The 279641-nt window shown below is 40.3% G+C and overlaps 26 protein-coding genes across 43 annotated transcripts in view; 9 read left to right on the plus strand and 17 right to left on the minus strand.

The window, feature by feature from the left end:
* Window positions 1-687: 687 nt before the first annotated feature.
* tsc2 (TSC complex subunit 2) lies at window positions 688-34208 on the minus strand. Of its 7 annotated transcripts, XM_030729255.1 has the most exons (42): window positions 32030-32192; window positions 29721-29906; window positions 29537-29623; window positions 29331-29441; window positions 29097-29244; window positions 28429-28546; window positions 28290-28338; window positions 27845-27970; window positions 27637-27710; window positions 27409-27535; window positions 26479-26622; window positions 25716-25853; window positions 25501-25604; window positions 25270-25351; window positions 22736-22891; window positions 22530-22649; window positions 20684-20806; window positions 20505-20611; window positions 20245-20410; window positions 19853-19975; window positions 19618-19752; window positions 18798-18987; window positions 18597-18690; window positions 18412-18514; window positions 17219-17313; window positions 14313-14453; window positions 10844-11005; window positions 10596-10757; window positions 9921-10033; window positions 9401-9643; window positions 8949-9197; window positions 8224-8313; window positions 5546-5706; window positions 4191-4786; window positions 2248-2326; window positions 2088-2174; window positions 1809-1995; window positions 1556-1695; window positions 1386-1464; window positions 1204-1295; window positions 1023-1121; window positions 688-926 (listed from the first exon to the last, which is right to left on the minus strand). In XM_030729255.1, exons 2-42 carry the CDS (start codon window positions 29853-29855, stop codon window positions 768-770), a joined length of 5694 nt encoding a protein of 1897 aa, XP_030585115.1. In that variant the 5' UTR covers window positions 29856-29906; window positions 32030-32192; the 3' UTR covers window positions 688-767. The 7 variants fall into 7 exon arrangements, with proteins under 7 accessions (XP_030585115.1, XP_030584857.1, XP_030584773.1 ...); XM_030728997.1 differs by lacking the exon at window positions 8224-8313 and having other exon boundaries at window positions 29823-29906; window positions 32030-32191; XM_030728913.1 differs by lacking the exon at window positions 8224-8313 and having other exon boundaries at window positions 8949-9200; window positions 9428-9643; window positions 32030-32191.
* Window positions 33765-38688, plus strand: nthl1 (nth-like DNA glycosylase 1). The gene is made up of 6 exons (XM_030729376.1): window positions 33765-34145; window positions 35000-35256; window positions 35327-35497; window positions 35611-35770; window positions 36620-36725; window positions 38228-38688. The coding sequence occupies exons 1-6, from the start codon at window positions 33884-33886 to the stop codon at window positions 38529-38531; spliced, it is 1260 nt and encodes a 419-aa protein (XP_030585236.1). The 5' UTR covers window positions 33765-33883; the 3' UTR covers window positions 38532-38688.
* Window positions 38689-41823: 3135 nt separating this feature from the next.
* nherf2 (NHERF family PDZ scaffold protein 2) lies at window positions 41824-54065 on the plus strand. Its single transcript, XM_030734240.1, has 6 exons — window positions 41824-42363; window positions 42679-42984; window positions 52301-52492; window positions 52978-53131; window positions 53212-53432; window positions 53519-54065. The coding sequence occupies exons 1-6, from the start codon at window positions 42157-42159 to the stop codon at window positions 53684-53686; spliced, it is 1248 nt and encodes a 415-aa protein (XP_030590100.1). The 5' UTR covers window positions 41824-42156; the 3' UTR covers window positions 53687-54065.
* A 6230-nt stretch (window positions 54066-60295) lies between these two features.
* On the minus strand, window positions 60296-70371 carry tnpo2b (transportin 2b). Its single transcript, XM_030740425.1, has 24 exons — window positions 70183-70371; window positions 69471-69570; window positions 69167-69242; window positions 68892-69041; window positions 68543-68649; window positions 68301-68434; window positions 68093-68174; window positions 67421-67543; window positions 67201-67319; window positions 67023-67083; window positions 66742-66913; window positions 64709-64861; window positions 64191-64416; window positions 63921-64092; window positions 63620-63814; window positions 63376-63534; window positions 62760-62847; window positions 62567-62665; window positions 62357-62452; window positions 62146-62221; window positions 61748-61847; window positions 61556-61630; window positions 60543-60672; window positions 60296-60436 (listed from the first exon to the last, which is right to left on the minus strand). The coding sequence occupies exons 2-23, from the start codon at window positions 69567-69569 to the stop codon at window positions 60565-60567; spliced, it is 2670 nt and encodes an 889-aa protein (XP_030596285.1). The 5' UTR covers window position 69570; window positions 70183-70371; the 3' UTR covers window positions 60296-60436; window positions 60543-60564.
* Window positions 70372-72814: 2443 nt separating this feature from the next.
* rln3b (relaxin 3b) lies at window positions 72815-73365 on the minus strand. The gene is made up of 2 exons (XM_030740872.1): window positions 73191-73365; window positions 72815-73095 (listed from the first exon to the last, which is right to left on the minus strand). Exons 1-2 carry the CDS (start codon window positions 73363-73365, stop codon window positions 72815-72817), a joined length of 456 nt encoding a protein of 151 aa, XP_030596732.1.
* A 4133-nt stretch (window positions 73366-77498) lies between these two features.
* On the plus strand, window positions 77499-94809 carry rfx1b (regulatory factor X, 1b (influences HLA class II expression)). Of its 5 annotated transcripts, none has more exons than XM_030740752.1 (18): window positions 77499-77655; window positions 78753-79122; window positions 85353-85450; window positions 85560-85649; window positions 87187-87260; window positions 87367-87658; window positions 87757-87938; window positions 88018-88137; window positions 88475-88596; window positions 88744-88862; window positions 89232-89335; window positions 89437-89588; window positions 89791-89888; window positions 90937-91086; window positions 91194-91405; window positions 91496-91649; window positions 91729-91774; window positions 93021-93199. In XM_030740752.1, the coding sequence occupies exons 2-18, from the start codon at window positions 78774-78776 to the stop codon at window positions 93197-93199; spliced, it is 2541 nt and encodes an 846-aa protein (XP_030596612.1). In that variant the 5' UTR covers window positions 77499-77655; window positions 78753-78773. The 5 variants fall into 5 exon arrangements, with proteins under 5 accessions (XP_030596612.1, XP_030596460.1, XP_030596544.1 ...); XM_030740600.1 differs by having other exon boundaries at window positions 77499-77648; XM_030740684.1 differs by lacking the exon at window positions 77499-77655 and adding an exon at window positions 77746-77841.
* Window positions 94810-95745: 936 nt separating this feature from the next.
* On the minus strand, window positions 95746-103719 carry dcaf15 (DDB1 and CUL4 associated factor 15). Its single transcript, XM_030732241.1, has 13 exons — window positions 103474-103719; window positions 102824-102921; window positions 101455-101593; window positions 101263-101369; window positions 101016-101161; window positions 100767-100928; window positions 99879-100490; window positions 99698-99789; window positions 98842-98964; window positions 97312-97394; window positions 97103-97207; window positions 96895-97010; window positions 95746-96442 (listed from the first exon to the last, which is right to left on the minus strand). The coding sequence occupies exons 1-13, from the start codon at window positions 103567-103569 to the stop codon at window positions 96387-96389; spliced, it is 1935 nt and encodes a 644-aa protein (XP_030588101.1). The 5' UTR covers window positions 103570-103719; the 3' UTR covers window positions 95746-96386.
* Window positions 103720-104160: 441 nt separating this feature from the next.
* Window positions 104161-113456, minus strand: khsrp (KH-type splicing regulatory protein). Of its 2 annotated transcripts, none has more exons than XM_030732229.1 (18): window positions 113297-113456; window positions 111612-111714; window positions 111475-111528; window positions 111353-111389; window positions 111190-111248; window positions 111027-111098; window positions 110883-110940; window positions 110244-110391; window positions 109619-109717; window positions 109438-109542; window positions 109191-109293; window positions 108739-108863; window positions 108103-108399; window positions 107902-108011; window positions 107711-107799; window positions 107423-107629; window positions 106039-106238; window positions 104161-105011 (listed from the first exon to the last, which is right to left on the minus strand). In XM_030732229.1, the coding sequence occupies exons 3-18, from the start codon at window positions 111476-111478 to the stop codon at window positions 105003-105005; spliced, it is 1722 nt and encodes a 573-aa protein (XP_030588089.1). In that variant the 5' UTR covers window positions 111479-111528; window positions 111612-111714; window positions 113297-113456; the 3' UTR covers window positions 104161-105002. The 2 variants fall into 2 exon arrangements, with proteins under 2 accessions (XP_030588089.1, XP_030588080.1); XM_030732220.1 differs by having other exon boundaries at window positions 113161-113456.
* A 1294-nt stretch (window positions 113457-114750) lies between these two features.
* Window positions 114751-132499, minus strand: slc25a23a (solute carrier family 25 member 23a). Of its 3 annotated transcripts, XM_030732269.1 has the most exons (12): window positions 132209-132496; window positions 129484-129701; window positions 123304-123427; window positions 123131-123218; window positions 121724-121835; window positions 121294-121452; window positions 120990-121142; window positions 119615-119728; window positions 119313-119480; window positions 119085-119232; window positions 117658-117840; window positions 114751-117221 (listed from the first exon to the last, which is right to left on the minus strand). In XM_030732269.1, exons 2-12 carry the CDS (start codon window positions 129676-129678, stop codon window positions 117211-117213), a joined length of 1455 nt encoding a protein of 484 aa, XP_030588129.1. In that variant the 5' UTR covers window positions 129679-129701; window positions 132209-132496; the 3' UTR covers window positions 114751-117210. The 3 variants fall into 3 exon arrangements, with proteins under 3 accessions (XP_030588129.1, XP_030588121.1, XP_030588113.1); XM_030732261.1 differs by having other exon boundaries at window positions 114751-117840; window positions 132360-132499; XM_030732253.1 differs by having other exon boundaries at window positions 114751-117840; window positions 132209-132495.
* Window positions 129076-136449, plus strand: LOC115782208 (regulator of G-protein signaling 5). Its single transcript, XM_030732281.1, has 6 exons — window positions 129076-129087; window positions 134522-134588; window positions 134684-134740; window positions 134824-134876; window positions 135722-135885; window positions 135969-136449. Exons 1-6 carry the CDS (start codon window positions 129084-129086, stop codon window positions 136134-136136), a joined length of 513 nt encoding a protein of 170 aa, XP_030588141.1. The 5' UTR covers window positions 129076-129083; the 3' UTR covers window positions 136137-136449.
* A 1179-nt stretch (window positions 136450-137628) lies between these two features.
* c1h19orf53 (chromosome 1 C19orf53 homolog) lies at window positions 137629-139427 on the minus strand. The gene is made up of 3 exons (XM_030732293.1): window positions 139301-139427; window positions 138262-138317; window positions 137629-138147 (listed from the first exon to the last, which is right to left on the minus strand). Exons 1-3 carry the CDS (start codon window positions 139389-139391, stop codon window positions 138001-138003), a joined length of 294 nt encoding a protein of 97 aa, XP_030588153.1. The 5' UTR covers window positions 139392-139427; the 3' UTR covers window positions 137629-138000.
* A 7057-nt stretch (window positions 139428-146484) lies between these two features.
* On the minus strand, window positions 146485-156238 carry mri1 (methylthioribose-1-phosphate isomerase 1). 2 transcript variants are annotated; one of them, XM_030730423.1, is made up of 7 exons: window positions 155699-156238; window positions 154588-154811; window positions 150567-150601; window positions 150432-150524; window positions 150165-150341; window positions 149850-150074; window positions 146485-146969 (listed from the first exon to the last, which is right to left on the minus strand). In XM_030730423.1, exons 1-7 carry the CDS (start codon window positions 155828-155830, stop codon window positions 146836-146838), a joined length of 1020 nt encoding a protein of 339 aa, XP_030586283.1. In that variant the 5' UTR covers window positions 155831-156238; the 3' UTR covers window positions 146485-146835. The 2 variants fall into 2 exon arrangements, with proteins under 2 accessions (XP_030586283.1, XP_030586275.1); XM_030730415.1 differs by having other exon boundaries at window positions 150432-150601.
* A 3614-nt stretch (window positions 156239-159852) lies between these two features.
* cc2d1a (coiled-coil and C2 domain containing 1A) lies at window positions 159853-181799 on the minus strand. Its single transcript, XM_030737371.1, has 28 exons — window positions 181617-181799; window positions 181250-181319; window positions 180999-181137; window positions 180779-180879; window positions 180445-180690; window positions 179997-180312; window positions 179134-179243; window positions 178948-179020; window positions 177619-177732; window positions 177360-177487; window positions 176725-176797; window positions 176492-176625; window positions 176100-176196; window positions 174869-174945; window positions 174637-174732; window positions 173434-173556; window positions 173157-173215; window positions 170342-170458; window positions 168840-168913; window positions 168690-168748; window positions 168448-168599; window positions 168243-168333; window positions 168012-168161; window positions 165838-166029; window positions 165600-165726; window positions 162451-162527; window positions 162264-162311; window positions 159853-162174 (listed from the first exon to the last, which is right to left on the minus strand). The coding sequence occupies exons 2-28, from the start codon at window positions 181304-181306 to the stop codon at window positions 162142-162144; spliced, it is 3063 nt and encodes a 1020-aa protein (XP_030593231.1). The 5' UTR covers window positions 181307-181319; window positions 181617-181799; the 3' UTR covers window positions 159853-162141.
* A 1869-nt stretch (window positions 181800-183668) lies between these two features.
* LOC115785617 (uncharacterized) lies at window positions 183669-191730 on the plus strand. Of its 3 annotated transcripts, none has more exons than XM_030737383.1 (8): window positions 183669-183738; window positions 184037-184079; window positions 187254-187357; window positions 187452-188194; window positions 188600-189131; window positions 189279-189415; window positions 189734-189838; window positions 191563-191730. In XM_030737383.1, exons 2-8 carry the CDS (start codon window positions 184046-184048, stop codon window positions 191639-191641), a joined length of 1734 nt encoding a protein of 577 aa, XP_030593243.1. In that variant the 5' UTR covers window positions 183669-183738; window positions 184037-184045; the 3' UTR covers window positions 191642-191730. The 3 variants fall into 3 exon arrangements, with proteins under 3 accessions (XP_030593243.1, XP_030593259.1, XP_030593251.1); XM_030737399.1 differs by having other exon boundaries at window positions 183694-183816; XM_030737391.1 differs by having other exon boundaries at window positions 183712-183853.
* A 583-nt stretch (window positions 191731-192313) lies between these two features.
* Window positions 192314-193243, minus strand: LOC115788060 (nanos homolog 3-like). Its single transcript, XM_030740946.1, has one exon. The coding sequence runs from the start codon at window positions 193202-193204 to the stop codon at window positions 192611-192613; it is 594 nt and encodes a 197-aa protein (XP_030596806.1). The 5' UTR covers window positions 193205-193243; the 3' UTR covers window positions 192314-192610.
* A 4376-nt stretch (window positions 193244-197619) lies between these two features.
* On the plus strand, window positions 197620-199760 carry LOC115778301 (uncharacterized). The gene is made up of 4 exons (XM_030726369.1): window positions 197620-197697; window positions 197795-198534; window positions 198940-199471; window positions 199620-199760. Exons 2-4 carry the CDS (start codon window positions 198044-198046, stop codon window positions 199758-199760), a joined length of 1164 nt encoding a protein of 387 aa, XP_030582229.1. The 5' UTR covers window positions 197620-197697; window positions 197795-198043.
* A 2688-nt stretch (window positions 199761-202448) lies between these two features.
* Window positions 202449-203598, minus strand: LOC115788164 (nanos homolog 3-like). The gene has a single exon (XM_030741111.1). It carries the CDS (start codon window positions 203568-203570, stop codon window positions 202980-202982), a length of 591 nt encoding a protein of 196 aa, XP_030596971.1. The 5' UTR covers window positions 203571-203598; the 3' UTR covers window positions 202449-202979.
* A 4389-nt stretch (window positions 203599-207987) lies between these two features.
* LOC115788989 (uncharacterized) lies at window positions 207988-212472 on the plus strand. Its single transcript, XM_030742135.1, has 6 exons — window positions 207988-208065; window positions 208163-208902; window positions 209308-209839; window positions 209988-210124; window positions 210443-210547; window positions 212289-212472. Exons 2-6 carry the CDS (start codon window positions 208412-208414, stop codon window positions 212365-212367), a joined length of 1344 nt encoding a protein of 447 aa, XP_030597995.1. The 5' UTR covers window positions 207988-208065; window positions 208163-208411; the 3' UTR covers window positions 212368-212472.
* A 704-nt stretch (window positions 212473-213176) lies between these two features.
* LOC115788245 (nanos homolog 3-like) lies at window positions 213177-213960 on the minus strand. The gene has a single exon (XM_030741206.1). It carries the CDS (start codon window positions 213958-213960, stop codon window positions 213337-213339), a length of 624 nt encoding a protein of 207 aa, XP_030597066.1. The 3' UTR covers window positions 213177-213336.
* Window positions 213961-214669: 709 nt separating this feature from the next.
* LOC115788954 (afadin- and alpha-actinin-binding protein) lies at window positions 214670-217734 on the minus strand. The gene is made up of 13 exons (XM_030742084.1): window positions 217613-217734; window positions 217423-217498; window positions 217184-217284; window positions 217039-217107; window positions 216824-216947; window positions 216660-216738; window positions 216456-216576; window positions 216066-216210; window positions 215855-215958; window positions 215617-215778; window positions 215238-215349; window positions 214991-215159; window positions 214670-214797 (listed from the first exon to the last, which is right to left on the minus strand). Exons 2-13 carry the CDS (start codon window positions 217472-217474, stop codon window positions 214704-214706), a joined length of 1332 nt encoding a protein of 443 aa, XP_030597944.1. The 5' UTR covers window positions 217475-217498; window positions 217613-217734; the 3' UTR covers window positions 214670-214703.
* A 154-nt stretch (window positions 217735-217888) lies between these two features.
* LOC115789259 (guanine nucleotide-binding protein G(I)/G(S)/G(O) subunit gamma-10) lies at window positions 217889-227266 on the minus strand. The gene is made up of 3 exons (XM_030742590.1): window positions 227046-227266; window positions 226368-226494; window positions 217889-219607 (listed from the first exon to the last, which is right to left on the minus strand). Exons 1-2 carry the CDS (start codon window positions 227133-227135, stop codon window positions 226369-226371), a joined length of 216 nt encoding a protein of 71 aa, XP_030598450.1. The 5' UTR covers window positions 227136-227266; the 3' UTR covers window positions 217889-219607; window position 226368.
* A 4220-nt stretch (window positions 227267-231486) lies between these two features.
* Window positions 231487-242744, minus strand: LOC115778307 (uromodulin-like). Its single transcript, XM_030726379.1, has 10 exons — window positions 242725-242744; window positions 242387-242568; window positions 240621-240804; window positions 237459-237634; window positions 236871-237173; window positions 236501-236709; window positions 235490-235641; window positions 231950-232192; window positions 231701-231860; window positions 231487-231609 (listed from the first exon to the last, which is right to left on the minus strand). Exons 1-10 carry the CDS (start codon window positions 242742-242744, stop codon window positions 231487-231489), a joined length of 1752 nt encoding a protein of 583 aa, XP_030582239.1.
* Window positions 242745-248767: 6023 nt separating this feature from the next.
* Window positions 248768-250536, plus strand: LOC115799115 (uncharacterized). The gene is made up of 2 exons (XM_030756141.1): window positions 248768-250087; window positions 250348-250536. The coding sequence occupies exon 1, from the start codon at window positions 248801-248803 to the stop codon at window positions 249797-249799; it is 999 nt and encodes a 332-aa protein (XP_030612001.1). The 5' UTR covers window positions 248768-248800; the 3' UTR covers window positions 249800-250087; window positions 250348-250536.
* Window positions 250537-252778: 2242 nt separating this feature from the next.
* LOC115778316 (pancreatic secretory granule membrane major glycoprotein GP2-like) lies at window positions 252779-258735 on the minus strand. Its single transcript, XM_030726392.1, has 9 exons — window positions 258339-258735; window positions 257774-258208; window positions 255673-255987; window positions 255311-255519; window positions 254502-254653; window positions 253426-253668; window positions 253177-253336; window positions 253011-253086; window positions 252779-252903 (listed from the first exon to the last, which is right to left on the minus strand). The coding sequence occupies exons 1-9, from the start codon at window positions 258733-258735 to the stop codon at window positions 252884-252886; spliced, it is 2007 nt and encodes a 668-aa protein (XP_030582252.1). The 3' UTR covers window positions 252779-252883.
* Window positions 258736-266145: 7410 nt separating this feature from the next.
* Window positions 266146-276253, minus strand: slc26a11 (solute carrier family 26 member 11). 2 transcript variants are annotated; one of them, XM_030736254.1, is made up of 15 exons: window positions 276114-276253; window positions 275354-275540; window positions 275043-275250; window positions 274368-274560; window positions 273468-273553; window positions 272216-272432; window positions 271938-272116; window positions 271714-271786; window positions 271000-271111; window positions 270860-270915; window positions 270376-270516; window positions 269884-270011; window positions 267861-267960; window positions 267653-267786; window positions 266146-267303 (listed from the first exon to the last, which is right to left on the minus strand). In XM_030736254.1, the coding sequence occupies exons 3-15, from the start codon at window positions 275244-275246 to the stop codon at window positions 267196-267198; spliced, it is 1731 nt and encodes a 576-aa protein (XP_030592114.1). In that variant the 5' UTR covers window positions 275247-275250; window positions 275354-275540; window positions 276114-276253; the 3' UTR covers window positions 266146-267195. The 2 variants fall into 2 exon arrangements, with proteins under 2 accessions (XP_030592114.1, XP_030592122.1); XM_030736262.1 differs by lacking the exons at window positions 266146-267303; window positions 267653-267786; window positions 267861-267960 and adding an exon at window positions 269360-269501.
* A 40-nt stretch (window positions 276254-276293) lies between these two features.
* Window positions 276294-279641, plus strand: part of sgsh (N-sulfoglucosamine sulfohydrolase (sulfamidase)) — a 6552-nt gene continuing 3204 nt past the window's right edge. Inside the window, exons 1-6 of the mRNA XM_030736108.1 lie at window positions 276294-276505; window positions 277411-277571; window positions 277647-277752; window positions 277858-278234; window positions 278821-278902; window positions 278982-279185. Coding sequence (XP_030591968.1) covers window positions 276421-276505; window positions 277411-277571; window positions 277647-277752; window positions 277858-278234; window positions 278821-278902; window positions 278982-279185 — 1015 coding nt within the window. The 5' untranslated portion in view covers window positions 276294-276420. The remainder of the gene's footprint in view (window positions 276506-277410; window positions 277572-277646; window positions 277753-277857; window positions 278235-278820; window positions 278903-278981; window positions 279186-279641) is intronic.

A 279641-nucleotide genomic window follows, 5' to 3' on the forward strand; every position in this document is an offset into this window, starting at 1 on the left:
GCTTATACATGTTTGCATTCACCCATTCATACAAGCACTTCCATGTATATCTAAGCGCTTATTGTCTAACATGCACACATTCGCACGAGCAACTTGGGCTTCAGTATCTTGCCCAAGGATACTTTTGCATACAGCCTGGAGCAGCCAGGAATCGAACCACTAACCTTCCGATTAGTAAGTCACCTGCTCTACCTCCTGAGCTACAGCCAGTTTAAAGGGTGAACTTTGTTTTAAGGAGAAAAAAAAAAAAAAAGCAGCTGCTTGTTTACAGATCCCAAAGTTATATAAACAGCAGCAACATTGTCATATTTCCAGCCACCTATAGTGTCTAAAATTCACTCTGTGGTCTTCAACTCCTGGGAAAATCATCAGGAAAAGCTTCTCCCTTTGTCTTTTGTGTACAAAAGATTTTTATGTTCTCACTAAAAACAGCTCCCTGCTGTTGCTGAAAACAACTCAGTGAGACTGACCCAAAGCTGGACATTCATCTAAACAATCATCAGAAACTCACTACACAGTACTCCAAAGCTGAGGGGAACACAGCTGATTCATCAGTACAACCCCTTTCACATTATCATTAGGTACATTGTTAGAAAAATAATTAAAGCTGCTTCAACTCAGACTCAATGCTAAAAGGTGCACTTGGGCTTTAATTCCTTTGATGAACAAAAAGAGCACAGTGCCACATTTCAAACTTTTATCAGTGAGTTTTTATTCAGTTCACAAATTTGTGCATATGTGAGTGTGTCTGCCGGGGCAAGACGTGATTAGACAAAGTCTGTGAAATCGTCCACAGTTGACACAAGTCTTTTTCTTTGCCCAGCGGTTTCTGTGTTTGGTGCTGAGGAGCTCTGTGGCTTGCTCTGCTGAGCGTGCTGAGTGAGCGCGATGCCGGGAGTCGAGCGAGACTGGATGGCTTCTTGAGCCTGAGCAACAGCAAGAAAGGAAAATTGAATTTAGAGAAAATAAAATATCAGTAAGCGCAAGTACTGGTAATGAGAGACTTGGTGTGTTGGTCTTACCCTGGTCCTGATCCTCTTGATGTGTCGTAACCTTGCTAGCCACTTAGAGGCATAAGCGTCAGAGGGGTTAGCTCTGTACTGATGCACCAAAGAGGCCATCTGAGGAGAGACAAGAACAGTCAAGAATGTTTGTTATCGCCGCAAGTGCGTTTGACTATATGTGAGAAGATAAAAGACTCACATTTGCATGCAGAGCCATTTGTCTGACTAGCAGGGGAAGGTTACGGTCTGAAACTATTTTTGCCACCGTTGTGTCTACTAATCCCTCAAGGTCTGAAAGAGAGGATGACGAGGAACTCATTAAATTTAAACAAAACACAAAAATGAGGAACATGATCAGAAAAGGGAAAATGATTAGCTCACCTTTGCGGCACTGGAGGGTAACAAGGTTACATTCATAATCCAGGGGTTTTATAATGACTTCTACAAAGTTGAACTGCCCCTAAAGGAGGGGAAAAAATAGACATTAAAAGATCAACTGTAGATTTCAGACTCTTATGTGTGTGTGTGTGTGTGTCTCTCTCTCTCTCTACCTTGATTGTACCCAGTTTGTACTCCTCTCCAGAGTCATTGTATACCACCATCACAAAATCATTGCCAATGTGGCGCTTTTTGTTGCAGCAGCCCTTGTCGCTCTCTCGGTTTGGCATCAGTGTGGCTATGTGGAAGATAGCTGCAGGGACACGGATTCATATATAATGTGCAAATAAGACTAGTTTTTTTTTTTTTTTTTTTTTAAACAGCCAATGTGACTCTTTTTCCTGACCCACCCACCCACACACTAACCCTGCATGATGTCATCATGCCAGCAGTAGGTGAACTCTCCATCATCTCCATACTGGTCAAGCCCCCCAAGGAAGATCTGATCTGGATCACAATCTTTCAGATGGATTAATTTGCCAAGCCCTGTGAGGAAAGACGCGTAGCGGTTCGAACCGTACTCATTCGACAGGATGGCGACCTCATTGTTAACCTGAAGAAAGTGAAGAGGATCATTACATTAAGCCAGAGCATATAGAAATTAGGTTACAGTGATAAGCAAAATTGCAATCAGTGTGTTTTCACCTGACCAGCTCCTACAAACACCACCCCGATTTTATGGGTGTCATAAGGGGGCATCTGGTCCAGAACCTTCACAGCACGGTCTATCACCTACCACAGAAAATACACAATGTAAACAACACTGTTTGACCATGAAGAAGGTGTAGGGGAGAAGTCAGCTTACCTGAGTTTTGGGCAGCAGAAGTGGCTTGTTGGCTTCATTCCCAAAGAAAGGAGAGTGGTAGAGCTGCAGAAACACAAAGCTAGAAGAAATAAAGAGAAAGAGTCAAGTCAGTTTGGACACACGGACATGTAAATTGTAAAACGGACTGGTTCTTCCATTATCGACTCTACATAAGCATTCAAAGCACTTTATATAGTAGGTCTTATTTGCCCATTCACACAAGCACTTTCTATGTCTAAGTACTTTCTATTTAACAATCAACTCGGGGTTCGGTATCTTGCCCAAGGATACTTTGGCAAGCAGAGTGAAGCAGCCAGGGATAGAACTAACAACCTTCCGATTAGTAGAGGACCTGCTCTACCTCCTGAGCCAGCCCAAATCAATGTGTACAAGCAATGTACCTTCAGGCAGCTGTATACTTGATTGAGCAATAGAACCTGGAGTACAATCAAAATGGAGCTTCTGGTATCAAATATCTTGTCCCTTGCCAAGACATATCTAAACACTTATATGCAAATATCTGTTTTGAGAAATTAAGAATTGCATTACAATTATAAGTAAAAAACCCAAATACAAAAAATTTGAGACGCTGTGTAAAATGTAAATAAAACAGAATGCAATGATTTGCAAATCTCATGAACCCATATTTTAGTCACAATAGACCATAGAAAATATATCAAGTGTTTAAACTGAGAAAATCTAACATTTCAATAAAAATCTTAGCTCGTTCTGAATTCTAGAACAGGTCTCAAAAAAAAAGTTTAGACAGGGGCAACAAAGTGGTATTTAAAAGAAGAGAGGCAGAGTTTCTCAGAAGATGGGCAGAGGGTCACCAATCTGCAAAAAACTCTGCCCACAAGTTGTGGAACAATTTCACAATAATGTTACTAAACATAAAATTGTGAAGACTTTGAATCTTTTGATATTATGTACTGTAGATGAGATATTAAAAGAGTCTGGAGAAACCTGTGTGCACTTGGGACAAGAAAAAAAAAAAAAAAAAAAAAAAAAAAATCAATATTGTGGACGCCTGTGATCTTTGGGCTCAGGCAGCACTGAATCAGAACAGGCATGACTCTGTAATGGAAGTCACTGAAGCCTGTGAACACCGTGTCGTCCCCAAAAACATGAAGGCCGCATCATCCAGACTAAAGATCAGAAGGTCCATCCAGCTTGTTATCAGTGCTCACTTCAAAAGTCTTAATATCTGACGGTATGGGGGTAGATTAGTACATAAGGAATTGGCAGCTTGAGCCTCTGGAGAAACACCATCAGTGCCGAAAGGTTTAACCACAGGTTTAAGAGCAACATATGCACCCATCCAGACGACATGTTTTTCAGGGAAGGCCATGCATATTTTAGCAGGACAATGCTAAACTGCATCTATTAAAACAGCACGGATTGATTTTTTTATTTTTTTTTTTTAAAGAGGGGGTGCTACTGTACACAGTGGTAAACAGCTTTTAAAACATCAGTTTTGAGACATACTGCCATCAAATTCAAAATGCCCCCCCCCCCCCCCTAATTTTTTCAGTTTAAACATTTGATATGTTTTCTACGTTCCTACTGTAAATAAAATATGGGTTTATGAGATTTGTAAATCATTTAATTTTGCTTTGATTTGGATTTTACGCAGCATCTCAACTTTTTTGGAATTCTTTGGAATTTTTTGTTCTTGGAAGGTGTTTATAACCTTCATTTCCAAGTGGTGCACAGCACAATTTCTGTGGACTTTCTGATGTTTTGTCACCTTCCTTTTTTTTTTTTAATTTAACAGGGTTGCAGGGCATAATTAAAATTTGCTTCACTGACAGGGTGACACTTTTGATCTTGGAGACAGAGTCAAGATGAGCTTACTGACTTTACTTGATACGTTGCATCATTAATTTGGCAGAAACACATGGTAGAAGTTGCAGCAGTTTCTTGTATAAATTGTGGAATACCTGGGGCTCAGTCCAGAGATTTTCTCAGTATTGCTGGGTCCAGATCGACTATGGTAAGAGTCCCTCTCTGTCCTCCTCCTGGAGGAGGGGGCTGATACTGAGATTGTGTGACCCCGGGGTCGATGACCTCCACTGGGGGAGACAGGTCCAGATTGTGCTGGTGGAAAAGACAACCTCAACCCTGTTCCTCCACTCTGAGATGACACTACAGCTTGGCCTTCAGCTGCTGGACTTGGACCTCCTGCTCCATTAGTTTCCACTGCTGCATTTCCCTCCACCTTGTCTTTCTCAAACTGCGGCTGCTGGAGTTGAGGCTTGCCATCTGAGGGTGCTCTGGGCCGTGACGTGTCAACCTGCATGTTTTCTGACTCCATAGCAGCCTTGGTGAAGGCTTCAGGTAATGTCTGGAGCTCAGGAGAGGAGCTGGACTTGTTGAGTCCATGACCCTGGGACTGAGTGTGTGTCTGGAAGGGAAGGTCAGGGCCCTGGCTGCTTGGGGTGGAAGGTCCAACAGTGGGCTGATCAATTGGAATTGCTCCCTCGCTTACTTCTTCCAGAGTTGACTTTTCATCATCCTGACTTGAGGTAGAGGAGGACTGAAAATGGGGAAAGAAAAAAAGCTATTTATTTTTAGCACAATAATGACAATATCAAGATATCTGCATGTTTTAACACACACCACTGTGACATTACTCACTGGTTTATTAAATCCTGTTTCAAAGCACTGAAATCAGCATTTTGGCTGCTGCTGACATCTTGTTTTTGCTTTTTCTAACCCTTACAGAGAGGGAGGGTGTGAGGTCACTAAACAGGTATACAGGGGTGACGTGTCAGTTCCCAGTTAGCCATTCCATAACTCATCCTTTTTTTGTCATCTTTTTTAAGCAAAATGAGACATTTGAGGCTTGAAAGGCTTGAAACAAGCATGAACTAATCATTGAAGTGTTTGATGGGGTCTCAGATCAATTCAAACTTATTTTTGTGATAGGAATCACCATCCCCTCTTGACCATTAGAAAGAATCCAGGCTTAAGGCATTTCTGCAAAGGCATCATTTTATCAAACCTGCAAGTTAAGTGCATATAGTCTATGGGTTTTAGTATGCTGCAAAACTACACAGCACGGTTTGTTAAGGGCAGAATATCAACACTGCTAAGTGTGTAATTGGTAGCTACACTCCAACACAGACTATCAGCTGATACAGGTGGTACAGATGGGATAAACAACTTGTAGGTACAGACACAAACAATAAAGCCATAACAAGTGTTTAATTAATATTAATAAAGCACACGGTACTTTATTGTTGCACAAGCCATCATTAAGTCTGCATGTGCGCCTTTGTTAACATGGTCCTACCCTGCTGAGTGTTCCAGGAGGGGGAGTCTTTGTAAACTTATCATCAGGAGCCATGAAGATTGGATCAGAGGACACTGGCTCAAACTCTTCACTCTCCAACCAGTCAGGTGGGGTGTTTGCTGTAGCAGCTCCTGACCCCTCCTCCAGCACCACCACAGAGTCTACAGCAGGATACAGCCACAACCACGTGGGTTATAAGTCAATGTAGGAACAAGAAAGCACATGTAAACACACAGCCACACACACCACAATCTTAACCACTGTTAATCACACAAACATTTATGCAGGTGTTAGACTAAAGATTTTAAATCAGCTGTCAGTAGTAATTTTTGACACCAACACCTCACAAACAGACTGCCAAAAATCTAAATTCAAACAAAGCACATAAGTCAAACAAATCATGGTAACAGAATCATATACATCCACGCTGATGACCAAACTCAAGCAATTAAAGACTTGTGCAAGATCATGACCTACAGTGACATCAGCCTACAATCACTGAGATCACAGATTGATATATCAGTGCGGCAGGCAGCATCTATGCATCACCGGTTCATCTACTCATTTTCCATCAAGACGCATGCATCGGTTTGGTTATCTCAACCCAAACACATTGCAGCTACAGCAACAGTAGCCCAGACCAGCCTCGTATCTCCCAAACAACACATTCAAAGAAGAAGAGAAACAGTCACAATCAGGCACATTTATTGTTTAACCCCCAAAACTGCAGCTCAGAAAATGTCTTCATCACCCTACTGGTCAACCAGTAAAGCAAGGAAGTGCATGTTGCTTAGATGAGGTCTGGGCTTTCCTGTTGACAACATCAGAGGGTCAGAGGTTAAAGGTCAACCTGGGAGTATATTTCAGAAACACAAGGGTTAGAAAAAATGATTAGAAAGGAGGGAAAAAAATGGAAGGTGTCCAAAAAAAAAAAAAAAAAAACTCAATTCATCTTTAGGTGTCACTGATTCCAGTGCGGACACATTTTCATTACCAGGTACAGAACCCCCCCGTGTTAATAAAAGACTGAAAAGTAAAGCAAAAATACTGAGTTTCTAAACTTGCACAATCTTTAAGGATACAACAGCAGGTCTTTTGCACAACAGAATGTGATCAGTGTGCTTGAGAGGATGTATGGAAAAAGATGGATCTTCCTATCATTTCTTACTTAAATTAAAAGGAGCAGTTTTGGGAAACATGGGTATTTGCTTTCTTGTCTAAAGTTAGATGAGAAAACTGATTCCACTCTCGTGTCTGTTAAATATGAAACCACTGCCAAAAGCCTCATCGCTCAGCATAAAGAAGAAAAACAAACTAAAAAAACCTCCAAAACAATAACAGGAGACTTTATCACAGTGATGACAACACTTCAGAACATCACTGTACAACTATCAGTAGTTAAACATGAATCTGCAGAGGAACATTTTCAAGCAGCATGGTTGCACTCAAAGTCTACCCACAGATGCAAACTGAGGCAAACTTCGTGGAAAACTTCACTAAAACCACTTTGCTTTGAGCTGTGTCACAAAAGCCTATCTGCTAAGACTGGATTTTCCTGATGCCAACAAAAATAAACACAGAGGATAAGCTTGTCACCATTTGAGGGCAGCTTTTAATTTCACTTTTGAATAGAACAGACCAAAAAAAAAAAAAAAAAAGGCTAGGAGAAAAGTAAGCCAAGTTCTGAAAATTTGTTATGGTGTATTTATTTCAGCTATTGGTTGTATTTTTTTGGGAGATGCTTCTGGGTTGTAAAACGGTCCAAAAATACTTCAGTCACTATATTGCCAAAAGTAATGCAAATCAAAACTTCACTTTGCATTTGGTCTGATCACACAGTGGACAGTAAACACGAGGCTGTATGTCTAATGGGCCTGTTACAGTTTCCACGAGTACGCCATCGTCCGCAGGTAAATTTCAACACTGGACAGTGAATGCAAGGCCCTGCATGGACATTGTTAGTCTGCCAGTTTTTTATGACTGTTTGGACTCCTCTGGACTCAAACTGATTGAAATACGACAACGAATCAACTACACACACACGCGCTTACGAGGGACTTCAAGCTGATGAACATAATAGGAATGATTACTTGTCCGTGGTGTTTGCAGCAGAGTATAATTGCTGCTTAAATGTTTCTGACACTACACTACAAAAGGGCAACAACTGCACATCCATCCTGAAAGCGGACTAGACTATAGTATAACATAATATAGTATAATAAAAACAGCTACTCCTCCGTGGGGTCTGCAGTTGAGTATGCCTGCAAGGGCATATAATCACAGCCCTAACTCAACAAAAAAAATGTACCCTAGAATTCTGACTAAACTCTGACAATTCCCACAAAGCCACAATACATTACATGAGCTTCAGTTTTTGTACCAATCTAATATCTTGGCATTGCTTCAGAGCTTCTGGTCTTAATAGCTTTTCAGAGAGCAAGATGCTTCCCCCCTTGTTTCACGTCTTTTTGCTAACTATCCCCTCAGTATAAATGACAGATATGAGACTGGCATAAATCTTCTCATCTAACTCAAATGGATCAGGGGATACAATTAGCAAAACATTTCTAACTTGTGCTTGCAGACAGCTGCATTGTGCAAGTGAGAAGAAATATACTGCGCCAGGAGTTTTCTGGAGGGGGTAGAGGATGTGAGGTCGCACACGTGGTGGACAGTACCTGCCCAGGAAATGCTCCTGTGCAGCCTGCCAGGGGCTGGTGGGCCTGGGGGGGTAGTACCCATACCCAGAGACCAGAGAGAGCCACCCACTTCAGGTGAAGTGCCAGAGGACAGGTCAGTGGCACATGAAGCCACATAACACACCGCAGCCAATCACAAACCAGCATGGGTGGTGAGGATGAACAAACATGAAAAGAAACTAATCAGAACAAGGGAGGAAATGCAGTTAAAGAAAGAAAAGAAAAAAAAAAAAAGGAAGAATGTGGGAAAAGTTGATGTAAAGAAAATGGATCCTCAGAACAAATAAAATGACCAAAAATCACAGGACACTGAAACAGGCATCTGCAAAAAATATAAAAAGAACATGTGAATCAAGGCAGTGATATCTGACAATCAATAACCTAAGCGAACCCAAGCTGGGTTACTGATCATCTTCAGGTTCAAATCCAGCATTTACAGGCAATTTGGCATTTCGCTCAGTCCATTAAAAGGGACTGAGAACAGGCAGTCACGCAGACAGAAGGGATGCATTCATGCATAACATTACATCTCACTGTAGCTCGCTATTCTGGATGTGCTGTTTTTAATTTTATGGGGAACAGCAGGAACCAAAACGTTTGGGACCAATAACTCATCAGTAGTTATACAACCTCCTATTAGAAAAGAGAAAAGAAAAAAAAGCTGACATTTCTAGTTTTCTATGCGCAGAAAAACAGTTTCTCACCTGTGTTGGAGCGCTGAATCAGGTTTGCCTTTCCTCCAACGCTGCTGTGTGTTTGGGTTAGGGGCTCAGAGACAGGAGTTGGTGCGGGGGCAGCTGTGCTAGCAGGCGCGCTGGCTGTCTGAGTGGGAGGTTCCTTCACTTGTTCCATTGCCATCAGGACACTGGAGAGCTCCTGCAGTGGCATGTTGCCAAGCTCCGAGGAGAAAGGGCTGGGTGGGTTCTCTAAACACATTAGCCAACTCGTGTTACCTGTGAAGACAGAATTAGAGACCAAGAGTGTCAAGGAAACAGTATCTTTAAATTCATGCCAATCATTTAACAAAATGCATTAAGAGGTCTGTGAATGATATTTTTTTTTCCCCCAAAAGGCACCTTTGGATATCCAATACCAAAACACAGAAAATCTGCACAATCACTGTAGAGGTGACAGTGTTTGCCCACTGGTGACATACCTGATGGCCTCCGTATGAAGATCTCTGCCCAGCCTTGCGTGAGCATTGGGGCAAACTCAGCCAAGCTAGGGTTGTCTTTAAGAGAAGGAGGAGCAGATGGAGTGGCAGAGGTGGAGGAGGAAGGACCCAGACTATCCAGAGCAGGACCACAGGAGGGCGAGAGTGGAGTAGTCAACTCACCCTCAGAGGGGGACACCAGAGGACTGAGACTCTGAGCTGGACCAGCACGTAGAGCATGGCCACCTGGAATTTAAAGCGTAGAAAAAAGGAAGCAAACAGTCATTTAGGTAGACTGACAAAGACAAAAATTGCTGCTTTGCTGCTGCTCTCCTTGCCTTCAATTTTCTGTTTGCAGAAAAAAGTACAGGGAGGAAATGTGCTCTCCCAGAACAGAGTCCTACCCCAAATATACTATAACTTCTATAACTGAAATACAGGCAGAAATGTATTCTACATAAACAATAACAATTACAGTAGCAGTGTTACAAACTTTAACATCTTTTTTTTTTTTTTTTTTTACCTGACATGGAGCGAACTCGTATGCGTGTAGCTCTGTTGTGCTGCTGGCTTGACTGTGACTCCAGTTTGGCTGGAGCCTCTTTGGTCATTCGGGTGTGCAGTGACGGGTCTGACCTGCAGGATCAGGAGAGCAAAAATGATTTCTAACAAGACAAAGAGGCTACAGCCATGCTTGCTGCTCTGTGAGTTTGTACTTATTAATGTATAGTTAAGATCACCAACTTAGTTTATTATTTTAGCATTTTAAGGTTTGTTAATTTTATAAGTATTAAACATTTAAGATGAAGCTTAATGTCACCAGTTTTTCAAGTATTTTCAGATTATAAAATGAAAAAAAAAGACATTTTGACTTTTAAATTAAGCTTAAAAAAGTGAAAGGATCATTAAAATGATTGTAATTTATCCAGTTTGGGTTTTTTTTTATATCAATATTTCATGGCAATCCATCCACTAAATGTAAAAATATTTTACTCAGAAACATGTCACCCTTCCTTTAAATAGTTTCCTTCTGATTGGCTTCCCTTGCAAACAAAAAGTAAACAGGTGGGTGGGGCCTCTGTGCTCACAGTGAGTGTTTGGAGCAGCCTAAAGTGTGAAAAACTCCCCCACAAAACCAAAGAGGTTTGTGTATAGAGAAAAGTTGCAGCAATTTAGTGTATGTGAAAGCATGCATCACCTGGTCATTTCCCCTCCTCCTCCTCCCAGACGATCAGCCGTGTCCAGGCCCAGCAGCGCTTGGGTCCTGACCCCTCCACTGGTTGTTATAGTCACCAACTTGTTGCCCACCAACCAGGTCATACTGCGGCCTCCTGCCAAAAGGAACTCTGCGATGGGAGATCTAAGTGAACAGAGGCCAAAATCATCACTCTCACTGCCTCTCCCAACTCTTTTTACAAAATATTAGGAAAAAAAAAAAATTCCAACCTCTTGGGCAGCGCAGAGAAGTTGGAAAACACATATCTCGCCATCATGTCGAGACAGGTCTCTGTGAGCTCTAGGTGGACAGTCTTCAGTCCCTCATCAGCCTGAGTTACAGCATTTTCATCAGCAGAGCCCAGACTGCACGTGGTGGTTGAGGTGTGCATCCTATAAGGAGGAAACAGAGAGACAGCTAAACAACAGCAAAAGGTGGAGAAGAACAAGATGTGGGCACAGGGTCCTTGTATATTTTAATGTGTAATGTGCACAAAGAGACATGCAATTTCTAATATATTGGTGCAGAAAAAAACTGCGAGAAGAATCATACAATCACCCGTGCTCATGTTTCTACCTATAATCACATGCAACACAAGTAAACATGGACACATGCATTCATTTTGTGTATACAGCTGGGTTCAGAAGTATTTGGAAAGGATTACAAATTTTGCACTTTTGCCTCTGTATAGCATCACACTGGCACTTAAAGAAAGCAATCAAGATGTTACTTATGTACCCAAAAATCATTGGCTCAGAGTTAAACGTTTGTAGCCATTATTGGAAACTCTGTTTGGAAAGTTTATTAATATTAATGCATTCCCAAGCCTCGGATCCCTAAGGTTAACCATCATCATTAAGCCCTTTTCATAACCCTAACCTAATACTAACTTAAACCCTAAAATCAAGTTTAACCAAGTTCTCCTTATAATTTTCTAGGGCACAGAGTTATAGTTTCTGCTCAAATTCAACCAAATGCTGCAAAGCTGATAGAATGATGCTTGGCAGTACAGGGAGCAACGGCCCAAGGCATACTCTTAAAACAGAGCACGGTAATGTTTTTAAATGACCTGATCTCAAACCAGCTGCAACCCCCCCCCCCATTTACTGAAGACAAAAAGCCTAAACGCACACAAATAGCTTAAAGTGGCTGCAGTAATGAGCTTCGTAATAGTGAAATCTCCGCATCCATGTTTTCAAGACTTCAGGCAGTCACTGGCTGCAAAGGATTTGATTCTAAAAATAATTCTACTTATAATAGTAGCAGTTTGTTTAATGACTTTTGCCCCTTGGAAAACTTAACCTGAAAGTATACATGGCAAAAAAGCATAAATTGACAGTTTAAATACTTATGGACCCAACTTTTTATGCTAAACCACCATAAGATGATTACATTTTTCTAAGTGCACATGCAGAGACACATGCTGGGACATGTAATGTGTGGCCTCACAGGCTGTGATACCACACTGATTCTCTCTCTAAATGTAAATAAGCTCTCTCTGGGAGGGTGAAAGGATCTGTAACATATTTTGATGTAGAAAAACCAGCAGGTAGAAGCTACGTGCGAATCAATGTGTTTAACTGTATGCTAATGTCTCTGCTTAATTGGCATTCACTGTGCAGCAGCTTTTTGTATTCAGAAGTAGCATTTCTCCATGCTCTACACAAGAATCAGTTTGAAAGCAAATTTACAGATGTCAACATCAGCCCAAGGGAGATAATGGATGTGTTTTGAAAGCTTGCTGCTTAGAAGTAAACACGCTCAAAATGAGCAATTTACAACACTCCAGCCCATCTGAGATGTTTCTGCTCATCAGAGGGGAGTAGTCAAGGCAGACACTGTTTTTCAGAGTCAAATCATAAAGAAGCACAAAAATTAAAGAAAAGATCACATATTAAAAATCAGAAAGTAGTGATGGGAAGGATAAAGAAAGAGCAATCATAATGAGGTGCCCCCACCCAACCCCATCCCACCTAACTATTCTTCTTAGCTTCAGATTCAATATAAATAACACTCTATAAAAGTGTTAGGGAACAGCTGCACTGGCAGGAATACATCTCAACTAAAGATGAATTTTTCCAAAAGTTATGTGTAAACAATATTAAAGAATATTCCTAAATGTGAATTAAATGTTTTGAGCATGAAAATATATGCACAGTAACAGACTTGTAGATCTTTTGTATGAGGCTAGAAGAAATCATCCAAGTCCCAGAATGTGAATCAGCAACTATTCATCACATTTTATACTTACTATTCTTCTGACAATGACTCATTTTTCACTTCAATGTTTAGCGGACACGTACTCCAAAAACATGACCATGAAATACTCACGACTGAAACAGTACGGGTTTGCGGCTTCCTGCTGCCGTGCCATCACATGCTGTCGTACTTCAGTTAACTGAGTGTAACCAATTCAGAGTAAAGAATTAAAAATTTAACCTTATCCAATCCCGCACAGGTTTTTCTTATAAAAATCTCATCTGAAAGACTAAAAGTTTTGAATGTGGTCATGTTCTCCGACATGGAATAAGTGTCCACACAAGGAGACGAGTTTTAAACCTAATTCACACAAAAATCAGCTCTCTGAGAGCAAAAGCAGATCATCAGCCACTCAGCAGTTGAAGCAGGTTAAAGAGATCAACACTGCAGTTGTTTAATCGCATATATTTTGTTTGATTGTCAAACATTGAACAGTACTTTACATTACATCAAGTACTGAGGGTTGGCTGCCATCTGGTGGCCAATACTAGTATGACATGAAAATAAAGTGGCATGGCAGCCACACCTGACAACTGCAATGTTGTATTATAGTTCTTCCAGATACTCAAAAAAAGTCAGCCAAGCAGAGATAGGTTTATGAAGATAAGTGAGGAAGAGTGTTGGTGTTGTGTATGTGCTGTTGTGAATAATGTGTTGACCAAACTGTTAAAACTTCACCTCAGCCCAGGTAGTTCTAAAACCCCACGCTAGGAGATTGCCATGGTCATAGCAGTACAGTGGATATTTGAGTGGAGCAAAATAAAACCAAAATTATGTGAAGCAAGCAAACAAAGCTTTTGTGTTGCTGTTGCCACCGTCACTGGTCGAAGAAGCAGAAGTGCCCCCACACCAAACAGAGGGAGCCAAAGTAGGAGGTTGCAGATGTTTACACTGAAGTTCATAAGATCCCACCATTGTGAATGCACATGCACCAGTCCCTTCTGCCATTCATTTTTTGTTAGGCCAATCAAACCAGTCAGCAATACATCCAGCAAACAAACAAACAAACAAAAAAAGGACATACAAATAAAAATCAAGCCAAAGACAAAATAAATTAAAAAGGCAAAATCTGTGTTAGAGCAAAGTGAAAAACATCAATGAGGAAAAGATGTTTTCCAACATCTTCTACAAACACTGCATGCAAAAGCAAAATCAGAAAAAGCAAAAATCTGAATCTGCACAAAAATGAACACAGCACAAAACAAACCAAACCAAAAAAAATAAAATTAAATCAAAAAAAAAAAAAAAAAAAAAAAAAAAAAAAAAAAAAAGGTCGCCACACAAACCTTCCTCTAGCATGCACCACCCACTCCAGGTGCCCCTGGCATGACCCTCCCCCCCAGACAGTGACCCTAGACCCCATCAATCCCATGAAGGAAGCAGTAAGTGTTTGGGTTGTTATTGGTTTTTGTTTTGTTACCCAGAAGGCTCTTCTCTAACCTGCGGACCGCATGTTCGGAGACGCTGATGCTGCGGGAGCGGAAAGCGTCCATGGCTGAAAGGTCCCTCAGCTCTTTAACCGGAGAGCTGCTGCTATTGGCTACCGCTGCTGCTGCCTTTGCCACTTTTGCTGCCCGCAGGCTGAGTGGTGAGGAGTGTCCATGGCAAAGGTTGTGGGGGATTGGGCCCAGGATGGAGTAACGGTGGTGTTGGGTAGTTAGGGGATGGGGGGCATCAAGAGGTTGGCGGTTTGGGAGTGTCGGGGAAGTGCGGTGTGAAAATATACCAGGAGACAGCAGGAATCATCACCCGAGAACCAGAGCAACATGAGGTGACCAGGAGCGCACGCCACACATGGGGAGGAGCAGGGTACAGAGGAGAGGGCCACAAAGGTCAAAGAGCAGGCGTCACATGAGGAAGGAGGGGTCAGGAGCAATGTAGGAAGGATCCAGGACGACACAACCACCCCCCAAAACCACAACCACAACGCAGCACCCACGGGAGGCAGCGGAGGGGTGGGTGGGGGGGAAGGGTCAAATAAAGGAAAAACAAAACAAGGTGAAAATTAACAGCAGTGAACATTATGAATCAGATTACAGGAGAGTGGAGAAAGAAAAAAGGATTAAAAAAATAAAGGATATATGCCAACTAAACAGAAAACAGAGAAGCTACTGCAGAGGGAAAAACAGCTTCTGCTATCCAAAAAAGAAAAATACACACAGAAGTATTCAGGAGAGCAACAAAATAAACATTACTTCACACAGCAGGTTTGTATAGAAGCCAAGGACTAGTACAGAAGTATAACTGTAGGGATGGACTCAGCACAGGCTTTATGAACAAAGTTAAATGAAACAAATTAAACAAAAAGCTGGATTAAACCTGAGGGTTGGAGCACAACAGACTCAGACTGGACCAAATACTAGATAAGATCAGAATCATTACCAAAAAATTTGTGTTGTGGAACATTTGCCAAGAATGTTTTAAAACTTAAATTAATAAATTGGAGTCAAATAGTGTGCAGACTTTTTTCCCCACTCTTAAGAAACACATACTGTCCTTTTTTTTCCCACCTTGCAAAAATGTTCTTGGAAATGCACAAAAACACTTTTTTTCTGAAGTTTTAATAAATTGAATCTTGACATCCTGACCAGCATCGTTGTGGAGACTGAGCTGAGGAACTCCAACCCCACTATGGGCAATAAGCAGCACAAGGACTCTGATACCAAAATATGGAAAACTGAAAGTTGATATGGAAAAGTCATAGAAATGGATGTTAGCAGAAGCATTTTGCATTATTGAGAGCTGCAACTGGACTTTGTTTTGTTTTTGTTTTGTTTAATTAGCAAGTTAAAAATATCGGAAGGGTTTCATAAAAATTAATGAGTTAACTCAATGGAGGAAAAGATTGTAAACTAATAAAATGCTACAATAAACTTGTGAGCATAAAATACATTAAAAATTGTATTATAGTGTTTGTGAAATAAACACTAAGGTTCACTGGGTAAATACTGGTTTAACTGGGACTTCTGACTTCTACACTAAGCACTTTATTTTTAAAAAAACAGTTTTTTGTGTAGGAAAATGACAAACATCTAAATTTTTTACTCACTGTTGCCACTTTAGCAACTTTTCATAGCTCTCTAACAAAATTTTATTTGTTTTTAAATAAGCATTTAATAATAAATTTAGCAAAACATCTATGGACAGATTTGTTTTGCCAGAGAATGTCTTGCTCTCCTGCTGCTGAATCTGCTCTCTCTCCTTCTGCTTGGCTTAGTGAGTGAGATAACAGCAAGCTGCAGCACCCAAACCAAGCAAATAATTGACCTGTCACTTCTAACTTTCTCACTATAGGTGCAGACAATGTGCAGTTTAGTTTGATCTATAGATTCTGCAATGAAGCGTCTGGACTTGGACCTAATAAGTACTGAACTGTTACTTTTACTGAAACTCAGGAAAGAGGGAATATTTCAGAAGGAACTGCGTTGGGGAAAAAAATTATGCTGGCTATTACATTACCATAACGAGCAAGCTAAATAAAGCCTAACACATTTTATTGAACAGATACCATACCATGTTCACATGGTATATTACTCACAAGCGGACTGATAGCAGTTGATGCGATCTGTGTCACTGAAGTTACATTTCTTGGAGAGCATAGGGTATGCGGTGGCACAGATTTGAAACATTATTAATGTAGGCAGACCTATGTTAAGTCACCTTCTCCCTGTGACTGCCTAGAGTGTGTTTTAAAGAGTTACCTTGAACATGTTTTTAAATGTACACTGCTGGACTAATTGAGATGTGAACAACCAACAAACATTTACACCTTGTACAAATGAGAATGGCACCTTGCTGAGAAAAGCTTCTTTATCCCTCTGTGTGGAACATTGTGTGTATTTCTCTTTGTGTACATGTATTGTGGTCACAAACAGCAGTCAGATGGCAGGATGTGACAAGAGGAAGGACACCCTGTACTTCTTTCCTCACGCTATCACAAGGGATGTACTTTTATGAGATACAGGTGGTGTACGCAGTACAAAAACACCCGCACAATTAAATATAATCATCCAAAACAAACCTAAAGTAAATGCATACCACTATACAGGTGTTCATGTTTTGTCCACCCTCTGTATGTCAGATGAGGTGAGTCTTGAATAACAAATTGTGGCAGAAGAAGAAATTTTAAAACATAAAAACATAAACAACAAATAAAATGAAGTAATGATCACCATGGCAACCTGTGAGGTGTTGCTGCAACCATCACGCCACAGTACTAATCATGCTGAGTCCCCAGTTACCTTGGCAACCCCCAATACTCTACCACAGCAGCCGCCACATGGGCAGTGTGCAGTGCTGTTGGTTTAACATCAGCGCTGGCAACTGAGCGTGAAAATACGGTTTACCTCTTGGGCCTCTCGTTGAGGCTGGTGCTCCGGGCACGAAACGGACTCTGCTCATGACTGTCATCAAATGGCAGGAGGGCGTTGGAGCGCAAACCCTGAAGGAAGACACAAAGATGTGACTGTAAAAACACATATGTAAAACCAAACAGGAGATAAGGCTGCTTGTGAGGTGGCTTTGCAGCATTAGATTCTGGACAAACATGCTTCTGAGCAATTATAGATGATTAGCAGTTGTGCTCCCTTTACCACAGATTTCTAAAACTGAGCAAAACACAGAGATGCACCTAATTGGGCACTGCATCTCATGGATGAAAAATAGTTCACTGAAACATCTCTCTGAACACATTTGAGGCGAAAACTAAGTTGTGCAGTTGCTTAAGCCATCATTGCCAGAGGTAGGAAGTCTTACTGAATGCCCCAAATTGCATAAACTTTATGCAACACTATTAGAATGCAATGAATAAGCAACAATAAACAATGAATGGAAATGAATGATGGATGCAGTGTACATGTCAAAGGAGAATTTTAAAGAATATTTCAGACACTTGGGGAAATATGCTAATTTGTCTTCTTGCCAAGAGCTTAATTATGTCTGTCCAATCTAAAGCCAGAAGATTTTAGCTCAGCATAAACACAGAGGAAAGAGCTAGCCTGTTCAAACCTAGAGGTTATATCTCAGTTGTTTTCAGCTGTTGTTTCTCTTCTCTTTTCTGATGAAAACAATACACCAGGGTCAAGTATAACATTTTCTCCTCTGAGTCTTTGCTAAGCATAACTAACTAATAGAAATGAGAGTGGTGGACATTCTAAGCCAACTCATGACAAGAAAGCAAATAAGCACATTTTCTAAACACATCACGTAACCTAAGGTGTCATCTGATAATTACTGGACAACAAATTATTCTCACAGAGCCTTGTTTACCTGATTGCATAAGAGTGTAAAAGTTGCTGCCTTTAATTATACTATCATTAAAAGTCTCCTAATGGAATACACTTTCTTACTTTCTTTTACAGATGTGTAAGTGAAAAGACAAGGTCCTTTTCAGTGACATTGATTTCCATGTAGGAGTTATGCCTCTGTACTTTCTCTTAGCATTGTGTTCTTTCTCCTTCGCTTCACATTGTGTGTTTGGGTAGGCCAGGAACAATAAACTGAGCTTCAAGGCTTCTTTTCATAATTCACAGTGGTGTACCTTTGTGATATACTGAACAAAGTCCTTGCGGAAGGGAAGTCTGCAGCGTATGAACCACATGGCAATCACATGGTGGGCCAGGGACACAATGTACTGGTTGAACCTGATGGGATTTGAACAAATGCTCAGATTAGAGTGTCTCTCTCCATCAGAGAATACAAAATGCCACATGTGTGAGGACTTACTTAGAGGGGTTAGTGTAAGGTAGTGAGATGGCAAACACACTAACATACTGCTCAGCTACGAAGTTGGCATACAGATGAGGAAGGCGCACCAGAGCTGTGAAACAGAATCAAAGAATCAGTGAAGGAAATTAACATTTTGACTTTCTGACTTTCAACAATGTGAAAGAATACAGGAAAAGAGGCTTTGAGAAAAGTACTCACTGGAGAGGAACTCAAGCATAGGAGATGCCATGGCAACAGTAGCAGAGATGTGGGTGAGCTTGACTATAAGAGCAGGAAGGAGCTTGATCATGATATCAGGCATCTCCACCGTGCACATTGTAAGGGCCACCACACACTGCTTGGCACAGCGGTAAATGAGGCCAGTCTCGAGGCATTGAACCAGTTCTCTCTGCACAGGCAAAGTAAATTGATTCAATTAAATCCACTTATATGTGCCTTTCAATATACTCACCAGTCACTTTATTAGGTACACATTGCTAGTACTGGGTTGGACCCCATTGAAACAGAAATTGAGATCAGGCACTGAACTCGTGCAAATTGTGACCTCAGTTTTCTGTTATTAGCTGACATGAGTGGCACTGAGTGTGGCAGTCTGGTGCTATAGCCCATCTGCTTTGCATATTTTGGTTATAACAAGTGGTTATTGAAGTTACTGTTGCCCTCCTATCAGTTCAAAGCAGTCTGGCCATTTTCCTCTAACCTCACCTAGAGAATTGCTGCTCACTGGATTTTTTTCCTTTTCCCCCCTCTCTTTTTCCAGACCATTCCTTGTAAACCCTAGAGATGGTTGTGTTGGAAAAGTCCAGTAGATCAGCAGTTTCTGAAATACTCAGACCAGCCCATCAGGCACCAACAACCATGCCATGTTCAAAGTCACTTAAATCACCTTTCATCCCCATTCTGGATGAAAGCCACCTAGTTTTCCCCAACATAGCATTTACAAATAAACTTTAGACTAACATAAGTTATCCTTGAACCCTGCTGGGAATGACAGGGAGAGTACTTAATTTCTACAGACCTGTCTTGACTGCTCTAAGTAGTTGTGGTAGGAGGTAATCGCTGTAAGAACTGGAATCACTGCCAGTTGAACATCTGTGCGAGAAAATCCCTCTGGGGTCTTTTTCAATCGCTCTGAGATGAGACGATCTGTCACCTAGACAGACATAAGAGATCAACGACTGAATTAACTCATAACATATTTCACTGAATACACATTATATGGATTTGTATTTGTGCGCGCAAAGTTAGGCTACCATGCAGCAGAGTGTAGAACAGAGCTGATCTAAGTTGCATGGTGATGTGAGCAGCAGCACTTTGTACTGTAGCGTCCACGGCAGCTTGTCAAGAACCAGCTTCAGCACTTTCCAATCTGTCTCCTATAAAAGAAAAAGAAAAATCACATCATGATCTGTCACTGTTTCTGCATTCTAACAGCTGCAATGCCCATGATTCAATTCCTATCTAATACTATACTGTTTGTAAAGGGAATTATCATGCTTTTCCTTATTTTCTGACATAAGCATACTCTGGTAATTCTGTGTGTACAGGAGGATGCAGGTTCAGGTCTATTCTGAACTTATAATGTATAGCAACTTTAGTGTATATTTTATTTTTATTTTTTATATATAATCATTTCTGTGTGTACCATCTTGAGGCACTGCAGAAGGACACTGAAGGCAGGCGCATAGGGAAGGTACGCTGAGCGTATTGAGGCTGCTGAAGTGGGGGGAGCAGCAGGGGGAGCAGGGCTGCCAGCAGGAGGAGAGGTTGAACCTGCTGGCTTCTTTTCACTGACACGTTTGTCTGGTTCCCTTTGGAAGAAGAAAAAAAAAAAAAAAAGTGACAACATTAAAGAGCTGTGAGTAAACAACATACTTTTGGCAAAGGTAATGTTTGTGTCCTTACACTGAATCACAGTAGCAGTAAGGGCTGAATCTCATGACTCCGTCTTTGTTGGGAACCCCAAGACGGTGAAGAGAGTCTGCACGCATCATGAGGAAGAAGTCAAAGACCTGAATAAGACAGAAAAAGGAGTCAAAGGAATGATGATGTAAGAAGTATTAGAGTAAAAAAAGCTCACCTACCTGTAGTCTAATAGTGGAAGCGATAGCTGAGCAGTACTTGTTCTTGTAATGAAGCTGCAGGTGGCTGATAAGTAACTCAAAAACACGACTGGCATGGCTGGCTGGTAGACTGTAAAGTTTGCTCTGCCAGAAGAGAAATCATTATCATTAGGTACAATATAGGAAAATGTTTTACTGCAAGTTTCTCCCATAACTTGTCTTGCTAACTTAGTGAAGGTATAAGGAAGCAACCAAAATTCCATATTAATGTAACATTTAGTACACTAAAATAGTATTTTACATTTTTTAGTATCTGCAAAACTTTAGTATATAGCCAGCAGTAGGCTAAGTATCATGGAATGCAAGCACATTAACACTACACTGGCATAAATATCTCACAATTCAATACAGTAATTATACACTTAACAGACTTAGTTACACTTGACCAAAAAGGCTGGACTCCATTACCAATAACGCTCCAATTTTAGAGTTTAACTATAAGGATGAATAACTGCACTGTGGCATTAACATGACGGCTACATGATCATACTACACACGCACAGTTTCACACTCTCAGTTTCTGGAATAGTTTCAAAATTCTGGTGTACCCAAGCGTCAACATGACTTCTTTTCTACTGAGATTGTTTCATGTGTCAGAAATAAAGTATTTAAGTAAAATGCTGGCTCTTTGGGAGCAAGGCCAAGACAAATGCCATCTCTGGCATTGCAGAATACTCCACTAGATTTTTAAAAAATAATTATAATTCTTTTGCCATGTCTCCTCCTGACATGTCTTGCAGTCCAAAAATGACATACTACTAATTTTTCAGCCAGGGCAGTAACCTGCAGAACAAATGGAAAGTCTGAAGAGCTCTCATTAGGTTGCGTATATTATTTCCCCACGAAAAAAAAAAAAAAAAAAAAAAAAAAAACCGGGTCTGCGAAGTTTGGAACAATTAGCAGGACTTCAGTCATTCCATCAATAAAAGTTGAACTAAAAGTGGGGAAAAAAAGTGGAATTAAAAAAGGAAAAAAGAAAAACCAACTTATTATTCTATTTTTTTTTTCAACAACAACTAGGGAGAAATCAGTAAGTTAATTGGCAGCAGCTAGTCTTAACTAGAACTAAAGCTATCTCACAAGCAAGTGTTCCCTTAATACACTAGCTATGGAGTTATCAATACACTTACTTCCCTCTCTATCCTAAAATAACTGATAGGTACGCATGTCACAACCTCTATTTATGCCAGTGCAGTAACTGCAGAAACATCACAGATATTACTTTTGGGCTTGGTTCCTTGATATTTTTTCTAGTTGTGGCAAATAACACTTTTTTTGTTTGTGTATTCATTTTGTTTGCTTGTTATTTGTTCCACATTTTGTGCCAAGAAAACAGACATATCTTCAATAAAAAAAAATTTTTTTTTAATTGTTTTGAGATCTTTGAGCTCTTCATCATAATATACTTGAACATTTAGCCAGTGCAAATATTTTTGTGACAAAACAGATGATCAGACAGTATGATCTGTAAATGTCATCTTACAGTCTGACGGCAGTCATCAAAGCCAATCTTACTCAACACAAAAAAGCCTCATACGTATAAACACCACAAAACAATTCAATACACATTAAAGTTTACTGAGGTCATCTGATGCCCTGCACAGTGATAAATCACTCTGGAAGCAACTCTAAGTCGGAGTGTTCAATTTCAAATATTGGGTGGGGACAGATGGCAAAGGTTATGCTCAAGTATAAGAACATAAACTTAAGACTCCTCTCTTCTGAAATAAGTTTAATATAAAAATCTTAAAATATTTTATAAACTTTGGTGAATCCAACTCTAAACATCTACTATGTTAATGTATACCTGCAGGATTTCAAGCAGGCCCAGAATAGCAGTCCTGACATCCTCCATAGGAGACTCTGCTGTGGGGTCTCTCTCAGAAACCTCCAGGGGCCCTGAACACACCAGAGACCGACTGGCCACCTACAAATTAAATATGAAATTGAGAAGTAAATTATATTGTGAGAGTAATAGTGCAATTTTGTGTGCATGCATGTACTCATGCGTACCCGTTCAATGATGTCCAGCAGGCTGGTGAAGTGGTGTGTGTTGCAGCCCTCAGCGAGGTCTACCAATAGCTGAGTAGCCTGTTTTCTAACAGCCAAATCCCGGTCTTCAGCAATCCCATTGAGCTGGGGGATCACCGCCATTTCAATCAACTCATCCTGGAAAAAATAAAATAGGCAAACAAAATAAACGAAAAGTATGACTGTGACAAATCTGGACAAGCTCCACTTCAAAAAAATAAAATAAATAAATAAAACTGCATGTAAAAAAGGTTTGGCCGAATCACAAGTTTTACATTTTCATTTATGTATATCATTATGTATAAAATGCATTACAAAATTGCGCTGGTGAGGTCAGCAGCTGTTGTACCTGCTCTAAACACTTTCTTTGTATATAATGGGTTTTGTCTTAATTTTTGACTTTCTAAATTCGTTTGCTCTGTGTCAGCACTCAGCTCAGACAAAGGAGGGTGCGGGGCCCCCAAGTCACACACAAGGCCCAGAGGGAAAAGAGCCAGAGTAAGATAAAGGCTGAGGCATTTAGCACACCAAATGCCACTGCCGACTATCCTGCTAACTAATGTCCAGCCCCTGGAGAACAAGCTGGATGAACTCAGGGCCAGGATACAGTTCCAGAGGGACATACGGGACTGTAACATTATCTGTCTCACGAAGACCCCCCGTACCAGACCATGCTGAAGAACTCCATCGGCTGTACAGAGTTCATCGAATGGACAGGACGAGCAAATCTGGGAACTCAGGAGGAGGAGGTGGGGGTATTCAACACCATAGTCCCCTCCAGACTGTTCTCTAAGCTGTTGGACCTGGGCTTAGACCACTTCCTGTGCAGGTGGTTTACAGCTTCCTGACCAGCAGACCACAGGTGGTACGAGTGAGTTACCACCCCCACCACCTACCCACCCACAACTGCAAGGCCACGTCAGAGCCCAATAGTATCATAAAGTTTGCTAATGACACCGCTGTTGGGGGAATGATCTCCCACAATGAGGAGAAAGGACTCCCGCCTGGAGAACCACCTTCTGCTTAACGCCAGCAAAACGAAGGAACTGATTGTAGACTTCAGCAGAAAGCAGCAGAGGGACTACCATCCACTTCATCAGAGGTGCTGAGGTGGAAAGAGTGGACACTTTCAAATACCTGGGAATGACCATCTCACGGGACCTGTCACATTAACACTGTGAAGAAGGCCAGACAGCAATATTTACCTCCTCAGGCGGCTGAGAGACTGCAAGCTTGGGGTGCGCGATATATATTGTCTATGATAATATCGCAATTGCAGTGTTAACAATGTGCGAGCTGACATTATTGAGTATGCTATTGAGGACGAAAACAACAATCAATGGTTTGCAGTTTGCAGACTTTGTAAGAAAGCGGATAGCTCGACAACTAACCTGTTCCATCATCAACGAGTATGAGGATATGAAAAGTTTCATGAACTGCTGTCCAAGACAAACTTAAAACAGGTAAGGTGTCTGGCAAAACACACACTCAGCAAACTTTAGCACCCCCCCACCCGGTTAAATAAAGGTTAAATAAATAAAAATAAGTTAATGTGTCAGAAACACTGATTTAAGTCTTATATTTTACCAGCTTGCACTGCTTATACAAACACATTTTTACATAATGCAAAATATTGTTTATTATCGTTATTGAAAAAATTACAGAAAATATTGACATATCATTTTCTGCCAATATTGCACACCCCTACTTCAAGCTCCCACTCAAGGTGTTCAGGAACTTTGACACCTGCACCATTGAGAGCATCTTGTGCATTAGCATCACCACCTGGATGGGAAACTGCACTAAACAGGACTTCACTGCCCTTAAAAGGGTAGTTCATTCAGCTAAACAGACCACGACATTGACACCAAGTAGTGCAGGTTAAGGGCCAAGAAGATCCTTAAACAGCCCAGCCATCCCGGACACTCTATTCTTCCTGCTTCCATCAGGTCGGCTGCCTGAGGACTAAGACTGAAAGGTTGAAGAAGAGCTTTTATCCAAAAGCCATCTGTCTGCTCAACTCTAAGCCCTAAACTGGACTGCTCTGCACTATGTCAAATATTCTGTTCTGTTTGCCTTGCACTATACCATGGCATGCACTTACTGACACAGCTACAACAACATGCCCTTGGGTAAATACCAACAACTTGAATTTTATATTTACCCTTGATATTTATATATTTTTATCTTGTGTGCTGTGGCATGTGAATTACATATTTTATTCTTATTTACATATTTCTACAATGTGTGAATTACTTATTTTGAATTCTTATTTATATATTTTTACCACTTACTAGCAGCTGCAGGTACAAAATACATTTCACTGTGCGTTGTACTGTGTGCAACTGTGCATGTGACCTTATCTTATCAGCACCTGAGTGGTGTATGCAACTATCAAAAATATCTTCCTCAGAAAAAATTGCAACCACTAAAAGTTTTTCAAAGACCTATCTCAGTCTGGATAGTGGACTTGAACTACACAGGGTTTTGATGTAAGAGAGTGTGTGTGTACAGACCTCATAGAGCTGTCGGTTGGTACTGAGAACGAAAGACAGGATATGAAGCACTTTGATTCTTATCACACTGCGAGTCTCATTCCTTTCACAGAGAGAGAGTGAGATAACAGACAGGGACAGGTAAGATTAAGACACAGCAAAAATGGGACAAGACAGATCAAGCATCACAAGGATAATACTATAACCTGCCCCCCAATGTAGAGTGTGTGTGTCTGTGTGCTCGCACGCTACCTGAAGAATTTCTCCATGAGGCGGTGAAGGCTCTGAATCCAGCCATCTTTAGCAGGCTGGATAGACTGAGCCCTGTACGATACAAGTGTCAGTACTGATGCATCCTGCAACAGATAAGATTGAGATTAGAAAAGAAGCATCCCAGTGTAAGAGGAATAAATGACAACAAAAGATGGCAAAGACAGATAGACTAGATAGATAGACAAAGTACTAACTGGTCTTTTGTCAGCACATTTCTCCACCAGACTGAAGAACTTCTCAGTGGAGCCGTGGTAACCGTTCTGTTCATATAGCTCCTCCACGGTGGTCAACAGCTCATAGACAATGGCCTTCAGCTCTGCACTGCCTATTGTCTGTGAAAACAAGAAGCACACCACTTGGTCAAACTATAACTGTTTCTTTTTACTCTGTGTGCTCAGCCATAAAAGCAGCTACTTTTAGCTGTGCCTTTGTCACAAGGGTTCGCCACATTGGGTAGCTCCACATTTTATTTGGCAGAGTTTTACACCAGATGCTCTTCCTGACAACCCCAAAGGGATTGGGTCTCTGGCTGGAATTAAACAAATAACCTTTTGCTTGCCAAGCAAAGTGTGGGCTGCGGCCCAGGGGGGTTACAGTAATAACAGAAATTCAATTAGAATTTACTCACATGCACAAATGTATTTATATAAAAAAAAAAGAATGAAAAATGGTGAAAGGTGTTTAGTTTGTGATATTACTCATTATTCTCACCTAAATTTACTCCTCTTGTATTGAAGTTTGTGTCCCAGTGGCAAGTGGGTAACATACTGGCATTAGCACTTTACATATGACTTGGTAGTATTAGCAATTTATAGCAGAAACCCTGTGCTGTTTAGGCCTTTTTTTTTTCTTTTTTTTTTAAATCAAATTTTCAAGGAAATACATCAATTTCTCTTGTATGAGTGAAAACAGGCTCTGAACACCGGCACTATTTAAGTGCTCTATATATTCAAGTACCTGGATCTGTTGCAGCAGTCGCTCTATGATGCCCAGCAGGATGTCCCAAGTGACCACCTGCAGCTCTTTGCCATACTTCTTGATCAGTCTTGTAATGGAGAGAACGATTTCATAGGAGACCACCTCGTTGGCACATGACATAGCCTGAGGGACAGACACAACAGTCACTGATTCATCATATCAAATGCAATCTTTTTTTCCCCACATATAATTTTCAATCTCAGCTTTAAAAACATGGCAACAACTGATACTTTCACTGCATCCTATTTAAATAATGGGCCTTTTTCGCAGCTCCTCACTTCATCCACTGTCAAAACTAGCAATTTTTGGCCCCTTGCCCTCAAACCTTGCTTTCACTTGCAATTAACAAGCAGCAAAAATTTCAGTCTCATGATTTTTTTAATCAGTTGTTAACAAAAAAAGTAATAAAGTGGAATATTAGTGAACTAGAGGTCACCACAATGGCATCACCAAACTCTTCTTTATTTTCCAGACATCTATCATCTTCATTTGTCCCCTGGTTTCCACACTCTGCCTGCATTGGCCCTTTAAGTCAATTTTCTTCTGATTGGCTACCCCTTGCAAACAGAAAGATTTGAACAGGTAAGTGGTGTTGCTGTATTCACAGCCAGAGCTATGTGCTTAAGATGACCATATTAGCGACATGTGCTCTGACTGATATCGCACACATTAAAGAGTAGGAAAAAAAAAACGCCTAAAGCTGAGCACTTTGAGCAATCCCTTGGTCATGTTTAATATGAGCAGAAAATATGGAAAAACATAAGTCCCCCTGAAACTTCAAAACACCAGCATGTAACAGTGGATTACCACAGTTAAACCTGTGATGCCCAGCAGGATATCCCAGGTGACCACCTTTCAGTATTATCATAAGCCTCATAGCAAGACTGTATGTATGTGTATGAGAGTTACCTTGTAGAAAGATGGCAGAACAAGTGTTGGTGTATTTTTGAGTGCAGGCAGTCTGTGTGCACCCCATAGTGCCATTCCAACAAAGAATACTGCTCCTCTCAACAATGGTGCATCCTCCATGTACACCCTGGTGAAGAGACACACGTGAAAGCAGAATGGCACCATAGTGCCAACATTATGTATGTTCATTAATAATATCAGAGATATTGTATATTTTATCAATAATACCTCTCCTCCATGATGCGGCACATGGTGTAAATAGCACTATGACCAAGGTGAGTTCCCAAAACCTTCCTCATCAACTGAAGAACCAGAGTAGGAACAACAAGCAGCACATGGGAAAAGACCAGAGGAGGCGGTTATCAATTATGTTCCATCAAATCAAAGACTTCAAACAAAAGATAGACGTGTGTATACGCAGGTGTGTTTTCTTCACCTTCCAACAGGACTCACAAAACTCCTTGACGTTGACAGTACGACAGAGCGTGATGATGAAGACAGTCAACGAGTCGGAGGGCAAGCAATTGTAACATACCACTGCGTCGAGCACTTGTAGCGATACCTGGAAAAATACAAAGGTTAAAAACAGTCTGAGGTTCATAAATCAAAAAAAAATATGTCAGGTTTTGTTTAACTGGTAGGTTTAATCAAAGCTAACACTTATTCCATCAAAAAATTTATTCTAATACAGCAGATTAAAACCAGCCCTAGCTTTGGACTACAGAGTTTTCATATGATAAAAATATGGATAGTTCTTGGAATATTTCTTGAACCTCCAAGTTCTTGGAGGCCCTGTTATGTATTTGCTAACAATAAACAACAGTAACACATTTAAAAGAGGGATGATAAGTATGTAGTGCTAAGTAAAAATGAATACCAACCTCAATATCTGTTGACGATGTTGTTCTATTGCACAGCAGGCAGATTTTCCTGCAGAGAGCAAAAGAGAATGAGCAGGAAAAAGGACACCAACAACAACTGCTGAGTAAGAGAAAATCATTATTTGTGTCTCTGACTCACTGGACCATGACGGAGACATTTTGGTCCAAGTAGCAGCTGTTGAATTTCACCAGATTCACAAGAACATGGAGAAAGTCCGAGGTAAGACCTATATCCATCCACAGGAGGACAAAGCGTGCTGAGAGAAAAAAAAAGCAAATGAAATGATTAAACATATGTAAAACTTTCACACAGGTTGATATATTATGGAAAGTAAAAGTAAGAAACATGGAGTTTCTTTGAACACTTATATTTTGAAACACTACTACAAAAGGTAAATCAAATAAGTCTCAGATGTGACAGGTGTCTTATGGTAGATTTTCACTGAAAGAAATTCCTGAAAGAAGCTGTTCAGAGTACTCTGTATGGAAAAACAGCTATTTATTAGAGCTCAAAAGACCATTGTCATCATTATGCCCAAAATAGAAAACAAATGATAAAAAACAAACTGCTGCATTATGTAATATCAACACAAAGTTCACACACCAAAAAGGGAACAGTGAACACAAGTTAAACCTAATCAGCTGAGGTTTGACAGAGTCAGAAATTTATCAGTGATTAATAGCGGTTACTTCAAAGCTGAAATCATGTTTTATTAAGTGTTTCTGACATTCACTTTCCTGATTTTTTAAAATTGCACAACCCAAAACACATATTGGAATTAAGAAAAAGGGTTATACTGGTTTTACCTATGTCCTCCTCCAGGTATGTGATATCCTTTCCATTCTCAGTTAAAGCCTTGAACACTTCCAGTCTGTCAGAGAGGTCTTCGTTACTTGGCTGGTAGTCTCTGATCACCTTGAAAAAGTAGGCTCTGAGAGGGCCGAGCCTCTCACCCTTCACAAAAACAGCAAGCAAGACTTTGAAAAAAATATTCCAGAAACATTTTGCACTTTTTTATGTGTATGTTGTGTTTTTAATACCTGTCCCTGTATAATGGCCCTGAGCAGCTGCAGGACGGCATGTCTGGCCTCTGGTGGCTGATCTGGAGTCAGCAAATCCTCCACAGCTTTCCATACAGCCTCCACTGCATGCTGAATAATACATGCACTCAGATTTGAATAAATAAAGGCTGCACAACTGTTCATCAAACAACAACAACAACAAAATGCACAGCCAGCAGACTCACCTCCTCAAACTTCTTCATTTTGGCAAGCTCACAGATGTGGTTCATCATGCGCACGCGGTTGCTCAGACCGCAATCCGGGTGGAGCTCCTGAAACATACCAGACAAAACACATTGGAAGATGTGACATGAAACCAATAAAAGACCTTCAGTGAACATGCACAGATACAGAGTTGTTTCTGCAGACCTTGATGATGTCAGCTGTAATGATAAGCTCGGAGGGTTTAGTGTCGCTCTGTTTGTTCGGTGGACGCTGTGGACCCAGCCCAAAGATCCCCTTCACCTTGTCCTTGAGACTCTCTTTGCTTGGTTGTTTACTCATGGCCCGGCCTGGAAGGGTGATGCTCAACGCAGGCAGGGTACTGACAGCTGCCTGTAACAGAAAGACATTTAGTCACACACCTTTAATCTTTTTTCCTGAAGCTTATTATTCAATTATTTGTTATTTTTTATATTAGTATAAATAGTTTAAGCTATAAGACTAAAGACAGAATTCATTAATCTATTTTTGTCCACATATTGCCAGGTATTTGAGTACATGAGAAATTACAGCTGGAGTAGACAATATTTGCTACTCTTCATGGAACCAAAAAACATTATATATATATATATATATATATATATATATATATATATATATATATATATATATATATATATATATATATATATATATATATATATATATATATATATATATATATATATATATATATATATATATATATATATATATAAACACACACACACACACACACACACAGTCATTAGTTTTCAGAGAAAACTTAAGTACACCCTTACCTTTCCCATAACAACTAAGAGGGCAAGTAGCAGCCAGGTGCTGCTAATCAAATGCAATTGATCAAGCACGTGTGACCACCTCTATAAATGCACAAGTTTTGTCAGTCTGCTGGTCTGTAGCATTCAGGTGTGTGTTAACACAATGTAACAATCTTCACAGGAGTAGACACCCCAGCAAATTCACAGCAAGGTCAGAGTGTGCAATGCTCAGAGAACCTGCAAAAAACCCCCAAGAGCTACAACTCTATAGGCTTCAGTTAGCATGTTAAAGTTCATGACAGTACAATTAGAAAAAGACAGAACAGGGTTGCCTCTTTTCTTGGTAGCCCAAAGTCCAGATCTCAACCCAACTGAAATGCTGTGGCAGGACCTTAAGACTGGTTTTACAAGCTATTGAAAATGGAATGTGATTAGCTTTTCACAGGACAGCATAAAGGTCGTGTGAAAACTTTTTTCAAATGACTATATCTGTTGACATCTAGGACTGATTTACTGATGGCAGTGCCCACTGTTTATCTGTTGTGTCCCATCATCTTTGTGCTGGCTAACTGTTCTCCGATCACTTGATGAAGCGCTAAACAAGGCAGTGTGATGCTTTGGGAAATGTTCTGCTGGGAAACATTGGGTCCTGCCATCCATGTGGATGTTACTTTGATACGTACCACCTACCTAAGCATTGCTGCAGACCACATACACCCTTTCAGTATACAGTATTCCCTGATGGCTGTGGTCTCTTTCAGCAGGATAATGCACCTTGCAACAAAGCAAAAATGGTTCAGGAATGGTTTGAGGAGCACAACGAGTTTGAAGTCTTGACTTGGCACATCTCAATCCAATGCATCTGTGGGATGTGCTGGGCGAACAAGTCTGATCCATGGTGGCCCCAACTCGAAACTTACAGGACTTAGATAAGAATCTGTTGCTAACATCTTGGTGCCAGATACCCCAGCACACCTTCAGGGGTCTTGTGGAATCCATGCTTCAAAGGGTCAGGGCTGTTTTGGCAGCAAAATAGGGACCAAAATAATATTAGGCAGGTGGTCATCATGTTAGTTGGTGTAAAATGCAGGTTAGCAGGGGGTTAAGCAGAGGACTTTCACCTGCGAGGGCAAGGTTCAAATTCAAAGTAAAAAGACCAAATTAACTTATTTTTAGCTTATATGAAGTCCATGCTCAGCAGGTGGAGAAGTTGAAAATCAGGGATTAGAGGCTACGAACCTAAACTGAACTTCTTTCTCCAGTTTTGTCCGTTCATCTGTCCACGAAAAAAAAAAAACCTGTGCACGAACCACTGTTTATCCAGGAGTGAAGTTTGGCGCTGCAGCCTGTAAATATGTAAACCCAGGGGCACGTTTAAAGAATTTGCTGTCATGTGGACTTGACAGAGATAGAGGGGAGGGGAGGTGAGCAGACACACAACGGCTGGTCTGTTTCAGTCCTCCAGCAACAACAACATCGGTGCAAGGTAGGCTCGAACCAGAGCTTATCCATCTGTGGACACAAGTGAGCCTAAACAGTTCTTATCAGCAGAAACGCACAATGGCGTTGGTGAACCCACTCAGCTTCGTTTCACAGTGCTTGTCATAAGCTAGCATTTCTCTGTTGTGGCACTGAAGGTCTGGTAGCTTAAAACAACAGCGCCAGCGCCTGCCCCTCCTCCCTCCTTCCCTCCACCGTCTCCCCCTCTCTTCTCACCTTAGTTAAGTTAAGTCGCTTTCGGTTTCATTCAGTCGCTGCTTCGTCAGTTTGCAGCCAGCAGAACAGTCTGCGTCTGTGCATTGATATAACGCCGTCTACGCAGCCCAAGGCTCGCTCGCAGCACCCAACTCGTCGACCGGATGACACACTAATGCTCTGACAGTGGGACTTCCTACAAAAACACGTTTGCCGCGCTGCCTCACGGGAAAAGTAGTTTTTTTTTTAAAGGCCAGCCTAAACACGAAGTATGCTAAAGTCCGTTTGTTAGTGGTGTGAGTTTTTGTGTAAAGTAAAATATGTAAAGAGGTAGAGCACAGATACAGTTTTCTAATGACTACATAAAGGTGTTAGCTAAATTACTAAAAACTGAGACGGCTTTAGCAGTTAAGCTAGCAGCTAACTCACTATACTACTGTTGGTGAAGTTAGTTCCTTTTTGGGCTCATAAGCTGTAATGTGGCCAGGCTACCTGTGAGTGGAGCTTACGGATAATAAATAAATGCAAATTATTTAATTTTATGCTTTTGGGAAACACTGCTTTGGACAAATAATAATCTGGCTATAAATTTGAGAGTTTAAGTGGCATGTCACTAAAACATGAAAGAACCTAAAAGCGGAGCTATTCTGCTTTTCCTTATTTTGTGTCAGGTTTATATAATAATAAAAAACATGAAGTAATGAAAAAAACATAATGAACATAATAATATGTAATTCAAATAATAAGGCTAATCACCCTATGTCCAAGTGATCTAATTTGGCAAATACAACCAATAGTCTTTGTCCATTCTGACTTTCTTCACACAGAAATTGTCCTGACTTCTGCTAGTAACCCTACATAATAATCAGTTCTCAAACCTATCAAAATGTATTGACCATGGTAAAACTGGCTCCAAATTAATGGAAAAGTGCTACTTTTAACTCAAAGATAATGCTCTAAACACTCTGTTTCAATCCTGCTGTTCAAACCTTCTGTTTGTAAGAGGCAGCCAATCATAGGAAAGTTGGCTTAAAGGAAAAGAAGTTAAGTTGCTTGTTTCAGACAGAGGATGAACATCTAGGCTCAGTATAAGATAAACAACGATTACTCTCATCTATGACTCATGCAAAGCTACTTACAAAGCTCAGTAGAGAATAAGAATAAAAAATATGAATTTGGAAATGAGCAAACTAGGTCTCCTTTAAAGAGCTGAAGGATGTGCATGGAAAGGTAGTATAAAAGATAGTCCTGTATCCCAGACTAGGCACCAACAGTAGAAAAAAAAATTAAAAAGGGAATGTCTATTATATATCATTATTATTTTGCAGTTCAGGAGACTTTACTTTTATTCATTATAGATTTTTAATCCAAAGCCATGTGAAAAGAATGCGAAAATCTGTTTACAACAGCAAATTCTAACAACTTCATATAAAGCAGAGAAGTAGCAGCCAGAAAACCTTGTAATGGTTTAAATTATTTAGTGAATCTTTTAGGATGCTGTTGTTGATTTCTATTTATCGATACAGTTACATGTTTTTTTTTTTCAGGATACCTAAAATTAAAATTTACAAAATCATGATGGCACGTTTTCAGACAAAGTTTAGTACCTTTATAGGGTTTTTTGTTTTGTTTTGGTTGTTCTTGTTTGTTTGTTTGTTTTGGGGTTTAGATTTTAAAAGTAATTTGGCGCTTCCACCAGCATAATCTCAACTCTCACAACATTTTTTTCTTAACGGAGCAGCAAATTAATTTATATAAGCAAAATATAAATTCAGTCTTTGTTTATTTCCTTTTCCTTCGTGTAGGCGGATTGAATTCGTCAGCTCCACCGTGAGCCAAAACTACGAATGAGAAACCAACTTCATCAACAGCTTAATGCTTCCCGTCCGCTGCTGCACGAGGGTCTGTTATGTAGTCCAGGGATTTATAATGACTTCTCCATACTTCGTTCAGAACAGGTCTGTTATCACTCGGAGTGCAAGTCAAACTGCTGGCTGCACACCTGCAGCCTCCGTCAGGGCCAAACTTACCAACAGACGGAGGAACGAGAACCCGGTCTCCCCTGTGCCGGTGAAGGTGGAGGTGGAGGAAAAGAGAGTGTCAGAGCTAACGTCTTCTTCGCTTCCTTTATCAGCCGGTAACGTTATAAGCAAAGCCTACAAACTGACCATATACGTTGGTTACCTGTGCATAGAAATCTAACTTTCGCTGACTAGGTTCTACAAGTCTATTGCGCCTGCGCAGATTCTGGAGCAGGTTGATTTGTTTTTCTTACCAGCTCTCCATCTTAGTGAATGGCACCACATTCAGATCTGAGCAAATCAAGTTGCCTGGAAAGCTGCTGCAGACCAGACTTTGTCATCACCTTTCAGGCTCAATCTGCTGGAATTATCAATAAACACTACAAAGCGTAATGTGTGCAGTTTATTTGATTCTGAGACTGTTTGCAGTTGTTTGTGCCAACCTCTTCAGTTTCAGTTTATCGTTCACAAAACCCTACTAACATTTATAAATCCTTTAACGCTTGTCTCAATAATATTTGCCCTACACTGTCAACATTTTACCTCTTTAAAGTGTGCAAAAAACGAGTGCAACAAATAACTGTACATGTGAGCGGATTTGTGTCAACAAGCTGAGACTCAAAAATGTGAATGATAAATTCTCAAAAATGAAACAGAAGTGAAGATTTAATCTCAGAATACTTGATTCATATTTCAAAGTGAAACGTGCTTTTACATCCATATATCCCCAGGAGGTCCCTGATGTTATGTGATCAGGGCCTGCTGGCTGTCCATCATACAAGTTTGAGAACTAAAGGAGATGGAGCTTTTGTAACAGGGGGCCACTTTTACAAATCAGTCTTGGGCACTGGACACACTGTACAGACAGTAGGGTTTCTATTACACGTCTCTTTAAAGGGGTTGTAGACAAACAAAGGAGTTTGTAGACAAATCATGACTCTAACCTCTAAGTCTGCTTCTTCTTGTTCAGGTCATGAACTCCTCCACCAGGCAACAGTGCAGCCAAAAACAGAATCTTTACCGCAGTATCCACACAGCCGCAGGAGGAGACAGCTAAAGGTGGAATACGAGAAGGATGAAGGCGTTTCTCCGATGAAGACCGAGCACTGGGAACCTCCAGACTGGAGGAAACAATTAGGATTCATCCGTGAGATGAGGAGCGGTCGTGATGCGCCCGTAGATAACATGGGAGCAGAGAAATGCTATGACCCAGAGGCCCCTGCACATGTAGGTGTGGATAAGATATTTTAAAAGTCTGCCTGAATAGAACCTGTTGATTTCACTGTTCTGTCCACAGGTGAGACGTTTCCAGGTGCTGGTGTCACTCATGCTGTCCAGTCAGACGAAGGACCAGGTTACTGCAGCAGCTATGCAGAAGCTCAGAGCACACGGCTGCACTTTAGAAAATATACTCGCTACCGATGATGAAAAACTGGGAAAGCTCATCTATCCTGTCGGCTTCTGGAGGGTAAAACAGATCATCACAGTTTAGTAAATAAATGTTAAATATTAGATGAACCTCGTTTCTCAGCTGTAGTCTTTGTTTTGTCCTCTTGGTTTCTCCCACCTGTTCTTCTTTAGAATAAGGTGAAGTATCTGAAGCTGACATCAGCCATGTTGCAGAAGGAGTTTGGAGGTGATATCCCAAACAGCGTGGAGGGTCTGGTCCGCCTGCCGGGAGTTGGGCCCAAAATGGCTCACCTGGCTATGGACATTGCCTGGGACCAGGTGTCTGGCATTGGTAGGGACTTGCATCTGAAACATGCGAACACAATTGGCTGGTTCTCCAGACACTGATTAAATTCCAAACTATAATCTTTTTTTTTTTTTTCAGTGGATTTCTTCATTTAATCTTTCCTTTTAGTCTGGGAGTGTCTGGGAAACTTGATGAATACCAATCAACATACGAGGATATTGAACTGCAGGCTGCGAGTCCGCTTTAGGCAATAGTTATCACATTTTAAAATGGCTCCTGTTAGGTGTTTGGGTAGACATGGCAAGATATGGTTCATGTCAGAATCTCACTCCCTGCTTGCTTTCATACAAGCTGCTGTAACCGTTGCATATTTATATGAAATAATGGCCACCCATCCTACTGATGTCCTTGAAGATTTTTTTTTAATTTCTCTTTCTCACTCACTTCATCGGTCACTATAAAAACTAAAAGAAAATATGGCATAAATGTTTACAACATAAATCTGTCCTTTCAAAGTCACATGCCAGCACAGCAGAAATTTGCTAAAATCACATGAAGTCATTGGCTCTCCTCCATGTAAAGACACATAAACAAAATTACACACAATATAAACAGATGAAGACTGTTACCATGTGCATCTCTTGGACCACATGTAGAATAAGCTTATTTTCTGCCTGTATGTCTTTCATGTATGCATGCTAGTTCTGACTAACAGTGCCATAGTCATGCCCTCTACGAAACTTTGGTTATATGACCATTACAGAATAATCTGTAATTGTAGTCATTGTGTAGTTACGATGTGTTGCTTTGTTGTATTTGACTGCTCCTAATCTGGGAACTTATGAGTATTGTGATGAGATTAGGCATTCATTTGTGTTGATGATTTTTGGCTAGGTGTGGACACACATGTGCATCGTATATCTAATAGGCTGGGCTGGCTCACGAAGCCGACCAAGAACCCGGAGGAAACACGCAAGGCTCTCGAGGAGTGGTTACCCAGGTAACAGCATGACGGGTCTCTGTTGACACGCAAACCTACAAAGATCTCCAGGATTGATTCAGATACGTACCAAACATCGCTGCTGCCAATGGTTGATGCTGACTCGTCACTATTTGACTGACAGGAAGCTATCAAAATCAAAATGAGGAAATCTGGTCATTTACTGTTAGAAGGTTAAAAAAAAAAAAAAAGACAAATCCATCATCTGCAAAATAATAATCAGTGCTCAAGCACTCAGCCCATAATAATGATAATAATAATAATAATACACATATAGTATAAATAATAATGTAACTGTTGTTTTGGTACACATTTGTGCAGTTGGAGTTATAGGCTATTTCTTACACTTATTTTTTGAGTGTAATTAATTAGGAAAAAAAGGTGGCAGAGAACAAAATAAATAGAGATAATTTTGAATAATTATCCATTTTTTATTTATTTTCCATAGATATTGCAATAATGATGTCGTGACTTCTTTGGCCATGTAGTGTACATCTGATGTTGTGAGAGACCTTCTCCCAACAAATGATAAAAGGAAAAAGATCTTAGAATTAGAATTACCAGCATTTGTTGATTAAAAGCTACTTTGCCTTCTGTAATATAAAATACTGATTAAAGATGTGAGAGCAGTCACTTATAAACTCAGTAAATCAGCTTTAAACTTGAGGTCAGGTACTATCCAGCACTGCAGTGGAAACTGATTATGGCTATTAATGAGTGCTAATGTTACTGAGCGACCATTCTAACAACTTAATTAATTAATACAGGTTTTAAGTGCAAATCCTCCCCCAGCTCTGAGCACCAAATGCTGCATAATTTTGAAAAATGCCAGGAGGGTGTGTGGTTGTGTGAGACAGAAGTTGAACAGGGATCCTTAGAAAAACTCCACAAAGCCACAGATCAACTCCACCACCCGGGGGTATCTTGATGTGGAGGACTTTCACCCTCCAAAGTGCCCTGAAGCAGACATTAATGATCTGCAGTCATTGCTGAGTCTTTTGAAGGTCTGGAGGGAAAGGTGATGCTTCTACACTTGTGAAAAATCACAAACCAAAATTAAAAAAGAAGCATTTGCTAAATAAATAATAGCATAATCTCCTGCAAATTAGGATTCCTGATTAGAATATATTTAAAAATAAAGTTCACAGATTCCCAGTCAGGGCAGGAGGCGAGGGATGTGGTTGTTCACCTACTTCACAATATTAACTGAAGCATACATAATGATAATGATATTTTTTTTATATGAATGTAATTATGTTGGAAAGTGTTTTGACTCTATGTCAGTGCTGGTTTTGCAAAGTTCAGGATGATTTTAAACAGTAGATTTTGAGCCATTTTCAATCCATGAAATTTAAAATTTTTATAAAATGCATTGATATGTCAATATTAACACCAGAACTGATGTGTTTTCCTCAGAGTGCAGTCGCAGAATTTAGTTTACTACAAAAGACATGTTTCAATGTACCTCTTAAAAGTCACCAGGAGATGTTCCTCTGTTACAGGGACCTGTGGAGTGAGATCAACTGGCTGCTTGTGGGTTTTGGACAGCAGGTTTGTCTGCCCATCAACCCTCTCTGCTCTGTGTGTCTGAACCAGCACAGCTGTCCATCTGCCCACAAGAGCTCTCCAGAAAAGAGGCCTAAAGCGGGATCACCACACTCTCCAAGTCCAACCTCTTCCTTTAAAATAAAATCTGAACCTGAACAGGAAGCCGCTCTTAAATATGAGATGATAAACAAGGAGTTACAACCCACACCTGTTTCCCCCACCAGAAAGAGGAGGCTAAAATCCAAAGTTAACTCTTGAATCTTACAGATGTTTGTGGTATCAGCAGTCGTGAACACAAGGCCACACTGTATATGTTTACTTGTACAGATACATTTTTTTTTTTAAATGTACATAAGCTAATAACTCAGGATGTTGTTTCATATGTTGACTTTATTGACACTATAATACCATGTTTACATGAAATGTTTTTATACCAAATAAAAAAATATATACACTAAAATTTGATATAAAGTTTGCCTTTTGCATGTTGAGGAAAATCTATAAAAAACATAAACTGAAAAAAATCAATGTAGATTTTATTGTGCATTATGGCTAAACATCTCCATACAATTTTATTGTGTGGGCAGTAACCCAAATTTTCTTAGTCTTGCAGTTAATAGCATTTTAATATTCAAGTCACTAAAAATACAGTACCTGGGACATACATTTTTTGTTTTGTTTGTTTGTTTGTTTTAAAGTAAAACCAACCACTTAGCTCTAAGAATTTTGAAAAGTCTGATATAAGCAGGATATAAAGGATGAGGAAGAAACCTAAACAACTGCCTAAAAATTCCCATTCAGTTTGTCCTGCACAGAAAATGAAATGAACTGGCATTTACACTTGTGAAAAAGAAAGTTTTCACACGACTGTAAATGTGAAAACTAAGTATACAATTATTGCTTCCAATGGGAGGGTAAGCAGCAGCAAGTGTGGCACATTCAGGTGTTTTTTAACACAGTGTCACAATCTTCCCAGAAAGCCTTGTTTCTATAAAAAGAAAAGGGGAGCATGATTTAGGCTAAGTTCCAGCTGAATGAACCACAGGACTTCTGGAAGAATGTTCTTTGGACAGATGAGACCAAAGTGGAGATGTTTGGCGATAATGAACAGCACCGTGTTTGGTGAAAGCCAAACACTGCACGATGCTGGCGGGGTGATGATTTGGGCTTGTTTTGTTGCCACAGGACTTTGGCACCTGTCAGTCATTGAGTCCACCATGAACTCCTTTGTATACCAAAGTATTCTGGAGTTAAATGTGCGGCCACTTGTCTGACAGCTAAAGCTTGGCCAAAATTGGGTCATGCAACAGGACAATGATCCTAAGCACAGTCGAAGTCCAGACTTCAGCCTGATTGAAATGCTGTGGCTGGACCTTAAGAGAGCTGTGCATAAACGAATGCCTGTAAAACTCAATGAATTGAAGTAATGTTGTAAAGAAGAATGAGCCAGAATTCATCCACAATGACTTGTGCGACTAATAAAGCCATGCAGAAAATAATTACTTCAAGTTATTGCTGCTGAAGGTGGTTCTACAAATGGAATCATAGGGTGCACATTTTCCACAGGACTGCAGTTCTATAAAACCCTTTTTCTCACCACTTGATATAGACGAGCGACCTCCAATCATTCGTTTTGTGCACTTTTAAGCAGTTTCTTTCTATTTACATTTAGAACCATTTTTAAAATCTAAACTTTATTTAACCAACAAATGAGACTCTTTATAAGCAACATTAATTTCAAGTTCAGTTATCCACTTCAGTGAACAAAAAAATCACCAGAATCTTAAACACTAAATCTCAAAGCATTTCCAATGTAACTGACTGGGAACAAAATCCTTAACTTTGTGTTGTGCGAAAATATGATTATTGTTTTAAGATGGCTTTTAAAGTCAAGAATTTGCGTCTTTTTTATGTCATTGCATTTTCTTATACATTAATCAGATCATTTTTTCGTACTTTCTTTACTATTCAGAGCTAGTTCTTGTGAGCTTTACCTACTCTGTGGTCTTATAGGTGCGTCACAGCAAGAAATGTACAGGTGTAACTAGTAACAGTAAAATCTGCATCCTGTTTGGCAGGGCTCATGGTGTTGTGCATGTTGGCTGCATGCCATAACTTACCACTTAAATGGAACCGAGCAGTTGCTAATGTTATTAGTTACACCTGCAGAACAGTATTTCTTCTGCAAAAAAAGGTCTTAAAAATATAACAACCGAACAGGATGTAAATCTTCAGCTATCTGAGCAGTGAGTGGCCACTTAGCAGCTGACTGAGCATCTTGCTTAAGAGTCAGTTACATCACCGAGTCAGGTGTGTTTACAGAAGCCTTCCAGCGCCCTCAAAAATATTTATTCACTTATTTTGGACGTTTGATCATCACTGAAATATTGAATTAACACCGCTTTTAGTTCTGCTGAAAGGGAAACTCACCTCTGAATTTCAGGTGTGCACTTGTTATGAGAATCTGCTTGTAGTTCATAAATCGAGAATGTAGACGTAGCTTGTATCCATCTACAGTTAAACTTAAAATATGCGCATATTCATAGATTGTGGGATTTATTTGTGGGTGAGGAAGCACAAAAATCACTAAAATGTAAAAACAAACACACCAGACAGAAATTACTATTAAACGTAGTTTATTTTTATGCAGCCTATCTTAAAACTTGTCGTGTGAGGGAATTTATAATATTCCATTCTTTGATTGCTCAAGGAAATAGTGAGCTATGTCTGTCATGGGTGACTTGATGTGCAAAACTATAGTGGTAGTATAAACGAACGGCTGCCTCCACAAATATTTACCTTGTGAATGTGTCATATTTACGGATCTGAATATCAGGTTCTCAGCCCTTTTACCCCAGCTGTCCTGAATTACTTTGGAGACTCATTTTGAAAGCGATAAATGCGCGTGCACCAGCTACCACATCACACAAGAAAAGCGTATACTTCATGAAACATTCAATCCCTTTTTACGCAATCTTCCTTTTTTTTTTCCTGGGTGGTGAAGCCGGCGACCACATACCGCACTGCCGTGCGGGCGGCGCGGGTTCGCGTCCCGGCCCGCCGCCAATTTGCCTGCGTGTATCCCTCTGTATCTTTCCCCATTTCCTGTCACTCTCCACTGTCAATAAAAGCCGCTGTGGCCAAAAATGCAAAAAAAAAAAAGAAAAAAAGAAAAAAAATTAAGCCTAAAGGACGGGAAAAGGAAGATTTCCTTTCTCAGGTCACAGTTAGTAGTGTTTCAACTTCAACCCTCGGGTAAGATTCTGTCTCTCTGGGGAGGCTGTAAAAGGCAAAAATGTCTCTTTAAATGCTTGTTGAACACATTTCAGACGCCTGATCGCACTGATTAAAGAAATTGCCTTTCTGAGGTTTTTTTTCATTTTCTGCTCAGAGAGCGCGGTTGTTCTGCGTCGTCAGGTGTGCGCTAAGGGGTATAGTTCACGTGTTGTTAACGCCTCTTCACTCCCATCGGGTTGAACAGGAGGACACACGCCCAGCTGACAAAGAGAATTAAGTGTTGCGTGGAAGGAGCAGCTTTCTAATCTCTGATCTCCTGGATTATACCTGTGATGGACGGGGCTTAGACCATGTCCGTGGTTTTTGATCACAATTTTACGCGCACTGTGCAATTTTTGTACGCTCATATTTGCAGCCCCGGATATTTCACGATGGAGTTAACACTCATTAGTTTTAACGTACATTTTAATTTGTTTCATCGGAATAATCGTGGATTAGTTAAAGAGGATGCCAAATGATAGTGATCTTTTGGTCACTAAAGCGCGTAACCACTTTGGATTAAAAGCCAGTGCGTTTCCACAGCTCTTGGACGAAGCACCTGCTTATTCTCTCCTCTAACCTGTTTCCCCGCTATTGACGCACTGGGATGGAAATCGAGTTGAGACCTAGGCTCTGTTTCCTGGTCATAGGAGAGCGCGGCTACGGATTTCATCTTCACGGAGAGCGGAATAGAGGAGGACAATTTGTCCGCAAAGTGGAGCCCGGCTCCTCGGCTGACCTGGCCGGGCTGCGACCAGGAGACCGAGTGGTGGAGGTGAACGGAGAGAATGTTGAGAATGAAACTCATCATCAAGTAAGTGATGGTTCAGTAATTCATATTTCTTTTCTAATGATTGCTTGGTAGAGATGACGCAGGGGAGCGCATAAACCCTTAGAGTTACAATGAGTTACCGGTTAGACCACTTTCTCTAGCCTGAGGAGGGGAGGAGAGGAGCGGAGGGGGGTTAAAGTGGGTTAGTGTCATGGGAATCACTGTGTGTCTTTGTCATAACACAAAAGTATGTCATGAACTGGTCAGTACATTGTAAACAGCCTACACTAAATGACACTTCTAAACATTTTAATATGTCTGAAACTCCTTGCTGTCACTCCTTTCTCCTCTCTGTAGGTAGTGAACAGAATCCGAGAGGTGCCCCACCGCACCAGACTGCTGGTGGTGGACAGAGAAACAGATGACTACCTACGCAGCCATGGCCTGGACTGCACAGAAGGCCTTGCCATTGAGATGGGAACCCTCTCCCCACGCCCTTCTCCTAGGCAAACACCCTGCGTCTCTCCCAGAGCAAATTCACCCATGACACCCAGCTACACTCCCACACTTCCTTATCCTGCTGCAGAGTCACCCACTCGCATGATCACACAAGGGAATGTCAAGAGATCCTCAGTGACGTCAAGTATAGTGACAGACCCAGAGGTAAGGGTGGGCAAGACATGCTTTTTTTATTAGCACCAGAAGAACAGTCAGGTCTTAAAAAAAAAAAAAAAAAAAAAATCACACTTTCTCATGAACTGCAAATTTGTCATTAGAAGAGTCCAAAGAGAAGGGAGGGCATGGTCCAAGTTCTGTGGTTTGTTGGTCATTCTGTGTGATTGTAGTGAACCAGTGTGTTAATGTGCTAAGAGAGTGTGAGACACTGTTTTACCTGAGTCGTGCACTAATCTATACTTGGCTGGTGTGCTGCCTGGATTCAGTCTCAGACCTGTACTTTTAGAAAGCCTGTTGGCTTATCTTAATAGGTGAGACTGAAAAAAGCAACACCAACAAATCACAAAGCTGCCCTCCAGAAACTAGCTTCTGGTATTATAAAACTTAAGGTTCACTAAGGACAAGAGACAAAGTGTAAAAAAAAAAAAAAAATCACATAATAATTACATAATCATTTAAAAACACTAAAAGGGATTACAAAACATTAAAATCAAGGCACAGGAAATTCTTCATTAATCAGTTTTGGGGGGTTAAATAATTATTTTTCTGTTTAACTAAGCTAGGTGTCTTGGACAGAGGTGATGCCCACTAGAGATGTGAAAATGCTCCAAACCATGGTTTTGGTTCATTACTTGTTTTTTTTGTACAGGGGGTGAATATCAGACAATAGAGAATCCACAGCCCTGATCACTTTATCACAACTGGATCATAAAATACATCAGATCATCATTCTGATGTATTTTATGCATGCTTTGACTAGGCATTAATAACTCCACTCCACAAATTCTTACACTCCTAAAGCCCTCACAGGTTTGCAGAAGCACACTTGTTACTTTCCTCCCCAGTCAAAATGAGGTTGTCCACTAGTGCATAAAATTTGCAAAAGGACTGAAATTTGAGTGATTACAGCAAATAGGATTTTCCCCTTCCTCTGTCCCACAATTCACCATTGAGTTTTATGGTCCTATTTTTAGCTTTTCCTGTGAGTCAGGCATCTGCTTAAATATGACAACAACCCATTATTACATCAATTTATAAGCCACTGTTGTCTCATAGAGGTGTGAACATTTAGAATACATGTTGTAATCAGAGAGCGCTGTCTCTTTGAGAATGCTGAGAGTCATCACCTCTCATTAGTGTGTCGGGTTGTTCCCACCTAACTGAAGACAAAGCCCTGCTCAGATGACAGTTTCCTGGGCAATACAAAAGTTATTGTTTAGTCAGACTTTGAAGATCATTTTGAGAGGGTAATGTGATGGCATGTGCACCCGGTGAAAGCATTTAGCTAATTGTTTGGGACACAAACAAAGAGCACCAGGATCTTCAAGACTAGTGGCTCACGTCAGACCGCCATCTGTTTAGCTTAAGGCAGAGTAAATAGAAGCTGTCCCTTGACTGGCCATTACAACAGTTTGTCTCATTTTCAGTAATGTGTAATAGTACTTTCATGTGTATTAGGGTCACATAAAGTATAAGATGCAGTATAAGCAGCACTCTCTACAATAACTTTAGATCAGAGCCAATAGCTGTTCCAACTATAAGTTAACTAAACTGCAGAGGGGATGGACACAAGTGTTTTTTTAGGCACATAATTATGAGTATATAATACAAGACAAAAAAATCTATCATGGAGTGCAGGACGTGGATTCAAATGCAGGACTCACAGGCAAACCAGTTAAAAGTAAAATGAACTTTTTATTAAGAAGCCAAAGTCCACAAGATGCACAAATCTACAAAAGAAATGAACTGGAATCCAAGAAATTCACAAACATGAACTGAGAGACACGAGGGAGGCTAAACGGATGCACTGACAAAAGAAAAAGGTATACAGCAACTTAGCTGTATCCCTTGTTTCTCCCATAGATTTTGCTTCTTGTTTCTCCAGGATCTCTTGTGTGTGTGAAACAGGACAAAACACAACAGGACAAAATGGAAAAAAACAATTGCTACTGTCCGCAGGAGTTGACTTCCAGTGGAGACCTCATCAGGAGAATCAAAGTACAATCCTAAGAGAAGTGAACAACCCCCTCAGCAAAGCAGCTGCAAAAATCTATACAGCTTCTTACAGTCTTTGGTCACATGTCCAGTTTAACAAAAACTCTAAAAAGTATGTTGTAAGAACATCATAAAAATTAAAAACAAAATACATCAAAACTTCATCCCAACCGTGACATAAAGGTTGCTTTGCTTCTTCCAGGTCTAAATGCCTTTCATGCAATGAGGCAACAATGAAATTAAATTTTATCAATAAATTTTACAGGAGAATGTCAGGGAGCAGTCTGTAACCTGAAGCTTAGGAGAATTTGGTTAATAAAAAGGTACTTTGGGCTGCTCCGTTATTTCCCAAGTGGTACAGATTTTACCCCCTTCCTGACACAACTCTCCCATTTATCCGGGCTTGAAACCAGCAGCACGAGTATACTAGCTTGTGACCATGTGAAACTGGCTTTGTGTCTCCTCCCATTCTCAAACCAGAGATCTTTCACATGTAAATCGAGATGATGCCACAAAAAAAACAAAACTGGAATGACCAAGTCATAGTCCTGACATTATGTGGCAAGACCTGAAGCTGGGTATTCAATCCAGACACCCCAGAAATATTGATGAACTGAAACAGTTTTGTTGGGAAGAATGGTCCAAAATTCTTACTTGTCATTGTGAAAGTTACATTTACTGGTTTCCAGCCTGGACAGTGAGTGATCACTGTTCAAATATGTTTTTGCAGCTGTACATGACACTGACTCAGCACTCCTTTTTTTGCAGATGTGCATGAGAGACTAAATTTTCATGCACTTGATAATCACATCGCAGACACTCACAGCCTATCTAATCTCTCCACCTCTGTGTCACTTGTCTTTCACCTCATGGTCTATGTAAATACAGGCACAATTTCATTGCTCCATGATGGTATTATGGAAGCGGATGTCCATATACAGCAGTCTAGCATAACTACAGTGCTGGCTGCTATTACACACTGATTTTGTTGCACACTGGTCCAGCTCAGTCACACAAATGTTACTTACACACAGACACAATTCACTTCCACTTGCCATGCACTATGACTATGACTTCCTAAAATAAAAAATAAATAAATAAATAAGATGTTGACTTAGATAATATAAAATGGCACATAGAAAAAAGATGCAGATTTCTGCCCTTTACCATCCAGTTAATTGTTTATATGCTGTTAGATAATTAGAAAAATGTAGATTTTAAGAGCCCAATAAGGACTTTTTCTTTTGCGTTTTGAAAAAGTGTTTCCATTCATTCTCTGTGTTAACTAACCTATTAATTTACTCATGGCTTTACCTATAGCTGATTTGATTATCATGAATATAATATGCAAATGTTAAGGCTGCAGGTACAAAACACATTTCACTGTGAATTGTACTGTGTGTAACTGTATGTGACAAATAAACCTTATCTTAAATATTTTATCTATGGGGAAAACACTTCAGATCCTCAAACAGATCAGCTGAGATATTTCCAGATGAGTACGTTGTGCAGCTTTTGACATGTCAGTTAATTTGGGCCAACATGAAAAATACAGCAAACAGGTCCGTAACATCTTAGAGATCTTTAAAAGCAGTCACTATGTTGTTCTTTAACTACAGCTCACAGTCCAGCGGACAGACAGGAATGAACTTCTCTGCACTGTAGTTGTTCATACATGTTCACTACTCCTTGAGTAGTGAGCGTTTTACATTCAGTCTGTTGTTGATGGAGCAGAAAGAACAGAGAGATCCATCAGAAGGCCCTCAGGTCAGCTTACCTATGAAGGTGCAGTCACAGCTGTGTCACTCAACAGTCAATATCAAGTGTTACCCTAAGGACAGGGACTAATATGAGACCCTGCTGCAAAACGCATACACACAAAGCCAGCATGTACCTAGTAGTATAAGTATAAGCCAAATCCAAAGTCTGGGCAGGCAGACATTGTGCCAGTTCTTGACACTGAAGATTAGGCCTTTGATTGGTCTTAATAATGCATCTCAGACAGATCGACTTAGACCACCAGCTCAATCTGTCAGCCACAACCTACACTACAATATGTAATCGTTGTGGCTATATATATATATATATATATATATATATATATATATATATATATATATATATATATATATATATATATATATATATATATACCGTATTTTCCGGACTATAGAGCACACCATACTATAAGCCGCACCTACAAATTTTTTGGAAAAAACTGGAAACGTACATATATAAGCCGCACCGGGCTATAAGCCGCTGGTATCTCCGCCGCTCTCGGTTTTCCACAATTACTCGGCACTCAGCAGAGGGGGACAGACAACCCCAAATTTGAGTTATAACAAGTCAATTCACCATTGATTCGTTCACGCCGAGCTTACGTGCAGCGGCTCTATTTCCCTCCTGTAGTGCCAGGTCGATAGCCCTCAACTTAAAAGCGGCATCATAGGAAGTTCTTTTTGTGGTTTCCATGATGAGGGAGTTTGAAAAAAATCTCTTTTGTGCCTGCTGCTAGCACTTGTTGGCGCTTTCTTCTTTGATTTCCAACTTTGACGTCCCATGATTCATATCCTGCTAAAGAGCCCCCTGGTGGTTAAAGAAAAATCCACAGAAACGCCGCACCGGGCTATAAGCCGCATGGTTCAAAACGTGGGAAAAAAGTAGCGGCTTATAGTCCGAAAAATACGGTGTGTATATATATATATATATATATATATATATATATATATATATAGAGAGAGAGAGAGAGAGAGAGAGAGGGGGGGGGGGGGGGGGGGAGAGAGAGAGAGAGAGAGAGGAGAGAGAGAGAGAGAGAGAGAGAGAGGGGGAGAGAGAGGGAGAGGGGGGGGGGAGAGGGAGAGGTGAAGCCAGCTGTACCCAGGGGTCATAGCCTGTTATGGATAAATTACAAGTTAACCACTGAAAAACACAGCAAATGCAAATTTGCATACAAAATTGAACATGTCTAATGCAATAAATTGTTCTTCACTGTTACATGTTTGCATGTACCAAAATACTTCATGTGTGTGAAACATGTTCAACTCATTATGCTCATTTTAACTCACAGTTTACTTGAAGCTTATCATTGGAGCAACAGAATTATGACAAAAGATCATCTGATATGATCATATTGTCGTGAAACCATTGTACTGAAAAGTGATATACCTTATTGAATTAATGCCTGGCTGTAACCTGCACAAGCTGTTGCAATCCAATACAAGAGCCTTGTCATATATCTTATTCTTAGGTTTTTGCTTGTGTGGTGCTAATTTTTGAGACCAAATTAGTTTAGGACTGGATGTAACCAACTACATCTTTGAATTCAGGTTCTCCAATCACTTCCATGGCCACATGTGTATAAAACCAAGCACCTAGGCATGCAGACTGCTTCTGCAAACATTTGTGAAAGAATGGGTTGCTCTCAGAAGCTCAGTGAATTCCAGCATGGTACCATGATAGGATGTCACCTTTGCAACGAGTTCTCACTACTAAATATTCCACAGGCAACCTTTAGTGGTATTATAACAAAGTAGAACCAATTGGAAACAACAGCAAATCAGCCACAAAGTAGTAGCCCATATAATGACAGAGCAGGGTCACAAACTTTGTACAGATTCAGACCTCCAATCTTCATGTGGCCTTCAGATTAGCTCAAGAACAGTGAGTATAGAGCTTTGTGAAATGGGTTTCCACGGCCAAGCAGCTGCATCCGAGCCTGACATCACCAAGCGCAATGCAAAGCTTTCCAGTATTTTCTTTTGAATTAAATAGCACCTCCCACTGTATTAGACAACTGGTTTCAATGTTGTGTCTAATTGGTGTAAACTGAGAGTCACCAGTTTATAAGGTGCAGTAAGTTCAGATCAAAGACCGTGTGATTACATCTTTGTCAACCTCATAATGTATAAGGTGTTTATCATATAATAAACCATCTGAACTATTTTGGCATAGTTCAGATTTTGTTTTCCAGGGATCCATTGAATATGATATTAAACTCCTTAAGTTTATCACATAAAATCTGCATTCATGTTTTTAATCAAAGGTACCTCATCAGTGTTTGTTCATAAATTTTAAATGGGACCTATTATGCATATGGAATGCATAATATGTCCTGATTCTATATACATATGCATATAGAATCAGTGGTGGTCCGTTCTAGCAGAGAGGACCCAGTTATGCGTGGTTACGCGCTCTAAGGGCTTCTATGAAGTCCTGAAGGCAGTTTTTGGTCCTTCTGTTCATGTCCACTGCACTGCGTAGATGGCAAGACACTGCTAACAGACAAGGCCTCCATCATGAGCTGTTGGTTCGAGCACTTAAATACCCTTTTCTCCGTCAACTGCACAATGCAGCTCGCGGCCCTTGAGTGCATCCCATGGCAACCTATTAAGACAGTGCTGGATGAAACACCAGCACTTGAAGAGACCACTAAAGCTATATCATAGCTAAAGTCTGGCAAGGCTGCAGGAATTGATGGCATACCTCCAGAGATCTGGAAGCATGGTGGCTCGAGCCCTCATTCCAAACTCCAGAAGTTTCTCACTTGTTGCTGGGACAGAGGCAAACTTCCCCGTGACTTTCACGATGTAGTCATTGTAATGTTGTATAAGAACAAAGAAGAAAAATCAGACATTGACCAAAGCCTTCAACACCATGAGCAGGCAGGGACTCTGGCAAATCATGGAGCGTCTAGGCTGCCCCCCAAATTCCTGAGGCTGTTCATGCAGCTCCATGAGGGACAGATGGGACAAGTGAGGAACAATAGCGACCTCTTCAAGCCCTTTCCCATCCTGAACGGCGTCAAACAGGGCTGTGTTCTTGTGCCAACGCTGTTCTTCATCTTCTTCAGCATGATGTTGGGTCAGGCCATGGACCCATTGGGTGAGGAGGATGGCATATACATTTGCTATCGCACTGATGGCAGCTTGTTCAACCTAAGGTGCCTGCAAGCATGCACCAAGACGATGGAGCACCTCATTCGAGAACTTTTGTTTACTGACGATGCTGCCCCTGTTGCCCACACAGAGCCAGCCATGCAGCACATCGTGACCTGCTTTGCTGAGGCTGCCCAACTCTTTGGCCTCAAAATCAGTCTAAAGAAGAGCAAGGTCCTTCATCAGCCTGCACCAAACCAGCCTTTCGACCCACCCCACCCCACATCACATCAACCAATATGTACTTCAATCTGTGCAGCAGTTTACTTATCTTGGCTGCACCATCTCCAGTGACGCTAAAATCAAAGATTGACAGCAGACTAGCAAAAGCCAACAGCGCCTTGGGCAAACTTCACAAAAAGGTGTGGAGCAGCAAAATCTTGACTTATCACACCAAAATCCAAGTGTATAGAGCTGTTGTGCTGTCCGTGCTGCTGTATGAATCTGAATCATGGGTCACCTACAAGCGCCACCTGCAACTGCTTGAGCGTTTCCACCAGCACTGCCTGCGTTCCATCCTCAAGATCTACTGGAGTGACTTTGTGACCAACACTGAGGTCCTCCAGCAGGCAGAGCTCCCTAGCATCGAAGCCATGTTGCTTAAATCATGACTTTGCTGGGCTGGACATGTCTCTAGAACGGAAGACTACCCAAGATAGTGCTGTATGGTAAGCTGATCTCCAGTAAACGCAGCAGAGGGACCCCAAAAAAGTGGTACAAGGACCTACTAAAGTCCTCCTTAAATGCCTGTAACATCAGTCCCTCCCATTGGACACCCCTGGCCTCCAACAGGTACAGCTGGTGTAGGTCTATCAGCACAGCAGTCGAGTCTTTTGAACTCACCCATAGGGCTGACCTGGAAGAAAAAAGGAGCAGACGAAAAAATCTGCCGTCCACTGTTCCTGACCCTGCCCAGATCTTCTACTGCAGCCACTGCGGCAGAGTCTCAGATAGACTTCGTGGACGCCCCCTTCATAAAGCTTCGTTTCTCAAAGCCATGCCAAGAAAATTTTGCATATGGATGCTCATATTAAACATGGATAAAGTTTAAAATAATGAGGTCAGCATATATACAAGTAATCCATATAAGCCAAAATCTCAGGTTTTTTTACTGCTCTCAAAGCTCTGTTTCTTACATTTTTTTCTACTCTTGGTTCTATATGATGTCACAGAGAGAGAGGATATCCCAAATATGGTCATCCCAGGCAAAGAAGTCCCACCCAGCTGCTGTTTAAACCTTCTGTTTACCAGGGGCAGCCTGTCAAAATACAGTTGGAGGTAAAACGGCTTGTCTCAGACAGTGGATGCTGCCACAAGTATAAGATAAATAAGGATTATTTTGATATTCAATATTCATACATGTGTTATAAATTTGGCTGCAAAAATCAAACTGGCCCCTGGATTAGTATCTCCAATCTGTCTGTAGTCTTTATTATTTGAACTGTGTGGCAACACATGCATTTACCTTTGTACTCCTTATTCTGCACAAGTCATCTTAGTTTACCAAGCATCTCCTAAAGCAAACTTGGTCTCACAGTATTTCCATAAGACTGGAGAATTGATATTGTGTTGCCAAAACATCGCTGACTTATTATGGTATAAATCCAAGACCTGTGCAGGTGTCCTGTGGTGGCTGGGAGATCCCTCGGTTTCTGTAGGCTGTGGATTGGGGCCTCTATGGATCTGGCTTACTCCAGCTCTGCCTGCGGATGTTCCATTAGCTTGGTCAACATTTTGGGCTCTTTGTCATGTTTCTTGAGCAGCTCCTGAGTCGATTTCGCATTGTGGTGCAGCTCATTTTCCTCCTGCACAACGAACTCCACCATCCTGTAATGATGTTATTCACTTGACGTGCCACAAATTTGTTTTTCTTTAAGAAATAAGAAGGAAAAACAAGCAGAGAACAATAGCCACAACAAACTATGTACATTCACAAAAAGTTCTTCAAGCAAAATATCCATTTTTGCATTTTTCTTTTTTTTTTTAAATGTGTCAACTAAATACTGCAAGGTTTACATTAACAGCTATTCTGTCAAATCTAAATCCTGTCCCCAGGCTTTTTCAAATATTTTGTTCGTCCTTCAGTGTATATATTATTCTCTCTAGTGGAAAGTTTTACATCATTTGTCTTATCCAGTGTGTAAGATGTTTTTATTCACTAGAGTGTTTGATAAACATTCATTATTTTTTGCTTTTATACATAATATAAAAAGTTACATTTTTCTGATTTACAAACTACGAGGAAGTAGCTTTCAACTGACATCACCTGTCATTAGTTTTAAGGTACCAGTGTTGATGTCAGTGTATTTATTCCACCGTTACAGAAAACACTGAAGTCTCATCTCATCTTTGCTATTGTCTTCATTCTTTTATAGCTGCAGGTTGAACCTTCGCCCGAGCCTGCAGTTGAGCTCCTTCCCCGTGTGTGTCACATGGTGAAGGGGGAGCAAGGCTATGGCTTTAATCTGCACAGCGATAAGAAAAAACGTGGACAGTTTGTACGTGCCGTGGACCCTGATTCACCTGCTGAGCGTTCAGGCATTCGTCCTGGAGACAGAATATTGGAGGTAAACTAAAATGCTCTCATACTTTAATACATGGAGATTATGGGAAATCTTCATTATAGCCTACTTTGGAATAAAAGTGGCAGTCCCTATCAGTCTAGGTGGGAAAGAGGTGGGGTTTTTTTCTACAAAAAGGAAGGAAAGATGTCATGGAATAATAATAAAAAAAGATTTATGAGAAGAGGGTCTGTGTATTTGTGCCAGCTTTGTGCTTGCAAAAGTGAGACTTTGCCTTTGTTTCCATCTTCATGAGGTGCAGTCTGTGTTGGGTAAGGGAAGTGTGAAGAGGCAGGAAGGGAATTCATGCAAATCATTCTGGTTTTAATCTTTTCATACCTCTTGCTTGTCACGTAAGTTTATGGCCACTCCCTAATCTTTGTCCTGCCTTGTGCCTCTAGGCTTTTTCATTGTTTTCTTTCCTTAATCTTCACTTACCTGCGTTTGTCTCCAATGATGTTCCACTTTTTGTTTTTTCCTTTCTGTCTCAGGTGAATGGAGTGACCACAGAGGGCCTGAGGCACTCAGAAGTTGTAGGGCTCATAAGAGCAGCAGGGGATAAAGTACACTTCCTAGTGGTCGACCAGGAGACAGATGAGCTTTTTAACAGATTGGGAATCATACCCACTATCAGCCACCTTAAAGGTTAAATAGTACCTGTTCTAATAAACACAGTTATTTCTGTACTTGAAAGTAAATGTTTACTGTTGTTTTTGTTGTCACAGAGGTCTGCGTGGATGACCCAGCCCCTGACAGTGAGCCACCTACACCTTCTCCAACCACTGAACTCCCTGCCACAGACCCACCGATAATAAATGGCACCATGACAAACTCCCAGATTACAAAACTGTCTCCCAAATCCTGGACCAATGGCAGCTCAGCATCCCAGTCCTCCAGAAGTTCCACCACCCAGTCAGAGATCAGCAGCTCAGACATGAGCTTTCAGGTGAGAGAAAAATGATGTACAAGACAAACAAAAATTATCAGAAAATGATTGTGTACTTAGAAAGAGTGTCTTTGTGTATATTGTAGGTCCCTGATGAAGATGACAGGCATATTTCAGACCCTTTTATAGACAGTGGCCTGCGTCTTAGCCCAACAGCTGCTGAGGCTAAGCAAAAGGTCCTCGCCAGCCGCAACAGGAAGAGAGCACCCCCTATGGACTGGAGCAAGAAACAAGAGATCTTCAGCAACTTCTGACCGCAGTACAGGAAGAAACAAGAGACTGGAATAAAGTGGGGATTGGTATCATGATTCCTTTAGGGGCAAAGCTTTACTCTGCAGAGGCATGGACAAGGAAAGAGTTACAAGGAGATAAAATATATAAAAGGGAACATTTGTGGTAATGTTCATAAATTCTATTCTGTATACAAAACGCATTTTAAGATATCACATAGTATTGTCTAGGTGTCTACTTTAGAGTGTCTGTGAGGACAAACACATGCCCTGTGGATGAGTCATAACCAGAGGTGGGAAGTAACGACGTACAAATACTTTGTTACTGTACTTAAGTAGATTTCAGGTATCTGTACTTTACTTGAATATTTATTTTCCTGACTACTTTTTACTACTTCTTCTTCTTCTTCTACTTTTACTCCCTACATTTTTACACAAGTATCTGTAATTTCTACTTCTTATATTTTCAAAACAGACTCGTTACTTTAGGTTTAACATGTGTGAGAAAAGTTTGCATTTGCAGTCACTGTGCCGTCAAACATCAAACGATCTGAGCCTAAATAGTGCAACAATAACACATAAGAGACAATCCTACTGGCGTATCCTCTATCCCCGGTGCTTATTGTATGCAAACAGATTAAAGATGCAAAACCATAAAATTTATGTATCATTTATAGCGCTATAATCAGGGGTTACAAGTGGGCCGGACCGAGTCTGCAAGTTGTGCTCGAGGTACTTCAGCATCTTAGGTAGCGCTACTGAAGAGGAGCAAAAATAAAGGGGTTAATGTGTGGCAGGTAATTTTAAATGCAACGTTTCTAAATGCTCATCAAATACCAGCAAACACACAAAAGTGTCTGCAGTTTGTCACACAGTGTGTCTGCTAGCTAAAAGAACAGCTGCTGTATTTCCAGGGAGAGAAAAGAATGAGAGAGAAGTTCATTCAGAGATGTAAGAAAGAGGACAGGAGAGGAAGAAGAGAGGTTAGATTTAAAGGTAAGGACTGCAAAACAAACTGCTAACTTTGTGTAATTCAAAGATCGCATGAAAATACTGTATGCTGTACTGTATTTACAGTAAAGCTCTGTGCTGGACTGGTGCAGAGAGGCTGTGTTGATGGTGAGAGTTACAGGTTACATGAAGTGTAGCAGAGATGAGTTTGAATCAAAGCTGTTGATGCTGAGATTCATTCAACATTTATGCAACCTGTTACTTTTACTTTCTTACTTTGAGTACATTTCAGAGCCTGTACTTTTTTACTTTTACTTAAGTAAAGAAGTTGAACCAGTACTTCAACTTTTACCAAAGTATTTTTTAACACAAGTACTTGTACTTCTACTTAAGTACAGAATGTCTGTACTTTTGCCACCTCTGGTCATAACTCTGGCTGCATTAAATAATGACATTTAATGACTGGCAGACCATTTACTGAGATATTCTTTTATGCAAATGATGATCCAAACAGTGTATTAAATCATAGTCATTTCAGAGCCATGAGTATGGTGCTGTCATATTTCTATGATATTATTATTGCTGTAGATAAACACTGCTTTTGTCTCTATCTATCTATCTATCTATCTATCTATCTATCTATCTATCTATCTATCTATCTATCATAAAGACTGGAGTCCTGGAGTAGTCACAGTATTTGTGCAGTATGTCAGATTAGGAACCATGTGACTTTTAAATGTGAATTCAGGGTAATGTTATATAATATTTTACGTTTAATCACTTCAGCACTTTTCTTAGATGATCCACAGTGATTTCTGCAAAGGAAAATATTTAAACGATAGACTGAGTAGCACTGTAGACCCTCTGATTATTCGATTTTGCTTTCTGAATTATTGTCTCATCCGTGTGCCCATTTATTTCTCACAATATGAAATAAACATTCATAATATTAGCAAAATGCATCAGTAATGCTGGTTACTAATACACAGCAAAAGTTCCAGGTTTGACAAGCATTCACATGGAAGGCCAATCTTAATCTTCTTCTTGCTCCTCCTGTTTGGGGCCACCACAGCAGATCATCCATGTCCAAGACTTCTGTTGCCATTCCTCTGTCATGCTAACAAACTGCACATTCTCTCTCATCACCTTCACAAACCTCCTCTTTGCCCTTTTCTTTTCTTCTTGTCTGGGAGCTTTGTTTGGGACAGTTATTCAAAAAAGAAATCTGGGAGGGGGCAGATACTTTTTCACAGCAGATTAAAAGTGTCTTTAAATGCAAGGTATGAAATCATACTCTTAGGTTTATTCTTCAAGCATATTAGCAAAAAACAGACCAAAGTGAACTAACAGTAAGTCTTCATGAGGGTATGACAGAAGTACCTGCCCCTGTGGGATCAGCCACCAGAGTCATGCAGTGCTTCCCTTATTCTTTGTAAATTTTATCCTTTTTATGACACCAACTTTACATCCTCTGGGACATGAACAAAAGGCAGAATAAGAACACCTACAGAAGATGAAAAACTGTTCATATCAATTTACAGCTGAAACAAACGCATAACTGAGCCTAGATTGTTATCTGTCAAAGCCAGCCAACTTTCTCACAGTTTTTTCACTAGATGCAGATTTTGTGTGCTGATGTGTAAAGTGTTTTATTTAGTTTAGAGACAGAAAAGCAATAAATAAACAGGGAAACGCTGAGAGAGAGATAAATGTATGGATTTTTTTTTTTTTTTGAGAACTCACTTCTTTGAAATTGTGTTAAGGCTTAAAGTTGAGGTTGTGTCTGCTTTGATTGACAGCTGCATCGTCACATACAGCTGTTGATCCATCTGTAAGGCCTCATCTCCAGGGGCAGTGCTAAAGGGTAGGACCTGGGGAGGAACTGCCCCCCACTTAAACTGTGTTGTCGTGTCAACAGGGGGGGGGATAAGGAGACCCCTTTTTTGTGAAGGAAAAAAAGTTTTATTTTCCTCATCACATCACTTTAAATGTATAATTACACATTGTTAAATAATATTACATGTAATACTTCCTAAACTGCATCTGCGTAATTTCAGGAATCACTTCTGGCTATTAAAAACATAACATGGCTGATGTTAATGTATATCTATATATGTTATGCTCACCTTTTTAAAGTAGTTGGGAAGATAATGTTATGTGTGTACCTAAAATTAGATTAGTTGCTCTCATGTGTTCACTGCTGACCAAATATATTTGTTCATTCAAGGGGCCTGCACTCGTGGACTAACCATATTATCACAGCATTCTATGAATGCATTGCCACAGATGTACAAAATGCACACTCAACAAAACACTGTATAGTTTTCACATAATGTATATTTTCACATAATGTAAAATGTATATTTAACTGAATATTCTACAAACAATAGTGAAAATGTGAAATATATGTGCAAAGTCCATATTTGAAATTACATAGAGCAGCTGCACATAAAATGCAATATTTGAACAACAGTCAAAAGAAAAGAAAATGCCAAGTTTTTCCTTTTTGCACCACTACATGGTGAAGTAATTTGCTCTTAGATCTGGAAGTGATCTCGCATGAAAATGCATTTAGTGGTTAAAGGTAGCAGTTTAGCAGGACTGTTGGACATTTGCATCATTACTTTTCCATACAGGAACAAACACTGCTGTGAAACCTGAACCAAAGCAAGCAATAGTACTTTTATTTCCTGAGACTTCTGCAGATTGATTCTGTGAAAACATGTCTTTGTCCCACAAAGCTAGAACTCCTAACGACTGAGGAAATTCTGGATTCGTTAATATTTCCAGAGTTATCCCATGGCTAGGTTTTTGGAGGAAAAGAAAATGCAGCATGAAAAAAAAAAAAAATTGTAGTTGTGGGGCTTTATCATTTTTAAACGTAGCGTAGACTCCATACCTTCACTATTGGATAAAAGACACCGGCCTGGCAACTGAACCATCCTTCAGTATCCATGACACATTTTATTTAAAGAATCCAAAAATCCACCTGGATTTCCAAGAAATTACACGCAAACTATAAATCATATAATAGACTGAAAGCATTTTTATTTCCATTCCCACCTTCCAAAAAAAGGGAACACGACTGGCGAAAGTAACTCACAGGAAAGCAAAAAGTACCAATGTCTTTCTGCCAAACTGCAACATGCTCTTTATTATATAAACAGAACTGACAAATAAAATGACTTCTCTTTAAGAAGCTGCGGTGGCCCCCTTTTCACTTCAAATTCATCATATTCATGACTGGCACTAAAGCATACTACATCCAAAGAAAATATACACTGATCTTGCCAATACAAAAACTGCTCATGAAGATTAAAAATAAAAAATAAAAAAAATCTGCAGTAAAGCAAATGAAAAAATGCTAAACATGAACAAGCAATCAACCTTTTTTTGTGTACAAGATTTGAACTAAGAGACAACAGAGACAGAATTAAACTGGGGTTAAGATTGTCTCATATTTGAAATAACTAATGATCTGTTTGATTATCTCAATGGTCACAGTCTAGGTCAAATCAAGTGCCACTGCCTGTTTCCAAATGTCTAAATGCTGCAAAACACTGGCAGATTATCAAATGAAAAAAATATTGATCCCTGTAGTCAATTTTGCTGGCTAAACCTTAATGATTAGTCATAAAAGCCCTGCTGTGCACCTAACTCTAAACCAGCATGACAAACATAGTGAATATTGAAATAGCAGCTCATCAGTACTGACTGCCTGCTTTTGAAATTTCAGTGGCTATTGCTCTTTGGCAGTGTCCTAGCTCTTATTATTTGAAGTGTACTGTGCTCTCTACTTGTTGTGAATTGAGGTGGTGTGTTGGTGTGTAAAGGGCAGTCATTTTATTCTAAAATATTCATCAAACTGCACACACACACACACACACATACACACAAGGTGAAAACACCAACACTGAGCATGCACACAAAGTAGGCTGGGGCAGGCTACAACCCTTCCAAAGAAAACAAAATCATTTATACCTCTACTATACACACATCGTATCTAACTATCAAAAACATGCTCATAGGTAAAAAAGGTACTCACGCGCACCTACTCATGCAGGATCGCACACACGCACACATACACACCTCAGCAATATGGCAAGGTTAGTCATTGTAAAAGTGCGGATTAGTCGCAGTTTCACAAAGTTGCTTTTATTTGCCATTTAGTATTGGGATATTTTTGCCAGTCACAGACACTTATTTTCACAGTGCAACACATTATGACAAACACTGACATTAGGGTCAAGACATTTCATATGGGTGAGGTTAAAAAAAAAAATCCATACAAAAAAGAAAAATAGGTAAAATAAAATTTAAAAAAAAAGTGCAAAAACAACTTAACAGTCACTGAAAATAGCATTAATTAAATTTTGTGTTAAGTGTGCGAATTTAAGTCGTCTATATATAAAAAAAACAAAACAAAAAAACCCCAAAACAATAATCATCAGTAGCAGCAAAAAAAAGAACCAGTTTTAAAACATTATAAAGATAACAATGACACTGCCAATCACTGTTTTACCTAAGATATTGATATGGCATCAAATGGATATCAGTACGAATGTAGACAAACGCATATACTCGCACGCGCACGCACGCACACACACACACACACACACACACACACACACACACACACACACCTACACACACACACACACACACTTGGTCACAGTTAACAGGTGCCAAGGACATTGTGGTGGGAGTCAAGTTTTAGCTCGGTACCATATCAAAAACAATACACATTTTCACACACTGTTAACACAGAATGCTGAAGTAAGGATCTACAAACTGCACATGCACACGCGCGCGTACATTCACACGCACAAAACTGCAAAGAGACAACTAAAAATGTGATTTTCTTGGTAAGATTTGCTCCCCCTCTGGTGAGAAAACAAATGTGTTAGCCCTAATCCTCCCTTCGTAGAGGAATGATTGCTGTGAAGCCACAAGGAAAGATGCTTTCTTTTTTATTTTTTCCTCTCTCTCTTACCCTGGTTTGATCAGGTAGAAAATGTGACAGGAATATGTCTAGTAGATAGATAGCTCTGTGAAGCAGCACTCTGGTCAAAAATGAAGGTAGGAAACATAGATGAAGATAGCGAGATTATCTTACAGTTAAGTATCTTTTCAGTGACTATGGATGAAGTAATCTATACTGAATCCTATTCCCCGGAAAAGAAACGTATCACCCAGAAAATGAACAGAGTTTAGACACCTGTCGGCCCCTAACTACATGTAGTAGGTCTTAAAAAGTCTGAATTATAGTGCCACCCGCAGTCTGTTAAATGTACTGCATGTACAGAATGTGCAAGTTTAAATGTGAGAGTCTGTGTTCATTGGTCTGTCTCTGTCAGTCAAGAAATCTATTACTCTTAAGTTTAAGAATCCCATTAAAATCTCAGCTGTCCCTGTCCTCAAAGACAAGTAACAGACCTTTCTGTGGCGCTTTTCCCCTTACTTGTTATTGAATTCCCTCCCTCTCTTTCCCTGAACTTTCTCTACGCTGGTATCTTTCCCTGCCTCCCTCTTTCCCATCTTAGATCTCCCTCCATCTCTCCTCCGTGTCCTTCTCTCTGTTGCTCTCTATCTGTCCCTACCAGTTAGTTTTTCTGTGTCGGGTCCCTGCCTAGTTAATCTAGAGGTGTCCCCCCTGTCCCTCCCTCCCACCCGCCCACCCTCCCTCTATGGACAAACACATAGGGCGTGGGGGCCGTCCATCAGGGGGAGCGGCCAATAGCATCCCTCTCCCTCCCCCCAGATCAGGGCAGTGCAATACACAGATGGATGAGTTTCCCATTCACCCTCCTCCTGCTGGCTCACCTGGAAGGATCAAAAGAGAGAGAGATGGACACAAAGAGGTTCATTTTAGTAAAAATGCAGCTTGTACCTCTGGTGTGAGTTTAAATACAGCTGGATATGGGATTACCTCTTAGGTGGGTGTAGAGAATCTAAACTCCATAGCAGGCTGCCAGTCTCTCCTTCAGCAGTGGTGGGAACTGCTCTGAAAACTGCTGCCAGTTCTCCTCGCCAACCTGCTCCTTAAAACCATGCAGAATCTTTGGGAACAGATAGAAAATGGCATATCTTTAATACGTCAAACAGGTAGGAGAGGTGGATTCATCGACAAACAGAGGTGAGTCAATGATTTGACCCTGCCTGACTGAGAAAGCAGCCCTGATCCTTCTTTCATCAACTGCTCTAACTAACATTTCCACTAAGAGTTAATAAGAAATAATTCACAGCTGTTTGGGAATGGTGTAACTTTTGAGTATCCTGCAACCACTGCTTACTGTATTACAGACCCACTGAATGTGTCTCTTGTGGTCATGTTCTAACCAACACAACTGCAACCAAGCCAACAATCCAGCTGTTGGAACAAGGGCTGGGGCTAGCTGGTTAGCAGCAACTCAGCTTTCAAACTAAGACCACAAAGATTGCAGAAGTCAGCAGGACTCCCACCCAAGTAAAGTCTTTGTGTGTAAAACACTGTCCACCAACTGGTGACTCAGTCAGGGACATGGAGTGAATCTGATGTGCATCATGCAAAATTTTGTGGGAATCGTACATTTTCCTCTGTTGAGGAGATCAAAATAACAAACTGGGCCAAAGCCAGTTTAGAGCAAAAATAGTATAAAGCTAAACACATAGGTCAGGCAGGTTCATCAATTTCACTTTGTGTACCATGGATGATCAGGGTATAATGAGACAGGGACATAATAAAATGCATCAAAATCCTATAGAAGTTGTGTGGCAATGCAAATACATATAATCAGTTTGATCCAAGTTCATGTTAAAGATTCCTTCCTAAGTATACTTCATTTTATAATGCAGCAGAGGGAGAGGGGAATTATTTTGTGGTGAATTAAAATTACTTTTTGGATGGTACTAGCTGTGGAAACACAACTTGAACTTGCCCCTTAATATGAGCTGGACCCTCACCTTGTAGAACATATCTCTAAGATCATCTTTAGGATTCACCCAGGAGGCCACTGCGTCACAGAAGAAGATGAAGTCCTAAACACAGAGGAAAACATGAGATCTCAAGATCAATCTCCAAACTATCTTTCAATTTAGTTTACAGCCAAATACACACACTGTGAACGCTAATGACGGCATTGTACAGTGTCTCACCTGCACCACACCTCCAGGGTTCACACCAATCATAATACAAATCCCACGGAAGGCGGAGTCTTTCTCCTCATTGTCTCTGATGTTTCGGAGAGATGTACACCTGAAGCGTACAATTATTAAACCGGTTAGTGGCCATTAAACATGATGCTGCCATAACTATTGAGTTCATGAGTCCCATCTTACTAGCAAGAGAAACCAACTTCCAAAACTAATGGGAAACGTGCAAAGTGCTGTGTTACTGGGCAAGAGAACTCAATTTTTCATTCCTATTGCTCTGTGAATTGAATAATATCCTGAAATTAAGAATGTCAGTTCTCTAAATAACGCTGGCCATTAGAAGTTTAAGGCACATTCCCTTTGGCCTCACTTTTCAGACCCAGAATCACACAATCTCTCACCAGGGTCGGATGAACTGCGGCAGCATGGGAGCAACCTCCTGAGGACACACGTAGCCCAGTCGGCCAATGGTGATTGCTGGAAGAGGACAGAGATAAGTCAGCCCTGCTCTTAGAAAAGTGCACATCTATATGGCTGGCACAACTGACAAAGTCTACAACCTCTCCAATTCTCCTTGAGAACATGCATAAAATTATCTGTTTAATTATATACCAGTGTTCTCCAACAGGGTCTTGGGAGTATTGGGTCGATTAATAATCTCAACCAGCTGGGTTAGAACCATAGCAATATATGGCTGCATCTCCACTCCTGGCAGAGCAGAAAACAAAATGACACACGGCATCTCACACTGAACTGCACATGCCACGATCAAAGAGAATTAGCATAAATCCATGGCACAAAAAAAGGGCTTCTTCCACTTACCCATCTGCATACAGATCTCTCCTATGGCCCAGGTAGCATTGTTGCAGACGGAGATGAACTCTGGATTCAGATTTGTTCCGAGGATTGGCATGAATTCAGCTGAGAGACGCACACAAAATGTTAAAAGACAGAATAATGGGACACGTATATGTATGTACAGGTACGTAAGGGTAACACACAACTAAATAATTACCGATGCAGGGTTTGACGTGAGGAAAGCAAGCCTTGGTCAAATCGCCCAGCAGAGCAAATGAACTCTGTCTTACTTCAGGCATCGTATCCTGGGACAAAAGAGAGAGAGAGACGAAGACTAATGTGAATATACACCAACCCAACAAATGACAAAGAATTTACCAGTAGCACATCTAACAGCTCATGGAAGTTGTCTTTCTTCCGTCTTCCAAAGCGATCTTGAAAATTATTTTGAAAAGATGAGCTGTCTAAAAAGAAAAGTGTGTTTTATTCCTGACAAATCTTCTATCAAATGGCTGTAAGCGCTGAAATATGGCACATTTCCTCTAGTTACTTCAAATTAAAATTGAATACTGAGTAAAAGGCAGGAGTAGTGGGAAATATTCAGTTTGCATTATCATTTCTAATTAGAGCTCTGATGCAAATGAACAGGGAGTTTTTATTTTTAAATCAATCACAATGACAACGATGTACACACATGCACATTCCCTGCAAATTCCTCACGTGTGTAGTTAAGTTGATTTTCATGACTAATAATAATAATGAAAACTTAAACATAGACTACATTAAATGACTAACTTTAAGGTCTTTTCAGGACAGACATAGCCTCTCCTCACCTGCATGCATTGGAATAGCAGGGTCATGATATTACTGCGAGCCACAAGCGTGTCCACATGCCCCCCAAGTCCTTCTGCCAAGCCACTTAAAAGATCCAAGGCCACAATCATGAAGTCCTTGTCAGGTGCTTCATACTGATCTGGCTGTTGACTGTACATCTGAGATACGCACAAAACAAGTGTCATTTATGTAAAGCAGCAAAAGCATAAACTGTGAGTCATTAAATATGCCTGTTTGGATCACCATGGCTTGAGCAAGGGTCTTCTGAACCAGGGTGACACATCGCTGGTAGACGGGCTCGCAATAGGGCAGGAAGCCGCTCTGCAGCGCTGTGGCAACAGAAGACAGACACTCGAGCAGAGGGAAGAGATCTTTGTCCTCGTCCTTCAACTCATTCCACTTTGCTATCAGTGGAGGCATCAGCTTCTGTATGTACTCCTAAATTAAATAAAAAAAAAAAGGGGGTGAGAGTTTTGTCTTTGTTTTTGCCATTTTCTATGTAAACATGTGCAGTTGTGTCTAAGTGTGTAACATTTGGGCTCACAGGCTGGTTCAGATGGTGTCCCACAGAGTCTGCCAGTGTTCCTATGGCATCATAGAGAATAAGGAGGTTCTTGTGCTGGTACTTCCCAAAAGCAAAAACCAGCGTGTCCAGGATGAAGCTCAAGTACGGCACCAGCTCTGTACATGCCTCCTCCTCAAGAGTGGCAAATGCACTGTGGGGAAAGACAAGATTTGTTTAGGAATTTATTAGTGATAAATTAGAAAACACAGCACACAGAAAACAGAAAAACAAAAAGGGGAAGAGCTATACCTGCACGCCGCCTCCTGCACTCTCTTATTGCCATCCAGGATGCGTTTGAGCAGCTCAGTCATGAGGGGTTTGAGGTGAGCATCAGGGGGCTGGCTGACCACCCAGTGGGCATAGCGACTGAGGGTCCAGCAGGCAATGGAGCGGACCAAGGCCTTCTTGTCGCATAAACACTGGATGAGGTGGGGGATAAGCTCAGGCAAGTAAGGTACCATACCCTGCATACAGCCTGGAAGGATGAACATTATTTTTATTCATCACAATTATGAAAATAAAAAAATAAATTATGTTGTTCTTTGAAAATTAAAATCAGATTCAATGTTTTAGAAAGGTTTACACATTATGTGAAGGGCCTCCCGCAGTTAGTCTTAAATTTATAATCCACAAAAGAAAAAAATTTCTCTAAGTGTTTTTTCAACCATGTTCTAGTAAAAGTTACAGAATAAATATTATAGAATTGGAGATAAACATAATCAGATCCTCTTTAAGTGTGACCTATAACATAAGTCCCTCTATCTTACCCTCAGCGATAGCCCCAAGCACTAGGATGCCAGACTCCTTGATGACCCAGTCAGGATGGAAAAGCAAGCCTTTGAGCAAGGGGAGGAGATGGGGCAGCAACTCCTCACGAAACACATTAGCAAGAACGTCGAGAGCGGCAGCGGAGCACTTCCCTGAAAAGGGGAAAATCCAAAGTCAGCGCTGGATAACTGTGAAACTGTCCCAGGAAAAACTAACACAACAGGGTTATATAGAACTCCAAACAAACTGTAACAAATGGAGAAGGTTTGTAAACGCTCCCCCTGAGAAGATTTTGTAAATCAATCACTTTTTATACATATTTAATATACTGGTAAGTACCAAAATGATTTTTGTGTTTCTGTCATGGTTAACCCACCAGTATCTGCCAGCTCTTTAAACTGAACTGATATTTTTAATGCTAAAATAGAATTACTGTTGTTATTCGTGAGCTTTTAAATTTACTGTTTTACAAAAAAGCTGAAAAAATAGTAACACGTTTTTTTATTTTTTGATTAAGATGCCAAATTACAATTATATACTTGCATTTCTGAACAAAAAAATTATTTTTAGTGGTTTTAGAAAGTTATGCTTGAGTTTTGCATTTGGCTACAGTCAGTGTCACTACTGGTAGTGTGCCACCATGTGCCATTGCCAGGTTTGCTGTGTCTTCCAGCACAGTCTCAAAGCATGGAGCAGATTCCAAGAGAGAGGCAGTTACTCCAGGAGAGCTGGACAGGGCTGTAAAAGGCCCTTAACACATCAGCAGGACCAGTATCTGCTCCTTTGTGCAAGGAGAAACATGATGAGCACTGTCAGAGCCCTACAAAATGACCTCCAGCAGGCCACTGGTGTGAATGTCTCTAACCAAACGATCAGAAGCAGACTTCATGAGGGTGGCCTGAGGGCCCGACATCCTCTAGTGGGCCCTGTGGTCACTGTGGAGCCCATTAGCATTTGCAATAGAATACCAGAACTGGCAGGTCCACCACTGGTGCCCTGTGCTTTTTCACAGAAGAGACCAGGTTGCTGTCTGTAACATCGTTCAGCATGACTGGTTTGGTTGTGGGTCAGTAATGGCCTGGGGAGGTATATCCATGGAGGGAAGAACAGACAAGGCAACAGCACCCTGACTGTCATTAGGTATCAGGATGAAATCCTTGGACTCACTGTCAGACCCTAGCCTGGTGTAGTTGTGTCCTGGGTTCCTCCTGGTGCACAATAACGCCCGACCTCATGTGGCGAGAGTATGCAGGCAGTTCCTTAAGGATGAAGGAATTAATACCACTGGCTGGTAAGTGTGTCCAAACTTTTGACTGGTACCGTGTGTGTGTGTATATATTTATTTGAAATTTCATGCTCCTAAGTGGAGGAATTTAAGTATCTTGGGGTCACCTATGGTCACAAGCTTTTGTCTGAGATCGCGGATACAAGCGGCGGAAAAGAGCGTCCTCCGAAGGGTGGCTGCCCTCTCCCCTTGAAATAACCTGAAGAGTGCAGTCATTCGAGAGGGGCTCAGAGTAGGGATCTGCATCGTAAGGAGCTGTTGAGGTGGTTTAGGCATCTGACTAGAATGCCTCCCAGTCACCTCTTGGGTGAGGTGTTCCAGGCATGTCCTACCGGGAGGAGGCCCTGAGGCAGACCCAGGACACACTGGAGAAAAATTCTCTCTCTCAGCTGGCCTGGGAACACCTCAGTGTTCCCCTGGATAGGCTGAGGAGAGGGAGGTCTGGGTTTCTCTGCTAAGGCTGCTACCTCCATGACCCAGCCCCAGATAAGTGGAAGAAAATGGATGGATGTATGTTCACAAGATCAGCTAATTTTGCTTTTTTCCTTCTAATGCTTAGATTACTTTAAGTCATAAAAGTATTCAGGCACTAAATTATACTGATGGCCAAACATCAAGAAAATGCATAATTTTATTATAAACGTTATTAATTTAGATGTATATTGCATTTTTATGCTTTTCTGCTCCTTTTGTTGTGTTTTATTGAGGAACTCTAATCTCTATTCTAACTTTGCACGTGAAACATACGTAGGTTCCAGTCAGAGAGTGTATCATCATCGTCGTCCTCATCTTCATCAATGTCCTCCCCCTCCTCGCCCTCCCCTCCTTCGTGCTGCAGAGTGACAGTGCGAGATTTGTGGAATCGAGGCTTGATGTCCTGCTCGCTGTCTGGAATGGTCTCATCCTCTTCGACATCACCCTGGAGGACATCAGAGCTCAAGGTGAATACACAATGGACACAGGTAAACAGCAAAACACCAGAACAGAAGGCAGAGTGTTCGTGCTGGATTTGTCCAGAGGCTGCTAACCTTGAGTAGAATAATGTCTATCTCAGAATATTTCATTCCATTCACCAAAATAGGTATCAGTCTGGGGAAAAAAAAAAAAAAAAAAAAAAAAAAAAGATATAGAAAGCCACATTACTACTCAGATGAAATTATCTCATCATTATCCCAGTCTGTGCCATGTGGGAATGCGAGCACTCACTGAACCAAGTGGCCAGAAAGGGCCTCTTTACAGATGGGCTGTTCAGCCAATGTCAGCCAGAACTCACAGGCCTCCAGGGCCACGTTCTCATCTGGGTCCTGCGTCCGCTGCAGCATGTACTGGAGGGGGGGGGCAAAACAGCTGATTAAGAGGAAGTGGAGGACAACAGGAAAGCCAAACATAGTCTGGAGGAGTTGGTGGAGTTGAGTCAGGCCTTCACCTGGATGATGCTGTGCATGTGTGGGATGAGGCGGTCAATTCGGACTTCCAGGAGCATGACCAGAGCCCTGCACACGTTCTTCCGCACTTCACTGTCTTCGTCACCAGCCAGAGCAAACAGACTCTTGATAGAAAAGAAATAAATAGAGAAAGAATACAGATGACAAACAGAAGGGAAAGATGAATATGGTTGACAAAAGTGAAGGAAGAAAATCACCATGTTTTTAGAAAAAGTAATTTAATATTTAAAAAGGTTATAAGAGGCCTGGACAATTTAACTAGAGCTCAGCAACATTTTGGCCCATCAACGAAACCAGGATAACAGCAGATATGTTGTCCAACAGGCATAAATATGAAATCTTTTTTTTTGTTTGTTTTGCTGAACATAAGGCAGAAAAAGATGCTTGGAATAGTTTAGAAATTATGTCATCACATAGTTTGTCTAGCAGAGCAGCTCTGACGTCATTATTTACAGAACTGTCAGCACCATCTCCAACACGTGACAGAGTGTCTTCACAGTAAGCTGAAAAAAATGCCATGCTCATGTAGATTTTGTTTGAAGCCGACTTTCATGAACTGCATTACTTTTGCTTCAAAAAAACCAAAGCAACTCATTGTCCAAAACTGCACAAATTTCATTAAAAAGTAGGTAAAAAAATGTTGAATTTCTCACCTCAATAAAAGTGTCGATGTTATCCATCAGAGCCTGAGCTCGGCCAATGATAAACTGGTTCACACAAGCTATAGCATGGGACCTTGGCCAAAAAAAAAAAAAAAAAAAAGGTTAATAATTTTAACAAGGAGATTTTAGATGACTGCTGAGAATCAAAGAAAACTGCTGTATTGACAGATTCAGACACCAAGACATGCATTTCACTGACCTAATCTTAGGGCTGCAGTGTTTGAAAAACTGAAGGAATTTTGGAATCATGATGTTGAGAGGTCTGTTTAAAGCATCGCTATCCAACAGCTCTGATGAATCCTCACAGATCTTTTGCAATGCTCCAAAAGAACCCTGGCAGAGAAACAAAATCAGAAAGAGAGAGAGAAAAAAACTCCATAAATTTTATTATCAAATTATCATTACACGGCTGTGCATGTGCTTAAGGTATATAAGCCTAACCTCGCAGGTATTATAGTCCTCTGAGTTGAGCAAGTTACAGAGCTGAGGCAACAGCTCTGGCCAGGTCTGCAGCTCTCCTTTAGAGGCTATGGTTGTGATCAGAATGCCTGTATGATTAAAAAAAAAGTTAAAAAGTTGCACACAAGTAAATTAGGCTTTAAAACTCGGCCTAAAAACTCACTCTCTGTGATTTAAAACATCTTGAAAATACCGCACTAGCTCCCACACAACCATATTACCTGCAAAAATTCACCCACCTCCATGATAATCTGACTCACACACTGGGTAGAAAATCCAGCTAACTCAACCCTTTATTTCTCAAACTTCCCTCTCTCACTAAAACACCCACCGATTGTAGCTCTGATAAGCGGTGAAGGGTCTCCGATGTTGTTGAGGCATTCTCGTTTGATGAAGTCAGCCACATTGGGAGGGAAATTCTGGTAGTGAGCTTTTACATTGTTCTTCAGAATCAGACCGCTCAGAGAGCGAGTGGGCTCATCTTGAAAAGGAAGACAGCAGAGAGGCAGCACGAAAACGCAAAAGGTGTTGGTTAGATATAGAGAGGTAAGCAAAGTTGAAACAGAATTCAGTAAACATTTTTTTTCTTGATGCGCACATACTTACCTTCAGATTTTAGGCTTGTGAGGACAAAGATGAGATAGTTGTTGAAATCTGGAAACTGATTAAGTTGTTCCAGTTTCTGCAGTGTCTGCTAAGGAAGTCAATCATCCATAAATACAAAGCAAGAATTCACACATTCTCACAGACACTCGATACAAGATGAACGAACAGTATCTTCTCATTGTCCTCCACACTGACACACCAGCTCTCATGGGGGAGGCAACATTTCACAGCTCTCCTCTCACCCGAACTGTCAAAAAAAAAACAAAAAAAAAACGCACGCACACACAGCCAGATGTAAAGATACTTCTTGCACAGCTCTCTGTGTTGCTGTGTCTGGGGACTGGGAATCCTTGAGTAGCTGAAGCACTTGCTGCAGACCCTGTTCATCTGGTTGCCACTCCATCCTACAAGACACACACACATTATCTGTTTAGGGGCTCACTGCAGCATCTGTAATAACTACAAAACAAACATAATGCTGTCTTACTAAGAGCAGTAAATTGTAAAATAGCCTCACAACTGGCTCTTTCATTCGAAATTTGAGACAAAATATTGGATTCACAGTAAATATTTGTGCACAGTGTAGCAAGACAGTGCCGCGGAAGCAGGGGCGTTTGTTAACATTTTACATTTCTGTGAGCACCACCGACGCGCAGTGGTCATTTGCTGCTTCACGAATAAGTGGCCAAACATCAACAACTCTCAACTAAGACCCAAAGAGCCTTTCTTACGCGAGGCCCAGACGGCAAAGGCGCAAATGTCTCGCTCAGCTAGCAAGCTAGCTTGGCGTCGCAGTAACAGGTAAACGATTCACTGATTATAGAAACGGTATCTCACGTCAACTACCCGGCTGCCACAGTCGTGTTTGTAATCCAAGCCACAAAAGACCCCACGAAATGGGATTAATTAATATGCATAACAATGCAGCCGCACATCAGCCCCCCCCCCTTCCCCTCGGCAGCTACCAGTAGCATGGGTAGCTAGCATCATTATGAAAGTAGCGCGAAAGGTGTTACCTGGTTTCTCCGATGTGGTAGATCTATATTCCTACAGACAACCGCGTAGATACGCTGTAGCCACTAACATTAAATTAAATATATATCCGCGATCTGTGTAGCTAAATACAAACTTCTAATCGCAGTAGATCTACGTGGTTGCTATGCTAGCTGGTAAGTCACAGAGATTGCATGCCTTGCAATCAAGCCGGGTGATCTGTTTGATCACGTTCGGCTTCCGTATTGGAGCGAGGCGAAAGAGACGTAAACAACTTTTAGTATTTTTATTATTTTACTGTCTGTACGGCATTTATCAGCATGTACTACTTACTTAATAACATGTGTCTCATTAGAAATATGTCATATAATTTTATTCCGTAAACTGAACACATTGTATATTAAACGTGAGTCGTTTCTCACCACAAGATGGAGCCATATTCAATACCTATAGCCTGTTGGTGTGTATAAAGTGAGACAGGGCGTTGACAGAGCAACATGGTCACCAGCGAAGACTAATAGCCAAACATGGGCGTTTCCAGGATTTTTGTCACCGGTGTGGCACAGAGCATGAATAAGGCAAATACGGTGTAGAAATTGTCATAGAAAATATTGGGTTCGTATTCGGGCTAATATGTGCATATTCAGGTAGTCCTGTCTCTTCAGACAAATGTATTAGTGACAGTGCAAAAGTTAACTATTTTGTAAAGTGGTGAGACAAGTATTTAGAACATTTTACTTAAGAGTAAAAGTCATAATACTATAAGTAATAGTACAAAGGTTTTCAAAATATGTATAAAATATATAAAGTACCACTAGCATTTTTTAAATATTTTTGGATGATAAATATTTATTCATCAATATGTACATTGCTTTAATGCGGCAGCTTTACATGTTTTGAATTACAAATTTTAACTTTGTAATAATACAGCATAATATACAAAAAGGTTTAAAGTTTAAAATCTACAAAATAATAAGTAACTAAAGCTTTGACATGAATGATGTGAAGTACCATATTTGTACCCAGAATATAAGGACAAAACCACATAATATTGTTAAAAAAAAATCTTCTAATTCAATTCAATACCAATCCATCCATCCATTCAATTGTATTTATATAGCACCAAATCACAACAACAGCTGGGGACTTTATATTGTGAGGTAAAGAGTCTACAATAATTCAGAGAAAACCCAACAATCAGAAGACCCCCTGTGAGCAAGCACTTGGCGACAGTGGGAAGGAAGAACTCCTTTTTAACAGGAAGAAACCTCAGGCAGAACCACGCTAAGGTTGGAGTTGGGGCTGAGGGGAAAGAGAAGAGAGCAGATGAAGACAGGACCAGTGACACACTGTGGAAAAGAGCCAGAGATTAATAATAACTAATGATTAAATGCAGAGTGTTGTATAAACACATAGAAAGTGAAAAGACGTGTGTGAAGAAGAAACACTCTTCACAATCTGCTCTCTCTTTCTTGTCCCTGTCAGTACTCTCGCCGCAGCATTTTGGATCAGCTGAAGACTTTTAAGGGAGCTTTTAGGACACCCTGATAGTAATCAGTTACAATAGTCTAACCTAGACGTAATGAATGCATGCAAGTTTTTCAGCATCACCCTGAGAAGGGATGTTTCTAATTTTAGAGATATTACACAAATGCAAGAAAGCAGTCCTTCATATTTGTTTAATATGTGCATTGAAGGACATATCCTGATCAAAATGACTCCAAGATTCCTTACAGTGTTACTGGAGGCAAAAGTAATGCCATCCAGAGTAAGTATCTGGTTAGACACCATGTTTCTAAGATTTGTGGGGCCGAGTAAAATAACATAAGTTTTATCTGAATTAAATATATATGGCGGTGTTGGGATGTACTAATACACTGGTACTATCAATTCAATTCAATTCAATTCAATTTTATTTATATAGCGCCAAATCACAACAAACAGTCGCCTCAAGGAGCTTTGTATTGTGGGTAAAGACCCTATCCATACTCTAATGCAACCCTGGTCCAAAAATACAATGGCATTTGTAGGGAGTCACAATTTCTAGATATGCCCCAGGAAACAAATACTTATACTGCAAAGTTTATTTATTTATTTATTTTTTATTCTGTTGTTGAGAAAAATTTCTTAACGTGAATATAATCTTACGCTGGATGGAACTGGACCAAAATGCTGTGCTGACCTTCAAAAAGCAACAAAACTCAAGCATTATAAGACTCACAAATAATATGTTGCAGGGCTGTCAGATTATATCTCCCTGCAGAATCACAGAAAGCAACTATCATCAGCTACATTTTAAGGAAGGAAAAGGACTTTGCTATAATTCGGTTAATCGCATGTAGTCATAGTCATCACCACTTCCTTCATTTCGAAATGCTAAGCAAAACTATGTTTCTGAAACAAACCTTTGGAAAAGTGGAAGTGTTCTAACAGCATGAAATATCTTTAGTATACCATATTTAAAGAAGCAGAAGGTTTCATAACCAACTAAGCAAAGCTTTATTAAACAAACACATCAACCAGAGCAAACACACATCAAGGACACATTCACATTATGGACAGTGAGTTTAACGAATGTGGACATTTAGGAAATTGTGTGGGAGTAGAGTTCTTCATTTTGGACACAATAAGATGTATATTTAGAAAAATCTAGGTTCAACACAGAGAGCTGATTTCACTCTTGCTGCAGCCCCACTTGCAACAAGCGTTGGACAGTCCAACCACTACATCCCGTCCTTTTCTATCTGCGCTTCGTAGAGCCTCCAGCACCTCCTCTGTGATTGGTGAACGAGCTGAGCGGCTGAATCCTGCAGCCACAGATGCTGCATCTAAAGCTGGATTTTTCCACGTTTGGGACTCTGCAGGATCTTGCTCGCTCATAAGTTGAGGGATGGGATTTGTCTTCCATGGATCATAGGTCTCTTCTCCAATAAGTGCTGATAAAAAGAAAAAGTAAATCTCTCAGTATTACAGGTTAACTCTAGGAAAATATAGCATGTCATACAAAATCAACACACTTGCACAGTCTTACCTGAGTCTTCTGCGTTTCTCCTCCAGCGAGAACCACCACAGGTAAAGATGACAGCTCGTATGAACTCTCTTCCACACAGTTTCACCCCATAAAAAGAGGGATGACCATCACTGGGGTGCACCCTGTCTACCAGGGCCACCAATAAGCACAGTGTCAAGAGTGCTGCCTTCCACATGATGCTGCGCAAATGTTGAAGGTATCTCAAAGGTAGTGTTGTAGTACTCGAGATCGGTCTTGGTCTCGAGACCGGTCTCGAGACCGCTTTTTGATGGTCTCGGTCTTGTCATGGACTCGACCGCATTTGGTCTCGGTCTTGTCATGGCCTCGGACCTTGCGGACTCGGGATTTTATTTCAAGACCAGTCAAGACCACAGCTGTGGAAATATCACTAAATTGCCAGAATACTGTCCAATTTATTTGTTAACATCTTTGCTTTTATTGGATGCAAAACGTACTGATTCAAATCCCACAAATATTGCGCTCCTCTGCCTCTCAAAGGAGCGCACCTCACAGACTCCGCCCCGGCTAGGTCGCTGCTATTATCGCTGCTTACGCCTGTATCATTTCACCGCAGTTTGCAATCTACCACAGAGCACGGACAGTTTCATTCACAATGTGTATGTTTGATCTCACTATGGTCACGCGTGTGCTGCATAAATCGAAATAACTGCATGAACACGAAGAGAAGTAAGAGGGAAAATGAAGATCAAAGGAAAATTTCAGGCTTCCGATTCAACAAAAAAATCCCAGCATGAAAGGTAAATACCAACCTTCATGTATTTTGATACACAAACTAAAAATTTAATGCAAGTTTTAGGGCTGCAACGATTCTTGGAATAACGCAATTCGATTATTAAAAATCCTCGACACAAATTTGTTGCTTTGATGTTTGGTTTCAGCTCTGCAGCTCAGGTGTCTCCGTGTAAGCGGAGCATTTCCAAAAAAAACAAAAACGACCCTTTAACACGAGTGGATCGCTGAGATGTTTTTTCACGCCCCTACTTCTCTGTGCTGTGAGTGCGCATGTTTGAATGTGCGCACGTGTTGTGCAGAGGATGTCAGCTGTTATTTTTTCTTTACGTCAGCTGTAGCCACCAGAACAGATCTATAACCACAGTGTACTGGGGAAAGGGGGGGCTGCCATTAGCACTAGCAATCGTTCGGTGCCCCCTCCACCACCATCAGTACAGAGGGGCTCCTTCAAAATGTTTTTATCAACCACCTGATCAGCAACATGAAGAACAGAGAACTTTGTAGCTGCTCCATCCACCCTGTTTGTTTCACACAGAGAAACATCTGCAGTACGGAAGTTAAAATATGCTGATGAGTTGTTAAAATGAAAAATTATTTCTTATCCAATTACTTGATTAATTGACGGAGTAATCAATTAAATACTTGATTACTAAAATAATTGATAGTTGCAGCCCTACTTGTATTTAGAAAGCCATAGTCAAACATTAGTTTTCAGCACCAGTAGAGCTATGAGAGGCCTTCAAGAATAAAATACTACAGTTCCCAGCAAGATGATGTCACTTCCTATTGTTGCATTAAAAACATGATAGTTTATGCTCACAATATGGTGGCTGATATTCAAATGTAGGAAATGCTATTAGCAGCCGAGGAATCTGGATTATGTTTTTGTTGTGTATTTTTTTATGTGATTTCTGCAAACACAGTGGAAGGAAACGGCACTCTGGGACACATTAAATGCGTGATGTATAAATGTAACTTTTCTGGATTATATGTAAAAATGATCATTCTATCAATCTAATAAGGCCTGATTTAGAGTTCTGCATTGATCCTTTGTGTATAACTGAAAATCCTCTCTGAAGCAAACCTGACATACACCTCGAGAAATGTAACTACACGTCCAAAAAAACTGATTACTGCTTTCTGGTTATGTCTTAGGCCCCATCACTCAATTAACAAGTGGGAGCGGCATTTGGTGGTTAGTATTAGCTTACTAATTAGCATTAGCATTAGTGCTGGGGTGAGAAATATTTCTTGCTAGAACCCGGAAGTTACCATGGCCACCACCAATGGTAACAGCAGAGAAGTAAGTAAGTTGTTTCTCCGCCATCAGTACATTGAGCTAGTGGTGGGCAGATTGATCCTAATATCGATAATATGGATGCCAACGTTGTATTGGTATTGATCAATATCAGTGTGATGAGATCGATACTTTGGCTTCAGTTTCTCTCCTGTATGCAGTGCTGCGGTTTCATCAAAGATGCGAGCTGACTGTCTAAGTGTGGCTCCTGTCACAGCACAGAGCACTTTGCTCCTCCCCTCCCCACAGTGTTTTGTTATACTGTCATGTGATGCATAACATATTTTATTTGGGAAAAAAAAAGGATTTTGCTATGAAACATTTAAATCAAATTTAAATGTAAATTTGTAGAAAATTAGTGAATGAAGGAACATTTTTTATAAAATTTTTTTATTATACTTTCTGAAAAATCTACCTGGAAAAAAGTTTGCATTTGTTCTTGAGTGATGATTTTGTACACTTAATTTATGAAAAAAAATTCCAGACATCAATGTATGGGGAAAATTGTTTTATTCTATTGTTTCAGAACAATAACTTTTATTTTGATAAAGTATTTTCTACTTACATATAAACTTTGCCCAATTCTATCCTGGGTTTTAACTAATTAATGATCCAAAGGAAAAAAATCTCAAACCAGTTAAACTTCATGGAAATTCTTCATAATTATTAAAAAGTATTGGTATCAGTATCGGTGATAATGGCCCTGTGGCATAGGATCGATACCAAATTATGAAGTGTTGCACACAACTACATTGAGCAGCATACACCAGGAGTGATTGACAGTGCTAAGACCCTCCTCCTGGCTCTGACTGGTTGTTTTTGACTGGGAGCGGTTCAGGGAGGAGGTGGAGGAGCTCCATTTTTTTCGCAGATTATCGGTCTCATACTGTCTGACATGGTGACAGTTTTAACAAATATGTAAAAACCAGATTTTTTATAAAAGTTACATCCTGCAGCTTTAATCTGTATAAGATTAAAGGCTTTAGTTCTTACTGTCGATGAGTGTTTGCCATTTTTTCAGTTTTACACATTTAGCTATGTGGTTTTGAAAAAGCACCCATTTTTACAAAGGTTGTTGGTTTAAAAACAACACAACTTTATGCATAGTTTATGAAAGGCAGAGAATAGTTAAGACTATTGTGATGAACTATGAATAATTGTTTTACATTCTGTGATAAATGATCTTTATTTAATGCCCAGGAGTATTAAATAAAGATGGTTATATTTATTTGAGCTGTGAGTTTTTAATATCAGGGTAATTTTATGGGAATGCGGATCTTTCAGATGAATTTGAGAAGTGATTTTGATCATTTTTCACATTTTATTGTGTCATGTAGTGTCAGGCACTGGTCTTGGTCTTGTCTCGGTCTCGTCCCCCCTCGGTCTTGGTCTCGACTGGTCTCGGACCCTAAAAGTCTTGGTCTTGTCTCGGTCTTGATACCCTCTGGTCTTGGTCTTGTCTCGGTCTCGGGTTAGGTGGTCTTGACTACAACACTACTCAAAGGTCTGTTGAAATGTCTCTGTGGTTTGTGTTTCTTTTTGGACAGATCTCCACCTTTTATAGACCCTAGCATCTATGAGGAGGACCTGAACTCACCTCCAGCGTTCGTCATACCTTGAGATAAGGCTGGAGACCTTTAGGGGCAACAATGCACTCAGAGAAAAAGAAAAGCTGTGATTAAAATGCTGAATGATGCCAGAGGTGATGTCAACAGTGCCACTGGCAATCTAATCACCTGTGACCTTTTAGTGGCCTTTCTGTCCCTCACATCATTTTGATTGTGCTGTGTGACACCATCACAGTATCACCATCCACCCTGCCTATCCATTTACCCCAAGGATGGGCGGTGCAGGCTGTGGGGACACACGCACACGCGCGCGCGCGCACACACACACACACACACACACACACACACACACACCATAGAGAGATTTCAGTGGACCCCACAGTGACTAATCAGTTGAGAACTTCCTATTATCACCATCCAGTATTAATTATTTATAAGAGATACACGTGGGACGGAGATAACCTACACTTTATGTGAATGTGAATGAATTTGCATCCCATCATTTCCAATCTGTTTGACATTTTATGCAATCAAAAAAAGTAACATTACAAGCGCTCATTTGACGTTAGAGTCTGGCGAATGTGATAGACAGGTATAACCGGCCAATCAACGCTCGATTTTTCCAACTGACGCTGCGACCACCTCCTTAGTCAACCAATCAAGATTTAGTAAAGGGAGGGGCAACGACAAGAGGGTAGCAACAGTTGCCCCGGTGAAGGCTCGGCGCCATAGTCACGGTAGTCCTGGCGACAAGAACTAAGCAACGGGAGTCAACAACAACAACCTAAATATATAAGGAAAAAACTTTAACGCATAAAAAGGACAATACCGGACAAACAGGTGAAAAGTAAATTATTTCTCAATTCACATTCAATTTTAGGGGAATTATGTACGCGCGTGCGTTTGTGCAGTCGCGAGCTTTCACGCAAAATCGCTCGAGCGTTTCGGTGGTGAAAGTGGTTGCTAGCTTCTTTCCAAACGAAGACCGTTGTTATGGCGATGTCAGATCTTTGATAAGAGCACAAGATGGCGGGTGTGTTGTGGTGCCGATTGTACTTTTTTAAGCCAATTTTTCATAATGTTCAGGTTGTTTCTCACAGTTTCGAGTATTGCGAAACTAACGAGGCGTGATTGGTAACGTGGCGGAAGATTTATTCACTATCGACGTGACTAGCTAGCAGTTGGCTAGGTTGCTTTAACGTCATAACTCAACGTGAGCGAGCTGCTAGCACGCGGGGGAGGGGGGGGGTATCACTTTCTCAACTCACTTTTCAAGTAAAAGCGGTCTAAAAAGATTAAATACTGAAATGCACACCAAACTACCCTCGCACCTGAAGTGTCTGAGTTTTAAGCGCAGACATATGAGTGTAGTATGTTTCATAATCATTTTGTGACTTTGAAAAAGTTTCTTGCACTGACATTGAATCCTGTGCAAGTTACTCCCGTGACGACGGTGTGTCACATGATTATGTTTGCCGTGTTGGGTCACGCAGGATTGGCTTATCGCACAGCAGAATGGCCTGACAGTGGGTTCAATAATTACTGTTTGTCTGCAGGTTATACAGTCAGGGACTGTCCACAAATTGCATTTTGCTCAGCGACTTTAGTTGTTTTATTTAATTTGAAATCTCATGACCATGGTCAGTCAATGTTATTTTGAAAATTTGATTAATTGCTTTATCTGTTATGCTTCAAGATCACACTGGTTCTTTCCGTTTTGACTAAACAGGAAAGGCTTTAGACTACTGCTTAGTGTCAGACAAAAGCCCTACTTCCTCATAAGGTTTATGTTACACACACGCACACAAAGGGACACACAGACATACGCTCAGTCTGTGTAGTTAAAGCATGGTGAGAGAATCTGGCAACAAAGTGTATTTCTGTGTATGTACATAGCACTTTCATTAATGAATGGCATTTTTTTTTCTGCATCCATACAACTAGTGCCTCAAAGCATTGGTTGCCATGGCAACTTCTGGATACTCCGAAGACCTTCAGCCTCAGCAGGCCAACACAGTAACCATAGCAACACCTGCTGCCACCACACCCTCATCCGCAAAGACTGCACACTTCCTGTCCGAGATCACACCACCCTCTGGAACCATTTCGACAGCTAACCAGTCAAACGCCGCTTCTAAAACTGGACAGGATGCACTTTGTTCTCAGGCGCCACCCACCCAAACCCAAAGCCAGAAGGCAGTGGTTCTGACTACTCCCACACAGCACTACGTGAACACTAATATTCAGCCTTCTGCAGTCCAGAAGAGTAATGGTCAGAGCAACTCACCTCAGTACATCATAGTAACAATCCCAGGTGAGAGACGACCTTAGTTGTAACCTCTGTTATGAATAACACTAACACACACACACATTCAACATTACCAATGGCTTGATGGCCTGGGCCCAGTAAAAAGGTATGTGGTGCATGTTTGTTGGCCAGCGTTCACCTGTGATGCAAACTGGCTGGACTGAACCCTCACTAATGAGTAATTTTTTTCTTACATTTAGTAGCTTCATATTGAAATGCCAAGAAAAGCCTTCTTTAAAATGAGAGTTAAAATAGTTTCAATGTGAAAGAAAGTGATCTGTTGACCTGCTCTCATCCACCAGTGGTTTGTTTTACACGGTGACAGCACTGCTGAATTAAGAAGTGAAGAAATTAATTGAAAATGAAAGATGTCTGAGTGCAGAGCGTTTAGTTTATAGTTGTGAAATATATTGTAAACTTTGCTGAAAGCTGACAGCAGTCATCCATCTCTCGCTTTCTAGCAATGATTACCTCAGCATGCTGGAGTGAATGTTATTCAGATTAAACTAGGCAAATTTTTTGCCATGTGTCTCTTTTATATACAGCCAAGTGTTAGCTGGTGGTATGTGGGGGGAAGAAACATCACTTTGTAACATCTCACTTTATGAATTGTGTTGTTGTACTTCAAAGAAAGAATGAATAGCTGTTTGAGGCATGTGAAACACAGGCCCCTGTTCAATGTTGTTTTGCCTTTCAAATCAATATTTTAAGCTCATCACATTCACAAACCTCGTGCTCGTGGTCTGGTACTTATACAGTGCTTTTCTAGACTACTGACTCCTGAAAGTACCCTTACGCTTTAGCCAGATTCACCCATTTACACTCATGCAACATTATATTCTATGCACTTTAAGCTCTTTATTGAACACACACACTAATGGATGCATCAGAGGCACTTCAGGGTTTAGTATCTCTGCCAAGGACAATTTTACATGCAGACTTGAGGAGTCAGGAATCAAACCACTGACACCCCCCCCCCCCCCCCCCCCCCCCCCCCCCCCCAGCCAGAGTTGCCCAGATAGGTGGCAAACTTTTTGCTCATGAACGTTTAACTAACAGGACTTTTAAGAAAGGATGTCTGTACCAACAACAAAAACATAATGCAGGGACATCCAAAGACATTTTAGGGATTATTCAACTGCATTTATGTTGTACAGTTATTGTATATTTTTTGTACACAAGCCTCTTTTTAAAAATGAGATCCCAATCTCAATGAGATGATCTGTTTAAATAAAGGATGACAATAATAATATTAGTAGCAATAATTATATCAATAATAATAAATTTACATTGATGTTTAGCAGTTTCTTTGTCATCCATCCACCCACTTTATTATAGAGGATTTCTGCCTGCAAGCTCAGTTGCCATCTCTTTAAGAAAGAGGGAAGACCAACAGATATCTAATACCTCTTCCAACAAAGCAGCTCTGGTGCCTAATGTAGAACCGGTTTCATGCATTTCCACTGGGGGAAAAAGGTGCTATTGCCAAAAAGCTAGTACTGGCAGGGCACCATATAATTGCTATCCCCAACTGTTTAATCCACTGTCTTTGGTTATTGGAAGGACTACCATAAGAAATTTACTTATGATTCACAGATGCAGCCTACGGAGTCTGTCCGCCATCCTTCCGATGGAAACTTCCACCGCTAACACTATGTAACATTCAGTCCTCAAGCCTGTCCAGATGTGGGCTAATTCTCAAAGGGTGCCAAGGCAATCCTGTCTCAGCACGTGCACTGTGTTGGTATAAAGTCCCACCAGAATGAGACTTATGTATAGTGAACCTGCCTGGTGGGATGATGATATATTATAAGGACAATATATGGACTTGTTTGCCTGCGTAGTTGTAGACTGGGGACCATCGGTAGCCAGTAAATGAAACCTCGCTGCACCTTTTTTCTGCCCCTTGTACTGTTATACAAAGATGTTCATATGGGGATTTTTTAAAAAATCATATTACATCAACACGCCCTTAAATTCCTGCAGAGCATTTATTCTCAGACTATTAAATGGTTGGGACATGTACAAGCAGGTGAAAAGTATGAAGTGAAATTTATTTGAATGACTGACTCCTTTTGAGGATTTGCTGATGCTTTTACACCGACCACTTTTTTTTAATTAAAATTCACTTTGTATCCTGATGAAGTGGGGAATACCACAAAAGGTTTGAGAACAATTTTATGGCAATTTTTTAATCATTGTATGGTCTTTACCATACAGTATAATGCACCTTGAGGTGTCTGTTTGTTGTGATTTGGTGCAATATAAATAAAATTGAACTGAATCGTTGCAGAGGTCCAAAATTAGATATTTGAAATGAAGGTAGCTAAAGTAAGATGTGTTTATAACACTTTATGAACTTTGAACTTTTCCCCGATAAGAATTATAAAGTGATTCCAGCCACTGCTTCTTTTGAAATGTATTCTGAATTAAGAAAAATAAATACAAAATGTTCAGTCAAAAACCAATCAGTAGTTTAAAATATGATGCTAACAAGAGGAAATGAGAACAGAACCCAGTATCAGTGCCTATCTGTATGTTTATTTTAGGGCAGTCTATTTGTAGATCTTTTTTGCTGCTAGTATCAAGTGACACTGTGCCCTCTCACCCAGAGTGAGAGCCTCACAGGCCTGCTGCCTGGGGCTTGTCTCTGCCTCATGAAGTAGGACTACAAAGTGCACTGAGTAACAGTATCTTGTATATGGACTACAATAAGCCTTTGTGCAGGTCTGTTTTCTGTATTTTCATTTTTTGATAGCTTACTAGAAGGTAGTTTAAGATTTCTTTACAATTAATAATAATGTGTGTTTATGGCCATAAGTATTTAGTCATTAACACTTTTTTTTTTTTTTTTTTTTTTTGCTTTCATATGCCACCACTGACATTTTAAATCAAACAGTCAAGATTGAAGTGCATACTTTCAGCTTTAATTCTAAGGGTTTAACAATAGTTTTGTATTAACTGTATTACAGACTTTTTTTTTTTTTTTTTAGCTTGGCTGAAAACGTTGAGGTATTATAGCCACGGTTGCGGTGTCTGTTCCACAAAAATGACCTAATGTGACCTAGGATGTTCAAATTCACACCATAAATGCATGCACTAAGAATCTTGCACGAGTTTGAATCCTGGTGACCTTGACCTCAAGCTAAGGGTCAAAGGTCAAGTTTTCTGAAAATCTTTTGGATGCAGTAACTCAATAATGATTCACACCATAGATGGCATCTACTAAAAATCTGATGAGTTTGAATCTTGGCGACCTTGAACTAAAGGCAAAGGTCAGAGGTCAAGTTTTCTGAAAATCTTGTGAACACAATAACTGACGACCCCCCCCCCCCCCCCCCCAAGCCTCCCCCTGCCCTCACTACGAATCCGAAACAGCAGAGCATTGGGACCCACTTAGTAGTGTTCTTGTTATACACAGCGCCTCCCTTTACCATAGGCTCAAAAGTAATTGGACAAACTAAGATGATTTTAAATATAAGGATTATTTTTAATACATTGATGAGATTCTAGATTTCAAGAAGTCAGTGACTTCTTGAAATCTAGAACTGCAACCGTCTTCAGAGTTTGTGGCTCTTTCTGCATTCAGTTTTGTCTACAGCAGGGCTCTTCAACTCCAGGCCTCGAGAGCCCCTGTCCTGCAGGTTTTAGATGTGTCCCTGATCCAATACACCTGAATCAAATGGCTGAATTACCTCCTCAATATGCAGTCAAGTTCTCCAGAGTCCTGCTAATGACTTCTATATTTGACTCAGGTGTGTTGAAGCAGAGACACATCTAAAACCTGCAGGGCACTGGCTCTTGAGGCCTGGAGTTGAAGAGCCCTGGTCTACAGTAACTGAAAAGCTGCTCTGTTGGGTTGAGATGAGGTCATGGACTTGGGTTTCATTTGCACTGTGAAGCCCCATTCAATCAGTTTTGCAGCATTTGACCGAATCTTACCAGAGAGCATGGCCCTGTATACTTCAGTATTCTTCCTGATGCTTCCATTAGAATGAATATCCTTACCCAGTTCCATTGGTAGTCATACATGCCCATACCAGAACATTGCCTTCACAATGTTAAACAGATAGCCCCAGTTTCCTGAACAGGGATTATGTCTAATCCTGGACTAAATACTTCTTCCTATTGTGGTCTTCATTGACTTTTTCCTTTTAGTCTAGGACCATGCTTAATCCATGACTGGGAAACCGGCTGATAATGTGATATGCTTCAGATTATGATCTGTTTCTCTCCTTCTCCTAACCTTTCTGTTCCCGTCATTCTGACACATGGTAAGCTTGGTTTCATCTGTCCAAAAAAATATTTTCTAGAACTGTGCAGACTCTTGTTTTCTGTCAAAGTCTAATCTGGCCACCTTGTTCTTGAGTGTAACTTGTGGTTTACACCTTGTTGCAAACTCCCTCTTTGTTGTAGACTTTCACTCTTTGGGACTTGGTTAAACGTTCTGAAGCTGAAGAATTCTGCGATCATCCACTTTAGTTGTCTTTTGTGGTCTTTCGGACCAAAGCATTCTTTCTTGTTAAGAATGCACCAGATTGTGGCTTTGTCTACTCCTAAAGTTTTTGCTGGCTCTCTGATAGGTTTATTCTGGTGTTTCAGCTTAATGATGGCCTGCCTCACTGGCATCACCATCTATTTGGACCTTTTTTCAGTGAACAGCTGCTAATGCAAGTTCAGCAAAATTGATGAATTTGTCATGGAATAACAAGGGAACCAACTTCATGTGGCCATGAAATTGCTTATCAGTTGTCCAATTATTTTTGAGCCTTGGAAAGTGATTGGCTGTATATACAAATGGCAGTAATTCCTGAACAGTTAATGCAGTACTTTCTTTAACCCACTGAAATAAATCTGAAAGTCTGCACTTCAGTTATATCTTAATTGTTTGACTTCAAATATCTGTGGTTACAAGACCTATGTCATTGTCCAAATACTTATGACCCTGTAAAAACTGTATTTGTGTTGTACTGTATGCAAGGTTTAGATGTTGTTTCTTAGATTATATTAGAACATAAGGTTTACCTTTTTTATTCATTAGTTAACAATATAGCTGTAAAATTATAAAAAATAAGTAATCCTTTATGTTCCCTGTAACCTTTAGGTTACATAGGCTTGAATTATTGGTAGGTTATTGAAAAAAATTAAGGCAAAAGTTTCTTGCAAATAACTAATTTCTAGTTTCAGCACTACCTATAATACCACTTGATTAAAAACTATCAAGTTCTAAAGTGGTCTGTTTGGGCCAGTCCTTATTGTTGTCAAAAATAAGGAGAACAGAACAATACATGTTCCAAGACCAGAATGACCTGCACACATTAATATCCTTTAAATGTTTATTCTGTTACCCTTTTTTAAAAAATCTGATTCACAAATTTTATTTGGGTATAAAAATAGCCACCAAGCCACAAACACTCTAACACTGCATTTATACTGTTTATGCATCAAACAGAGGTGACTGAGTTAGCTGTCAGACTGATGTTGGCACTAGTAATATAAGTAGTGATTAAATTTTCGCTGCCTCCAATGGCGTTCTTGGTGTTACAGGAATTAAAAGTTGTTGCAAAAATGGCAGGTGAAAGTGCGATCAGAGCCCAAATTTACAAGCATCTGACGCAAGACTGTTCAGCTGTCATAATGCAAAATTAAACTGAGCGGTATGTCATGCATCAGTGTGTTGACTCAGCTATGACTTGGACTTGGCCAAAGTGTAATTACAGGTAGTGTATTTCCACAGCGTTCAGCCTTGGTTGGAGTAAGAGCACAACAGGAGTAGCAGTACAGGTGGTTAAAGTAAAATGTTTTCTCACATGAAGAGTAAAAACAAGTGAATATTGCCCTCTCCTCCACCCACCCTCCGTCCTTTATTTTCCCCTCCTATTATCAGCCGACACATATCTCTCTTTTCCCCCCTCTCATCTGATCTGCATGTTTACAAGATGGAGGGATTTCTCTCTCCATCTGGGGAGATTAGCTGTCCAAGGCTGTCCCTTCTGCATACAAGATATAAGGATGAAAGGAGAGTTGGGCAGACACACTTCTCCTCCTCCGTCTCTCCTCAGTAGAGCAAAAAAAGAAACCTGGTTGTGAGATGTTCTGTGGTGGCTGCTATTATGATTTGGAACCAGTCTGTCGTGAGTGATTAATTTGAAGCAATGGTGGATGGATTTTCAGTGAAATTTGCTTTATGATCTGATGAAACCTTTCTCCCTTTACCTTTTGTGTCTCATTCACAGATGACTCTGTTCCCTCCAGTGACAGTTTGTCAGACTCCAGCCCACCTGCCCCTGGTGTACCTACTCAGGTGGTCCAACCAGTGCAGAACACCCCACAGGTAAGATGCACACTTATGAACAAACCCCATGAATTTGCCATGACTGCGTCAGAGCAGGCGTAACATTTTATCGGGTTCTATCTGACGTTGTGGCTTTACCCACCAACAGAGGTCAGTGTTGCAAGCTGTGTCGCAGGCAGCCAAGAGGATTCAGACAGGCCACGTCAACAACCTACAGGCTGTACATATTAACCCAGAGGTAGGAAAAATAATTCCTCTCATCACTTCATCATCATGCAAGTCATGCTACACCATTTACATTCATCTCCAATGCCACATTGTAGTCAGTTTTGTTTCATTAGTTGTATTCCTTAAAAGCCTGCTATCATACAGTTAACAAATTGGCTTTCATTTATGTGTAATAATCAAGATGCTGAGTGCTGAGTGCACAGTCATGTTACTGTAGATCTAGAGGACCTCGTCGCAGTCAAAGAACAGAAAAACAAAGGCGAAAGCAAATCAAATATTAGACTTGGCTCCAGCAGGAAATGAAAAAGAATGCTGGCTCAGCTTGTTTTCGACATAATCTTTGATGAAGTTCCTATGGCTTGAAACGTTGCTTTTGTATAAACATTTTAAGGAATAAATTATTACTTGGAACCAAATAGTGTGCTGACCTTTACATTTTTTTTGCAACCATTTTGAAATGGCCAGAACGATGACTTCATGCATAAACAGATAATGGTTTGTCATAACTTTTTACGTTGGTGTCATGCCAGCATTGCATATTAAGCTTACATCTTATTGGACTGCCCCCAAGTGGCCAAATAAATCAATGAATCAATTAAATTGAGTAAAGAGTCTCTACAGAGTACAAATTAACATTCCTTAGCTCTAAGACTAAATTGGCACCAACCAAACATATCCAATGGTTGAGGAACTCACTCCTGCAGAGTCGTTGGCTGTGAGCAGATACTCAAACATAGTGACCACTTTGGTATTTTCTGATCATTTTTCCTCGACCTTGACGGAAATCGTCTGGAGAAAGACAACTATGTGAAATATTCTTCAGGAAAAAGAAAGCGCAGTGCTCAGATAATGCAACTGCACTTACACAATTTTCACTCCAGATGTTGCTGACAGGGTGTGTTGAAACTGCAGTGTCCTGAAGACAGATTACAAAAAGCACACCTTATATACTTTTCCCCATGTGTTCTTCTTGTGTTGTGTAGGCTGTATATACATGAACAAGCAGGATAAAAATATGACTTCACTAGCATGGTTAAAATTCTAAGAAATAACGTAGTTTACCAGTAACAACAGTGTAAATGAAAAGGTTTAGCACATTGCTCAACCTTGCTGCCCACTCATATTTTCTCTTCCAGTTGATGAGATGATCCATCTTTCCTTCATTAAGCATCTCTGAAGTAAAATTCTGCTAATTATTGAGGGCATAACTGATGCACTGCACCTTTCACTTGACTTTGATCATTTTGATAATTAAGCTAATTATCTTTATAGAGTCCTTTTCACAGTGCATCATACAAGTCAACACCTTTCAATGGAGCAGATTTTAATGAAGTGGGGCAGCGTTCATAGTTCTTCTGTGGGTTTGACAATTTGTTGAAAATTCAAAACATACCCACAGTTATTTTGTGTGTCACTTTAAACATCTTCTAAAGGAAAGGAGATGCTGCCATCTCCTTTCCTTTAGGAGGATGATCCAGTGTGTCCTATGTTAAAGGAGGACTTCACTTAGGAACTCAGTGCAAATCTCCTTTTGGCTCATTATTCAGGTGGAGCATGTATTCTCTGGCCAGGTGCAGTATGTGGACGGAACAGGAGATCCAACTTTCACTACGTCCACCATGTAAGTAGTAAAGCACCTGCTCTGTCTGTTTGTTGTATACTCATAGATTCAGTTAAACACACTTTGCAAACTTCCTGGTCCTGTATTTGTGTCTTTTTTTGGCCAGTCGATCGACCAACTACCCTTTCTCCGAGTCGCCCCTCTACTCCCAGACCCCTCCTACAACCTCCTCCACCTTCTACGAGGCCACACCCAGCTCTGAGTCAGACATCACTGGATCTGTGACCTCACAGCCAGTTTCTGCAACAGCAGCAGGAGCCAGTAGCACAGCAGCTGCTGCAGGTGGAGGGGGTTATGTCATTCAAGGAGGTTATGTCTTAGGAGGAGGAGGAGCAGCAGCAGGTTCAGGAGGAGGACAGAGTTACTCAAGCCCTAACTCTCGTGCCCCACCTGCTACTGTGAGTGCAAAAGTTCAAAGTGAAACACATCTGTGATCTGTGACAACACAACTCCCAAATGTTTGAATACTGAGCCCTGTGACGTCCTTCTTCCCCAGGTGCAGTGGCTGTGTGATAATTATGAGGGGGCAGAGGGGGTGAGTTTACCTCGCTGCACCCTCTACTACCACTACCTACTGCACTGCCAGGAACAGAAACTAGAACCTGTTAATGCTGCATCCTTTGGAAAACTCATCAGGTCTGTCTTCATGGGGCTGCGCACACGGAGATTAGGAACCAGGTACACAGAAACACACACACAAACATGTACTGTGAATCTCGGGGCTTTATCATAACTTTTTCCTCTCTATGTGTTTCAGAGGGAACTCTAAGTACCATTACTATGGTCTGAGGATCAAATCCGGGTCACCTCTGCTCAGACTGATGGATGAACAACAGCACATGGCAATGAGGCAGCAGCCTTTCTCACAGAAAAACAGGTAGCAACCCATGCACTCTAAAATTTGTCCTTGCACCATTACATGTACAGAGCTTCTAAATATAGTATGAAATGTTATTAAAGTACATCACTGCTGAAAAATATTTTTCCTGTGGTTTATGTATTTCCATCTGTGTGTGGATGGCATTGTGTCCTTACCCACAACTGGTCTATCGGTCAGGTTACAGGCTGTGCTGCCAAAAACGAATATCAAAGATCCACTCAAACAAAAATATGTAACAGTTGGTTTATTTACAGTTTTACTGCAGCCTGTTTATACAACATAAGCTGTCTTGATGATTCCTGCTCTCTTTCTACCTGAATGGTGTGTCCAATAGGATAAAGCCAGTTCAAAAGTCACAGGGGATCACCAACGGGACATCAGGTGGGACAGGTCAACAGCAGGCGTCGGCACTTTGTGATATTTCGGCCCAGGTGCAACAATATCAGCAGTTCCTAGGTGAGCAACACCTGCATATTATACATCATTATTTCTTTTTTAGTCTATTCGAGAAGCAGTCAATAAAATGGATGGTTATGATTTTATTTCAAATAATACTGAATCAACACTATGTGGTTACTGTTTCCTGTGCATTATTTTGTGTAGAGGCATCAAAGCCATTGCCAGACTTTGTGGAAATTGATCTGCAAGATCAAACCCTGCCTGATGGGATCCTTTTAGAGCACCTCAAGGCCTTTCAGACTCTGTACAGAGAACACTGTGAGGTACACAGCAAGTTTTCCATGTATCCATGCTTATTGCCTTTTCATTTTGCCATTAAAAAAAAAGCAAGGTTCTTGTACTTTTTCTAAAGCACAAAAACATTATCTTTCATAAAACGTTAAGCAGTCATGTCTGTACATTCAAGTTGACACTCATTTGGTGCAGCCCCTTAATTTAGTCACTGTCTGAAATAAGCCATTTTAGGACCCTTTCTCCTCAATTTAAGTGCAGTTTCTTCTCATTTCTGTCCTGTTTAAATAAACATCAGTTTTGACTCATTATTTTAAATTTTTGCCATGTTTAATACAAGCATCCTCCAGAACATAAGAAAAACAGCATAGGGCCCATTCACACTTGTGTGATCCTCACAGGCTATTCTGGATGTGATGGTCAACCTTCAGTTCACTCTCGTGGAGACCTTGTGGAAGTCATTCTGGAGGTTCAGCCAGAGCAGTGATGCAGAATCACTAAACCTGTAAGTATCACAGGCACACTTAAACACGTGCAAGCAATTGTCCCCTGCTGGAACTGAAGATGAACAACTGTCTCACATGCCACCCCCCACCCCCACCCCAGACACAACGAGTCTGAGAAGCGACTTCCCAAATCATGCCTGGTGGTGCTGTGCAAGTTTGAGCCAGTACTACGCTGGACAAGAGAGTGTGACAACCTGCTTTACCAGACTTTGGTGGAAATCCTCATCCCTGATGTACTGAGACCCATCCCTAGTAAGTTATTAAGACCTGAACCGGACATGTATAAAATTGTCATTATTCTGTGGTATGAAACACTGCTGGATAAGTTCAGTTCTATTGATGGATACTGTATGTAAGAATTATACATTGTGGCTAATTTAAAATGGAGAGAAATGTTCCTATGCTTTATTATATCGCTTTAAATTGTCTTTCCTCTTTACATCACTTCTATCAGGTGCCTTAACTCAGGCCATCCGTAACTTTGCCAAGAGTCTGGAAAATTGGTTAACTGGTGCCATGATGAACATCCCAGAAGAGATGGTTCGCATAAAGGTATTTGTATATTCTTATATGTGCTGTATCTGTGCTTTAATTCAGATCTTTTTATTATCCTCCTGTGCAATATAAAGCAGGAGGATATTGTTATCATACGGTACATTCATATTCCTGGATGTTTAGTACCCTTTGTACACTTTAACTCATGACTCATCATTAAGAAATATTAAAGCCATACCTACTGCTCAGTAATATTGTTCAAATGTAAACAACATGGTTGCATTATATTTTGAATATGGTTGCCTTGTGATTATAGTGATGTTATTTGTGATGCACTGATATCCGCATGTTATGTATGGGTGCATTATGTAGTAATATTTCTGTACACACATGAGTATAATATGATGTGAATACCTTGTAATTATGCATTATGTATGGCTTGTTTTTATAGATTATATAAATAGAAAGACATCATGTAGTATACACCCTTGTACAAGAGTGCAGTACATGCTTTCTCAAATTTGTTTACCATGGACATCTTTTGCACCTGTTCTAGGATGTGGTTATCAAAAAGGTTTTGTAGAAATGTTAAAGATAATCACAGAATATCTTTCTCTTACAGCATGCTTAAACTTGATTTGATTTAATGAGTATTGTTAATACTAAAAACAATTTACACAAACAATTTTTTGCTGGAATATTTATTAACCCAGGGGGTGACTAAAAGTATTTGAATAAAAGTTTAGGACAAGGCCTCTAAATGAGGGCAAAATAGTTTTGTAGAAGGTAATAAGATAAGTCTGCTGAATGTTTTTTTTTTTTCTTATAATGAAATGGGGCTGTAATGTTATCCTGATTTTTACATTTATTTTATGTTTTCATTAATCGCTGGAGGGTATCCCCATTGGTGATAGGTCTGTTATTTAATACACAGGTACATCACTTACCCCTTTCAAATGTGAGCTGATTGGTGGGATTTGTGATGTATTTTTTGTTTTGCTGTCCATTGGCTAGTTTTTAGTACTGGGTGTGGTTCATCTTTGTTGTGGCTCCTTCTGACAAATAGGAACTTGCTGTCTTTCCTCCTCGTCGTTTTTTCTTTCAGGTGGTGTGCGTTGGCTCTTTTTCCCAGACACTGCGTCGCTACACCAGCCTGAACCACCTGGCCCAGGCTGCCCGTGCCGTCCTTCAGAACTCAGCTCAGATCAACCAGATGCTCTCTGACCTCAATCGGGTTGATTTCAATAACGTGCAGGTCTGCAGTACCGCTGTCTGTCTCCTGCTCTTATCTGATGCTGCACATCAGTGTTTTAAATGAACCAGGGCAGAACCCTGACTCTGCTTGCCTGTGTCCTCCCTCAGGAACAGGCATCCTGGGTTTGTCAGTGTGAAGACCGTGTGATCCAGAGGCTGGAGCAGGACTTTAAAGCAACTCTGCAGCAGCAGAACTCACTGGAACAGTGGGCTACCTGGCTGGACAGTGTTGTTTCCCAGGTCCTAAAGCCCTATGAGCACAACCCTTTGGCCTTTCCTAAGGCTGCAAAGGTTTTCCTGCTCAATTGGTCCTTCTACAGGTGAGTGGAAACAGGAAAAAAATGTCCTCTGTAAAGATGCAATTTTATTTTAAAGAAACATTTTCCACATCTTTTCTTCTTTCTCAATAGTTCTATGGTAATCCGGGACCTGACTCTGCGCAGTGCTGCCAGTTTTGGTTCCTTTCACCTGATCCGATTGCTGTATGACGAGTATATGTACTACCTGATAGAGCACCGGGTGGCTCAGGCTAAAGGAGAGACTCCCATCGCAGTCATGGGAGAAGTATGTACTACACACAGTCGCTCTCATATTGCAGTTTTGAATTAAGTTTATAAATGCTCTGTCTTTGCTTTGTTTGCAGTTTGCTAGTACTGTCAAGAGCCGGACCTCTCATGACATGGAAAAAGGTGAATGAGTATGGTTTTCCTCAAATCCTCTTTTATTAGGATCCCCATAAGCACCAGCCTTAACCATAAAAGTAGCAGTTGAGCTAGAAAAATTATCCTGGAGGTATTGAGGTCACAGAGTAAGTGAGCTGAGGGCTGTTGGCCATTACAAAGAATGCTGGATTAATTCACTTCTTCACAGGCTTCACTTTTCAGACCTTTGTCCATCTTTTAAAAACAATTTGTGTTACAGTTCACATATATTTTTTTAACTGCATACAATATGCAATTAAATTCAGACTGGTTTTATTTATATAGCACCAACTCACAACAGTTGCCTAAAGGTGCTTTAAACTGTAAGATCAAGTAAAGACCCTTCAGCATTACAGAGACCCCACCCCCAACACCCCGCCCAATTAGATGATCCGAGCAGCACTTAAGAGATAGTGGAAGGGAAAAACTCCATTTCTGGATAAAGCGAGCTCAGATAGGGACAGCCATCTACTGCAACCAGCTGGGGGTTAGGGTAAGAAAAGAGAAAAAAGGATCATAGAGAGAGAAGGCCAAAACACAAACTATGTGGTATATGAATGCATCAGGAGTGAAAAGAGGGGAGTGGAGAAGAAATGCTCAGTGCATCATGGGAAGTCCACCAGCAGCCTGAGCCTACTGCATCATAACTAAGGGATGGTTTGGGGTCACCTGATCTGTCACCTGAACCAAACTGGGAGCTGGTTCCACAGGAGAGGGGGGCCTGTTAGCTGAAGGCTCTGCATCCAATTCTACTTTTTGGTACGCCTGCTCTCTGAGAGAGAAGTGCTCTGTTGGCATAGTATCACACTGTGAGGTCTATGTCTAAGATATGATGGTGCCTGGTTGTACAGGACTTACTATCAAATGAGAAGGATTTTAAATTCAATTCTGGATTTAACAGGGAGCCAGTGAAGGGAAGCCAGTGTTTCCACCTTATCATAGCTCAGTACTGTACCTGTAAATTACTTATTCTGACCTTTGGCCACGTGAATGTCTTCTTTCTGTTGGCTAAACAGAGATAGGAAAAGCCTTCCACAGAATATCAGATTAAGTCAAGATAAAATATACTATGTACTTTATTGATTCCAAACTTGTGAAAATCCTTAGTTATTAAGATTGAGTAAGCAATGGGAAAAAATGGTGAAATTCAAAGATGCAAAATGGAAAACTAAACGGGAGGCCAACACTCGGCACAGCGCCATGGTACTTACTGTGACTGTCTTTCCTGTCTCAGAAGAAGAGGAAGAGGATGACGATGACGAGAGTGAGGAGGACAGCGGAGATCTGGTGCTGCAGTCCAGATCTCTGAACATGGTTGATGAGGAGAAGGAGGTGATGGAGCCGCCAGCCAAACAGCCCAGGACAAACCTAAATCTGCACGCGCTCAATGAGACCCACAGCACACCACCTTAGCTAATCACCCGCACAGTTGGCGCAGTGCTTAACACGCACCTTTGCTTTACGTTTCACATCATCTCACCCCGTTCTGTCGCCCTGCGTGAGCTTCTGATTTGGGTGTTTGGTCATCTGTGGTGAGAAAGTGGGAGAGCCTTTTGCCAAATTTTTATGCCGTACTTTTTGTGCTGCAGACCTTTCTGTTTGTTTTCACTTGATCATTTTCATGATCCTCACCTCATTCCTTGTGCCTTCCCTGTCTTTTCAGTGACTGCTCCTGTTCAGCCTGAATTATATATACGCATATTCTTGATTCCCTCTTATCCCGCCTTAACCACTGACCTGATTGCTGTGGAGAGATTCATTGTCCTCTAAACTCAAATATAATTTTAATTACCTTTAACACAATGACTATGCAGGGGAGCTGGACTTGCGAATGAATGGCATTGTCTGAAATATATATATTTGTTTAAGAGTTTAAGAGGAACGATACTGCACCATGAATTTTTGTTGGCACATGGATGTTGAGCGACAGGTACTGGACTTTTATAAATGTGACTTCTTACAAATTTGGCCAACTAACTGATACGCTGTGCCTTTGAGAGATTTCTAGGCTTAAAAAAAAAAGGTTGTGCCCTATATATTCTGTATCAGTGGTTTAATAAATGAAGGTCCTGTAAAGTAGTGGTGGTGTTGTCATGAACTTTTACTAGCTGTTAAAAGAAAAAAAAGGTGATCGTCTAATCTTGTTGTGATGATTCTGCCTGGTTTGTTGTTCCTCCATTCATCATCCATCCTTTCTTTCAACAACATGATCTCTTTGACACACAAGTACAAATGACTTAAGTGCAACACACGCCACACAAACACACTTTCATAGATGCTGTTCAACGCATGTGTGAGCAGCACAAGGCCAAAGCTTTATCCCACCTGATCAGCTCCACGCATTTTGCAACCTTTGTACCAGCTAGATGTACCAGCTATCTCAAAGTTTTTGTAGTGTAAGAGTAGACGTTTATTTTCAGGAAGTGTTTATGTTGGACATTTGTAGATAACTTATATTATGTACCTTTTTGTGAACACCGTAATATATCCAAACTGTTTGTATGTTGTTTAACCATTGTTGCCTTAAGAAGTATGTTGTGGTATGTCCACCATCCAGAGTCTTGAGCTATATTTTTATTGTGATGATGATGATTGGACCAAGCATGTGAGTATGGTGACTTAAGATTAACCCCCTCTGAAAAGCACATGCTCAACCAGCAGCAATGTTTTAAGTGTAGGAATGAGGGGAAGAGAAATAAAAATATTATAGTAGTGGGATGTCCCTCAGGACCGTCTGATTGCAAAGATGTCACCAAAGAACATTACAAAGGAAAAAAAAAGTATGTTTACATTTATATATAAATATATATGTGAGAGTGGGCTACAAAATCTGACTCAAAATAAAATCAACCGCTATCTAATGCCATACAAACTGTGCTGTGGATTCTCTCCCTTGTTTGTGCTGCAGAACCTTTTCTGAATGAGGTTCTTGATGTTCATCTTAAGACCTTTGTACTTAAACCTGTGATCAACGTTTGTAGCTTTATTCTCACTGTTAACTAAAGAGATGTGATTGCTATCAATACTTGTGCCAGACTGTTTTTCCCCTTTATTCCTTGTGTTCTTCTTGGGTTTTCTTTAACCACCTTTACCGGTCCACTGCAAAACGTCAGTTTGGTTTGTGAGCCTCAAGATGAAACAAAGGCAGTAGTCAACCATCCCATCCATCCATCCATCCATTCGCTTCCGCTTATCCTGGTCAGGGTCGCGGGGGGGCTGGAGCCTATCCCAGCTGTCATAGGGCGAGAGGCAGGGTACACCCTGAACAGGTCGCCAGCCTGTCACAGGGCCAACACAGAGAGACGAACAACCTTTCACACTCACATTCACACCTATGGGCAATTTAGAATAGCCAATTAACCTAACCCCAGTACTGGGGTTCAGTAGTCAACCAGTCGAAAAAAAATTACCTCCTCTGAGTTGTCATCACATGTCCTTGACTTTGATGGAAGATGTTACTAAGTCAAGGAAAAATGTGGAGAATTCATAGGGACTTAAGAGAAGAGAAGCTTGGGGTTCAGAGAACATTAACAGTTGGCCACTTTACTACGAGAGCTCTTTGGTTCTTGTACAACCCCAGTGAGAACTTGGTTCAAATGTCTGCAATAAGTTAGACCAGATGGATGGGTCCACATTAGGGCTTCTCAACTTACTTTACCCATGGGTCTACTTCAGCAAAATCACAGGAGCATAACTCATGTTTCTCTCATATGTATTTATTTTCAAATTAATTACATGAATTTGGTAGCTGCAACTGTAATTTAGCCAAAGTCCTTTGGTTATATTTGAGAGTTGGAACCTCTTCGGTTTTATTTACTGAATTAGAAAATGTTCTGACACCAGTCGTGTTTTGTTGAAATGCATGAAAATGGTTCTAGTTAGGGCACCGGGACAGCTTCATTTTCCCTCCAGGCAAGATATTCCCTGCAAACTGTTTTATTCTCTTCATCTGTCCAGTTTTCAACACAACACACTCTAAAGGCTTTTCAACATTTTATTTAAACAAAATATCCCAACAGAATACACTCTGACTTCGTTGCTGTGACAGCAGCCAGCTGAACAGGTGCCTCCTCCGCTTCCACTGACAAGTTTCAAAAAACAAAACAAAAACGGAAACAATCAAGTGAAGCGGTACACTTATTCAAATTTTAAATACTGCACCCTTATGAGTCCACACAGCTGGACTGAACTGGTCCAGACTGGATGAGAAACGTGTTTAGAAGCAGCAGAATCTGTCAGATTTTACACACACACACACACCTATAATCATGTGGACATCATACAGATACAGATATTGCATACATTCAGTTACACAAACACACACTAAAACTGCCTTAATGTATAAAAGCAAAAGTAAAGTCTTTGTTCAGTCCAGCTCTCAGTTTTGGTTGTTGCAACAATACAGTACACAACTACAAAAACACCCCCCCAAAACAAAACAAAACAAAACAAAACTTTACAGTATTTCGTCTGGTTCTTTGTTCGGCTTTAAAGACGTGCTACAAACGCAGCCTCTAATTAAGGTCGATACTGCAGGTGTCGGGTCGATGTGTACGTCTGTGCTTTTCTTTCTCTTATTTCAACACATACAGATCTTTCTTCATAATACAATCCAGGTACATCGGTCGCTATCTGCCAACACTTGCAGAGATGAGCCTGCAGGTGAGAGCAAAAGCAAGGCTTAATATCCATTTTGTATTTATTTATACAAAACACACAAACTGATAGCAAAGTTTCTAAGGTAGATTTCGGAAATGTATATTATCTATGGATCTAAAACGGCTCCTGTGCTGGAAAACTTCATGTCCTGTGTTGATTAGTATTTGTTCTTTCCTTTTACACAAAGGTGTTTCCCAGCCCTAGAAAGTCAAAAGCTTTTCTTTGTTTATTTTGACCTTCTCTCTTAGCCAAAGCTCGCTAAAACTTTGCTTCTTCAAAAGGCCTCCTAACAATTTCCGAAGCGGATTTCCCGAGTCCTGTACGGCCTCCTGACTCTAATATCAGTATGTGTTTCTCTGACCTTTTTGACTTTGGATATTTGACAGTTTTTAGCATTTACATTTTTAGAAGATTTATGTTTATCTGTGCTTCTGAGTCTACATACTCACCCTTGTGCAGAGCTTCATTGGTCATGCGATTGATGTAGCGGGAGCTGCTCTCAGGGATGAGCCATTTCATCACCGTGTTCACACAGGACTTCCTGTATGAACTCCAGACAGTTCCACTGATTGAGACACAAAGATCAGCACTTTCAACACAACTGAATTAATGAGTAACAGGAGGCAGACAAACATGTGTATGTGTTGCAGGGTTCACCTGGTCTGACCCTTGACTTCTGTGAGGTCACCAACACCCACAGTGCGACACACACCCGTGTTAAGGTCCCAGCTAACCTGGAGGTTGGAATGGTACGTGTTTGGCCTGAAAACAGAAAGACCCACTGAGTCAGTAAGCTAAGACAAGTCAAACAGATGAGGAGGAAGGTGGCTTTCAGGTGAAAGAGCAGGTGGAAAGACCTGACGTACCTGCAGTGCTCCTCGTCTGAGTTGGAGAACGCCAGTAACAGCAGACCAATGTTGATCATCACAATGTTGGTCTCTGGACACACCTGATACATATCAAACACACATTACATACATGCAAAACGTTCTTCTATGGTTTCATGTTGTATCAAAAATATGAAACTTAAATTAGGGACGCTTCTGGGTATTAATTTCTTAGTCGGATAACCAGGAGAAAAAACCGAGTCTGACTAGTCAACTGGCTGAAAGTCAGAAAACATTCAAAAACAGCAAAAATGTAATACAATCTAATGGATGGGGTTAAATATTAACTATAAAAAGACTGTGTATGTATTTAAGACACTAAAAAAAATTAACTCAAGTTTCTTAAGGTTGAAATCTCTTCTTTCAAACGAAACCTGGCCAAGAAAGCACACATTACAAGGCTGCAAAAAATGATGACTGTGTTTTCCACAAACAGACAAAAATACATAATATAAACATAATATAAACAAGTCCACCTTAGGAACAGCAGTTGAACTTTTCAGTTCAGCTTTAGTTTGTTCTGAAGGTTATTCTTTGGCCAAGGTGCAAAATAAGAGAACACTACACATCCAAGTTATGAAAAAATGCAGGGTATCCTAAAGAGGAGCTGTCTAAAGGTGGGGGGGGGGGGGGGGGGGGGGGGGGGATAACACAAGTAAGAAGGACTTTACCCGGTGTGGCTTTGTAGTTAAAAAAAAAAATACCACTACTAGTTAAACTGATATGTACTGGACAATAAATGTAATCTAAAAGTGAGTCTAGACAACAAACTGTAGAGTAGGCAGCATGCAACTGAGCATATTTAAGAATGGAGCCTGTACAAATGTCTTCCTAACTGTAAAATTAAGACAGGCCCTATTTTGATGATAAAAATCAAATTTAACCTTCAATTCCTTTACTAAGGTTCCAATATGTTCTCTATAAGAGAGTGTGCCATCCACAAAGATACTAAAGTATTTGTAGGATGATGCTTTTTTCCCCTCCTAAGGTATAAATATGAACATCATCTGAGATTTGGCAGTAATTTCTAGAAAATAATGAATTATAAGAACCAACTTTAAACAATGCAATGATGCCAGCAGTTGTCGAAAGGCAGCCTGACTCAGAGGAGAGCAAACTGAGGAGGCTACTTAAAACTATGAATCACATTCTTTGTCAATCCAATCATATTTTAAATGTCACTGAAATGTGCATTTTGAGCTGTGTATAAGATTGCGCACTCTCAGTGTCAGATTAGTTGGCTTTGCAGACCACCATTTACATGTTGCAGCTGTGCCCTGTTACCAGTATTTTTAAAATTAAAAAAAAAAAAAGTGAAACAAGTGATCTGTGGACTACTGTTGCTTGTGTTTGCAGCGGCAGGCGATGATGTAACATCTTGGAATCAACAGTCACTTTACCTTAATGAAACTAGTGACTACTAGCTAGCAAGGACAAGATCAGCAGACTGACTAGTCTCAGTTTTTAAGACAGAGCTGTGTGTGTGTGTGTGTGTGTGTGTGTACTGACCTCTAATATCACAACATCATAGTCACTAAAAGAGCAGAACTGTGTGGCCCAGGCAGCATCGTTCCTGATCACCTCATTGATAAGATACTCAAAGTCCAGAGTCAGCTGCTCAACACACACACTCTGCAAGAGAAAAGCAAAAATTCACAATCAACCACACACACACACACACAAAAAAACACCTAGTGTTATTTTACAGATATACTAAAATGTAACACATACTAATCAAGCAACCAGAGCAGGATACTGACAGGCTGAAAGCAGGGTAAAGCTTCAGTTTTAGTATATAAGCTTCTTCTTTCAGCCACTCCCTTTAGGAGTTGCTACATGAGCTTCATCTCACCTTCAACATTCTTTGGCCAATATAACCCCTATCCCTCATTCGCACATGTCCAAACTATCTCAAACTCACAACCCTTTATTTCAACCTGAGCTATCCCTCTGATATACTCATTTCTAATCTTGTGCCTCTTGTTCAGTCTCAACAGGATGTCACTTCTTCTTTTAGCCACTTACTTTAGATGACACAACAGCGGATCATCTGCCTCCATCTCACCCTATCCATAGCATCCTCTTTTGTCACACCAACCCCCTGCATGTTCTTCTTCACTACATACATGAGTGTTCTCCGTGGTCTTCCTCTTTTCCTGCTGCCAGGCAGCTCCATTTTTGCCATCCTTTGTCCAGTATATCCACTATTCTTCCTCTGTACATGTCTAAACTATCTCAGTCTTGCTTCTCTAACTTTGTCTCCAAACCGCTCAACCTGGGCTGTCCCTCTGATATACTCATTTCTAATCATGTCCATCCCGGTCACTGAATTTACAGTCACAGATAATTAGGCACGGACACATACCTGTCCATTGTGTGGCTCAGTAACCAGCTGCAGGTTACGTCCTTTCAGATCTGTGACTGTGAAAGGCAGCTGAACTTTATCATCTTCATAACCTAGAGAAACAAAAGAGGAAGAAATGCCAGTCAGCAGACTTGCACCTGACCTGATGAACTCTTTTACCCTCTCCTTTATCATCTCTCACCTCCTGTAGTTCCTGCATTTTGCTCTGCTGCCCCTGGTTGCTGTAGGCAGTAGTGTAGGCGTGAGTAGTTTACATATCCAGGCTCACTGACGCTGGCTTCCTGGGATGAGGACAGAGTCGGAGTGGCTGATGGGGATGAGGAAGAAGAGGCGGGAGACATCACTTGTTCAGAACCCTGTGGCAGACTATGGCTAACACCTGAGGTTAACGCTTGTAGTAAACTAGTCCTTCTCTCCTCTACCCTCAACTCTTTACAGTCCCCCTCCTCTCTCATAGTCTCTCCATTAGTCCCTTTGTCTCCTGGTGTCTGTACTGCCTCTTTTTCACTACCATCAGATGCTCTCCTCTCCCCCTGGCCCTCGCCATTTTTCCCTCCTCCCTGGGCTCGCCTAAAAAGGTCAGCAGCAAACTCCCGGGCTCGCATTGCTGCTTGTGAATGGCTAGGAGATAAGGGAACTGGAGCAGGCCTGATAGGTGGAAGTCGATTTTCGGGAGATTCCTGAGGTAGTGAGGAAGAAGAGACCAAAGAAGAGGAGGAAAGAGATGCCGAAGCTTGACTTGACAGGGCTTCTCTCTTTGTGTAAAGGATTTGTGATGACTGACCCGGTTTACCTGAAGGAAACAGAAATAAAGACAAAGGACTGAAATGTAACAGTGATATAATCAGTCAGAAAAACATAAGTGTGACAGTCTAAATGACAATGCCACATTGGCTTCCCATTTTAGGCCCAGAAACTGCATCTATTATATAATCAGTCTGTGGCTGAGCACAGAGTCTGACATTTTCAGCTACATAAACTCTTGTAGGCTCACTGATAAGGAAATATAACCTTATCCAAGGTATTATTAGAAAGAGAAATGAAATTGTAACATTTGTGTATGTCTTACCTGGGCAGAATGAGATGCCACAGGCTACCAAAGAGTAGCTAGTGTTTAACAGAATGACCTGGTCCTTCTTCAGCTGAAAAGCTGGCTGAAAAGTGGGGAATGGATACACAACCTGGTACCTGCTGTTGAGCACATATCCATGTTCAAGACACTCACCACTTCCTGTGGAATAAAAGCGATAAAGTCTGGTAAGAGAGAGGCAGAGGTAGTGAGAGCAGCTAAGTGGTCTCTCTGTGTGTGTTTGTTTACCTGTACGTATGGTAGTGACTGAGGGAACAGGACAGCAGTGAGAGCAAGGTTTTGGAGGTGGCATGGAGGCGATGGTGATGTAGATGTCTCTATTGTTCTCATCACTCATCATTAGGTTCATCAGGACAGAGCTTGAGCTGCGTGTACTTAGCAGAAATGCACACCAACAAAATCATTTACTCATCATTACCTGCAGCTTGCAATAATATTATTCTGGCTGTTAATAAATAGATTTATCGTGCCTTACTTGAAGCCAAAGATGACAATTTTGGACTGATCATTTGGCCACTCACACACTGTAAGGTACAGGTCACTGTAGATTTCCTCCCCTGCAAAAAGTCGCACATGATGGACCTAAAGAGAAGACAAAATGAGTCCCAGGAAAAATAAGCTCTTCAATTATAAATATATATATTTCAATTATATTATTTTTTTTTACCTGTTTGAGTCTGCTGTGCATGTTAAACTCCCACCAATAAAGATGATAGGTATAGAAAGAGAAATCATCATCTTCTCCACAGTCACTGGTGTAAGACAGAACGTAGCGGCCACATTTGGTGAAGCCAAGAAAGATGTGTCTGAAAACAAAAAAGTATTTCTGTAATACATGCTCCAGCTCAAACAATACTACACAACAACATTAAAAAAAAAAAAAAAAGAACCCACTGGACATTCTCAGAATCAGCTGATTTTATACAATAATGTTAGTTTATTTAAAGAAGAACTGTGGTAAAAATATTTCTTCTATGTTTTTGTAATTCACCTCATCTAAAGAAAGACTAAAATCTAAACTGAAATGGCAGTCCAAAAGTCCAAGTACAAACGGAAATCTTGGTTTTGGACACTTGTTACACTCCTACCATAAATGTAGTGAGCACATCTGACACACTGGAACAGTGCTGGTGGAGATACTGTGCTTATAAAGTGGACTGAGTATCAGTTATGATGTGTAGTGGGCAGCTGTTGGGCCCAGCAATTTACTGGGCACAGTAAAATATATATATTTTTTCCTGCATACATAAGATTTTGGGTTTAAAATCACCAGGACTTTAATAAGGATATTTTAAAGAGTTTTTAAGTGGGGCTTAATTTGCTCAAACACAATAATAATTTTATGTAGCCTGGTTCAGCTTCAAATAGAAATTTTATGTCATATTTGAGCTTGACATTATACTACACAATGTCACTGTAGTCTGAAGAATTCTGCCTCTGTGTAAAGTTTATGTTTAATTGGACCATTTTATATCAAATTTTATTTTTCCCTCAAAATGAAATCATAAAGATAATTTAAAATATTTTTTAATATTTTCGATGTGGGTTTTAATTTGCTTGAATCTAACATTATTTATTTGTTTATCAAATGGCAAGATGTAACAGGAAAATGGAGTGTAAGCATGTTTTTCTTCCATATAGGAGGCCAAAGATGTTTTGGCCTTCCACCAAAGGTAAATCACCAGCACTGTAACAGAGATACTTGTAAACAGATGTCTTTCTTTTTACATGGGGTTTCATTTATACACTTTTAAAATAAATTTCTAAATGGCCAGAAATAACAGTAAAATGCACAGGCAGTTAAGTAAGACAGGGTAAAAAGCAACTGGTAATTGCAGATACCCTGAGTTGAGCTGACTAGGGCAACCCCATACCAGTTTCATGTTTAGATCAATTACCAACAGACCTAATTCAGCCACCAATAATCCGAGTCTATTTGAGATGCAGTCAGTGTGAGTTACATGATGTAATGTAGTAGTGTGCCAGCAAAGGTACTTTAATCACAGTAAATCCAGTTAGTATACACATATACATACCCTGCTCTCAGGAACTCCTCGCTGACAATATTCTTTAAAGGTACACACACTCGAGGTGGTAGCTTCCTGAACAGGCGCTGAGAAAACTGTCCTGACAGCTGCAGGACAGACACCACAGTGGAGGTAGTTGTAGCTTAATAGCATACACTGTACAAAGTGCAACATAATGTTTGAAACACTTTCAGTATTTATGGAGGATTTCTCCAGTGCTGATGTTCATCTTCATGTAATGCCCAGCACAGTAAGCCTTCATAAACAGTGCATCAGTTATGCTTGATGCACAACGACTGACAGAGTTGTGCTGCTGCGATGCTAAGACTGACTAGTAACGTTAAAACTCGGTTCAAATTTACACATTTGGCTTAAGTGGCTAGAAATTTAACACCGCTCAATTACATTAGAACATCCTCCTACAAACCAAGCTGAGAAATAACATCTATATAAATATGACTCCAAAAAAAAAACTGCTTTACACTCTGGAGCATTAGCCAATTAGCCATCTGCCACCCGTTGGCTGTTATTAAGTTAGCCCCGGTGCTAGTTAGCAGCTAGCTCCTAGCTGGCCTCAGAAGCTTCTGAAACCGCGGAGGCCTTCTCTTTGACGGCTCCTTCTGAATCGCTCTCTTCAGGTTTTGCAGATGCGTGCCTACCTTTCCGCGCATAAGAAGCTTCACGACATGGTCCTTGTGCTTTCTCTGGCTTTTCTGTTTGCTTTCGTCCTTTTCAGATTTCGAGCTGGGCGCCATCTCCCCTGAACTGTTGTTCCCCGTTGCCCGTCACAGGCCCGTCCCGATTGGTTCACGGGCGGCGTGGGGCGGTCCCCACTCGCCGGTACTCACATCCATCAAAATACCAAACAAAGGTAAGGCCGGCCGCATCCACGAAGGTGTGCCTGTATTTTACGTGCCCGGCTTGAGAACGGTAATGTGAAGTTAGTTAAACTAGAAAGCAGGTTTTAAAATACATGTCAGTGACCTGACAAAAATAAACTAAAATACATATAGAGAAAAATTATTTAGTTTTCGTCAAGCCATTAAGAATGCGGAGCTATTGATGTAGATGTTTCGTGAAACTTATGTCCACTTGGCTGAGTCAAAATTTTAACTGTAATATGAAAAAACTAAACCGAAAAGAGCAAATTTGATGTGGAATCAAATATGTGAAGTAATATCAGATAGGGCATTTCACCTGTTGTGGCATTACACTGACTTTACAAAATGCTGTTGATTACCACACAAGACGCTGGTAATTTGAATGTTTTTATTTATTTAAGTATTTAAAAACAAACTGTAAAAAAAAAACAACAAAAAACAAAACAAAAAAACAAACAAAATCAGCATACAATAAGAACTAATTGGAAGAGACTTTTTTTTTCCAATGTAATGATGTAGAAATGAAACCAAGGGCAGTCAAGCACTCAAGCACACAAACACACACATGCACAAACCAACCTACATAACTGTAGGGCAGTTGGTGCCTTTTTACAGCCAACTTACACACACACACACACAATCTTCTGTTCAGTAGCATACACTGTATACAGACACACACCAGACACACACAAGAGTCACCCCTCGAGGAAAAAAATTACAAACAACATAATTAAAAATAAGAAATTATGACAGCAGGGAGAAATGTACCTGCAACTTAGACACTAATCTTTTTTTTTTTGTAAAAAATTAAGCTTAAAAAAGTACCAAGAACAAGAAGAAAAAGAGACAAACAACTTCTGCATCTTCTGTCATACAAACATATTTTTTGAATATATTCAAAATACTGCTAGACAGTTTTTACCTTCAGCAAACAGAAGGGGAAAACTACTGAAATGTGAATCAGTGTTGAGATGCTGTTGTGCTAGCTTGCAAGCAAAGATGCTTATTATTTCACATTTAAGAAAAAACTCCAAACCATCTGATGTATTACAAGGTGAGGGTGAGGTGAAGGGGTAAGTTAGTGCTTTGTTCAATACATGGGCAAAATGCATTCCCTTTTGAATTTAATTAAAAAAACAAAACAAAACAAAAAACAAAAACAAAAAAAAAAAACACGAAGGTTTGAGTACAAAATGTCTGAGAGGATGAGTGAACCACAGGCTTGTCTTATTAAAGCCAAAAAAAAAAGGAAAAAACAAACAAGTCCAGAGAGTCAACACATCCATCCAACAGAACAATCCACACCTTTACTGAGCCTGAAAAGAAGAGAAGAGACATCATAGACATTGTGACTGAAAAGACATGAAAATTTTCTTACAGTCAACAATTAACATTTTCTAAGTGATCAGTGTCCAACAGGACCCTGTCCCTGGTCCAGTAGATCAGCCTTTTACTTATTTACCAACCTCTTGTCTGCTGCAGGACCAGAGAGCACCTGGAAGCACTGAAATCTTTAAATGTAAATTTCAGGCATATATATATATATATATATATATATATATATATATATATATATATATGAATCTTCTCTGAGGTATTCTCCTCCTTTCTGGCAGCTCCATATTAAATATCCTTTATATCAATATCCTTTGTCCAATATATCCACTATCCCTCCCTTTGCACATGTCCAAACCATTGTCTCCATCGTCAGAAATATCATTATCGCACATTTTCTATACCTTACAGTTTGCACACATCTAACTGCAAATGAGACTGTCAGTTCCTGCACCACCAGCATCATCTTCCTGCTGTGTATGGAACCCCTGTTTTTTGTTTGTTTATTTGTTTGTTTGGGGGCCTCAGCTTCATACACTTCCATTACTGTAAAAATACTGACTGCAAGGAATAAAAAGTCAACTGCGTCACTAAGGGTTTACATCACAGGTGGACTCCGAACTGTGATAGTTGGAAACATCACTGTCCTGTTGGCCAGTCCGCTTACTTTGACATACTTTTGCATGTTATTATTTCAACTAAACTAAAAATCACATATAGCCAAATCATGTGTAAGTTTTTACTCTGCCTTTACACAAGCTGGTAGCCATTTGTTTCCCTGCTGCCAGAATGGTTTTCTAACCAACCATAATGTTATGTCATGTTACATCCCTGAGGTATCACTCAAGAAAACATAAAATGATTAAAACAAACATTTTATCTACTTTCAAAATATTCTATACACAGAAGTTGGGGAAATTTTGTAATTAATAAAATATACAGGTAAGTAATTTATTTAGTTTACTTTCCTCTGGCAGCTATGAGGTCAATTTTAAACACCAGTCATACCTGTTGTCCCTGCTGTGGAGCAGCTGCCTGTCCAGGGGCCTGGCCTGTCTGCCCATAGTAGGCAGCCTGCTGTCTGTAGTACTCAGCCCAGGCTGCACTGTAGTCCTGCTGGCCACCTGGTGCAGCTCCTCCTGCTGCAGCTGGTGTGGGGGCTGCCGCTGTGCCTGGAGCGGCTGCTGCTCCTCCTCCTGCGGGCTGATCTGAAAAAAAAAAGGCAAACATACATTGTCTATGTGCAGTCATGTAACTGTTACATGCTACATCAGGGTTCTAAGCCAGCGGTTGATCACCTGGTGCTGTGCCATGATGAGGTCGTCTTGTGCCGGGCTGAGAATTTGACCGGTTCCTATCACGATTCTTCTATCACTGGAATTAGCAAGTGGGCGCGCACCCCGCGCGCTCCACCCCGTCACAAATACCAGACTCAGATTTTTGTTCTCTTGCTAAATCGCTGCACTATAGTATTATTTTACAGCAATTATTATTGCTAACAACATGATACGCAGGGATTGCTTTTGGCAGACGATCGGATCAATAAAACATCTGGATCATAATGTTTTTGTTGTGTGCGCTTTTTACGTGATTTCTGCAAACCCATTAGTGGAAGGCAACAGCACTCTGGGTCTCGTTGAATGCACGATATATAAGTGTAACTCTTCTGGTTTATATGCAAAAAGAATTATTGCTCTAACTGGAACCGGAAATCCCCTCTGAACCCTACGCTGTAACATACGATGTAACCTGACGTGCACCTTCCAAGAAATGTAACTACACATCCACAAGGACTGTGATTACCGCGTAGGCTTCAGAGGTGATTTGCAGTTACCAGCAAAGACTCGAGGCAGAAGTCTAATTCAGAAAAACGACTGGAAGGACATGCACAATCCAAAAGATGTAAAGGCTGGGTGTTGGGCCAAAAGGGCACAATAAAGAAGAAAAAAAAAAGGGTTCCACATACCAGCAAGGTTCCTTCATTGTTTGTTTAGTCTGAGGAAGGGCAGTCTATAGCCCGAAACATCACTCTCTTTAAAGGTTTGTATTAAGTATTATTATTCAGGAGCTTTGCTAGTGTTCGGACCCCTTTTTTCTTCTTTAGAAGTCTAATTCAGGCCTAACTGTTCACCATCACTCAATTAGCAAGCGCCCGCCCCTGTACATACAACAATCACGTATGGATGAATGAATAATATATTAGCATTAAAATAGTACTGATCATTGGTCATCAGTCAATACGTCAATTGCCAGATGACCAGATATTTGATAGTTGTAAATTCTTAATTGTTTATTAAATGTTTTAAGTTGATATGTACAAATATTTAACAGGCAAAACCTTGTCAGTTAAAGAAAGTCAAATATATTTTTGTCAAAATTAGATCCAACTTACTCATGCCCATCTTCTTGTAATACTCTTCCCAAGCTTTAGTGTAGTCTGGCTGACCCCCAGCGGTCTGGGCTGCCTGGCTCTGGTCCCCAGGGGGTGCTGCTGCAGGAGCTCCTGGAGTCTGGGCTGCCACAGTGCCCCCTGGCTGCTGGCCATAGTATTGTGCATAGTAGGCTGCCCATGCTGAATTCGGGTCTGCTGATGCCTTATCTAATTGGGAGAGATGAAATGCAGGTAAGAAAATAAATGCAGTAATGAAAGCAACAGAGAAGCATAAATTAAAGTACTTACTGGGGTCATATGGATTTGGGGCTTGCCACTGCTGATAAGTACTTCCCCAGCCCTGAGGGCAATACTGGGGCCCACCTGGTGCAGCTCCACTGCACAGACAGAACAGTTTAAAGCATAAACCACCTATTTATATCAGTTTCTTCTGAAAGAAAACACACTGGTGCATTCAACTATTTGTGGGCTGTACTTACTGAGGAGCTCCACCAGGAGGCCCTGCATTATAAGGGTTGGGATTATAGGGACCCATTGGACCAGGCGGGCCCCCTGGACCAGGGCCACCACCCACAGGACACAATGGAGCCTGGGAAAACAGGAAGAAACCATTAACACTCATAATCATTTCAGAGTGCATGTCATCTTTTGACAGTCATTCTTGAGTCACTTGAACCTACCTCGATCTTCTCTTCTATAAGCTGCTTTGCATGATCAATCTGTTGCGGAGACCCTCTGATGGTGAACAGTTTGAAATTTGGGTCGCCATTTGGAGGTGGCTGACGAGATATCTCCACAAACGCACCAGTTTGCTGGTTGATGGACTTGACATTTTCTCCTCCTCTGCCAATGACAAGCCCACATTTATGAGCAGGGATGGAGAAGGTCATCTCTCCTCCTGGTGGACCCCAGTTTCCCTGGCCTCTACCCTGCCCTCGGCCACCAGGTGGCATACCTGCACCAGGACCTGGTGGACCCTGTGGAAGAAATGCACCAAATAGCAGGTGGCCAAATGGTCAAATAGAAACTTAAAGAGGGCGTTTTACCAATTTCCCATACATAGTGTTACAGTAGTGAATCCAAATGTTAAACATGGCCAAAGTTTCAAATAATGAGGTCAGCATATGCACTTCCTTCATATACATCAGTTATCCATGTAACAAAAGCTCAGGCTTGAGACTGATTTAAATGCTCTATTTCAATCTCTTGGCTCTACATGCTGTCAGTGAGAGGGGATATCCCCAAGGAGCTGGAATTGAGCACAACATGCTTCCTTTAAAAGAAATATACTGCCTGTCTATTCAAACTGTACTTACCCCTTGCCCGCCCTCCTCTCTTGCACGGATGCTCTGTAGCAAGTCAGTGATGATTGAGGCAGCATGCTGACACTGGTCTGGTGGACCCATAATATGTGCAATCTTATCAGGACCTGTACCATCATCTGTAAAGAATAAGAAAATGGCAGTCTATCTGTGAGATGTCTTCTATGAGGAATTATTTTCTAAGATAAATTATTACACTTCTTTATATCTAATCACAATCAGATCGGCTGGAAGCCAAGTATGAAATGATGAAAATTGTTTTATTTTGGACATAAAACATCCTTTTTAGGCTTTAGACCATCTTCAAGCACTTAGTCTTGGAATGCCTTTGTTTTACCACAAAGCCAATCCACTATATTGACACTTAGATTTTTTAAACTGTAAATTTATTGTATTTATTACATGTAGTGAAAATATGTTGCTTCAAAAATGTTTAGAGAGTGTACCTGGTTTAAACTGTATTTTCACCCCAGCATCGCTCTGGATTTTTTTGATCATCTCTCCACTGCGACCAATCACAACTCCCACAGAGTGCCGTGGGACAGCTATCTGTAACATTAAATTAATAAATTAAATTGTTAACCAGTCAGAGCTGATGAGTCTCACCCACAGGACCATAAAACACATCCATTAGACTGCACATTCAGCTGTAAGTGTGCTGCTCAAATTTAAATATACTCTGACTTTACTCACTTCAATGCCACCACCTCCTCCCATCCTTGATCCATATTCGTTCCTCTCTCCAAAACCCTGATGATCCCGCTCTCGTAGGATCTCATTGACCATCTCCTTTGCTTGCTAGAAAGCAACACAAAGAAAGATTTAACCAACAGGAGCACAACATATATCCCAGATAACTGAATCCAAAAGGTACCTGGACTTTGTAGGGGTCTCCAATGATGCGAAGGGGTTTATCTATGTTGGGTGGCTGTGACGCATCTTGGATAAGAATCATTTTGACTCCAGCTCGCTCCTAGGAATTTGCAAAAGAAACATATTACAGATATGTGCCAGATTAACTACATTTAAGCACATCAGACTGTTTATTTTTTAGACTGGGATTTCCTAATACTTGATACTGAAAAGCCAGACCTTTCTTTGTAATAATAATTACTTTAATATTTTAATTTTTGTAGCTCCTTTATCTTGGGATCCGCTGCAAAACGCAACCAAATCTTCAGGAGCTGGTGTTACTAAATGCATCTAAGGTTATTTTACGTGACCTCTAGTTACCTCATTTTCCAAATGTTACTCCGGGTTATTAATGCCTCTCGTTTGGCACAAATCAGTTACCTGTTCTGGTGACTAAGATTTCCCTAGCATTAAGTTCATAATTTTGGTTTTTAATATAATTATATACTTATTTTGTGTTTTTTAATGTGTGTGTTACTAGTCTGTGTAACCACTGCTCTCTGTACTCTTGCAAAAGAAATGTTTATAGCTGTATTTTCCTGGTTAAATGAATAATCATCTGTATCATGGTATGCTGCAAGTCTTACCTGTAGTTGTTTAATAGTCTCTCCTCCTTTGCCAATAATAAGGCCAGCCTTTCCTGCAGGAATGATCATTTCTTGCATGGAACTTGACTGACCATTGGTTGACTCGTGACCTCTGGACACAATGTCATCTATAAGCGCCCTGGCTCTCCTGCAAGCAAATTCATAAAGGAAGGGTGATGAAATGATTGAAGAACACAATGCTAATGTGGCAACCCAGTTAACAGTTCACACAATTATTACAGAAAGTCTGAGCAACTTGAAATGAACTCATAAGGTTGCTCACATCTTAAGAGTATCTAGGCACTAGCTAAACACTGATGGTGTACAAATAATGACAAAACAAATAATTAGCTTAAGGACCATATTCAGGGTTTAACTCTTCTTTTGCAACCTTAATAAAGGACATAGACTGAGTGTTGCCTTAGAGGCAAACTACAGAAACATCACAAGTAAACGGGAAATAAAGATTTTATATAATATAAACTCGATCAACAAGTTTGATCATCATTCGACTAGGCTAGCCATCAATCTCTAGTTGCAACTTCTTCGCAAAGGTATTAATGAAATGAAGTACACCAGGAGCCAAACTTCTTAACAGCTGTTCCCAGTATTTAAACATGATTTAAAAGACCAACTTACTCTATGGCATCTGGTGACCCTGTGAGGGAAATGCTTCTTTCTGGCAAACCAACACTGTCTGTGGATCAACATGACAATAATTATGAATCCAAGAGAAGCTGGAATATCGATGATGCACTGCTTACTAAACAAATCACAGCTCACCATGTGCAATTTGGACCTTGCAGCCAGAATCTTGCTGAATTTTATTAATCTGTTCACCTCCTCGGCCAATGACTTTAAGAAAAACACAACAATGTTGAATTTAGCCTGTAACACAGCAGTGCAGGATACATTTGTACGGTTTAGGAAGCGTATGTGTACTCACTGAGGCCAACCATGCTATCAGGCACCCTGCACTCTTCTGTCATTGTGGAGGGCCTTACACTGCAGACACATGATTATGAATAATTAATGACATACAGTGTGTTTAAATCTTTCATAACCGTAAACAGTAGAAGTGTTTACATAAAGAAAAATAAAAGTCAAACCTTTGCTGGGACAGAGCAGCTAGCTGAGCACCAATAGCTGTAAGAGATGGAAAACTGGTGAGTAGGTGGAAACCAAGCAAAAGGAGGTCTTGTAACTGGATAAGTGCGAGTATTTAACGTACACATTGCAGAATCTCTTTCACTCTGTGATGCTACCTTCTTGGCATCGGGTTCATCTGGAATCAGAAATCAAAGTGAGTCTTCAAAGTGGACTAAAATAAACTGCAGACAGAGTTCAAAGTGTGTTCAGATTTTCAACCTCCTTCTTCCAGGGATCGTTTCTGTGATGTGAACGGATAGCTCTCAGCTCCTCCGTTGTTTGTCGTCGGGGGCACACCGTCACCACCGATTTTAGCTGCAATCTGGAACGAAGCAAACATTGGATTAAACCAGACAGGTCTGCAAAGAAGAAATCTTAGCAAAGTCTGTCAGTTTTGGTTAAAAAAAAAACCCCCAAAGTCAACACTGCTTGTAGCAGCATGTGAGCTGTCAACGATGTTCAGCTGATCTCATATAAACTAAACGGTCCTCGCATTTAAAACTGCAATTAACAGACACATGAAGATCGGTTTAATCATGAGAAGAGATAATTTAGTGCTAATAAATGATGCTGTCACAGTAATTGGTGCTTTGGGGCAATTGTTACAAAGCAAGAGTGGAGAGTTAGAGAGATATGGGCATGTGCCAGGCTGGGAGGAATAAACTAAAGGTAATATTGCACTGTATTAAATGCCTCCAAAACTGATCTTCATCCTTTTAATATGATATATAACTGACTCTGCAGATTTATATTTGGTTGCTCTTTACACATCACTGTACAGTATTTGATGTGGGCTCATTCTCGATTTAAGACATTAGTGTCACTGGTACGTTTTAATTTTTAAGTTTTTTTTAACTCTGCCTATTCTAATTGTCAAAAACAATTGTTTGTTCCTTCTGCTTCACATTAAACATTGAAAAGATCTGATCAAATCTTTTTAATGTCCCTTTTGTATCAAGAAAAGTTGTTTTTTTTAAAAAAAAAAGGTTTTTACTCCCTGGGCTCATAAATCTTAAATACTAAATACTTAGTATAATAGTGGGAGTCACTTTGTGCCCCAAATTAATGGAAGCCCATTAACAGTCAGCGAGGGTCCTGCACTAATGTCTAGCCAATAAATCAAAGAACCTATAATCTGAAAGTACTATAAGCAGTGCCTTCAATCATCACAAATAACTTACAGCGACCTTAATTTAACAAATATTATCTATATTCATCATCTCAAATTATAACCATCATCGTCAGACAAAACGGACATTAGTGTTGTTTTTAATTATTTAAAGAGGAAGAAAAACGCTATACTTGTTAATGCAAATAATCGTTAGCTGAAATCACAATCTTTTACAGTAACAGAAATAGCCGATGGCTGAACTGTTTTCAATCATTGAGCTACACTGAATCAAAACGGGCGCAATACTCCAACACTGTTACATGACAAACGCCTCATCAGTGATGGGAGATGATCCCTCAGCTAACCGTTAACTAATGGGTAATAAGTAAACGCAGCTTACTTAGCTTAAGTCCACTTAAGGATCCCCGTATGGGCAGACATTTAATTTATGTAACAGAGCCATGCTAACACAAACCGCTTCAATGAATTCTTCAATTGGAGCAGAAAGTGGGGCAAATGAATGGTTTTGCTATTAGCTAGTGTGCTACCTTGCTTGCTAACTAAAGCTAACGTTACGGGTCGTTAAGCTAGCTACGGTTTCCCAGCAGCTAACTAGCTCGCCGGCTGCTTCTTCTCAGTGCCGAGCTCTCAGATTACCTGTCTGGCTCTCTGAACGGCATCTGCAAACGCGTCTTTTTTCATCCCAGCTCCGACTCCGTTAGATGGCAGAGCGCCGTAATCGGACATGCTGCTCCCAAGGGACTAACGCGCACACATATACACACACACGTACAGGGGGGCAAGCAGGCTGGACAGCTTTAGCCGGGTCGAGCTGCGCAGAAGCAGGAAGGTGAACAGGAGCGTACGGGGGGACACCGATGTGTGGAGATCGGCTACCACGCCGGCAAACTTCCCTGCTTGAAATAACCAATCACTGTATCTCCGACCCCGGGTTTTCTTCTTCCTCTTCCTTTTACATTCGAAGGTTGTTTGTCAAAGGTTTGAAAGAAGAAAAAAAAAATGTCGCCACCTTCTGGGCTGGAGTGGGGCTAGTCAGACGAGCCGGAAATTATGTAGAGTATTGCATACATTTGGATGTTAGAGTCTAAATAACTTCCCCATGGGAAAAGTACCCCCCAGTCAGCCAACACCATGGCTTAAAGGGAGAGCCATGTTGAGACCATTATTTAAACTGGGGTGGCACAGAAACTGATGTCTCATCATCTAAGTGTTTTTTTCCCCCCTGTGTTTTCAAGTTATTGTGGGCTGAATAGTCTTTTTATATAAAAATATTTTTATATTTATATCAGTTACATCATTTGCTTATGAAGAGATCCATTGTAAAGACTCTGAAATGGGTGCTTAAATTGTTGTTTTTGTAATTGTTAAAGGTAATGAGATCATTTTCAGTTATATGGCTAATTACACTGTTAAAATTTCTCCATGTGGTAATAAATCTGTAGAGAAATTGTAGTTATTGAATGTAACTCCAACTTAGTGAATAGATTATCTTTCCCTTCCCCGGCCACTCATGACTCCCCTTTGGCTCTGATCTGGACCACCACACCACAAAATGACAAAGAGTACAAGGTCAGCTTATCAATAGGTCATACAGTTTTGGTCAGACGTTTACACACACTCATAATGGGCATGAATGTCATGTTAATTTTGGCTTTTAATGATTACTTTGAGCTGTTCTTTTTCCAGGGTAGAAACCTCTTGTCATTGTGGCCAAATAGCTCAATCTTTGTCTCATCTGATCATAAAACATTTCTCCAAAAGGCAGCGCAAATCTCAGTCAACCATGAAGGAGTCGATTTTGGAGCAGGAGCTTCTTTCTTGGTCACCACCTTCTCAGTTCATAGTGATAAAAAAAAACTTGCTTCACTGTGGGCAGTGTTGCTGGTGTTCCTGCAGCTTCCAATTCATGGCAGGTTTGAGCCTTGGTGGTTCCTGTTTGTTCCCGAACATCCTAACCAACTTCCTCTCATCTGAGGATGACAGCTTGGGTTTTCTTCCAGACCTTGGAGAAGTGGTGACACATCTGAATATCTGTACTTACTTAATCTTGGAATCTGCAGTTGTTTAGAAATGGCTCCATGAGACCTTCCCCACTTGTGCAGAAAAAACTAACAAACTGGGGTTTAGTAGGAGTTTAACATTAACTATGAATTTCATCTGTTTATGCACAGTCACCAAATACAAGAAGCAGTCTATAAAAAAAAAAAGTTTATTTAGTTCAGTGCTTTCATTTTATTTTTCATTTTCATTCATACATATTGAATCATGAATACTGAGACATTAAAAATGTTCACTGGCATTAAATTACTATTATTGTTTCATGATACAGACAAAGATAAGTCTCAGCATAGTGTTTATGAAAATACTGCATATGGCACAGGGCCATGTAGTAAGAAAGCAGTCAAACACCAGTGTGACCCGTGAGCATTTGTCCGAACAATCACAACAATCTGTGCGTCTTGATATTGCTTTGGCAGTTCAAAGTCTTTGGGTGTGCTTCACTCAGTAGTAACTCCTCAGGAAAGGCATGACAGAGCACATCCCCTCCTGTTTTCACCATCCTCCACTTCACTTTTGTTCACAAGATAATTTAAGGTTTAAAGTTCAGAAAAAAAATATATTGATGTTGCTTTACTTTATAGTTTATGGCCCTTTCATAAGACAAGTCAGGACTGTATATCTACCCTACATATTCGAATGTACAAGGACTGATCCCCTCCACAGCCCAGCTAATGTGCATGCTGTTTAAGACACATCACCTGCAGTGGCCACACACTGTTTGGCAACTCCGCTGTATAAGTGCAATGTGTAAGTCGCTTCTTGATTTCCATGGAGTCCAGAAAACATGTGTTCAGTGTTTTTGTGTATCGTGTGTGTATGATTAACATAAGTTTCCACTTAACTGGTAAGAAGACAGGCCTGTCTGTTCAAGGCTTTGGTATCATCTGCTATGTTCAAGCCAGGGGGAAGCTTGATGCTACAGCAGGCTCAGGAGGCCTGCTCAGGAGGAAATGTCAAGAATGGTCCACCAAGGCTGTGAAGAATGTGTCCTAAAGACACTACAGGATACACCAGGCCAGCCAGCTTCAGAGGACCCAGGTGATCTGAGGGTCTTAAGCTTTGTGTTGCTGGGTTATGTAATCAGACACCTAACTGCTCAGTGGCACATTTGTGGCCTTGGAGGCGTTTGTATGGCCCTTCTCCCTTTACCCTCCACTACAACCTTCTGCAAAGAGTTCAGGTGGAGTGAGCCTCATCCTAGTAGCCCTTGGGTCTGTATCTCTTGTTTGCCCCCAGGTTGTTGCTACAACTTGTCATCAACCAGGACAGTGTATTCCTAACATTATAGAGTATTTCAAGTTCAGTGTGAGACAGGTGGGTGCTCTCATCTGCACAGCCCCTTACATGCTCCAGTTTCTACTGGATATGTTGGTGAAGGAAAAGTTCCCCTTAGCTTTGAGGGGAATGATTGCACATAGAAAAACAGCCCTCACTGGTCCTCATAAACTAGCGCATGGTTATTGCACCTGTACTGCCCAGCTGGCCAAAAATGCTTGTAGTGTTACGCTCTGACAAAAATTACTGGCTGTCCCTCCTTGGGATTTGGAGCTACTGTAATGGTTCTGCAGCATGAGTCATTTGAGCCCTTGAAAACAATGGAGCTGAAATGACTTACTCTAAGTTTTGCACTCATGCTGGCGGTGGTGTCAGTGTAAAGAGTGGGAGGACTTCACGCCTTTCAGTACACAAGGAGTGCTGCTTCTGGATGCCAGGTTATGCAGGTATGGTACGACATCCAAATTCTGCATTTCACCCTAATGTCTCATTTTTCAGACTCATGCTCAGAGATCAAAAGGTGAACTATTTGTCTGTAACAGACCAAACTGCCTGAGGAAACCGGTCACTAAAACAAGTCTGTCTCACTGGATTGTTGAAGTGATTTAGCATGCATTTGAACAGGCAGGCCAACACCTGCAGGGTGCATGCCTTTTAATATGAGGTTCTCGCACTTCACAGGCTTGATAGCAGGGTGTGTTCCTCACAGAGGTTTGTGCAGCAGCTGTTTTGGACAAAATTGTCCACTTTTACCACATTCCACTCCATGAATGAACTGATTAACACATACTGGACTCTGTAGCAGGACATGGCTTTATGAAAACCATGCTTTCAGGACCATGAGTCATGTGATTTTTTTTTTCACGGTAGCTGAGTGGCTTTCCTCACATTTGCAACTGGCCTTAGTGCTTGGCAAGGGCAGCTAAGCCTCAGCAGCATCATGTACTTATTTGGAGACCATGGGCATGTACTTTACATGATGAGTACATACTCATCATGTGAGCACTTTGTCATCTCACTAGTACTCAACTGCGATTTCGTGCTACGTTTGCTTGGTTTCCTAACAGTGTTTCTTACAGCATCCCAGCACATATGGAAAATGAAGGGTGGAGCAATAGCCTTGACACATAAGAGTACAGTTGGATACTTCTTAACCTAGGTTCCCTGACTCTCCAGCCAATCAGTGATGTGTCTTAAAAGGTATCCACATGGGGATCAGACCCCTTACATATAAAATATGTAGGGCTGAGAGACCTTCTAAGTCTCTCCACTCAGAGAAAATTGGTTAGAGTGTAACCAATCATTCCTCTCACTTACAAATCAGGAAATTGGATCAACCCTCCATCATCTCTAAGTACCACCTGGAAGAAAAAAAAATAATGTTTTAGAAATATAACATGGTTTCCAAGATTGGCTACACCTTTTACCTGTTCTCAGTCAAGTTCATGCAAATCTTCGTCTGTCCAGGTCACCGCAGCAGGAAGATGTCAGTTTGTTAGCTGTCACACACATGCTGGCATGCATTGCAAAGCAATATATCACACCTGAAAAGCTTCCAGTAGCTGCCAGTTCAGATAAGGTCATCTAAATGTGAGGATTTCAAAATAGATTACTGTATATATGACATACAGTATACTTGTTGTTTTTCTCTAATCCTCATGTTCAGAATCCAAGACTTGCATTTTCTTGTACCATCCACAGTCATAGCCTGTCTTCCCATGCACTTCCAACAGCTTGCAGGTAAAAAGCACCACAGTTTCTCCTTTTGCTAGCCCTTCCCCTTTCCTCCCCTCCTACCCTCTATCTCCACTCCAAGGAATATTCTTGTGTATTCATAGACGACATAGGACACGCTCACAGCGGGGATGACTTTCAGCAGGTTGGGAGAAATTCCTCGATAAAGTCCAGTAACACCCTCCTGGGTCAAAATGTTGCGAAGCAAGGCCAGCATGGAGAGTTTAGGGGCTCCTTTCACCGAAGCTGTAAGTTGGGAGAGCAAAGGAATGAGCTACACCAAGATATTTTTAATCCAAGAGCCACATGTGATCTTCTTTATCTGATGGAGCTGGATACATGTCATTCCTGGAATTATGTATTTTTTATCATGTTATAAAAACTAAGCAAACTCTGTTGAATGAAGATCAAGCTGAATATTCTGAAAATTAAAAAAAACAAAAAAAAAAACCTTAAACTAAGATTTTTTGTCAAGCTACTGTTTAAAATGTCAGTAATACTGAACTTTTATACTCTTCACAACATACATGTTGAAAAACTCCAAACTTTGTGTTTGAGTTATGGAAACATTGATTAAAATAACCTGGCAACAAGCAAGCAGACTTCCTGCCCCCGTTAAATAATTTAATCCAATGATATATGTATGAAATCAGTCTAGCTTATAAAATTTCTTGAGCAAAAAAAAAAAAAAAAAAAAAATCAGCAATTAATATCACTGTCGCTGCAAACCCTACACTGAAACCAACCTGATGTGCACCTCCCTGGAAATATAACTACATATTACATCGATGCAGCTACAACTATTGTGATTGGCCAGTTCAGTACTGTTGATTGCTGATGTGCATTTCCAGCTACTTTTTTACTGCAGTTTTTGAATTTGAATGTAACTGAAAGAATAAGAATCATTGCCCCAATACAATGAATAATAATCATAGTCTCAATATAAGGTGCCTGCCAAAACTATTGAAATGGACATGAGTGAATGCACAAAGAAGGGGGAAAACTTGCCTATGAAAAAAATAAAACCTGACCACAACAAAGAGAGGGGACATAGGTTGGACGTGACTGCACATAAAACACTATGCAAGATGTTTTATGTGCGGGTTACATCATAGGCTACAAAGATTCACCACAGAAGTCTAAATCAGCCATAAGACAGTTACTCAAAGTAAGTGCTGAACCCCTTAGAACTGTAATTGAAAATAACCATAGCATAATGACAATATTCACGGTTGCATCAGATTATATCATATTATTACCTGTTACTTTCAGCTGTATTACCCTCATTAATTTATGTGATTATGCACAGTTGATGCCTTGAAAAAAAAGTGCTGTTGTTACTACATTATGAAGAATGTTCACCATATATATTGCCTGCAGAGTCACAACAAAGACTTAGAAATGTGAAATTTATATATGAAGGACTTTGTTTGAACACCAGCATATGTTGGAATTCCTTTAATTTGTCATTTGTAACTGTGAGTGCTCACCTTGCGCCTGCATTCGGGTGCGGATCAGTGCCAAAGGGTAACTTGCCAGCTGTCCACAAGTGCTGGAAACGGCCCCACATCCTACCAGCACTGTGACCCCTGGGTCCACAAAACCTCTGTTCCTGTTCAGCCAAGCAAACTTCAGGGTCTGTTGAATAAAAAGCACAAAAATAAGGTCAACACTGAGAAAAACTCAGTGAGAGCTGTGTGTTTCAATGACTTTCTGACCTCGTAGACAGCCAGATCGATGCCAGCGTAAGGGATAATACCCAGCAAGTTAGGTACATAGCCCTTGTAGAAGGCTGCGATGCCTTCTCTCTGTAGGATCTGTTTGGCACAGTCTGCTATTCCTGAGTATTGACCTGTTTTTCTCAGTGTGAGACGGGTCTTTAACACCTGAGGGGAAGAAAGAGAGATGGAAAGAAACAGCGTGAAACAGAAGCAGAAAAGGGAAAGAAACTGTTCAATTTCACGAAGTCCGGAAAGTGTGTTTTCTGAATGCTATATAAATATTTTTATGTATCGATTACCTCCATCGGATAGATGGCCGTCTGAGCTGTTGCTCCAGCCAAAGAGCCGGCAACGAATCTCTCATGCACCTTTAAAGTTGTTGTTTCATTTCCACCACGCATCACTTTCTTGATCTATGCAGAAGTGTAGAACAACAAAAATTTAAAGTTAATAATGTCGGATAGGTGTACAATCAGAGAAGAAAGACAAATTATTTTGGCAACAATTTTTGTTAACTTATCATTATAAAGTAAATGTGATCACACAATAAGAACAACAACACTGTCAGCTTTTACACCTGTTCGATGCAAGCCCCGCTTTTAAGATGCCACTACTTGCCGCCGGGTACGACATGTGCCAGGAAATTCAAGGCTTGAGTCGTGAAACCAAAACAGTTATCAGACTGGTAGCTATCAGCAGCTTTCCCCAGGTAGCTGAAATAGTAGATGCTGGAACAACTAATTTAACAGTAGAAAATCTAGGTAACAAAAGTTGAACACCTACTAATCTAATACTGGAATATCCACAGTGTTTTAGCTCATGGATACTATTTTACAGATCAGTAAAGCTATTGCATAATACCTTATAAAAATAGCACTTCCAAGTGGTTTCCTTTCTAGTTTGGCCAAGAAAAACACATACATTATCAACTGTCTGTTTACAAAACAGATGATGCATCTACTGTCACCACAGCAAAACACTACAGTCTTAAATCAAAGAAACCCATCAGTCTGCCCATCAATCTTCACTGAAATCCTCACAGTTTTCCTCCTGGTTTAAAACAGCTGGGTGCCTTATAATATAAAGCGATCTGGTCTTTGCAAAACAGGCGCATGAGCGAAGGGTGTGGGGGAAATCATTCTTTGTGTGTAATCAATAGAAGTTAACAGTTTGGGTGACATGCTTGTTTACTGGAAAAAAAAAAAAACACTTGTGTCTATAGGGTAAATATCAAATATCAATTTAAAGCCAGAATAAAAGCAGCAGTGGGGGAAATAAATGTGCCTAGTAGCACCACTAAAGTTCATTAGTTAACAGTTAAATCTTGATTGTTTAATCTGTACCACAAAAGGTTAAAAACACCAGGACTTCCCACAGTCTTGTTGCCATGCAACCAGCAGACAGTGAGAGAAATAATAGCTGGAAAAAAGTCCAACATCTGTTTCTTACTCCCCAAATATGCTGACCTAACTGGGTGCTGCTGGGTAGGATTCATATTCCATTCAGAGATAAGAGACCTTATTCCTCAAAATGCTGAGATCTAAGTATTTGGACAAATGACTGGAAAATAATAATCTCATAAATACTGACAAGAGAATGATGAATCATAGAAAATGCTTGAAAGATAGAGTAAGGAGGAAAAGTTGATGAATGGATGTTCATGGTTTTCTCTACCTGTTCATAAGCTGCAAACTTGATAGCAGTCTCTGGGGCAATTTTTAGGACATTGATTCCATTTCCCCTCCACAGAGACCAAATTCCTCCCTCTTTCACCATCGTCTGAAAATTGCTTAACACATTCCCTTTAAAATCTGTGGAGCCATGTACCTGGCAGAGTAAAGCAAGAAAGTTACCACTAAAACATCAGAGCTGAAAAAAAAAAAAAAAAAAAAAAAAAGACTTTCATACAAAAACAGGATGAGCAATCTCTGAGTTCAGCCTGATCAGAGAGATAAAGTTGCAACTGCACCAGTCTGACCTGTCGGAAGACTTTGAGGCGGTCTAAAGGGGCTGTTCCAGTCCGGGATACAGACCCAGCCATGGCTCCAGCCATCAGCTGCCTCCACACAAACCCAGACTTCTTCTCCTCTTCTGAAAATTCATCTGGGACTGTCAGCTGTTCACCAATGTCCACCATCTACTGAAGCCATGAAGGTTAGGAAATATGTAAAAAAAAAAAAAAAAACAACAACAACAACAAAAGTAACAAGGAGTAGGGAAAAAACCCATTAATAAATACTTTTTTAGTGAACAGCACATTTAAATATTCTTATTATTTGTCATTTATTCTTCTATTTTATGTACAATGGAAAAGTAGTGGTACTCCGTAAGAGACACATTGAGCAGCACTTAGAGGTTAACAATGCTGTCAAAATCATTATATGAGTAATATTTGTGTGCAACTTTACCAGTGAGCGTTTCCAGTAGCGTGCCACTTCCTCCATGTTAGTGATAGGGTTAAACAGGAAGTGGTCTCGCCACTCATCCCAGTCAATGGTCATTGTACCATCCCTGTCTATACTGTGGAAACACATATATAAAAAGGCCATAAAAGTAACAGAAAGTAGAATCATTATGGTACAAGCCAGAGACTGTACATGAAAGATGGACAAAGCCACTGTGACATCACCCACTGATTAGTGAAGTGCTGTCCTGAAACTCTGAGCTGAGCATCTCCCTCTTGGTGTTTTGAAAATGGACACGATGGATGAGGGGTGGAACTGACTGAGAAACCAAGGGACACGGCACACACATACAGTAGGGATTTCACGTGGTTTTAAAAATCCATCTATGGACCTTCTTGTTATGAGGTGACAACGCTAACCACTGCACCACCATGCCACCCAATGAACATAATGTTGTATTATATAAAACTTGAAAGTAAAAATGAGACCATAAACTCATCAGGAAAATGTTTTCTGAGATCATAGAGCAAGACAAGAAGTGTTGTTTTCTCATAGATTTCTAGAGTCAGACATCTTTGAGCAACAAGAGTATTCACCCCCTGCTGGCCATTAGAATGACTGCAGGTTTAATACATTTCTGTTATTCCTTCTTTTTAAATATATACAGTCGATGCTTTACACTTAATTAGAAGAGGCACGACCATTAATTTTCTCCTCACATATTGCTTTATAAACTCACCAAATAGCAAAATGTTGTTTAACTTCTACTAAATAATGTGTGTCTCATCATAAACAGAGACCGATTTGATACATTAAGTCAGCAGTTCAGCAGTTCATAAAACTCTGCCTTAAACCATGGGGCACCCCCTGGTGGAGCACGTAAACCTTTTTCAGACAACACGCCAGAAAAAGTCTGAGAATAACTGCACCAAGGTAACAAAGATTTTCATCAGGGTGGAGAGCTGTTAATATCCCAGCCATGTTTTCATATTCTGTCGATCTTCTTTGCCTCCTGTAGCCAAAGTCATTTTTTTAATTACCCCCAATTCAATCAGAAGCAGTTATTCAAATATCAGGCCAAAATGATTAAATTGAGGCTTTATGGATAAGACACAACTGGCTGAATTTTGTAGATACTACAGAACCCTCTTACCCATCATCAGCCCAGAGTGAGATTTGAGTCCAACAAGAAGTGACATTATTACTTCCACAAAACCAAACCTCTACCTTGGAGAGTAATTAACAAATCTATGACAAATTGTCAGTGACAGTGAGGCTACTGAACATCTTCTAAAAATTCTCTATTCTATCAAATTAGATGCAACACAAATTAAGCTATGCCCAGTTTGGTTATAGGAAGTAGTCAGTGGAAAATGTTAATATGATGTGCATTACTGATTGATAACAGACCTTAACAAAATCCTGTTGGCATCCTCCAGGCTAATATTCACACCAATGTTGCGAAGACAGACCTGAATCTCTGATGCATCTATCTGGCCTGCAAATATCCACAAGTCACATGGGTTAAATGAGAGACGAGTGAGAAAATGACAAAAACTATTGTCTTGCGATCTGATACAGACCGTCATTGTTATTGTCCAGGCTGCGAAACATGACTTTAAGCTGTTTTTCATGGCTGCGAAGATACTGGGTGAACTCTTCAAAGTCCAGCACTCCATCGTGGTTGGTGTCCCCGGCCTCCACGATCTGACAGCAAGCAAAGGCAATGCAAGAACAAAAAACAAGTCAGAAGTTAGGTTTAAACAAGTGTAACAAATGCTTTATATTATATAGCACTGCTTGGTCCTTAGTTCTTAAAATATGAGAAAAAATCTGCACATTACTACAAAGACAGTGTGTTTGTAGTTTTGTACAGGTTGCTTCAGCTTATCAGCACATAGAACTGAGGTGACCTTGAAAGACTCCAACAGACCAGGGATTAGAGACGTTAAATAAACTTTGCCATCTGTTGGACAAATATGGCTGATAGGTGTCTGTGTAGGTTCTCAGTTATCCAGGTCATAGTAGTCTCTGGAGCTTGAAAAAAAAAAAAGCGACTGGACTTCTTTTTGTTTCATGAAGACATTTCGCCTCTCATCCGAAAGGCTTCTTCAGTTCTCAAACCAAATGGTGGAGAGACCCAAGTATTTAAACCCCTGTGGGCGTAGTACCCTGGAGGTGGTTATGATCCTCTGTTGTTCATGTGCATAATCACATGTGCCAAGGTGTGAAAGGAGGCGTGGGTCATTACAATCAGTGGTTTCAGATTAAACCAGTTTAGGATCCTCCATTGTTTCATGTGACCTATTGAGGTCACTGGAACAAAGGTGTGAATGGCTGATAGGTATTGTGCAGTCAAGGAAATATGTATTAATGAAATGCATTTCTCTCAAGAAGGGTCTGGTCATGCTTTTTAAAACGTAAGAAAGAATGTTTTATAAACTAAAACTATTAATCTAACACTGGACATCCAGCTAATAAGTCTGCCTTTGTGGTGGTTGTTTCCATTAATTTATTGTGAAGATTTAGTTCATTTAAGGTATAATTTTTAAGACATTCACTACAAGGTGCATTATTATGTTTATTTTTGACTGCATATTTTATTCTTTTTTAAAATCTTTTGGCCACTGAGCTACCCAGGTGCCCTGCATATTTTATTCTTTGACTCTACTGGAGTAGCTTTGCATGATTCACAGTTCAAAATCATCTTTATTTGTGATGCAGCACAGGAAAAGCTGGCCATAGATGCAGACTGAGAATCCCGGCTGCACACAAAAACAGTCGAGCGATGACATAATCAACAATCAGACTCGTTTTTGTTAGCTGAACTTCACTGTCAGGAAATATCGCTCAAAACTATGTCCAAAAAATGTAAGTTATTGAACATAAACTGCAAATAAACAATGCACTATTTTGCACCAAATCCTCATCCAGCTATTTTTCTTGGCTAAGAGGGGGAAATCCCTGCTCAATACAGCCACATACACACCTAATGGAGTTTTTAATCAGATGTTTAATCATTTACAAACATGCTACAAGTATTTATCTCTTTGCTTTGTTACCAAACCACAATAATTGAAAAAAAAGATAGATAAATAAATCAGTTCTTTTGCAAATTAATCTAGAAGTTTTGAAATTTCAGGAAAGACAAAAAAAAATTTCAAATGAAAATATGGGACATTAGCTGGGTTTTCACATGCTGCATACCTCAATGCAGCCCCTTAGCTTATCCTGTCTCAAACAAGCCGTTTTTATCCCCTCTCCAATTAAATCATCTTTCGGATTGGCTGTCCCTCATAAACAGAAAAGGTGGGCGGAGCATTTAAAGTAGCAGTTGTTTTACATTTACATATGCTGACTTGATTACTTTAAATTCTGAAAATGTGTAACATGAGGATCCACCATTGTAAAGGTATATTTTAAAGAAAGAAGGACGAGCACAATAGTTTTCCTTTAATCAAAAGGCTTGGATGACTGTGACGCCGCTCTGCAACCCTTACTCTCCTTGCAGATGGAGTATACAAGTCTATGGGTACTGTCTCAGCTTAACTGCTGATTGTCTATACCTGATGATGAAAACGCAGTTTTAAAAAAAAACGACGGTTAAAAGGGGAGACATGTATGTTGCCCGGTGGGAATTACACAGAAATACTAAGAAATACTACAGAAAAATAAACTTTGAACAATTATCTTTACATAAAGAGAGCTCAAGTGTATCACAGAGCAAAAGGTTACTTTTCTCAGCTTACAAAGTCCTGCTCCTTCGACCAAAATAGCATCACACTGCCCTTTACACGTGTGCAAAGACAGACAGACAGACAGGCGCACACACACACACGCACACGCACACGCACACGCACACGCACACACACACCATAAACTCTGAAATAATTCACATTATGCCTGCAGACTTTTAAATTCACAAAGAGCAGCAAGTCTCAGCTTACAATTTTCACACAACAAGGAAGAGAGAAGAAGAAGCAGAACGAGAAGAATTGACGAGTACTCTTGGAGACCCAGACACTTTTTACCAAAGCAAATGGTCAAAGGCAGACTCAGAGGAGAGAGACAGCCTGTGTGCTTTCACAATACAAATACATGCTGCATAAACAGTGAGGGTGCAGATAAGATGACTCAAGGAGGTAAAAGGAGAGGAGGGAGAGATTTTGCCTTCACTGATGTGGAAAAAACATTTTATGTAACTGTAAAAAAAAAAAAAAAAAAATCAAAAAATATATATATATAATATATATAAAATATATATATATATATATATATATATATATATATATATATATATATATATATATATATATATATATATATATATATATATATGTGTGTATCTCAAAAGCATCAGTGTACACCTGCAAAATTACCTTAAATAAAAGAAATATACAGCAATTGTTGCAATTTGGTCACGATTTTCACCGTAACCACCCTGAATAAATATCGGTGCAAATGTATAATGACACTGGGGGGTCCACATGACTGCTAGTGAAGTGTTCCCAGTGAAATACGTGTTCAGAGTTTCTCAAGTTGTGTTACAAAAATTGAAAAGTGAAAGCCAAATTGAAACAAGGAAAATCACTCTGGAAACTAACTGAAACTAAACTAAATTAAAAACAAAATTAAAAAAAAAACAAAAAAACTAAAGCTAATGTAACTGTTCCAGAGACAGTTAAATAAAGGTGTTTGTTGTCTGTGTTTCTGTAATAAATCCATGTGTATTTAGGTTAATATATTCTTTGAGAATGGTTAAAAATGTATTAAATAAGATGTTAAAACAAGGTAGCAAAATGTGTCTGAAATGTGTGATTGGAAAATAAAGTTTGGTTAAAAGTGCTATAAACCTTTTATGTAAAGTTGATGCAGAATGTAATGGTCACATGACCAGAGTTTAGCTGAGGGCACTACCATGAGCTAGGATGGGTGCAGAGGAAAGACATACAGATACACAACCTTATTCTGCATGTGGTTCAAGAGGTGCACACAGTAAGGATTTTTGTGTATATTCTATGTAATGTTAGTCCTGCAACAGGCTGGCAACCTGTACAGGGTGTACCCTGACAGCTGCTATAGTCTCCAGCATGAGTGAAGTGTGGCAAGAAGAGTTTCATGGCAGAAAACATAAGACTTCATATGCTGCTTGACAGAGAAAGCATATAGTCAAAGTCAGTCAATATTTTGGACTACAATCTCCAAACTTGTTGTTCGTAGCTGCCACTCAAGCTGTTTGTTGGAGCAGCAAAGCATCAGTGCAAAAAGAACAGTGTGCTGCACAGCTAGCTGCAATGTAGGCTGAAATAAAGATGGAGAGGCTACTCACTCTGACCCACTCAGGTTCTTAGAGTGGAGCACAAGTTTCAAAGCACTGATGGAACCGCAGTGCAACAATCCAGCTGACAGGTTATCCTACCTACACAAATCAGCGGTGAAGCACAATCTGTATTGTGGGAAGCGTCTATAGAAAGGATGATGAAGCCTACGACCAAGCATGAGATACTTTGAATATTCGGTATGGTCACCCCGTTATAATCCAGCGTGCATTTAAAGAAAAACTGAACCAGTGGCCAAAAATTGGTTCAAGGGAGTCGCTTAAACTGCAATGATTCAGTGATTTTTCTGACAGCCTGCAGCAATGCTATGCCACACATCAAAGATCTTCAGGTGTTAAATGACTGTCAAGAGAATCAAAGATTGCTCCAGTAACTTCCTGATTTGGTGACTTCTCCTTGGAATCGTCATGTCACAGTGCAGTTGCGACAAACAGAAGAATATCGAGGCTTCAAAGAGTTTGCAGACTTTGTTGCACAAGAAGCAGAAGTTGCGTGCAATCCTTTCACGCCTTAAAGCATACTGAAGAAAAGCCACCTAGAGACATAAACGTCCAAAGGCTAATGTGAAAGCATCAGATGAAACAATCATAGTGATGAAAGACTGCAGTGCTCCAAAGAACAACTCAAATGACTCAAATATAGAAAGGAAAGCAAACCCCTTGTCTTCAAACCCAGTCGCATACATGAGCTGTAGTAAAGGCCGCATTGACAAATGCCGGACGTTTACTAACAAGTCTGTGAATAACCTATGCTTTGGTGTTTGTAAAAAACATCATCCAATGCCACTTTATGAAGACCATCCTTCCAGTGCAGTAAACACATCATTTCTTAGAATGCAAGGAGAGGAACACGTAGCCTCACTTTCTTCCTGCATGGGCAGAGGAGATGGTGGGATCACATCCATGATAGTGCCTGTATGGATTTCTTCAACCACCACTCCAGAGACAGAGACCTTAGTGTATGCTCTAATAGATAGCTCAAGAGCTATGTGAGGCTTGCCTATACCAGAGATTTCATCTCACTCGAATGCTTCCACATTCCTGCAGAATAGCACAGGAAATGCTGGAGTTAATGGTTTGTATTGTTGGACTGTTGATAGGCTATGACTGCCCTAGAGCACTGGCACCATGGCAAGTAATCACAGGAGGTGATAAAGAGCCATATGCAGTCAAGACCGACCTAGGCTGGAGCATTGTTGGCAGTTCACAAAAGGTGGCAAATTCAACAGAAGTGAGAGGCCTGTGCCATCACTTATCTGCCAAGGAACTTCCACCCTTGACACCAGCCCTCACCATCCGAGTACTCGAGTCAGACTTCAGAGATAAAAATCCTGGGTATGGCACAAGATGACATACAGTTCATGCGATTGATGAATGAGAAAAAAATACACCAGAACACAGATGGGCACCTGGAAATGCCCCTCCCCTTTAAAACATGCCCTCAACTGCCCAAAAATAACTATTTGGCTCTGGAGTGTCTCAAGCACTGAAAGGGAAATTTGTAAAACTAAAGAAAAAAAAAAAAATCCCAAATTCAAGGAAGGCTATTTAAGGTTTATAAAAAATGTCTTTAAAAAGAGAGGAGAAGAAAAACCCAAAGCAGGAAATATGTAGCATATTCCATATCAAGTTGTCTACCATCCAAGAAAACACGAAAAAGTTAGGGTTGTGTTTGACTGCTCCACTAAGTATGACAGCACAGCTCTGAATGATCACCTATTAACCGCGCACCATGTGCCTCAGCATCCGCTGACCCTGCTCTGTGATTTTACATGGCCTAATGACATTGCTGTCATTCCCAATTGGTTCCACTTTGTTATAACACCACTAACAGTTGACTGTGGGATATTTAGTAGCGAGGAAATTTGACTTGTTGCACAGGTATCATCTATCACGGTACCACGCTGGAATTCACTGAGCTCCTGAGAGCGACTCATTCTTTCACAAATGCTGTAGAAGCAGTCTGCATGCTTTATACACCTGTGGCCATGGAAGTGATTTGAACACCTGAATTCATTGATTTGGATGGGTGAGTGAATATTTTTGGGAATATTGTATAGCATGATGCAGAGGAAAGACATGCAGCCACAAAACAACCTTATTCTGCATGTGGTCCGAGAAGTGCACATGGTAGTGATTTTTGTGTATATTGTATGTAATGTTGTTTACATGTCTTTGAGGACATTTTCAGTAACTTCTTTAATTTTGGCATATTTCTGAGACATTGAAAGGTCTAAGATATTTACACATTAAATTCTTATGTCTTTTCTTCAGACCAAGACAGTCTGACCTGTAAGAACATTGACACTGGGAGGTTTTTTTTTAACATCTTCATGAACTGTATTTGTCTAACATGAAATAATATATGCCTGTAGTATCCAAACACATTTTTAATGCACAGTATCACAGTATCCTGCGGTATTACCTTCTCCAAAGACCCTTTGGAAAGCCCCTGGTCTGCCAGCCCTCTCCGCAGTTCAAAGATGTCAATGTGTCCATCTTTGTTGAGGTCCAGCTGTTCAAAGAGTTCAGCCCAGCGCTGCTCCCGCTCCTGGTCTGAACCAGAGGATTCGCTCTCCTGGCAGCGCACCCAAGGGAACCAAGTCCGTTGGGGTCCCATGACTGGTCAGCAGTCGGAGTTAGCTGATGGGATACAGGGGCATCAGTTCAGTCTCCACAGCCTAGAACTCCTTACATCTGTCAGTGCCTCAGACATTTTTAATGCACAGTATCACAGCATGCTGCTGAATACATGCACAACACATTAATCAGTGATCAAAATCTAATTTGGGTAAATAGAGCTGTGGACACCTTTCCTTTCTTGAACATCTCTCTCATAAATCTTTACACTTCTTTTAAACAAATAATTAAGCTGACAACTATCGACCAACAACAATTGGTAGAAGTCATTAAGGTGGCCAATAATGAACTGCTCATATACCACATTAAATAAAAATCTATGATAGGTCCATAAGTCTGCACAGTTTGAAATCTCCTCATAGCTGAATCCTCATTTCTTAACATACTGTAGTCTGTATCAGATCGTCTTGCTCACCATTTGCCACACAGAGTGAAGCATACAGGACTGATATTGGTGGTGTTAAGGCACATCAGAGGCCAACCCAGTTCATCAAGGCACATCATTATAGTGTCAAATAATGTGATTATCTTGATAATTGTAAATGTTTAAATATGCTTCCAGGCTTATTTGTGTTTATGAAACTGGACAACTAAAATTATAATACCTTGGTTGACTAGGTTGAATAACAGTATATTAAAATGCATGACATAAAGTTAGGTTTCTGATATGTACAATAATATGACATATAACAGCCATTTTCTGTTAGTGTTCTCTCGAAGTTATCAAAGGCAGTCTAGTGGTTTTGCAGTTATGTGCTGGGGGATTTAGTAATTCATGAAAATGTTTGCGAGTATACACAGATATGTGGATGTTAGATATGTGCTGCTTGATGGTGTTAGAACGATCAAAAGCTAAATAAATGGAGCCATCCCCATAAAAGTGACTTCCAACTTGAGTTTTCCTTTTCTTTTTAAATTAAAAAGCGGTGTCACTGTGGTGTTTTAACATGCTGTTTCATCAGCGTGAAACACACTGGCTTCCTCAGATTGCCTTACTTACCTCACTGCACACCGGCTGAAAACCAGTGGTCCAACATAGAATAAAGCTTAATGCCTTGATGTTAGAGTGGCTAAGCTTTCAGCTGAAATTGCTCTGGATACAAATGATTGCTTGGAATAACTTTTAGTTGCCACAGTGTTAGCTCAGCTTGTGGCACATCTTGCACATCATTTGCAGCCTGCTGCTGCTTCACCGGCTTGTTTCTGAAATTACAGGCCATGTGTTTCATGCTGGTAAGTTGCGCTGGTTCATTGTGGTAGATATAGTGTCACATAGTGTATAATGTCATTGGTCACTGTTTTTAACAACTGCTGATTGCGTAACCATTCTTAACCTGTTAGTTGTGCTCTGCTTTTGAAAGAGATTTGTTAACAGCTGACTCCCCTCAGTTTGCTTTCCCTCCTTTATTGATGTGTGCCATTAGCGAGGCCACATGCAGGGTCGACTTCATTTGTAAGCTGTGAAAGTGGCATGAGAGCCTCCACTAATTTGGGGGATCGAGGTTCAGACACCAAACCGATTTACTTAGACAATTTAATTATGACTAATTACTTAAAGATAAAAATTTGCAAAGGAAGAACAGACTTGAAAGGACCACTCCTGCCACTGAGGCTCTGACTAGTCAGTTCCACTTTTCCCCTAACTACACGCCTGTGAGCAGAAATGAGATAAGGAGGGAGCTTCATATTTAAACTCACCACTTTTTTTTTTTTTTCCAGTTTCAAACCTCCATTTTTTTGTGTGCAGTCTCACTCCTGTAAGCAGTTTTTGAGGAGTAAAATCAGGAAAGTTTGTCTTTAACAGGGAAGGAAACAATAAATTCATATTTATCTTTACATTTTAATATTGTTTGCTGGATAATTTTACTTCTTCGGGTCTTTGATTATTCCAGCAGAAAAAAGAAATAGATATATATCGTTGTTAAAGGGACCACAAGCAGCGGATATAGTTATGTTTACAAAGCCATGATAGGGAATAGAGATTACATCTGGCAGGGTTACACTGGGTGTACTGTAGCTATTACATGCTGTTCCTGTTATAAAACACCACACGAAATGAATATGAATGCACGTCATTATTCTTTGCAGCTATAGTTGATTCAGAAAGTGTATTCTAGTGAGTTTGTAGCACAGGGCGCAGTATGTGTTGTGTAAGGTATTGTTACTGTGTCCACCCTGTTAATCTGATAGGCTACGATTAGCCTATTTTAAAAAATGAATGCACACAGCAGAACATTTGGGCAGGCAGTGAAACGTCTATTAAAAATTCAGCGACAAAATGTTTCGAGGTCTGTGGCATTTCTCCAAACATCCTTCAGTAACCGGAGTTACTGTTTTTTTTCCACTAAACTGGGAATGCCATGAAATATTCCAGCTCACAGGCTGATCCACACACGAGCAATTTATCCTCCATATACAGTGACAATAGCTTTCACTTGATCCTCGCAGTGTTACGCGCGCTGTTACGGTCTAATTATAAAACCTACGAGACCATTTTGAGACGCACTCACAGTGTGTTTATCTGCGGACCGACTCGCCGTCCATACTCGGGTGGATGCGGAGGATCAGGAGAAAGCAGCGGGTCCGCTCCGGAGCTCAGTCCGGAGCTGAACGTGTCCTAAAACCGGGGCTTGACACCACACAAGCACGCTCCCTTCGTACCCGGCGGGTTTCAGGAGGTCTCCGTGTTCCGTGCTGTTGAGCGCTGCGTCTTGCAGATTTCTCAGACTCTTGTTAAGGAAGCAGGAAGCGAGAAAAACACGCAACCGTCCTCTCGCTGCTGAAGCCTGGTGGTGCAGAAGTGTCTGATCCGCGTGTGTCCACAGTGCACCCTGAGTGTTAAGCTGGAAATTCTTTGCGTCAATAAATAGACATTATTGTTTGTTTACAGCACGGATAATAACATTTACTTGTCACATGACATCAACTAGAGCCCCTGGGCCAGAGTCATAAATACCAAGCTCATCAGTTCATGAGTCCTTGTATTTAAAGTTGTGTTAGTTTGTCCATTTACCTTTGAGCTTCTGCATGCAGGGGTCTGTGCATAAAACTCTGAAATTCCCAAATAGTTAATGCAGTACTTTTGTGCAATCCCTTGAATTAAAGCTGAAAGTCTGCTTGTTTGTCTGATTTAAAAATCCTCAGTGGTGGTGTACAGAGGCAAAATGTATGTATCACTGAAAGAGACCATTCTGCTACAGAACACCTTCTTCTGCCTTCAATAAATCTATTTCTAAACGCTGACAGAACAGTCCTTACATCGGTTAATGCCTCAAACATTTTTTGCATGTTGGATTGTGACTATACTAGTTTTTAAAGATTTTTTAAACACTCTGAATACTCATTTGCACCCCCCCCCCCCCCCCCCCTCTTTTTTTAACATGATATATTACCTATAATTATTCAAGGGGTTTCAGAAGTTCAACTGCTTGGAACAAGATGTTCCCTTCTTCATTATTGTCAGTGTATCTGGAGGTTTCAAGTTTCCAAATCACACGTGATTGGCTTCCAGACTAGTTATGTCACAAACTCCTGCTCCTTCCCTCACCTCTTAAAGGTTAGCGTGGAGACTCTTTCCTCTTCCAGCAGATGACTGTGAAAACAGCCTGAGTATACATAGTTTACCGCAGTGATACTCAAACATCACAGTATATCTATTTGTGAGTGGATGGCAGTAGAAGGTCTCTTTCACAATGTAAATGCAAACACTGTTCTTATTTAAATACATCAGTGCATTTAACTTCATCTAAAGTAGTCTTTAAGCTTACTTGCATTGATTGTGTAGCAGTGCTGTAATTTTTTCGGCTCTATTGTTTTATAGTTTTTCTCAAAAATATATAAAAATAAATTTCCTCCAGGAGATGATGGGAGATAATCTCAAAACGAATCTAACTGTAATCATTACAAATAGTCTCCCATGGAAAATCGCCTGTATTTGTTAAACTTATAATCTAGACTGAAGCTCAGAGAGGGTATTTGGGCATTTTCATGGTGTTAATATTGAACAGTGAAGATCACTAATAGCATCTAATATAACAGCAGTATTTTAAAATGAGATGACTCAGATATTCTGTTATTATTAAACCAATGAAAATTATGATTCAACAGTAAGGTTTTTATCTCTGTGTGTCTCTGATTTGCTTATAATAAAATGGAGTTGAACAAAATTTGACATTAAACCTCAAAGTAAAAGTGTTATTGCTTTTATTTAACATCATTTGCAGTGAGATACAGATAAGCACTGGCTGCAGAGAGCCTCATAAAACGTTTAGAGATTAACTAAATAACAAATCACAAAAGGAGAAGAAAAATTGAACCATATTTAAGGATTTTGCCAGATGTTTGTTTAATTTTGTCTACCGCCTTGTCCATCATCGTCTCCATCCTGCAGTTCTCAGACTTTCTCCATTGATGAGTGATCCTGCCAGTCCACCTGCTCCTCCCTCATCGCTTTATTCTTCTGTGATAAAACTCTGGAGGCCGCTCTATGTTTTATTTATGACACTTTTAAGACAGCTAGTGTACCCTGAACACTCATGCACACACTCAGTGTGATTTTCCTATTATTATATATTGACTGTCTTTGTTTCTCGCGTTGAACGGGCCACATGGTCTTTGAGCACGTACACAGCCTCTTATTCAGGAGTTTTCATCTCTATTCAGCTTCTATCACCACACCCGCTGTTCCGATCAAAGCCGATTGACAGATCAGATAGCATACAGGTGGACTGCTGTATATAAAGAGCAGCACACTTGAGTCCAGGAGACGGACTCGGAATAAATCATCGTTATTAAATACAGCTCAGTCCATTTTCCCTTTGCAGATCACTTTATATTAGCAACTTCAATGTGTAAAGGGCTCTCCTACCTGCCCTCCTCATGTCTGGAGAAGTAAGTATTTATCTGTGATATTAATTTTTTACAGGAATTCCCTGAGGTTTTTTTTTTTTTTTTAACATCTGATTTCTTGTGTCTGTGTGTTTCAGGGCAAAAGAGATGAGGGTAAAGTTAAGCCACCTGGCTGAGACCCACCACAAGCACAAGTAAGTCCACTGAAACCTGTATTGCAAATAAAGAATAAATTAGAGGAGCTAAAGCTACATTTTGACTCTGCCTCTTTTCTCAGGCTTCAGGATGGAAGAATTCTACAGGACCTGGAAACTCTGCTCAACAGCAAAAGTAAGAGAGATTTCATATTATTTTTTTTTATTACTTCTGGAGTCAAATCACCACTTTAACAATAAAACATGGGAAACAGATTGGCGCTATTCTACTCTTAAGTGACTGTTATGTGATTTGATAGCTTACATCTATGGACACTAACCCTGGTGATTTTGTCCTTTTTCTGGTTAATTCTAACTCTTCTTTACTGAGAAAGATGGTTACAGATTTATAACTGATAATCAGTTATTTGCACAGGCAGCAAAGTGCATATTTTGTACTATTCAGGTCTGAACAAACCTAAAAGGTCTTGTAGTTTTATATTATAGTTATATTGTTGACCAAAATATGCAGTTATTCAGCAGAAATGCGCTGTGAAAGTAGAAATGTTTAATTCTTTGGATGTGTAATTTCACTGAAATGTGCAAAATAAATCTGCATGGTGCACTAGTGGCACAATGGTTAAAAGATAAAACATAGCCTTTCTTAACAAATAAATTCATCTTAAAGACTTTTGATTATTGTCAGTGAACACAAGTGGCATTAACTAATGGTCTTTGTTTATGAGCCTATAACAAAATATTTTAGCATTTACCTTTAAATATTACTTTTGTTATACAGTCTTTGTCTTTAATATCAAATATGAACAAATACATTAATGCTAGTCATGAGATGTAGACAAGTTTTATTTTCCAGTGTTTTGATAGTGTTTACATTTTGCCAACACTCAAAAAGCTTAAAACGTCAAATCTCTCTGTGCGCAAACTGCAGTTAAAGTGAACTAATGATGCTGATTCCATGGGCACATTTTATTATAGGATCAAACTAGTTTATTCTATTCTTTTTCTTCTTCTCCCTCTCAGGTGGTTTGCAGGCGTTTCGGGCATTCTTGTGCTCAGAGTTCAGTGAGGAGAACCTTGAATTTTGGCTGGCTTGTGAGGAATACAGGGTTTCTCCTTTAAACCTGCAGAAGACCAGGGCCTGCAGCATCTACAGCCAGTTTATCAACCCTGACGCCCCACAGGAGGTTGGTAGAGAGCAGCACAAAGCATTGAAGAGCAACTGATGAAGAATGAAAATAACTTAAATAACTAACTTTTCCCTCTTTAGGTCAACCTGGATGCTGAGACCCGTGAGGCTCTGCTGAGTGTGATGGACTCTCCGTGTGCCAACACATTCAACAAAGCACAGCAGAGGATCTACAGTCTGATGGCCAAGGACTCCTTCCCTCGTTTCCTGCGCTCCCATCACTGCATGGAGGCCATTAAGGCTTTTTAAACATGCTCAGTTTAGTACTACAGACCTGCTTTAGAGATAAGTGCCGGTGAATCTGTACTGCTTCAAATGTCGATTGTATTTTAGCAATTAATCTAACGTATGTGATCATGTTAACCATAAGGTAGTGCTGTCCTTATATGCACAGTATACTATGAGTAAACTTTAACTCACTTTGTAACCTCATAATTATGAAGCTTAAATATAGATGCAACTATGCTGCACCTCTGCATGGCTACAAATGATATCCAGCAAAAGGATTTAAATAAATACCTCATAGCAGAGAACTCTTGGAATCTGTATTTATTATTTTAATATTTTACACACGTCAGCTCTAGTTTTGCTTTCCAAATTTGCTCTGGCTTAGATTTGTAAGATGTTGCCGGTCAAAAAAAGGTTTAAACAATTTTTAACTTTATGACCAGCAGTCCTGCTTCCACTGATGATCTTCAATTTAACAATTAACACGTGTTAATGTACATGGTTTCAACTTTGATTCACAACACTAAAAATTGCTTTAAGGCAGTCGCAACAGTAGATTAGCATGGAAACTGTAGGTTATATAAGTATGCAGAGTGTAGAGCAACACAATGCTCTGGTTATGTTCATGTCTTTTCAATTCAATGCAAAAGCATTGCTTCCTTGAACGTTGCTGAGGCCTAACCTTCAATTCTAAGTGTCCTAAACAGAGAAATTAGACTGCATACAAGCAACCAAAATACCATCCTATACTACAGTACTGGATATAATCACAGAAGTATCTTCTTTTTCTTCTTCTTTTGGCTGCTTCCTTCAAGGGTCGCCACAGTGGATCATCTGTCGCCATCTCACCTTATCCCTAAAGTATCCTCCTCTGTTACACCAACTCTCTGCATGGCCTCCTTCAGTATCCATGAATCTCCTTTTCTCCTTCTACCTGGCAGCTCCAAACGCAACATCCTTTGTCCAATATATCTGCTACACCTCCTCTGTGCATGTTCCAACCCTTTCAGCCTTGCCTCTCTAACTTTGTCTCCAAACCGCTCAAGCTGAGCTGTCTGTCTCTGACACTCATTTCTAATCCTGTCCATCCTTCTCACTCCCAATAAAACTCTTAGCATCTTCAGCTCCGCCACCTCCAGCTCAGCCTCCTGTCTTTTTGTCGGTGCCTCTCCAAGTATCATTGCTAATTATTGTGCAGCATGATGGTTTGGTGGGTACCATCGTTGCCTCACAGCAAAAAGTTTCTGGGTTTGAACCCAGGTAGGGCTCTTCTATGTGGGGCATAGCTCTGAATGTTCTCTTCCAAAATATTTTTCACTGAACCCTCAAACGAGTGATATTCAGGAAACGCTGGTTCACACAAAATGTTCACATTTTTTACTTCGGTTTAAAAAAAAGAAAAAAAGAAAGCTCGTTACTCCTTCTGCCAGCGAGGTGATATGTAATCACCTGGTGTTCTTAGAGCATGCGCCCTATGTGTAACCATTCTTACAACAGATTGGAAATCAAACAGTGAACTGATCATCTTTAGTTTTATGAAGCAACCTGACAAAAGACTTACAGAACTTTAAACAAATCAAGCCCATTTATACATCTATTTTCTGTACAGTGACAGCTATACAATGATCTGAAACAATATCAAAACGTGGTTTCCTTTGTCTATTCTGATTCTATCTTTGTAGGAAATGATATAATCCTGTGATGTAACCTCCATGGTCCAGTGAGCATAATCACCAAATATGCTTTTGATTAACTTCTAAAAAAAAATACTGAAGTCAACTAGGAGTCAAAAATGACATTTTATATTAACTGTAACTCATTAAAACTTGATTTGAGTCCATTTGTAATATAAAACCACAAGACTTCGGTGTGTAGGGAGCTGGTCTTATTTGGAGCTGGTTCCAGGACGGGCTGCTCCGGAGTTTCCTTTACTCTCAGGACCTTTAACCACACTCAGCGGCTTGTGGAGGGAGGAGCTGGCCTTCTGGGTCACCTCCTGCTCAATCTTGTTCCTGATGGCGACCTCAAGACCCTTCAGGGAGCAGCAGAGTAGTTGAAGATCAGTTAAAGGTGACTCAAGCTCAGACCTGTACTCACTGTTAAATTCCTCTGATTTACTGTCATTTTCTGGTGAACATGTCCTCACCTTCTTCAGCTTCTGCTGCTGAACCACTTGAGCCTTCTTTGGCGCGATGATCCTCCCTTTACAAAAGAAAGCACCACAGTCAACTTTCCATTTGCCATTACCCTCAAGGTTTGGCCATCAGATGGGGCTGAAGTGCTATTTGTTCCATCCTGCAAAAACCACAGTGTGTACAGAAAAGATGGACATAGCCACCATGCCATCACCCACTGATTAATAAACTTTGTGAAGCCTTGAGCTGACTCTTTGTCATCACCATCTTTTGAAACCAGATGTGACAGATGAGAGACCTATATGAGAAACAGAGAAATACTGCTATGTTGTCAATCAAAGGGTCGGCAAGCTTATGGCATACCTGGTTTTAGCTTCATTTTTTACTAAGTGAGACCATATTTTACAAATTTATTAAAAAAAAAAAAATCACAAGGTTTCTGTTTTACTGTGACTTGATCATAATTATGAGACCGCTTTACTCTGAGCCAATGCGGAGACATTACAAGAGACACACGGCACTCAAAGAGTCCTGAACTCAAATTTTATTATTATTATTATTTTTTTTTTTTAAATCAAAGCTGACTGGAGATGCCATCTAGAACCAATGAATGAATAGCCGCTCAGATGCGGTTTAAAATGACTGCAAGGAGGAGTTTACTTAAAGGTACAATTATTAAGCATGTGTTTTTCTTACAAGAATCTTACCTGAGTAAGTGCATTTCAATGTATTATTAGATGTGTTGTCAAACTAATGCTAAGCATGAAGAGGTTTCCAGAGGAAATGTCAAAAACACATCTGAGTTTAAAAACTAGCCTGTTTACTGAAATGTGAAGCTAATTAACCTTTTCTGTTTTCTTCTAACAGACTTTGGTGGGTTACTGGTTTCAGTGCCGTCTCCACATGTTTGAGGTAAATAATCTGAGACAGCGTGCTCAGCTGTTTGCAGGGAGGTCACGTGGTGGAGCTGCTGACTAAAAATACTTCACACGTGATTTTGTTTTTTCTTTTAATCACTGACTGGATAAGAGTAAGAACTCAGAGCCATACCGCCTTTCTTCGGTCCTTTCTGTTTGTTCTGCTGGGGTTTTTTGGAGGATCCCGGACGCTGAGCTTTAAACTTCTGCGTACCCTGAGCCATTTTTGCTTCTTCTTCTTCTTCCACTTCTTCGCATGAAAAGATGCTTTACATCCCGCTTTCTGTCATTACCGCCACCTGCTGGTTTTATCAGTGTCAAACTGTTGCATACAGTCTTGGAAAAAAGTGAACTTAGGCCCTGTATTTATATCACACAATCATTTCCACAAACCTAGCAGCCCAAACCTAACTTGTCCAATTTAAAATTTATTTAGCTGATGCTTTAGTGTCTTGTGAATGACTGGAGGGAGTCTGTGCTGTCCTGAGAGGTATATATCAGACTACTGGCAGTGATAAAGCTGTAGACCAATTTAAATCTTGATTCAGCTGGATTTTTTTTGTTTTTTTAATGTTATGATGTAATATTTTCATTGTAAACTCTAAGAATGTTTTAATTCAGCTGTTAGAAATTTGTGGCCATTCAGTTACTTTATTTAAGCCATTCCACAACCTACCGTTTCTTCTTTTAGGGTCACTCCTTAGTGGTTTTGCTTGTGTACTTAGGTTTGCTATCCTTTGTACAGGCCCACTTACTTACAGATTTCACATGTCTTTGGACTGTTTGAGGAAACCAAAGCACCTGAAGGAAAACCAGAGTTTGAACATGGAGGCTTCTTGCTCTGAGGTGACAGTGTTAACTCCTGCCCCTCCAGGACTGGTCATCCCAGCAAATTTAGCCCAAGAAATGACCATTTAAAGCAAAAACAAATAAATAAATGAAACCTTCCCCAACCCCCCCAAATTTCACAAAACAATCTGCAGAAAAAAACCTGCAGGCACTGGTGTCAAAGTTTACAAGCAGACAGAGCCTGTACAAATTTGATCTGCTTGCTAACAAAAGGGCCTCTTTTGTCCAAAAAAAGATGACAGCAAATACAACAAAGACCAAGTATTCTAGTATGAAATGCTCTGGAGAGAGAAATCAAACCCACACAGTCGACCTGGATGTTCAAAACCTTGTTGGGAGGTGACAGTTTCCTACTGATCACTGCTTCTGAGGTCGAAGGTGTAAGTTACTTTTTTGGTAACATATTACATCTATTCATAATTTTGCTCAATGACTGACAAAAAGGTAAATTATCCTTGTGGCACTCTTCAACTAAACCAACCAGTTTCAATGGAATGCACTTATTTTTAAGACAGACAGACATTTTGCTGTGGTTTTAATTTTTACTTTATTGATGTGAAAGAGAAATCTCTTAATTCATGACTGCACTTTACAGCATTATATTCATATACGTAAATATATTTAAAAAAATCCAGTTCAGAACTATTTCCACATTACAAAATCAAACCCAGATCGAGTGATTATCAATAACAACAATAACATACTTGCACTTAAAGAGGCCATCTGAACAACACTCCTTCCATGGTAAATGCAGGCCACGCCAATCGTTTCATAAACACCTGCTCTGATGAATCAAATCAAAGTGGAAACTACGAGACAGGCGGCGCTGAATTTTGGCGCATCATCATTATCCACATTCTGGCCTTTTTGCAAGGAGAGGACTGTGTGATATCTTTTTTAAATACAGTACTATATTGCTGCTGCTTTAAAAGCATGAAAACAATAATGTAGAAGCTACAGTACTGTGCTAAAGTCTCAAGTCACCCCCTCATTCCTTTATATGTTGCTAGGAAATGGGAAAATAAGTGCATCAGTTTATTGAAACATGCAAATAGAAATGGAAATACAGGACATAAGGCAAAAACAGAGTTTGTACAATTCTAACAAGCTTAAAAGTGAATATTTGGTATGACCACCTTTATTATTCAGCCTGAACTCTCTTAGCCGAGCTTTCTTATAATTTCTTTAAGCAGTCTTCAGGAATAGTTCTCCAGGCTTCTTGAAGGACATGCAAAATCCCCACCACTGGCTGAAATGCAGCCCTAAACCAACAGAGCCTCCAACCATGTTTTACAGATGGCTGTAGACACTCAGTGTTGTACTTCTCTCCTGACCTACTCACTAATTAAGACCTGCTGCCACTGATTTTCAGTCCAGTTCTTGGAATACCTCAATGTTTTCTCCCTGTTTCTCTTCCTTAAGAAAGGCTTATCGACAGTCACCCTTCCACTGAGACCATTTCTGATGCTTTGGTAAACAGTAGATCAACTGAGTATATCTAAGCATCTCTCAGGTCCTGTTTCAACTTTGCTGGATTTTATCCTACTTTTTTTAGGACAACTTTCAGATACTATTGCAGATAGTTTAGACAAATTTTAAAATTGGTTTTTTTTGTTTGTTTTTTTTGCTAAGTTTGTTATGTATAGACAGCACTGTTTCATCCCTTGAGTTAGGTGGCTTTTTTGAATGATTTAGAAGTCAGGTATAAGGACTGGACTGAAAATGCAATAATAATAATTAAAAAAAAAACAGCCAATATCTCAAGAAAAACTTTGAAAGACCTTCAGAAAGCCTGAAGAACTACTGTTCAAGGCCACTTAAAAAACAAAACAAAAACAAACACACACACGGAAAGTCTGGCTCCTTGGAAGCAAAATGGAAAGAAAAGAGGGGCGGCTCAAGACTTTTGCATGGTATTGTAATTCAACTGCAACCTAAAATAACAGACGAGCCTGAATCTAGGCTACTTTGGCAAACTAAAAGCACCGCCACAAATTATTTGTCACTTTGGGTTCAAGATACAAACATGAGTGAGATTTTCTTTTTTCCATATTTCTTTTCGTCAATCTTGTCAACCTGCTCTGCTGCAGCCTGGCGCATTAAGTGCTTGTGTTCATGCATTTCAGTGTTCGAGTCCGTGCAGGCAGACGGAGAGGTAGTGCGTATGGTTGAGGAGGCCTCCCCAGTGTGGTGCTCTAATGGCCTAGTCACTAGGAATCACAATGAAATCATGAATTTAAACCAACAAACCACAGCAGAACAGTTATAATCATAATGTACAGACAAACAAAAATCTCGTACCTCTTAAAAAGAAATAACAGGCGGCGCATCTAACGGCCACAAAATTGCTACATATGTCAGGAAAATTGTCTAAAATTGCCCCTCCAAAAAAGCGTGAACTCTTCAACTATACAAAACAAAGTTAAGTAAATGTAAATACACAAGTGTCTTTTTTTTTTTTTTTTTTTTTTTTACGCTTGCGTGTGACCTACCAGCATCTTCGTGAGTTGAGGTTTGATGGGTGAGAGAGGTGATTGATGAGGAAGAAAGTGAAGAAGTGAGCTTACATTACAGCATTTTTTTTTTTTTTAGGTTATAGACAATAGATGCTTTTCTCAGAACCTCCCTGTGGTCCTGTAAAGTAGAAAAGTGAAGCTGTGTAGTGGGCAGTCTGTGTGGGAGGTGGTGTTGCCTGTGGCCAGACCTCCGACATCTCTGTAATTGAGTCAGTAAATGCATTTACATACACATTAGCACCCTGGTCTGGAGCATTGCCTTTCAACCTTTTCCAGATGGGATGTTAGTCATAACCCCGTATAATTAAAGTATCGAGTTTCTGTTTAAAACTCAGGATGCTCGTTTATGCATCAGCTGAGCTACCTCAGCAGTTTCCAGCCATCTACACTCTGCTGATACTGACTGACACACGTGGGAGTACAATCAGGTTTTATACATGTTTATATGCACACATTTCACCAGTATACCAGTGTGCAGGTAAATCCACTCACTCACAAAAGGGTGGACACACTGTATATAGTAATGTGATAGGATTTCCTGACAGCAAGCATAATAGCAAATCAAAAAGCTGTCCCAGGAGTTTCTTCGGGGTATGTCTTTACTAAGGTTTGTCCTTTCTGCACAAGGCAGAACAAAAGGCATAAAACATGCCTGAATTTTAAAAAAAAATACAGCCCCTGACACTTCTCTCTCTGTCCTAAGTTACTGTGATGAGACGTGCAGTGTACTCAACCAGAAGCAACCGCCACTAGGCCAATCCAAGATTTCAACATGCCATCCACTTTGTTTGGTTTTTAATGTAACAGAAGTTGCCTTCAATTGCAATGGCCGAGGCTCAGGCAATACAAGAAACAACAGAATGCAGTAGAGTGCAGGCAGTGAGAAAGGTATATTTTCCTGAAGGAATTTCTGCCACCGAATCCAACTTTTTACAATCTAAAGGATCTGCATACTGCCAATATGGAGCTTCTCTCTGAAATGACCTGTGATCGGCCAAAGTCATAGACTACTAAAGCCTGAAAACAGAGCTTCCTCTGAGAGTACTTGAATTACAATATGCTGAAAGGTCATTAAAAGGATTTTTTTTTTTTGCCTAATAACCACAAAAAAAAAATAGTGCCGACCTCAGCCGTTAAGCACTCTGGCAACATGATATGAACTAGGCCGAAGGACAGAGTGAGGGGGGGTGCTGTCTTACATCCGTGAGCTACAATGAGACTGCACCTGTAAGGCGGCAAACAGTGCGGACCTGGTGACATTCGGTACAATGATTAAGTGTGTCACCATACAGATAAGAGATGTCTGGAAAGTTTCTCTGAAGCCCCTTGCAACAACAAATGCACTGTAACAAATGCACTGGCCAGGTGACAAAAATTCAGTGCATTCCAGTCACACACAAACCCTGTGATACAAGACCTCAAACACAGGCTTGCATCAGTCCACTGCTTATTATTCCCAGATTTATCAGTTAGTCATTTGGTGAATAACTTGAAGTCCAACAGTCCAAATATTGGTTGCAAATTTTCAACTAGCATTTTGCGTGAAAGTAACTTAGTTTCTGTTATAAATATACATATACTGTTACAATAGTGGATGCTCATAAAGGGACTGCTTAAAAGGAAGGGTGGTCTTCCATGGAGAGGAACTAAAATGGGTTGTTTCAGACAGTGGATGAACTTACGGATAAGTAGGATAAACAAGAACTATCTTGAACTTGTGAATCATGCAAAGCTACTCTACTAGAGCCCAAGAATAAAAATATGGATCTGGAAATAAGCATAATATGTTCCCTTTAAACAACTGGTATATTGTCAAGATATTCATTCTTTTCCTGTACAAATAGTTTCAGCACTAGAAGAGTCTGTTTTTTTTGTAGTATTATGAGATTTGTTTTTCTTTATAGTCCTGTTCTTTCACCAGGATAGATAAGAGAAATTCAGGGGCCAGAAATGGCAAACAATAACTACGGGGAAATTCTGTGTACTTCTTGACATAAACCTGCTTTCAAATGCTCACGGTACAGATTTCATGGAGTCATGTGAAGGTCTGGAAGTCGATCTTTGTAAAACAGCTTTCCATTTGTGAGGAGGGATTAGTCCAAACAGTCAAAACACATTCGAAGGTGAGCGCAAAGGCAAGAAGTGGCTGAGTGTCCGATGTCTGGCCCCAAACTAAAACGACGTTTATCCGGCTTAAATATTACATTCTCTTTGGAGGTGGCCTAACTGTACGTGACACAGAAGATCCCCTCTATCATAAAGGAGTAGTTCACACCCTCACAAAAAAGAGACAAAGTCAGCTCCTGCTCACCCCCCCACATTAGGTTTGGGATTCTCTCTCAAATTTGCATGGCTAAACTCGTTCATCTAAAGGTTAACTCTGAGATCTCAGACTAAGGATTGGGTATCCAGTACTTTCAAACACCAGCATGATGTCAATACTGGAGGTCTTTAAAACTGCATCGATTTATTTTTCACACTTTAGTGGCAAAACAAACTAACATCACACAAAGCATCACCGTAAGAGAGATATTAAGAAAGTATTTTGGTATTTATTTGGCAGTTAAGAGCAGCTTGACATAAAGGTAGAGAGAGGGGGGGAGGGGGGTATGACACGTAACAAAGAACTGAACAGAGGACACTGCGCTCATATTTTGGAATATAATCAATAGGCTGCTTAACCTAATGTTAAAAAGCCATCAAGGCAGATATGCGAGCAAAGCAGTTTCTTATGATGCACTCTGTGGTCACAGAGCACCCCAACCATAAGTTTAGAGTCAAATCCAAGTAAATATCTCTCTCTTCTACTCTCTTCAACTATGTCCGTCTGCTGTGTGATACAGAGAAGGAAGTGGAAAATAAAGTAAAAAATAATGTTTTTTGCAGCTTTAAAGTCCAATATTTAAGCTTTTCTTATGTTGAGGCTGATGTAGCTGAACACAACATTTTGGGGGTGCCAAAAAAAAGAGTATGAGAGATTTATTTCTACGCAGGAAAACTGACTTTACAAATTATTTGACTGATGTGCACGAGCTAATAACCAAACGTTCATTTTGGGGGAAACTACTCCTTTAACAGCAACCCCTTAACTCCAGTTTTTTTATTTTGTATATTTCTTCCTTACAGAGAAGGTTGATCTGTATCAGCTATGGCAATGGCACTCCCCAATGGCAGTGGCCTCCCCCAGCAGAACAATGGGCCCCACAAATGCTGCACTGATAAGGAGCCCAAAGTGCTGACCAGCCTCCAAACTCCCCAGATCCCAGTGTGATAGAGCAGCCGCGGGATGCGTGGGAACAAGACCAATCTGAGGAGGACCCATTTCTGCAGGTGGTTTTAATGTTGTGGCTGATCGGTTTATACAAGTCTATTATGAGAGTACATGTGTGGTATGATACAGTATAACTGGGAATAGAGAAATGCAAATAAGGAGTGAGGTATAAAAGCAGCCATGTGATATTAAAGGCTTCAGCTGACTAGCATGATCACTTGTTCAATTGTTTGACGCACAGGTTAAAAAGTGAGGAATATCATTTTTCATATTAACGTCTTTTTTAATGTCTTTTTGAAGTCTATGAGCTAAAAATTTGAAATTGTCTATTACAAAAAAATTCCTACACTGAGCAAAAGAAACTAAATGTTAATATAACATTTTCAGATGGGAAATGTATTTTTACATAACCGCTTATTTGACTGAAAAAGCGGCACATTTTACTAGCAGGGGTTAGTTTCTACATATGTACACACTACCAGCAAGGATATATATATTTACAAGTGGGTAGCAGCATTTTAGAAACCACAACTACTTTGAAATTAAAGAATCAGTCATATACTTTTTTTTCTAAGCTGTTTATCTTTTTTGGAGAAGCCCTAAAACATGACTTTAGGTTTATTTGCCAAAATTGAATTTCTGGGTTTGAGTTCAGCTGAGCTTTTTTTCGTTGGTGCAGAAGCCATTTGGAAAGAGAGAGAGGTGGAAAGAGATGATGAAAGATGACATGGAAAGCTTTGGAGGTGAAAGGAGAAGACAGAAGAGGGATTTAAAAGAAAGGGGAGACCGCACACGTGTCTGCTCGACTCTCTGCGGTGAGATCGCATGTAGCTGTGCATGTGAAAAAAGTGAGAAACAGAAGATTTTTTTTTTTCCTTTTGTGTGCACCACCGAATGCAACAGTGACTGTGTACTGAACAAAATTCAATTAAAAATACAACTGTGCATGATCTGTGATGACGAGAAAGTGTCTTTTAGTGTGACGTAAACGTGCAGTGGTGCACACGGACCAGCAGGAGGAGCCGAGTGGCTCTAGAGGGCAGTGAGGCGGCCGGTGAGCGCCGCCTGGAGCTCAGAGGGGAGGAAGACTCCCAGCTCTGTGATGATGCCCCCTGTAATGAGCTGGTGGGGGGTCACGTCGAATGCCGGGTTCCACACTTCGATACCTGCAGCAAACAGTCAGGAATGAGTGGTTCAGTTTAAAAAAAAAAAAAAACATAATCCAGCACAATTCACAGGTTATTATAATGCAAGTGCAATAAAGTTTTAGTTGGCTGCATTGCACAAACTACTGAGAATTAAAATTCAGTGAAAGGTCAAGGAGGCTCTCAAACAGCACAAATTAGTCTTATTTCACTAAAAGGAGCAGCGATGCTAAGTGCCCAAAAAACAACAAATATGACAACAAACGTGTCCTTGAGTACAGTTTGAATGAAGACCTATTAAGTGATTATTGTGTGCAAGTAGCACTAAAGTCTGAACTAATCTAAGCTTTAAAAAAAGTAGAAAGTTAAAAAAAAAAAAAAAAAAAAAAATCACACCTAGGAAGGTGAAAATTCGGAGTTTCCCAACCCTGAGATGAAGGAAACTCCAGAAAGAGGGTCAGCTTCAACTCTGAGTTACCATGGTAACAGGCTCTGTGAACTTAACCTGCTTGCTGATAGGTGTTCTTCAGCAAACAGAAACACCTGACTGACACTCTGTCGCTATCAAAGTGCATTTTGGAGTGAAAAACTTTCCACAAGTTCACATTTTTAAAAAACACTGAAATCCCATTTAGGCATTATTTTTGATAATTCTTGCATTTTAAATGACCGCTTTTATAATCAGTCTCATCAGTGTAAAGACGGTGATGGCGATCACTGGGCATCTTGGATTTATTAACAGCACGCAATTTAATCTGTAGCCTCCACCTTTCTAACACTCTGTTCACGAAGACAGCCGTCAGGTTGTCCTCCAGTGCCAGCTCCCCGACACTGGAAACACTTATTGTACTTCACTGTAGCAATCACTGTTTAAATGAAACAAGTCTGTATGAAGCTTTAGACACAAACACTATAATCTGTGAATTTGTTGCACTGATCGAAAAATGCCTCACGTACTGGCATCATGTTGGAGATGATGCGACGATTTCTGAGACAAAAAGAGTCTTAAACAGCTTTCACATTCAACGTTTGGACTAAAGTGAGATTCTGAATACAGGCTGCAGAGAGAGAATTTGTTCTGGCAGCATTTCATGTTGAAATATGTTCAAACTTTGAAATACCGTCATTAAATGCTGGTGAGCAAACAGATGCCTAAAAAAATATTTACATTTTACATCTTTCCCACTGCAAATGACCCGACTCAGTCTCACTAGATATGACCAATAACAAAAGTATAAGTAAGTCATAATAAAACACTTTTACTTACAAAATGCTGTCACCTGCACTTTGTACCTGTTAAGATGGAAGCTGAATAATTTTAAAAATGCACATTTTTGTTGGGATTCCAGTTTTTTTTTCCCTGTTAAGGAAAACTGAAGGTGGGTAAATGATGACTGAGTGGACGCTGAATAAAATGACTGCCCTGCTGTTTTTAAAATAAACGTCATGGTCTACACTGATGCATGCTCATATTTCTTGATCCAATAGATTAAAATGGAGGCTCTGCCCTTTATTTACCCGTTGCCATGATGAACAATGGTATAGGAGCTCCACTGATGACTGCTTTCTTTCACTAATCACGCATGCGCTGTCCTCAGGGTGAACACACTTAGAGTTGTTTGATCAAACCCCGATGAGCCTTTCTGGAACTGGAAATTCAGTGTCTCCCACCTCAGGGTTTATACTTCACTATAAGACTCAGAGTTTGTTGAACCTGCTTTCTGGCTCAGGTGTGTAATCCCACAAACAGCAGCAGGACTACACTTCACACTGCTCTAATGTTTACTGTGGTAAAGGAATATGTAACGAGTGCATCACTAATGGATCACTAGTACACAAAAAGCTTATCTCAAGGTTAATTCATAATAATTAAGGTCTGTGAGGAAAGTTAAGGAGAGTGGAAAAACTAATGTGCAAGCACACATCCTCGTCTCCGGGGGCCTGCGTACTCATTAAATGAGTTTAATTACTGTGATGTCACTGGGTACATAGAGATTAAATGACTCAACTCAGCTCTCGCAAACTCACCTAAAATACACTTCCAATGTCTGATCTGACAGACTCAGACTATCTCGCTGTGGCCAATTTTAAACACATCATTTGTAAGCAATGCAGTTCAGTGGGGCTGCTTTTGGTACTCCACAGTCCATAGCATTAATATGTTTAGGTTTACTGACACCACTGGCTTCAGGACATTTCCAACCAATAACTGTCCAATCACAGGCCATTTTCACACATAAATTTAGCGCAACTGTGGAAAATTGTCCTTTCCGCACAAAGCAGAAAACAGTCTGCTTCAGATGCATGTGAGTTAAGTGAAAGGAGCTCCCCGTGTAGACACCCACTCACTAGCGGTGAATGTGCCGGACTTGTAGCTGCATAATTTGTTCAGCAGCGCAATCTGACATCACACAGACTTTGTACTCGGGAACTGGGAGGTTAAAAACCAGTTAATGTCCCCCCCTAAATGCGCCTGACATTTGCGTTCTCACGTACACCTCTGTGGGTGATGTCTGGAAGAGTTCAATGCATGTGTGAAAACGACTGTTCTGTTATCTCTACAGTGGCGCTGACTAATAAAGACAAATAAATAGCTCAAAAGACAGTTAAAGAAAGAAAACCTCATGGAGAAATAAAACAAAATGATGACAAAATAACTTCATGTGCACATTACTGGCCACAGAGTGCCTCTGTACAGGACACGTGAGCTCTGGAACTTACAATGCATGTGATGCCAAATTAATTGCGAGTATGTTTGGTGCTTGAGCCTTAGGGCTGACATTGGAACTGGGCCGAGCTCATCTGCTCTCTAACTGTGACGTTTTCCCCTCCCTGCTAATACTCTACTGAGCTCTCAGTTATTTAAGTGCTCTTTCTGTACAGACGTCCCTCACATCATACCTGGGGCAGCGATGGGGACCCCGTTTATAGAAGTCAGTTCCTCAGGGGGGCGCACTTCGATGATGATGTCCCTGCCGCTCTCCAGGCTCAAGTCACACGACGTGCTGGGTGCCGCCACATAGAAAGGGATCCCATGGTGCTTAGCGGCGATGGCCAGCTGGTATGTGCCAACCTTGTTGGCTGTGTCACCGTTAGCAACCACCCTATCTGCACCCACCACCACAGCTGAGGGAGAAAACAGCAGAAAGGAAGTCTTAAGAGAAAAAGTCAAGTTTGAATAAAGTGAAAGAGATGTGACTGAACACAAACACACACCTGTGATGTCCATTTCCCTCATGGTGAGGGCTGCCATGCTGTCTGTTATAAGCGTGGCAGGGATTCCCTCTGCAACAGCCTCATACGCCGTCAGTCTGGACCCTTGGTTGTACGGCCTCGTCTCTGTGCAGTACACACGCTTCAGCCTGCCCAGCGTGTGGAGGCTTCTCACCACGCCTACACATACAGACTCATATCAGTTACAGTGCTATAAATATTTCAACAGCCACCTCCTTTTCTCATTCAGAGTCAGCGCTCCAGTCTCACCCAGCGCCGTCCCGTATCCAGCTGTGGCCAGTGAGCCGGTGTTGCAGTGTGTGAGGATGGTCACAGAGTCCCTGGGGACGCCAGAAAGGATGTGCTGGGCTCCATAGTTACCGATCTTCCTGTTGTCATTGACGTCACGCTCCAGCATGTCTTCGATCCAGGCAATTACACTGCAGGAGGGGGGCCACAAGAGGTGGGAATTGAGAAGAGGATATGTCTGCCACTGTGGACTCAATGTGTCCATCATATCTGCAGGAACAATACAGCTCTGTGTTTCTGTTTATGATTTTTCTCTCTTTACTTTTATCATACATAATTTTTTTCCTGATGTCTTTCCTTCTCTTTTTCTGCCAGAGCTGTGCCACTACTCCATTACTACTACATTATTCTTGCCGCACAGACTCGATTCCTACCATGGTTTAACTCAAGTTTAAAGAAACAAAAATCCTCCGTGGTTTCCCGCTGGGTCATTCACACCACCACTACAGTGTTACTCTTTAGCCCAAACTATGCTCAGATAAAGCATACTCAATTTAGTAAAGTTCCTGAAGGTACAGTACTCTGCAAGTCTTGACACATCCCTCACTTCCTTATTTTTTGCTAGGAAAATGGGAAATAGGTGAGGCAAATTATTGAAACCTGTGCAAGCACACATGAAAATATACAGTATATAAGGCAATAAATAAAGTTTGTACAATTCTAATGAACTTAAATGTCAACATTTTTATGACCACCTTTATTATTCAACACAGCCTGAACTCTCTTAGCTGAGCTTTCTTTTAAGTAGTCTTCAGGAATAGTTCTCCAGGCATCTTGAAGGACATTCAAAGCTCTTCTTTGGATGTTGGCTGCCTTTTGTTCTGTTCTCTGTCAAGATGATCCCACACTGCTTCAATAATGTTGAAGACCAGGCTCTGGGGAAGTCCAGAGAGTAAAAACTAAAAAAAAGCAGTTTATATTCTGTGGGGAGGCCAAGCCATGACTGATAGTGGTCCAGTTTGTGTTTTTCCAGTTTATGTTTTTACTGCATTGCTGGCACGTTTGGGATTATTGTCATGACAAAAAATGAAGTAAGATCCCCAACACCACTGGTTGAAATGCAGCCCCAAACCATGACAGAACCTCGAGTGTTTTACAGATTGCTGTAGACACTCACTGTTGTACCTCGGTCCTGATCTCCTCCATACACACTGACGATGATTTGAAACAAAAATGTCAAAGTTGGATTCATGACTCCATAAGACCTGTTCCCACTGATTTTCAGTCAGTCTTCTGTAATTATCATACTTCAGCCTTTTCTCCCAGTTTCCCTTCCTTAAGAAGGTCTTCTTGACAGCCACCCTTCCAATGATGGGGCAGCTGGATGAACCGAAGGGCCAGATGCATCATTCTGCTCCTGTGTCAGGTTTTTGCTTGATTTTGCACACCATACTGAGTTTTTGGCTAATAGCCCTTTGGGAATCACCTTGTTGGAGAGAAAATGCAATTTTATGAGTGTCAAACTGTTACTGTTGACATTTTTCATAGATTCAACTAAAGAAATGCGAACAAATTATGTGTTTTTACAACAGGCTGCAAGTAACAAAGTGCATAAAGATAAAATTTAAAATCCTTTGATAGTTCATCCCTTAACTTAGGTGCCTTTTATGCTTGAATGATTCACAGGTCAGTGTTCAGTATATTAACAAACAAACAACAATGTTCAGGTACAATGACTGGACTGAAAATGAGTGGAAAAAGCAGCCAATGTCCCAAGAGCAATGTTTAAGAACCTTCAGAAGGCCTGGAGACAGTTTTAAAAATTACAAAAAAGTCTGGCTCAGGCGCCCGGGTGGCTTAGTGGTGAAGCCGGCAACCACATGCATATGCCGTATTGCGGTGCGGAAGGCGCAGGTCCGAGTCCCGGCCTGTCACCAGTTTGTCCGCGTGTCTTCCCCCGTATCTTTCAAACAAACAAACAAACAAACCTAAACTCTATGTAGCTTTATGCATAAAATGTAAGTGAATCATTGCCTTGAGACCAGGGCTGCTGTAAAGTAGATCACTCACTTCCACCAAAACATATTCCATCACCTAAACCCAACAGACACCATCTCCCTGGACCAAACATTTTCCATCACCAACAAACATCTCTGTCTTTCACACATGTTCAAGTTCTTTTCCAATCGCCTGAAAATACAATCAATCCAAACTATAGCCCTGTATTTGACTTTAGCTGCATTGTTTAGCAAGTGAATCCTGTAAAAATTACCACTTGAGAATTTTCACACCAACAAGCTACAAAAATATATGATATTGATGCTTTCCAATTTTCACTTCACAAGAATTCCGATAGCTTTCACAACTTTTCTAACAAGACACCTGCAGCTGGTGTTGAATGAGGAAGTGTTACAGTAACAGCTAACATGGGAGACACCATTCAGAAGGAAAACTAAAGAGCCAAAATGATTTCAATGAACAGAACAAAGTTCATACTAATGTGACTCTTACAGAGCAAACAACTGATAACTGGACAGTACTGATATATTGGTGGGGCTGATATTAGCTATTTGCTAATATGTAAAGAAGAGACACCCTTCAACCATGTTATAAGCGTTGTTGTTGCATAGTTTGTCTACCAGAGGGCCCTCTGCCACTTCCCTGTGGGCAACACACATTTGGAATGCCACAAACATGACAACCAGCCAGACTGTCCTGTTTGGAGGTGGTCCTGAGGGTTTGTCCAATCAGGTGCAGCTCGTTTTTTGCACTTCTTTAGAAGGCTGTAGAAGATGGCGCACACCTGTCAATCATCTACTGTCCAATTGATCGCCCATTAAGCAGCCAATGCTGGGGAGCAAGGCAATCACCACTGCAGACAAGCACCATAACTCATGATACTATCGCCATATGTTGCCCACAATCCAATGATTATGCAACACAATCCATGACAATCATCTAAGAAACAATAAAAAAATTTTTAAAAATACCCTTAAAAAGTCAAAACATAGGAATTACTTATTTCTTCACTGCATTTTGGTGCTTGTGGTTAACATGCACTTGTTAATCCACCCTCCATAATGCAAATAGCATGGTCCAAAAAAACAGAACTGAGCTGCTGGTGCTGGGAAAAGAGAAACCCTGAGGAGTTTATTTTCCACTTAAGCCATGAAGACAAAGACCAGCGTGAGAGCCCTGTGCAGATACAACGAGGAACAATTTAGCCTGCTGTAATTAGTGACCATAAGTGGATAGATATCAGCTGAACAGCTAATGAGAAGATTGGCCTGGTTAGTTAAAGTAGTTTATTCAGTCTGTTTTTGTAATAAATAAGAAATAAAAAGTTCAGGAGATGAGATAAACAAGATTCTCTGCAAACGTGTCTACATTAAGTTCTAATTTAAAAATCAAACACACAAAGTCAACAGACAAACACCCTCCACACATTTCAGTGTAGCTGCTCCTCACATTCATTTTAAATAGCGCAGGTGTTGCATGAAGGTGGTTACATCACAAGTGTCAGCCATTTGTGGAGATGCTGACAATGAAGGAGATGAAATTTAATATAAACTGAATAATAATGTTGTTGGAAAACATGCGTTTAAAAAAAAAAATAAAAAAAATCACCTTGATTGGAAAGCTGTTGCGGATCACTCTGACCACCAGCAACCCGAGATCACCGCCCAATGGTACAACACTAAGCTCTACTACAAGGAGGGGGAATTCCTTTAGAGCTCCTCCATACCTTAATAGAAACATCAATATCTGGCACCACAGAAACAATGTAATATACCGTCGTATAAACATTGTGTCACACCCCCGTTGTGCACTTCAATTTCCCTGCCTTTACTGGCACATTTCTGCGTTTTCTGGCCCAAAACCACAGTATGAAACTATAGTCAGGAATGTGTGCATCAACAGCATGCATGTGACAGGAGAACAAAAACAAAGAAAGCAGAGATCCATCAGTTTCTCCATGAAGGCGAACCTTTAAATAAATTAGAAGTCAAGAAACATGGCCAAGCTTTTGGTCAGTGTAGGGTGGCTGTCAAACAGATCCCAGATTAATGCACATGTGGGACCCAAGAAGGCATTCCCTACAGTCTCCTGTTTGGTTAATTAAATGTGACTCCACTTAGGAGAACAAAATATATAACAAACATAAACTATTGTCTACCTTTCTCTGAGCTGCTCAGAGTTCTTCTCCATACTCTCATTCTCAGCAAACTCCATCAGCTCGCGGGCGGCACGGCCCATGTTGACAGCAGTGGGCCTTGCTGAAGTCAGGTGACACAGAGACTCCCTGATGAAGGTCACAGGGTCATCACCCCCGGCGCCTGCCCGCAGTTCCACAGCCAAACTGAGGCAGCCCACGATGGCGATGGCCGGAGCTCCACGCACCTGGAGGAGAGTGAAGAGGATAGTCATCACCATCATCAGTTTTAAAGAGGATGACGAATATTTTTCCAGCACAGAGCTGGAAGTGGATGAACACTGAGCCAAAAGTTGTCACGACAGCTTTGATTAAAATGATCTCATCTCAGTGTCTGGAGTCATTTCACTCCCTACCATTAGACTTTATTAACATGACATCACCCCTCTGCTTATGGCACATTCCTTCACTCTGACATACACACACACACACACAGACAAAGGATCAAACAAGCAGCAATTGAGTTTGTGTGTAACTGGAAAGACAAAAGGGTGAGTATCTGCTCAGCTCTAATAATAATAATAATAATTACAACAACAACAACAAAAACACCTGAAAATGCTCCAACTGTTACAGAACTTGAGCATCGCATGTATGTGAACACTCAGGTATTTCAGGTATTCAGGTGTGGAGAGAAACTGGAGCTGGAGGTGTCACCGAGTGCAGCACAAAACCAAAAACGCGAACAAAAAACCCTGGCAAAGGTTATTAATAATTCATCAATAATCTCTCCCAAAGAAAGGAGGAGGGGAGGCATATTTCATGGCTGGGTGGCTCAGTTAGTGCAGACACCCAGTTTTATCGCGCTTACACATGATATGAAAACTATAAATAAAGGATGGTTTTAAGGTAGGTAAAAGGATGCTGCAGGTGCGTCCGAAAACAAAAATACAGGCCGACGGCGGCGAGCACATGCATCCGTGTATGCAGCGGTGAGAGCACAAAAGACCCGACACATAAGGAAAAAACACATGCATGACGGGGATGAACGCACATGCAGCAGGCGTGCAGGGCAGGCTGGAGGAGTGGGTGAAAGGAGAAGGGTTGGAGAAAGGGGAGAAGAAGAACCCCGTACCTTCATGGACTTGATGGCCTCGTAAGCGTCCTGTACCGAGCGGATGTCATCGTAAACGGTCTGGTGTGGCAGCAGCAGCTGGTTGAGGATCTGCAAAGACCCGGTCCGGTAGCGGATCGCTTCCAGCGTCATGACCGAGCAACGAGGCAGGATAGCGGGAAGGGGGTGAGGGGCTGGGGGATAACGCGGATGGACCGTTTGCCGGCGGGTGCGCGCACACGCACTCACTCACACACACTTTCACACAGACACATATATACACACAGACACATACACACACTCACTCACTCTTTCTCCCTCTCTGAGCTGATACACGTTGAAGTGACCGCGGCCTGGCTGTCGGCAGTCCCGTCGCAAGGAGAAGGAAAGTGTAGCGGTAGGAAAAAGAGGATGAGGTGGAGGTGGGACGGAGGAAGAAGAGGAGAAGGTATGCTGTCTGCTGTATGGGAGGATGAAAGGGAGAGGAGTGAGAGAAGGGCTGCAAACCTTCTCACACACTGACAGACGAGCAGGAAGGCAGACACGGAACCACGTGTTCACCCGAGCAGGAAGCCCTGGCCTCGGTGTCCACGCCCACTAAAATCTCGCGGGGTTGTCCAATTTTTACCACCGAGGCTCCGCTCTTGTGTTTCTGTGCATCGTCCCTCCCCCTCTCCTCTCATCTTTCCTTCCCCCCACCTTTTGTCTGGGGAAATTTCACACTCACACACGTTATTAGCATAACACCAAAGAACCACGAGCTTCCCCCAACAACAGCAGGCTCCGTCTGCAAAGACAAGTCTATTTTTGTCCCAAGATTTTACTGTTTCTGTCTTCTGGTGACACCTCCTCCTGCAAAACACCACATGCTCTGTGTGCAGTGTGTAATAATTACTGCAAAAAAAAAGGAAAAAAGAAAAGAAATATGTTACCTTCTAATATAGGAGCATATTTCAGATCGGGTGCAGGGGAAACGTCCCAACATACATCCCTAACAGGCAGAGGAGTGTGGTGGCAATGTCTCTTAAATAAAGCAGTCAGATCAGAGTTATTGTAGTTATAAATTTATTAGTTTTAATAAAGCTTATTTCTGATGAAAAATAAAAATCTGTTAATGTTTTTGCTTAAAAAGGAAAGAAAAGTAACCACATTGACATTGTGTACTTGTGAAATTATACAGAAAGATTGACTAAAATAAACATATCTATATACATATATATGTATAGTAAATGTCTTTAGTTCAACATACTCAAGTACTGAGTCAGAGTATTTGTATTGTGGTTAGAATACAAATACTCTAAACTTTATAAATCTGTCCTTTATAATAAAAGCAAAAGCTAGACTAACTCTAAAACTGATAAAATCTAAACAGAAAATAAAATGTTTTTATTAAACAAACAAACAAAAAAAAATTAAAAATGCAATAAGATTCAAAAGGAGTAAACAAAATACTCTGGTTTTATTTTTCAGTTTTGAATATTTGACAATGCACTTTTGTTTCATTTAGTTTACAAAGTGGGTTTGTTCATTTTATTTATTTATAATGTTTATTTTCAGATTAGTTTGTATTAGTTTTAGTTCTTTATTACAATCATTATTTGGGTAATATTTGTCATTGGATTTAAGAAGTTTAAGAAGTTCAGAAGAGTACATTCATTTAGTATCATTATATTGTATTATTATCATTATTATAGTATTGTTTATATGCAAATTCATGACTCTGCCATTAATCCTAATAAACATAATTACATTTACATCACAGCCCACAAATGACAGACAACTTTTGCAAGTCTGTGAGTCACACACTATCTGATCTGAGAGTCACATGGGAGGAAAACAGTGTAATTCAGATCATCTTTTGACGTGCTCTATCATTTGGCATTAAGTAAAAGCCACTAAAGACTTTGCTGTTTGCAGAGGCATAAAGTGTATTTGCTAAGGAGCGAAAGCATAAATTTCCACATGCATGTTTGTCACCAGGTGCCTGATTTTTAGAAGAAGAAGAAACAGCCTTTATTGTCCCACAGAGAGGAAATTTGGGTGTAACAGCAGCCGCAGTTATTATAAATATAAATAAAAATATAATAATTTACACTATTAAGAAAAGAATATATATATATAGATAAAAACATCAAACAAGATTAACCTTAATACTACTAATAATAACACTATATACAGTGTACATGAATAATAACACTATATACAATGTACATTTATGTTTTTCTTTACATAAATAAAGGTATCTGCATCATCTTCTAATGCAGAGAATGTACAAAATTCAAATTAATTGTCTGACTCTTAAAATTTCCCTGTAGGGAGGGGATCCCAATCCCCGGCTTAATTTGTTGCTAATGATCAAATGAAATCAGTGCCACAAAAATATTTTTTTCTTTTTCAAATTAATTAAATTAATAACATTAAGATTTTAAGCATTCTCTAAATATTTGTAGATGGTCTCCATAGGGCCTTACAGAATTAGTATTTCATTGGCTATAAGTGGTCAAACATGTTTGTGTAGAATCAACTACACACATCATCACATTTATTCAACTGCTTTCATAACTGACAGAAATAATGTTAACTGTTCTGAAGGATTTCAGTCAAAATTAGGTTTATAAGTGATACTTTTAAAGAACCAAGCTGGATTTACAATTTTAAGTTTTTCTTTTTAAAATTTTTAAATATTTGTTTTTATTTGGCTTTTGTTCAGCTGGTATTTAGGATGGGTTTTTGCTTCTTTCATTTCAGTTGTTTGAACTTGCTCAGGTTTACTTTAGTTTTTATTAGTTTAAGTGTTAAATTTAGTTTCTTTATTATGAGTGATATTAGTCAGGAGCAAGATTTTAGAAGTTCATAGTAGTACAACACGTCCTCAGACTGGGTCTATTCAAAACAAAACCTAAAAACCATTTTAGTATATTTGTCTTTTATTTTAGTCAGATTTAGTCTGAGCTTTTATTTTCATTTCAGTTAACTAAAATGTTTGGGGTTTTTTTCGCACCCATTTCAGTTTTTAGTTTTTGTCTTAGTGTTATATTTAACTATGATAGACTTGATGATGACACAAACTCACTGCGGTTTCACCACTTTATTCGTGTTAACACCAACCTCATACATAAGATAATAAAGCCTCAACAATCAGTCCTTCATGCATTCCCATTTTAAACTGCACCAATCATCAAGACATACACTTAAAAATAGAGACAGAGCATATTATGCTGTATATTTACCAAATATAAACATTACATTTATAATGATTGCCCTTACATGACTTAACAGATTTAAGAAAAAAGAAAAAAAAGTCTTCAACAAATGGATACATTTACTCCAGCTCATCAGGAGGGGGAAAAAAAAAAAACAATCTACCAAACTTTTTAAAATGAGATCAAAAACAGGACAAAGAGACAAACAAACATGTAAAAGAGTGAGGAGGAGTGTGTGTCGTGTGTTGTATACGCAGAAAAGAAGTGTGAGTCACCAGCAGGACAAACTAACAATATGTCCCTCCACCCGAGTCCTGACCATCCACCTACCACACTGAATGCTGATGAGCTTGTTGCCAGGACAACGGGACAGCCTCAGAGGCCGCAAGGTTATTCGGGGAGTGGGGTGATGTGGCAGGAGTGTCTTTTTGTGCGTTTGGGGTGATGTGGGGTTACAGCTTTGGATTTAAAAAAAAAAAAAAAAAAAAGAGGAAAAAAAATGGGGTGGGGGTGGGGTGCTGCTGTGCAACTGCACTTTTTGTGCAGCCTGAAAGATGCAGCTGCTACACGGGTCTTATCAGAGCTACACGGTCGCATTCAGACGTTACTTGTTAAATCGGAACGACATTTTTGTGTTGACCACATCAGCTGTTTTAGCCCAACTCACCATTTTCCATTAGAGTTAGTCTTTCTGTAAATCCCACTCCTGTGATAATGTTTTGGTTTGTTTTTTTTTTAATAAAATGTTGATCATTTTAGGTAAGTATGGAATTGTGTTGCCTTGTATTTTATCAACCAGAAAAAAAGAAAGAAAGAAGACAATTATAGTGAAATATTAGTCATTTTTATAGTTATAAGCAGGTATTTGGGGCTCCTTTCAATTGGAGCCAGACAATTTCTGTAGGTTGGGCTAACCTGAGACCATTACTACAGAAACTGTCCGATTTTTGGTCATTCACTTTTATGATTTGCTTATACAGGCAAGTATGATGGTAAGGACTGATAAGCTTTTTTTTTTTTTTTTCTTTCTTTAAATGTAAACCTTAGTTCTGCTAAAAAACAGTAATTTCACATGCATAGCCCCTCTAACAGCCTTTACTTTTGATTGTAAGAGGTGGCCACAGAGGTGGTTGACACTTTAGGCTGTGAACACCCCTTGGCTCTGCCCCTGTATACAGTGTGAAAACCATTAGCAGAACCTTGAAATTTGCTTAAGTTGTGTAATCCACTGATTCACTATTTAAATCTTTCTTAATGCTCAAAGGTTCACAAATAAATTTGTACTTAAACTACCCTGCTGCACAAATGCATCACTGACATTAATCCAGACCTGCTTGACTGAAGCTCAAGTTTTAGGAGCTGGCAAGATTATTTTCTAAAAGTCTGTGCCGTGCAAAATTAGACACAAACGGCTACCTAGAAGAGAAGAGAGAACATTCAAAGATTTGAAGCTGTTATGCTACCATCTGTCCACTAAATAACATTAGGTGATCAAAATCAACACTGATAAAGTAAAAGATGTCTGTTGTTCATTAAAAAATAAAATAAAAAATTGGGGCAAGGGGTGTTACATAAGGGTCACAACACAGTGGAGAGCCAACTTTAACCAGGATTATTTGCTAATGGAGTGAGGCAGTGAGTGGATTAGTGTGAACACATGATTATCTGATGTGTCACATGACCAAAAAACTATTAACTGGAGTTACCAGACATCATTAATATTCGGGATTCAAACATAAACATACAATAACGCTCATTTAAAAGTACTCTGCTACATCCCGGCTGGATGCAATCAATGTGGAACAGGATCTCCTGTCAGGTTAGCACACGAAACATCTGCCCAGAGCTCAGAATACATGGCAGCGCACATTTGTCAAACTAGTGTTGTTGTGGCAACTCATTCCAATCATTCCAATCTGCCTACGTTTGTCAGCGCTGGAAAGCTTAAGTGGTTTTGTCTGTATTTTGTCCCCTTGACTTCACTCTCAAAAAAGAAGTGAAGGTAGAGAGGAAGATGACAGCATGGATGTCTGTGTGAGAACTGAAATAGAAATGAGCAATTACCCAGCCATACTGACACTTATCAGGTTGCCTTCCCGTGGGTAGATTTTTCAGTATCCATTGTGCTGCCACTGGAGAGCTCAGTGGGACAAATGCTATTTTTTTGCATGCATCACAGTCTGTGGGAAAAGCAGCGCTCTGACGCAGCAGCTTTTAACTGTTTTCTAAGTAACAGCACAATGGATTTCATATTGTTTAAGAGGGTAAATAGATTCTGAGTAGGGCAGCCTAATAATCGAGAATAATCTTGAAAGGAATGGGTGTGAAGAAAGTAAAGATGATGAAGACGACAAAGAAGAAGCAGCTGACGAAGAAGCAGAAATCTCTTAGCAAGGCTAAGCTTCTACCACATTCATGGCAAGCTGTTAAAACCCCTCTTCCCAGCCCCCAGAGGCGACTCTACGTCTGATGTAGTCGCCTCTTTGGTGACATAAACACTAATCCCTCATTATGGGATGTAGGCTGCTGCACCCCGAAGCCACATTTTTTTTTTTTTTTATTCCCGTATCACAGCACTCCAAACGGAGCAGATTACTGTAATCTGCGAACACTGGAGCAGACAGATTAGATTAAGCTCATTACACACATAAAATACAGGGAAAAAGGTTAAAAAAAAAACAAAAAAACTCCCTAGTGCACTAGTTAAACACACCGCAGAGCACACACACATTTTTTTGGTCATCTGTAGACACCAAAAGCTGGTGCCAAATGTAAAATGTTAAGTCTTCTAACAGACATCTTCATCAAGAATTGCCAAAGGAAAGATGGGAAAATTAAAAACAAAACAAACAAACAAAAAAAAATAAAAAATCCCAGAAACAAAACACAATCCCAGTAAATCTGTAAAGCCATTCTTTAGAAGCAGTTTCCTGTAGTGTTTGTCTTGTTTAAGTGCAAATGCATCTCTCTTAAATCTTTACACATTTTAATGCGTTTTAAATTTCCATCTCCCTTTGTGGTTGCAGCGGTTTCTTAAGTTATTGTGGCAGGTAAGTAACCACATATGACACAAGCTATAGGAATGACTGACTGAATTAGCAGTTTAGGTCTGTGGTTGTTTTGCGCATGAGCAGCACAGAATCATGCTAAAGGTGCTCATTGTACCCACTGTAGTGTTTGTATATGAGTGTGTATGAGAGAGAGAGAGAGAGAGAGATAGATAACAGTACTCCAGCCAATTCTCCACTCCTTATTCTCTTCTCATCCAGTGCGTTTCCTCTTCAGCGACTCCAGCTGGAGAAGGAGTAAACACACTGACTAAACTGCATTTATGTACACATGACAATTATACAACATTTCCGATATAACAAAACAAACCTTACCTCATTCTCCACCATCCTCATCCTGCCCAGTGCATCCTTGGCAGCATCCTATATGAAGAGAATAAAAAGTTTTCACACTAAGACACACACACACACACACACACACACACACACACACACACACACACACACACACACACACACACACACACACACACCCCTGTCCATACCCTGCCCCTGCACTCACCCTGTTTCCTTGACTGGAATATTTTTTCACAGACTCAGAAAGTCCTTGGACAAAGCGTTGCAGCGCGTTCTCATACTCTGCACACACGGTGAGAGGAAAAGTGAGTTATGCAATTAGTCTTCATCATCATAAACACAATGCATTTATTGAAGAACTGAATTCAAAAGAAGAGAAACTAAATGAAAAAAAGAATTGGAGGTAATGGGGAAACCATTTGTCCTGGTAGGGATTTAGGGCCAGTTTTTCACTGTGAAGCTCAGCTTGTAATATAACTGTTGCCATCATATTGAATACATAATTTTGATATTTTTGTTAATCTTTTCCAACACTCATAATTGAGAAGTATTTCTGCTGCATTTGTTATTTAAGTATTATTTCATGTAATGTTATCTTAAGCTTGCTGACAAGTCTCCTGTGTGTAGTGAGTCAGTTCTTAATTCACAACTGCAAGCCTGTGGCGAGTGTGAGCACCTTATATACTCTCAAGTTGGACAGTTTTATGGAGACATCCCATGACTGAAAGCTAATTCCCTTTTGTCACATTTAGCCAGTCAGTATTGTGTGTTTAGTTTTCTCAGTGGATTTGGAGAGAAGTCTTCAAATAAACCAGTAGCCATAAAACAACGTGTCTCCCTGCGCTTTGGACATAATTACACGCAACGCCAACTGATGGTCCCTCGCTGCAGCAGCCTCCACCACAGGATGTCTGCAGTGGCAGCACACTCGCACACATAAAGAGACTGAAATTCTATTCTATACACATAAAGAGACTATTCTATTCTAAAGTAGCAACAAGGACAGCAATCTTAGGCAAAGCCAACAATGAACCAACCAACACCTCTGTGGCACACTGCCAAATGCAGACCGAGTCCCTTGGAGATGCGGAGACAGCGGCAGCTGCAGTAAACCATTAAAGATCCTTCCACAGGTTCACCTACTATGGAACCCAATTGACAACTTTTACGTCCTCTGCAAAGGGGTCCTCAATTTTTATGTTTTTATGACAGTGCTGGCGTCTATCTCATTTCATAAATACTTCCCTATTTAAGGGTTAAAAGTAATTGGACATTTGACTGATGAGCAGTTTCTTGGGAAGTGAGGCCTGTTCCCACATTATCCATCCATTCTCTTCCACTTATCCTGTTCAGGGTCGCAGGGGGACTGGAGCCTATCTCACCCTGTACAGGTCGCCAGCCTGTCGCAGGGCCAACACAGAGAGACAGAAAACCATTCATACTCACATTCACACCTATGGGCAATTTAGAGTGACCAATTAACCTAACCCCAGTGGGAAGAAACTGGAGTACCCGGAGGAAACCCACAGACACGGGGAGAACATGCAAACTCCACACAGCGAGAGACCAAGGTGGAATCGAACCCAGACCTTCTAGATATCATTCTAGCTGTGAGACAGCAGTGCTAACCACCACACCACCTTGCTGCATCCATCCATCCATTCTCTTCTGCTTATCAAGTTCAGGGTCACAGGGGGGCTGGAACCTATCCCAGCTGACACAGGGCGAGAGGCAGGCCTAAATTCCAAGACAAATTAGGCAAATAAAAATCTGGAATTGATTCCAACTTGTATTTGGTAGCTGTTCACTGGAATGCTCTCTCTCTCTTTCTCTCTCTGTCTTATTTTTTTTTTGTATGCATGATGTCAAGTGAAGCAGGCTATCATTAATCTGAAACCAAAACAATCCTATCAGAGAGATAACAAAAATTTTAAGAGCAGCCAAATCAGTCCTCAACTCCTCAAAGATCACAAAGTGGATGATCACAGAATTCTTTACATGGTCCAGAAAAACAACCTCACGGCATCTCAAGGAAGTATCAACACAAGCCTTCATGAATAGAAATACAGAGGGTATACAACAAGGTGCAAACCAGTGGTTACACTCACAAACAAGAAGGCCAGATTAGAGTTTGACAGAACAAACAGATGAAACCAAGATTAACTTGTACCAGAATGATGGGAAGAGAAAAGAGAAAGAGCTCATGATCTGAAGCATACCACATGGTGGAGGCAATGTTATGACATAGGCATGTAAGGCAGGCAGTGGAACCAGGTCACTAGTGTTTATCGATGACGTGACTGCTGGTGAAGTGTACAGGGCTACATACTCTCTGCTCAGATGCAGCCAAATGCTGCAAAACTAACTGGACAGTGCTTCACAGTGCAAAGACGTAATGACTTATAGCAAAGTGCAAAAGAAACAACGCAAACAAATTGGATATTCTAATCCAACACAGCAGTTTGTCCAGTTATTAAATACAAAATTGAATGCAGAGAGACTCAAAGAAGGAGCACCTGAAGGTGGCTGCAGTAAAGGCCTAACAGAGCATCTCAAAAGAAAAAAAAAAGCATTTGGTGATGTTTATGGGTTCTAGACTTGAGGCAGTCTTTTCCAATTATATTTGAGCCTCTGAAAATAGGAAACTATGTATAAAATGTCTAATTTCTAAACACTAAACCTCTTGAATTAAAGCTGAAAGTCTGCACTTCAATCACATGTTGATTGTTTAACCTACAATCTGCTGTGTTGGTGGTGTATACAGGTAAAATAACAGACTGAGTCAGTTGAGTTAACTCTAGGCTGTAGCGACAGCCTTTATTTCCCATCATGCCTGTGATGGACTTAAACTAGACTGATTCCTGATTCCTATTTATATTTGCTGTTTCTTTTAGATAATGTTTCACTGGATGGCAGTTTATGATGGTGACTGTAATATAGGGCCCAATTTTAACCACTAATGAGGCAGATGTTACACATTTTCACACCAGCCACTTTTGGAAATATTAAAGTTCAGTAGCAGGACTGACGAAATGGAGCTGTGCACTGCCATCAGCCCATGGGCAATACTTTGAGAACTCTGGCTGCTCTAAATAGATGTTGACAAAAGGTTCTCTTTCCTCCTTCTGTCATTTTGTTCTAAAAAGTGAGGTTAAATTCCTACGGAAAGGTACGAGCACACATTCAAAGGTAAGAGGTGTGGTTGACTTAAAACACAAGACAAAAATCAAACATAATGAATGAAACTAAAACAAATATTTTTAAAAGCAAAAATCATAATTGAAATTAAAATGTGATTAATCAGTCCGCGCTAAATAGGACAGTCAGTGTACACACTTGTGTTGTGTGTGTTACCTGTGAGCAGAGCAGGAGAAGCTCGTTCCAGCTGTGCTTTCTGCCACTGAAGTCTGTGTGTGACCTCTTTGTGCTGATGGATGAGGTCAGACGGGGGATCCCGCCGGTTCCTTCGGTACTCTGTAATCTGCAAGACAAGCGTAATGAGTGACGAGACCTTCGCACATTTGGGCCACTGCGAGCATTAGAGAAGTGGATATTGCGGGTCGGCTTGGGCCGCACAAACACACAGCAATACCTTCCTCTCCAGCCGCTCCCTGTCATAGTTGAGGAGGCTGAAGCTGTGGAGTTTGTACTGTGGAGGAGAGCTGCTGGGGTGACTGCTTCTGCTGCTCACTTCATTTCTGGGGTTAGACCGGGGAGATGCAGCCTGATCCAAGCTGCTCCTGCTGTTTCCTTCATGTCTAGGTTTAGACCGAGGAGATGGAGCCTAAAGAAGCACACACAGAGCTTACTGAACTGACACAATTAATCAACAACATATAATCAGTAACCAGGTTACAGCTGGATCGAGTAAGATGATTTTCTAATTATGATGCACATTTAAAAAGAAAAAGAAAAACAAAAAAACGGTTTCTGTAACTGGGTGAAGGGGTTACAAATACCTGATTTACCCTGTTTAAATTTTTCAGTGAGGATGTAGATTCCTTAAGACAGTGGCCAACTGACTGATTTGCACTCAGGTTTATGAAAATCCGATTATTTGACTTTTGCCAAAACCAGATAGCGCTGAGTACATAGGTTAGTTAGGTGCATTGCTAGTTTTTGTAATAACTACATTTATTTACCTGCAGGATAACATAAAAGAGTAAGGTAATCTGAGAAGAAGGCTGGATTATACTCAAAGCAAACAAGTTTGCTGTCCAAACACATCTAAAAGCAAAGGAGATGGCAACATTTAATGTGAGTGAAAAACCTGTTGTTCGCTAGGATGTGAACAATGCACCTTTTTGCTTCTTTTGGCTACAGAGTGGAAAAGCCTAAAAGCTTGTACAGCTACTAGATTGACAATTTGCTTCCCAGCATACTCGGTGTATATAAATTTAAGTCATTGTCACTGTCCTGTTTCTACATTGTTTATAGTAGTTGTTGAAAAATACTACATTTTTTTATAGTGAGTGAGGATATGTGTAGATGTGGCAGACCAATAAGAGACTAAGACACTAAAAGAGAGAGAGAGAGAAATAAAAAATAAAAATCAAGTGTTGACTGGCTGTCATCTCTATTCAAGTGACAGCCAGCGGTGAAAATGCCCAGAAATCAGTAGGTGGTTATATTAATTTTCAAGTCAGGCCTCATTGAATCATCACATAAGATGACAATGCAGTGAGCTAATGTAATTAAAAGAGCGCTAATTACACCTCAAACAACCAGGCTGAAATGTATGATTATGTCTGCACCAATAACAAATGATCAAGTATCAATTTTAGGAATATTACAGGCTTCTTTGTTTTCCTTCTTTCAGTGGAGGCTTGATGTTTGATTAACGTGCTTCATGCACATTTCGTCACTAACCTTGTTTCCTTTACGTGTTTTCATTTTGTTTTTATTGATCGCAACCATTTCTCTTCAGACAAATGTATTGTTTTCTCTATTCTGCACTTTTCAAATATACTTCTGGCATTTCCCATCTATAAATTTGCTGAATAAATGGGATCACGTGTACTGCCTCCTGCAAATTCTACCAAGGCAGCTCCATTGCTTGAGCTGCACATATTCAAGCAACGGAGCTGCAATGGAGTCTATATTGTGAAAGTCTCGGAAGGAGACCATTTCCTGCTGTTTGCCGCATGTGAGAAAGTAAAACTGTGGAAAACATCCCAACCTGATTCTTTTGAAACTGTCAGAAATGCATGTGTGAAGATCATTACACAGAAAGCAGCGAAACATGACAATTGTTCAGATAAAGATATCACTGTAAAATCTCCATTTTTACCCTCAAAGCTTTTCATGGTGTTCCCTCTGGTTGACTAAATAATATGGAAGAGTATGAATTCAAATGTCTGCCAATTTCCCTGTGCCAAGAACTATTACCACTTCAGTTAATAAAGTAGCTGCATGAAGAATAAACAGAACTTACAAAAAACCCACTAAAATCTTATACACTTTGATGCCTAGCCAATTGCTGTGTGAAGTGGGATGTTATTGGTGGATCACCTGTTTTAAAATAGACGGGGTTTCAGTCACTATTTGATCAGCCAGCAAACACTTTGTTTATACTAACTGACTTCACACTTGTGTACTGACACATATGAATATCCAGTTTCTGAGGCAGCACTTTGGCTCAGTGTTTTGCACAGTTTACATCACACAAGAGTCCTATGTGAGTTCCTGCCTGAGCTGGACGTTTTTCAGTGTTGTCCCTGCGTCCAAAGGCAAAGACGGGTCAGTTTATCTGGGAACCCTGCTCACCCGTTCCTTCTGTTTCTCTGGAGGTGAAGTGACTGGTTCAAGAATCAGCCACTTCTCTGTCACTGGATGCAGTTCGACACCTGACAGAGGCTCTCTGATCTTCACCCTCACCTCCAGCTTGCCACCAGTAGATTTACGCCCATCCATCACCTACAAAACACACAAATACGTACAGTTGGATCTACTCTGTATGTGTGTGTGTGTGTGCTCGTGCGTGTAATTAACACTCACCTCTAAGATCTCTCTGATTTCACAGTGATTTTCTAGACCCTCTAGCTTCAGCTGAGCAGTGCCAACTACTTTGTCATTCTTGAACAGGCCTCTATAAACACATCAGAGAATACAACTTACAGAAGCTAGAACAGGGAAACAAAACTAAACACCACACAGACAAATATGGAAGCATCTTTTTTCTATCAAAAGACTTGTGTTTTACCCTTTGTGGATGATTTCAAACTTGATTCCTTTGGATTGTACGACTCGTTTAAAGGCTCTGTGGCCACGGTTGATGTTGAGTTTGAAATTCTCTTTAAACTCTGGACTGTTGGTGTTCTTTACTGTGCTGGTTTTGTCCCTCTGAGCCTCCTCCTACACACACATACAAATAAACGAATTCATTAAAACACATATGTAAATACACTGAGTGAAACATCCGCAGTGAATGTGAAAGAGTCTCACCGCGCTGGGAAAAGGAAACTCAAATTTTACACTGGCATCCAGATCATTAGCAGAGACACCTGTAGGGAGGGAGAGAGGTAGGTGTCAGTGCACACACAGATCTGGCAGATTACTGCCTGGTAATTTCAAAGATGCAGATGACTTCAATACCAGAGGGAGCTGGGAGGTTGATGCCTCGGTTGATGTATAGTATCAGGTCATTGAGTGTCAGGTTGGGGAAGATCCTACAGAGCAAAAAACAAAAAAGAAAAAAAAAAAGGGAACGTTCACCATTCAGAAACAGCTTCACGAGTGACAGACAACAAGCAGTCAGCTTCACAGAGAGGCAAACAACTGATGAATGAGTCACTGCCACAGTTACTTAGCTGTTAGCTCTGTATGACACTGGGGCAGAGGCAGAGTGAGTCACAATGAATCACTCGGATTCATCTATCACTCCAGTCAGGAAAAGCACTACTTCTAATGTTCAATAATTTGCTTTCAAAATAAGTAGCTTATGTATGAGTAGAGAATTAAAAGGTAATGTACAAGCCTCATAGAGTCAGGCAAAACATCAAGCAACTGACTGATGGACATATTTTCATTTTTGGGCAGGTACTGAGATAATGCCAGAAGATGACTAACAAATAGTTATATAGACTATGAGTAATCTTCATCGAAGGAGTCCTCTGCATGGATGAATTACATTAATTAACATGTTGGTCAGAACAAAAAAAATTGTTAATAAAGGGAGAGCACTGCTAGACTTAAACCTCTATTGGGAAACAATAGGCTTATTAAAATGTACTTTAACCTGTGCTTAGCTAACTAATGCTGCCATTGCCATGCGGCCTCAAATGTAACAATTACTGGAACAAACACTGGCAAAGGTAAAAATTAAATGATATGGAGTTTACTTTAGCGTACATTATGTACAACGTCAGCGTATGTTTACAGGCTTAAAAGTCTAAACCCTTAACATGTTAATAGTAAGGAAACTGAATACTAAATTTATTTGTAGAATAATTTGTATAATCTGATGCCAGAGTTGTTTTTTTTTTCATTTTATTTTATTAAAGTCATTTCAGTGACTTAACCTGCAGTCAAGTTGTGTTATTACGTGTGTGTGTGTGTGTGTGTGTGTGTGTGTGTGTGTGTGTGTGTGTGTGTGTGAGAAAATGCTGTTATAGTAAAGTAAATCGTCCTTTAGCTTGACGGTAAGCGTGCCGAGATTTGAACTCGTCCAAGATTTTTAAGTATATGAATCTATGGTGTGAATTTGAACATCCTAAGTGAAATTGTCCTTGAGTTATGGCCAATGTTAAAGATTTTGTGGAACAGACACCGCCAGTGTCGGCGGTGACTTTTTCTACAAAACATCCGAGCTAAAAATGGGCCAATGATGCAGATGTTACTATGTTAAAAACTGAGCTGAAAATGTTTTAGTTAAATAAAAAGAGTAACGTTCATGGAACTGAACAGAACTTGGCAACACGATTGTGTGTTTACAACAGATTCAAAGCTATAAGAAAAAATCAGACAGCAAATTTATGAAAATCAGTCTAGACCAAAGTGGTGGACCATCAGACAAACTGAGAGACTTGGCATGCTGTATATTACATTATATTAAAAGTATTATGAATAAAAGTATATTCTGAGTATTTCTTACTGACTTGACAGAGTTGAAGGTTCTCTCCTCTGTGCGGCACTTGGGAACTGGATGACCCTTGGCAAAGGCACTCTTCAGAATCTCTATGTACTTCATGGTCTCATCAACTAATTTCTCAGACCTGGGGGAAAGACAGATGGGCCACACACACAAATCTTACATCATAGTCAGGGTTTTTAGATCTGTGTAACAAAAAAAATTGATTTTTCGTTTTAGATATGCATGTAATTGTGATGCAAATTGTGCCTACACAACCTGCCCGTGGAGGTAAAAAAAAAAAACAAAAAGAACAAAAAAACATTCAACCTGCAGCAACACTTCAGACAGACAAGTAGAAAACCCTGATCCCGGTCTTACCGGGATCAGGGTTTTCTACACATGTATCACTGCTTTTGAAAATTCAGGTTTACATAAGACCCTATGCATCATCTGTAAAAATAAATATTCATTTTCTAGGCCATGACAACATTTTTCAAAGCACACCAGAAGAACGAGGAAGCAGTGCAGACCTTTCAAGGATGAGAAAAAGGTTTAAAGCACAATGCCTGACAGTTAAATGTATGTCGAAATATGTGGAAAAAAAAAAATCTGTGAAACATGCAAAATACACGCTGTGACTCAAACATTACACATTAAGATGAGGTACTTGATGCAGAAGGACAGTTAAAACGCCATGTGCATGTTGCCAAAAAGTGGCTAACTATAGAATTTAATTCAATTCAGTTTTATTTATATAGCACTAAATCACAACAGTCTCGTCAAGGCACTTTTTATTTTAAGGTAAAAACCCCAGAATAGAGCAAAAATCCCAAAAATCAAACAACACCCTTGGCCAGTCCGTTGGCAAGCACTTGGTGGCAGTGGGAAGGAAAAACACTCTTGACAGGAAGAAACCTCCAGCAGAACCAGGCTCAGGGAGGGGCAGCCATCTGCCGTGACTGGTTGGGGGTGAGGGGAGAGAGACAGGACAAAAGATACAGTGTGGAAGAGATTAATAATAACTAATGGTTAAATGCAGAGTGGGGTATAAACACAGAGAGAGTGAAAAGAGGTGAAAAGCCTAGGCCTGTAGCAGCATAACTAAGGGCTCAGGATCACCTGATCCAGCCCTAACTATAAGCTTTATAAAAAGGAATGTTTTAAGCTTAATCTTAAAAGCAGAGAGGGGAATCAAAGCTGGGAGCTGGTTCCACAGAAGAGGGGCCTGAAAACTGAAGGCTCTGCCTCCCATTCTACTCTTAAGTATCCTAGGAACCACAAGTAAGCCAGCAGTCTGACAGCAAAGTGCTCTGTTGGAGTGATATGGGACTATAAGGTCTTTAAGATGAGGTGGGACCTGATTATTCAAGACCTTGTATGTGAGGAGATGGAATTTAAATTCTGTTCTAGATTTAACAGGGAGCCAATGAAGAGAAGCCAATATGGGAGAAATCTGCTCTCTCTTTCTAGTCCCTGTCAGTACTCTAGCTGCAGCATTTTGGATCAGCTGAAGGCTTTTCAGGGAGCTTTTAGGACAGCCTGATAATAATGAATTACAATAGTCCACCCTAGAAGTATTAAATGCATGGATTAGCTTTTCAGCATCACTCTGAGAAAGGATGTTTCTAATTTTAGAAATGCAAAAAAGCAGTCCTACATATTTGTTTAATATGTGCATTGAAGGACATATCCTGGTCAAAAATGACTCCAAGATTTCTCACAGTGTTACTGGAGTCCAAGGTAATGCAAGTATCTGGTTAGAAACCATATTTCTAAGATTTATAGGACAGAGTACAATAACCTCAATTTGATCTGAATTTAGAAGCAGGAAATAGGAGGTAATCCAGGTCTTTGTGTCTTTAAGATATTCCTGCAGTTTAAATAATTGGTGTGTGTCATCTGGATTCATGGATAGATAAAGCTGGGTATCATCTTCATAGCAATAAAAATGTATGCAGTGACTTCTAATAATACTGCCTAAGGGAAGCATTAACAGTCCATTAACAGAGACAGATTTATCATATTTAAGATTGAAGCATTAATTAATGGTAGGACTTCTTTGAGCAGTCTAGTAGGAATGGGGTCCAATAGACACACTGATGGTTTGGAGGAAGTAACCATTGAAGTTAAACTGGAAACATCAGAGAGAGAGAGAGAGAGTCTAAACAAATATCAGTAGTACAGAAAGTAGCTGTACAGATGGCTTTTTTATAGAGCAACAAACTCTTTTTCCAGGCTAAATGAAGATCTTCTAAATGAGTGAGACACTGTTTCCTCTTCAGCTTACCGGTTATCTGCTTTAAGCTACGCGTTTATGGGTTATACCAGGGAGTCAAGCAGTTCTGACTTGAGGATTTCACTTTCAAAGGAGCCACAGTATCCAGAGCTGTACGCAGTGAGGATGTAACACCATTCATGAGATACTCAACCTCTGTGAGAGCAGAGTTCAGGTAGCTGCTCTGCATTGTGTTGGCACATGGCACTGAAGCAGAGAATTAATTTCCTACACCTATAGAAGTGCTCAGTTAAACAAATTAAAGTATAGAAAGCAATTGAAAAATAATTGAAATAAACTAAAAATACATTAATTTGACAGGTAATAACATTTCTCTGGATTTTAGATTTTTATTCAAACTGAATAACAAATTATGAGCATTTGTCATTTAATGCAAACACAACCAATTATCTGAACTAGATGTTGGTGTTGAGCTGTTTTAAGGTAAACTGTGATCATTTCAAGATAATAACACGCTTTAAGTTCCACCATGGATGCAAAAAAAACCCCAAAAAACAAAACACTTAAAATGCATAAAATTCAAACCAACAAAAACATTTCTTACTTTAAAGCCTCTCCCACGTTTCCAATTTGTGTGAATTGTTGGGACAGGCCCAGACATTTCTGTTGGACAGAGAACAAAAGAGGGTGTGTGAGAGATCATACATTAGCCAAGGACAATAAAATAAAAAACAACTGTGATTTGTCAGAAAACGTATGAACAATCTTAAAGCCATAATTGGAACTAATGCATGATATTAACATCAGTATGTAAGGAGGATATTTAAAGTGCTCTTTCAGATAAAATGTAGTATACACAGGAGGAAAAGGTATGTCTTAACCTCATGCTGCTTTCTCAGATGATCCATGAGGTTTTGGTACTGCTCACTAACGGTACGAGAGGAAGGAGAGGTACGAGAGCGAGCCAGGGAGTAGTCCTCCTCACTTACTGGAAGATTGGGAATCTGTTGGGAAGGAGAAAGAGGAACACACACAAAAATAAAAATACTACTACTAATAATAATTAGAGAGTTACCAGAGCCAACTGAATTCAGTGTAACTGATTTACTACAAATATTCTATTATGATTCACAAAATGGCTTTGACAACCCCATATCAAACCTGGACCAAAATCTAATCAACTGTTACTCTGTTTTCTGTCTGTTTCTACACTTGTGTGATATCCTGCAGACAAAAATAAGACAAACAAACAAAGGCACAAGCATAATATTCTTGGTTAATACATAAGGGGGCTGAGTCAGAGATAACTAAATGAGTTATATGAAAAGACGTTAAATACAAGTCAGGCAAAAATGAATGAAAATCTTAGGGGATAAGTGGCATGGATATGAAATATGAATAGTGTAATGATGCTGAAAATATGCACATGCTCTCTCTCTCTCTCACACACACACACACACACACACACACAGAAGGTGAGACCAGGTGTTTTGATTTCATCCCGTGTTTCCTTCCTATCGTCTTCTATTTCTGTCACATTTTGTTAACACACCTCACACATTCAGCTCCTGCTGCCGTGACAACCTGTTCAACACACACGCACACGCACACACACACACGCACACGCACACGCACTCTCTATATCACATATGTCCAACTCCTTTGATATAGAGTATTTTAGTATAATATAACCAAATTTAAATCCAGTCTTGTATCATTTCAGGATCTCAACAAATTTTGCCTGTCTATTTGTAGCTGAGGTGTGCACAGTGACACACCCAGTGGTCATGCTAAACAAAAAAGGCACCTGCAAGGGTTATGAAACAGGTTGCTGTGAGTCATCTGTTGTTTGCTGTAAAACTAATCAGAATGGTCGTGCAGCTTTTTGTGTTGACTGCTTGAGAGTTTAAGTGAAGTTCGATGAGGTTATGTGGTCCATGCATTTTACATTAAACTAAAGCATGTCAATAAACTTCATGTCTGACACGTGACATGACTCTTATTTCCCCGTGTACGCCTCTTACTACCCTTCTACTCTTACTTCTTGAGTATTACTAATATGGATGTGAAACTATATTTATAACCTTGGTGATGTCAACTGGTAGGCCAGACTTTGCACCGGTGATCATGGGTTCCAGTCCTTTGGCATGTCTGAGGTGCTGTGCTGCTCCCGTCATGTCCTACAAAAGCGGCAACAGACGCATCAATGAAAAATATAACAGATGTTTGGGATTCCAATAAAATCACCAGCATCTGTGCTAAAGACAGATATCTATCTACAGCTAAAAGAAAGGCACTGGGAAGTGAAAAGATTACCTTCATCTGTTTGGAGCGCAGTGCCGCACGCAGGAAAGCTTGTCGTCTTAGCAACAGAAAATCCACTTGCTGCTGGGCTGCAAGGATAATTAAGAGAAAAAGAAGTGAAACTTACCGTATGTTCACACTGCTGGCAAAAAGTTTATTTCAGCTGATATGCAACTCAGATCTGTTTTTCCTGACCAAACATTGTTCGTGCCACATACTGACAGGACCAATATGTGGTACTGAATTCAATCCAGGTTTGATTCTTTTTGCACCACAAACTCAGTCCAAACAGACTCATCACTTGCTTGAACTGAGTGTCTGGGCCAGTAAGAGTTTTCACATCCTGAAAATTTTGGATGAAATATGTTTTACTGAAGCCATTTGCATCAAGATCCACCGCTCCTGGCTCCAACTGTCCATCAATGCGCACCTCTGTAAAGACTTAGGAGTTATTATACTGCAAAAGTAAAGAGCGGTCTCTCTTCAGCCTCGCCTTTTTTTGTCCACTCACAAGTTTGCTGTCTTTTACTGCACACAGACGAAACTGTAAACGCTGACTCAGGTGGCCTCCAAGCTTACTGCTCTCCAACAGCAAAATGTGTGACATCTTTGTTACTGTTCTTTTGCACATGCACGCAAGTCCAAAAATAAAATAAAATAATGATAAGGAGAAGAACTGAGCTCTAATAGCCCATTTATACTTGCCGCATTGGTTGCTTTGCACACAAATAGTGACATTGCTACATCTGTACCTGTGCTGAGGGCGCGAGCACAAATGGACCATAAGGCCATGAATGGGCAATAAGACTTGCAGTTTCAGTCTTGTTGCAGTATTTTCATTGCACAGTGCTCGTATAGGAGAAGAAGTTAAACCTGGAAATATTTCCCACAAAGGCTCATGTTTTCAAACTGTTACAACATCTCCATGTGTATAATGCATGAAACTCTGAGCTTCTGTACTGATATTTCATTAAAATGGCAGTAAAAACTGACACTGTCCTAAACTGCACCCATGCAAGGTTCCAAACCTTGAGGTGCTCCACCGGCCAAAACAAAACTGGCGCATGCCACTCTGGATGTGACATCACTTTTGTCATCCAGTGCCGTTTGTGATGGTGAGAACAGCGAGCATAAATGGGCCATAACACTTGCAGTATGACACAGCTTTAGTCTTGTATAACACTAACACCTCGCACGGCACGCGTAAATGACCCCCTCACACATACCCACACTGGGAACTCACCTTTAGCTCCCAGTTTCGGAGCTGAAGAGCCTGCAGGAGCCTGAGGAGGCTGGGGAGCTGGAGACTTTGCTTTCTGGGCAGGTGGGCGCACTGTAGCCTGCAGAGGTTAGGGTGAGGTTAGGTTAGGTTGACATACCTTACGAGGTTTGTGTAAATTATTATTGCTATTAATATACTCCATACTCCAAAGCATATTATTTACAAGTCCAAAAAGGATGCAATAGGCAGAAGGTGTAGTTGAGAAAACAATGACTGAATAATCAGCCACAGAAGTTGCAGAAGCTATTATGGGACACAATAAAGCATTCCTTGGCTTGGTCCAAAATCAATCAGATTTCTTGGCTGCAAAATCACAATTCGCCGTTTGGCAGTCCCTGAATTCATTTTTTTACCTTGGCAGCCTCTCTTTGTCCATCCTCTTCGTCATCTTCTGCGTCTGCATCCTGGTTTGCTATTTTCATGGCTGTTTCCAGGACACCTATGAAGTTCTGCTGACTCCCCTCTGAGCCCTGAAGTGGTGGACAGCCTGGTGTAGAAAAAAAAAAAAATGCACAAATACACATGAACAAGCCTTACACATCACCCTGCGGCCAAAATCCTGAGTCACAACTAAATTCAAATTTACCTGGTGGCACAGGTAGATCAGATAAGTTAACAGGTCGGCCAGCTTTGTGAGCTTTGATGGCATCTTGATATTGCTGTTAAGAAAGAACATTCCTTAATCACTATTATTCACGCTCCAATTCTGTAAGGCCTGTAATACATAGTGAAATATAACATATGAAAGCACACAGAGCCATTTCCACTCCAATGCAAACCCAAAACGGAGGGAACCAAATAAAAAGTACCTTATCTTTCATGTAAGGACAAACAAAACAAAAGAACAGAACAAAAACTTAACTCCTCCATGATAATCAGTGTCATCTTTGCAGCTATGTGATTACACAACACATATACATACCCTACAACTTTGTTAACCCTCTCTCCATAACGCTGTTCTATTCATTCATCCTGCCTCAACCAAGTCAATGAATTTAGAGCTTTTCTGTATTCTTCACAATAATGTTGAACAATCTCAAAGGAACAAAAGCATGTGCATTCAGAAATAAAAACATATCACAGCATATTTCAACTTGGCTAATAAAGAAAGATTACCAAAACAGCAGCAGAGAGCCAGGAATTGAAGTTTCAAAGAAAAAAGCTGCAATAGCTAAAAACATTTTAATGTCTTATTTGTGCCCCAATATTTGTGTTATGTACCTTCAAAATGCGCTGATGCATTCGGGCCTTGCGATCATCCCCTTTGCTCTTAGCTCCCTCTGCTGCTGACTTGTATATCTCCATCCTCTGCTGCAGGGCTTCAGCCACACTCGTGGGAGCAGGCAGGTCTATACAAGGGACAAAAAGACATATATACACATTTTATCTTTACTTCAACATGACTTTTTTTTTTTTTATTTTGAATCACTTTATTATACTTATTAGTTAAAATGAAGGATTGGAACTACTGGAATCATACCTGCAGTGGCCACCTGGGTGGGTGCAGGAGCAGCAGGAGCTGCAGGAGCCACGGGGGTGACGGGTTTAGAAGACTGAGGAGGAGGAGGAGCACTCTGCTCTGCTACTACATCTCCTGTAGATGATCAGACACCGGTGGAGATGTGGACACAGGTTACGATTGTAATTTTTACCCAGTTAGAAACAACTGTACAAGTCTAACAAATTCCAAAACTCAACCGATTCTGTTTCAAGATTTTCTAATTAAGACTACCTATAAGAGCAAAGAACTGCAAGGCAGTTTTTTAATATGTCATCAATTATGTCATGAATTAGCCATTCCTCAATAAGCAGAAGAATGGACTGGCTCTTGTACAGCACTTTCCTTCTCCATTTGAGCACTCAAAGTGCTTTAAAGTGCCAACCTACTTTTTCTTATCAAGAGTGTGATTAACGCAATGTTTAAAGTACGACATATATGGAGACATGGAACGCAGGACTATATCGCACTTTATAGAAAGTTCAACAAGTAGCATGGAAGTTTCTGATCCAGAGAATATAAGATATCACTTAATCGAAAGATAGAAGAAGGATAAAATTTGAAAATTATGTAACTCGGCTGTTTTGAAGAACAAAGTTGAGCTATTGCCATAGCCTCGGCGTCTGCGTTGTCTGTTCCACAAATGCACAAACGCTGGCCATAACGTGAGAACGATATGACCTCCGATGTTCAAATTCACGCCATACAGTAGATACATGTACTAAAAATGTGTTTGAATCTCAGCGGCCTTGACCTCAAGCTAAAGGTCAGAGGTCAATTTTTCTGAAAATCTTTCTGAAAGTAATAATTTGAACGATTTCACCAAGGATCTTCAAATTCACACCAAAGATTCATACTGTTCAAGTTGGACCCCTTCGCACACTTGTTCACTCACTTCACTATAACAGCACTTTGACCCTTTGAATTCTTTTAAAAGTTTTAAATGTCTTGCGTGATTGGTTTTCTTAAAACTGAGTGTCTAACGGTTTAGTTAAAGAAAATGTGTTTTAGTAGGCAGCGTCTGAGCGAGACTCAGGTCTACTGAATGAGCAGACATGTGAGCAAAGGTGCAGGAACAAATATGTGACATGCACTTACACAACATATCAATTAAGCAAAGACAGCATGTGTTTGAGGCATGCATATGTATGCCTGGAGCTCATTAATTGGACTTTTAATTGATGCTGAATTTCTTTTAAAAATGAGTCTCTAGTCACTTCTATTAAAGGAAACTGCTGGCACTGTTGTGAGTGAATGAATTAGTATTTAAAATTCAAAAGCTTGAGGTAAAGCTTTCCTTTAACCACTGACCAGGTGGAGGAGGCAGTGAGCTCAGGTCTACTGGTTCGTCTCGGTCCAGCGCCTCTAGCAGCACATCGAGCTTCTACAAAAATCAAGAGCAACATTATTAAAACAAACTATTAAAAATCATTACACCACAACTATGCGCACACACAGATTTACTCCAATGACCTGACTGATATCAGCTAGCGTTACCTTGGCAGTGAGGTAGTGCTGTTTGGCGTGGTCGGTGTTGCCGCTCTGTTTGGCGTGTATGGCAGCTAGCTTATATTCCCTCTGCCTGGACAACACTGCCTGTTTCGCCTCTGCGTGAAGAAGACATACTCATGTGTTTGTGTCAAAATGAGAGGAACCCCTTATCAAAATTAGGGTCGTGGAGAGGCTGGAACATATCCTACATGCTACAGGACCAAGAGGTACAGTACACCCTTGACATCACAGGGATAACTCAGCAAAAAGACAACACACTCACGTTCTCAATCACACCTACGGCCAGTTTAGAGTCACCAGTTAACCTAATGTACTGTATGCCTGACTGTGGGGGCAAACAGACATAAGGAGTACATGCAAACTCCACACAGAAAGGCCCCAGGTGACCAGGAGATTTGAACCAAGAACCTGCATGCTGAGAGATGACACTGGGAGGCATTGATTACTAATAATGATTAACTTGATTTTTTGATTTAATTGATAAACTAATAAAAATGAAGACAGGTGCTGTTAATTGCAGAAGCTAGAGTAAATAGATTAAACTTATTGTCTAATCAGGAGTTTAAAAAGTCCCACATGTAAATTAGTCTTAATGAAGGAATAAAACCAACTTTGAAACAGAAGCAAAGATCATCCTTCTTTCATCAATTAATTGCTTAACACTCATACTCAAAAGAGTTTAATTATATTTGGTCATTTAAATAATTACATTCAACAGCACTGTGGAATCTGAATCAAGACTTTTTCAGACCAGATGAATTCATGAAGCCCCTTAGAGCCGAGCACTAGCCCCCCGTATTTACTTTTAAACGCATCTAATACACGTAAAAATCCTCTTGTGTGTTTACCTGAGTGCTGTGCGTCAGGCTGGCTGGGGGTGAGGGGAGAGATGGCAGGTGTTTCCGGAGTGATGGCGGCAACTGGCCTTTGGGGAGGAATCAAATGCGTTGGCTTAGCGTTCGGAGCTGGCGGTTCAGCTTCCCTCAGAGGTTTCTGGTTGGTGGGAGGGGAGGGGATCAGCACAGGCTTGGGCACCTCTCGTTCTTTAACCACTTCAGGCTGGGTTGGGGCATTCGACTTTTCTCCGAGAGCAACAGGTGGAGGCATCTCTTCTTCGTTGACTGGTTTTCCTTTCTTGACAGATGTTAACATGGACTGTAGTGTCTAAGGTGGAAGAAAACAAAAATTCATAAACATGGAGTTTGATCTGAGCAGTAAGGTAAAATTTAAAGAATCTAAATGAAGGTAAAGTTGGCTGCACATCATATAAGAGCCGTTTGTGCTTATTTGTTTTACCTTCAGCCCGCGTTCATATCTTCGAACTTTGCTAGTCTCGCCTGCAGCCTTGGCATTGGAAATGGCAGTCTGATACATTCCAATGCGCTCCAGCAGTCGTGCCTCCAACCCAGTTGCACCACTGGGAGCAGCAAGAGGCGAGGAGTGTGAGGCGATGCTCGCTTTAGGAGCAGTTGGTGTAGCGGCAGGTGGAGTGGGAGCAGGAGTGTGCTCCTCATCATCCTCCAAAACATCATTCAGTTCTGCCTATGTGCACAAACAACAAGTTCAGTTAACTATTTAATCAGTAAAATGTTTGTATTTGTGTCTGTGTTTTTGTGTGTGTGTGTATTACCAGCAGATCTTCATCATCCAAATCTTCATCTCCCATATCATCATCTATATCTTTCATACACAGAGCTGCCATTCGCTCAATTTCAGCCATGGGAACAGGTGCTGAACATAAGCAAATATGTCACCAACAGCAGTTGACAGTAAAAAAAAAAAAAGGACAACTTAAGAATTTGTACATGAATGAGAAAGAAAGACAGCTGCCAGAAATGTGTCATCCTCACCTCTCCCTTGGCCTTTCTTCCCTTGTGCTTTTCCTCCCCCACCTCCTCCTACCAGATTGAGCAACTCTGCCTCCAGCTCATCATCATTTCCCTCATCATCCATGCCTCCATCTGGGGACAGGTCAAGGAGCAGGCCCATCTGAGACACACAGACAGAAAGATAGATAAATAAGAGCAGCAGCTGCAGAGTCCTGCCTGCTTTCGACAGGTAAAGTTTGCACAACTCATTATCAGACAGGAAGGGTAATTACCTGTTTGGCTCGGGCTGCCCCTTGACCCCGAGGAGGTGGGTTGTGACCGCGACTCATTGACTTTTAATACCTTAAAGGGAGCGCATAAACACGATTAAACTAAATTAATTCAAAGGGAAGAGCACAGATATATAAAGTTGGAAAAAAAAATACAAGTCTGACTCATTGGAAGCAAAATATAAAGGACAAGGAGTGACTCAAGATCTCCTTAGTACACCTGAGTCGGTACACTTCACTTCCAACATCCAGTGTAATTTGGGATAGTAAATCTAACGATTTCTAGGCTCTAATATGCAGGTAGCGTCTATATTTATGTCAGCTAACAGCCAGAACCCCAGCTTCACACAGCTTCACACGGGCTGTTTACCTCCTTAGATTCACGGAGCGAGACGTTAGCGTCACAGCCGCGCGGGTCGATGGTTCAAGTCGGATCCAGGTGAGAAACAGCAGTCCAAATGTATGGCGAATGTCGGGTGGAATATTTCTACGTTTGCTTCGGTAAGCAATAGAATTTACTTCCTACATTGCGTCTCCAATAGCAACGCGCACTGCACTTTACGGCTCGACCAGAGCCGTCGAATGGAGCGTTGCGTCATCACGTGGTTCATATAGATTCCCGGAAGTGCTTACCGAGCAATTGGGCTGTTTCCCAATATACGTGCTTGTATTGTGTTACAATTCCTTTTTTTAAAAAAAAACTGTGTCACCTTCGTCTTGTATTTTGAATGCTCACCTCTTCTTCACCTTTCCTGCTCTTTTGGTGTCTCAGTGATCTGTTGCACTCTTAGTGTCCTCTGTTCTCTCTCCTGTCCTGGTTATAAAAAGAATGCATGTCTATCCAAATCTCTCATTTTTTATGTAAATATTAAGTAACATGTTATTTAACAACCTATTTTATACATTGACTCAACCAATTATTCAATAAATAGACTGTAGAAAGGCAACTTTTTAATGCACTATTTCATGTCATAAGACTATAATCATCTCATTACATTTTTATTTTGCATTATTATTTTATCTCACCCACCGACAGGTGGAGAGAGGCTATGTTTTCACTCCTGTTCATTTGTCTGTTAGCAATATAATTCAAAAAGTTTTGCACCAAAATTGATGAAACTTTTGGGTCACAGGGGAGCTGGAGCCATGGTCACCAGCTGTCGTACGGCAAGAGCCAGGGTACACCCTGTACAGCCAGTCAGAGACAGACAACAATTCACAATCACATTCACACCTATAGACAGATTAATTAATTAACCTAACCCCACTGAGTACATGTCTTTAGACTATGGGAGGAAGCCAGAGTATCCAGAAAGAACCCTCGTAGACACGGGGAGAACATGCAAACTCCACACAGAAAGGCCAGAAGGTGGATTCAAACCTTCTTGCTGTGAAGCAACAGTGCTAACCACTGCACTACCCACCCAATAACATATGAGGTCAAAGGTCAAGGTCACCAAAACTCTAAACAAATCTCTATCTCATCAGTGCCAAAATTTTAAAATTCAGAGAATATTTCATCTATTGCAATAAAATTTGGCACTCAGGTATAAACAATTACTGTTGATAATTCTTTGTCTTTTTCTATTTTAAATTAAAATACTCACAATAATGCAACATGAACTACAAACCCTACACAAAAATCACATACGCATATAAAATTAAAATTTCGGCAAATGTTTGTTTTTCTTGTTTTCATTTAGGCTTTTTAGAGGATGGTATTAGGTTACATAAATTGATTAAAAATATATCAAGATGAAACATGTATATGCCATTATATGTTAATGTGGATCTAATTTAAAAAAAAAAATAGTAATATAAAAAAGTACCATGATTTTATTATTTATTTATTTTATTTTTTTGTACCAAGCTGGAAACATTTGTGGGGGTCTATGTGGATTGACTTGCTTTTGAAACCGGCATCAAGTGGCATAAAAGACTTGTGATCATCTGTCAAAAAATGAGTTCTGATGTTTTTTTATATGTAATGTTATTGCTTATAATGGTAAATAGACTGTAGTTAGCACGATATAAAATGAAGAAATTACCTGTTTTGCAAGTATCTTTATGACTGCGTTATTACATATACATTATAATCAACCCAGTCCTTTTTGGCCTATTTAAATATCTTCATAGAACTGTTATGTTATATTTGTTTAAATTTTTTGCTGCCCTCTTGGCCAGATCTCTCTGAAAAAAAGACATTTTTAATGTCAATTACAGTTTTTTGCTATGATAAATATATAAAAGTCACTTTGACAGAAAGTGATTATAGCTTCTACCTTGTGACGTGAATGTTGTTTCTCTCTCAAAATGACTTGATATCATTCATGAGCGGTGTGTTTGACACAGGATTCACAGCTTATAGGCCAAAAAGTCATTTACAACAGTTTAAACGCAGCCAATCATTTTTGGGCAAATACCGGAAGTCACTTTTTGGCACAAAACCTGTCACTGACGACGTCCAACTAAAACCACGGTCTGTGGTTCAGGTGGGAAACAAATTTACGCGACAAAATTGTCAGTCAGTCACAGGGGTTATTAAATCCTTATATTCTCATCACTTAAACGTAAGCAGACAAGTTAAATCGGTTCTCCGGATTATCTGTACGTTTTCCCATTGAGTAAGAAAAGTGTACATTTGTTAGCTAGCTAATAAATGCATTTAGTGTTTGGAGAAAAATGTCTTTAACGGTTAGCAATTACTAACCTACTGCTGTTTTTGCATAACTTAAAGTTAGCTTACTCGCATATCAGCTGGCTGACTTGATTAATTTTTTTTTTTTCTAGTAAGAGGAGATGGCGAAAGAGAAAAGCAAGATCAACAGCAGTGGTAACTGACACACAATACGGGTTAATTTAGCTGCTGAACATAAATAAGATTATGTAAGCTTTTAAAAGAGCTTGATTTGGAAACAGGTTTTGAATACCGCGGTCAAGTGAGCCCTCATTTTCGAAGACGCAGTCAAGCTAGCCGCACATAGAATTACGTTGCCCATTTATACCGCATATTACGGTACGGCTGCCAGTCGCCCTAAATAACACATCGGAAGTGTTGTTATCCTTCAATGTACACCATTGCAATGCATTTTTCATAAAAAAAAATACTGTCAAGCCTCTAAATACTCAGCTTTGTAAAGGTGTAATTTATTTATCATCTCAATCTTTTAAAACAAAAATGAATTCATGTATACTCCACTTTTTTACTCAAAGTGACATTTTTGAGGTGTATTCATAGGAGGACTGTTCGAGGTGATGCAGAGCTTTCAGCTGATTCTTGCTCACCTTGACCCCCACTGTATATGAACTGACTTTCATCTCAAATAACTGTACGGTTTTCGAGAAAATTGCTTTCAAAAACCAGTTACATTTCTGTACTTCATTTGTTCCTAAAATTGGTGTACTCTTTGGGACCCACAATAATAAGACAAAATCAGTTTTAATGTATTCAAATATATGCATAGTTTCAAGGTTATATAAAGTTTCTATCAAATGTGATACTGCTAATAAGTGGTTAGTTTGTGATATTACCGGACCTTAGTGCTTGTGTATTGAAATTGGAGTCCCAGTCAAGACAGTGAATGACAATTTCAGAATGATAGAAAGGACAAAGATGAATATTATTTATATTTTAAATATTAAGTGTTTTTTTTTTTTTTTTTGAACATGACTTTCTAAATTTAATTATCACTGTTCATGCATGAATGTTCTATATTGCCAGTGTGTTTAATCTGAAATCTTTTTCAAAATCTTTTTCAAATACATAGTTGGAATTCATCTTTGTCCTTTCTATCATTCTGAAATTGTCATTCACTGTCTTGACTGGGACTCCAATTTCAATACACAAGCACTAAGGTCCGGTAATATCACAAACTAACCACTTATTAGCAGTATCACATTTGATAGAAACTTTATATAACCTTGAAACTATGCATATATTTGAATACATTAAAACTGATTTTGTCTTATTATTGTGGGTCCCAAAGAGTACACCAATTTTAGGAACAAATGAAGTACAGAAATGTAACTGGTTTTTGAAAGCAATTTTCTCAAAAACCGTACAGTTATTTGAGATGAAAGTCAGTTCATATACAGTGGGGGTCAAGGTGAGCAAGAATCAGCTGAAAGCTCTGCATCACCTCGAACAGTCCTCCTATGAATACACCTCAAAAATGTCACTTTGAGTAAAAAAGTGGAGTATACATGAATTAATTTTTGTTTTAAAAGATTGAGATGATAAATAAATTACACCTTTACAAAGCTGAGTATTTGGAGGCTGGACAGTATTTTTTTTAATGAAAAATGCATTGCAATGGTGTACATTGAAGCAGACCCGTCGCTATGGGCGGGCCCTAGGGGGCCGTGCCCGCCCACTGATACGCTTGGGCCCGCCCTGGCCCGCCCACCCAAGCCAGATCACTAATCAAGCTAATAATAGTGGTGCCCCCCTGTTGGATTTCATAAGCCCCCCTTAAGACTGAGATCTGGCGATGGGACTGCATTGAAGGATAACAACACTTCCGATGTGTTATTTAGGGCGACTGGCAGCCGTACCGTAATATGCGGTATAAATGGGCAACGTAATTCTATGTGCGGCTAGCTTGACTGCGTCTTCGAAAATGAGGGCTCACTTGACCGCGGTTTTTGAATCATTATGACTGCAAATGTAGTTTAATTTCCGTGTAGTGGTGTCAAACATGTGGACTACGGACCAGAACTGGAACCGAACTGGTGCCAAAAAAAAAGATAATTTGCCAAAAAGTGATTGTGTGTTTTTTTTTTTATGTGTAATATCTTTGCTTATATTGGTAAATAGGCTGTAGTCAACAGGATTTATGAAGGGATTATATATCAGACAAACTGACTTTTTTGCAAGGATCTTTATGATTCTGCATTATTGGACCTACTCTGTGTTCTAAATTATAATCAACCAAGACCTTTTAGCCACTTAAAATATATTTATAGAACTGTTAAATCTGCTACCATTTCTGCTGTCCTCTTGTCCAGATCTCTCTTGAAAAGGATGTTTTTAATGTCAGAGACTTTTTTGCCTGGATAAATTAAGGCTATATAAAAGTCACTTTGCCAAAAACTGATTGCAGCTTCTACTTTGTGACAGGAATGTTCTTTATGGCTGAAAATGGTTTGATATCATTCATTAGAGATCATTTTCAGATATGTTTGATAGAATATAGGCCAGCAAGTCATTTACAACAGTTTAAATACCAGCAATCAATCTTTGGCAAATACCAGAAATGACCTTTGGGCAGATGATCACTTTTTGGTATGACACCGGTATTTAAACTGTTGTAAATGACTTGCTGGCCTATATTCTATCAAACATATCACTAATGAATTATATGAAGTCATTTTGTGCCAGAAAGTACATTCCTGTCACAAAGCAGAAGCTGCAATCAGTTTTTGGCAAGTAAAGCTAAAAGTATTTCTAGAGCTAGACAAGGTGTTTGAATAATTAACATGTAAAAGACAATTATTTACTTACAAGAACTGCATGTGAAGGATTTGTGCTTTTCTGCTAAGATTGTACATTGTAATGGGCATGTAATGACTATACTCTGTTGCTTTGCACTGTGGTTGAAGTTGCTTTCTCATCCTCATCTCTGGCTGTGCATCAGTTGTTTTGTGACTAGATCACTCAGTAGATAAAAAAAAATGACAGCTTTGATTTGTCTAGCAAATTTTAAAGGAGCGGGGCATGGGGTGTCTTTCATTAGAAAATTGTGGTTTCCGGTTTTTCATCTATCCATCTATTTTATTAACCACTTATTCAGTCTGGGGCCTGAGATTAAACTGGCTGTACACTACCAGTCAAAGTTTTGGTGTCCAGACTTTTGAATGGTACAGAATGTGACTCTTGAACTAAAAAGAGTTTGACACCCCTGATTTAAAGTGTTATATAACATTTATAACACCAATTAAATGTTAATTGCCTATAGCAATTCTCCTTCACAGTATTGATCAGTTGAATTGATTGCTTTGTTTTAAGAGGACTTAGCTGCACCGCAGCCTCGGTCACTCAGGTCAAGAAAGAGGAAGTGTCCAAGTGATGAAATTTCTCTAACCGATGATGTTCAAGCTCCACATCAACAGGTACTTTAGGTGATGGAAACTGAACCTACATTCACATATTATTGAGACATACTGCTTGATTCTGTTGTGTGTGTGTGTTTTTGTTTTATTTCAGGAGGCTGAAGAAGATAACACAGCAGTGGTTTCCACACCACTACAGTGTCCCCGGTCTCCTGTGCAGGAATGTGCTAAAATTTCAAATCAGCAGGATCAGGGATCAGAGCAGTCCTGTGCCACAAAACGGGAAAAAGATGCAGGCTACTTTACAAATGTGGAACTTACAGAGCAAGATGTCACCAATCCCCAAAACGATTCTCAGCTGGAGGGCTTTCAAGTACTTACTGAAAATGACACCAACAGGAGTGGAATGAATGAGGAGGAAATAGGTTCAGATGAATGTCAGAGATCACTGCATCAAATACGCACAGATCAAGTCCAGGTCTTCTCCCCTATCACCAAAGAAAGTGATCAATCCTGCACAACTGCTCTGAATGCAAACGAGAACTCTGATGTGGAGAGAAATCAACAGACTGGCCCAGAAGAGTCCATCAACGTGTGCGTGGATGATATCAAAGACCTCATAAAGGAGTCAACAGCAGGATTACCGGCCAAGAAAAAGCGAAGGATGGGCATGTGTGGCCTGACAAAGAAGGAGCGGAGTCATTTTTTACTGACACAGAAGCATGAAAATGGGCAGAACAGAGAGGATAAGGTGGAGAAACCTGTTTGTGATAACACAGCTGAACCTGTGGCTCTGGGAAAGAATACTCCTCCATCCATCCCAGCCGAAGGGCAGAATGTGGCGCTGAGTGAGGAAGTGCTAAAGCTTCAGTCCAGTCACTGTGAAGAGGATGAAAAGTAAGGATCATTTTACATTTCTTACATTTTTATATTAATTTTTATAACACTCGTGACAACAAGCAACATTAACACAGCTGTTACCTTAGTTATTGTTTAGGCAAAAGAGGTTTTAAACAACAATTTTGATTGTTTAAAATTTACACAGCATGAACTTCAGATATGTTTGGTTTTATATATTTAAAATACCAAAACAGAGTTCAGTTTAGACAGTTCAAAAATTAGAACTCACAATATAAAGTAAAAATTAAGATTGCAAAGTCCTCTTTTTATTGCGAGTTAAGATCTTTCTGTGAAATCAGCAGCTTCAGAAGAACTTCAAATACTTTAAAAACTGAGCTATATGTATAAAAGAATTAATATAATTTCTTTCTTTCTTTGACAATAATATTTGACAACACACAGAGCAGAAAGGAAAGCCCATGTTCCGGTCGGTCCTTCAGATGGCTCCACTGCAGTGTGTGATCCCGACTGCTCAGTGGGAAAAGGTTTCGAGTGTGAAGATGGCTTTGTTACTGGTTCAGAGCCAGCTGGTAACTCTGATCAACTTGCAGAAAAAGAAGTGGGGGGAAATTTGGACAGCCAAACGCTCCAAGAACTCAAAGCTCGGATCAGTGAAGTTACAGATGAAATACCTGAAAAACCCGAGGAAGGTGGCTCAGCAAAAGGAAAGTGTAGCTCTGCCGTTTCTTTTTGCACAAGTCGAGATGACAAGAGTGACAACTGGGACGCAGTTGAGGCCCCCCTTCTGCAGGTGAAGAGTGTGACTGGAACAAGAGATGAGAAGAAGGAAGAGATGAGCGGCGATGTGGTTGGTGGTGATGGAGCCGATGAAGGTGCCTCCTGTTCACGCACCCAGCCGGGAGGATTAAAATGTGGCTCTGTGGAGCTCCGTGAGGCTGCAGCAACACCCAGTGTCTCAGAGAGGAAGGACAGTGTAAGTAATGGGACTAGAACCTGAACAGGATTCAGAGGGGAAGGAACAGGCTGAAGTACTAGTACAAAAACAGCTACTTAATTCATATAAGGTTGAAAGTTACTGTGTTTAAAATTTACATTTTTTTGTTTGTTTTTTTAAATACAGCGTGATTCTGATGAACCTGCTGCTGGTCCTTCAACTGCTCACGCTGAACACGCTCAGACCCTGGACACTGCTGACTCATTTGGACGTGGATGCTTAGATTATGTGTCGGACTCCCAGCTGAACACCATAGTTCTGATGTAAGAAATAAGTGAGGGAATACAAAAGGGTAGTGAGAGAGAACAACTTACTGTCTGACAGATTTGTTACAAAAAAGAGCCATGTGCTTTATTAGAAATGAACTGATACACCAAAGGCTAAACAAAGGACAGTCATACACTTCAGATGTATGCATTTTATTATGTTTATTTCTCAACCTCTCAGTTCTAGTTTCACTCAACATTCAAGGAACAATTAATGAAAATTTCTGTCTTACAAGTTAAAAATCTATTTTAATCATATTAACAGCAAGCTTAATCACCTCTTATTTAATTAGCCCAGTGTTTGTCTTTCTACAGTGAGGATGAGATGATGTGGAAAGACGAAGGTCCGGATTCCTCAGACCGTCATGAAGATGCTACAGACCTGATCTGTGGACTCACCAGAGAACTCGCTTCTCTAAAGTTAGTAGATGCCATTTTCCTTTTTTTTTTTTTTTTTTTTTTTTTTTTAACTACTTTTATGTCGTCTTTTTCTTCTTACATTTCTCTGTTTCCAGCTCAGCATTTCTCTCTTCCTGCAGGTAAATATTTACTACCATTGGTCAGTCTAATCCTTTTTATACTAATCTCTGTGCTGTGATTGGTTGGGTTTGGGTTGTGTAGTCAACTTTGTCAGCTGTAGATCATGTCTGGTCAAGCCCTGAAGGTCCAAATTTCAGAGTGAAGGGGGCTTTTGCTCAGAGAAACTCCACACATTAAAACAAGTTAATATGTCACTGGCTTGAAAGAATACAAATTCCTTTATATGAACTTAGCACAAAAAGTAATTAAATTTGTGTTTGGACAGTTATTTCTTTGTTGTAACAATGATTCTTTGCAGTAAATCTTATACCCCTGGAAAGGCTGTTTATTTCCCCTTATATGGTGCCACATTTGTAAGAATTATGCATTTATGGGTTGACCAGCAGAGTTGAGTATGTGGGTCGCACCCATGAAAAACTTCAGATGGCTGCACCTGGGAAAAGGAAATGTGTGAAGATGGCTTTGTTACTGATTAAAAGCAAGCTGCTAACTCAGATAAACTTGCAGAAAAACAAGTGTTCAGTGGGGTTGAGGTCAGGACTGCAGGCAGGGCACTCTGTTCTGGTAGTAGTATCTGATAAACCTGCTCTGTGGGGGCGAGTGTTGTCATCTTGGAGGATAAAGTTCAGTCCCAGACTGGGGAGATATGGGACTGCAACTGGTTGCAGACTCTCATCTCGATATCTCACTGCATTGAAGCTCAAAACAAGAGTCAATAGCAGAATAAGCTGTTTGGAAGATTTGGCAAGTTTTTCATGGATGCAACCCACAAACTCAGCTCTGCTGCGGCACCATTTAAGGGGAAATAAACAGGCTTTCCATGGTTATACGATTTATCACCAAGAAGCATTGCTACAAGTAATCAACCAAACACAAATTTCCTTACTTTTTGTTTAAAGAAACAAAGATTACAAATCAGCAAGAGAAAGTATGAAGATGTGAGAAAGACCGACATTTTGGAGCAAAAAAAAAAAAATTACCACAAGAAGGAAAGTACTAATTTGCTTGAATAATCCTGCAGCACCTTTAAAGTGCATGACCTTTACAATGACCCATTCTTCTGTTATTACATCCCTCTCCCCATTCTTTACATCGGTCACTTAAAGGGGGCTTGTTGTGCTTATTTCCAACTCCACAGTTCCACTAGAGTAGCCCTTGTAAGTTAGTCAAAAAAAAAAAAAAAATCCTTATTCATCTTTTACTGGGCCTTGGTGCAGCCCTTCAGATCATCCATCAGAAACAAAATGTTTTAGCTCCCTTTCCCCTGCCTTCAAACCAGCTTGCTTCTGATTGGCCAGTGCTCACAAACAGAAGCCATAGTTGCGTACCTGATTTGACCATCATTAAAATTACTTTGCAGTGATGTCATTATTAAAATGAGTTTGCGTATTAAATATGCAAAGTAATTTTAATGATGACATTGCTAAGAGCATCTCGTGAACCCGGGAATGACAAGCAATACAGCGCGCTGATTCATATGTTTTTGTACAGTGTATGTATGACAGAAAAGAACAAAATGCCCATCATAAAAAACCATATCCCCCTAATCTGTAATCAGGATTGCTCACTAAATTAAACATTTTGTCCTCTTATTTTTCTTGTAGTCGGAAAGTCATGGCCACTTATCGAGAGCTGCAGAGCCTCCGGCGTAGCAGTAAAACTTCAAGGAGCGCCACACGTTGAGATAGTTCCTTCCATCCTAATTTCACTGCTGCCTCAATGGTTCATTGGAAGACACATTTTAAATTGTTTTTTTATTGTTCTGGTGTCATTTGCAGGTCAGTTTTTTTTTTTTTAGTTTGATTACTTATTCTTAATCCTCGTTCTTCCCAAATAAAGATGGACGTTTATTAAAGAAGTTTCGTATGTCTGTGATTTAACCAGATTAATCTTCTCATGCCTTATTTAAATTCTGTCAAACAATTTCAAAAATAAAAAGTGACAACAAAGGATGCAATCAAATTTAGTCAATTTAGACATTTATAACTTGTTAGCATACAAAAATATCTACAGGGAAATTTTCAGACTTTTTTCACAAAGAGCTACAATGGCATTTTAGAAGAGCCACAGGTACAACTTTCAAAATAAAATAGTCTGGTCTAAAGAACAGGGCTCTACTTGCACACGTCAGAACAATAACAAGTCACTCATATTTTAAAAAAATTTAAAATGCTGACATGGTCACACGATGGTTTACCTGCTGTAGTAAAGTTATTACTGATGACTGCATCTTATAAAGGTTTGATAGTGTTATAATCCTTGCATGAACAGGAAATATGAAACTGGACATCAGTGAGCCATGTTTTAAAAGTATGCAAAACAAACATACATTATTTCTTTATAATTTCTCTCTCTATATTTTTGAAACCTCACAAACATAAAATTTGGTAGTCGTTCTTGAAGATACCTTACAAATCCAAACACCAAACAGCTGAGGTATTTTGGGCTGGCAAGACCAGCTGCAAAGAAACTCTAATCAGCTACACAGCAAATGAACCAAAGCATGCAAATGAAAACACACAAAAGCAAAACCACACTGGTGCAAAAACAAATACACAAATGGAAAACTAAAGTCACACTAAACGAAAACAGGATCCTGCCTTCTGTGTAGTGGCTTATTGCTTCCTTGCTTCCATTCCTCTACCTGTTGGTTCAGCGTTTGGACTTGGCGTACACGGAGCTGTATGCGCTGTCCACTTTGGGGCAGAAGCGCTTGGTGTGAGCTTTTGCCCCCGTGGCTCCACACAGAGGACACACGTACTGCCGCAGATAGGGACACGTAATATCTCCTGCTTGGTTCTTAAGCCGGTGGGATCCGTAGACCAGCTCGGACTCCCCGTTGTGCTTGCAGAAGCTGCAGAACATTCGCTCGGGAGGCAAGGCCGGCACCTCAGGTGTTTTGAAACGACTCGTCTTCTTGCGATCTTTTGGCCTCCCGGAGCCCGTCGGTATTGGTATTAATTTCAAATCGACTACTTTTGGCTCATCCGCACCAAAGGAACACGTTGGTGCACACTCGCGGGAGCAGGGATCTGGCGCACTAATAGCTCTACGGCCGCTTTGGCGAACTGCGTTAAAGCGCACAGAAACCATAGCATGGCTAAGACCGTCAAATTCCGTATGGTGAGCGTTGGAAACGGGGAGGGAGGACTCAGAGGCGGTATTCTGACCCACGATCCCTCTGATTATATCAGAAAGTCCCATGTAGTCTCGCCAGGGCTGGAAACCTTTGTTGTCGGACTCCATGAAGTGTGGCAGGTGATGGATTCCCCAAACAATTCCGTTCCCCTTTAGGAAGATTACTCAGTTTTTTACTTGAAATAAACACAAGTAAAAAAAAAAGGGCGCTAGGTGCGCACAAAACGTTCTGATTGGTAATTAAGTACAAGTGGTAACGAAAGGAACACGCCCCCAGCAGCCCATTAGGCCAGCAGCCAATCACGTGCATGTGCGCAACACGTGCGGTCAATTGACGCCTGAATTCCCTCCAAGAAAGAGAAAAAAAAAAAAAAAAAGAACCACTGTGCATGTCTTACATGTTACGTTACATACCATTGCTTTTATAGTGAAAAGCAACATTTTATATTTGCTTTTATAAAGCAGTAACAACACATTTTTAACATGGGGACTTATTTCAGACACAGAACGCAATTCCAGTCTGTGCTGCGTGCTTGGACAAGCTGGGCTTTTTCCATATCCAGGCATTCTGAGTGGAACCAGCGCATACAGCTATCACACTGTATCTGTAACAAATAACTGGGCGTTATAACTGTCCAAGTAGATGAGTTTGACATAAATACATCAATGTTCTCCTAAACAGGAAAATACTTTGTCCTAGAGAACAATGTACTTAAAAAAATGAATGAATGAAAAGGAAATTATATTTAAAGGATTACTGTACCCAGTCAGTGGTGGATGGCCCTGCACATGGTGGCTTACTTGATGCACACATGGCACAGTTGTTGTCGCTGTCAAATACTAAAACCAAATCTAAGATTAGTAATATTGCTTAATATACAGACTTGAATTTAACAATAAAATCTTATCCACCTGAGGCATCAATGATTGTCTGGGCCAAAGACCTTCGTGCTTGGGCCATCTCTTTTTTAGTGGTCCCAAATTTCATCTTTGGTTTCTCTGGGAAGGCTTTCATTACTGCTTTGGCCATCTAAAGTCAAGCACTATGATTATTCTATGCATTTTCATTTTAATTACAAATATAACGAACAAAACAAAAAAGATCAATTAAATATTGTCTCAATTTGCAATCAAAGATTGCGCCAAAGTAATCCATGTCACCAGGGCACCCTGGTGGGCTACAAAGGTACTCCAGGTGGGCCGCAGTAATAAATTCTTTAACTCTGTAATTCATATCAGAAAATATCAAATAAGTAGTAACATATTTTTTATAAAGTTATTTATTTATTTATATTAAACATGAGTGTTTTTTATTTGTTAAAATTTTGAGGAACTACATTAACGTGTGTTGTATTTTAATTATATTGAATATTTAAGATTACTGGCCCATGGAATTCTTGTTTTCAAGTGGGACACAGGACTCCTGATTTTTTGAATGGCTGCTTTACAGACGTGGCAAAACTTTGTAAGTGTTTTAACAGTGAAGTAAAACTTGATTTTATGTAACCTATGAGAAACAGATCTGATAATAGCACACTAAATTAATATGAAAAAGAACGGCCCTCTGGGAAGTTGGCATTGTCAAGCTGTCAAATACTGGCTATGTTGCAGTATTAAATAGTTAAATGTTACAACTGCTTTAAAAAGGAGACATAAATATTTCTTGAAAGCAAAAGATTCTGTGATGATGGAAAGCACCATAAATTTTTTTCAACTGTGAAAATTGTATAATTATCAATGATAATGTCAGTAGGTAGGTAGCTATAAGGCCTCTAAAGGATGTTTTCTAAAATTACAAACTACTCATGTGTGAAGATGTTGAGAGGTCATGGCCATGTAGAACATGCTTGTACTACGATTTCAAATAATGTAGAAAAAAATAAAAAACCAGCAGGTAAAAATGGACAATAGTTTTATTGTTATATGTTTGTTTTCTTGGATTGCTTGCAAGCTTTACATACAAATTGCCCTAGTAGTGCACTGACTGTAAGTGTCAATAGTAAAGTCTCACAAATTAGCACAGACTGAAGAAAGACAAAAGTTGAATTGACAGTATTATTAAACCACTGTCTTTTATTGGCAAACCCAGATTAAATACAACTGCAACTACAGTAATTCAAAGACAGGGTCTTAACAATAATGGGGCAACAGTGACCACAGTAAACCACCAAAGGAGAACAAGATAAGTTGAATGTTTGTTAGTAATATTCTTTTGGATCTTCTTCTTCAATTCAGCTGGTAACTCACTGTATTATTTTCCTCCATCACATCACCCCTCTGCATGTGCTCCTTCAATACATCCATGAGTTTCCTCTGTGTTATTCCTCTATTCCTCCTGCCTGACAGCTCCATCTGCAATGTCCTTATCTAATGTACTTGGAATTCCTCCACTGTAAATCTTAAAATCTTCTGATCGGTAAAATAGGCATGTGCCACTGGCAGAGAAATAGCTGCGTCACCTTGAACAGCGCTCCTATGAATACAGTTGAAAAATACCAATAATAATACATTACTGTACTTGGGATTTTGAAAGCAATTTTCTCAAAAACCGTACAGTTATTTGAGATGAAAGTCAGTTCATATACAGTGGGGGTCAAGGTGAGCAAGAATCAGCTGAAAGCTCTGCATCACCTCGAACAGTCCTCCTATGAATACACCTCAAAAATGTCACTTTGAGTAAAAAAGTGGAGTATACATGAATTAATTTTTGTTTTAAAAGATTGAGATGATAAATAAATTACACCTTTACAAAGCTGAGTATTTGGAGGCTGGACAGTATTTTTTTTAATGAAAAATGCATTGCAATGGTGTACATTGAAGCAGACCCGTCGCTATGGGCGGGCCCTAGGGGGCCGTGCCCGCCCACTGATACGCTTGGGCCCGCCCTGGCCCGCCCACCCAAGCCAGATCACTAATCAAGCTAATAATAGTGGTGCCCCCCTGTTGGATTTCATAAGCCCCCCTTAAGACTGAGATCTGGCGATGGGACTGCATTGAAGGATAACAACACTTCCGATGTGTTATTTAGGGCGACTGGCAGCCGTACCGTAATATGCGGTATAAATGGGCAACGTAATTCTATGTGCGGCTAGCTTGACTGCGTCTTCGAAAATGAGGGCTCACTTGACCGCGGTTTTTGAATCATTATGACTGCAAATGTAGTTTAATTTCCGTGTAGTGGTGTCAAACATGTGGACTACGGACCAGAACTGGAACCGAACTGGTGCCAAAAAAAAAGATAATTTGCCAAAAGTGATTGTGTGTTTTTTTTTTTATGTGTAATATCTTTGCTTATATTGGTAAATAGGCTGTAGTCAACAGGATTTATGAAGGGATTATATATCAGACAAACTGACTTTTTTGCAAGGATCTTTATGATTCTGCATTACTGGACCTACTCTGTGTTCTAAATTATAATCAACCAAGACCTTTTAGCCACTTAAAATATATTTATAGAACTGTTAAATCTGCTACCATTTCTGCTGTCCTCTTGTCCAGATCTCTCTTGAAAAGGATGTTTTTAATGTCAGAGACTTTTTTGCCTGGATAAATTAAGGCTATATAAAAGTCACTTTGCCAAAAACTGATTGCAGCTTCTACTTTGTGACAGGAATGTTCTTTATGGCTGAAAATGGTTTGATATCATTCATTAGAGATCATTTTCAGATATGTTTGACAGATTATAGGCCAACAAGTAATTTGCAGCAGTTTAAATACCAGCAATCAATCTTTGGCAAATACCAGAAATGACCTTTGGGCAGATGATCACTTTTTGGTATGACACCGGTATTTAAACTGTTGTAAATGACTTGCTGGCCTATATTCTATCAAACATATCACTAATGAATTATATGAAGTCATTTTGTGCCAGAAAGTACATTCCTGTCACAAAGCAGAAGCTGCAATCAGTTTTTGGCAAGTAAAGCTAAAAGTATTTCTAGAGCTAGACAAGGTGTTTGAATAATTAACATGTAAAAGACAATTATTTACTTACAAGAACTGCATGTGAAGGATTTGTGCTTTTCTGCTAAGATTGTACATTGTAATGGGCATGTAATGACTATACTCTGTTGCTTTGCACTGTGGTTGAAGTTGCTTTCTCATCCTCATCTCTGGCTGTGCATCAGTTGTTTTGTGACTAGATCACTCAGTAGATAAAAAAAATGACAGCTTTGATTTGTCTAGCAAATTTTAAAGGAGCGGGGCATGGGGTGTCTTTCATTAGAAAATTGTGGTTTCCGGTTTTTCATCTATCCATCTATTTTATTAACCACTTATTCAGTCTGGGGCCTGAGATTAAACTGGCTGTACACTACCAGTCAAAGTTTTGGTGTCCAGACTTTTGAATGGTACAGAATGTGACTCTTGAACTAAAAAGAGTTTGACACCCCTGATTTAAAGTGTTATATAACATTTATAACACCAATTAAATGTTAATTGCCTATAGCAATTCTCCTTCACAGTATTGATCAGTTGAATTGATTGCTTTGTTTTAAGAGGACTTAGCTGCACCGCAGCCTCGGTCACTCAGGTCAAGAAAGAGGAAGTGTCCAAGTGATGAAATTTCTCTAACCGATGATGTTCAAGCTCCACATCAACAGGTACTTTAGGTGATGGAAACTGAACCTACATTCACATATTATTGAGACATACTGCTTGATTCTGTTGTGTGTGTGTGTTTTTGTTTTATTTCAGGAGGCTGAAGAAGATAACACAGCAGTGGTTTCCACACCACTACAGTGTCCCCGGTCTCCTGTGCAGGAATGTGCTAAAATTTCAAATCAGCAGGATCAGGGATCAGAGCAGTCCTGTGCCACAAAACGGGAAAAAGATGCAGGCTACTTTACAAATGTGGAACTTACAGAGCAAGATGTCACCAATCCCCAAAACGATTCTCAGCTGGAGGGCTTTCAAGTACTTACTGAAAATGACACCAACAGGAGTGGAATGAATGAGGAGGAAATAGGTTCAGATGAATGTCAGAGATCACTGCATCAAATACGCACAGATCAAGTCCAGGTCTTCTCCCCTATCACCAAAGAAAGTGATCAATCCTGCACAACTGCTCTGAATGCAAACGAGAACTCTGATGTGGAGAGAAATCAACAGACTGGCCCAGAAGAGCCCATCAACGTGTGCGTGGATGATATCAAAGACCTCATAAAGGAGTCAACAGCAGGATTACCGGCCAAGAAAAAGCGAAGGATGGGCATGTGTGGCCTGACAAAGAAGGAGCGGAGTCATTTTTTACTGACACAGAAGCATGAAAATGGGCAGAACAGAGAGGATAAGGTGGAGAAACCTGTTTGTGATAACACAGCTGAACCTGTGGCTCTGGGAAAGAATACTCCTCCATCCATCCCAGCCGAAGGGCAGAATGTGGCGCTGAGTGAGGAAGTGCTAAAGCTTCAGTCCAGTCACTGTGAAGAGGATGAAAAGTAAGGATCATTTTACATTTCTTACATTTTTATATTAATTTTTATAACACTCGTGACAACAAGCAACATTAACACAGCTGTTACCTTAGTTATTGTTTAGGCAAAAGAGGTTTTAAACAACAATTTTGATTGTTTAAAATTTACACAGCATGAACTTCAGATATGTTTGGTTTTATATATTTAAAATACCAAAACAGAGTTCAGTTTAGACAGTTCAAAAATTAGAACTCACAATATAAAGTAAAAATTAAGATTGCAAAGTCCTCTTTTTATTGCGAGTTAAGATCTTTCTGTGAAATCAGCAGCTTCAGAAGAACTTCAAATACTTTAAAAACTGAGCTATATGTATAAAAGAATTAATATAATTTCTTTCTTTCTTTGACAATAATATTTGACAACACACAGAGCAGAAAGGAAAGCCCATGTTCCGGTCGGTCCTTCAGATGGCTCCACTGCAGTGTGTGATCCCGACTGCTCAGTGGGAAAAGGTTTCGAGTGTGAAGATGGCTTTGTTACTGGTTCAGAGCCAGCTGGTAACTCTGATCAACTTGCAGAAAAAGAAGTGGGGGGAAATTTGGACAGCCAAACGCTCCAAGAACTCAAAGCTCGGATCAGTGAAGTTACAGATGAAATACCTGAAAAACCCGAGGAAGGTGGCTCAGCAAAAGGAAAGTGTAGCTCTGCCGTTTCTTTTTGCACAAGTCGAGATGACAAGAGTGACAACTGGGACGCAGTTGAGGCCCCCCTTCTGCAGGTGAAGAGTGTGACTGGAACAAGAGATGAGAAGAAGGAAGAGATGAGCGGCGATGTGGTTGGTGGTGATGGAGCCGATGAAGGTGCCTCCTGTTCACGCACCCAGCCGGGAGGATTAAAATGTGGCTCTGTGGAGCTCCGTGAGGCTGCAGCAACACCCAGCGTCTCAGAGAGGAAGGACAGTGTAAGTAATGGGACTAGAACCTGAACAGGATTCAGAGGGGAAGGAACAGGCTGAAGTACTAGTACAAAAACAGCTACTTAATTCATATAAGGTTGAAAGTTACTGTGTTTAAAATTTACATTTTTTTGTTTGTTTTTTTTAAATACAGCGTGATTCTGATGAACCTGCTGCTGGTCCTTCAACTGCTCACGCTGAACACGCTCAGACCCTGGACACTGCTGACTCATTTGGACGTGGATGCTTAGATTATGTGTCGGACTCCCAGCTGAACACCATGGTTCTGATGTAAGAAATAAGTGAGGGAATACAAAAGGGTAGTGAGAGAGAACAACTTACTGTCTGACAGATTTGTTACAAAAAAGAGCCATGTGCTTTATTAGAAATGAACTGATACACCAAAGGCTAAACAAAGGACAGTCATACACTTCAGATGTATGCATTTTATTATGTTTATTTCTCAACCTCTCAGTTCTAGTTTCACTCAACATTCAAGGAACAATTAATGAAAATTTCTGTCTTACAAGTTAAAAATCTATTTTAGTCATATTAACAGCAAGCTTAATCACCTCTTATTTAATTAGCCCAGTGTTTGTCTTTCTACAGTGAGGATGAGATGATGTGGAAAGACGAAGGTCCGGATTCCTCAGACCGTCATGAAGATGCTACAGACCTGATCTGTGGACTCACCAGAGAACTCGCTTCTCTAAAGTTAGTAGATGCCATTTTCCTTTTTTTTTTTTTTTTTTTTTTTTTTTTAACTACTTTTATGTCGTCTTTTTCTTCTTACATTTCTCTGTTTCCAGCTCAGCATTTCTCTCTTCCTGCAGGTAAATATTTACTACCATTGGTCAGTCTAATCCTTTTTATACTAATCTCTGTGCTGTGATTGGTTGGGTTTGGGTTGTGTAGTCAACTTTGTCAGCTGTAGATCATGTCTGGTCAAGCCCTGAAGGTCCAAATTTCAGAGTGAAGGGGGCTTTTGCTCAGAGAAACTCCACACATTAAAACAAGTTAATATGTCACTGGCTTGAAAGAATACAAATTCCTTTATATGAACTTAGCACAAAAAGTAATTAAATTTGTGTTTGGACAGTTATTTCTTTGTTGTAACAATGATTCTTTGCAGTAAATCTTATACCCCTGGAAAGGCTGTTTATTTCCCCTTATATGGTGCCACATTTGTAAGAATTATGCATTTATGGGTTGACCAGCAGAGTTGAGTATGTGGGTCGCACCCATGAAAAACTTCAGATGGCTGCACCTGGGAAAAGGAAATGTGTGAAGATGGCTTTGTTACTGATTAAAAGCAAGCTGCTAACTCAGATAAACTTGCAGAAAAACAAGTGTTCAGTGGGGTTGAGGTCAGGACTGCAGGCAGGGCACTCTGTTCTGGTAGTAGTATCTGATAAACCTGCTCTGTGGGGGCGAGTGTTGTCATCTTGGAGGATAAAGTTCAGTCCCAGACTGGGGAGATATGGGACTGCAACTGGTTGCAGACTCTCATCTCGATATCTCACTGCATTGAGATTGTCAATGAAGACCTAAGCTACCAGAAGCTCAAAACAAGAGTCAATAGCAGAATAAGCTGTTTGGAAGATTTGGCAAGTTTTTCATGGATGCAACCCACAAACTCAGCTCTGCTGCGGCACCATTTAAGGGGAAATAAACAGGCTTTCCATGGTTATACGATTTATCACCAAGAAGCATTGCTACAAGTAATCAACCAAACACAAATTTCCTTACTTTTTGTTTAAAGAAACAAAGATTACAAATCAGCAAGAGAAAGTATGAAGATGTGAGAAAGACCGACATTTTGGAGCAAAAAAAAATAATTACCACAAGAAGGAAAGTACTAATTTGCTTGAATAATTCTGCAGCACCTTTAAAGTGCATGACCTTTACAATGACCCATTCTTCTGTTATTACATCCCTCTCCCCATTCTTTACATCGGTCACTTAAAGGGGGCTTGTTGTGCTTATTTCCAACTCCACAGTTCCACTAGAGTAGCCCTTGTAAGTTAGTCAAAAAAAAAAAAAAATCCTTATTCATCTTTTACTGGGCCTTGGTGCAGCCCTTCAGATCATCCATCAGAAACAAAATGTTTTAGCTCCCTTTCCCCTGCCTTCAAACCAGCTTGCTTCTGATTGGCCAGTGCTCACAAACAGAAGCCATAGTTGCGTACCTGATTTGACCATCATTAAAATTACTTTGCAGTGATGTCATTATTAAAATGAGTTTGCGTATTAAATATGCAAAGTAATTTTAATGATGACATTGCTAAGAGCATCTCGTGAACCCGGGAATGACAAGCAATACAGCGCGCTGATTCATATGTTTTTGTACAGTGTATGTATGACAGAAAAGAACAAAATGCCCATCATAAAAAACCATATCCCCCTAATCTGTAATCAGGATTGCTCACTAAATTAAACATTTTGTCCTCTTATTTTTCTTGTAGTCGGAAAGTCATGGCCACTTATCGAGAGCTGCAGAGCCTCCGGCGTAGCAGTAAAACTTCAAGGAGCGCCACACGTTGAGATAGTTCCTTCCATCCTAATTTCACTGCTGCCTCAATGGTTCATTGGAAGACACATTTTAAATTGTTTTTTTATTGTTCTGGTGTCATTTGCAGGTCAGTTTTTTTTTTTTTTAGTTTGATTACTTATTCTTCATCCTCGTTCTTCCCAAATAAAGATGGACGTTTATTAAAGAAGTTTCGTATGTCTGTGATTTACCCAGATTAATCTTCTCATGCCTTATTTAAATTCTGTCAAACAATTTCAAAAATAAAAAGTGACAACAAAGGATGCAATCAAATTTAGTCAATTTAGACATTTATAACTTGTTAGCATACAAAAATATCTACAGGGAAATTTTCAGACTTTTTTCACAAAGAGCTACAATGGCATTTTAGAAGAGCCACAGGTACAACTTTCAAAATAAAATAGTCTGGTCTAAAGAACAGGGCTCTACTTGCACACGTCAGAACAATAACAAGTCACTCATATTTTAAAAAAATTTAAAATGCTGACATGGTCACACGATGGTTTACCTGCTGTAGTAAAGTTATTACTGATGACTGCATCTTATAAAGGTTTGATAGTGTTATAATCCTTGCATGAACAGGAAATATGAAACTGGACATCAGTGAGCCATGTTTTAAAAGTATGCAAAACAAACATACATTATTTTTTTATAATTTCTCTCTCTATATTTTTGAAACCTCACAAACATAAAATTTGGTAGTCGTTCTTGAAGATACCTTACAAATCCAAACACCAAACAGCTGAGGTATTTTGGGCTGGCAAGACCAGCTGCAAAGAAACTCTAATCAGCTACACAGCAAATGAACCAAAGCATGCAAATGAAAACACACAAAAGCAAAACCACACTGGTGCAAAAACAAATACACAAATGGAAAACTAAAGTCACACTAAACGAAAACAGGATCCTGCCTTCTGTGTAGTGGCTTATTGCTTCCTTGCTTCCATTCCTCTACCTGTTGGTTCAGCGTTTGGACTTGGCGTACACGGAGCTGTATGCGCTGTCCACTTTGGGGCAGAAGCGCTTGGTGTGAGCTTTTGCCCCCGTGGCTCCACACAGAGGACACACGTACTGCCGCAGATAGGGACACGTAATATCTCCTGCTTGGTTCTTAAGCCGGTGGGATCCGTAGACCAGCTCGGACTCCCCGTTGTGCTTGCAGAAGCTGCAGAACATTCGCTCGGGAGGCAAGGCCGGCACCTCAGGTGTTTTGAAACGACTCGTCTTCTTGCGATCTTTTGGCCTCCCGGAGCCCGTCGGTATTGGTATTAATTTCAAATCGACTATTGGCGCATCCGCACCAAAGGAACACGTTGGTGCACACTCGCGGGAGCAGGGATCTGGCGCACTAATAGCTCTACGGCCGCTTTGGCGAACTGCGTTAAAGCGCACAGAAACCATAGCATGGCTAAGACCGTCAAATTCCGTATGGTGAGCGTTGGAAACGGGGAGGGAGGACTCAGAGGCGGTATTCTGACCCACGATCCCTCTGATTATATCAGAAAGTCCCATGTAGTCTCGCCAGGGCTGGAAACCTTTGTTGTCGGACTCCATGAAGTGTGGCAGGTGATGGATTCCTCAAACCATTCCGTTCCCCTTTAGGAAGATTACTCAGTTTTTTACTTGAAATAAACACAAGTAAAAAAAAAGGGCGCTAGGTGCGCACAAAACGTTCTGATTGGTAATTAAGTACAAGTGGTAACGAAAGGAACACGCCCCCAGCAGCCCATTAGGCCAGCAGCCAATCACGTGCATGTGCGCAACACGTGCGGTCAATTGACGCCTGAATTCCCGCCAAGAAAGAGAAAAAAAAAAAAAAAAAGAACCACTGTGCATGTCTTACATGTTACGTTACATACCATTGCTTTCATAGTGAAAAGCAACATTTTATATTTGCTTTTATAAAGCAGTAACAACACATTTTTAACATGGGGACTTATTTCAGACACAGAACGCAATTCCAGTCTGTGCTGCGTGCTTGGACAAGCTGGGCTTTTTCCATATCCAGGCATTCTGAGTGGAACCAGCGCATACAGCTATCACACTGTATCTGTAACAAATAACTGGGCGTTATAACTGTCCAAGTAGATGAGTTTGACATAAATACATCAATGTTCTCCTAAACAGGAAAATACTTTGTCCTAGAGAACAATGTACTTAAAAAAATGAATGAATGAAAAGGAAATTATATTTAAAGGATTACTGTACCCAGTCAGTGGTGGATGGCCCTGCACATGGTGGCTTACTTGATGCACACATGGCACAGTTGTTGTCGCTGTCAAATACTAAAACCAAATCTAAGATTAGTAATATTGCTTAATATACAGACTTGAATTTAACAATAAAATCTTATCCACCTGAGGCATCAATGATTGTCTGGGCCAAAGACCTTCGTGCTTGGGCCATCTCTTTTTTAGTGGTCCCAAATTTCATCTTTGGTTTCTCTGGGAAGGCTTTCATTACTGCTTTGGCCATCTAAAGTCAAGCACTATGATTATTCTATGCATTTTCATTTTAATTACAAATATAACGAACAAAACAAAAAAGATCAATTAAATATTGTCTCAATTTGCAATCAAAGATTGCGCCAAAGTAATCCATGTCACCAGGGCACCCTGGTGGGCTACAAAGGTACTCCAGGTGGGCCGCAGTAATAAATTCTTTAACTCTGTAATTCATATCAGAAAATATCAAATAAGTAGTAACATATTTTTTATAAAGTTATTTATTTATTTATATTAAACATGAGTGTTTTTTATTTGTTAAAATTTTGAGGAACTACATTAACGTGTGTTGTATTTTAATTATATTGAATATTTAAGATTACTGGCCCATGGAATTCTTGTTTTCAAGTGGGACACAGGACTCCTGATTTTTTGAATGGCTGCTTTACAGACGTGGCAAAACTTTGTAAGTGTTTTAACAGTGAAGTAAAACTTGATTTTATGTAACCTATGAGAAACAGATCTGATAATAGCACACTAAATTAATATGAAAAAGAACGGCCCTCTGGGAAGTTGGCATTGTCAAGCTGTCAAATACTGGCTATGTTGCAGTATTAAATAGTTAAATGTTACAACTGCTTTAAAAAGGAGACATAAATATTTCTTGAAAGCAAAAGATTCTGTGATGATGGAAAGCACCATAAATTTTTTTCAACTGTGAAAATTGTATAATTATCAATGATAATGTCAGTAGGTAGGTAGCTATAAGGCCTCTAAAGGATGTTTTCTAAAATTACAAACTACTCATGTGAGAAGATGTTGAGAGGTCATGGCCATGTAGAACATGCTTGTACTACGATTTCAAATAATGTAGAAAAAAATAAAAAACCAGCAGGTAAAAATGGACAATAGTTTTATTGTTATATGTTTGTTTTCTTGGATTGCTTGCAAGCTTTACATACAAATTGCCCTAGTAGTGCACTGACTGTAAGTGTCAATAGTAAAGTCTCACAAATTAGCACAGACTGAAGAAAGACAAAAGTTGAATTGACAGTATTATTAAACCACTGTCTTTTATTGGCAAACCCAGATTAAATACAACTGCAACTACAGTAATTCAAAGACAGGGTCTTAACAATAATGGGGCAACAGTGACCACAGTAAACCACCAAAGGAGAACAAGATAAGTTGAATGTTTGTTAGTAATATTCTTTTGGATCTTCTTCTTCAATTCAGCTGGTAACTCACTGTATTATTTTCCTCCATCACATCACCCCTCTGCATGTGCTCCTTCAATACATCCATGAGTTTCCTCTGTGTTATTCCTCTATTCCTCCTGCCTGACAGCTCCATCTGCAATGTCCTTATCTAATGTACTTGGAATTCCTCCACTGTAAATCTTAAAATCTTCTGATCGGTAAAATAGGCATGTGCCACTGGCAGAGAAATAGCTGCGTCACCTTGAACAGCGCTCCTATGAATACAGTTGAAAAATACCAATAATAATACATTACTGTACTTGGGATTTTGAAAGCAATTTTCTCAAAAACCGTACAGTTATTTGAGATGAAAGTCAGTTCATATACAGTGGGGGTCAAGGTGAGCAAGAATCAGCTGAAAGCTCTGCATCACCTCGAACAGTCCTCCTATGAATACACCTCAAAAATGTCACTTTGAGTAAAAAAGTGGAGTATACATGAATTCATTTTTGTTTTAAAAGATTGAGATGATAAATAAATTACACCTTTACAAAGCTGAGTATTTAGAGGCTTGACAGTATTTTTTTTAATGAAAAATGCATTGCAATGGTGTACATTGAAGCAGACCCGTCGCTATGGGCGGGCCCTAGGGGGCCGTGCCCGCCCACTGATACGCTTGGGCCCGCCCTGGCCCGCCCACCCAAGCCAGATCACTAATCAAGCTAATAATAGTGGTGCCCCCCTGTTGGATTTCATAAGCCCCCCTTAAGACTGAGATCTGGCGATGGGACTGCATTGAAGGATAACAACACTTCCGATGTGTTATTTAGGGCGACTGGCAGCCGTACCGTAATATGCGGTATAAATGGGCAACGTAATTCTATGTGCGGCTAGCTTGACTGCGTCTTCGAAAATGAGGGCTCACTTGACCGCGGTTTTTGAATCATTATGACTGCAAATGTAGTTTAATTTCCGTGTAGTGGTGTCAAACATGTGGACTACGGACCAGAACTGGAACCGAACTGGTGCCAAAAAAAAAAGATAATTTGCCAAAAAGTGATTGTGTGTTTTTTTTTTTATGTGTAATATCTTTGCTTATATTGGTAAATAGGCTGTAGTCAACAGGATTTATGAAGGGATTATATATCAGACAAACTGACTTTTTTGCAAGGATCTTTATGATTCTGCATTATTGGACCTACTCTGTGTTCTAAATTATAATCAACCAAGACCTTTTAGCCACTTAAAATATATTTATAGAACTGTTAAATCTGCTACCATTTCTGCTGTCCTCTTGTCCAGATCTCTCTTGAAAAGGATGTTTTTAATGTCAGAGACTTTTTTGCCTGGATAAATTAAGGCTATATAAAAGTCACTTTGCCAAAAACTGATTGCAGCTTCTACTTTGTGACAGGAATGTTCTTTATGGCTGAAAATGGTTTGATATCATTCATTAGAGATCATTTTCAGATATGTTTGACAGATTATAGGCCAACAAGTAATTTGCAGCAGTTTAAATACCAGCAATCAATCTTTGGCAAATACCAGAAATGACCTTTGGGCAGATGATCACTTTTTGGTATGACACCAGTATTTAAACTGTTGTAAATGACTTGCTGGCCTATATTCTATCAAACATATCACTAATGAATTATATGAAGTCATTTTGTGCCAGAAAGTACATTCCTGTCACAAAGCAGAAGCTGCAATCAGTTTTTGGCAAGTAAAGCTAAAAGTATTTCTAGAGCTAGACAAGGTGTTTGAATAATTAACATGTAAAAGACAATTATTTACTTACAAGAACTGCATGTGAAGGATTTGTGCTTTTCTGCTAAGATTGTACATTGTAATGGGCATGTAATGACTATACTCTGTTGCTTTGCACTGTGGTTGAAGTTGCTTTCTCATCCTCATCTCTGGCTGTGCATCAGTTGTTTTGTGACTAGATCACTCAGTAGATAAAAAAAAATGACAGCTTTGATTTGTCTAGCAAATTTTAAAGGAGCGGGGCATGGGGTGTCTTTCATTAGAAAATTGTGGTTTCCGGTTTTTCATCTATCCATCTATTTTATTAACCACTTATTCAGTCTGGGGCCTGAGATTAAACTGGCTGTACACTACCAGTCAAAGTTTTGGTGTCCAGACTTTTGAATGGTACAGAATGTGACTCTTGAACTAAAAAGAGTTTGACACCCCTGATTTAAAGTGTTATATAACATTTATAACACCAATTAAATGTTAATTGCCTATAGCAATTCTCCTTCACAGTATTGATCAGTTGAATTGATTGCTTTGTTTTAAGAGGACTTAGCTGCACCGCAGCCTCGGTCACTCAGGTCAAGAAAGAGGAAGTGTCCAAGTGATGAAATTTCTCTAACCGATGATGTTCAAGCTCCACATCAACAGGTACTTTAGGTGATGGAAACTGAACCTACATTCACATATTATTGAGACATACTGCTTGATTCTGTTGTGTGTGTGTGTTTTTGTTTTATTTCAGGAGGCTGAAGAAGATAACACAGCAGTGGTTTCCACACCACTACAGTGTCCCCGGTCTCCTGTGCAGGAATGTGCTAAAATTTCAAATCAGCAGGATCAGGGATCAGAGCAGTCCTGTGCCACAAAACGGGAAAAAGATGCAGGCTACTTTACAAATGTGGAACTTACAGAGCAAGATGTCACCAATCCCCAAAACGATTCTCAGCTGGAGGGCTTTCAAGTACTTACTGAAAATGACACCAACAGGAGTGGAATGAATGAGGAGGAAATAGGTTCAGATGAATGTCAGAGATCACTGCATCAAATACGCACAGATCAAGTCCAGGTCTTCTCCCCTATCACCAAAGAAAGTGATCAATCCTCCACAACTGCTCTGAATGCAAACGAGAACTCTGATGTGGAGAGAAATCAACAGACTGGCCCAGAAGAGCCCATCAACGTGTGCGTGGATGATATCAAAGACCTCATAAAGGAGTCAACAGCAGGATTACCGGCCAAGAAAAAGAGAAGGATGGGCATGTGTGGCCTGACAAAGAAGGAGCGGAGTCATTTTTTACTGACACAGAAGCATGAAAATGGGCAGAACAGAGAGGATAAGGTGGAGAAACCTGTTTGTGATAACACAGCTGAACCTGTGGCTCTGGGAAAGAATACTCCTCCATCCATCCCAGCCGAAGGGCAGAATGTGGCGCTGAGTGAGGAAGTGCTAAAGCTTCAGTCCAGTCACTGTGAAGAGGATGAAAAGTAAGGATCATTTTACATTTCTTACATTTTTATATTAATTTTTATAACACTCGTGACAACAAGCAACATTAACACAGCTGTTACATTAGTTATTGTTTAGGCAAAAGAGGTTTTAAACAACAATTTTGATTGTTTAAAATTTACACAGCATGAACTTCAGATATGTTTGGTTTTATATATTTAAAATACCAAAACAGAGTTCAGTTTAGACAGTTCAAAAATTAGAACTCACAATATAAAGTAAAAATTAAGATTGCAAAGTCCTCTTTTTATTGCGAGTTAAGATCTTTCTGTGAAATCAGCAGCTTCAGAAGAACTTCAAATACTTTAAAAACTGAGCTATATGTATAAAAGAATTAATATAATTTCTTTCTTTCTTTGACAATAATATTTGACAACACACAGAGCAGAAAGGAAAGCCCATGTTCCGGTCGGTCCTTCAGATGGCTCCACTGCAGTGTGTGATCCCGACTGCTCAGTGGGAAAAGGTTTCGAGTGTGAAGATGGCTTTGTTACTGGTTCAGAGCCAGCTGGTAACTCTGATCAACTTGCAGAAAAAGAAGTGGGGGGAAATTTGGACAGCCAAACGCTCCAAGAACTCAAAGCTCGGATCAGTGAAGTTACAGATGAAATACCTGAAAAACCCGAGGAAGGTGGCTCAGCAAAAGGAAAGTGTAGCTCTGCCGTTTCTTTTTGCACAAGTCGAGATGACAAGAGTGACAACTGGGACGCAGTTGAGGCCCCCCTTCTGCAGGTGAAGAGTGTGACTGGAACAAGAGATGAGAAGAAGGAAGAGATGAGCGGCGATGTGGTTGGTGGTGATGGAGCCGATGAAGGTGCCTCCTGTTCACGCACCCAGCCGGGAGGATTAAAATGTGGCTCTGTGGAGCTCCGTGAGGCTGCAGCAACACCCAGCGTCTCAGAGAGGAAGGACAGTGTAAGTAATGGGACTAGAACCTGAACAGGATTCAGAGGGGAAGGAACAGGCTGAAGTACTAGTACAAAAACAGCTACTTAATTCATATAAGGTTGAAAGTTACTGTGTTTAAAATTTACATTTTTTTGTTTGTTTTTTTTAAATACAGCGTGATTCTGATGAACCTGCTGCTGGTCCTTCAACTGCTCACGCTGAACACGCTCAGACCCTGGACACTGCTGACTCATTTGGACGTGGATGCTTAGATTATGTGTCGGACTCCCAGCTGAACACCATAGTTCTGATGTAAGAAATAAGTGAGGGAATACAAAAGGGTAGTGAGAGAGAACAACTTACTGTCTGACAGATTTGTTACAAAAAAGAGCCATGTGCTTTATTAGAAATGAACTGATACACCAAAGGCTAAACAAAGGACAGTCATACACTTCAGATGTATGCATTTTATTATGTTTATTTCTCAACCTCTCAGTTCTAGTTTCACTCAACATTCAAGGAACAATTAATGAAAATTTCTGTCTTACAAGTTAAAAATCTATTTTAGTCATATTAACAGCAAGCTTAATCACCTCTTATTTAATTAGCCCAGTGTTTGTCTTTCTACAGTGAGGATGAGATGATGTGGAAAGACGAAGGTCCGGATTCCTCAGACCGTCATGAAGATGCTACAGACCTGATCTGTGGACTCACCAGAGAACTCGCTTCTCTAAAGTTAGTAGATGCCATTTTCCTTTTTTTTTTTTTTTTTTAACTACTTTTATGTCGTCTTTTTCTTCTTACATTTCTCTGTTTCCAGCTCAGCATTTCTCTCTTCCTGCAGGTAAATATTTACTACCATTGGTCAGTCTAATCCTTTTTATACTAATCTCTGTGCTGTGATTGGTTGGGTTTGGGTTGTGTAGTCAACTTTGTCAGCTGTAGATCATGTCTGGTCAAGCCCTGAAGGTCCAAATTTCAGAGTGAAGGGGGCTTTTGCTCAGAGAAACTCCACACATTAAAACAAGTTAATATGTCACTGGCTTGAAAGAATACAAATTCCTTTATATGAACTTAGCACAAAAAGTAATTAAATTTGTGTTTGGACAGTTATTTCTTTGTTGTAACAATGATTCTTTGCAGTAAATCTTATACCCCTGGAAAGGCTGTTTATTTCCCCTTATATGGTGCCACATTTGTAAGAATTATGCATTTATGGGTTGACCAGCAGAGTTGAGTATGTGGGTCGCACCCATGAAAAACTTCAGATGGCTGCACCTGGGAAAAGGAAATGTGTGAAGATGGCTTTGTTACTGATTAAAAGCAAGCTGCTAACTCAGATAAACTTGCAGAAAAACAAGTGTTCAGTGGGGTTGAGGTCAGGACTGCAGGCAGGGCACTCTGTTCTGGTAGTAGTATCTGATAAACCTGCTCTGTGGGGGCGAGTGTTGTCATCTTGGAGGATAAAGTTCAGTCCCAGACTGGGGAGATATGGGACTGCAACTGGTTGCAGACTCTCATCTCGATATCTCACTGCATTGAGATTGTCAATGAAGACCTAAGCTACCAGAAGCTCAAAACAAGAGTCAATAGCAGAATAAGCTGTTTGGAAGATTTGGCAAGTTTTTCATGGATGCAACCCACAAACTCAGCTCTGCTGCGGCACCATTTAAGGGGAAATAAACAGGCTTTCCATGGTTATACGATTTATCACCAAGAAGCATTGCTACAAGTAATCAACCAAACACAAATTTCCTTACTTTTTGTTTAAAGAAACAAAGATTACAAATCAGCAAGAGAAAGTATGAAGATGTGAGAAAGACCGACATTTTGGAGCAAAAAAAAAATAATTACCACAAGAAGGAAAGTACTAATTTGCTTGAATAATTCTGCAGCACCTTTAAAGTGCATGACCTTTACAATGACCCATTCTTCTGTTATTACATCCCTCTCCCCATTCTTTACATCGGTCACTTAAAGGGGGCTTGTTGTGCTTATTTCCAACTCCACAGTTCCACTAGAGTAGCCCTTGTAAGTTAGTCAAAAAAAAAAAAAATCCTTATTCATCTTTTACTGGGCCTTGGTGCAGCCCTTCAGATCATCCATCAGAAACAAAATGTTTTAGCTCCCTTTCCCCTGCCTTCAAACCAGCTTGCTTCTGATTGGCCAGTGCTCACAAACAGAAGCCATAGTTGCGTACCTGATTTGACCATCATTAAAATTACTTTGCAGTGATGTCATTATTAAAATGAGTTTGCGTATTAAATATGCAAAGTAATTTTAATGATGACATTGCTAAGAGCATCTCGTGAACCCGGGAATGACAAGCAATACAGCGCGCTGATTCATATGTTTTTGTACAGTGTATGTATGACAGAAAAGAACAAAATGCCCATCATAAAAAACCATATCCCCCTAATCTGTAATCAGGATTGCTCACTAAATTAAACATTTTGTCCTCTTATTTTTCTTGTAGTCGGAAAGTCATGGCCACTTATCGAGAGCTGCAGAGCCTCCGGCGTAGCAGTAAAACTTCAAGGAGCGCCACACGTTGAGATAGTTCCTTCCATCCTAATTTCACTGCTGCCTCAATGGTTCATTGGAAGACACATTTTAAATTGTTTTTTTATTGTTCTGGTGTCATTTGCAGGTCAGTTTTTTTTTTTTTAGTTTGATTACTTATTCTTCATCCTCGTTCTTCCCAAATAAAGATGGACGTTTATTAAAGAAGTTTCGTATGTCTGTGATTTACCCAGATTAATCTTCTCATGCCTTATTTAAATTCTGTCAAACAATTTCAAAAATAAAAAGTGACAACAAAGGATGCAATCAAATTTAGTCAATTTAGACATTTATAACTTGTTAGCATACAAAAATATCTACAGGGAAATTTTCAGACTTTTTTCACAAAGAGCTACAATGGCATTTTAGAAGAGCCACAGGTACAACTTTCAAAATAAAATAGTCTGGTCTAAAGAACAGGGCTCTACTTGCACACGTCAGAACAATAACAAGTCACTCATATTTTAAAAAAATTTAAAATGCTGACATGGTCACACGATGGTTTACCTGCTGTAGTAAAGTTATTACTGATGACTGCATCTTATAAAGGTTTGATAGTGTTATAATCCTTGCATGAACAGGAAATATGAAACTGGACATCAGTGAGCCATGTTTTAAAAGTATGCAAAACAAACATACATTATTTTTTTATAATTTCTCTCTCTATATTTTTGAAACCTCACAAACATAAAATTTGGTAGTCGTTCTTGAAGATACCTTACAAATCCAAACACCAAACAGCTGAGGTATTTTGGGCTGGCAAGACCAGCTGCAAAGAAACTCTAATCAGCTACACAGCAAATGAACCTAAGCATGCAAATGAAAACACACAAAAGCAAAACCACACTGGTGCAAAAACAAATACACAAATGGAAAACTAAAGTCACACTAAACGAAAACAGGATCCTGCCTTCTGTGTAGTGGCTTATTGCTTCCTTGCTTCCATTCCTCTACCTGTTGGTTCAGCGTTTGGACTTGGCGTACACGGAGCTGTATGCGCTGTCCACATTGGGGCAGAAGCGCTTGGTGTGAGCTTTTGCCCCCGTGGCTCCACACAGAGGACACACGTACTGCCGCAGATAGGGACACGTAATATCTCCTGCTTGGTTCTTAAGCCGGTGGGATCCGTAGACCAGCTCGGACTCCCCGTTGTGCTTGCAGAAGCTGCAGAACATTCGCTCGGGAGGCAAGGCCGGCACCTCAGGTGTTTTGAAACGACTCGTCTTCTTGCGATCTTTTGGCCTCCCGGAGCCCGTCGGTATTGGTATTAATTTCAAATCGACTATTGGCGCATCCGCACCAAAGGAACACGTTGGTGCACACTCGCGGGAGCAGGGATCTGGCGCACTAATAGCTCTACGGCCGCTTTGGCGAACTGCGTTAAAGCGCACAGAAACCATAGCATGGCTAAGACCGTCAAATTCCGTATGGTGAGCGTTGGAAACGGGGAGGGAGGACTCAGAGGCGGTATTCTGACCCACGATCCCTCTGATTATATCAGAAAGTCCCATGTAGTCTCGCCAGGGCTGGAAACCTTTGTTGTCGGACTCCATGAAGTGTGGCAGGTGATGGATTCCCCAAACCATTCCGTTCCCCTTTAGGAAGATTACTCAGTTTTTTACTTGAAATAAACACAAGTAAAAAAAAAAAGGGCGCTAGGTGCGCACAAAACGTTCTGATTGGTAATTAAGTACAAGTGGTAACGAAAGGAACACGCCCCATCAGGCCAGCAGCCAATCACGTGCATGTGCGCAACACGTGCGGTCAATTGACGCCTGAATTCCCTCCAAGAAAGAGAAAAAAAAAAAAAAAAAAGAACCACTGTGCATGTCTTACATGTTACGTTACATACCATTGCTTTCATAGTGAAAAGCAACATTTTATATTTGCAAGACTTGGGCGAGAGAAGTTACCAGCCCATCACGTGGCAATGGTCCAGTGTCACCTGGGATAGACTGGAGCCAAAAACAGACTCCAGAGCTAATGAATGTATAGATTTCATTTGATGCACCTTAACATACACAACACGGCCCAACATCTTGCTGCAAACTACATGTAAGTGTAGAGACAGACTGCCCTTTCATTAATGCAATAAAAATATTAAAATTATATATTTTATTGATAGACTAAAATTAAGGAACCATCATAAATGCAAACAGCATGAGTCTATGCAGAAATGAGGCTGGATATTGACTTCGCAGGGGGGGAAAAAAAAAAAAAAAAAAAAAAAAAAAAAAAGACAATGGCATTAACAGAAAGGAGCCTTTATTGTTAATTAAAAAAAAAAATAAAAATGGGGAAATAGGGTACACTGCTCAATAGAATTGCATTAAAATGACCAATCTAAATGTGGAGCGTGGGGTGTGTGCCCAATCCTGTCTGCTCCAGCATCCCATGTTTCTGAGTGATCAGCCGCTCTGCATCTACATAAAAGTGGAATTGATAAACAGCATTTTCATAAAAGCAGGAGGAAAGGAATATACAGTACATACAAGTTTTTATTTTATATTAAAAACAAAACAAAAAACAAAAACTTTGTATGGAATCTCATTAAATAAGAGCTATAGCATTAAAAGGAGTGCAGAAAAAACACTGATGAATCATATCTATATTAACCTGTAGTTGTATGTTAGATTGAGAGCAGAGTAGAGCTCAGGAGTGCTGGGAGTTTGGACTCTGCCTCTTCCCTGATGTAATTCAACCACAGGAGCAGCTCCCAACTCAGAGGATGATGGAGTAAGCGGAAGACAGCCAGATATGTTGGTGGGTCCCAAACCTGACAGGCCTGGAGTTAAACACGTGCGTTTATTTCAAAACATTTTAAGTAAAAATTATTTAAACACATTAAAACAACCTCACTCACTGAGAGCAGTGCTCTCTCTTCGGCTGTTTGGCGCTCCTTTATTAAACGGAGGTGAGTCACACAGATATTGCTGCTTCAGAAGACAGGCTTTCTGTTGCTCAAAATCATGACGCTGCAGAGAAAAATGGTTAAAAATTGCATAAGAAAACCAGTGTGATGGTACCCTGAGAACCTGAATACCTTTAGAATATCTACTACACAAGGGCTGCTACATTTTTTTTTAGTCAAACCTTGTGAGTCAACTCAATAAGGACCTACAGCATGTGACATTTAATAATAATAATAATAATAATAATAATAATAATAATAATAATAATAATAATAATAATAAAAAAAAATAAATAAATAAAAAAAAAAGACTACCTCATTTTCATTTTACCTCTCGGCTGAGTCGGATGGCGGCATCAGTGAAGGACTGCCGCTCCCTTTCAAAAGTCCTCCTCATATGATTGAGCTCTGCCCAGCGCGCCTGAAGACGTTCCCACTCTTCCAAAAAGTAGCTATCAGTAAGTTCAGACGGGATGGGTGAAGCAAGGCTATCCTTCACAAAGAAATGAGTCTGAAACTAGCAAAAGTTTAAATGACAAAGAATGTTACGTCATATTAGAGGGTAATACCTGCAGCATTTGCTGTTGTAATCTGACAAGATGTTGACTCTCTTTCAATTCTGCTTCTAGCTGAGCCAGGAGCTTCTCTTGGTCAGTACCAGCTATAGTTTGACCTGCATGAACACTGGAATTCTTAAAGTTTCCCAGTCAACACTTGATATAGTCTTCAACACTGCAATATTTCACAGATTGCTTTAAAGTGTGTTTAAGGGGCATTTACCTTCAGACAGGATGCTCTGTAGCAGCCTCTGCACTTTCCTCCAACTCTGAACAACCCCACCTGTCACATGTTCTCCAAGTACTTCCTCAGATTGATCCAACTTTTTATCTCCATCCTGGGCCATATCCACTGACTCTGACAGAGCCTTAAATAAAAAAAAAGTACATTTGGGATCTTGACACTCACTTATTAGCTATTCCAGAGCTTTCAACTGGTTTACACAGTTTTCATCAGCAAACAATTTGTTGTTTAAAGGCTCAGCGGGTTAATGAACAGATACTTAAAGATGATTAGTCACAACAAAGTTCGCTAATTGTAGTTTCAAGGGTCAAAAATGACCTAAATGCCACTTATTGACCATCTGTGGTCTTAGTTAAAGCTTTTGCTGACCTGTTCCATGTTGACTCTGAGTGCATGAAGTAAAGTGGTGAGGCTGTGACGCAGCTTCATCGCCTCTCTTAGCTCTGCTTCTCTTCGCTCCAGCATCAGCCGCAGTGCTGCCTCCTCTCGTCTATGAGTTGGAGAGAGCAAGTCAAGATTAGGAAGGGGTCAGAGTCCAACATCAGGATTGCATGAAATAACTAACCAACATACTTTGCAGTAGACCTGAATGATTTACTTGGATGTTCTTTTTTGCCCCTGATTCCAGGTGGAAAATTCAGCACCTCTATGGCTGGACAAAAATAATATAACAGGTTGAATGTTTCAGGATGTGGGAAATATTTATGAGGTAAGCAAACAGCTGTGATAAATCTCACTTGGTCCTTTCTCTCTGTGTCTGTCAGTCATCTGTGACAGTCGTTCTTTCAGTTTGTTGGTCTGCAGCTCCCGGCGTCGCAGCTCTGCCTCCTGCTGGTTACACTGCAGCTGCAGATGGGCACACTGGCAAGTAGAAAGATGTTCTTCAAGAAAGGGAGGAAATTAATGTGAAGGTATTCGTTTATAAAATTTCTCACATATGCATACACCTTACTTTGACCCGCTCACATCTCAGCATGTCCTGAAGCCTGGCCACATGCTCATCCATCTCTCTTAGCTGCTCCTACAAGGAAACAGTTCAGTTTTTCCCTCCTTAATCTGAAACACAAATCTGTGTCCTTAAGTTTACTTTCACACACCCTCAGTGAGTCTCCTTGCTCCTCCCTACCAGCCCACCAGGAGGCACTGTGGGGGAGTTCATTTAAAGGGTTGAGCCTGGGATCCCTAAACAGATAGGAATCTGTAGGAGAAATAGGAAAAAGCAAATAAGTTCTTAACAGAGGCTGAAGTAAGATATGAACACAAATGTGTCTTTTCCAGAATCTATGCTCTGCAGACTTTGGATAATGTTCTTTGAGGTGCAAGGGGATGGCATTACCTGAGAACTCCTGGTGCCTTTCATCGTTCCTCTGGCCAAACCTGGAAGCCATCTGGATGCAGGATTCACATATTAGCTAACAATGGATATAAAAAAAAAAAAAAGAATCTCACTCGTGCATAACAAATTGGACGTGTACACATACTTTTCTGGGAAACACTGCTCTATATCACTTTACACAGGCTCTCACCTGAGCAGCAAAACTTCCACTGATGGCTGCAGCCTCTTTTGTTAACAGGTGATGGCACTTTTAATTATAACTGACAATGGACAATGAGTACACTACAGCTTTGGACTATTATTCAATCAGACTGCTTCCTAAAAAAACAAACAAAAAAAAACAAAAAACTTGCAACTACTTCTTATGAATTGTTTTTCACCTTTAATGACAAATTAAAAGCAGTAACTGTAACAAGAGGAACAGTGGTAATTTGAGACATGCTCAGCTGAATATCTTTAACAAGCAGTTTGAGTCCTTAAATCACAGCACCTGTGCTGTGACTTTGACCTTGCTGCCATATTCTGTTTTCAAATGCACAAATGGAACAAACAACATGTAATACCAACATTTTTTATTGTTTTAATTTTCTTATGCATACATTGCAATTATCAGTACACCTGTCTTGATTTATAGGGGTGATATTCGACATACTGATGCTGGTGATACCTTAGAGGTTTACGACATGTGTGATGCTCAATAGTGCACAAAAGTTTGGGGTCACTTTGAAATGTGCCACTGGAACATGAGAGATGCTTGCTGGAAATGGGCCAGTGTATGCCTACCTAGATATTCCTTTAAAGATCATAAATGATTGATGAACAATTTCATATACAGCTGTTCTCATGGACATTAGATTAAAAGTCAAACCACATTTCAAAGTGACCACAAACCTTTGAGCATCACAGTTGACTCAACAATTTTAGTCCAGCAGTTCTGTTCGTCTGATCCACTTTACACAATATACAATCTTGAAAATGTTGATGTTTCCATATCCTTCAATCTTTTTACCTGAGGCTGAACCTTTGACCTACTCATTTGCGAGTCGTACAATAAGCCAAACAAAAAGTGACACTTCATAATAATAATTTTCTTATGTTATCTGTGCAAAGGATTAACATTTCTTTTTAAAACATGCAGATTTTCATCGGTGTTCAAAAAAAAAAAAAAAAAAAAAAAAAAAAAGTCAAATTTTTTTTTAAAAGCTGTTCCACAAAAGCAAAGTTTATACAGACAAACAGCAGTAAAGGTTTTGGTTGATTGGAAAATGATTCCAGTGTGGAAAACAACTAATGCAACAAGTCACTGCAGCATGATTCATTAAATACGAACATTATAGAACAGAAATATGAACACTTGTGTTTCTAATGTGATGCACATTCAATTTCTGCCACTATCCATATAGTTTAAGGCCATAACGTGTTTTTTTAAATTAAAGACAGGAGCAGATATAAGCAACCCTAATGGGCTCTTGAATACACAGAACAAACAGCGGGACAAAGTGTTAATGAACAATCACACACCCTGAAAGGTCAGGTTAAAAAGGCTGTTCTGTGTTGTAAATCAGATTATTAGTAAGACCTTTTACATAATCACAAATACATGAGTAGTTTTCTTTTGGCCACATACAGTTTATTATTATAAGTCCTATGTCTGTAGTGTTTCATAATGACACAAATAAAAGTTAGTGTGGAGAACATGTTGAGCAGCACCTATTTTAAATTAATGATTGATTGTACTTCCACCTGTTATGTAGAATACAAGAGGAAGCTGCACTTGCACTGGCCATTAAACATGGGCTGAATTACACTGACTGGAAACAGACACCGTTAAGTCAGTAAATTGATTCTGGACATGTTAAGTACTGAGTAAACCAAGAATGGCTTAATCATTAGTCGAGTTAGTGTGAGGAACAACGTGCTGATAATTTTTTTTTTTTTTTTAACATGTAGCGTTCGGACCTATTTTATGTAACAGTTGAGAGATGTGATACTATTAGTTTGGCAATCAAGTGGAACAATTAACCCCCCTGCCCCCCAAATAACCAACCCCTCTCCCAAAACCCATAACATCCAACCCCCGTGTGCATCATCCCAAGAGGAGCTGTGGTCAGGTCTACAGCGGCAACAACTAGAAGTGAAGAAAGCCTTCAAGAACAGATCCAGAAATCCTCCAGGTTTCCTTTTGCTGCAGACAGAAAAACAGAAAAGTGGGAAGAGAGTTAAGCTTTAGACCAATTTTCAAGATCATTAAATCAAAAAAAAAAAAAAAAAAGCACACATTTGATGATATCTAATGATTAACACGCATACTAAAACTCTCCTAAGTTTTCTGTGTTATGAAGGCAGTTCACTTCACATGGGCTACATCACCATGATAACTTATGCTGCAGAATAAGCCTGCTACAGAGGAGTATATATTTGAGATTCAAGATAAAAAGGTATCACTGCCTAGCAAATCAATTCTCCAGAAAATAGCTTCAACATTTCTGGAGGATCCCTCAGACCAAAAGTTTTTATTAGTATCTTAAGTCTTTGTCCTTCTCTGATGAGCATCAGTAATAAATATTTTCTTAAACTCTTTGTCTTAATTTCTTCTTTCTACCACACCAGACAACATCAGGGTTTTCTGCTTAGAGCAATTTTTGGTAAATTGAAAAGAAAGATGTGAGTACTGTGATATCATATTTTTCCTCTATCAGTGTTTTATTGGGATTTACTAAAGCACATTTTATTTGTCATATGGTCAGAAATAACAAGAAAGTCAGACATTTCTATTCAGTTCTATTGTATTTATATAGCACCAAATCACAACAAATAATTTGTCAAATGTTAACTGTTTTGTAACACAATAAAAACATAACAAGTGAAGCAAAACATTTGTAGACTTTTTAAAATTATTAATGTATTTTTATTATGTTTTTTATCTTAATTATTTTATTGCAATTTTTGCTTTACTTTTCCTTTAATACATTTTAAAAGCTAATTTTACTTTTATTTGTGATTATGTTTATTTGATCTTATTTTGTGGTTATGTTTTGTATTTTGCAGTGTTGTCGCTGTCAATTCTATATATTTTTGCATACTTAGACATAGTCCATCCATCCATCCTCCATTGAAAAACACTATTTCCTTTTTTTTTTAAATAAACTATATAAACAAAAGGGACTTGACTTGGCAAATTCACATATTTAGCAAAGAAATACGCTGTTACTTATGAGAACATGTTTTTCCTTCTTTCAATCTTTTATAGTTGTCAGGGTTCAAGTTAGAATTAGGCACAGGTTTTAAGCAGCTTGGGAGTGCAATAATGTCATTGCATGTCTGTTATCCTTTATATGCCACAAATAAATGACAAATAATGACAGTGTAATACCATTCAGTGTGGGAGTAATGTGCAGCCTGGCTCACTGCCTTACTGGAACACTTAAATAAAACAGGGACATCTACAAGTATTATCAACACTTGGCCTTTTCCTGTGGTGACAAGTCAAAGTATTTCATGTGCTTTTAGTAGCACATGTAGCCTGGCAACCTCATGTAATTTCCTGGAAAACTCCACCCAACCTTAACAGAACTGTGAAAACTCCAGTGTGGCTGTACTGGGTCATTCCATGAAGTTCAAATTCTCAATGCTGGAGAAACTGGGGAAAAACCAGTGCAGATTACATACATCTTTCTATTGGTGCAAATTATTTAATGCATTTTGCTTAGGTTTTAAAAAATAATTTAATAGCAGAGGGGTGTGTGTCTGTGTATGTGTTTTAAACTCTATTTAAAAGCATTAAAGCATAAAACAAAAATTAAAAGCCCAGTTGAATTAATGGGAAACTACAATACAAGAGGAACAATTAATAGAAAAAAAAATAATTGTACTTCACTTTAGTAGAGAAAATATGGTGGCAAATATGGTGGACCTCTGTAATTAAGATAAATGAAGCAGCACAGTGGTGCAGTGCTTGGCAGTCACCTCACAGCATGAAGGTTCTGGGTTTGAATCCAAAAGCCTGCTGGGCCCCTCTGCATGGAGTCTGTATGTTTTTCCTGTGCCTGTGTGGGCTCTCTCTGGGCAGTGAGACTTCCTAATGACGTGTGTCTCTTTGGACTGCGGTTAATTAATTCTAAACAGGCCGTAGGCATGAACGTGAGTGTGGTGGTTTGTGTTAGTCCTGTGTTAGACGTTTGGATGGACAGTATAAATTTACATGGACGTACACACGTGCTAGTACATCTATGTATGGAAGCTTGTTTCTGCCACTAAAAAATATATTTAAAAAAAATAAATAAATAATTGCCATTCGTAACTCAAAATTTCGAGAATATGTCGAAATTTCAACTTGCGTATCTCGAAATTTCACGTTAACTCAAAATTTTGAGTTTGCTCTGCCAATCAGGAAGCTGTGACACGTGGTACGTCGTTTCCTTGTTAACTGGAAGCAGGAGGCTGAAGGCATCAGCTGTCCAGCAGATCAACATGAAAACATTGATTCCTTAGCTTTTATGCAGCTGTTTTTTGCTAGAAGGCTTTTTGACCGTTGACTGTCAAAAAGCTAACCACAATTTGTTCACGTCTGCTAGCCACTGCTAGCTCACTGATACTGTTGCTACCCCATTTTAAATGCGCATGCATTAGTGTCATCTGCTTCTGGGTAACAAGGAAACGACCTCTTTCACAGAGCTTCCCGATTGGCTGTAATAACTGGAAATTTTGCACTATTAACACAAAATTTTAAGATACATAAGTTGAAATTTTGAGTTACGGATGGCGATTTTTTTTTTTTTTTTTTTTGTGGTGGAAACAAGCTTCCATATCTATGGGTAAATGTATTGATAAAGAAAGGAATTTGAACTTAATGTATTTTTGGTCCCATTTTTATTCTCGATCCATTTTCCGCCGTTGGGACAGATAATCTATAAATAGTGTTAATTTCCACAGTTATGCTGATGATACACAGCTATATGTAAATACAATATCAAATCTTTTGGAGGGTTCAACATTATTGGTGGCCTACTGGCCAGGGCCAGTAAAAATAAACTAAAAAAGTAGTCTGATCAGATGTTGGCCTGTCTGCACCAGTAACTGTGTTTCCCCCAAAGATACGAGTTCATGTGTTAAGAAAAACTGCCTGCAGCAACCCTTACTAACATTTTTTTCTCTGTATATAGCCTATTCTCACATTAAAAAAAAAAAAAAAATTACTAAAGTGTATGAGGTTAGAAAAAAAAAAAAAAAAAAAAAAAAAAAAAAAAAAAGAGGACGAGCGTGTCACATTTATGTTCAACAATAGAAGCATGCAGATTGTCAGACATATTTAGGGCCACGTGCATATCAAAATAATTATAAGACCAGCTGAAGAAGTCTCTTTCTCAACAAACAGGCTGTAAACACAAGACCAGTGAAGACATGCTGTCATAATTTAGCATGGAACCACAGCCTTTCCTCTCTGACACACACAGCAAAGATGCAAAAACAGGGAAACCTGGTGAAAGAAAACATTTTTTCTAGAGTTTTCTAGAGCGGTGCTTGTTACTGTAAACACAATGAAAACCTTCACAGCAAATAAGATTCCTTAATCAAATCACCTGATCAAGCAGCTTAAATGTGAAGAAAAGTGTCTTTTCTCCTGGGCCCAATAACAGGAAGCATGGCCAGAGTAAGTTCTATCAACTCGGAGTATGTTCACCTTGAGTTAAGCATGTGCGTGAGTGGGGAAAGAAAGCCATCATCAGTGAAGCTCCGATATCAGGATTCACCATGGCAACGGGTAAATAAAGAGCAGATCCATCCTGCTGTGCAAGTGGGCTCCACCCCGGACATGGTTTGCTGAGCTGTTACGGAGCATACGATACTTTTGGCAGGATCTGGTTCTGAGACTGATTTCGGTGATTTCAGTGGAAAATTTGTTGAGTGTCAGACTATGAATTTTCAAATACTGTGCCTTTCAAAATGTTGACAGCATTTAATGACTCAATCTCGATCTATGAGCAAATCTCAGCAAAATGTTCAGATGCAGCTGCTTTAAAAAAAAAAAAAAACTCACTTTAAAAACACATTAAGTTCAGTTTTCAAGCCTTAAAAATTATTTCAGCTTCATCTTCACTCAAATGTTCACATCGTGACCAAGAGCCAAATGTGAGACATTTTTCCATCAGTGTGACCTTTTACAACATGACAAATGATTGTTCATTGATTAAGTTTGATTTAGACAGTGGTTGCTATAGTAAAGTACAATAAGTGTTTGCAGTGCAAGGAAACTAACAGTCTGACAGCTGCATTAATGTCTGCAGAGTCACAGAGTTAGAAGACATAGACTATTTTATTATGAGCTGATAATAAATCTGTGATGTAATCAATGTCTCCATCCTTATATACTGATAAGTGAACGACTGTAAGAGCAGTCATGTTAAGTAAACAAAAAAAGCAAACTATGCTGTAAAAATGTGAACTTCTGCAAAATAACTCCCTCCCCTATGCGCTCTGACAGCAACTTTATGAATGAGGAAATGAATCGGAGTTTCAGTCAGCTGGTTCAGGTGCAACAGGAGGTGAGGAATGAAGAGAGCAACTCAGTGAGCAGGTTAAGTTCCCATCTACAGCCCATTTGTTTTACATGATGACAAAGCTACAGAATAAAAGACAAGTTGAAACTGAAGGCCAATTTAGAATCAATTAAGCACAGTGCATGGCATCAGGAAGCCTGATTACCTGGAGAGCACCCACACAGACACAGAGAGAGCATGCAGACTCTCCCTAACAAAAATCACTGTTCACTAGCACCAATTTGTCCAATTTATTGTAAACTTTGATGCAGGCTGACAGCAGCCGACCTCTATGACTCGTTCTAGCATGCAGGGGTAAAGTCTAAAGGTGTCATTAAAGCTTTGGTTACTAATTCTAAAAATATAGAATTAAACTTTCAAAATTAATGCTGTTTTTTTGGCCCCACAGCAAAGAATTATATATACGATATATATATATATATATATACACATATATATATATATATATATATAGCTAGCCATGGGCAGAAAAACATAGCCCCCCAGCCCAAAAATGAGACATTGGACATTGCTATGGCTTGTCTTTCTGCTGGATGTCACAAAATTTCCTTCAGCTTAGTGATTCCAAGTCTAAGGTTTTATTCATTCCCACAATCCTGACCTGTAACTTGGAGAACAATCTTGGAAAACAATCCTCCAGCATTTAGCACTCTGCCAACAATCTGGGTGTGATGTCTGACTCAGAGCTTTGTTAGTCAGGCTTTCTCCAACTAAGAGATATGCAAAAGTTTAAAATCTTTTCATCTTAAGTAGACTCTGAAAAAAGTCATCCATACTTTCATCTTGTCACATTTGTGATGCTAGCTAAAAAGCTCTAAAATCAAAGAAACAAGTTGCTCCTATCTTGTGCTCCTATCCTTGCTCCAACAGTTTTTAGTCCCCATTTACTATTTATTATTATTATTTTTAACATATCTATATATTTTACTTGTCACATTATTCACAGTGTTCGTTCAGAGAGGTATACTATGAAGAAAGTTCGACATAGCCAGGCTTTCTTTGGGTTAGCTGGCTCAACAAAACCTTAATGAATATATCACGCCAGTTGTTATCAAAACTGACCAACTACCTTCTGCAGCGAGACACGTATAATCAAAAGAATGGGGGATAAAGCTTTATTTAAAAAAAGGAAAATAAAAATAAATGACGGCAGAAGATTAATTCTACAGAAACAATCTGTTTCTAACATGACAGCTGCACATTAAACCTCTGAAACTTCAAAACAGCGATTTAAACATTACAAGCCACTCACTGCATTCACTTTAGTTTGTGGAAGTGAAATTTGTTTCACTGACTGAAAATGTGTTCTTGCCTGTGAGCTTCAGGTTCAATGTAAAACAGACTTTGCAGGAAGGACACACAAAAAATTATTTGTGCATTTTTGACATCACCAACTGAATGCATGCAAATTCCAGTGGCAATGCAATGTACGCAGTTTGTCCTGCCGTGACTTCACAACACAGCTTCCTTCTGATATGTTAGTAAGATACAGCTCAGCATGTTGCATGTAAAAAATGAACAAAACACATTCCTTCAGTGGAGGATCTACACATAGCGCACGGTCATTAAAACAGTGAAATCAGTAAAGATGTGGCGCTGAGAGACAATTTTACACCGTAACTCTGACCACATAAGAGTTTCAACACAAACTCTGACCAGGTTTAGCTCAGTGTTAAGTTACCACGGTGATCTAACAGGTTAAAAGGAAAACCACCTTTGTCAGACTGAAATGGCTTGAATTTAGGCTCAGCGTACCTCACTAACCTGTTAATCTCTTTCATTTGTTGTTTTGCTTTTTATGTTTTATTATCATCATTATTGCATTTTGTAGAGTACTTTGTAACTGTTTTCAAAGGGGCTATACAATTCAAGTTTTATAATTATTACTGCATATATTATACAAATACATGTAGCATCCAACCTATTAGATATTCCCTGTTTACAATACATTTTTATACATTTGCTAACTCTGGTTGTGATGCATTTCCCCTTTTTTATTGAACTGTACTTTGACAAATTAAAAAAAAAAAAAAAGCTACATTGAGCTACTCTCTTACTCACAGGAGGGCTGTCACAGAAGACAGACCTTTTATGCTGAAAACCCTTCCTGATGAAACCACAAAGGGATTTGTGTCTCCTCTCAGGACAAAACCAGGATGTTTCACTTGTTAGGTAAATGTGTAAAACACACTACAGAGCCACAATTTTGAATTTAATCAAAGATAGCAGGAAAATGCTTTAAAGTAAAATTATACAATTTGATACTATTTACCCCCTAGAGGTTCATTCTGAGCCAGGTAAAACCCTGAAAGGTGGCATTATTTTCTTCCTAGTGTAATTAAGCGTACAGTTTAACCCCCCTCCCCATGAAAGAGCAAGCAGGTGTACCTCAAAACAGGGAGCAGGACTTGGGGGGTCTGAAGGGATTATCACTGGAGGGCACCCCCATCAGGAGAGGATCCTTGGAGGCATTTTGCACACAGAAGTTTCTCAGATCAGCAGCAGCCTGGGACACCTGCAGAGCCAGACAAGTATATGTGTGTGCGTTTGTGTGTGTGTGTGTGTGTGTGGGGGGGGGGGGGGGGGGGGGGGGGGGGGGGGGGGTTGTTTGAAAACAGTATTGTGATGCCTGCTGCAAACCTTTGTACTACCCACTCTCATTTACATGACTAACTGGCCCTTTTTGCATAACTTTTGTAAGCAACAGTACAATACGCGAATGGGTGTGCCTCCTGTGTAACTTTGTTTTTTGAGATTATATATCCACGTTCTCATTTAGATAATCAACTCAAGGAAGTTTAAATTTTATAAACGTGTCACTTCTCCCGACACTTTAAAACGACTTTCTAAATCAGGCAGAAACCGAAACACAGAAGAAACTTGCTCGCTTGTAGCTGCGATTTACGCGACCAGAAAGTAATTTGTGAGTCTTAAGTGTAACCTTGTGGACAACTTTGTTGAATCTACGGACACAGTGTCACTTCTACAGTTTGTCTCCGCCATTCAGCAATAGGGACAGCTCAGTCTTCCGTGTTTGTGTGTTAGTGGAGAGCGGCTCGTTCGTACCTTGATCCTCCGGATACTGGCCTCTAACCGGAGCTGCTTCACGGTTCTTTGGGCGACAATTAAGTTGCTGTTGGCATTGTTGTTGGACATGGCGACGGCTGTCGGTAGAAACGCGTTGAAGGCTGTTTTCTATAAACTGCCACCACCGAGCGAGAGGAAACTTACCCCTAACGGCTCTAAAGTACACCCGAGTGGGGAAACATCGTCCACTGGTTGGTGTCCGCCCCCCGCCGTACCAACAAAGCACTGGATTGGACTGTAGGCCCGTCAATCAAAAAGTCAACTCAAAGCCACACCCCTACAAACACTGGCCATTATTATTGGTTTCCTAGAGAGCAGATCTGGAGGGTATTCTCTGACCTTCACCCACAACATTCATCACACCTTTTAACGTCCACCAGTGTGATAATATTATTTACAATAAAGTAAGTAAAATGTGGGGGTAAATGCCTCAGTGGACACAAATGCAGTGTATTGTTGGAGGCACCCAGCAGACTAACAGCAGGGGGCAGTTCAAGGATTTTTAATTTGGTGGCCATGGACAGCATGAAAGATGGACATAGCTTCCAGGTCTGGAAAGCCAAGGGACAAGTACCTTAAACTTGTGTCTTTTTTTTAATAGCCACCAGGGGGCGACTCATGTGGTGGCAAAAAGACTTGTATAGAAGTCAATGGGAAAATGGCCCAGGCCTCAGTTTCCCTGCGACCTCAGTAAATACTTTCCTGATAAGTTTATGAACTCAATTGATAATTTCCAGTGCTACTGAATACAACATTAAGTCCATTTTGTAAACTATATGCATCCATCCATCTTCTTCTGCTTATCCAGGTCTGGATCATGGGGGAAGCAACCTAAGCAGAGAAGCCCAGACCTCCCTTTCCCCAGCCACCTCCACCAACTCATCTGGGGGAACCCCAAGGCGTTCCCAATCCAGCCGAGAGATATAATCTCTCCAGCATGTCCTGGGTCTGCCCCAGGGCCTCCTCCCGGTAGGACATGCCTGGAACATCTTACTAGATCTTACTAGATAAGATAAGATAAGATAAGATAAGATAAGATAAGATAAGATAAGATAAGATAAGATAAGATAAGATAAAACTTTAATGATCCCACGACGATGAAATTTGCGCATTACAGCAGCTCAGTACAGAAAACTAAAAATAGAACAGAATAAAATAAAATAAAATAAAATAGAAAAACACTATACACATATACATAAGCACTATATACAGAAAATATATAGTCAATACACACATGTACATATACACACATATACACACACATCAAAACACTATGTACAGATATCAAAATATTATATACATTTGTAGCCGGTAAGGTACACAGCATACACGGTATGCATTATATGGGTGAGTGTAATAAATAAAATGTATCTGGACTGTATGGATAAAGTGATGGCAGTGGAGGTAAAGTGTCCAAGTGACTCAAGACATTATGAAGTGTTGTACAGTCTAACTGCTGTTGGGATGAATGACCTGCGAAAGCGCTCCTTCCTGCAGCGAGGATGTTTCAGTCTCTGACTGAAGGAGCTGCTCAGCTCACCCACCGTCTCATGCAGAGGGTGATGGGGGTTGTTCATGATGGATGTCAGCTTTGCTAACATCCTCCTCTCACCCATCACCATCACAGACTCCAGAGGACATCCCAACACAGAGCTAGACCTCCGCACCAGTTTGTCGATCCTGCTCCTGTCCCTTTTGGTGCATCCACCCCCCCAGCAGGCCACTGCATAGAAAAGGGCAGATGCTACCACTGTGTCATAAAAGGTCTTTAACAGAGTCCTGCAGACACCAAAGGACCTCAGTCTCCTCAGCAGGTGGAGTCGACTCTGGCCCTTCTTATACAGGACGTCTGTGTTTGTAGTCCAGTCCAACTTGTTATTGAGATGAACACCCAGGTATTTGTAGGAGACCACTGTCTCAATGTCCTTTCCCTGGATGTTCACCGGTGCTGTAGGGGGTGGCTTCCTCCTGAAGTCTATGACCATCTCCTTCGTCTTGCTGGCGTTGATTTGGAGTGCGTTGTTCTCACACCAGCCGACAAAGTCACTGATGACACCCCTGTATTCCTGGTCGTTCCCATCTGATACACATCCAATGATGGCCGTATCATCTGAGAACTTCTGTAGGTGGCAGTGGTCCGAGTTGTACCTGAAGTCTGAGGTGTACAGACTGAACAGAAAGGGTGAGAGGACCGTGCCCTGTGGCGCCCCCGTGCTGCAGACTACCACATCAGACATACAGTCATGGCACCTCACATACTGTGGTCTGTTGGTGAGGTAGTCGATGGTCCATGCCGTCAGCTGACTGTCTACTCCGGCTCCCTCCATCTTCCCTCTCAGTAGTGCAGGCTGGATGGTGTTGACAGCACTGGAGAAGTCACTCTATAGTCACTCTTATAGTTTATCCAGGATGTGTTATTGAGTCTGGAGTTCCACAGTTAACGCCACACATCCCTCATCATATATGCTTTCAAAACACTAAGATGGTGATGGCAAAAATGCTCACCTCCAGGATTCATAACAGGACTTCACTAACCAGTGGGTGACATCACAGTGGCTAGTAACTGACAAGTTCAGCACTGTGAAAGCAATGGGCAGAGTTCTGGTGTAGTAACCTGTATCGCTACAAAGGTGAAGTTAGATGAAATGTGTCACTGCGTGTGAGTGTTTTCTAAATATGACTATCTGACAACTGTTTTGCATTGTGGTAGAAGCAAGCAGCAACCTAAGGCAACCTAAAATGCAGTTCTTGGAGTAACTTCGGGTTGGCTCCAAAAACAAGTCTGTCCCCATAGACTTCCATCTTAAAACTGCCCAACAAAAAGTGTGTTTACAGCATGTATGAAAATTATGCTGGGCTTTATGGAAAGTTTCCTCCTTCATAACAACTGTGTAGTGGGTACACTCCACAGGAGGTCTGCTTAAATTGAGAGGGGTGATGACACAGGCAGTTGTAACCAGTGCCTCCTCTTCCTTTATTTCACATTGAACTGCATCTCTCCATTGTGTTTGTGGTGTTGGTGCTGTCTGGAGAATTTTTAAAGGAATTATCTGAAAAATTATACAGCCTGAGGCATCCAAGAAAAAGATTTTTGCCTTTAAATCAGGTAGTCAAGATGTGATTGAAGTGCACAGTTTAACAAAGGTTTTGCATTAACTGTTTAGGAATTACAGCCATTTTTATAGATAATGTCTTATTTCAGTGGTTCAAAATTAATTGGACAAACTAACGTTATTTTAAATTTTAATACCCGGATGAACATCTTTTGTAGTCAGTGACTGCCTGGGGTTTAGAACCCATGGACAACACCAAATGCTGTGTTTCCTCCCTTGAGACGATCTGACAGGCCTTTTCTGCAGCCACCTTCAGTTGCTGCTTGGTTTTGGGCCTTTCTGTCATTAGGTTTTCTTCAGTAAATGAAAACCACAGTTGAGATCAGGTGACTGACTTGGCTACTGAAAAATATCCCATTTCTTTGCCTTGAGAAACTCTTGTGTTGCTTTTGTAGTATGCTTTGGGCCATTATCCATTTGCACTGTGAAGTGCTGTCTGATCAGTTTTGCAGCACTTGGCTCAATCTAAGCAGAAAGTATAGTCTTCTACACCTCACCAGCCACATCATCAGTAAACACTAGTGATCCAGTTCTATTTGCAGCTATACATGCTCATTGCTTATGACATAACATTGCCTCCACTGTGTCTGACAGATGATGGCATGTACTAAAACTGTCATCATCCAAAAACATGTGCACCTGCCTCTCATCTTGAGGCACAAATGACAGCCTCATGGTGGCGCCAGAGGAAAAGTCAGATGTTAACCAAAGTCATTATCATCCTTCATGTATTATTGATGTTCATACCAAATTTAATACCACTTTATCAAGTAGTTAAAATTTTCAGTCTAGACCAAAGTTGTGTTGTTGCAGTTTAAATAAACACCAACAAAATACCCCCAACATTTTCTGCATATTTTATACTGTGATGTGGAAAAATCAGTTATTAGACCCACAGAGGAATCAAGAGTGCTTCTGGGCAAAAATGGTCCTAGTCCCAGTGATGGAGAAATGCTTTATAATAATAATAATAATAATAATAATAATAATAATAATAATAATAATAATAATAATAATAATAAAAATAAAAATAAACATATTCATACCATGTTTATAGTAAAAATACACACAAAGAAAGCATGTACATACATCTTGATTTTTATTCTTGTTCAAATTGTAAAGTGTAATACAAATTTGATTATATCACATATAATGAATTTAGAAAAAGAAAAGAAATTAATATCTCATCTTAGAATGCCTTTGTGATATATGATGAGATATGTGAATGTATTTTATGCATTCAGACAGCTGACTTGTCCCCTAAAAGAAAAAAGAAGAAATGGTGATTAATGGTTTCATATAGATCCTTATGCCAAAACATTAGTCCTGAAATCAGATTTTAATTCATATTCACAAGTGATTGGTCCAATGGTGATGGGATTCATGGAAGCAGAGTTGGAAACAGAGCGGCGTGCCCTGCTGGTACACGGCTACAAGACAGAGAGGATGTGAAAAAAAGAGATACCATTAAAAGAGAAACCAATGTGATGAACTGGTGCTAAAGTGAAATATGTAACTCACTGGTACACAGTAGTAGCTCTTCTGGTTACACAGGCTGAGGCTGCAATGAAGATAAATGTCTCTGTATTCACCCTGGAGCAGGAACAGCAGAGCAGAGAAAAGAGCTCGGAGACATGAGCCACTCTCAACTATTGACACCTTTTGGCGGTCAGTGGGACACCTGTGAGAGAAGAAGGAAGATGTCAACAGGGTCCATACACTTCACTGTATCCCACAAAGCATCTGCTGAGGCTGGAGAGGTGCGCATACTTGTTCTGGATGAGAGGATATTGTGTGGGATCATTGGGGTTTGGTGAGTGAGTGGCATAGCAGTCCTCCAGAACAACTGCCAAAGCTGGGTCTGTCTCCTGCACAGAGACGCCCACATAAAGAGGTGAACCCACTGGGAGGGTGACCTGGCCTGCTGGATAAGACGCAGTGTAGCTGGAGTTGTGGAACAGAGACATGGAGGTTCTAGCTTTTGGACCCGAGCCTGAAATACCTCCAGCCAACCTGATAAACGAAAAAAACATATTATGTGATGATCCCTCAGACTCTGCTTGTTGTTATTCTGTCTTTTTCTGAGATTGTGTAGGAGGAGTGTTTTGGTTTTGTTTGCTTTGTTTTGACTCTGTCTCACATCCATGCTGCTATGCTCTGGAATGGGTCGTTTCCTAATCAGAAGTTCAGTGGTTTGATCCACCGACTCCTCCACTAAACAAGGTGGAAATGTCTTTGGGCAAGATGCAAAACATGCATATATTGGTATGTGAGTATGAGGATGGAAGATGAAAAGTGCCCAAAGCACATAGAATAAAATATCATATGAACCAGTAAATATGGCTTGTAGAGTCAAACCTCCTTGTATGCTTAGTTATTGTAGAAGAACACTATATAAATACCAGGCCATATACACTGCTCAAAAAAATAAAGGGAACACTCAAATAACACATCCTAGATCTGAATGAATGAAATATTATCACTGAGTACTTTGTTCTGTGCAAAGTTAAATGTGCTGACAACAAAATCACACGAAAATCATCAATGGAAATCAAATTTATTAACCAATGGAGGCCTGGATTTGGAGTCACACACAAAATTAAAGTGGAAAAACACACTACAGGCTGATCCAACTTTGATGTAATGTCCTTAAAACAAGTCAAAATGAGGCTCAGTACTGTGTGTGGCCTCCACGTGCCTGTATGACTTCCCTACAATGCCTGGGCATGATCCTGATGAGGTGGCAGATGGTCTCCTGAGGGATCTCCTCCCAGACCTGGACTAAAGCATCTGCCAACTCCTGGACAGTCTGTGGTGCAAGGTGATGTTGGTGGATGGAGCAAGACATGATGTCCCAGATGTGCTCAATCGGATTCAGGTCTGGGGAACGGGCGGGCCAGTCCATAGCTTCAATGCCTTCATCTTGCAGGAACTGCCGACACACTCCAGCCACATGAGGTCTAGCATTGTCCTGCATTAGGAGGAACCCAGGGCCAACCGCACCAGCATATGGTCTCACAAGGGGTCTTAGGATCTCCTCTTGGTACCTAATGACAGTCATGCTACCTCTGGCGAGCTCATGGAGGGCTGTGCGGCCCTCCAAAGAAATGCCACCCCACACCATTACTGACCCACTGCCAAACTGGTCATGCTGAAGGATGTTGCAGGCAGCAGATCGCTCTCCACGACGTCTCCAGACTCTGTCACGTCTGTCACCTGTGCTCAGTGTGAACCTGCTTTCATCTGTGAAGAGCACAGGGGGCCAGTGGCAAATTTGCCAATCCTGGTGTTCTCTGGCAAATGCCAAGTGCCCTGCACGGTGTTGGGCTGTGAGCACAACCCCCATCTGTGGAGGTCAGGCCCTCATACCATGGAGTCGGTTTCTAACCGTTTGTACAGACACATGCACATTTGTGGCCTGCTGGAGGTCATTTTCAGGGCTCTGGCAGTGCTCCTCCTGTTCCTCCTTGCACAAAGGCGGAGGTAGCAGTCCTGCTGCTGGGTTGTTGCCCTCCTACGGCCTCCTCCACATCTCCTGGTGTACTGGCCTGTCTCCTGGTAGTGCCTCCAGCCTCTGGACACTACGCTAACAGAAACAGCAAACCTTCTTGCCACAGCTCGCATTGATGTGCGAGCTGTGGCAAGAAGGTTTGCTGTGTCTGTCACAGCTCGCATTGATGTGCCATCCTGGATGAGCTGCACTACCTGAGCCACTTGGGTTGTAGAGTCCGTCTCATGCTATCATGAGTGTGAAAGCACCACCAACATTCAAAAGTGACTAAAACATCAGCCAGAAAGCATAGGTACTGAGAAGTGGTCTGCGGTCCCCACCTGCAGAACCACTCCTTTATTGAGTGTGTCTTGCTAATTGCCAATAATTTCCAACTGTTGTATATTCCATTTGCACAACAGCATGTGAAATTTATTGTCAATCAGTGTTGCTTCCTAAGTGGACAGTTTGATTTCACAGAAGTTTGATTTACTTGGAGTTATATTGTGTTGTTTAAGTGTTCCCTTTATTTTTTTTTGAGCAGTGTAGCTTATCTACACTCTAGATTGCCCATAGAATGTGATTGTTAATGTTGTCTGTCTCTCTGTGTTAGCCCTGTGACAGGCTGGCAACCTGTACAGGGTGTACTCTACCTCTTGGCCTATACTACAGCATAGTATAGCCCCCCCTGGCAACCCTGAACTGGATAAGTAGGAGAGCATGGATGGAAGGATGGATTGTTTATTTACATTTCTTCACAGTAAGTTACATTTCTTATATTAATTCTCTGTCTGGAAAAAAAGCTTTGTTTATTTATTGTTATCTTTGGTTGTTGATGATAATGAGAACCATGTCAATTTTTCCATTTTTTAAAAAATTTTGTTGTTATATTCCATTATTTCAGAAAATTCTAGAGATTCGTTTGATTTTTTTGTAATGAGAATATGTGATCCTTCAAGAGCTGCTTGTAGGCAAGAGAAGACAAACTTCTTATTCATTGGCAGCCAAATTAAAGATTGTTTTCACTGTACCACAGATGGCCATTATAATAGATCATCATAGGATTGTAGAGTGGGGTCATTCTAACAATCCTTTAAAATTTGGCCTACATCCACCAAGGTATTCAAAGTTAGCTTTGAAAGCCTCATAACTCAGAAAATATGATTCTTACAAGTGTGGTGTTTATTGTCAACATATAAAAAGTACCATATAAAGATGTAAATTCTCATGTCACATTGGACCTCTGATCTATCCTTAAAGATCAATAGTTTGATCTGAAGTTCAAAGTGATAATAATGCTATATAGCGCTATTTAGAACTATGCTTCTTAGTGCCTTTGTTTGTATTGACAACATACTGGCATATAGAAATATCATGTTACTCTGGACCTCTGACCTCTTCTACAAGGTCAAAAAAAGATCAAACTTTCATAAAATGTCTTTTATCTTTAAAACTCTACTTAAAATTCAGCTGCCTTTGTTTGTATTGGCATTATTTGGGAAATCATACTGGCATACGGGGATTCTAAATATCACATAGTTTACCTCCAAATATCATGTCGCATTTGACCTGTGATTTCACTTTTACATTTCACATCTGCCTTTCTTCCAAGTTGACCCCAACATGCGTTAAATCTTTAAATAAAGATAATAAATAAAGATAATAAGCTGCCTAGTTAGTTAGAAATACACTGTAGTTTAATATTATATAATAAGCTCAAGTTATTCATGTCCAATTATTTACAAATCAATACAAAATAAACATCTATCATACTGAGCGATGATAGATGAGTGCTGCTACGTTAGATTCAATGAACTTACAGCAGGACTGGTCTGATAGCCACATTCAGACTGGCATCTGTGTCCAGGGGATAAGCACAGGAGAAGGAAAGACTCACAGGAAGCGTGAAGGATAAATTAGCTAGTGGGTAGATGAATAAACTGTTGGAGTAGATGGCGTGTGTGCTGTTGGTCTGAAAGTCAAATGAGGACATTTTCAGTCAGTTCAGTATTCTTGTCAGCTGGACTGAGTGAGTATAATCAACAGCAACATGTCTGTGTGGTTTGGCCTGTGAATTCTCAGGCCCTGACTGCTGTTGCTCACTTGGCCTCCTTGGAAACAATGGCCATTTGTACATTCTAAAATACAAAAGCTCATCAGATGCAGGAAATACCAGGGAAATATTACTCTGTAATGATCAGACCCTACTCCACTTAAAGCCCTTCATTATTTGCTCCAAATTATAACTGTCATGTATCAGCTGTGTGGCAGGCAGGAAGGGGACCCCAAGGCAGACGATGTAGGTGGAAAAACAGTCTTTATTTGGGTAACTACGGAACGGAACCAGGAACATAACCAGAACAGATACCCAAGTAAAGGGAACCACAGAAAAACACAGGAGGGGAGCGAATGACGACGACACTACAACAGGCACTGAACACACTGGACTTAAATACACAGGGGACTGATGAGGGAAGAGGAAACAGGTGGGAACACAGGTGACGCTGATTACTTTGACGAGACCAGGAGGAACAAAACTGGATACAACAGACAGGGACTGGACGACTATCAAAATAAAACAGGAAGAACGACGAGGGAACAGAGACGCAAACCTGACACAGAATACTGGGAGACACAAAGAACTAGAAATAACCAACTAAGGGCAAATACAAAAAGTAACAAAACATAACCTGAGAAAAGAACAGAAACCATACCAAGAAAACATAAAACACTGGGCCACTGGCCCAGGACATGACAATAACACATTCACTGGACAGCAGCCTGTTTTATTTGGAGATTTAATCCACAGAAAGAAAAAATTAGCTCTTTACCCTCAGTGTGTTTCCACAGGCACCTGCCAGAGTCTCCACTTCATACCAAACAATATCATCACGCACTCTGACCCAGGAACAGTTGCTGGAATCCAGGTTTCCGGAGAATGGGCTCAAACCAGAGGATGACACGCTGGCCGTGTCCAGACCTACTTGGATTTTATCACGGCCGCAAATTAAGTGAGAAGATTGGAGTGGAGGCTGCTGGACTGAAGAAAAAGACACGAGGTCACCAATTTTAAATTGAAAGGAGATGAAACAGAAAATACCGAATGAAGCCAAGATGAGCACCTCTACAAATCTTAATCATAGTATGAAATTTTAAGTGTATTATCTCAAAAATATTTAAGAACCTGAAAATTGCATCAACATTCACATACAACACTGGCATCTTCATTATGACCACAGTTGTGGACTCCAGGCCCATTGTGTCTGCAGTCAGTTACTGATGATTCATTTCCAAAACATCTAACATCGTCCAACCAGATGGGCCCGCTCCCCACTCCAAAAGCTGCATTTTGTAGTGCTGAACGAGCCCTTCCACAGCCCAGCTGTCTGCACATCACTTTGGCACCATTCAGGTCCCAAGAATCATCACACACTGTGCCCCACTGTCCAGCATTAAAGACCTCCACTCTGCCAGAGCAGCAGTTCTGTCTGTTGACCAGCCTCACTGGTGAAGCAGCTAAAACAAAAAAATGGAACACAACGCTGTTTATGGGAAGTACTGCAAATGAAAGGTGGACTTAGAACAATGAAAACCAACATAATCAGCTTTCTACCATTTCATATAGGCGATACCAGCCTTGTAAGTCAATATTTCCATCACAGTGGATGACCTGAGCATTTGTGTTATTTGTTGAACGCCAGTCATCATTCAATGCGATGTAGTTTTGACAGGGGTTGACACATTGGGAACTGATGCAGTCCATGCCTGAAGGACAAACTCTGTTTCCACAGGCGAACTGGACAGATTGGGAAGACACAGCTGATCTGGTCCTGGAGGAAGGCTCCAGGCATTCATATGAGCCTGGTGTGTTGTAACAAATCTGAGGTGGTGTGCATGGTGAGTTTGGGACGGAGCACTTGTCAGTGTCGACGCAGCCCTTCTCTTGGTCACAGCATGAAGAATCACTGCAGATTTTTTGGGATGGCTGTAGCTCAGGAGGTAGAGCAGATCACCTATTGATCGGAAGGTCGACGGTTCGATTCCTTGCTGCTCTGGGATGCCAAAGTATCCTTGGGCAAGATACTGAACCCCAAGTTGCTCTCCGATGCAAGCACTGGAGTTTGAATGCGTGGGAATGTTAGACAATAAAAGCACCTAGCTTAGTTACTTATGGAAGTGCTTGTATGAATGGGTAAATGTGTTGCATAAGTGCTTTGAGTGCTCAGACAGAGTAGAAAAGTGCTATATAAGAACTAGTCCATTTGCCATTTTGGGTCATAGAAGGTAAGGCCATAAGCCTGCTTCTGGTTAAAACTTTAAAAAAGCCATATATCTGTATGCCTATGTTGCACATTAAATTTTGAAATAAGGTCACAGAGGCAGGTTACCAAGCAGTCACATGAACTCAGCTCTCTGCGCTACTGACCACCATTTGGCTCTGCTCATGTCTGGCCTTAATGTTTCAATTTACCTGCTGGGTATTCTTGTAAACTCTGTTTTAAAATCTATTTTATAAATAAAGTTTTTATTATTATTATCATTATTATTATCAAAGAAACCTAAAGTTGACATTACTTTTTTGTGTCTTCCTTCAAGAGCAGATGACACTATGTAAATAAACATATTAGTTAAATTTTACTTTGTCTACAGACAAATAAATTGGCATCAAGTTAAACTAAACTGATTAAATTTGGCTCTAATTAGTATATTTACTAGAATATCATAATACTAATTTATTTACAGTCAGGTTTTTTTAAATTTTTGGACAATGACACAATTTTTGCTGCTGTGCACCACCACACTGGATTTTAAAATGAGTCTGTCAGGCTGGCTGTGACTCAGGTGGTAGAGTGGATCAGTTCCTGGCTCCCCCCATCTATATACCTAAGTTTCCTTGGGCATTATACTAAACCCCAAGTTACTTCCAATGCGTCCTTTGGTGTGTGTGTGTGTGTGTGTGTGTGTGTGTGTGTGTGTGTGTGTGTGTGTGTGTGTGTGTGTGTGTGTGTGTGTGTGTGTGTGTGATTATAGATTAGATATCGATAAAAGCATTGTATGAATGTGTGTTTGATGAGACTTGTAGTAGAAAGCACACTTTCTGAGTAGAATGGTGTAAGTACTAATCCTTGGATCCAATTTAGGAGACATTTTGGCATTCACACTGGTTCTATTTTTACCCCTATTGCTCACAATCCCCAGTTCCTGCCGGCATGCGCGGACGAAGCTTTCCAGTTGTGGTCAGAGAAAGGCATCACGAGCATTAATGACCTCTATGTGAATGGAGTTTTTATATCCTTTTCAGCCTTGACTGAGAAGTTTAATTTACCCAGTAGCCACCTATTCCGTTTTTTCCAAATCAGGCACTTTGTTCGCTACCTTTTCCCTCACTTTCCTGGACGCCCTCCCGAGACCATGCTCGATGTCCTTCTTGCTTGCGATCCAGCTCAAAGGAGATTGATCTCTAAAATTTATACTATTATTAATTTTGCGACTGCTGGCCTAGCGAACTCCCTCAAACTCGCCTGGGAGCAGGAGCTGGCAATGTCCATTTCTGACGAACATTGGTCTCTTGTGTTGAAAAGGGTCTATACCTCCTCTGTTTGTGCTAGGCATTGGCTTTTGCAGTTTAAGGTGCTACACAAACTTCATCTCACTAATGCTAGGCTAGCTAGAATTTTTCCAGGATGTTCTGATGCGTGCGCCAGATGCGGTCACTCACCGGCTAATCACTTACACATGTTTTGGTCGTGTCTCAGACTGTCAGCTTTTTGGTCCGATATTTTTACTACACTCAGTCGGGCACTGGGAGTTACTTTTAATTTGGATCCCTCTTTAGCTTTGTTTGGAGTTTCCTTTGGTTCTCCGATGCCTGCATCCAAGCAACAGGTAGTTGCATTCTGCACCTTGCTAGCCAGGCAAGCAATTCTTTTGAAATGGAAGTGCTCTTCTCCCCCCACTCATAACTGGTGGCTGCGTGAGATTTTGAGTTGTGTTAAGTTGGAGAAGTTACGTGCTCTCAGATCTGGATCATTAAGGGCATTTAACCAAACATGGCTGCTGGTGCTGAAACACTTAGCGGAGTACAACATCTGTCCGGATTAGTGCTGGGGGGGGGCTGGGGTGGACGGGCGGGATCACTCCTTTTTTTTCTCTTTTTTTTTTTCCTTTACTTTCTTGTATGTGTATATATATCTATTTGTGTCTTTGGGTGCAGAGACGTGCATGTATTCAAGTATGTGCCTATATGGGTGTATGGGTATGCATACGCATTTGGGTAGATACAAAGTTATTTGTGTAAATTCTATTTAGTTATTTATTTATTTTTGTGTGGCATACACCAAGGGCTATGGATATGTAAGCCAGTCTAAGCCTTCGGGCACTTGGTTTGGAGCCCTTGCATGTGTGTCTCAGGGTGTGTGTATGTGTGTGTGTGTTAATGTGGTAGTGTAGGAGGTATGAGGGTATATGTGAATGTATACTTTCCCATTGTACTTGTCAAGTTTATATATCATTGAATGTTTCATAGGCGCCATCTATACTCTAACTTTTTTTTTAAGGGGGGGGGTAATTAATGTTCCCTGGTTCGTTACTTCTTTTCAGTTTGCCTTTGTATGATTGGCTTACAACGTTACAAGGATTGGATATAATACTGAATTTAACTTTTCACCAGTTTTTGCTCTTTCTTTATGCATTTCTATAATTTGGTAACACTGGAAAACTTTAATAAAGAAATTTGTAAAAAAAAAAAAAAAGTACTAATCCTTTTAAAATTGCAGCGAATACATTCAGCTTTAATTTCAAAAAAGTACTGTATTAACTTTTTAGGAATTACAGTCATTTTTATGCAGCCCTACATTTTCAGAGGCTTAAAAATAAATGGACCATTTATATTATAATGATTAACATTAACAACTAGCAGCTGCTGGATCACTTCAATGGGATTTCACTGACCTGGAGATCGTGAGTTGGTTGTCAGAAACACGGTGTGAGGAAGACGGAGATATGAGCTGATCATTGTGCAGCCACTTGTAGGAGACATGATTTCCAGCACTAAGTTCACAGCGTAGCTGAAGTGTGCTTTCCTCAAACAGCTCCACTAAACCTGAAGGGATGATCCGTGCACCTTTCACTGGCTCTACAGGACAGACACAAGAACAGGTTGAGATCCAGGCGCAATCTGCACAACAGGAATGCTTATTGATATTGACTGTTTATTAATACATTTCTGTTTTCCATATCCATAGCAGATGAAATTAGAAAATAGTTCAGTGAAAGAGAAAAAAAAAGAGAATAAATGGAGAAGAGACAAAACACACGATAAGAAAAATGGTGCACCTAAATAGACACACTTATGTTAACATACACTATATTGCCAAAAGTATTCACTCACCCATCCAAATTATTAAATTCAGGTGTTCCAATCACTTTCATGGCCACAGGTCTATAAAACCAAGCACCTAGGCGTGAAGACTGTTTCTATAAACATTTGTGAAAGAATAAGTTGCTCTCAGGAGCTCAATGAATTCCAGTGTGATACCGTGATAGGATGCCACCTGTGCAACAAGCTCCGTCCAGAAATTTCTTCACTACTACATATTCCACAGTCAACTGTTGGTGGTGTTATAACAAAGTGAAAGCATCTCAGCCATGAAGTGGTAGGCCATGTATAATGACAGAGTGGGGTCAGCAGATACTGAGGCACATAGTGCAAAGAGATCGCCAACTTTCTGCAGATTCAGTCACAATAGACCCCCAAACTTCATGTGGCCTTCAGATTAGCTCAAGAACAGTGTGTAGAGAGCTTCATGGAATGAGTTTCCATGGATGAGCAGCTGGATCCAAGCCTTACATCATCAAATATAGAATAGAATAGAATGCCTTTATTGTCATTATACAGAATGTACAATGAGATTGGAGAAAACCAAAAGGAAGAGCCATGAGCCGCTGCGTCTGTGCGCGCCGCTATCTTGGAAGTAGGTATAATGCAAAGCATCGGATCCATTGGATTCTAGAGCAGTGGAGATGTACTCTCTGGAGTGACAAATCATACTTCTCCATCTGGCAATACGATGGACGAGTCTGGATTTAGGGGTTGTCAAGAGAACAGTACTAGTTTGACTGCACTGTGCCAAATGTAACTTTTGGTGGAGGGGGGATTATGGTGTTGGGTTGTTTATCAGGAGCTGAGCTCAGCCCCTTAGTTTCAGTGAAAGGAATTCTTCAGCATACCACGACATTTTGGACAATTTCATGCTCCCAACATTTTAGGAATAGTTTGGGGATAGCCCCTTTCTGTTCTAACACGACTGTGCACCAGTGCACAAAGCAAAGTCCATAAAGACATGGATGAACTTGACTGGCCTGCACAGAGTCCTGACCTCAACCAAACAGAACATCTTTGGGATGAATTAGAGTGGAAACTGTGAGCCAGGGCTTCTCATCCAACATCAGTGTCTGCCCTCACAGATGTGCTTCTGGAAGAAGGGCCGAAAATTCCCATAAACACTCCTAAACCTTGTGGAAAGACTTCCCAGAACAGCTGAATCTATTATAGCATAGGATGTCACTGCATGTGAAGGCAGATGAGTGAATACTTTAAGCAATATATTGTAGCTTTGGAGAAAACACTTTTGTTCACCTTGTGCAAACAGGAATTTGTAAAATGCTCCATGTTACTGATAGAAACTGCTTATTTGTATATAAATAAAGGGGCTCACCAATAACCTTGAAATAGTGGATGTTGCTGAATGTGGCATTAATACCAGAGATAGAGGTGTTCTGTATGCTGGCCTTACACACCAGGTTGCCTTCATGTTGCATTTTGACTTTCATGGGAATGTTTCCAACCTTCCCTTCGATGGAGGTGTACACACCCAATGTCCTGGAATAGTCACCCAGCCTAGAAAAAGGTTGGTACTTAGAGGAATTCCAACTTTTTAAATGCATTTTACCACAGTAGTTAAATTGAATGTACACACTTGAATATCTGCAGCAGAACATACTGATCCATCAGGTGGTTTGGAACTTCACATTGAACCTCTACAATTGATTTCACCAAAGCCTCTTTGGGGCCATCCAGTCGTGGACGCCCCAGAAAAATCTGACCTATAAAAAAATATAAATAAAAATAAAACTGCACAAACAGGTATCACAAAAAGAATCAGTAGCAACAAAATTAAAATGATCCACAACACACATACAAATAATAACGCTCACTTACTGCTTTGCGTGCGGCAGCAGCAGCACAACCCTGCAGAGAAGAGTTTACAAGATTTTAACATCGTGAAATATTAAGTTTACTGTGGTGCACTTTGTGTTGCTTACCCAGAATGATCACAAAGAAGGAATCGAGCATCTTGAAGAAAAATAACTGACTTTAATACAACAATAGTCCTTGAAATGATTATACCGAGCTGCTGTGGGAAACAAGAGTGACGATGTTAGAAAGCCCACACTGTTAGTTTGGTTGATATGTAGCATTGTGTTTGGTTTATCGTGAGTTTGGAATTTCCTATGTTATTGAACTCATTGTAGCTTTACATGAGTCCTTTGAATGCACCACAGGTGCGATGCGGAGCAGACATTTTCTGCCGTTGCTCTTCTCCCTCGGTGCAGTAACGTGGAGAATGGGTTCACTTGTATTCCTTAGTTTTATCGTGTGTAAATGCCAGAAGGTGAGTTTGATAACTTTATTAAGTAGTTTGAGTCCTTCTGAACGTATTTACTTGTATGCATTGATGTTTTCCTTTAATAGAGCGATGTATGATTCAGTGTGCTCATTAGCGCTGATTGAGAGCTGCACATACAAGGTTATGTGACTTTTGGGGATATTCTGTTAACTGAAGACGGTTCTTTATTTGTAGTTGCTGTTGTCATTCAGTTATGGGTTATAATGATTATTGTACTGATGATTATTTGTTTATTATATTTTCAGACCACAATCCACAATCCAAATTCACAATTGACAGTTTATAACAATGCATATGTATTCGAACTGGATGGAAAGGAACTGTGAACCTCAATAAACAATTCAAACTGGAATCTGCATCCGCCGTTCTTTAACTTGAACGCACCCCCCATATCTTGCCGCTCTAAACCAGAAACATTAGGAGACAACGCAACCCTCTCCTTTTTATGGTCCTTTGAGCCGGATTAGAGCACCATCAGATATGGAACCGACAGATGTCCAGACTGAATCTGCACCCCAGCGTGTTTCGCAGAGAGAGAGACGGCCTCCAGCCTACTTAACCGACTATGTGGTTGCAACTCTCCCTCCAGAGGGACAAACCCGACCCATACCAGAAGCCTCCTCCTCTCGACATTCACGTAGCAGTGGAACACACTCATCCCGGAGAAGCTCCAAATCCAGATCGACATGGATATCACGCTATTCCACCAGCATATTTCCTTCTAAAGTTTTATCAGAACTGGAAACAGCCCAGTTAGAAGAACAGGTAAGGCAGATGGAGCTTGAGGAGCTGCAGCAAAGCATGGAAGAGGAACAACAAGTCGAATTGGAATATCAGCGACTACAAGCTCAAGCCAGAGAGGCCCAACGGCTACAAGATGAAGCCATCAGAACCCAAGAGTTGTTGACAAAACAATTGGAAAGACAGCGGAAGTTGAAAAGGACGACTAACGAGCTGAAAATAGCTAAAATGGTCACTTCTCTTCTCAAAGAGAAAACACCAAAACCTGATAGGTCTAGAACCTCTCTGGGCTCATCAGAGGACAGCAAAGTGAGCAACCACACAACATTGCCTCCTGTGATTCCACCTTCAAGACCTCCTTCAGTCCCTCCTTCAGCTATCCCAGCAGTGCCTAGTGCAGGATTCTCTGCAGTTCCACCCCCACCGCCGGCGCTGCTCACAGCTTCACCTCACGTACCTCCTACGGCTTTAGCGCTAGAGACAGGGACCCAACAACCAGGTTCTTCTGTAGTTTTACCTTCAGCTCTACATGCAGCTCTGCTTCAAGTGAATCAGGCTCTGCACAAGATGCCACCACGACCTCCATCTCAAGACCCACAATCGGTTCTTACTCCAGCACCTCAGTGTGCTGGTCCAACACACTTTAATGATCCTCCCGCTCCTATAATACATCCCCTTCCATCACAGTCCTATTCATCCACTGCGGCTTGGACTCAATCGGATCCACCTCAACCGCAGCCAACTGAAGTGTATCCATCCTTTGCAGCATCTTACAGCATTCCTAAACCCCTAATTCCATTCTTCGAGTCAGGCAAAGAAAGTGACTTTGCTTTATTGAAGATGGCCCTGGACAATACGCTGAACAGCCATCCACACCTGAATGAGCAGTATAAATATCAAGTGCTTCTCGGACATCTGAAATTATTTAGTGCGCTCCAGTTAGCTAAAGCCTACATGCACGACCAGAAGCCATACACCATGGCCATGCACGCCCTACAGGACAAATATGGTCAACCCCGACAGCTGGTTCAGAGTGAATTGGGTGCCATATTAAATGCTCCAGCCATCAAGTTTGGAGACGCTGAAGCATTTGATGCATTTGCCTTGTCCATTCAATCCCTAGTAGGCATGCTTCGGACACTGGAAGGACAGAATGGGTTCGAACTACGATGCGGATCGCACGTCGACCGACTACTGAGTAAGATGCCGCCAAGTTACCGCGATGGATTCGTGGAACATTGCTTGAACCAAGGGATTCTTCGTACAGGTACAGACCAGACCTATACCTTACCAGATCTGAGTTCTTGGTTACAGATGAAGTCTCAAGCAAAGCGTATAGCTGGTCGAGCTGCCTCACTTTATGGTCAAGAAGCTTCTAAGCCAACAACGAAAGAGCCACGTGCTTCCAACAGACCAAAGGAGAAATCGACAGCATTTTTCTTTACTGCCAGCAATGATCGAAGTTCAAGAGAGAGCTCAGCCAGACCGAAGTCCTCATTAAAGCCTAGACCATATTGCCCTCATTGCAATAATACAGAGCATTTCCTGAATGCCTGCACAGATCTCAAGAAACTAAGCACGGGACAGATTGTGCAGTGGTTATCTGATGGACAACGGTGCTGGAAATGTGGCAGATCTCACAAGCCAGAGGTTTGTACCCTCAAACGACCCTGTAATACCTGTAAAGAGCAGCATCTGACAGTATTGCATGATGCAGTCCAGCAAATCCAGAAAAGTGTACTTATGGTGGCTGCTCCGAGCACAAAGGTGTATTTGGACAGACCTAACAGATCTCCTAAAGTGATGCTGAAGGTTGTAAAGGTCTTACTTCACAACAAAGACAGAGTACTGGAGACTTATGCAGTGCTAGATGACGGCTCAGAGCGAAGCATCATTTTACCACAAGCCGTGCAACGCCTTCAACTTGCCCCGGAGGATGAGGTGCTCACCCTTCGAACTGTTCACCATGAGGTAGTACAGCTTCACGGTGCTTCAGTTGCCTTACACGTGTCTTCCCCACACAAGCCTCAGAAGAAGCATTTCATTCAGCAGGCCTTCACCTCAGACAATCTGAGTCTCTCAGAGCATTCATACCCAGTGAAGACTCTTCAACGGAGACACAGACACCTCAGCAACGTACCGTTGACTCCTGTAGACCGCATTCAACCCCTGCTGCTTATAGGATCAGACATGCCTCATCTCTTGGCACCCATAGAGCCAGTTCGTATGGGCCCACCAGGAGGACCCATTGCAGTCCACACTGAGCTTGGCTGGTCGCTTCAAGGTCCTATCAGCACCGACCAAATCCCTCACTCAGAGCAGCAGTGTCTATTCACAGCAACAGTCGCACCGGACTATGAGCTCTTCAGGAATGTGGAGCGACTTTGGCAGATGGATACATTGCCTTATGTAAGTAAGCAGGTGACCAGATCAAAACAAGATCAGCAGGCTTTCAACCTCCTTCAGGCCTCAACCATCAGAGTTACAGTAGACGAGATAAAGCGATATGCTACCCCGCTGCTTCGCAGAGTCAACTCCACCACTCTTCAGGCTCCGATGGAAGCAGTATTACCTGGCCTTCGCAGCACTGAGAGGAGGCTAGCAAAAGATCCACAACGTGCTGAGGTATACTGTCAGGAAATTAAGAAGCTGGAGGAGATGGGCTATGTATCCGTAGTGGCACCTGAGGAGGCTAAATCAACATCCGAATCCTGGTTCATACCCCATCATATGGTACGGCACAACAACAAAGACAGGATTGTCTTCAACTGTTCTTTCCAGTATGAAGGGAAGTCTCTCAATGATCTTCTCCTCCCTGGACCTGCCCTAGGTCCCTCTTTACTAGGGGTTCTCATTCGGTTCCGGCAGTACCCGGTTGCAGTGAGCGGGGACATCAAGAGTATGTTTCACCAGATACGTCTGTTGCCTGCCGACAAACCAATCCTGCGCTTCATCTGGCGGGACATGAAGAGGAATGAAGAGCCAAGGATCTACGAGTGGCAAGTTCTTCCATTCGGCACTACATGCAGCCCCTGCTGTGCCATCTACGCTTTACAGCGACACGTTCAAGACAACAGTGAGTCTAACCAAGACCTTGTAGATTGTGTAGAGCAGTCATTCTATGTGGATAACTGTCTCCGCAGCACACATTCGAAGGAAGAAGCTAAAGAACTAGTTGATGGTCTACGCCAGCTGCTCCACACTGGAGGTTTCGAGATACGCCAGTGGGCCAGCAACGTTCCAGATGTGATTGAACATCTCCCATCCGATATCCCGTCTGAGAGCAGTGATTTATGGCTTTCTCAACACAGCGCAAGTCTTCAAGAATCAACCCTTGGACTGTCTTGGGATTGTCTACGTGACTCCCTGAAGTACAAACATCGGCCTGTAGAGCAAATTGAACCCACAATGAGGAACGTCTACAAAGTGCTTGCCTGCCAATACGATCCACTCGGATATATTGTACCCTTCACCACGAGGGCCAAGATTTTGGTACAGGATCTCTGGAAGGAACAGCTCGGGTGGGATGAGCCGATCCAGCCACAGAGCCTTCATGACCGATGGATTGCTTGGATGCAAGAAATTCCTGATCTTCTTCAGATGGAGATTCCAAGATGTTACGCACCAGAATCAGCTGATTCATCTACCTCAAGTAGAGACATTCACATTTTCTGCGATGCCTCAGAGAGAGCATATGGATCTGTTGCCTATTTGCGAACAGAAGACGCTCAAGGGGAAGTTTATACATCCTTTGTCCTGGCCAGATCACGGGTAGCTCCCAAGAAGCAATTGTCCATGCCACGGCTAGAGTTAAGTGCTGCTCTTACTGGTGCACAATTAGCTAATGTCCTTCAAAGTGAGCTTACCTTACCCATCAGAAGTGTTGTTCTCTGGTCAGACTCCACTACAGTTCTCCATTGGATCAAGTCAGAATCTTGCCACTACAAGGTTTTCGTGGGGACACGAGTGGCAGAGATTCAGAGCCTCACTGATGTGAGCAACTGGAGATATGTGGACAGTGGCAATAACCCCGCTGACGACATAACGAGGGGTAAGACATTGAAAGAGCTGTCTCGACCACATCGTTGGCATCAAGGTCCTGATTTCCTACGACTTAAAGAGGAACATTGGCCTACCAGCCCAACTTCCTGTCCAGAACTTGAGGACGGTGAGTTGAGGAAATCTTCCTTCTGTGGACATGTGACATTAAACTCCCACTCTCAGCTACCAGATGTCAGCATGTTCTCCACGTGGAAGGACCTCATACAGGCAACAACCAGGACCCTTCATGGGGCGGCTGAGCAGGACTCCAGCTCATCCTATGAAGCACCCGACTACATTCAAGCTGAGAACCTCCTCCTAAAGCAGGCACAGTTGGAGTCATTCCCAGAGGAGGTCCGGACCCTCATGTCTGACAGACCTTTACCCACCAGCAGCTGTTTGAGTTCTTTATCCCCTGAATATGATAAAGGAACAGGACTTCTCAGAGTTGGAGGGAGATTAAGGAGAGCAGAGCAGCTAGAGTGGGACACCATTCATCCTATCATATTGGATCCTAAACACCCCCTGACGAAGCTCCTCATCCAAGACTTTGATGAGACCCTTCTCCATCCTGGACCTGAACGGGTGTTGACTGAACTGCGACGCCGCTTCTGGATTCTGCGGGGGAGAGAAGCAGTCAAAAGATATCAGAGCCACTGTATGAAGTGTCAAGCATGGCGCGCCAACCCTTCTGTCCCCAAGATGGCGGATTTGCCACCAGCTCGACTGCGCCTGTATAAGCCGCCATTTTATTCAACTGGTGTTGATTGTTTCGGTCCCTTTACCGTGAAGATAGGACGGAGAATGGAGAAACGTTGGGGCATAATCAAATGTATGACCACCCGCTGTATACATTTAGACCTCCTGGAGAATCTTGATGCAGATGCATTCCTGATGGCCCTAAGGCGCTTTGTCGCCAGAAGAGGTAAACCTAAGGAGCTTCTGTGCGACAATGGCACCAACTTTGTTGGAGGAGCTCGAGAGCTGCATGAGGCCTTCGAGACCTTAGCTCCTCAGTTAAAGGAACAGTTGGCAGAACAGCAGATTGCATTCTGTTTCAATCCCCCCAGCGCTCCACATTTCGGCGGAGCATGGGAGAGAGAAGTGAGGTCAGTTAAGACTGCTCTTAAAGTTGTGCTTAAGGAGCAGACTCTCCCAGAAACTGTGTTTCGCACAGTTCTAGTAGAAGTGGAGGGCATTTTGAATGCCAAGCCTCTAGGCTATGTATCCACGGCTGTAGCAGATCCAGATCCTATTACACCCAGTATCCTGCTGATGGGACGTTATGATGCATCACTCCCTCAAGTCATGTATGATCAAAGTGACCTGCTCGGCAAGCGACGATGGAGGCATAGCCAAGTTCTTGTCGACCATTTTTGGTCCCGATTCATCAGTCACTATTTACCCAGCCTGCAGGAGAGACAGAAGTGGCTGAGAGATGGGAAATGCCTCACTCCAAACCAAGTAGTTCTCATTGTCGATCCCCAGCTTCCGAGAGCTTCGTGGCCTGTTGGGAAGGTGACGACTACTTATCCTGGAGCCGATGGACGCATCCGGACTGCTGCCGTTAAGGTCAAGGATCGGACTTATATTAGGCCGGTTGCTCGTCTAGTGGCGCTCCCTAAGTTCGAAGATGAAGAGGATGACTTAACGGGCTGAGTGACCTTCCTAACTGGATTCGACTGTCTGTGTCGACAGTCGGGGGCGGCTGTGTTAGAAAGCCCACACTGTTAGTTTGGTTGATATGTAGCATTGTGTTTGGTTTATCGTGAGTTTGGAATTTCCTATGTTATTGAACTCATTGTAGCTTTACATGAGTCCTTTGAATGCACCACAGGTGCGATGCGGAGCAGACATTTTCTGCCGTTGCTCTTCTCCCTCGGTGCAGTAACGCGGAGAATGGGTTCACTTGTATTCCTTAGTTTTATCGTGTGTAAATGCCAGAAGGTGAGTTTGATAACTTTATTAAGTAGTTTGAGTCCTTCTGAACGTATTTACTTGTATGCATTGATGTTTTCCTTTAATAGAGCGATGTATGATTCAGTGTGCTCATTAGCGCTGATTGAGAGCTGCACATACAAGGTTATGTGACTTTTGGGGATATTCTGTTAACTGAAGACGGTTCTTTATTTGTAGTTGCTGTTGTCATTCAGTTATGGGTTATAATGATTATTGTACTGATGATTATTTGTTTATTATATTTTCAGACCACAATCCACAATCCAAATTCACAATTGACAGTTTATAACAATGCATATGTATTCGAACTGGATGGAAAGGAACTGTGAACCTCAATAAACAATTCAAACTGGAATCTGCATCCGCCGTTCTTTAACTTGAACGCACCCCCCATATCTTGCCGCTCTAAACCAGAAACATTAGGAGACAACGCAACCCTCTCCTTTTTAGACGAGTTCTGTCAGTTTGAAATGGAGGTTTCAGGCAATACGTGTGTAATAGGGTTTAATATTTTTCCCGAAAATGACATGAATCCCGGGAAAAAGTTTATTTATTTTTTTATTTTAATTAGGCCTTCTGTAGCCTGTGTCGGCCTTAACCTATTGTGATATTGTAGAGGTAGCTTTCCAGCTATGTCCTGTTATGCCCAGTAGGGGGTAACGTCGGCTTGATTAATGCAATAAAACCTACATCTCTGCATTCGAGTGCTCGAGCTATGCGGTGTTGTATCGTTCCTCAACACTAACTTAACAAATATAATTCGAATATTCCTCCATTGTACATGGAATTATACCAAGCTATTTTACAACTGTCCTTCAATGCACATATTAAACGAATATGTAGGACCGCTTTTTTGCATTTGCGCAATATTTCTAAAATTAGAAACATCCTTTCTCAGAGTGATGCTGAAAAGCTCATTCATGCATTTATTACTTCTAGGCTGGACTATTGTAATTCATTATTATCAGGCTGTCCTAAAAGCTCCCTGAAAAGCCTTCAGCTGATCCAAAATGCTGCAGCTAGAGTACTGACAGGGACTAGAAAGAGAGAGCAGATTTCTCCCATATTGGCTTCTCTTCATTGGCTCCCTGTTAAATCTAGAATAGAATTTAAATTCCTTCTCCTCACATACAAGGTCTTGAATAATCAAGCCCCATCTTATCTCAAAGACCTCATAGTACCATATCACCTCAATAGAGCACTTTGCTCTCAGACTGCTGGCTTACTTGTGGTTCCTCGGATACTTAAGAGTAGAATGGGAGGCAGAGCCTTCAGCTTTCAGGCCCCTCTTCTGTGGAACCAGCTCCCAGCTTGGATTCGGGAGAAAGACACCCTCTCTATTTTTAAGATTAGGCTTAAAACTTTGCTTTATAATCAAGCTTATAGTTAGGGCTGAATCAGGTGACCTTGAACCACCCCTTAGTTATGCTGCTATAGGCCTAGGCTGCTGGGGGGTCCCCATAATGCACTGTTTCTTTTCATTCACCTTATTTAGTTTGTTTAAAATCCACTCTGCATTTAATCATTAATTATTATTAATCTCTGTCTCTCTTCCACAGCACGTCTTTTGTCCTGTCTCTCTCCCCTCAGTCCCAACCAGTCATGGCAGATGACTGCCCCCCCGAGCCTGGTTCTGCTGGAGGTTTCTTCCTGTTAAAAGGGAGTTTTTCCTTCCCACTGTCGCCAAGTGCTTGCTCATAGGTGGTCGCTTTTGACTGTTGGGTTTTCTCTGTATTATTGTAGGGTCTTTTGTAGTTTTTATTTCATAACAACCTATTTGACCCAAAGGGTCACGAATTTTGTGTGCAATGTGAATGTTTTTTATTTTTCTCTTTCATGCCATGCCATTTTTGTTAAAACCCTTGAATTAAAATACCAAATCTCCACTTCAATCACATCTTGTCCTGGATCAGAATGAAGCGAAGAGAACTGTACACGCTCTATGGTAAAGTATCCCACAATACATCTGAAAAATAGTGTGCAGTATACATATATTAAATTTTATGGTTATCCATCTAAAACAGGGGTGTCAGACTTATGTTGATGTGGCCCAAATTAATCTGAAGGGGAATAGCACTATAAAACTCTTGCATAATAAGTTATGTGAAGAAAAAAAAACACCTCCAAAATTTTCAATTTCTTTTAGTTTGAAAATTATGATCTACAAAACAGATGATAAACATTACAGGACATTCTTAAAAATGTAAAATTTCCACAATATAACTCAGTTTACCAACAATGAGTTAAACGTCCACTGTCATTACATGTCTATCACAATTCACAGATCATAGTGGATCTACAAATGCAGGAAACTTTTAAATGTCGAGTAATTTGAACAATAAAGTTTTACTGTTTTATGATTCAAATAACTTGTCAAGATCTAGATGTACTTAATTCTTAAGAAATGCTCACCAGTCCAACACTAATGCCTTCTCTGCAATTTTCACACTTTGCAATGCCATCTAGTGGGTCTGATTGGACCCTTTGAAGGGTTGGTATGACTCAAAGCTGCCGTTCCTGTGGTGGCATCTGCAGCTACCAGTTCATCGCTCAGTTGGTTTCAGATTCCAGCATCACAGGGCAGTTTTTAATTGGATGCACAATTTTTTTTTTTTTGCACAATTTACACTCAAATATACAAAAAAGAAGTCTTAGCCCAAATGTAAAAATATTTGTTATGCATACTATATTCAAATGGTCTCTATACTGAAAAGAAGCACAAAAACATTGGCAGCTAAGCTCTCACTATATAATGTCTTTGTGGAATTATAGTATGTTACTTGCTCACTCAGCTGACTTGTCCCCTAAAAATAAAGAAGAAGAAGAAAAAGAAGAAATGGTGATTAATAGTTTCATATAGATCCTTATGCTAAAACATTAGTCCTGAAATCAGATTTTAATTCATACTCACAAGTGATTGGTCCAATGGTGATGGGATTCATGGAAGCAGAGTTGGAAACAGAGCGGCGTGCCCTGCTGGTACACGGCTACAAGACAGAGAGGATGTGAAAAAAGAGATACCATTAAAAGAGAAACCATTGTGATGAACAGGTGCTAAAGTGAAATATGTAACTCACTGGTACACAGTAGTAGCTCTTCTGGTTACACAGGCTGAGGCTGCAATGAAGATAAATGTCTCTGTATTCACCCTGGAGCAGGAACAGCAGAGCAGAGAAACGAGCTCGGAGAGATGAGCCACTCTCAACTATTGACACCTTTTGGCGGTCAGTGGGACACCTGTGAGAGAAGAAGGAAGATGTCAACAGGGTCCATACACTTCACTGTATCCCACAAAGCATCTGCTGAGGCTGGAGAGGTGCGCATACTTGTTCTGGATGAGAGGATATTGTGTGGGATCATTGGGGTTTGGTGAGTGAGTGGCATAGCAGTCCTCCAGAACAACTGCCAAAGCTGGGTCTGTCTCCTGCACAGAGACGCCCACATAAAGAGCTGAACCCACTGGGAGGGTGACCTGGCCTGCTGGATAAGACGCAGTGTAGTTGGAGTTGCGGAACAGAGACATGGAGGTTCTAGCTTTTGGACCCGAGCCTGAAATACCTCCAGCCAACCTGACAAACGAAAAAAAACATATTATGTGATGATCCCTCAGACTCTGCTTGTTGTTATTCTGTCTTTTTCTGGGATTGTGTAGGAGGAGTGTTTTGGTTTTGTTTGCTTTGTTTTGACTCTGTCTCGCATCCATGCTGCTATGCTCTGGAATGGGTCGTCTCCTAATCAGAAGTTCAGTGGTTTGATCCACCGACTCCTCCACTAAACAAGGTGGAAATGTCTTTGGGAAAGATGCAAAACATGCATATATTGGTATGTGAGTATGAGGATGGAAGATGAAAAGTGCCCAAAGCACATAGAATAAAATATCATATGAACCAGTAAATATGGCTTGTAGAGTCAAACCTCTTTGTATGCTTAGTTATTGTAGAAGAGCACTATATAAATACCAGGCCATATAGCTTATCTACATTTCTCACAGTAAATTTCATTTCATTAAATAAATTTCTTCTGTTAATTCACAGTTCTCCCCTCTCTGTCTGGAAAGAAAGCTTTGTTTATTTATCATCTATCCTTGTTGATGATAATGAGAACCACAGTTTATTTTTCCACAATTTAAATTATTTTTTTCCTTTGTTATATTCCATTATTGTGTTTTAATTTATTTTTTCATAAATATATATATAATCCTTCAAAAGCTGTATGTAGACAAGAGAAGACAAACTTCTTTTTCTTGGGCAGCAACATTAAAGAATTTTTTTCTCTTTACGTCAGATAGATGGCTATTATAATAGATCATCGTAGAAGTTTCTGCAAAGAGCTCCTTATTAAGGAGACTTGCATTTAGGAAGTGAGTGGTGAGTGATGCTACAGTTAGATTCAATGAACTTACGACAGGACTGGTCTGATAGCCACATTCAGACTGGCATCGGTGTCCAGGGGATAAGCACAGGAGAAGGGAAGACTCACAGGAAGGATGAAGGATAAATTAGTTAGTGGGTAGATGAATAAACTGTTGGAGTAGATGGCGTGTGTGCTGTTGGTCTGAAAGACAAATGAGGACATTTCCAGTCAGTTCAGTAATCATGTCAGCTGGACTGAGCGTAGTTTGATCAACAGCAACATGCCTGCATGGTTTAATACTGACTACTCAGTCCCTGACTACTGTTGCTCACTTGGCCTCCATGGATAAAATGTGCATTTGTACATTCAAAAGGATAATGATTATGAAGAGATGAGAATTTAAAAAGGCACAGCAGTACATCGATTGAATGCGCTGTGTGTGTGCACGGAACAGATTGTGTATGAGGTCTACACAAAACGAAAGACCCACCAGATGAGGGAGCAGTTAAAGCAGTGGTTCTCAAATCTGATCCAACATGCCTGAATCAAATGGCTGAATTACCTCCTCAGTATGCAGTCAAGTTCTCCAGAGTCGTCCTAATGACTTCTATATCTGATTCAGGTGTGTTGAAGCAGAGACACATCTAAAACCTGCAGGACACTGGGCCACGAGGCCTGGATTTGAGAACCACTGAGTTAAAGGATCGTTAGATGCAGGAGATGCCAGGAAAATATCAGTGTGTAATGACGAGAACCTGCTACGCTTAAAGGTCTTCACTATTTGCTCAAAATTATGACAAGTTAAATGGACAGCTGACTATTTAATTGAGTCACAGAAAGAAAGAATTAAGTCTTTACCCTCAGTGTGTTTCCACAGGCACCTGCCTGAGTCTCCATTTCATACCAAACGATATCATCACGCACCCTGACCCAGGAGCAGTTGCTGGAAGCCAGGTTACCCGAGAATGGGTTCAAACCAGAGGATGACATGCTGGCCACATGCAGACCTACTTGGATTTTATCACGGGCACATATTAATTGAAGACGCTGGGATGGAGGCTGCTGGACTGAAGAAAAAGACAAGATCACCAATTTAAAATGAAAGGACATGAAACAGAAAATACCAAATGAGATCCAGACGAGTACCTCAATAAACTTAAATCAGTATGAAAGGAAGTGCATTATCTCAAAAATATTCAAGAACCTAAAAATGAACACACCTTCACATATAACACTGGCATCTTCATTATGAACACAGTTGTGGACTCCAAGCCCATTGTGTCTGCAGTCAGTTACTGATAATTCATTTCCAACACATCTAACATCATCCAGCCAGATGGGCCCACTTCCCACTCCAAAAGCTGCATTTTGTAGTGCTGAACGAGCCCTTCCGCAGTCCAGCTGTCTGCACACCACGCTGGCATCATTCAGGTCCCAGGAATCATCACACACTGTGCCCCACTGTCCATCAACGAAGACCTCCACTCTGCCAGAGCAGCGGTCCTGACCGTTGACCAGCCTCACTGGTGAAGCAGCTAAAACAAAAACAATGAACACAACACTGTTTATGGGAGGCGCTACAGAAGAAAGTTGGACTTAATTAGCTTTTGACCATTTCATTCATAATTTAGTGTAGGACCTCACAAATATCACAAACCAAGTAAAACATTTTATTTGAAAGATCTGTGGGAAAGAGAGCTTGATTGTAATATAACGGATGATGAGTGGATTGATGCCTGGAGGAATGTAAAAACTTTAAGTGGTTGCAACAGAGTCAAAGCGACCCAGCTTATGATTCTTCACAGAGCCCACATCTCACCTCACCAAAGGCAAAAATTCAAACCTACCTTATCTCCACAGTGTTTAAAATGCAAAACTGAGATAGGCACACACATTGCTTCTGGTCGTGCATTAAAGTTAAGCAATTCTGGCAGATCATTGGTGGGGAAATTAACAAAAATGTTTCTATTAAATTAAACAACAATCCTTTATTTTTATTACTAGGAATAACTGACCCAACTATTACTGATAAATACAATAGAAAGCTTTACAGAATGTTAACTTTCTGTGCAAGAAAATGGCTTCTCCTTAACTGGATAATAGAAAAAAAAGAACACAAAAAAAGACACAGTGGCACAAGGTTATCCTCAATTACGTATCTCCTGATTATCTGACATGCAGGCTGCACGACAAAGATGATGTTTTTGTTAAAACATGGGAACCCTTTTTGCTATTTATGGGAATGAATATTTCCAAAATCTTTACAAGAACCTTTGTATTGTAATATTATCGGTGAATATGGTCTTGTATTAGTTACTGATACTAAGTGCTATATCTTTTGTATATGCAGCTAACATCGGACTGGGACTCCAGAAGCTGATTAGGTCTATGTTTATGGGCCAAATGTTTGTCTAAGTTTTTTGTTTGTTTGTCTTTTTTGTTGTTTATAATTGTTGAAAAATTTAATAAATATTTATTTTTTAAAAAGAGGTATCTTTTAAACAAACAAAAAAATAGAGCAGCACAAACTCTAAAACCTGCAGGACACCGGACCTCGAGGCCTGGATTTGAGGATCCCTGCTCTAAAGCAAAGAGCAGCTTAATATACTGTCTCTGAAGCATGGTGGTACATTCCTCAGGAAACTGTGCAAAACTAGCATCTTCCATGCTGAGGAGGATCAGGCCGCTAAAAATAACGGGGACAAAGGAAGCACTGAAAAAAATAAAGATCTGAGTCTCTGGAATGAAAATGTACTGACTTTTGTTGCAGATATCTTATTGGTTCAGCTTAGCAGTGATGGAGATACTGTAGGGTGATAGAGTTTTGAATAATTTATTTATCCTTAAAATGACTGCATAGAAGTGTAAAAAAAAAAAAGTGGGACCTCAGAGTTTTAGCTGCACAACAACAACAACAAAAATGACAATCAGCTTTCTTCTCTTTCTTGCATGGGTTAACAGGTGTGGACAGTTTATTTTGAATTTATTTTCAGCTGACTTTGTCATTAAATAGTTCTTGGGGCAGTGTCTGCAGATTTGTAACACCAGCTACATAGTATCTTTCTTTTTTTTTTTTAATTACATAAATGTGACTCTCACAGATGGTCAACACTGGTGGGTATAACATATCAGTGTCATGGCATGTTTATTATAGCTCAGTTGCTTTATTTAATGTTTTCAATGTGTTGAAAAAAACTCTTAAGTTTCAGTTAAAACAACAAAAATACATTTTAATGTTAAACTTTCTCTTAAACTTTATTTACAACTCACAGTAACACAGCTGGACCTCATTGTCTTTAACTTGCATAGATTCATATTTACCTTCACAGACAACACCTGCATCCTCTTGGTGACCGCAGTTATGAGATCCAAACCCTCTGTGGTAACACTCGGAGAGCTTTGATTCACTGCCCGCGCATGTGACATCATCCAACCAGATGGGTCCTCGGCCCTGTCCAAATCGTGCATTTGTTGGTGCTGAGAGGACCCTGCCACATCCCAGCTGTCTGCACACCACCTGAGCATCCACCAGGTCCCAGGAATCATCACACACTGTCCCCCACTGTCCACTGTGGAAAATCTCCACCCTGCCAGAGCAGGAGCTGTTTCCTCCATTAACCAGACGGACCTCCCCCTCAACCGCTGTGCTGTTGTACACTGGTGCTGAGGTAGTGACATTGACCCAGTTGGCTGGAGAGGTCTGTGGTCTTGGTGTGGTTGTGGTTGTGGGAACTCCAGGGTATGTTGTATTCACCTCTGTTTAGAATAATAATTATAATAACGATAGTATGTAGAAACCACTTTTGCTCATAAAAAGTTAAATTTAAGAAAAAGATAAATAAACTGAATTAGTTGCAGTGTAATCATATTTTAAGTGAAACATTACCTGCACAGTATGCAAGGCTGCATATAGAGGGCTTCACAAATTTGTAGACATAGTAGTCTCCATAGCACAGTTTGACATGGATGGTGTGTGACTGAAACCAGCAGCAGTTGCCATTCCAAGAACTGCACACAGTGCGAGTTACAATTTCACCTGACTGCATGGGATGAGGCTGTGTTATCCACATAGGAGCATGGGTTCCGCACCTCAATGATTCTATACACCTTTCTGGAATATGAGCACTGTTTTGGACCAGAAACAGGCGATACCAGCCTTGCCAGTCAATATTTCGATCACAGTGGATGACCTGAGTATTTGTGCTATTTGTTGAACGCCAGTCATCATTCAGTGCGGTGTAGTTTTGACAGGGGTCGACACACTGGGAATTGATGCAGTCCATGCCTGAAGGACAAACTCTGTTTCCACAGGTGAACTGGACAGATTGGGAAGACACAGCTGATCTGGTCCTGGAGGAAGGCTCCAGGCATTCATATGAGCCTGGTGTGTTGTAACAAATCTGAGGTGGTGTGCATGGCGAGTTTGGGAGGGAGCACTCGTCAGTGTCCGCACAGCCCTTCTCCGGTGACCAGTGGTAACCTCGGTCACAGCATGAAGAATCACTGCAGATTTTTGGGTCATAGCAGGTAAGGCCATCACCTACAAAGCCATCTTTACAGACACAAGAGAGGGCCTCGCCAGTGAAGGTGTCGCCTCTTTCTTGTGACTCCAAACAGCTGGCTTTATCGTGACATGAATCACAGCTGGTAACAAGAGTCCCTGCAGAAAGAACAGTCATAGCTTGATGTGCACAGTTAAATACAAGTAAAACTTTCTGATTCAGGATCATTTTAGGTCGTCTGTGAGTGCATTTAAAAAAAAAAATCTTTTCAAATCTCACTACAGTGTGAGAATGAGGCAATGGGCTTATTTTTGAGAAAAGTCAGCAAGCTTTCTGAGCTTTTTATTCATTACATTTGACTATATGTTTTTTTTTTTTATTTAAGTTATGCTTCAAAATAATTGTTTGGTGGCATTTCATGTAACAGTTAAAATAATCTCTGAATATGAGGTTTTTAAGGGCCATAAAATATTACTTCTTTCTGATCCTGTTTGTCCTACAGATCTTAATTTAAAATTTTTGCCTAGTTGTCAAATTCATAGCTCAAACATAATCAGCAATTTATAATAACATCCCTTTAAAAAGGAGTTGGCAAATATTTTTTATCCACATTTATCAATAAAACAAATGTGAAAATTTTAAATGAGCAAGTTTGAGTTTGTGATTTGCATATCCATCATTATACTTTGTTGCTGGGTATTATTTGTCTGGAGCAAATAAAGAAAAGCTCCATTAAAGATTATAACAGTACAATTGCACAGTGAATATATATATATATATATATCTAGAGATGGTTTACCTGAAGAGGTTCCTGTAAAAATATGCAAAAGAATGAGTAAAAACAGTCCACCAGGCACTCCCATTATTGATCCCATCCACAACATGAACTAGATGAAAAAAGACAAAGCAGTTATCTTAAAAATGCATTTTTAAATAATGATATTTTATGTTGCATAAAATGTATTACTTATGATCTCTCTGTACTTACCCTGGAGAGACTTTGATAATCATTGATAAGTGCTTAAGCTCCCAGTTAGTGTGACGATGAGGCTTTATAGGGCTGTTTCTGCGTGGAAAGAACAATTCGAAGCGATTGGTGGTGAAATGCATAAAAGGATAAGATATATGACGTCAAAAGAGTCACTCATTAATCTAAAGAAGTAAAAAGAGTCATGTTCAAACAGAGTATGAGTCAATATTTTTTATGGTCCATCAATCAGTCTCAGGCCATTATTGAAACATGATGTTTATGACAAAGAGGGTTTTTATAAGCACCTGAAACAATAGTGAATACACTGACTTTCATGCAATGAAACTTTACTCCAGGCATTCAAAAATATTATTTGATCCAATAATCTTTTCTCAAGGTCCACTTCCTTTTGGCATCTAAATGGTCAACTATTCAATATTTCTTCTGATGAGATCAGGTGAACCTTACTGAACATCATAGAAGACTTAAAATGCCACTGAACATTTAACTACTTACACAGATAGTTCCTTGGGTTTTTGAACAAGGAAAGATTTTTTTTGTTGTAATTTTGCCTCTGTGCAAAATTCAAATCAGACTCTCAGCTTTAATCCAAGGGGCTTCGCAAAAGTTTAGCATTAGCTGTTAGGGAATTCGACATTTTTATATATAGCCCTCAATTTTCAGAAGAGCAAAAGTAACTGAAAAAATGAACATACTTTTAAATATAAGGACTATTTTTAATATTTGGATGAAAATCCTAATGAATCATAGCTTCAATCAATGTTTCCTCCCTTGAGATGCTCTGCCAGGCCTTTACTGCAGTCACCTTCAGTTGCTGCTTGTGAGTTTCTCTGCCTTCAATAACTGAAAGCTCCTCTGATGTTCCATTTGGACCGTGAAGAGCTGTCCGATCAGTTTTGCAGGATTTGGCTAAATCTGTGCAGAGAGTGGAGCCCTGTGCACTTCAGAATTCTGACACTTCCATCAGGAGTCACATCATCAATAAACACTAGTGACCCGGTTCCACTGGCAGCCACATGTGCCCGTGTCATAACATTACCTCCACCATCTCTGAGAATTTCTTTCCAGAGCTCACCAGCCTCTTTCAGATGTTCTCTGGCAAAGTCTAATCTGCCTTTCCTGATCTTGAGTGTAACCAGTGGTTTGCACCGAAACCATCTGTATTTATATTCATGAAAGCATCTCTTCATTATAAACAATGACAATGACACACCTGTTTCCTCAGGAGTGTTCTTGACTTGATGGGATGTTGTAAAGCTATTTTTCTTAACCAAGCAAAGAGTTCTGTGATCATCTATGTTGTGTGTATTGTTTTAGTTTCCATGAACCAAACTGGCTTCTCAGAAAACAGAAGTGGCTCACTTTGTGGCCTACATTTGAATGACCTTTCTCATTTTCCAGGTTGATTTATTGCATTTTTATTACATTGGCATGTCACTTCTTATCATTACTTGCTGGAATACACACCAGTTCATTGTATTTCTTCAGTTAGTTCCTTGTTCTTGTTTTAGTGTTTTTGATTAATGATTAATGAAGGTACTTTTTGATGGTGAGCACAGGAGAGCTGGACATCATGCAAATGGGAATCCAATTTTCAGCCATTCACGAGAGAACATTGCTAAGAAAGCAATGAGTTTATTAGATAAATATGATTCAAACCACTGCAGCGCAGTACCTTTAATACCTATGGCATGTGCTAATCTCTGTAATAAAATGTTATAGTCAACAGTATCAAAAGGTCTAGCAGGACAAGCACAGAGATGAGTCCACTGTCAGAGGCCATGAGAAGATCATTTGATATAATAAAACAATGAACAGACAATGTCAGTGTGCCAAATGAGATTACTTCAAAAAGCATGCCTCCACTCCTCTCTCCTAGTGTCTCTTCCTTGGCTCCTCCAATTAGTTTTCCAGTGGGAAGGATTAAGGCATGAAGTAAGGAAAGTCATCATGCAAACTGAGGCAATTTATCTTTAGATCTTATACATTCAGGAGAAAAGTCGACTCCATTAAGCCGCAGTCTTTCTTGAAAAAATAAATCAGTGTGTATTGGTGCAATCAATTCCACAATTCAGCTGTTTCTTGTGTATCTCCCTCTCGCTACCAGCCCATGATAATTTCCTTCTATGCAGACATCATCCATATAAGGATGTGTATCTATACAAAATAAACCTGAGAGTAGTTTATCAGCCTCAGAATATGTGTTTTGATGAAACCTTGGAATACCTCACTGATGCTCCTTTCCCTTTAGTTGGTTGTCTCTGTCTGACATATCTTCTTGTTCATGTGGCTGTTCAGAGAGCTGGTTTATGTTTCTTAGAGGTGCTGGTGTGACCACAAACCCCAGGGGTGGTCTTTAGGCAGGTCTGTGCGTATACACTAGCAATCCAACCTTTTTTCTTTTCCAGAGGTAACATTGTAGATTGTAGTGGGTTTTGCAAAAACAAAATGGCTGTGACAAACTCACATTTCAGGAAGGGGGGAAACAGAGGATGAAGTATAAGAGTGGAGGGAGGTGCACACAAGCGGTGGTGGTCTCACGTCCTAAGTCTTTGACCCAGAGTTCTGAGTTTTGTATTCTTGGTTTTAATATTCTGGATTTTTAGTCTTTAGTTCTGTTTGCTTTTGTACTCTGGGTTCTGTTTACATTTTGAGCACTGGTTTGTATTTACTTCTTTGTGTTTCAGCATAGCCTCCCCAGTGTCCTTTTGTATCTCTTTAAATCTTTGTCTCTGTCCCCATTTGTTAGTCACTGCTTTATTTTGATAGTCTCTTGTCTCTTGTGCCCAGCCTTTTAGTTTCTACTATGTCTACTTCTCCAGGTGATTCTACTCTCTCTAATTACATTGTGTCTCAATGCCACAGCCTTTGCTTTATGCACTGGTGCGCAGTCATGTTGGAACCCCCTCCCACTGGATCAAACAAGTATCGTTCTCCTGGAAACCACCAAACCCAGACTCGTCCAACAGATTGCCAGACGGAGAAGCAAAACAGAATACATGTGTGTGAATGAGTGAGACAGGTGTAACAGTGAAGATGCAAGAAGTAGAGGTAGTGAGGGTAAATGAGTTTAAATACTTGGGGTCAACCACCCAAAGCAATGAACAGGGCACAAGAGAGACAAAGAGAGTCCAGGCATGCTGCAGATGAGTGTCAGCATTGATTTGTGACAGAAGGACAGCAGCATGAGTGATGGTAGTGAGATCTGCCATGATGTATGGTTTGAAGACAGCAACACTGACAAAAAGGAGGCAGAGCTAAGATGGTTTGGACGTACAGAGAAGAGAGAGTGGATATACAGAGGCTTGCAAAAGTATTCATACCCCTTGAACTTTTCCATATTTTGTCACATTACAACCACAATCATAAATATATTTCACTGGAATTTAATGTGAAAGACCAACACAAAGTAGTATACAATTGTGCAGTGGAAAGAAAATTATACATGATTCAAAACATTTTTTTTTACAAATAAAAACTGAAAAGTGCGGTGTGCAAAAGTATTCATCCCCCCTGAAGCAATACTTTGTGGAACCACCTTTTGGGGGGGGAATTAACACTGCACATCACTCTGAACACACCATCCCCACTGTCAAATATGGTGGTGGCAGCATCATGCTCTGGGGCTGCTTCTCTTCAGCAGGCACAGGGAAGTTGGTCAGAGTTGATGGGAAGATGGATGGAGCCAAATACAGGGCAATCTTGGAGGAAAACCTGTTGGAGTCTGCAAAAGACTTGAGACTGGGGCGGAGGTTCACCTTCCAGCAGGACAACGACCCTAAACATAAAGCCAGGGCTACAATGGAATGGTTTAAAAGAAAACATATTCATGTGTTAGAACGGCCCAGTCAAAGTCCAGACCTAAACCCAATTGAGAATTTGTGGCAAGATCTGAAAACTGCTGTTCACAAACGCCCTCCATCTAATCTGACTGAGCTTGAACTGTTTTGCAAAGAAGAATGGGTAAAAATTTCAGTCACTAGATGTGCAAAGCTGGTGGAGACATACCCTAAAAGACTTGCAGCTGTAACTGCAGCAAAAGGTGGTTCCACAAAGTATTGCTTCAGGGGGGATGAATACTTTTGCACACTGCACTATTCAGTTTTTTATTTGTAAAAAATGTTTTGAATCATGTATAATTTTCTTTCCACTTCACAATTGTATACCACTTTGTGTTGGTCTTTAACATTAAATTCCAGTGAAATATATTCATGTTAGTGGTTGTAATGTGACAAAATATGGAAAAGTTCAAGGGGTATGAATATTTTTGCAAGCCACTAAATCGGGACAAAGGATGTTGAATATAGCGCTGTCAGACAGAAAAAAAAGGGGAAGACCACAGATAAAATTCATGGAGCGGGTTGGTGGCAGAGGAGAATGCTACAGATATGGTGAGATGGAGGCAGATGAGGTGACCTGTAAAAGGAGCAGCTGAAAAGAGGAGGAGGAAAGCAGATAGCCTATCTCACCAATTCCTGTCTAACTATTGTACTGATATCATACAATCACAATTAAAAGTGAAGCATACACGATAAGGCATGATGGCTGAGAGACATTGGAAGATTGTTATAGATTAGCTCTCATGCAATTTGCCTTTATGATTGCATTTTTATTGCAGCCTTTTTGGGCTACATGAAACTGCAAGAGATGAAGAATAATACACATGATAAGACACAATGAAAAACATTGGGCATTAGTCCTGAATAGATGTGCTCCAACGTGATTTGCTTATATGATTTTTTTTTTTTTTATAGTAGCCTTTTTGAACTACAGGAAATGATGAGAAACAAAGAGCAGGTTAAACTTTGTCAGATCCTGATCCTCAGAAATCCTGTTTTAAGGTTTGTTTATTTTCTATCTGTCATTGTCTTACAAGTCTGGACCTTTACTTGCTGAAGCTCATTATTCATCTGTGTTCAAGAATGTTAACATGTGTGACTGACTTAAACATCCTTCTGGGGTTCATCAATTCCTTGACCCACATCCTTGCCGTTTCACCCATGTGGTGCCAGACATCACTTCACTCTTACTACAGAAGAGGTCTTTATTCCCTAAGGTTTCTTTTTTTTTTTTTTAAACCAAATTTCAATAAATTTTTGAATTCAAAGTAAAAACAGTGATCTAATTTACTTACAATAATTTACTAATAAAACCTCAAAAACACAATGACATACAATATCAACCTTCTTTACATATTGGTCAGATGCATTTATAAGATCCCCTAATCCAATAAAAGTAATAAATACATAAAATAACAATGTAGAAATCAACTTTCTGCAAATTAATTGCAGAAATGGCTGGTTCACAGGAGCCTGCCAGTCAGTGGATGAATGATTAAAACAAATGTTTGTCTTATCTCACTTATTATTACCGGATCTTTAGTGGAAAAGTTGTGCAACTTCTTGGAATGCTTATACCCATCATGTTTTATCAAGAGGAAAATAAGTAACTTCTTTAACCAATTTAGGTCTAACTAGTCAACTGATAAGACACAATATAATCCAAACTTAAAGTACACATAAGACACTATGTGAAACACTGAATAGATTTGCCCTCACATGATTTTGCATTTATGATGAAGATAATTGCTGTTGTTGTCGTTATTATCATTGCAGCCTTTTTGAAGTACAGGAAAATGTTAATGTGTGGCTGATGTGGCTGATCTTTCTGAGGATTCATGAATTTTTTGATCCCCTTACTGAAGGTTCCCAAGATTCCTGTGCAGATGTGAGCTTGTTTTGTAGCCACAGGACGTGGGCACCTTGCAGTTGCTGAGTTGAACATGGACTCTTCTGTATAGCAAAATATTCTAGAACCTAATGTGAGGCCATCTGTTTGACAGATAAAAGCTTGGTCCAAACTGGGTCATGCATCAGGACGATGATCCCAAGCACAGCAGCAAATCTACAGCAGAATGGCTGAAAAAAAAAAATCAAGATGTTAAAATGGCCCAAAGTCCAGATCTCAACCAGACTGAAATACTGTGGGCAGACCTTAAAAGAGCTGTGCATAAAAGAATGCTCACAAACCTCAAGGAACTGAAGCAGTGTTGTAAAGAAGAGAGGGCCAAAATTCCTCCGCAGAGATGAGCGACTGATTAAATCATACAGAATTATTGCAGTTAAAAATACAACCCACTGAATCATGGGATCAGATCAGAACTATTAAAATTTCTGCATGTACAGAGACACGTACAAATATCATGTAATGTTTTATTTAGTAGAAATCTCTGTATAAATGTGGTGATTTGAGTTAAAAATATAACTCACTCATCAATGTGTCAGTGTTTTTAACCACTCATCAACTAGAGATCCTGTCCCAGCTGTCATGGGCCTGGAGGCTGTGTACACCATGTCTGCCTCAAGACTGGATCCATTTATTTATAATGAGCAAAGTTTTAAAAGTTTTGCCTTTTTCTCCACCTTGGCCCCCTCTCCAGCCAGTGAAGGTTTGTGGGGTAGACATAGAGGTGGTAACAAAATATAAATATCTAGGTTTACAAAAATGCACACTAAAGACATTAGACGACATCCTGAACAACTCTGATCACCCACTTTACAAAATCTTTATGGAACTAAAAACATAAGTACTGGAAGACTCCTCTCTAACCAGAGAGATACAGAAAATCATTTGTACCCACAGCCATCAGGCTTTTCAGTTCTCATACAAATAGCAGATGAGCTATGTCAGACATGAATTTCCCTCTTCTTCTTAGAAGCATTTCTATTCCAACATAAGAGACTGTATTGTTTTACACTACATTTTACACATATAAATAAAATTACTCCTGTGTTAGTCTTACTTTGTTCAGTTCATTAATCAGTAACTTCTTAATCTTATAAAACATATTTGGTCTCTCTCAGCACATTTCAGCCTAGCAAAATTATACTGTATACATCCACTATTACTTTTACAAAGCATATATGAATGCATTTATATATATATTTTTTCTCTCCCACATTGTATTAGACTTTTGCTCCAAACTTGTTGTGCAGTGGATAATGTAGTGTTTGCAAACTTAACAGATTGCCCATTTCCAAAATCAAGTTGAGGAGATTCCAGGTTGACTTCACTTGGTCAGTGGCTGTTGCAGCAAATAAATCACTCCTTGGAGGTAGTTGATGACTTTTTAAGGTCTTAACAGCCTTGTAATCCCAGATAGGAGGCATCAATGATCAGTGTTGTTGCTACATTGCTTCTGTCGAGCATCAAGCATCTTCTCTCCAGACTGTGAGTAGACTGTTTTGGCGTCAGTCATCGAGGAGGTTCCTCGACTCCATCTGCAGTGCTGCGTCCACACTGTCAGTGTACCTGAGGCCCTTCAGATCAGCTGCTAGCAGAACCTTCAGAACAGAGGGCTGAAGGAGGGTAGAAGACACAGGTAGAGGAAAACAAAAGACAATGACTACAAACTCCATCAATTCAATTCAATTTTATTTACATACAGCCAAATCAAAACAGTTGCCTCAAGGCGCTTTATATTCTACGGTAAAGACCCTACAATAAGACAGAGAAACCTCAACAATCAAAACAACCCCCTATGATCAAGCACTTTGCGACAGCGGGAAGGGAAAAACTCCCTTTTAACAGTTAGAAACCCCGGCAGAACCAGGGAGGGGCAGCCATCTGCCGTGACCAGTTGGGGGTGAGAGGAAGGAGACATCAGTACAGAATTAAATTAAAGTTTTCAAGGACTGGAGGGTGTACCTGCAATCCGGCAAAGATCAGATGCACTTCTCGTAGTTTGAACTGCCTCAGCAGGTCCCTCAGCTGGCTGATCACTGTGTAGTCAATGATGCTGACATGACAGCAGTCCAGCACCACAGACCGCGGAGGAGACACTGAGGAAAGACGAGCAGGTAAACGACAGGAACAACTAAAAGGTGACCACACAGACTATCGAACAAATTGTTACCCTGCAGAGCCCGAGTGTGCATGATGTGGCTGAGATACTCTGTTGCAGGAAATGTGAGGCCACTGCTCAACTCCATCACCAGCACGCCATGATCAGACACCTGCGCACACAGGAACACATCATTACCACAAAAACAACTTCACTTATGTTTGATTCCATGGATTCAAAGTGTGTCCTCACCAGATTTACTTTTTTTTTTTTTTTTCATTGCAAGTTTTGTTTAAAAATGTTTATTTTTTTTTTAATTAGTTTCACTTTTAGTTTTAGTTTATTCATTCTTATGTCAGGTATTGACAGGGTGTGATCAGACAAAGTTGGAGACAGTAAGTGTGCCACTTCTGTAAACTTTATTTCAAATGTCAGATGTATAAAAATCTCTCATTTACAAAAATATAAAATGATCTTTCTCTCAACATGACTGTGGTGCACTGGAAATATCTCCAAGTAAGCTTAAACCAAAAGGTGGAGGGTAAATATCAAATATCACATCATAGTATATGTAGTTATCTAAACATCAATCAATATAATGGAAAACAAATTGTAAAAATGTTTTTAACTGTTTTCAGATAATCCTTATATATACACACTTATATCACTGAAAGATAAACATTGCTCTGTAAATCACAGTTCACATTCAAATGTATTTATTTGACACAGAACTCACTCTAAGAGAAACCAAAGTCATACAGACCTCAAAAACATATAAAAAATAAAAATCCACTGCTAAATATCTTTGGGATAAACGTTGCCCAACCTTTTGTCAATACAATGTGTGCATTTTCTCCTTTGTCCACCATCATTTAAACTCTAACAAGAATAAACTTAAATAAATTCAGGTTTTGTCAGGCCTGCAGGCTCAGGCTCCTCCTCTTAGTCAGAAGGGTTTTCTCTTCCTGTCTGTGCCCCGTCTCTTTTCTGTATGTTTGATTAAAGGAGTGATTTAAGGTGTACTGGGGTTTTGGTCCCACAGTCATCCAGTTACCCAGAAAATGCCGCAACATCTACCTATATATTTATTCCACCACCATAATAGGCTCAGTAACAGTTCACCTAGTACCAGCTACTCAAACTACACTGCTCAAAAAATTAAAGGAACACTTTTTAAATCAGAGTGTAGCATCAAGTTATTTAAACTTCTGGGATATTTATCTGTTTGGTCAGCAGAGCGGGTTGTTAATCAGATTGAACTGCTTTAGTGTTCATGGTTTGGTTTTCCTGCCCTCATGACTCCTACCTTCAAACCACTTTTTATCCAACTATCACAGCCCTTCCTGGAAGCTCCCACACCCTAAAATTAAGCTTTAGATCAGCTGAGCTCATTATTCCAACTCAACACAGCTGTCCCCCAGACTCCCTCCTCAGCTCAGTCCTGATAATCTCAACTCCAGATCAGTACTAAACTCTTTTCTTCTCATTCAGCTTCACCCCCTTTAGTCATTTTTATTCCACTCATTTTGTAAATAAACCTGGATTCTTGCGTCCTGCATCTGGATTCTAGTTTGGTCCTGACATAAGATACAATCTGAGAAAGTTTAAGCTCCTGGAAGCTGGACCAATCATCACACTGTGCGGTGTAACAGGAAGAAGCAGAACAGCATCACCGTTTAAACTCTATGACGAATCCAGCTGTGATTTACGTGCCTACAGAAAGAAAATCTCTATCACAAACAAATTCTAACAGAAAACAACAAGCAAACCAGAATTTATGTGCTGCCTTTAAAATGCATTTTTCACAGTCAAATCATTCTCAATCAATATATCACCTTTCTTCTCCTTTTATTTCTAAGTTTGCTCTCTTCATCGCTCCTTCCCCTTTTTTCTTTTCATTTTTGTTCAGTATTTTATGAGTTTGTTTATTTGTCTGTTTTAATTTATTAGTTACTTGATTGTTTTCTGCTGTTTTTAATGTTTTTATGCCTGTGAAACCCTTTAAAACTTTACATTTGATATTGAGCTAAAAAAATAAATTGACTTCACATGACTTCATACACTCCTTGCACACAGACCTCTAAAGATAATGTACCTTTATCTTGGGTCTGGCCATGGTGTAGAGCAGCAGGACTCCAGACACAGCTATGCCTCCTATGATGCCGTACTGCACCTGCCAGAGACTCATCAGGAACGTCACGACAAAAGGCAGCAGGTCCAGCTCTGTGGGGGATAAATCAGCATCATCATCAACATTTAAATAGCATTTCATCACCGTCTTACAATAATGACCTAAATCATTTTGGTCCTCTTAGCTTGTCCTCCCAAGAACTCCTCTCAGTCTAAAAAAAAGTAATTGGGCTTTCGCTGATGTTGGCCCCGGACCCCTGAATCATCAGTTATTTACAACAGCTGACAGATTTAAATCAGTTCCAAAGACCTATTTACACATTTTTACTATCTTTTCTATATATTTTGTAAATCCATTTGTCTCAACTAGCTGACTCTGGGCAAACTCCCTTTCTATTTAAATATCCTATATAAGTAAAAGTGACTTGACTAAATAAAATAGTAAGCTGACACCCACTATGTATCTTCCACATCTTAACCACCACACGGTAATCCACCATTGGAGCTACTGCACAGATGATGACAGCAGCTAGAGAAGCTTTGGGGATGTAGTAGAAGGCCGGCATGAGGAACGCCAATGAAAGCAACACTATCACACCTGCAAAAATACACAGAGGTGAAAAAAAAAAACTGAAACATTTTAAAGCAAACAATATATGGCAGGCAGAAGATTAATTAAAATAAATTACATTGGTGATGTTTTAGTCACAAAACCTAGAAAAAGCTTATTTTCTATGTGATAAAGATTATTATTTGGTTTAGAACTAAAGGTGTACTTTTATTGTTTCATTTCTTTCTTTCTTTCTTTTTATTGTTTAATTAGAAGGACAGAGACGGACTGAACCAAAGAAAATGAGGTGAGGATAATTCACTGTATGATAACAAAAATGACCACAAGAGGGCAGAAGAGGAATAAATTAAAGCTAAACGTCACAACTTACTGGAGACAATCCCTCCAGCTGGAGTGCAAACGCCAGTCTGGGAGTTCACTGCTGTCCTGAATGTGAAGGAAAAGATGAGTATAAATAATTATACTAATAATAACACTCACTCACACACAAACACACACACACACACACACCTCCCAAAGCTTCCTGTGACAGGGTAGGCTGACACAAAGGAACCCATGATGTTGGTCACACCAATTGCCAGCAGCTCTTGGTTGGCATCGATCCTGTAGTCATTCTGACTGGCTGAAGAGAAACATTAAGTTAAAATCAACCACCAGCCTGATGAAAGAAACATTCTTTAGATGCCTTGACTATCTAATAACTGTTTATTGAGTAGAAAAATGCTTTTGCAACATGTTATGTTTTATAAAATGTATTGAACTCCATTAATTTTGTCTTCATAACAAAGCCTGAAGTTGACAGCGATGTTTCACTTACAAGCTAAATACTAACATATGCATACTAAGATTATCATTGCCATTATGCTGTTAGAGACCTTTACATATTTACAGTGTTAGTTTGACATTTGTTAAATGATGGGACTGTCAGCCATTACTTTTGCAGGTTCTAGGTTAAAAAAGCATCAGAACATATTTTTATTAATATGGTAAGAAATGTGAATATCTGTACTATATTTTATGACTATCGGGTTTTAATGAAGACATCTCACTGAAAAATTGGAAGATTCAAGGAATTACCAACATTATTATGATTTCTCCACTGAAACCATTATTAGTTTTACCAGATCTCAGAGTAATCCTTCAGACAGTTGTGGAGTGATTTCAGTCTGGATTAAAGCATGGAAATGGCAACACACTGTCATTCACATGACTAAAGCAACTTACCAAATGCTTTCGCAATAGCAATGCTCTCCAACAGGCCCATGAAGGGGATCACTGCTAGCCCTCCTCCAAAGCTCTTTAAAAAAAAACACAGAGAGGAAGATGGGATTAGTCAGCAGCTCTCAGGAAGAGCAGCTGACTACTGGAAGTGAAAGTTGCAACTCAATCATCTATTTTAAAGATCCAGTGCCTTCATCGGGTTATTGTCTGTTTCCTCTGCTCCTTACCTTCACAATCTCTCCAAAGGAGACGAAGGTGCCGTTGGCTGTGGTGTCCGAGGTGGGTGGAGGCCTGAATGGTGGGAGTCCCTGGGTAGTTTTTCCAGTGATTGTGAACACATGATTACCATTTATGTCCCAGGAAAATGCTATGAGGGATGCAGCAATGACTGCCAGGGCGTTACGCACTGATGAAGAAGAAATAAAGAAATAACATAAAACGGAATGAATAGAGTTATGTTATTTTTGTAAAACAGACTTATATAAAGGAGCACAAAGGTACTGACTGGTAGCTATAGCCCACACTAGTTTCCTGGCAATCGTGGTGCAGGTGGAGTCATCATCAGAGGTTAGACTCGACTTCATGAACATCAACATGACCAACAGAGTGAGACAAAGCAGACCAAGGACCACATCACCAATCCTGGCCTCAGGGATCTTATGGAACGTATAGTAAACCTCCAGGAAGAACTCTTGAGAAACACCCTGGATTCCCAGAATATTCTTGAAAAAAGGAAGAGCAGATAAAACCACTGACATTAACAACACAAATGGGAGAACAAGAGGAGTTACAGGTACTGCGTTTGGCACCATAAGACTGCGGCAGCGAAACCTAAACACAGGTAAATCAGCAACTGTTTATTTATTTTTACTGAATGTTAATCAGTTCACAAACAAGAAGTGAATGATTCAAATCCACCAGTAAATTAGCTCGAAGCTCAAGACCAGACCAGGGCCACATCCAGCCCCATTGTTTGTTCCTGACCCGCCCGCTTGAGATCAATGGGACATTTGGATTCAAAGGTAAAACAGTATGCATCATGCAGTTTGCATTACTTCAACAACCAAACGCTCCTTGATAAACGTCTCATCAGAGAATGGCTTACAGTTTTTTCCGATTTTGTGGAAAATCACAATACAATATTGTTGTTTTTATTTTGAAGGCGACTGCTTTTTTTTTTTTAAAAAGGCGTGGATTTCTATTTATTTATTTACTGAAGTCAGAGGTAAAGTTTGTGGCGAGCAGATAGCTGTGTTTAAGGATTACAGTTTGAATTGTTATTATGAGACTAAATACGCAGAAAAATACAAGAACTTGCCTGATACCGACCGGGAACTGACATCTAAACCTTTGCTAGTAAAGCTGCAAAAGCAACAAGGACTTTTGCAGGCACAGGGAGAGCATGCAATGTCCACGCAGAAAGGCCCTAGCTGGTGGATTCATACCCAGGACCCTCTTGCTGTGAGGCAACAGTACTAACCACTGCACCACTGTGTCACCCAGTGCTCAAATCATTATTTGGGGGGTTTCTGACAACTATTTCCTTTTTTTACCTAGATGCCAATAAGCTGGTTAGGATCATGCCAGAGATTATTAGATTTTGTTGTTTTAATTGTGTGTGCTTCCTAGTGTATTTTTTTCATTCTTTTAGCCACTTTTTACTGCTGAAGCATAAAGTTTCCTGCAATAACACTGCATATATCTTTGTATGAGTGTGCTTTTTGTTGCTGTGTGCATGTGCATATTTTGACTCTTACTTTGACTTGGCCAAATCCAATGGTTACTGCAGCAGCACACGTGAACCCTTTAATTACAGGAAAGGAGATAAAGTCCAGAAGGAAACCTGCAGAAGAGAAGCAAAGCAGTGAATGATTTACAAAACCATGACATATTTAAACCTTCCAGATATAATATCAATATAAGTATCTCTTCAGGAGGAAAATATAAATCCTCATTAGATAAGGAGGTTGTTTGCATGTTCTTAGGCTGCTCATTCCGTGCAGTTTTACCATAAAAGTACATAAAACTCAACATATTTAAGGATCAGAACAGTGTTGCAGTGGTTAGTACTGCCGCCTCACAGCAAGAGGGACCTGGGTCCTGGCTGGAGTCTTTCTGAGTTTAGTTTTCATGTTCTCCCTGTGCCTGTAGAGGTTCTCTCTGGGTACTCCAGCTTCCTCCCACAGTCCAAAGATATGCTTGTTTGGATAATGGTAATTCTAACATAGGTGTGAAGGTGAGCATGAATGGTTTTCTGTCTCTCTGTGTCAGCCCTGTCACCATATTAAAGCTGGGATACACTCCAGCTCCCCACAACCCTGAATCGATTATGTAGCTAAGAAAATGAATGGATGGATATGATCCACAGATTTTACAGAAAATTGTCTCTGCAACTCTGCCACTAAAGTTCCTACACACATGACATTTCTCTGTCTTAACAACTAAAATTTGTGATGTTGGGTTTTGGCGTTCACCTTAAATTTTACAGACTGAAGAATGTGATAAACTAACAGTGTTCTTGGGTCCACACAATGTGTGTTATTGTGAACAAAATTTTTATTTTGCTTTCATTGTTTCACGAGTTATGACTAAATTCAGGCAAAGCCCAAAACTGAAATCACAAGCTTTCCACATGATCTTGGGAGCCCTCCCCTCACCTAATCTCAGTAACGCCATCACAGCCTGGATGACTCCACAGAGGAGGCTGAGCAGTACAGCTCGGTGAGGCTGCCCTCCCACCACCGAGAAACACAAGAGGGACATGATGGCTGTGGGTCCCAGGGTCACGTCCTTAGAAGTCCCCAGAAAGGTGTAGATGAAGCCCCCCATGAAAGCAGAGTAGAGTCCGAACTGTGGACAGACATGCCGTTAAAGTCAAAACTGATTATGCAAATAATGATTATTTTCATTAATATCTAAAGCTTCTGCCTGCATGTGGCCCTTATATCTTGCGCATTCTCTCAATTTTCAATCTACACAAAACCAGAAAGTGATGTAAAAATGCTCCTCAAAATTTCCCCAAACTCAAGATAAAAATTTAAAATGTTGGTGAAAAGTTCAAAACCCCAAAGCAAAGAAATTAGCAATGATTTACAAAATAGTGTTAAGATGAAAAACAGTAAGTATTCACAGTTTAATCATTTCAACTAATAATTTTATTTGAATTTGAAGCAGCAGGTGCATGAGGAATATTTGAAAGAAGGACTCATAACTATGATTTTTAACTCTCACTTTTTTATTAATTCAATCCTTTCTCCCATTTTATATCCTCATTTAGGGAAAAAGAGGAAACCCAAATAACATATCCAGAAGGAGCTGAACCTTAGACTCACCTGCACAGGAAGGCCGGCCACTTCAGCATAAGCCAGAGCCTGTGGGACAGTTGTCAGCCCAACGGTGAGACCTGCGAGGATGTCCATCTGCAGCCATTTCAGGTTGTACTTTGGCAGCCATGACAGGATAGGCAGCCACACCTTCAGGGTGCTGTAGGAACAGCAGCACCGGGCTGACTCTCTTCTCAAAAGAGGCTGCTCCATTGCACTTAGAGGTAAAGGGCAGATGGAGAGGAAGAATTCAGCACAGGTTATAAAGAGACATCTGCACCATCACAAATATGAAAAAGGACAGAATAAGAGCCACTCACATTAAGCGATTAAGTTTTCTTCTCAGCTTTAAATGTCATCAGTTTTGCGTGGTGCTGCTAGGCTTCCTGGCTTTTTTTCCTGCCTCCTCCTGAGATGTCCGGCATTCAGGAAAACACAACAAAGATGCTCCTCGTGCAAGCATGTGTCAGTCTGTCTGCTTGCATTTCTTCAGGCGCCTGTTGTGATCTGCATGTCACGAAAAAAAAAAAAAAAACAGCAAAAATTAAATACCTGCAGGACCTGTTCCCAAGGTCACTTCAATATTCTCAGGTCTGTGAACTGAGCTTTGTCTTCTTTATAATCATATGATGATCATTTGACAGTTGGATGCTTTGCATACCTATATCTGAACAGTCAGGACTTTTTTCTGAAGTCACCTTCGACCTATAAAAGTTCCTCCTGAGGAGACTTTACCACAGTCTCACGTGAACTTGACCTCAGTCTTTATCTCCCACTGTGCCTGATTATGTGTCTGTGTTATGCAGACTATAATAATCTTGTAATTACAGTTTACCTATAACAATAATAATAGTAACAATGACATGTTAGAAAGAGAGGTGAACGCTCAGAAGAGACTAAATTAGCAGAGTGCAGAATGGAAACAGAAAAGAATACAATAGAAAGGTGGCAGTATGATATCAAATAACACCAGTGTTTACCAAAACAGAACCAAGATAGAAAAATAGACTACAATAGACTGGAATAAACTATAAAAGACCAAATAAACTAGAAGAGAATAAATAAAATAGAAATCCTTACACAGTGTGATGTTTTTCTCTTGGCTGAGCTGTGATTTTTCATGTCCTTTTTCTCTTGTTCCTTTTGCTGAAACCACTTCCCAAAAATCACACCTCACTGACAAAGCGCGAGATATGCCGGTATCCTCATTTCCTCTCCTCACGTGACCTCTGTCATGTGACCAGGAGTAGGCGGGGTTTGCGTTGTTTGAGGAAACATATCACGCTGTTAAAACCGTAAAACACGCTAACTTTAGTGAGTGAATTTGTTTTATTTTGGTTTTATTTTAAGCTTTTTTTTCGGGGGGGAAACAGAGAAAGTGCTCAGCATGCTCTCTGAGTGTGTTTTTGTTATTTTTTTAGCATCATGTTGCATCGTTGAGTCCGAAACAAGAAATGTACTTCTAATAATTGGTGAGTTCATAATTTGTTCCCATTTCTTTAGTTGAATCTGTAAAAAAAAAAAAAAAAAAAAGCCACAGGTAACAGTTTGACAGGCATAAAACAGTATTTGTGCTCCAACAAGGTGATTCCCAAATATGTATTAACCAAGAACTTATATCTAGGCGTAGTGTGCAGTTTGTCCGTAAAAACTTCTGAGGAAAGTGGACAAGTGTCAGGCTAAATTAACTGTCTACAGTAGATGAACAGTATCTGAAAGTCATGTCCATAAGAAATAAGAAAAAAGACCTGACACAGGACCTGAAAGATGGATCTGACCCTTCAACTGCTGTTTGCCGAAATGGTCTCAGTGGAAAGGTGGCTGTCAAGAAGCCATTCTTAAGCAAGGAAAACCAGGAGAAAAAGGCTCTTATGGAGTGATGAATCCAAATTTGAAATCTTTGGTTCAAATCATCATCAGTATGTCAGGTGAGAGGTACAACAGTGAGCATCTACAGCCATCTGTAAAACACAGTGGAGGCTCTTTCATGGTTTGGAGCTGCATTTCACCCAGTGGTGTTGGAGATCTTGTCAAAATTGATGTTAGCAGCCAACATTATTCCTGAACTATTCCTGAGGACTACTTTTATAAAAATAAAAAAAATCAGGAGAGAGCTTGCCTAAGACAGTTCAGGCTGTGATGAAGCAAAAAAGTGGTCATACTAAATGTTGACTATGAAGCTCATTTTGTATTTACTCAGGTTATCTTTGTCTAATATTAAAATTTGTTTGATGATTGAAACGTGTAAGTGTCTCAGATCATCTCTGAGGACAGCTGGAATGCTCACACAAAGCCAGGTCTCATCACCCTAGTGAGATGTTTAAAAATCAGTTATGGACGTTTTGTTTGAGTGTCCACATGAGTTTCTGTCTTACAGCTGATGATGCAGGTTTTGAGACAGAGGTTTATAACAACTCTGTGGTACACACACCCCACCTCTGCTCTCTGGCTCAGCGCAGCGTGGTCTTCAAGAACGCCTTCACATCTGTCAGCAGCTGCTCACCCAGCCGCTCCACCATCCTCACTGGCCTGCCACAGGTGAGACACATACACCTGTAGATGCTAGTCATTTGAAGGTGAATTATTGAGGTGTGTTTCTTTTGTGTTTTCCAGCATCAGAATGGCATTTATGGACTTCATCAAGGCGTCCACCACTTTAACTCTTTTGATGAAGTACAAAGTCTGCCACTGCTCCTCAGACAGGCAAACGTGCACACAGGTAAATCACAAAATGACCAGTTTGTCTCATGTCTACAATCACATTCTTGCTTTTTTTTTTTTCACTTCTTTTACTCTTGCATTCTCGCCTCACTCTTTCTCACAGGTATAATTGGAAAGAAGCACGTCGGCCCTGGATCTGTTTACCCCTTTGACTTTGCCTACACAGAGGAAAACAGCTCCGTCCTCCAGGTGGGGAGGAACATCACCCGCATCAAACTCCTGGTCCGCAAGTTTTTCCAGACCCATAAAGAGGAAGCCTTTCAACAAAGGAAGGAGAAAGAAGCAGAAAAAAGTTACGGGGGGACTGTAAAGGATGAAGAGAGGCCATTTTTCCTTTATGTTGCCTTCCATGATACGCACCGATGTGGACACTCGCAGCCCCAATATGGAGCTTTCTGTGAGAAGTTTGGGAATGGTGAAATGGGGATGGGTAGAATCCCGGACTGGACACCACAATATTACACTCCAGAACAAGTAAAGGTCAGAAAAATCCCAATTTCTGTGTTTTTTGTCGATTTTTTTTTTGTCATTATTTTACTGTTTAATAAATAAAACAGCTATAAATATATACAAAACTATTTTATGTAGTATGTGCTGTATGTGTGTTTGTGCCTGCTAAAATGTGGCTATGTAGCTTTCTGCAAAACTACTCATCCAAACAACATGAGAGTGAGTGATTGAACTTATTTGTTACAGGCAACAAGTACGTAAATAAAATTAAATAAGAACATGTTTGGCTGTCTTTGTAAGAACATATTAAACTGAGTGATTAAATTGTATAAAATGTGTCATATTGAGTGAGTGTCATATTTTTCACACCCTTTCAAAGGCCTTTTTGAGGGTTTAAGGATTAAATCAGAATTAGGTTGTGGATACATTAATGGTTAAAAATGTCTTCTAACAGAAAACTTTTTTTACTCATGATGTACTTACCTAACAATAAATACTAAAAAGAATACTTATCAATGATGGTTTTAACACTCTTTTCATATTGTTAGAACCAAACACCAGATACAGTATTTAAAATTCGGTGTTGAGGTCATCATCTTCATCTCGTGCATTTTAGGTTCCTCCTTTTGTGCCGGATACACCTGCGTCACGAGCTGACTTGGCTGCACAGTACACCACAGTGAGCAGGCTGGATCAGGGTGCGTGTCAGGTTTCTGCACATACACAAAAAAGAAGGTTGTAAAACACTAAACTACAATGCTGCACATTCCTCTGCAGGTATCGGTTTAGTTCTTCAGGAGCTCAGAGAAGCCGGTTATGAAAACGACACTCTGATCATCTACAGCTCAGACAACGGCATCCCCTTCCCAAATGGTAGAACCAACCTGTATCACTCTGGGACAGCAGAGCCAATGCTGGTGTCCTCTCCGGAGCACAGGGAACGGTGGGGAGACACCAGTCAGGCCTATGTCAGTCTGCTGGGTAAGAAACAGATGGTAGAGTGATGCAGGGGAAGATGCAAATGGAGAGACAGACCTTTTCTTAGTAATATAGACTTTAATATTAATCAGCTATTCACTGTGAGCACAAAGTCAGCTGCAGGTTACAGTTAAATACTTACACCACAAAAAAAAAATTAGGAGCAGGTAAAGTAAAGAGTGTCAGAGCGGGGAAGTGAGTGTGTTTATCTGAAGCAGCCACAAGATGGCGACTTAACAACAAAACATCAGCAGCAGGCCTCAGAAATTTGAAATGAGGGACATAAATAAAGTGTGCAAGAAATATTGAGAGAAGGATAACACATTTAAGAGACTGTAATACATTTATACAGCCCTGACTTTGTTCTTTGCGACTATGCATTTATATATAATCAGCTGGATTTTAATTGATACACTATAAAAAGCAGGAGATTTTTCTCAGCCTATGAACAAATGCGTC

This window comes from Archocentrus centrarchus, chromosome 1 (genome assembly GCF_007364275.1).
Source record: "Archocentrus centrarchus isolate MPI-CPG fArcCen1 chromosome 1, fArcCen1, whole genome shotgun sequence".
NCBI classification, from domain to species: domain Eukaryota; kingdom Metazoa; phylum Chordata; class Actinopteri; order Cichliformes; family Cichlidae; genus Archocentrus; species Archocentrus centrarchus.

What these genes read in the sequence shown, in the direction of transcription:
- tsc2 (XM_030729255.1), bottom strand. Translation starts at nt 29,855, where the DNA reads ATGAGTAAACAACCAAGCAAAGAGAGTCTCAAGGACAAGGTGAAGGGG. An exon ending in TTACAGCTGACATCATCAAG is followed by an intron (nt 29,624 to 29,720) that starts GTCTGCAGAAAC and finishes GGTATGTTTCAG; the next exon opens with GAGCTCCACCCGGATTGCGG. An exon ending in TTCTGCAGTGCCTCAAGATG is followed by an intron (nt 19,976 to 20,244) that starts GTACACACAGAA and finishes TTTCTTTTATAG; the next exon opens with GAGACAGATTGGAAAGTGCT.
- nthl1 (XM_030729376.1), top strand. Translation starts at nt 33,884, where the DNA reads ATGCTTCCCGTCCGCTGCTGCACGAGGGTCTGTTATGTAGTCCAGGGA. An exon ending in TTCGCTTCCTTTATCAGCCG is followed by an intron (nt 34,146 to 34,999) that starts GTAACGTTATAA and finishes CTTCTTGTTCAG; the next exon opens with GTCATGAACTCCTCCACCAG. An exon ending in ACCCAGAGGCCCCTGCACAT is followed by an intron (nt 35,257 to 35,326) that starts GTAGGTGTGGAT and finishes TTCTGTCCACAG; the next exon opens with GTGAGACGTTTCCAGGTGCT.
- nherf2 (XM_030734240.1), top strand. Translation starts at nt 42,157, where the DNA reads ATGGAAATCGAGTTGAGACCTAGGCTCTGTTTCCTGGTCATAGGAGAG. An exon ending in AGAATGAAACTCATCATCAA is followed by an intron (nt 42,364 to 42,678) that starts GTAAGTGATGGT and finishes TCCTCTCTGTAG; the next exon opens with GTAGTGAACAGAATCCGAGA. An exon ending in CACTATCAGCCACCTTAAAG is followed by an intron (nt 53,132 to 53,211) that starts GTTAAATAGTAC and finishes TTGTTGTCACAG; the next exon opens with AGGTCTGCGTGGATGACCCA.
- tnpo2b (XM_030740425.1), bottom strand. Translation starts at nt 69,569, where the DNA reads ATGGAGTGGCAACCAGATGAACAGGGTCTGCAGCAAGTGCTTCAGCTA. An exon ending in TAGACATTATTCTACTCAAG is followed by an intron (nt 66,914 to 67,022) that starts GTTAGCAGCCTC and finishes GATGTCCTCCAG; the next exon opens with GGTGATGTCGAAGAGGATGA. An exon ending in TGCTATTCCAATGCATGCAG is followed by an intron (nt 62,848 to 63,375) that starts GTGAGGAGAGGC and finishes CTTTTGTCCCAG; the next exon opens with GATACGATGCCTGAAGTAAG.
- rln3b (XM_030740872.1), bottom strand. Translation starts at nt 73,365, where the DNA reads ATGTGGAAGGCAGCACTCTTGACACTGTGCTTATTGGTGGCCCTGGTA. An exon ending in GAGAAACGCAGAAGACTCAG is followed by an intron (nt 73,096 to 73,190) that starts GTAAGACTGTGC and finishes TCTTTTTATCAG; the next exon opens with CACTTATTGGAGAAGAGACC.
- rfx1b (XM_030740494.1), top strand. An exon ending in CATCATAGTAACAATCCCAG is followed by an intron (nt 79,123 to 85,352) that starts GTGAGAGACGAC and finishes TCTCATTCACAG; the next exon opens with ATGACTCTGTTCCCTCCAGT. An exon ending in TGTACAGAGAACACTGTGAG is followed by an intron (nt 88,863 to 89,231) that starts GTACACAGCAAG and finishes TGATCCTCACAG; the next exon opens with GCTATTCTGGATGTGATGGT.
- dcaf15 (XM_030732241.1), bottom strand. Translation starts at nt 103,569, where the DNA reads ATGGCGCCCAGCTCGAAATCTGAAAAGGACGAAAGCAAACAGAAAAGC. An exon ending in AGTCACTACCATACGTACAG is followed by an intron (nt 100,929 to 101,015) that starts GTAAACAAACAC and finishes TTTATTCCACAG; the next exon opens with GAAGTGGTGAGTGTCTTGAA. An exon ending in CTGAGCCACACAATGGACAG is followed by an intron (nt 98,965 to 99,697) that starts GTATGTGTCCGT and finishes TTTCTCTTGCAG; the next exon opens with AGTGTGTGTGTTGAGCAGCT.
- khsrp (XM_030732220.1), bottom strand. Translation starts at nt 113,250, where the DNA reads ATGTCCGATTACGGCGCTCTGCCATCTAACGGAGTCGGAGCTGGGATG. An exon ending in TGAAAGAGATTCTGCAATGT is followed by an intron (nt 111,390 to 111,474) that starts GTACGTTAAATA and finishes CATCTCTTACAG; the next exon opens with CTATTGGTGCTCAGCTAGCT. An exon ending in TGATAGCATGGTTGGCCTCA is followed by an intron (nt 111,099 to 111,189) that starts GTGAGTACACAT and finishes TTTTTCTTAAAG; the next exon opens with TCATTGGCCGAGGAGGTGAA.
- LOC115782208 (XM_030732281.1), top strand. An exon ending in CCCTCCTCATGTCTGGAGAA is followed by an intron (nt 134,589 to 134,683) that starts GTAAGTATTTAT and finishes TGTGTGTTTCAG; the next exon opens with GGCAAAAGAGATGAGGGTAA. An exon ending in GAGACCCACCACAAGCACAA is followed by an intron (nt 134,741 to 134,823) that starts GTAAGTCCACTG and finishes CTCTTTTCTCAG; the next exon opens with GCTTCAGGATGGAAGAATTC.
- slc25a23a (XM_030732261.1), bottom strand. Translation starts at nt 129,678, where the DNA reads ATGGGACCCCAACGGACTTGGTTCCCTTGGGTGCGCTGCCAGGAGAGC. An exon ending in CCAAAGGGTCTTTGGAGAAG is followed by an intron (nt 123,428 to 129,483) that starts GTAATACCGCAG and finishes GCTTGCTGTCAG; the next exon opens with ATCGTGGAGGCCGGGGACAC. An exon ending in GCCAACAGGATTTTGTTAAG is followed by an intron (nt 121,836 to 123,130) that starts GTCTGTTATCAA and finishes GTGTTTCCACAG; the next exon opens with TATAGACAGGGATGGTACAA.
- c1h19orf53 (XM_030732293.1), bottom strand. Translation starts at nt 139,391, where the DNA reads ATGGCTCAGGGTACGCAGAAGTTTAAAGCTCAGCGTCCGGGATCCTCC. An exon ending in GAAAGGACCGAAGAAAGGCG is followed by an intron (nt 138,318 to 139,300) that starts GTATGGCTCTGA and finishes TCTTTTGTAAAG; the next exon opens with GGAGGATCATCGCGCCAAAG. An exon ending in AGCAGCAGAAGCTGAAGAAG is followed by an intron (nt 138,148 to 138,261) that starts GTGAGGACATGT and finishes TGCTCCCTGAAG; the next exon opens with GGTCTTGAGGTCGCCATCAG.
- mri1 (XM_030730415.1), bottom strand. Translation starts at nt 155,830, where the DNA reads ATGACGCTGGAAGCGATCCGCTACCGGACCGGGTCTTTGCAGATCCTC. An exon ending in TGGATACGGGACGGCGCTGG is followed by an intron (nt 150,342 to 150,431) that starts GTGAGACTGGAG and finishes CTGTATGTGTAG; the next exon opens with GCGTGGTGAGAAGCCTCCAC. An exon ending in GAGGGAAATGGACATCACAG is followed by an intron (nt 150,075 to 150,164) that starts GTGTGTGTTTGT and finishes TTTCTCCCTCAG; the next exon opens with CTGTGGTGGTGGGTGCAGAT.
- cc2d1a (XM_030737371.1), bottom strand. Translation starts at nt 181,306, where the DNA reads ATGAGTCGCGGTCACAACCCACCTCCTCGGGGTCAAGGGGCAGCCCGA. An exon ending in TGGATGATGAAGATCTGCTG is followed by an intron (nt 180,691 to 180,778) that starts GTAATACACACA and finishes TTGTGCACATAG; the next exon opens with GCAGAACTGAATGATGTTTT. An exon ending in AGAACCTTCAACTCTGTCAA is followed by an intron (nt 168,914 to 170,341) that starts GTCAGTAAGAAA and finishes TTTGCTCTGTAG; the next exon opens with GATCTTCCCCAACCTGACAC.
- LOC115785617 (XM_030737383.1), top strand. Translation starts at nt 184,046, where the DNA reads ATGGCGAAAGAGAAAAGCAAGATCAACAGCAGTG. An exon ending in TCTCAGAGAGGAAGGACAGT is followed by an intron (nt 189,132 to 189,278) that starts GTAAGTAATGGG and finishes TTTTAAATACAG; the next exon opens with CGTGATTCTGATGAACCTGC. An exon ending in AGAGAACTCGCTTCTCTAAA is followed by an intron (nt 189,839 to 191,562) that starts GTTAGTAGATGC and finishes TTTTTCTTGTAG; the next exon opens with TCGGAAAGTCATGGCCACTT.
- LOC115788060 (XM_030740946.1), bottom strand. Translation starts at nt 193,204, where the DNA reads ATGGAGTCCGACAACAAAGGTTTCCAGCCCTGGCGAGACTACATGGGA.
- LOC115778301 (XM_030726369.1), top strand. Translation starts at nt 198,044, where the DNA reads ATGAATGAGGAGGAAATAGGTTCAGATGAATGTCAGAGATCACTGCAT. An exon ending in CACTGTGAAGAGGATGAAAA is followed by an intron (nt 198,535 to 198,939) that starts GTAAGGATCATT and finishes GACAACACACAG; the next exon opens with AGCAGAAAGGAAAGCCCATG. An exon ending in TCTCAGAGAGGAAGGACAGT is followed by an intron (nt 199,472 to 199,619) that starts GTAAGTAATGGG and finishes TTTTAAATACAG; the next exon opens with CGTGATTCTGATGAACCTGC.
- LOC115788164 (XM_030741111.1), bottom strand. Translation starts at nt 203,570, where the DNA reads ATGGAGTCCGACAACAAAGGTTTCCAGCCCTGGCGAGACTACATGGGA.
- LOC115788989 (XM_030742135.1), top strand. Translation starts at nt 208,412, where the DNA reads ATGAATGAGGAGGAAATAGGTTCAGATGAATGTCAGAGATCACTGCAT. An exon ending in CACTGTGAAGAGGATGAAAA is followed by an intron (nt 208,903 to 209,307) that starts GTAAGGATCATT and finishes GACAACACACAG; the next exon opens with AGCAGAAAGGAAAGCCCATG. An exon ending in TCTCAGAGAGGAAGGACAGT is followed by an intron (nt 209,840 to 209,987) that starts GTAAGTAATGGG and finishes TTTTAAATACAG; the next exon opens with CGTGATTCTGATGAACCTGC.
- LOC115788245 (XM_030741206.1), bottom strand. Translation starts at nt 213,960, where the DNA reads ATGGTTTGGGGAATCCATCACCTGCCACACTTCATGGAGTCCGACAAC.
- LOC115788954 (XM_030742084.1), bottom strand. Translation starts at nt 217,474, where the DNA reads ATGGCTTCCAGGTTTGGCCAGAGGAACGATGAAAGGCACCAGGAGTTC. An exon ending in AAGGCACCAGGAGTTCTCAG is followed by an intron (nt 217,285 to 217,422) that starts GTAATGCCATCC and finishes TTTCTCCTACAG; the next exon opens with ATTCCTATCTGTTTAGGGAT. An exon ending in TACAACAGCAAATGCTGCAG is followed by an intron (nt 215,779 to 215,854) that starts GTATTACCCTCT and finishes TTCTTTGTGAAG; the next exon opens with GATAGCCTTGCTTCACCCAT.
- LOC115789259 (XM_030742590.1), bottom strand. Translation starts at nt 227,135, where the DNA reads ATGTCCAACAACAATGCCAACAGCAACTTAATTGTCGCCCAAAGAACC. An exon ending in CCAGTATCCGGAGGATCAAG is followed by an intron (nt 226,495 to 227,045) that starts GTACGAACGAGC and finishes CTGGCTCTGCAG; the next exon opens with GTGTCCCAGGCTGCTGCTGA.
- LOC115778307 (XM_030726379.1), bottom strand. Translation starts at nt 242,744, where the DNA reads ATGGCCCCAAAGAGGCTTTG. An exon ending in CCACTATTTCAAGGTTATTG is followed by an intron (nt 240,805 to 242,386) that starts GTGAGCCCCTTT and finishes TCTGTCCTGTAG; the next exon opens with AGCCAGTGAAAGGTGCACGG. An exon ending in GCTATCAGACCAGTCCTGCT is followed by an intron (nt 232,193 to 235,489) that starts GTAAGTTCATTG and finishes TTCGTTTATCAG; the next exon opens with GTTGGCTGGAGGTATTTCAG.
- LOC115799115 (XM_030756141.1), top strand. Translation starts at nt 248,801, where the DNA reads ATGAAGTGTCAAGCATGGCGCGCCAACCCTTCTGTCCCCAAGATGGCG.
- LOC115778316 (XM_030726392.1), bottom strand. Translation starts at nt 258,735, where the DNA reads ATGGACTGCATCAATTCCCAGTGTGTCGACCCCTGTCAAAACTACACC. An exon ending in AGAGCTACTACTGTGTACCA is followed by an intron (nt 253,087 to 253,176) that starts GTGAGTTACATA and finishes TCTGTCTTGTAG; the next exon opens with CCGTGTACCAGCAGGGCACG. An exon ending in CACCATTGGACCAATCACTT is followed by an intron (nt 252,904 to 253,010) that starts GTGAGTATGAAT and finishes CTTTATTTTTAG; the next exon opens with GGGACAAGTCAGCTGAGTGA.
- slc26a11 (XM_030736254.1), bottom strand. Translation starts at nt 275,246, where the DNA reads ATGGAGCAGCCTCTTTTGAGAAGAGAGTCAGCCCGGTGCTGCTGTTCC. An exon ending in AGCTGGAGGGATTGTCTCCA is followed by an intron (nt 270,517 to 270,859) that starts GTAAGTTGTGAC and finishes GTATTTTTGCAG; the next exon opens with GTGTGATAGTGTTGCTTTCA. An exon ending in TGGCCAGACCCAAGATAAAG is followed by an intron (nt 267,961 to 269,883) that starts GTACATTATCTT and finishes CTGTGTGCGCAG; the next exon opens with GTGTCTGATCATGGCGTGCT.